Here is a 268,942-nt window from a genome sequence, read left to right as displayed (position 1 = left end):
TTAGGGCAGCCGGGTCAGACTTGATGTTTGAAATACTGACCAACAGCTCAGATTTAACTGTCTGTAGTTCCGTTTTGATGGGTGTTAAACTTTCACTCAAAGCCACCAGGAGCTGAGTCTTTAAAATAACCACCGTCTCGTTACAGAGTGAAAGTAGCAATTCCTCCTTAAGGTCAGCGATTGCAGCATCTGAGGGCCTCTTCAAAAGAAGACGTAGTTGATGAAGGCGTTCTGGAGCAGGACCAGAAAGACCACGACCAAGCAGCCTTGAGATATTAGGCAGCCTCTCCCTCGGGTGGGTGTCAATGGTGTTCACGGTCAGGTCTGTGATAATCCCGTCAAAAAACAAAACAGAAAAAAATCTAGATTATAAATCAACATGTAACCAAAGCACTCTGTGTATAATGCCATAGTGTAGGATGTAGTTCAGAAAATGTCAAAGTATAGTATACTTTTCAAGAATAACATAGTATGGCCTGTAGTTCATAGTATAGCATGTCGGCAAAAAACCCCAACTGATTATTATATGGTTCAAAAAGTGCAAAGTGATAGGATGTTGCCTAAAATTGTTGTGTATGATATGTGGTTCAAAAAATGTCATAGTGCAGTATATTGTCAAAATAGTATGTTTTTCAGGAAAACATCAGAGTATATGTCGTCTAAAAAAATGCCATAGAATAATATTTCATTGCACAAGTAAAAGTATAGTAATTTTTAAAACTGTTCAAATTCTTATATGTTGCTAAAAAACTAAAACAAAAAAAAAGTCATAGTAATATGTCAATTTAAAAAACCTGTAGTATAGAGTGTCACCCAACAAACGTCATAGTATACCATGTCGCTCTAAAAACGTCATAGTATGGCCTTTGGTCCAAAAAACGTCATAGTATAGCATGTCGCTCTAAAAATGTCATAGTATAGCATGTCACTCTAAAAACGTCATAGTATAGCATGTCACCCAAAAACTGTCACAGTATAGCATGTCGTCCAAAAAACATCATGGTATAGCATGTCGCTCTAAAAACAAAGTATATCCTTTGGTCCAAAAAACATCATAGCATAGTATGTCGTCCAAAAAACATCATGGGGGAGGGGGGCGTGCACTCTGAACTACGGGAGCCCAGCGGGAAGGCGTTGGTGGCAGATGTTGATGAGAAAATCGATTTTCATTGAAACAAATCGACATCAAGTACAAAGTCGAATTAATCGATAAAATCGATTTATCGCCCAGCCCTATTGTACAGCACGTCGCTCTTGAAGCGTCACAGCATAGCATGTCGCTCTAAAAACGTCATACTATAGCATGTCAATCTAAAAACGTCATAGTATAGCCTTTGGTCCAAAAACGTCATAGTATAGCATGTGGCTCAAAAAACGTCATTGTACAGCATGTCGTCCAAAAAACGTCATCGTATAGCATGTCGCTCTAAAAACGTCATAGTATAGCATATCGCTCTAAAAACGTCATAGTATGGCATGTTGCTCTAAAAACGTCCTATTATAGCATGTTGCTCTAAAAATGTCAGAGTATAGCATGTCGTTCTAAAAACGTCATAGTATAGCATGTCACTCTAAAAATGCCATAGTATAGCATGTCACTCTAAAAACGTCATAGTTTAGCATGTCGCTCTAAAAACTTCATAATATAGCATGTCGCCCAAAAAACGTCATGGTATAGCATTTGGCGCAAAAAATGTCATAGTTTAGCATGTCGTCCAAGGAATATCATAATATAGCATGTTGCTCTTAAAACATCATAGTATAGCATGTCGCTCTTAAAACATCATAGTATAGCATGTCGCTCTAAAAACGTTTTAGTACAGCATGTCGCTCAAAAAACGTCATAGTATAGCATGTCACCCAAAAAACGTCATCGTATAGCATGTCACTCTTGAAACGTCATAGTATAGCATGTCGCCCAAAAAACGTCATAGTATAGCATGTCGTCCAAAACACGTGATCGTATAGCATGTCGCTCTAAAAACGTCATAGTATAGCATGTCGTCCACAAAACGTCATCGTATAGCATGTCGCTCTTGAAACGTCACAGTATAGCATGTTGCTCTAAAAACATCATAGAATAGCATGTCGCTCTAAAAACGTCATACTATAGCGTGTCGAACTAAAAAGGTGATAGTATAGCATGTTGCTCTAAAAACATGATAGTATAGCATGTCGCTCTAAAAACATCATAGTATAGCATTTGGCTCAAAAAAGGTCATAGTATAGCATGTCACTCTAAAAACATGATAGTATAGCCTTTGGTCCAAAAAACGTCATAGTATAGCATGTCGCCCAAAAGACGTCATAGTATAGCATGTCGTCCAAACAACGTCATTGTAGAGCATGTCACTCTTGAAATGTCATACTATAGCATGTCGCTCTTAAAACATCATAGTATAGCATGTCGCTCTTAAAACATCATAGTATAGCATGTTGCTCTAAAAACGTCATAGTATAGCATGTCGCCCAAAAAACGTCATAGTATAGCATGTCGCCCAAAAAAACGTCATAGTATAGCATGTCGTCCAAACAACGTCATCGTATAGCATGTCACTCTTGAAACGTCATAGTATAGCATGTTGCTCTAAAAACGTCATAGTATAGCATGTCGTCCAAAACACGTCATCGTATAGCATGTCGCTCTTGAAACATCACAGTATAGCATGTCGCTCGAAAAACGTCATAGAATAGCATGTCGCTCTAAAAACGTCATACTATAGCGTGTCGATCTAAAAAGGTCATAGTATAGCATGTCGCTCTTAAAACATCATAGTATAGCATGTCGCCCACAAAACGTCATAGAATAGCATGTCGCCCAAAAAACGTCATCGTATAGCATGTCGCTCTTGAAACGTCACAGTATAGCATGTTGCTCTAAAAACGTCATAGTATAGCATGTCGCTCTAAAAACATCATAGTATAGCATGTCGTCCAAAAAACGTCATAGTATAGCATGTCGTCCAAAAAACGTCATAGTATAGCATGTCGCTCTAAAAACATCATAGTTTAGCACATCGCTCTAAAAACGTCAACGTATAGCACGTCGCTCTAAAAACGTCATAGTATAGCACGTCGCTCTAAAAACGTCATAGTATAGCATGTCGCTCTAAAAACGTCATAGTTTAGCATGTCGCTCTAAAAACATCATAGTGTACCCTTTAGTCCAAAAAACGTCACAGTATAGCATGTCGCACTACAAATGTCATAGCATAGCATGTCGTCCAAGTAACATCATAGTCTAGCATGTCGCTCAAAAAACGTCAAAGTATAGCATGTCGTCCAAAGAACACCATAGTATAGCATGTCGCTCTTGAAACATCATAGTATAGAATGTCGTCCAAAAAACGTCATCGTATAGCATTTCGCTCTTGAAACGTCACAGTGTAGCATGCCGCTCTAAAAACGTCATAGTATAGCATACATTGATGGGCATTCCAATCAGGAACAAAGTAAAAGATAATCGATACAAAAAAACTCTTCCTTTTCACCTCTTCAAGCCCAAAAACACACCGCAGTAGCACCCTAAACTAAAACTACCAATGGGTTCCCTGTTTTCGTTTGCGAACAATTCAAAGGTCCCTCTCTATCTCCCCACACATCCACCAACCACTGGAACACATCTCCAAAGTTCTGCCGGGCCAGCTCAGCTTCCCCTCAGAAGAAGTGCCGCCACCTGCCAGGTGAAGGAGCCTTTTGAGAGGCAGCTGGCATCGTGATTGGACTGTACTTTGGTCTGTTCCAATCCAGCTTCAGCTCCAGAGACGGCAGGCGGGACGAGTCAACGGAGGCCGGGTGGACGTATGAAAAAAGCCATCATATACATCGTATATTGTACAAATAACAAGTCAAAGGAAAGAGACATACATTGTAGAATTGTAGTAATTGTAGGCTGACTGATTTACTGATTATCAGTATTTTATTCTTTACTGATTTACGGTAATAAATACATTTAAAAATGGCGCTACTTTGGCTCTGAACCTTTATCTACCTGTGGTCGCTCTGTCTTCTGGAGTGATTTGATTGGTTATATGTCACGAATAAAAGTCCTTTAACTTAATATCTGTAAACAAAACAAAAACATATCAACAAAGTTTTCTGTTAGAGTTTGTGTTCTTCTAAGTTTAACTCCCAGATTTTAAAGCCAAACACCTGTCTATCTGAATGCACAATGTCACTTTTTGCTGCTTTCATGAAATTTCGTAACATATCATATTCTACTGGTTCTTGTTCCATTTCATCTACCTCCCATATTGCACATATCTGGCCTCTTTTGCACATGGTGTCCTTTTCAATATTGTTTTGTTTGGTATGTACATTCGATTTTATTATTTAATGTTGATATTTTATTACTTACTGCTTGTTGTCGTGCACCGTCCAGTGGAAGCTATTTATATTTTTGTCATGCCATGTATGATGACAGTAAAGCTGTTCTATTCTATTCTAAATACTTTCATTTACTGCAAATGAATATCTACTCCAAATGTCTCACTAATAATCATTATCAGCCTTAAAAACCCACAAAACACCCCTCTATACTTGACCACACTCAGTACAGTCTGGTTCCCCCTTCTATAAATCTGCTTGGAATCTTCCACTTCCTGTTTGTCAAAGAGGCCTTCTACCTGGACAGGTTTTGTTGGAGCTCATGCAACAAACATTTTGGGTAACTGCACTTTAATATAGATGGATGACATTGAATTAGAGTCTGTTTTAGTGAGACTGAGTTAAGATGTGTAGCTAAGATGTGTAGAAATTATTTCTCAGAATTCACAGAGAAAAGTCTGAAATGTTTGCTAGGTTAGCGTCCCACATGTTCGTTGGCTCAGCTAAAGCTAACTCTCTCCAACTTCTGGATCTCTTGAGTTGCTTGTTGTTAAAATATCTTGCTAGAGGTGCTGAAGCTCAGAAAGTCTGAGATGTTTGTTCAAAATAAGCTCATTCTCAAGTCTTATCTGAACTGTCCTCTTTTGTTTGAACTTTCCCTAAACTTAGGAGTTAATGACAGAGCAGCACATCCAGACTCAGTCTCATTTATGTAGAGATTAAACTTCAGTGTCATTCATTGATGTTAAAGTGCAGTTTTTCAAATGTTTGTTGCACATGCTCCCGACCAAACCAGTCCAGGTGGAAGACGATGTGAAGAGAAAGCTCCAGAGGATGAATATCACACATCTACATTGGAAATAAATGTCCTTTAATTACATTGTCATGCAAAAGTTGGATTTCTTAATGATGTTCAAATCTTTGTTGAGTGTTTTGTTGATGTTGGTTTCTAAATGTTTTCTGACACTCAGCCCCAAAGATTAGAACCTTTTACGGCTCACAAGCTGCAACAATTCACACATTATCAACTATCTTTCTCACTAAACTAAGATAAAAAGTGAAAAACTGCCAGATTCCTGCATCATGCATGTAAATCTTTTTGGTTTTTATGACAGTAAACTGAATATATTTGGGTTTGACATTTTATAAACCAAAACAAGAAATGAATTACTGGAGAAAACAATCAACAGATTAATGGACAAATAAAATGTGTTTTCCAATATATATGACTGAATTACTCCAACATTACAAGATACATACAATTTGAATTCAATTTTATTTATATAACGCCAATTACAGGTCAAATTGTCTCAAGATGCTTTATTTCTATATTTTTTAGTCATATTTAAAATATGCCAAAGTAAATTTAAACCTCTTGACTAATCCAATTTATTATTTGGTTTTTGAGAGACTAATGGACAATTAAAATAAGTTTCTCCACTAAAAATAATAAACATGAGGTCAAATAGAAGGAAGAGTTTTAAATACTGCAGTCCCACGATGACAAGAATAAAGTTTATCAACAAAAATTTGCTGGTGGAGTCCATTAAAGTCCTAATAAATGATAATAAAGTGTGATACTAAAGGTCTGTGGTGCTAAACATGTCCAAGTAAAGATATGAAGTTGAACATCTGGATGGAGGTTCCCTTCATTTCTCTGGAACCGACTCCATAGATTTTATGGATGGTGGTTAAAGACCTGCTCTTCTAGTGGTCTTCCTTCTAGTCGCTGTAAAAAGTCAGTCCATTCTGGCCGACTTCAACACCTCTTCATGACAACTTGTTCTGCCTCCGACCTGGTGGAAACTCACGCAACTCGTGAAATCCATCGAGAGTCAGATTTTCGAAAAACTCGTCGGGTGGGGGAAGGTGTGGTGGGTGGTGGGGGGAGGCGGGGGAGTAGAGGGGGGAGGCCGCCACCCACCTCCCCGCCTACTCTCCACCCTGACTCCACCCAGACTCCGCCTTGGCTCCACCCATGTGGTCACTTCAGGAACTACGATGCCAAAGGGACGACGAAATTATTTCTTTTCATCTGATCTGTAGCTCAGTGAGTTAAGGATTTGCCTGTGGAGCTGCAGGTCGCTGGTTCAAGACCAGACCCTTCTTAGATTTTTATCAAAATCCTGACAAAGACAAAGAAAGAAAATGCCAGTGGTGGGTCTTGAACCTGCGACCTTCCACTTGGTAGTCTGTCTTCTTATCCCCTGAGCTATTCGCTCAGATACCAAAACTACTGTTTTTTGCGCATTTATCATCTATTTTTTGTCGTTTTCAAGTTTTTTTTTTAACTCGAGTCTCGACTCGCCCGTTCTTCTCAGGAGGTTGGACTTCAGCCTTTGTGCTGGAGGGTTGAACCATCAGTTCCAAGACTTTCCAAGCCTCCACACCTCCCGAGTCCTCAGGACCTGAGCTTTCAGACAGTCTGAGGGCTGAAGTTTTCTAAGTCCCACAGTAGTTCTCTGTTAGATTGAACTTTCAGATAGTCCAAGGACTGATATCTTCTGAGTTCCTGAGTACTTCTCTGTTAGTTTGAACATTCAGACAGTCTGAGGACTGAAATCTTCTAAGTTCCTGAGTACTTCTCTGTTAGTTTGAACCTTTCGACAGTCTGAGGACTGAAGTTTTAAAAGTTTCTCAGTACTTCTCTGTTAGTTTGAACTTTCTGGTTAACAGAAGTCTTAAAACTTGTGACCATGAGTCTTGATTTCACATTTAGACCATCCATCTGAGTTCTTCTCAGACCTTCACCTGTGGGTTTTTTAGAAATCCTCAACAAACTTTGATTCTATTTACTGAACAGTAAAGTTTGTGGAGATCAGAAGGTAACATTAGTTTGATCGATGCCTTCAACTACTAGTAGACTTTATCTGGAAAGCAGTTTTCTGAAATGAGTTCTTAGTAAATCTGTCCACAATCAAACCAAGAACATAGAAAGAGGAAATGTTTGAAGAAACAACTTGATGTTTTCATTTCAGACTAGAAAACGCTGTAAGACCTTTATCTGTTTTTGCTCTTTTTCATCGTTTTATTGTCTCTTCTGTTTAATTTGATCTTCTAAAGTTTAACTGGTGTCTTTTCAAATGTTTTGTCTTTAGTTTGATTCTTCTTAAATGTTTAGTTTTGTTCTTTTCTCATCTTTTATTCTTTTCTAATGTCTGATTTGATTTCCAAATGTTTTGTCTTTTTAATGTTTAATTGTTGTTTTTTCAAATGTTTGTTTCCTTTTCTTTCCCAATGTTTAATTTTTCGATTAGATCTTTAAGGTTTCTCTTAAATGTTTTATCACCTTTTAATGTTTAATTTTCTTTTTAAATGGTTCATTGTATTTTCTGTTTAATTCCTATTTAAAGTTTTGTCTTTAAGATTTAATTTTCTAATTAAACATTTAATTTTTTAATTAAATGTGTTTTTAAACTTTTAATAATCTAATGAAATGTTTTGTATTTTTTAAAAAATGTTTAATATTCTTCTTTTTAGTTGTATTTTTTAAATGTTTAATTATCTAAAATATTTCATCTTTAATGTTTAATATTTTTGTTTAATTTCATAATTACGTTTTGTATTTTCTGTTTAATTATCTAATTAAATATTTTGCCTGTTTAATATAATTTAATTGTACTTAATGTGTAATTTTCTTTCTAGAAGTTTTATTGTATTAAATGTTTTTTTCCTTTAATTGTTTTTTTTAAATGTAATTTATTTCTTCAATCTTTTTTTTCGGTCAAGATTTTAACCCCAACCTTAAAAACGAAACAAACCCTTAAATCACAATGAAAATACTTCTGTTGTCACAGTCATGAGTTAGTCAATTATTCAGTTTATCAATTCAACTTTATTTGTTTAGCACCTTTCACACAGATGACGAAACTAAACAAGCAGAGAAAAAACTGCTAAAATTATGATTAAAACTCAAAACCATATTTAAAAAAAAAGATTTAACATGGTAATAAAATCTGTTGTGTCCAGGGGATGGAGGGAGTTTATTGAAGTCTTCTTGGGCTCACATGGGAAATCATTTAAAATAAACTTGATATTCAGTCTAAGGAAACTGGAAACTGCAGAGCGACAGAAGAACCAACAACATCTCCTGTTTTCTCCTTTAGTGAGTCGACTCTTCTTGTGCTTTCAGACCAAAGAACTACAGACTCTTCACAACCTGCTCAAACTCTTGGTACAGGACCTCACCACACGGGTCAAGAAGGTTTCTGTCTCATTTCTACTCTGAAGCTCACCTTCTCCTGCTCAAACTGCTGACAAATGTTTCTGCTGCTCTAAAGTCTGGTCTCCAGAACTTCCTAAAAACTCTCAAAGTATCTTCTGCTGCAGGTTGCTTTGTAGAACTGTTCCAGAAAACCTCACTAAACCACATGGAGGGGCCTCAAGATAGTCGTCCAAATGAAACCATACAAATACCAAACTAGCACAACCCAAACGCTAAAGTCTCCTGCAGCCTACCAGAGAACCTCTGAGAACAGAGAATCAGGACAGGAACTCTTACCTTCTGGACAACCAACATTGGTTCACAAACAAGAATACAGAATGTGTCTGACCAAAAAGCTCTAGAGACTCACTACAGCCAAGATAAAGACACAACTCAGCTGCACCAAATCCACTAATCACTGCACACATTAGCACCATGTGCTAACTGTGGCTAAAGAACCACATTTACCAAGACAACTATCCAGTACAAAGCCCTAAAACACACCAAGAAACACATTAAAGACGATTTTACTGCTGGAAGCTGCAAGCCAACGCCTAAAGAACAAACTAAAGCAACAGAGCCAAACCCGGTTCAGTGGTGAAGAAAAGCAGAGGAAATGTTTGTCTGCAGCTAAATAAAGCAGGAAGGCAGTGAGCTGCTCAGGTGTTCCTGATAACACCAAGCAGCCACCTGGACAGCCAATAGGAACACAGCTTACCAGAAGTCCAGAGGGCTGGGTTAGTCAAGTAAATTTAGTTTAAAGTTGAGGCAGAAAGAAACCCAAAGAAAGTTGAAAACCACCTGCTGATACCTGAAATCTCTGAGTTTTCACACAAAGAACGCCTGAACATGTCAAACTGGTTCCATAGTAGAACCATCATTGTAAAAACATCGTAGTATGGTGTGTTGCTCAAAAAACATTACGACCCGGCTGTCTAGGGTCGCCGAGGAGCAACACAAAAACAGGACAAATGCTGGTTTCCAGGGGGTTAGGCGGCTATTTATTTGAAAGAGGAAGTTTACAACAACACAACATGTGAGCAGAAAAATCACAGTCTGTCTTTAGTTCAGCTGAAAATATTAGTTTTTGTCTTTTTTATTGACCAAACTTTTCAGGAAGTAGATGAAGAATAATTAAAGCTCTCATGTAGAAGTCCAACTTATTTTGGATCCTTGTGGAGAGTTTAATCTTAGAGTTCGAAAAGCTGTTGAGTTTTTAGTCACATGGATTATTTTGACATTTAATAACTGAGTCCGGAAATAAAATTACAGTTGTGGATTTCTGTCATTTAGTCTAAACAAATAACAGCAGCATAAATCTCAAACGTCATTATGAGGAGTCTGGATTGAGTTTTCTCACTTAATAATGATCAAAACATGAAATTTAGGTTGGTTTAAAGGAATATTCCACCTTAAATCTTTGAATGTTGACCTAAAAGGTTGGTTTCAGGAAGTATTCCACCTACAAGGTCCTCAAACATCCACCTTAAAGGAACATTCCACCAAAAATCCTTGGACATGCACCTAAAATGTTGGTTTAACCGAGTATTTCATCCAAAATCCTCAAAGAGACCTGAAGGGCTGGTTAAAAGGAATATTCCACCTAAAACCTCAAATATAGACCCGAAAGGGTGGTTTAGAGAAAATCCTTCAATGTAGACCAAAAAAGTTAGTATGGAGGAATATTCCACCTGAAATGTAGACCTGAGAAGTTGGTTCGGAAGAATATACCATCCTAAACATCCTTAAATGTAGACTAAAAAACAGTTTGGAAGAAAATTCCACCTAAAATCCTCCAATGTAGACCTAAAAGGTGAGTGTAATGGGATATTACACCTAAAATTCACTACTGTAGACCTTGGAGGTTGGTCTGATGGTATATTCCACCCAACATCCTTTAACATAAACTTAAGAAGTTCGTTCAGAGGAATATTCCACCTAAAATCCTTCAATGTAGACCAAAAAAATCTTGGTGTAAAGGAGTATTCCACCTTAAATGTAGACCTAAAGGATGGTTTGGAGTAATATTCTACTCTAAATTCTTCCAATGTAGACCTAAAAGGTTGATCTGATGGTATATTCTACTCAACATCCTGGAACATTTACCTAAAAGGTTGGTTTAATGGTATAGTCCCAGAAGAACCCTTGAACATCAGGCTTAATGGTATATTCCACCCAAAATACTTGTACAAAAACCAAGAAGTCAGTGTAAAGGAAATGTAGACCTAAAAGGATTGTTCAAAGGAATATTTAAAAGATTATTTTCATTACTTAATAATCTGTTATCAGTCAGAACCCTGGCAAACTTATTTTCATCAGTTTTTTAGTGGAAGTCACAAATAAAGGCACTCTCAAACCTCTCACTGGCTGGACCGGCTCATCCTTGTAGGACTCCTCCTGTAGCCTTGAGGGAACCACAGGAACATTCAGTAGCTGTTGGAGTTCTTCCTGTCAGGCTCGTGGTAGAACGGTTCTGAAGAATCTTGTACTTGTCTTATCTGGAACAATCTAACAGCCTAAACTGTTAACAGCAGTGTAAAGAAGCAAACACACAGGCATAGATTAGGACTCAAACTAGATTTATTTTAGAAAACAAATCAACTTAGAGGCATTTGTTCACACGTGGCTGACTAGGAGGCCGTCCAATCAGATTTGAGGCCTTCACTCTGTAGGTTGGTTGTTCGGTGAGACTCTTGGACCTCCATCAGCTGACGTGGATGTTTGATGGTCTTCCTCTCTAGTGCCAGATGATTCATCCATGAATTCAGCAGCTACAGACTGAAATGAAGCTCATGCTGCCGTTATTGAATTCCGGTTCCAGATCAAATGTTCAGAGCTCACCTTGAATGCAGCCGTCTGCTGTCTGATAGTTTTTCTCATTGTAGTCTTCAATAAAGTCTTTTTCCTCATGTAAGGATGCAGTGAGACTCTTTCTCAGTCTCTGCAGACGTCCCTCATTGTGCATCTCCAGAGAAGAAACAGAAAAACTGGTCACTGCTTCAGCATCACAAACGCTCTCCAGCATTGAGAGTGTTTTAGGAATTCATTCACTGTGTTGTGAACTTTGAAGGAGCAGAAACTTTACAGCTGCCAAAGATATGAGTTCCAATTCTGGATGTTTTAGGAAATGAAGTTCATCAAATGAACACTTGATTATTGCTGATAACGCTCATTAAATTACTCAAGAAATCCAACATAAAAACCTGTAAACTCTCAGGCAGCTTTTGTTAAAGTTTGTCTATAATTCTATCATCATGTTCTGGAACCAGGACTCTGCAGAAGTTCCTTCAGACAGATACTTGTGTGTTTCTATTTAAGGCCTCAGGTTTGAACATACAGCAGAGGATTGTGAAAATTATTAAAATTTTGATTTAGATAGATTTGTGTCAAATAATATTGTGGAGTCCCACTTAAATATATCCAAATGAGTTCAGTATATTTACATTTTATAGAATATTTGATTTCTTAATTTCAATACTGTAGGGTCTAACCCTAAATATTATAATAATGATGTAAATTTAAATAGTATTTTAGTGCAGAGTCACAAACTTTAATCAGCTAAACTTACATAATAAATATCACTGTACAATCTTAACCTGAACATTCATATTATTGAGGTAAATTTACATAAATCATGATATTCTAGAGTCTTAACTGGAATATTTCTAACATTAATCTTTTGTATTGTGCTGATAAACAACAATAATCAGACTTTCAGATAATATTTGTTGTCTGTGATTGTGAGACTAAATTCGTCCACATTCTGGAACTGGACTGCATTTCCCAAAATGGAAACATGGACAGAATTTAACACTCATGTATCCATGGCAACGCTAACGTTTCTGCTTCTTACCAAAGTTCACAACACAAGTAAAGATTTTAATGTAAAACTTCAGGGATGAATGCTGACCATAAGTATTCTGATCAATACTTCATGATCAATATCAGGACAGATGTTACAATTCCAGCTGTTGCATTAGACTGCAGTTATTCACAGAGAAATTAAAACATCACATTCCTCATGAAAACTAGATGGGACTTTTATTAAATAAAGTGTTGGTGAATAAACAGTGTAAAAAGTGCAAAGCAGCTCCATTAAATCAGGAGATGTGAGACTTCCACAGCATGGATCACCATCTGCTGTGTTGATTCATAGCTGAATGTCAGAATGAACTGAGATAGAAAAGCTGCTTTGAGCTGCAACATTACGGTCTGACAATCCAACACCATCACAGTTTTCATCTGGTTGTTTTGCTTCAACATGCTGTGAAGTTCAGTCTTTACCTGAATCAATACAGAGATTCTATTTCCAACCAAGACTGGAATAAAAATTAGAATGTTATGAGGTTATTAATGCAACTAAATCCTTTCAGATGGAAGGATTTACTTCTAAGTTCTACTTCAAGTTTCAGTTGGAGCACATTGCATTCACAAAGAAAAACAGCGATACCTTCATAGCAACATTTAATAAACCTAAAGCTTCCCTGTTGGCTCATTGGTGGAGTTTGTTACTGAGCATCTGAACCTTAAATCCAGTGAGACGACCATCTTCAGTCGAGGCCAGTCAGAGAACTTCAAGACCTTCCATCAGCTGGACCAGATGTGGCATCATCTCCCTCTGAACATCTGGATGACAGGAGAAAAGACAGAAATCAAACACAGATCACAGAAATACAATTTATTCACTTTCATCATTTTATAAAAGTAGCATGAACTTTATTAAAACTTGACAACATCAGTAATGAAAGTAAATGTTTTTATCTCATGTTGAAGCTAAAATTAAAGTCAATTTTAATGACAGTTTATCCTGAGAGGAGTGAGAATGGAGCTTTTCTTTCCTTTTTAGAATATTCCCTCAAAATATTCTGTTTATTATTGGCTTTAGAAGCATTTTTCTTTACTTATTTACTTTTAGATACCTCAGACTGATACACTTTGCTGGTTTGCAGATAATTTCATGTACAATGACAATAAAGATCTTCTATTATAACATATTTTGCTAAAACAAGAACTGCAAACCTTCTCAACCATCTCTCAGGCTGCACAATTCCAACTGCGACCAAGAATTATCTGATGTAGTTATTATTATAATCTTTACTGAACCAGCCCTGGAATTAATAAAAATCTGTATATGGATATGATTTTCTCTGATGGGACAACTATAAAAGCCGTAGTAACAATTAACTATCCTTTGAAGGGACAGATTAGGTCTTCTTCAGGTGGATAAAAAAATGCTCTCCCTTAAAGAACAAAAAAACTGCATACAATAAAGTAAATCTCTTCTGCACTGCACACATACTACACTTTTGTATAACTCTGGATGTCAGAGTAAAGGCAGACAGATCCACCGATCAGCCACAACATTCTGACCACTGACAGCTGAAGAGAACAACATCCATCATCTTGTTCTAATGCAACGTTCTACTGGGAAACCTTGACGTTCATGTGGATGTTTGACATGTACCACCACCTAAACACTGCAGGACAAACAACCCCCTGGTCTCCATGGCAACAGCAGTCCTTGATGCCAGCTGCCTCCCTCAGCAGGACAAACTAAAACTGCTACTACAGGAGTGGTCCGAGGAACATGACAGAGCTAAGCTGTTCACCTGGGTTCCACACTCCCCACATCCACATCTGATGGAGCATCTGTGGGATGGTCCAGGATCAGCCTGGTCTAGGTAGGATCCACCCTGCAACCCACAGGATCCACAGAATCCACAGGACATCCCCAGAGGTTCTGATGAACCACTGGGTCAGAGGAGTTTTAGCAGCATAAAGGGACCAACACAGTATTAGTCAGGTGGTCAGAATGTTATACTGTTATATTGTCATGCTGATTATATGATCAGTAAATGTTACCATCAATTATAACGTCCACACTGATCAGGAAAAAAAACCCTATCAGTTCATTCAGAAACTGTGGGGTTAAACCTAAAAACACAGACCTCAACAGCAGTTTGTTTCAAAGCAGAACACCAGCCGGTTTTCACTAAAGAAGCTTTCAGAGCAACAAATAAAGGACAGTTTTGTTCTCCTTAAGTTCAGAGTCAGCCAAAATAATGTACACACATCAGGAAAAGAAAAACTTTTATAAATATTTCATTTGTATAAGTACTTCTACACATATAGATTCCTCTTTCTAAGTTTGATCAAATCATGACAACTCTGTGTCCTGTTGTATGATGTTTTCCCAACAGATGGAATTACCCTCATGAACGGAGCATCAACAAGTGACGTCTACAACACAACAGAAATGTCTGGAAGCCAGTGGCCACCACTTTGAGCACCTCTTGTAATTGTAGAGGCCAAAGATAACTTTTATTAATCTCATGATGTCTGAATAAATTTGGTATTGAAACATTTATGCAAGTTTTTCTTTTCCTGATGTGTGTAAACATTATTTTGGCTGACTCTGGATAATGGATTTCTGACAGGTCACCGGGCAACACCTTTTTATAATAATGACAAACATACCTGCATTCTACAGGAGTGATTTTCCTCATGTGCAGGTAAAGATGTGTGAGGAGCTTAGAGATGACAGGAGCAGGAGTCATCCTCACTAATTCAGCTTCCACCTAGAAACAGAAAGACCACAAACACACTGATATACTCTCAAACGTTCAACCTCACAGCCTCAAAATATCTGTTTAGGAAGTGTTGTGTTTCTAAATTCTGCTGAAAGCATTGACAGACATTCTCTTACAAGGTTGTGTAAAAAGCAGCCTGTCCTCTGAGCTACTGAGAAATTTTCCTGAACAAAGTTTCTATGTGTAAATCAGCTCAACAAAAACTAAAGCCTCAGTCAGGGATAACAGGTTTTGCAAATTATAAAGAACTTTCTTTGTTAACTCAGACTTTCTGCTTCAACCTCACATAAAAAGGAGAGTTTAACTTGTCAGGTGACTGAAAATGAACGGCTTGTGCAGTTCTAGATCCAAAAGTAGGATGTTTCAACTCATGTTTTACTACAAATACATACAGTAATAAATAAATACAATGGCTGGTTGTTAGTTTATTCACTATTAATGTCATTTTATATACTGGATTGAACTTGAGCAGTGGAAGAGAGAAGGAATTTAATGAAATTATGGAGATTCAGAGAGGTAATGTTGTGCAATGTTAAGCGTGGTTTAATTCAAACCAGCTGAATGTTAAACTTCAGTGCAGCTCAACGGGTTTCAGTTAACCTTAAAGTAAAATAACTTTTTTTTAAAAGCTAAAATACACAGCAGAGAAATATAAGTTGAGAAGGTCATTCTAATAATGACGGACTGTTGCGGCAGCAACTAACACAGGTGTTCAGCGGTAAGTTAGCCACCTGTGTTAATTAGCCCGCTAGCTAGATAACTTAGCCGCTTAGCTAGCTAACGCGTCCGGACCAACTGCTCGAACACGACAAAACACAAATCTTCACAAGTCGCTGACTTCACGCACAACAAAACAACGTTACTGGTTAGAAGTATTTATCTTCTTACCATGTTTTACTCCAAAAACAAGATCAACAGCAGCCAGAGATGCTACCAGACGTGCAGACCATACATACACAGAGACTAGATACGCTAGCGCACTGTCTTCTATCCTTGGTCTGACCAATCGCTGCTCTCTGGCTCCGCCCTCTGAGAATCTTGTTGTTGTTTGGCTCCACACTTGCTGATGACCACTTCCGGTCTCAGAAAATGAAAAAACGGACCTTTTTTCGTTTCTGTCTCTTACTGATTTTACTTTCTTGTTATTCTAAATATAAAACGAAAATCAAAGCATTTAAAAAAAAATCGTATATCCCTTTTTTATCATGAAAAGGAAAAACGCCTTGTATTTCAATTTTAATTTTTGTATTTTAAAAAATCAAAAATCAAATAACCACTCGTTTTTTGTTTTTCAATACCCGTTTCAGAACGGAAAATCCAATTACCAGATCCGTACACGGACCCACCACACACACCTTTGACACACTTCCACACATTAGTTGAGGAGCCGCGAAAACCTGGTCGCGCCAAACTATTTTACATCTGGCGAAGCTCTCCAGCAAACTACAGCGTCGGATGAAGAGTCCAGCCACTCGTCTGGCCCGGATTCTGCCACCAGCGCGGATGAATCCGATCTTATCGAAGGAATTGATCATTCCAGTGACATGTAAGTCTGTATTCATGAGAAGTTGTTTGTTTTGAGTTGGAGAAAAGTAAAGAAAGTATAATATACATGGAACGCCGCCGAAAGCATTCCGCGCAAAATACGCATCATTTTTACAAGTCATGTGCTGCGCACAGCTAACGTACCACGTAACTTTTTCTGTGTGCAGCATTTACAATGTTGGGAAGGAGGAGGAGGAGGAGGAGAGAATGGAGGTCTCCTGCTGTCCTGGTACCCCAGCGAGAGGTAGAGGGACAGACCGGCCTCCAGCCAGGAGACGCTGCAGCAGCCGCTCCACCAGCGAGCGCTCCGGGCCAGAGGCGCTCCCTACAGCTGGCTGGAAAACTGAGAAGGAACCTGACAGCTTACCTTCTCTGCCACATTTCCTGCCTGCCGAAAAGGAGGCCAGGTGTCCAGCCGCCTCTGTCAGAATATGTGGACAGCCCTTCTCCATCAGACCTGTCCAAGTACTTGGACCAGGAGACCATCAAAATACTGTTTCTGATTCAACTCAGTAAAAACGATTTTCTTTTATTTTCAAATGCACTTTTTATGGTCTGACCATGGTTTTGTACATAAAATATGTGTGTTCATAAGTATCTGGCACACTTAGAAATTTGATTGCACTATTGTAAATAATTTGTTTTGATGTTGATGTTGTCTCTTTGCAAATTTTGCAGTTTTGTTTATTTTCGTTTTTTTTTACAGGTTACAAAATTGACCATATCTCAAAAAGCAAATTATGTACAGACTCCAAATAAATTTCCTGTGGTTCCAAAGGATATTGTGCAGTTTTTTTACATTTACAAATCTGAGGGATACAGCTATGCAATTTCTGTATTTTGAAATATATGTGAAAAAACAAAAATGATTTTCATTTTTTAAGGTTTATTGCACTTTTAAGCATTTTTTTGTAGTAGTTAAGACATAAGTCAATACATATTAAAATTTGGGATATCAGGGTTATTTTGATGTAAAGCAAATAAAAATACTCCAAAAAATGGCACTACAGCATGTAAAAGTGTAAAAATATGTCCTGGCGGACTTGCACAATGGTGGGTCTTAAAGAGTTAACATAGCTTTCCACTGAGCGTGAACATTAAACACATTTTATGTCTCATGAGATCTACTGTCTGTTGCAGGTATAGTTGAAGGTTCCAAGGTGCAAAGCAAGTAAAGACTGAACTCTAGCATGGTGCAGCATTGGTACCTCGTTGTGCTATGCAGAGCTTTGCAGATGCACATCTACCTGTTGTAGCTGTTTGCTTTCACTTGGGAGCAGCGCCAAAAATATGTGGAAATGTAGGCTACTCTCCTTCGTGTTGCTACCTTTTATTTCCTCCTGCTGCACAAAAGACAGAAGGTGTAGTAGAGTGGAGTGAAATGAAACAGTCTGGGAAACTAATTCACTGTATCATACTGAAAGGATCTTTTATTGCTATCATTGTAACGATAATGCTAATTGACGCTTAATAATTCCGTTATTAAGCTATACAAACAACAGACGTCGTACCAGGACAGAAAAGTCACAGTATCTCAGTCGTAGCTGCTATTAGTTCATACTGTAAATTTAATGGCATCTCACCAAAATAATTGTTTTTGTAAAACGAGAAACACATCAGAGGTCTCACATGGTGCCCCTTTGACAGGAAAATATATCCTATTTTCCAGAAACTGTTCTCTGAATCTGCTGTTTTTTACCATACTGACCTTTTCTCCAAATATTATAACATTTTTCTTTTTATAATATAATGCCGCAAAATTTCGAAACCCAAATAATACTATATTAATGAATGTATATAAAAAATACAATGAAGCGGGTAGAAATAATGATATTTTAGTAGTGTTATTGAACCTCTTTGTCACTGTGTAACTGTAGTGTCTAGTAAATGTTGCTAAATTATTTCTAAACTATTGTTGATTGACACACTGAAATATGAAATGATGCATATTTAGCAGTTATATATAGATGTGATGGTAGATACTTATTTGAAAGACAACAAGTAATTGAAAAATACTCCCTTACTTTATCCATGACAAATAAGCAAGATACAGGATACTGAGCAATGTCAAGGCCATAACGTGTCAATGGAAGCACCTGTAAGAAACCTATAAACTGCAGAGTCTCTAAACAAACCAGAATCCTCAGGTTCAGTATAAATGATGTTTTCTACATTTCCAACTGGAAGAGCAGTGAAAAAACAACAGCAAATCCACCACGGTGGTGACTGATTACCACCAACAAAAGCTTCAAAGGTTAGTACAGAAACTATTGTAAAACCTTTTTGCTATCCAGTCCTCATCCATTGCCTCCTCTCACCCCTCCTCCATCCTTCTCCCACCTCTCCTCGCTCTTCTCACCTCCCTTTTTCTGACCCCCTTCATCCTCACCTCAGCTCTCACCTCCCCGCTACATCTCCACACCTTCCCCTCCTCAATGCAACACTCCCAGCTCCCGTCTCACTTCTCCTCCCTCCCCCCCGACACTTCCTCTCACCTCGCTCTCTCCCCCCTTCGCTCTCCCCTCTATCTTTCCAACGTCTTCCTCTTCCTCCCCTTATCTCCCTCGTTAATTATTCAACAGCAGTGCACACATGAGTGGTCATCGCGGAGCTTCACATGGGGGATCTGGAGGCCAAATGAACCATAAGGGTGGAGGAATTAAAAACTTCCCCACGGCTCCACTACAGGGCCAGAGGAATCTGCCGCCTGCCTGGCTAAAGCCCTTCTGTGCATCCTTTCCCTCTCTTCCCCCCCGCCACTAAATGTTAGCACGCCTTTTTCAGGGTGGGGTGGGGGGGGGCTGTGAGAGTGGGGGCTTTAAATGCTAAGCATGCCCTGAGTGGGGAGGTGGCTGAGTGGGGACTGCCTGGTGACATTTTGTCTCTTCACACAGCTTGTTCTCCCATTAGATACCTGCAGACACACAACCCTGTGTCAGCGAGGACACTCTCGTTTGCGGATCTGAAAAGACAATGGGATGCAAACATGAAAATGTAAATTATGGATACTAACACATTTCACGACATTTACTCATGTGAATGGAGCAGCTAATGAATAAAGCCCCGAGTGAAGCGGAGAATACATGATATATCCATTATGTCTCCATCTTTAAATCCACACGAATAAAAGGAGAAATCATCGCTTTTTATTTACGAGTTGTTTTGATTTTTCACCTCACCAGTCTTGATTATTGTACTCCTTTACCATATTTTTATACAATTGAACTAAATGACTTTATTATTAAGCATTCTGTTGATTAACTGATTCTTTGATTTTAAGCATTGCATGCTGTAAATATAAATATTTTGGATGCAGAATCAGTTGGAGACTGTTGAATGCATTCAGAATGGGAAGATATTTGCCTGAAATACAGTACAGTATTGGGATTTGCCAACATATTTTAGCTTGTTCAGTTTCTCATACTGAGACTTAGTGCAACACATTTCTGTAATAATCAAGCTCTATAATATAGGTGCAGTCAGTTTTAGGGTTTCAGGTTCAATTGACATTCATGCTGGCATTTTTAACATCGAACCAAAAGATGCAAAGCAAAAGGCACATGGATAAGGTCACAGTCTGAATGGACAACTTTTATGATATTTTTTTTCTTATTTCTTATAGTTTGAACTTCCAAAACAATGCTTGACTAATTGTGCTTGTTGGATTTGAGTTTATACAGTGGCATATTTACAGGCAGAGAACTCATATATAGAACTTAGCAAGCAGCCAAAAGAATGCCAATAATTCCGTCTTTGCACACACAAATGAAGATATCCTACAAGGAGACAGTGATTCTTACTACCATACCAAACTGTAAACTGTGGGCTACATGACTCCTATAAACAAAAACAATCAGGTATGTTTAAGTATTCTGTCCTGTTTTTGGTTTATTTGGATGTCTTTAGTCAATGCCTCATTCAAATTCCTGTCAAAATGTGTCATAGTTTCTTTGGAAGTGGACTAGGACCCCTAAAGAGTTAGGTCTTGTTTGTTGTTAGGCAAGGCTTGGATGGCAACGTTTACTCTTGTTCAAATGAATTGAACTAACAGAGCAATCACACCAAACCTGTCAAGTGTGATTAATCAGTGTTGCCAGTTTTAACATGGAACTAACATTTGTAGTGTTAGTGAAGTGTTAATGAAAGTTCTGTAAGATCTTTTCCCTTTGCTGTTTTGTTCTGTTTCAGTCTTCACCACTACTTCCACCTCTCCACGGTCTTTGACAATTCTGATGTCACTAGGTTTCTGAAGCCAATCACTCCCTGATACTGGCTTTTAAATATCCTTCTAATTCTGTGATTGGGCCTTTCAGATCTACTACCCATTACCTCCCCATCTCTGCCATGACCACCTCGAAGCAGTGTCCAGATAATTAAAATGATCCATGAGAAAGCCACATCAGTGTTTGACATATTTAGATTTAGACGGGTCTCCTTCCTGTGCTCACATCATATGTTTCACAGTATGGCATAAGAGGATAAATTCAACTGATTGAAGTGTTACAGTGTACTAGTTAAGTAAGTTAATAGTAATACTTCATATAATACTATAGAAATGAGAATTTCTAAAATCTCTTAACAATTACTTTGCTCTGTTTGTTGATGAAGACCATTTGATGTCATTGAAAAGCTCTGGAAAATCGACTGATGGGACCTTGATGGGAGCTGACTTTGTCAGTTTCAGAGGTCAAGAATTCTATTACGAATGCTAAGAACAGAATTAGATACTATTCTCCTTGTGCAGCAATACACTGCTCCCAGTGCTCCTGCCATGTTTGGAGCAAACAGCAGTCTCATTATAAACATGCAACCACTATCTGTGACATAAGCTAGGTCTCCTCCACTGTGTCAAAATAACGACACTCCAACTTGTATTTAATTTTTCTGAAGGTAGAAATTAAGGATTATGCTGGTGCAGCCAAAAACACTTGATCATTTTCAATGCACTGTGAATGATCACTCAGTGTCACTACAGCACATGTCACAGTTTAGTTAGATTGCACCGAATGGTCTGTCTCGTATGCCTCAGGATGTTACAGTAGAACTTGATGTTTAGCCCTAGGGGAAGAGTTGCACATAGGGCCTCATCTTTCACTTGGAGAATACATGCTGTTCCACTGAACACAGCCATTTAATCATAACCCTAGACTCAGCTCCTGTCACCGACGGTCAACCTCGACATTCAGGTTGGGTCAGTTGAACACCAAATCTGATGTTTACTCCCTTTGCAAATTTGTCATCCATGGTAAAATCACAGGGCTGCACAGTGGCGTAGTGGTTAGCACTTTCGCCTTGCAGCGAGAAGATCCCTGGTTCGCGTCCCGGCTTTCCCGGGATCTTTCTGCATGGAGTTTGCATGTTCTCCCTGTGCATGCGTGGGTTTTCTCCGGGTACTCCGGCTTCCTCCCACAGTCCAAAAATATGCTGAGGTTAATTGATCATTCTAAATTGCCTGTAGGTGTGAATGTGTGAGTGCTTGTTTGTCTATATATGTAGCCCTGCGACAGACTGGTGACCTGTCTAGGGTGTCCCCTGCCTTCGCCCGAGTCAGCTGGGATAGGCTCCAGCCCCCCCCCGCGACCCTAGTGAGGATTAAGCGGTGTATAGATAATGGATGGATGGATGGGTAAAATCACAAATGCACACTAGCAGGTGGTCAGAACAGGACTTTCAAGGAATGTTTTAAATGTGGCAGGAGTGCTGGGAGCAGTGTATCACTGCACATGAAGACTCCTTCAAAGGAAATGATGGCCAAATTTAAATGAGATTTGGCTTTGGCTCATTTTAGGCACAGTCTTGAAACTTCTTCATTGCTCTTCATATTGTTGTTTCTTAACATGGTCATGTAATTACATTGAAAAATATTAACATCACTAGTAATCTGTCCAATTTTAACATTTACATCACCTGATGATGTAAACCTCACACGCTAATGCAGTCACCAATGTTTTTATCAGTTGTAGCATCCATGTCTGAGTGATAAGGGTCAGACAGAACTCTGTGTGCACTATGTATGAAAAACCCTGAAACAAATAATCAAACACTCATCTTTATTTTGTTTCTGCCAAAGCTACGAGCAAACTCACTTTACCAGGAGACTGCCTTTAGTGAAAGTCCTCCACACCGATATTATAGTTTCCTTCCTGTTTCAGTTCCACACATGGTCAATAAATGATGAATGTTTACTGTGAGCTGACACATTTGTGAAATGTTGTAAAAGACAGGAAGCACAAATATGTCCATCTTAGCTCCCTTAGATTGAGACGTGCCCTCTTCTCTCAGATCACACTGTACGTCTGCATCAGGACTGGGTTCAAATTAAATCCTGAGTTCAGCTCTTTCTCCACAATCCCGTGGTCTTTTCTCCATTGTCTAATGAGCAGAAACACATCTGTTGTTTCTTCTACAGGACGTATGTTTAATTTAAAAATTTACTTATTGTATGTTGATGTATGGAGGCTCCACTTGTGATGTTTAAGTATAGAGGTCTGACTCTTGCTGTAGACACAACACCTCAGAAACAGAACACCTCACAGGGGAAAGAAAATCTGCAGTGCAATGTTGCCAGTGAGCATATAAAGAGAAAAAAACTAAAATTTTCTGGTATTTGAAACAAAAAAACCTAAAATAATAGAGGGTGATGATATTATTTGACTTCATCTTGCTTTCCTCCTGCACTCCTGTCATTTTTATCATCTGCTGTTGGTGATTTTATGCCAGTTATGTGGAAGACAATTACATTCTATACAAGAATCTGTCTGTTTTCTCTTTTTACTAAAGCTTGTTGTACATACAACAGAACAAGGGAGGTAAAGATGAACGACAGACTGGCTGTCACTCAGAGGAAGGAAGAGGAAGAGGTGTGATTTGTTCCAACATCCTTTGGATTTCACCACGGCAACAGTCCTGTCAGTCAGGCAGTCAAGAAGGAGGCATATGTCACTGCGTAGTCACTATGGCAATGACAAGCCCACTGATGACTCAATGTGACACATGGAAATACAACAAACAGACTGCCGGCCTACACACACACACACACACACACACACACACACACACATACACACAACTCAAGCACACACAACTGAGTCAGTGAGGCACTGCTAGACACGATTACACCAGACAACACATACAAACAGTGCAGCATATGCACATTAACAGGCACACATACACAGACATACAATAATTCACAGTATGTGCTAAACTGAGCAGACTGGACACACATCTTAGTGACAGCAAAACCATGATGCTTTTAGCTTCAATACATAAAACAGAAAGTGTTTCAGTGGCATACATATTATTAGCTAAGTCTAAGTTTTGTAGCTGATGGGATGAAGTCTGGAAAGATTGCAGGAGAAGAGCTGGCGACACTCGGAGGCATCACATGACATCAGAGGGCGGAGCAGACGGAGAAAGTGCATCTTATTGTCTTTCGAATAATTCATTGCTTGAGTCAACACCCTGAGGATACACAAAACTGCACACATGTGAACCTGCACCTTCATGTACACAAATTTATACACACAGAAGAAACTGTTTTCCCATGTACCTCCTTTTCTTTGTAACGATGGCATTCATTTGTTTAACACCGTACCTGTACTACAGTATCTGACTAAAGGAAATTTTTGCCTTTTTTTCACCGGCCATGTTATTTTTTTTAATTCTAGCAGTGCAACATCGTGCACTGAGCTGCCTAAACATGACAATAAATAACCATCTTAGAAACAGTTAGACATTTTGAGAAATATGCTTTTTCATTTTTGTCATTTGTAGATAAGAAAACAATACCACTGGAATGTGTCTATTAAATATGAATATACAGCCAGGAGATGGTTAGCTTAGGTTAGCATAAAGATCAGAAATGGGAAAGCAGCTAGCCTGGCGTGTTGCAAGTTAACAAAATCTGCCCACCAACACCCCAAAGCTCACCAATTAGCATGTTAATTAAGACGTTTGCTAAACAGATTGCCCTTGCAGACAACGTCAACAGCGTTGGGTCTCCTGTGCGTTTTCTGAATGACTACCGCCCCAAAGCATTCACGCCAATCATCATGAAGTGATCCAAATACTCTACTGACGACTAACATCTGCTACCCCTGCAGCCCACGCCAATGTCAGAATATTATTCATTGATCTTTGCTCCACCCGACTGTAAAAGTGAACCAGCTAGATATCAGAATCTCCTTTTGCAGCTGAGGTCCAGCACTTTACCGGTAGTCAGTCCTGATCTTCAGCATCACATCACTGAGCACCAGCTCTGCAGTGAACACCTGTTTACGCTGTCAACATCTGAATACACTTCATCATCCAGCTCCAACTGCGTCATTCAGGTAGCTGATGACACAACTGTGATGGGCCTCATCAGCAGCAATGATGAAACAACTTACAAAGAAGAGATAACAGACCAACAATCTTTCCCTCTTCATCATACTGGAAACTAACATTGACTTCAGAAATCAATATTCATCCTAATGTGAGCATTCCAGGGATTTTCAATAGCATAAAATCGAGTTGAAATTAAATTTTTTTGTTTGTTTGTTTTGTCCTTTACAGCTTTGATTGCAAGAAGGATTATTCTTCTCTGCTGGAAGAAGCAATCTCCTCCCAGTTTTACCAGGTGGAAAAGGAACACTGTGTACATACACAAACCAAACAACATTTCACAAAGACCTCTGCACCTTTCTTGCAATACTATCAAGACTTAAGTAAAGCCCTTATGGACCAGGATGAAGAGGATAATAATTATTCGAGGGAAGCCCCCTAGGGACTAACAAATGTTCACTACTGACTATCTCAGGACTTTGGACATGTGTATTATGTGTACTTGTATTTGTGTATTTTACATGAGTCTGTGGATACTCTGTCTGTTAAAAACAATAAAAGCTCTTAAACATAAATAAATCATTTTTTGGCATTTCAGTGTGTTGTTTGCGTGCTATGGGAGAGTTCGGTGATGATATTTTTTGTCAGTTTTGTTGTTTTTTTTCTTAAATTTTAGATAGATTTGTTTCTTTTGTTGTAATTTATATTACATTTAAAAAGCACACCTTTTATGCCACTACATTGTATGTGTTTTAACAATTTCCTGCAAGTCTTTCTGCCTTACATTTCTCTGTTCTCTCTGGAATTAAAAATTGTTTGTCCTTTATTTGCTGTATGAAATGGTCCTGCCATTTAAAAAAATCTTTTCCTTGTCTTGCTGGTGGCCCATTCGTCTTCTCTCTATATTTCTGCATCTGTGTGCCTCGGTGTGCTGTTCTTCCCTCCACCTGTTACCAGCTCACCTGTCTTCCCGGCCCATTCATCCATCAGGCCACCGCTGTATTTCAACCCCAGCTCAACTCTCCAGTCTTCGCCAGATTGTTCAGTCTGCCTCCACAGCAGTGGCGCCACAGCCAACTAGTTTTCTCCTCGTGTTTTTGTGAAGTCTTGCCAATCCTTGTCTCTCTCTGTGCCTCATGACCTCAGTCTCCTCGTGCCCCTGGTTCACCCTCAGCCTCACCGCTCACCACAACCAGCTGTCAGCCAGCCAGCCACTCCTTCCAGCCACGCCGTTCACCGCTCTGCTCAACTCATGAACTACAAGCCACATCTTTCTCTGGTCAGTTCTTCCACTCAACAGCCTTGGCCTCCACCCTGAAGAGCAAGGAGATCCCAGCTACCATTCCTCTAGTGACCTTCTAGTTAATTAATAAACTTCTCTGTGTCTCAGACCTCAAACAACCTTGATTATAGCGCAGCAACGCTTACACAAGCACCTCGTGTTACTTATCTACAACTTAGTAACTTGTAATGTCAGAGGGTTCACGCTCTCTCTTAAGATTGTGTTGTGTTGCTTTTTCAGGTTTTATTATGTTTTTATGTTTCACTTATTGCCCTTAAATGCCGTTCCTTTATTATTCCCTTTTTTTTGCAGTGTCAGTTATGAGGAGTCACACGTTAGTGGAGAAGTGACAACAAAACAGAACTTGAATGTTACATTGCTTTTAATCTGTACAAAGAAATCATTTAAAGATTCAATTAATCATGCTGTATCAGCCAGGAAAAGATTTCAAAGGTTTTTCTGGTATGTTCAGTATGAAAGTTGCGTGTTTGCGATAAACTGTTGGCATATATGTTCAATATAAGGATTTCCTGGACAGCGTGGCAACATTTAAATCTGGTCACATTTCCTATAAAACTGGTGGAAATTAGCTGTATATGAATTTTTATCAGACAGGGTTCAACGCTGAAATGTGAATAGGAAACATGAACGCAGGTCTGACACTGCTTCCTATATTCAGACAAAAGCAGTATAAGCCAGGAGAGATGATAGTGCCTGAATAAAGCACTCCCTCTTCCTTGTTTTTGTCCTAGTGAATACAGTTTATGTAACAGCTATGCCAGTCTGAGTTCAGATCTGACAATAATCTCAGGGGTAATTTAAGACAACACACCTGCCCTATTGAGGCGTACAACAGTAAAATCACTTTCCACCTCTTCCCGAATGGAAGCATACAAGGAAACGACACTTTATTATCCATTTGGATGGAATACAACGCCTTTGTAATCTTTTCCCAAAAAAGCTGTTTTTACTGTGCACGAGTAAATCAACCACAATAACAACTCAGCCGAGAGTTTTCAGGTGTACAGCTGCTAAGGAGCTGTTTTTAGGGTTTGGTTCCAATATGTGCATCATGCTTGCATAGAGTAGTTTCCGCAGGTGGGTGAGTGTGTGTGGTCTGTCTGGCAACGAGGCCCAGCTGTAGTGAGGCTAGACACTCTTTAAGCGTTCTGCCCCAAGGCTACAGTCTAATATGAGCAACTGGAGAGAAGTAGGCAGGAAGCAAAGAAAGAAAACACTGAAATAATACCATATTTGCCATCAATCTTTCATTTTTGTCATCCTTTTAAAAAACAACATATTCCGTTTGCAGGTGTATTCGATGATGATATTTCATCATAACTTTGGACATCCGGCATAAATATTTGCTGCGGTTCAACGAGAAGCTTCATTCAAATTTCATGCCATCTAAGTACAGTAGGACCGACTGCATGGCTCAGACAGAGATGATGATGGAGCGTCAGGGATTCACGTACCGTAAGAGCACACGGATGAGCTTCATATGTAGGTTTGTCTAGACACTCAGGACTCCTCAGTACACAAATGGAGCACTTTACAAGAAAGAACCATCCGTAAGTCTAAACCTCTCAGAGTCCATCTCCATCCACACACATGTATATATGTTCATTTTACCAAAACACAAACCTTCATCATCATGATCTGTCTGTTTTAGATTGATGGGGAAGGGAACGACAGCAGTGGCCATTTACTAGCCTGCTTCTTAATAGCTCTTCAGCTTTATTTATCTGTCATTACTGAAACCTTCTTGGGATGGGTGGCCACAACAACAACACAGTCATGTCAAACTCACTGCTCTCCTGCTTTGAGGTCCTTTGTAAGACAGAAATATTGCTCTCAAAACTGTCCTCCAACCCCATCAGCAGCTGGTTATTGCTGAGCAACTGTGTATCCTCTAGTTGCCCTTTAAGCTTTCTTAAAGCTATGGGCATGACGCAACTATGAACTCTACATTGTGGCCAGAAATTTAGCTACATGTCCAGGTAATACAAACTGCAACAACTCTGATTGGTCCATTTAAAATGCAGTTTCTACACATAGTGATTTGGATAATATAAAGATAAAGATAATCCTTATGTAAAACACAGTGTAATATATAATGAGCTGTAATTATGTCAGACTTAAATTAGGCTCATAATGCAGACATAAGATCCAGTCTACTCAAATGCTGTTTTGTCTTCTTCATATCTCTAGCAATCAGTTCCAACATCTTCCCTCTTTTCTGCATTGCAATAATTTTGGTAAAAATAACTGTTGTTCAGTATTTATTAGCTCCAACGTGATCTGCTTTGTTTCCACTGTTTGAAGTTCACAGTGGCATAGGAACCCCACTGATAACTTGTGTTTTTGTGGTGTAATTACAAAGCAACACAGACACCATCACACAACTATAAATGCTCACAACAGCATAGATTATAATGTATGCTCTGCATAGATTCAATGCAGGAGTGTACATCAACATTAAGTCTGATACCAGAGGAGGGATTCTTGTTTTCTTTAGTCTTTCCAAAAACCCAAGGCAAATGGAAATTATTTAAACAATGTTACTTTCAAGACAAAGGCAAAAAAAAAATTGATTGTGAGGTTGCAGGTTCTAGACAGACACAGGCATTGATGTTATTTGGCAGGCGATCCAAAGTCTGGGGTCATTTAAAGAGGGAGAAGGACGACCCAAGGAAGGTGGCATGCAAACATGTGCCACTCATCTACCTCAAGTATAGCTTACCATCTGAAACACATGTAAGTAGCATAATGTTGGCCACTAAACTGGAATCTTAATCTAGATGGTCATGATAAGGTAAGATATGATATAAAACATATTAGCAAAAAATGTTCAGTCTTATTGCTGGTATTTTGGACACAATTAGAAGCATTGCTGCTTTTCCTGGTGTCTGTACGGCTTGCTTTGTGCATGCACTTGTCAAATTTACATAGGAAGACTGATCATTATGGGTTTGTACATCATTGTAATTTTAACACAACCGAAAATACGTTTTTAAATCATTAAATTAATAACATAAGAAGGAACTGTGGACTACTGGCATAAACAAATAACCACTTGTTTAGTAGGAAAATCTTTGATCAGGAGCAGCCCAAATAAATAAGCGTGTCTCTTCTCATGCAGGATGTGTTTCAGTGATTAATTTTGGACAAAAGAACTCCACAGTAGAGATCTTTACTGGGGCCACTCGGTTCCAAACTAAGACCCAAGGCAGGACTGAAGTCAGGTCTGGTTCAAATGACATCCAGTTGGATAGACGGATTGAGCCACTATCAGCTTTGATCAAGAAGTGCATCATAATCACTGCAAAAAGAAAAATGTTTTTGACATGAAAGGGCTGCTGTGTGACTCTAAGGAAAATTTGCATACACTGCTTGGTTTCACGTCAGCTTCCTGCTGGTCTCTTTAGGAGATGGTCTAAATTTTTCACCAGTGAAGCAAAATGGAAGTCATTGCTATTAATGAATAAATAAGTTATGAATGACCACAATGTCTGTGTTAAAAGGAAAAACTCTGCACAGCATATAGTGAGTGTGACATGACTCGACTGTTGCATATATAGACAGCATGTGAACTTACCCAGTGGACCTCTGAAGAACGGATAATGTATTGACACTGTTTTCACAAGAAAATCAAGCATTTCAGCAAATTCCCCCCAAACACATGTTAAAGTGACAAACACTACAGCAGTCAAGTTTATTAAGAGTCCTGTTTGCTGTGAGGAAAAGAGGAGGTAATGAAATGTTGACACAGAAAATCCACTGAGGGTGGATGTTGGGGTTGCTGGAGGGGTCAACCAAACATGAAAGTTTGTCGAGAGTCCACGTTGACTTCTTGTGATGGTGATTGTTTCTTTTATCCATGAGCACAATAGTTCTTTTGTCTTAATCTAGTGGCTTGTTATCCTTTCTCTAGCATTTTTTGAGCCTCAACTAAAGACTAGCGACAAATCAGAAAATTGTTGTCTGTGTCTTTCCAAGGAGCTGTTAAAACTTGTACACTTGGCTGTTGTCAGTAGATTTCTTGTTGCGCCTAATTTCACCCTCCTTTACTAATCATAATTTGAGACTCCAGCCATTATTTGACTGCTGCCTCGAGAATTTACTGTACTTCAGCCTGTTGTGCTCAATTTAAAAAGAATTATCAATTTTTATAAATATTTTCTCACTTAGCAACCAGAGAAGGTGAATCATGGTGCGATGATGTGTTTGCGTTGGCAGTTGGACTGATTTAACGGCAGGTTTAAATTACGGATCGTGTCGTAATTGTTTGTGCACGTTGGGGGTGTGCTCGTGGAAGCCTGTGTGTGTGCGAGTGCGTCCTCCCAGTACTGTGATTGGAGTTATCCATTATTGATGATGTCCTGATGAGATCAATCAAGCCGGAGTTTTCATCGTCTTTTGGCTGCTGAAGCTGATAATGCCGTTATGACATACTAATCGTCATGTCATGAATATTTAAATCACAAGGAACACACATTCCATATTCATGACCTCTCTGTTTTTGTCTTGCTTTTTTTTTCTTTTCACCCGTCTGGAGTCGCCCCCCCATCATCCATTTCTCCCTTTAATGATTTTAGACTGTAGTTGTACAACAGTTACTGTCACCATCTCATTTACTGAGTCTAATCTCTCACACTAGAAGCCTATAGAATCTACCAGATCTGTATTTTCATGCTCTTCTCTTCAGCCGTGACCAGAAGTCCACAGAGAGCCAAACCACATCTCTGTTGCATCTCTGTCTCTTCTGTTCGGCTGCTGCATTGTTGTTTTATTTACCTCAGAGACAAACACCATATTTATTCATGACTCCTCACAAAATGCTGGTAAAATAAACATTTGTTTCCTCCTAATGAAAAGCATGTTTCTGAAATGAGTTGTTTTGTTTTGTGCTCGACCCCAAACAACTTGCTCTCGATAAAACAAATACGTACGAAAATAAAAAGGCAATAATGCAAGTGGTTAGAGTGTAAATGCATTTGTTCCAGCAACTATCCTGTGGAGGCAGGCAGATCAGTAATAATTCATAAACAAAAGAGCTAACTGTGTTCATAATTCATAAGACGAGAAACATATACACCCCAGTCACTGCTGTGGCTTGCTGGGCCAATGTGCAGCAGAAGAGAAGATGCTTAGATGGCGTCTACATATGGAGGTTTGAGGAGTAGCATCAGCGATTCAAAGCTGCACAACAACCTGATTTCAGAAGGAATTTCCTGATATTAGACTTAGCCGTTAAACTCTATGCAGTTATTGTGCAGGTTTTTAGCAAAATGAGAGCATCTTTCTACCAGTTGTAGCTCACATACGTGTGTGTGTGCGTGTGTGTGTGTGTGTGTGTGTGTGTGTGTGTGTGTGTGTGTGTGTGTGTGTGTGTGTGTGTGTGTGTGTGTGTGTGTGTGTCTCCGTCTGTGCTGGTTGGCATGAATGTTTCAGTGCTTAAATGGAGGCAGACATATTGAATCTTCACTTATCCTTGGGAGAGGCCTCTGGCGGACACACACACACACATACACACACACACACATACACACACACACATACACACACACACACACACATACACATACACACACACACACACACACACACAAGGCTAGGAAGTGCTGTGTGGGAATATTCACACAGCATTAAAAAATAATGGACTGAGAAATACAAAATACGGCATATGTGCATCTGTGTGTAGCTTTGCGTATTTCCAAATAAATCCCAACATATGGCTTCTTTCTGAGGATCAGGCAAAATTAATCTCATAATGTATTGAACTATGTTTATGGAATTTCCGTCATTTATTATTTTTTTTATTCGTCATTGTTTCAACACATCTGTGTTTACACTTTTTGGAGGAATTGTGAAGCTGAAGGTCGGATTTCAAGCCATTAATTTCCCCATCGATACATTGCATCATTCAGAGTCAGAGCTCTTCTATGGGTGTAATCATCAGTACAAAAAAAGAACTGCAGTAATAGTAAATATCGTATTCACTAGGTTGAAAATACAATCCTGTGTCCATAACAAATTATGCAGTTTCCACCAGTGGGTTGGTAATGACAAACTTAAGCTGTGCATCCAAACCTTGTTCAAACTTACAAAAGTAAAATGATTATGTAAAATTAAATTTTAAAAAAAAATAGAATTTGTACTGCAGATCTCAAAATTCCTATTCCCAAATTTTCCGGGCTAAAATTAATAGAAATATTGCATCTGACTGAACCCATAAAAGACAGTGTGTGCATTCCTGGTGAAGAAAGTCGTTTCCGAGTGCTAAAATATAAATGAGCTATCAAAGAAGAAGGCAGCACTCCATAAAAAGCACGTCTGAGTATCTTTCTAAGTGTCAGTAATCACAATATAAATTTAATGAAGAGCTGGAGCACATTTCCGCTGTCAGTCAGCTACTCAAGGGGTGTTAAGGGGTTAAACTGTGACTTCCATGGTAGATTCTGCCAAAAAAGAAAAACCATCAGATTACTGAGCTGAAAATTCTGGTGAGCAGGAAACAGAAAATACAATCTGCAGTTAAAATGAGCTGAGCAAAGATAGTGTTGTGTTTTGTTCACAATTGCAGCAAACTGTGAAGTGTTTTGAATTCACACCTCTGACTGGCAAGTCCAGTCTCACTCCCAACTCGTCTCATACAGCCCCTTTGTCAAGACCTCTTGGCATCACGTTCAAACACAGAGGATACCTTTAATGTGATTTTTTTAAAAATGTGCAGGGTAGTTTGATAGATCTATCAAAGTCCATGAACAATAGAAATAAATGCCATTAATAATGCCATTAAACCATATCTAAATGTTTTCTGCTGCTGTTGTCACTTTCACACTCTCTCAGGTAACAAGAAATTTGTAACATTCATTAATCTTGTTAAAAAAAAAAAAAAAAAAGACATATTTTAAATCAAACCATGATCTTTTCTTAAACCTAACCAAGAACTTTTGGTGACTTAACCAGGTAGTTTTGGTGCCTATAGCTAACTAATCAGTGAGAGTAAACAGAACTTAAACTTGGTCCCATACTGATTTTACGGATTTTTACCATATGGGACCTTTAAGTGAAAAAATAATGGCCCGACACAGGACACAAACCTCAGTCTCCTGGTAGAAAATCTGACACCACCAACACCTCTCCATCCTTCATATGAGGCTCTTTTAAAATGGAAAATCTTCAGTACGTGTACCAGTTGATGTAGGTGGCACTGGTGCAACAGGACAGCACTTGTTTGACGTATTTGGGAATGGGAATGAGCCCTCCATAGCATGGGGGATCTAAAGCTCATTGGTATTGCAGCATTTACTGTAAAATACATCTGCCACACAAAGCAGAAATAATTAAACCTGGTGGTCACATTATAAATCTACATGTTGCTGATTTATCTTGGAGTTTTTTGTCTAGTAACACTAAAAATAGTTTTTTTTAAACTTTTTTTTTTAAACATGGGGAAACAATGCTAGAACCAGTGGCCACATCACTCTACATTGCTCCACTACTCTGTCAAGTTATTACACTTTTTTGCCATCAATTGTGACTCGTCCTTTCACTACATGTGGAAAAATGATACTAATCAATTACCCTAAAGTCCAGAGATCAGTAGAAAATGCAAGCAATGTTACTGGCCCTTTGTTCAGCACTTTGGTGTGCACACTATACTGTATCCACTAATGCCATGCTTCTCTGCTTTGTTTATGCGTTTTGTGTAAGTCCTGATAGTGAGTGTGTTTTCCCCACATAGGCGGTGGGGAGAGGGAGGGATCTAAAAGTGGCGTTCTCTTAAAGGAGCTGTCTAGACCTCTTGGGATCTCAACGTACATTACAAGTGGCTTTTATTCAGACACTCTCATGCACACGCACACACACACACACACGCAGACACACATGCACACAAATGCGCGCAGACAAAAACTTACTCTCTGACTTTAATATCCATGCTGTGTTTGTGTAAGTTATATAGGTTGCCTCAGGCACTAAGGGTTCATGCCGAAGCCCACAGACAGAGAGGTCTGATGGAAGGATGGACGGATGAGATGCATTAAATTACATGCTGACTGACCACAGAGGTGGAGACCGAAGCCTCGGGCCCAAATACCGTCTCTCTCTTTGTCCATCTCTCTTCCCCTCTGTCTCTACATCCATTTTCTCTTTTACAGATAAAACCCTTTATTATCATTCCCTCCTTCTCTAATGTTCACTTCAGTGCCGAGGGTATCAGTTGCTGAAGTGACACCAAAATTTGCATTTAAATTCGTGATAGAATTTGCAGTTTCCTCAGCAGGACGAATGACACGACTCAACGTTGGAGACGAGTCTATGAGTGAGTTGAACAGTTCATCTCCACTCCTCTGGTTACTGTAGCTGCGCTGTCTGCAAAGATGTACAACAACCAGCACAACACACACACACACACACACACACACACTCACACACACACAGACACATTCCCTCTCTCACACACAAACACACACTCTCCCTCGCACCATCACCCCCTACTCTTGATGGGCCAGAGGGGGTTCCATTAGCCCCTACCACCTGCTGTGATACACCCACTCATCCTTTCTCCCTGCACACACACACACACACACACACACACACACACACACACACACACACACACACACACACACACACACACACACACACACACACACACACACACATTTGTGCAGAAGCGTCCTGTCCTTACTGGCTCACTATCTTACTATTTCTAATGTGCACAAAACAAAATGATGTCTGTGCATTTCTGTGCGCTTGTTCATTTACAATCAGTTGCTTTAGTATTGAATATTAATTATTTGTGCAGATCAAGAAAAAAATGCGACCATACAAGGGAAAAACACTCCAAAACAACAGTGAAAAACTTTATCTTGTATAGTCTTGAGAAATCAAAGTGAACATATTAGCAATAAAATGTATGAAACTTCTTTCAGGGTTAAATTATTGATGCATTAACCTGCAAGAAATATTTTAATATTGTATCTGGATTTGCAGCTGCAGATCTTGTTGGGTAGATTCATCTCTAATTGTCTTGATGATTATTTAAGAATACGTTGCACGCAATAGATTATTTTTGCTCAGTAAGTGGTAAGTAATTGTGTTAATCTTGTCAGAATTGTAATTAATATTCAAAGAAATATAAGTGATTTTTATTTTGCTCTTTCTCTTTCTGTATTAAATCTAAGCGTAAAAATCTCACCATTTTCTCCCTCCTCACACCACCTTCCTGCGGTCCATTTCTCCCTCACTGTTCTCCTCCTCATCCTTCCCACATTTCAGTCCTCCATATCCCCTCCCTCCTGTGCCCCTCCTCAGCTCAGTAGCTGTGGCGAAGACGGGGCGATGCGCTGCAATTACTCTAATTGGTTGTGACTTCTTCATTTACATGACAAGTGCGCAGCGGTCCTGGGAACCAACGGCCTGCTTTCTGCACCCTTCTGCAGCTCTGGTCAGCCCAGGCCTGAGGTCCCGTGGGTTTGTAGAGAGGGGGGGCTATGAGGAATGATGGTGGGAGACAAAAGGGGGTCTGGCATTAGACGGTCCATGGATTGCCTCATTGGTCTAAGGGTCTGGACGGCCTAGACTCATGGGAGAGGAGTTTGTAGAGTGATCGGAGCCTTAGAAAGTGAGGACTTTGGGATCTTAAAAGTTCAGTGTAATGATGGAAGAGACAGCTGGAAGTTGCTGGTTCTGGTTCAGATCCAGTCAAAAAGTAAAATCCTCTCAGAGACAAAACCAGACCCTAGAAGTTCTCATGTCTGAGGAGGCCTTGGAAGAAGTTTGCACGGGGAGCGACAACTTTCGGGGGTTAAGGGTGGTGGGAGTTTGGATGGACGCTTCAGAACAATATTGTCTGCTTCTCGACATTCCTCCTGCTCATCGTCACGGCGACGCTGCCACTGCGGCCGCCACCCCTAACAAGGCAGCGATTTCAAACAGTGAAACTACTCATTAGCGTGGCTGCTGCTGGTGTGTGTGTGTGTGCGTGTGCACGCATGTGTGTGTGTTCTGCACTGTTAGTTTAAGCATTATGAGTGTACTCAGCTGAGCTATTCTTATGGTAATTCGGGAGTTAGGTATTCATTCGGTGGGCGGCTCTCATGTTTGCTTTGCGGATAAAAAGGGGTTTTTATTACCAACTGAAGTTCACTTGTCAAGACTAATCTCATTTAAACAGCTATTCTGCAGGGCAGAGAGGGCGAGAGGCAGCGGACACATACTCCACATTGCTCCACATGCTGGTAGTGTGGAGCACGGGGCTGTTTAAATATGAAACTGAATGATTCCTTACATGTAGAAGGCAAACACGTATGACTTGTACAACTATGAAGATGAGTGTGCATTTAAAATATAGGTTCACATTTCCCCACGTTAGGTTTAAATCAGCAATCAGGTGACTATATGTACACTAAAAGGTTTTGTTTGCTCTATTTCCTCTGTTCATAATGGCCATTAGGAATTAATTTCCTAATGCAATTTTAATGAAGTGATGGGGGATGAAATCCACAGTTGTGTGCTTTCTGAGTAAATTCCCTCATTGTGTTACCTCCGCCACAACTTTGCAAGAAAGCACCGTCCTTAAAAGCAAATTGTTTGAATTAGGGATTGAAATGTCACTAAGATCCTTCACCTGTTTGGATAGTCAGACTGCTAAGAGAAACAAGAATTGCATATTTTCCTTCTTATCTCTTGATCAGACAAATGATGAACCGAAGCAAAAACTGTTTCAGCGTTGACACCATGAAATGAGGCTGAATCACCACGAAATGTATTTTTCTAAGCACCGCATCCAGCATCCTTTTTCGCCCCAAGTGCCTCTAAATCTCAGAACTTCTCAGAAAGGTGTTGTTGTCAGTAAAACAGGCAGGACTCATCGCCTTGGTAACAAAGAAAAAGAAGGACATGCATGTTCTAGCTGTGTCTGTCTGTCCTGAGCTGTATGATATGGCACATATGATGTGTCACTTCAATTTTTTTTAACAACACATGCAGTTTCAGGGGCACTTTGCAGAATAAGGTCGAGGCCTTTTACAATATTACAGATAAATGTGGACATATATTGTCAAGCCAGTGTTGTCATAGAAACAAAACCTGCACATAGCATATAAGGGTTTTGTTCAACAGGGCCCTGCCAGTGCTTTTCTGTTATATGGGCACTCAGTCTAAGGTTTTACTCTCATCACTGCTACATCAACTTGTCAAAGTAGCTGGAAAAATTAATTAAATTTAATGAAGTTCTTGGCTCAAGGTCCATAACTGCACCTTGAGGACTGAAAATGAAGCCTGCATCCATCTCCTTCTGCTTCAAACTCCATCCACTAGTGGAGACAGAGAGATGCAAAGTGAAGTTTAGAATTTTTGTGTCTGCATGTCGGCACACACTTTATAAAGTTGTCATCCACCCAAGTCTGTAAAGGTCCACACCGTCTGTCTGCAGAAATCCACATACAGCCCAAAATTTGCGACCATACACATTCGCCAGGAAACCACACGCTGCTCAAAACAAATGCTTGTTAGGATTAGAAACTGTACCAGGAGATTCTCGGTTATGCACAACATTTTTAATTCATCATTCAAAGAGTTGTAATTGAGGTAGTCATTTTGATTTGTGCATGCTTCCCATCAACACTGCCTAAACACAGCTGGAAGTCCCAAATTCTCCAGAAATCCTGTGTCATGTCCGCCCACTCTGCAGGAATCGTGGCTGACACGGTGCTACAGCAAAATCTGTAACTAACTGCTATGTCTGCAAGAAGTGCAAAGTCACAGCCACAGAAATTCAGATGCAGAAACATCCACAGGAGCCTGTTTGTTTTCTGTGTTTGATATTAGGAGCAATGCAATCGTCTGCAGACCGACATATACATTGAAGTATGAATAGAACATGTGCTGGACCACTCTCAGAGTCCACACTGATCACATCCGATAGTATGAATTTGTTTTTAACATTTTTTATGATTACCCAAGTCATGAATGAATGTCGACAATTGAGTCAATAAATTCACATGATCAGACTTTTAATAAATGCAGTTAAGGTTTCACGTTTGCTTGAACATATTTGTACTTTTAGAAGTTACATTTTGAATGCACTTCTTGCACAGGCTTAAACTAATAGTCACTTCCCAAAATTAGATATTTTATTTGCAAAATACTCTTAACACTCACAAAAACATGCAACAAAAGCAAATATTTCCATTAAACTACCCAAACTGTAGTCAAATGAATAGAATCTCATGATTAACCACTACACAGTGGACGACAAAATACAAACTACAGTTATCAGTATGAACCTCTTCAGCCTTGAGTTGTGCTTTATGTCGGAACCATTTGTCAATATTTTACATAGTTATAGTTTGTTCCAAAAAAGACAAGCAAGCATATCAAGCATGAGTTCCAGGCTTTTGGCCAAAGATGATTGTATTCAAGATAACAAAACCTGCCATACTGTTGACCTGCACTTCTGGCACTTTTCTGAAAAAAAAAAAAAAATAAATAAAAGACATTTTCTCATAAAGTTTTCTATTCATTTTACTGGTGTGCAGACGTTTTTTGAGAGAACCTGGAGTAGACAAATTCAGGCATTTATTATGATACAGCTTTAAAACGTTATTTGGTCCTTGCCAAATGAAACAATAAAGAATTTCATCCAATTTCAGAAATACTCCCAAAAAAAATATTAGTACTGCATTATTCTTTTCAGCTCATTCTAGTCAGGTTTCCATACTTTTCAAACTCATACGTGTAGAATACTGCAAATAAAACTCAAATAAACACGCATGTGAACTCCTCTTCCTCAGGGTTCCTGCCGAGGCCTCTTGCAAATTGCAACACACAGGTAGCATTTTCAACAGATTTTAAAAAAAGAGCTGATTCCTAATTTAACAGCTGCACAAACGTGTTTCATTCAGGTTCATAATTAAACAATTAATTTCTATGAGCTGTAAATAGAAGTTTACCTTTTGTCTTTCTATCGATTTGTGCTGATTGGAAAAAGGGTGTTAAAAGTCCTTCAGTGATGCGGAGGTGAAGATGAAGATGATCCCGGTTACACTGTGCGTGTCTTAGTAATGTGAAACTGTTTTACTTGTCTCTTCCAGTGTAGGAACCAATAATAGGAGCTTAAGGGAAAACAACAGGCAGCTGAGGTCAGTGATGTCAGTGTTGACCTCTGGTGACCCCTGTGGGGACCCTCGACCTCTGGGAGCTAAAACAATGGAAATCTTCCTTCAGGCACCAGAAACAGGAGAATAAGTGACAATGACAGGCGTTAAAACGTGTCCTGACTGGATTCTCGGCTTGTCTGATGGCTGTATTTTCTTTCAAACCACTGAGTGAGCTGAACACAGAGAAATGGTAAATAATTCCAGCGTGTTTTCAAACATTACCATTCAGTTGTCTGTTCAAGTTACTGACTGAAAGAAAGGAGGAGGAGGGACGTGAAACAAATGATTTTCTGCAGAAGAAAAAGAGAAAAGAGAGGTGGAGATGGGCTGATGAGAGCAGAGGAACGCTACCTGCATTAAAGAAATCGCTCTTTAGCATGTGATCACATTGTACCTCCCCATGTGATGAATATCTAATTAGACTTTTTTCAATATATATTTCAAAATCCAATTAGTCCACACAAAAGCGGAGCATTTCTCTCCCAAGGTGACAATAGATTAAAATAGAATGGCAATTTCAACTGATCCTTTAAAAGATGCTTCATCTTACTTTTTTCTCGTTACTCGATCACCATCAAATCAGGTTCTCTGATTCAAGGCGTTTCAAAAAATCATCGCCATCAAAACTATGTGATTTTTCCTTTTCCTTTGTTGTTGTTTTTCCCCAATTTGAACATCTGTCAAAATGTACAAATTTGCAAAAACAACAAAAGTCTTTGGATTTAATGTGTCATCTGCAAAATAAACTACAACTGTTCACACCTCAGCCTCACGCTGAAATCGTTCCATCCAGACTTTCCGACTTTTCAGTTTGATCGAAACCCAAATTACAGATGTGAAATCTTCCTGAACCACAGTCTGGACCTACCAACCAACAAAGAGAGAGGTTCTTGGTCTCTTGGTCTTGGTAAAAATAAAAAAAAAAAGTAATTTTTCGGCAGCAGGGGAAGTAAATATGCTGCAGAATAACATAAAATTACTATCTAAGAAAAAATATATATATAATTGAAATATATTTGTAATTCTATTTTTATAAAAGATTCTGTACATTTTATTGGTATTTTAATATTTAATGATAAATATTTGCATGTGTAAAAAAAGGAAATTACTTAGTGTGTATAATATTATTACTTATTGATATATTATTATATCTATATAATAGGTATAGGGAGATTTTGATTCTTAGGTAAAACTCCATTTCCAGGACACCAGGTTTTCAGATTTTTTTGAAGTTGCAGATTCATTAGCTATAGTTCCACAGATTGGATTACCCTCATCAATAGACTCATGGAGATTTTTCCAGTCTATTATTATTATTATTTTTAGTAGTAGGAGTGGTAGCAGTAGTAGTCACATTATTATTATTATTATTATTATTATTATTATTATTATTATTATTATTATTATTATTAATATTATTATTATTATTATTATTATTATTATTATTATTATTATTATTATTATTATTATTATATTATTATTATTAATAATAATAATAATAAATCCAGCCTAGCTTCTCAAACACCATGATTTGATTGATTTTTCACTGTGCCCGTCATCATTAACTGTTAACTATTCACCTACACAGTTTATAATGTTGTATATGGTTTATTTGTAATTACTGATCATCACATTTCCTCTATTATCATGTCTGATTCAGGAGATGTGATGCAAAATGCATAATCTGGTTATGAGGGACGGTAAAATGTCACAAGGTGTTATGTCAGCGGCTCCATTCCCAAAACCGTTTAGAGCCCCAAACCGGACAAGTATAACAAATTTAATGCATTTACAAAAAACTTAATTTTGTTTCACATAACACCTCATGTAAAAATGGATCTTTCTTTGGAAAGCTGCAGGGAGCTCATGCAAAATGCCCCACTAAATGCCAGTTACAAGCTATTTATTGTGACTCCTCATTTCCTGCAAGTCTGTAAATCAAAGTTGAAGTGCAACGGTAGCAGAACAATTACAGTCACAATAGCAACACTGATAGGAAACACAGCAGGTTGAATTAAACTGATAATGTCTTCTAGTGCATTTAGACTCAAAAGTACAGTCCTGGCCGAAATTATTGGCACCCCTGGAATTCTTCCAGAAAATACACCATTTCTCTCAGAAATTGTTGCAATTACAGATGTTTTTGGTATACACGGGTTTATTTCCTTGATGTGCATTGGAAAAACACAAGAAAGCAGTAGAAAAAAGCCAAAATTGACCTAATTTTACACAAAATTTAAAAAATGGGCTGAACAAAATTATTGGCACCCTTTTAAAACTGTGGGTAAATCATTTTATTTCATGTGATGCTCGTTTAAACTCACCCGTGGCAAGTAACAGCTGCTGGCAATACAGAAATCACATCTGAAGGCAGTTAGAATGTATAAAAGTTGACTCAGCCTTTGTGTTGTGGCCTATGTGTGTCACACCAAGCATGGAGAAGAGAAAGAAGAGCCCAGAAGTGTCTGAGGACTTCAGAAGCAAAATTGTGAAAAAATATGAACAATCTCAAGATTACAAGACCATCTCCAGAGATCCTGAAGTTCCTTTGTCCACTGTGTGCAGTATAATCAAGAAGTTTATAACCCATGGAACTGTGGCTGATCTCCCTGGACGGGACGGAAGAGAAAAATTGATGAAAGAATGCAACGCAGCTGGCTAAACATCCTCAGTCAACTTCCACACAAATTCAGGCTGTCCTGCAGACTCAGGGTGCAAAAGTATCAGCTCGGACCATACATCATCATCTGAATGAGAAGAAGCTCTATGGCAGGAGATCGAGGAGAACCCCACTGCTGACAAAGAGACATAAAAAAGCCAGACTGAGTTTAGTATAGAGTTTAGCTGTCGCCCTGCCTGCCGCCTGCTCTGTGTGCACTCACCTTGGGTTTACATCCCCCCTAAATCATAACAATTTTGGGCCGCAGTGTAGGGCCTAGTGTCAGAAAGCTGGGTCTGTGTCAGAGGTCATGGGTGTTCCAGCAGGACAATGACCCCAAACATACCTCAAATAGCACCAAGGAATGGTTGGAGACAAAGCGCTGAAGAGTTTTGAAGTGGCCAGCAATGAGTCCAGATCTAAATCCCATTGAACACCTATGGAGAGATCTCAAAATTGTTGTTGCAAGAAGGCACCCTTCAAATCTGAGAGACCTGCAGCAGTTTGCAAACAAAGAGTGGTCCAAAATTCCATTTGAGATGTGTAAGAAGCTTGTTGATGGTTATAGGAAGCGATTGGTTTCAGTTATTTCATCCAAAGGGTGTGCAACCAAATATTGAGTTTTTGAGTTTTGTGTAAAATTATGTCAATGTTGCCTTTTTTCTTCCGCTTTTTTGTGTTTTTCCAATTCACATAAAGGAAATAAACACGTGTATACCAAAAACATTTGTAATTGCAACAATTTCTGGGAGAAATAGTGTATTTTGTGGAAAAATTCCTGGGGTGCCAATAATTTCGGCCAGGACTGTACATTGAAGCACAAACTGGGGCTAAAGTAGTTCAGCAACAAATTTTGCTCAGTTTAATAAACATTCAGCAAGCTTGATGTATTACAATAGTATGCTAGGTGTGTTATTATTTAAGTCAAGTCACGAATATATTTATAAAGCACATTCAAAGCAACAGCCATTAAGTCAAAGTGCATTGCTGTATAAAACTATCATTGATGAAGACCCTACAGTGTAATTAATGGCATAAAAATGCCTGAATTCAAATGTTCAGGAGTAAAACTCTACAAGAAATCCTATTAAATACAACTTTACCTGTCTCTAATTACAGTAAAATAGATTAGAGATAATATTTAGGGAACTACATGTCAAATCAAATTCTAAGAATATGTATATGTGAAGTCTCCAGATGATGAAAACCTTTCCACAGATAATCAGTAGTAAGTAACTCTGGATTGAGTTTTGTGCATAAAAAAGTGCCTCTTCTCCAGATGGTCAGCGCCCATACAGTATATAAACGGTGGCATCTTTGAACACTGTAATCAGAAGAGGCCACAGACGCCACAGATCACCTCTCTTAGTTGCTATCTGTGTGCGACTGTGACCTGCTTACATGGAGTTTGGAGCAGAGTTGCTTTGGGCTTGCATCACTCAGACATGCAACTGTGTTTGCATGGCTTCCTCACTTTGAGCTAATGCAGCTATCAAAGGCAGTGTCTGAAAAAACACGCTCGTTCTTCAGCTCGCTGGTGAGTTTGTGCGTGGATCCAATCAAACAATTGAGCCGGCATTCAATCTTATCTGTGTACAGACACCAACATGCGGTTTTCACGAGAAAATTGTTTTCTCTTTCTTCACTTCCTCCTTTGCCCTCAAGGAAGCTGCTCAGTGCTTTGGCAGCCATAAATGCCAGTATCACTGCAATATAAAAGAGTGATTGTTTCTTTATTCTCTGAAGGCTTTGTGTCCTGCAGAGATAGTATGCTAGGTGTGTTCTCAGGGAAAGCTGTGTGCCCGTGTGTGTGTGTGTGTGTGTGTGTGTGTGATGCTTTTGTTGACTGTGTGAAACAGACACTTTTTAAAGTTGCCTTTTGAAGTTGTAGATCCTCAGAGGGAGAAAAGCAGCGAGAGAAAGAGAGCGAGAGCTTGGAGATAGTAACAAAGCAAAAGGTATGAGGTGTGTAACAGGGCAGGACACACAACCACACACACACACACACACACACACAGTCACGGACATGTGATCACTGATACACACATTTACTCTCGGCCTCTCAGCAGGCTGCCAGATTCCCTGCTGAACAAGCCAAGGATGAAACCCAAAGCTAACGTGTGTGTTCTCTTCTCTGACCACAGCTGCTCCGCTCTCACGCTCCCTGAGGTGTGTCCCTCACACACACCTACACACACACACGCACACGCACGCACATGCACACACACACACACACACGCGCACACACACACACACACACACACACACTGAAGGGACAAGATAGCGACCGAAGATACAGAAACACACAGAATTTCATAAACAGAGGAGAGGGCTTTCTTTTCTGTCTCTCTCTCTCTCTCTCTGCCAGTCTTGTCACCGCTCTCTCATCATCGTATCATTCAGAGCCAGGTCACGACCAAAGAGGCATCGGAGATGAACTCCCAGTGAAGCCGCAGAGGAAGAGAGGCAAAGAGAGGGAGAGGTCATGACCAGAGTGGCACTGAAATGAACCCTTGACTGCCATCAGGAGACTGAGCGAGAGAGGGAAGAGATAGAGAGAGGTGTATTGCTAACAAATTAGTTTTGGCTCGTCTTTAGAGATTGGCCGTTTTGATTGGTTCCTCGGGTCTCTTCGGCACACAGCAATTAGGAACCACACAACCCCTGCTCTCCACTGAGACAAAAGCTGGAGACGCCGCTCCTGCTCTGCCATGCTGACTGAACCCTGGCTGGCTTCTGGCGGAGGGGAAGTGCAGAGGAATTATGGTTTAAAGGCAGAAACCGATGGGAAGAATGCAATGACATTCTCTATCTACACAGACCTGGATAGAATAGGTTGTGTTTTTGCAGTGTGTTGTCAACATACAAGTCAAATGGTGAGAATTTTGACTTTTAACACTGTTCGATGTTAACATTTTACATCCATACAAAACTGGCTACATCAGAAAATGCACAATATGAAGTGCCAAAGCAGTAGGAAAATACTTAAAGCTCTTGGTCCTTGATTGCTCAGTTCCCTTTATTCTCATCAAACATGAGGCTGGCATTTTCAGATTTATCCTCTCTCTCTACTCAATACTATTTGCTCTCTTCATTGTACCTAATTGTGTAATAACCATTACTCTCTGGCAACCTAACAAAGTCAAATTACAAGTACAGAATGCTAGTGTAAATCACAATTTGGTTTCAACATTAAGACATTCACCAGGAGCAGTTACAGTCACATATCAGTCTAAATTGCAGTGGAAAATGTATTTCAGAAATCCAAAATGCTTCTTTTGCCAGACTGGTTGAAAAGGCAAGGCGATGACTGAAGCAGCTTAAAACTGAAGATGATTCATACTGCTGAAAAAGTTTTCATAATGCGTGCATGGAGCAAACAGACAAACCTGACTCTGTATTCTGACAATAAATAGCCGACATGATGTTGATGTTGTAAAGGTTTTCCAGTTACTGAAATTTGTAGCAAGTAGACTTCATTATTAATGCTTATTATGGGAAACTATGAATTCAATATTTATTTCTTAAAAGGAGATAAAACCAAATTTGTACAGAAAGGAGCAGGAGCAGGTTCAACACACCAGTTGAGATTTTGGAGATCAGTATTTGAATGTCGGCTGGTGTGAGCATTTCAGACGGATATTTTCAGTGTGAAACATATGTTGCTCTGTGCTGAAGGTGACCATGGCCTTCACATGTGTGTGTGTGTGTGTGTGTGTGTGTGTGTGTGTGTGTGTGTGTGTGTGTGTGTGTGTGTGTGTGTTTGCAGCTCTTGCTCATTTCCAGTCAGAGCACCCGTAGGGCATCACTGTGTGGTCACTGTAGGGTGTCCTCCTGTCCTACCCTCTCTTCAGCCACACCACCCCAAACCAATGTGACATATTTGCTCTTGCTTTCATCTGTGTGTGTGCAATATGTGTGTGTTTAGACTGTATTTTTTTAATATATATATATATATATATATATATATATATATATATATATATATATATATATATATATATATATATATATATATATATATATATATATATATATATACATATATATATATAGTTATATCCAATCCGAATGTACTGTGGATAAATAAAAACAAATAAATAACAGCTAAAATCCCAGTCTGATTTTATTTAAAATTGTGCACTGTCTCTATGAGAAGTTTGTGTTTGTCTGACAGGTGTTAACAAGCCTCTAAACAGAGCTGAAACTCTTTGTAAATTGATATAAAATGAATCTGTTAATCTGCTGATAATCATGAAGGACTAATATCATTTTCCAGGTGAAAATATCAATCGTTGCCACTTCCAGTTTCTCATGTGTGCAGATTTACAGTCTTTGTCTCATGTGGTTGAAAACAGAATACATTTCACTGTGTGTGCTTTTCATAATTTTCTGACTTATTATAGACCAAATTACAAACTGATTATTAGAAATAATTGGCAGATCAATCAGTTATAAATATAATCTCCAGTTGTGCTTCTCTCCGAGCACATTCTCAGTTTGTTTAAAATCCAGTTAAAATGTAGTTATTTTACTGTTAACTTGTCCATATGGTGTTTGTTATATGCCTGAAGACGCATCAGGAGTGAAATAAGCAGTCAACAGCATGGCTGAATGTTTCCTCCTTGCAGCTGCAGTCTAATGATGACAATCTCAAAAACACAGATTCAGACTTCCAGAGTTTCATACGTAACAAACAGAAAGAAAGAATCCTCTCAACAAAAGTGGAGTTTTCTGTACCATTGCTCTTCTTCTGAATCAGCATACATGGCCAGAGTCATCGGTGAGCTGCAGTAACTGATGGAGACAGTAGCAGGGACTTCATAAATCTACACCTTCTAAAGCTTTTTAAGGCTTTGTTCATGGAAAAACCTCTAAATTAGTCACTATGGTACAAAGAGACAAGTTTCGGGGGTTTGATTCTGGAGAGGAACTATATTCACTCCGCCAAAGAACACAGCGGAGTAAATATAGTATATGCTCACGTCTATATATGCTGAAATATAGACATTTGTCCGTCTGTCTGTCTGTCTGTGTGTAACATTACTGAAAATGGAATAACGGATTTGGATGAAATTTTCAGTGAAGGTCAGAAATGACACAAGGATCACCTCATTAGATTTTGGCAGTGATGCGGCTTATAGTCTGGATCTACGGATTTCTTAAAGATTTCTGTATCAATGCGAGATAGCAGCACAGCGTCACTGTAACTATGACAACAAGTGAACATTGCGTCAGCTGCCTGCTGACGATCACATGACTGCGATCCTACTACAAATCCATCGCTGTCGACTTATCGGGACTGATCCCTCGGATATCATACAACGACTGAGCAGCTTTGGCGGAGTACTGTGCTTTGTGAGTGCTTTTCTTGTTGTTTATGGGGTCAGTTAATCTATGGATACATGTATAACAGATGAATCATGATTTTGTGGCTACAGTTCTGTTTCAAACCTGGGTGACTGTGGCTCAGGAGTGGAGAGGATTTTCCATTAATCACAGGGTTGATCATCAAGCTTCTCCTGTCCAAATGCAAAACCCCAAGGCCACTAACTTGCACACAAAGTGTATGAATGAGTGAAAAAGGACTAAAATGTAAAGCACTCCAGATAAATACAGCCTTACAGCAGGGAGCTTCTGGGGAACTACTGGTTTCTACAAGAAAATAATTTCTAAGTAGCAGTGGCCACTGTACAGATAGTGTTTAGTGGTGGCAACGCTTTTTTAAATTGTGTGTGTGACTATGTGATCAGAAAAGTTGCAGTGAAATCTAAAAGTAGCTGTTTTGTCTGCTGCAGTTCAAGGTGGTTACTTCTGGAACCACAGCACAAAACACAAACCAGAAATTTCCATCCTGTATGTGATTTAACCATAGTGCTAATTTGCAACTTTTTCAAAGGTTTACGAAGAGGAACACCAGCTGTTTCCCTTGTTGATGTGGCTAATAACCGATCATCTCCAGTGTGCTGCTGTCTTGGCATGTACTTATGTGCCCTTAACTTCAGCTTCAGATATGTAGTTCAAGAGCTGGTTTCAAGGTAATGAAATTAAGCTGAGCAATCTGAACTGGAGAAGAAAAAAATTCCGAATTAACTTAGCAATTTGCTTGAGCCAATTATATTTTTTCATTATCACATTATTTCAGTCCCTGTCTTCCCATTTCTCTCTCAGCTTGTTTCTCCACTCTCATCTTCTCCGCACACAAGGAAAGTTACAGAGGAAGTTCGCACAACTACTGTGGCTTGGGTGGCTTTTGTTGTGTTCTTTATTCATGTGTTATTTGTTTATGTGGATTAATTATTAAAAATTTGGTGCATTTTACAAAGGTTCAAGTCTGCAGATAATGATTCCTTTCCATTCTCTCCCAATGGGTTGTGTTTGTAATTTTCTTGAATATAAAAGTTGCATAATTCATGTGTATCGGCGGGCCGCATCTATTAATTATGTCAGTCTTTTAGGTGCTCGCGTCTTTACCGCATCTTCTTTTCCTTTTATTCTCTCTCTCTCTCCCTTTCTCTCTCTGTATCTTCTAAATCACGGCAGTAATGAAGACTTTTCAACGTTTTCCCCTCTGTTCCTCTCTCTCATTGCTCAGTTCACAGGGGTCAAATGGACTGCGTCCAAGTTTCAATAGAGAAAGATGAAAAGAAATAGTGGAGAAAAGGAAAAAGTTTGCAGTGGCGCTGTGATGTAAATGCCCTTATTTAGTAATTTATAGAAGAGGGAATTGAGCACAACTCTGTAGAGATTCATAAACTATTGATGTGTCTAATCTTTCAGATCCTGCCAACATGATGATCATGATCTGTGTTAGCGTGAGATGCTTCAACACCCCCCCACACCCACCTCACCCCCTCTCCTTCTCCTTCTCCTTCTCCTTCTCCTTCTCCTTCTCCTTCTCCTTCTCCTTCTCTTCCTCCCCCACAACTCTTGTTTCCGTCACTTTCCCTCCTGCTCTTTCTTTGCCTTCACTTTCACTCCAAATATTGAACACTTAGTTTTTCATTTCGACGCGGTAACGCTAGCCGGCAGGGCTGTAATGTTTTATTGCATCACTCGGACCAGTGCTGATAACATCAGAAATATCTGACCACACTTGAAATGGTCCTGTGGTTGTATTAGACAAAACCGTTACTATGAACACATTCAGCTCTTTTAAGATGAGTGATTAAGCCTCAGTGTGTCACTTTTTATGTCGTGCTTCACATTCGACGTATCTAATATTTTAAGCGTGAGGCACGACAAGTAAATAGAAGCAGCAATTTAATCAAACATGTCCTATTAAAAATCATTTAATCATATTGTTATTTTTCTGACCTCCTCTGACCTTTACAAGTACAGATTTGGAAAAATGCACTGAAAAAAAATTTGTAAACAGCAGATTTTCCTTTCTCTTTGTAAAGAAAGACAGGCTCCACCTCTGCTAATGTGCAAACAATAGAGATGCATTTTCTCATTTAATGAGCTTTCTCATCTCTGACATTCAGTTCAGCCCCTGTGGCCCTGATCTTACCGAGAATACAGCTTAATCGATTGCTAAAGGAGCAAATGAATAGTTTTGAAATACACGATTCTGTTTCTCATCTCGCATTTATGTCCATAAGGTCCAATCCATACTAAAAATAAACCTATTATATAAAATAGGAGGTCATTATAAACCAGTATTGATGATAATCTGACTATTTAAATATGAAATTTTGATCATAATAATAATCCAGCACTAGTACCTATATGGTTGACACTCCAGCACAGGAACAACATAAAGTTGTGTTAACCTTACACTCATATTTTGACACACACAAAAATAAACCTGAAGATGATTTTAACTGAGAGCATTTTTTGTTGTTGTAGATATTACAATAATACTGTTGTTGCCCATGAGAATCATGTGCAGAAAACCTGATATCTTGACAGCCCTAATAGATGTTTCCATTGATAACTCCGCTTTAATCACATGCTATGTTGTACAGCAAAGTACAATAAACGAACATATCAGGTAACAAAAAAAAACTTTTTTCATGTGCATAACTAAACAAGCTTCACTCTTCGCATATTCAACTCTCCCTTCCACCCATCACTTGTAATAATGTGTGGCATAATCAGACATAGTTAACAAAAGCAACAGCAGGAATAAGGATAGAAATCTATGCACATCTAAATAATACAACCATCAGTATATGCCAAATCTCTCAGGCTACAATCTCCCCCCTAAGGGTGCATGCCTGGAGCTGATTTGTATACAAAACAAATCTAATGTATGCTTTCAACACATATTTAACATATGCCACTCACTGATAAATTATTCAAGAAAAGGGGCTTACATTTTTAATCGTCAGTGTTTCGTCTTTCCAAAAAGTAATGAGGAAATGGGAGGACAATGGGTCAGAGGAGGGAAATGAAAATATTTTGTTGACGTTAATTGAATGCAATAGTGATGTTAACATAATGTAATGTGCACAAAGCTCTGTGTAGACAAAGATTTTCTGCATTTTTCCTCATTTATACGTCTAATCAATCTCGACGGCTTCCCTTATTGCTCCACGTTTTGACCCCTCGTGCATTTCTCTAACTCTTCCCAGTGAAAGAGAAAATCACGACAGTACTGTGAATGTATAGATACAGTACAGTAGAAGGTGCAGCAGCTAATTTTGCCAATTGCAATAGTTCTCCCCCTACACAAACACACATGTGGCAAGTCCAAGTCTGCAACCCACATCTGCACATCGGCTAACACATGAACTCACCCAGAAGTTGAACCATGATATGAAGGTTAGATGTGTTCAGGGGCTGATTTGTGACACACAGATGATTCATAACGCAGCCATGCAAACTGTTGTTCAACATAATAAGTATTCAGATGCATAGCACAAAATAAACACAGGCAGGCAGACTCGGAACCGAAAAGGACGCAGACGTAAACACATATGTAAATTAAAGTGCACACACAAACACACATGGAAACACACCTGCCGTCTCGCAGGGAGCCGCACTGAAAACGTTCTGTCGGTCCATCTTTTTTCCAGATGTTGAATGTGCGTTTTTTTTTCAATGCTTTTGTCTTTGCCACGGGCATGTTTACTCATACACTTGGTAAAATGCTCAGACACAAATGTGCAGGACTGTCGCAGATGCACTCATGGATGCACACGTGTATTCCCTGTGTGTCTTTGCCCCCAGCATGTTTGGCATGTTTTAAACTATTGACAGTATTGAGGACAAACAGGGCCGACATGATGCTTGTCACAGGAACAAGGAGGATCACTGGTAGCAATGATTTATTTCAAGCAAACAAACAGATTTATCCTGAATATGTAAAACACCGGGTCATTAATAGGAACACTAAGTAATGAATTGTGGTTCATTTGATAAATGTCTTCACTAATTTGACTTCTGTTACTAGAAGTTTAACCACTACCACAGGCATGATCTAATTTTAACCAAGTAGATTTTATAGACAAAACCTAAATCATAGAGATCAAACGGGGTCATACAAGATTCTGAATTTTTGTAATAGTCATAGTTTTAGAAAGCACTCATATCTTTCTTTCGAAGATTAGGAAATAAACAACCCACATGGTGTTGTGTCAAAGCTGTTGATGTCTGAGAGATACACAAAAAGCTTCCCTTAAATATTAGACAATAAAAGACAAGTTTTTCTAGTTAAAAGTTCCATTAAGGAGGCAGTTGCCCAGGAGGCTGAGGTTTGGGTCAACACAAAAATTTAAATGCATCTAGTAATGTATCAAATTCTATCCATTCTTCTTAACTCGGGGGAATAAGTAGCAGTAGATACACATGTCTATGATAGAATGAATGTCACAAAACAACCAAGTTGGCACTATTGGCAAGACCAAGCCAGTGTGTCCACAATTTGCATCACATAATGTCACACATCTGTAACACAGAATTAATGTAGTTGTTGATTCTGCTTGTGGGATGTTGTCCCACTCTTACTGAATGGCTCGGTGAAGTTGGTGGACATTTTTGGAGAACAAGATCGTGTTGTTGGACACATCCATCCAGGGCTGTCTGAAACAATTTCATAGCTGACAAATGGTAAAGTCGTGAACATTTAAGGTCCTGGCTGCAGCTCTGGCTGACATACCAGCATCCGGCATGCAAAAAAAGTCTGCTCTCGTCTTTCTCCTGTCATCTGTGCCATCGTGTCATTCAAACAGAGCTGCTTGTGTTTGGCCTTTTATGGTCACGAGTCAGAGCGGCTATGTGCTGGTCACACTGTCTGATCATTACGACCAGGCTGTGAACGAACTCAGTGGTTGAGAATTTGTCACCAGTTGAATAGTTAAAAAAAAAAAATAAAAATTGTGCACAACTGGCAAAATTTTCTCTTTTTTTAATTTTAACAACATAATTGAAATATTTAAGTTATTGCTACCATTTGCACGATCTGTTCATATTTTAGTTGTATCTACTTTCCTTCTATTCATTTGACTTAAGGTTCATTTTCACTTTCTGTTTGTTTACCTTTAGGCACATTAGATTTAGGTTAAAATACACCTTTATACACCTTTAAACTTCTTGCTGCCTGAAAAGGAGTGGCAGCAATGATAACAGAGAACATTTGGCTACAGACCCATGCCGGCACTTTCTGACGTTCTACAAACTCTACAGGTCTATCGGACTACACTGCACTTTGCAAAACAATGTGAAAGTGCACCCAGTATGTTACAATGTGATGCCAAGGAGTCCTTAAAAGAGTGTGTCTGAGTTGGGAGTGAGACTAGGCTCAAAAACAGCATGTTTGGTCCTTTATGGCCCACTGCCCCAAAGCCAACAATCTCTAAAAAGTCAGAGATCTGCTCCATACATTGCAACAGCGGATCAACACGACGGCAAAAGGAACAGAGTGTAGAAAGAGGAACAACAAAAGAACTAATAAGGACCCTTTCCCCACTGTAACCTTTCCTCCTGGCTTTGTTCTTATCACCCACACTCCCTTCATCCCTTCATAATTTTCTCTTTCACTAAATGCTTGTCAGCTCTCTCACTCCTTCTCCTGCTTTTCTGTCCCTCTCTGCCACTCTGTCTGTCTCCCTCTTTCTCCTCTCTCCGGCTAAGAATAAGGAGCAGCACTGCTATTCAGACCGGTAATTACATTTCTGTCCTTTGTTGGAGCCGAGTGTTATTTTCCATTAATGGCTGGACATATTATATAAGCGAGTCTTTATGGGAGTGATAATGGTCAGGGACAGAGGAGATGGTGAGCCTGCCAGTGTATCAGTGTTGCTCTTTTTCACAGAGGGGGCACGGCGGAGCTTTCATTAATCCTTGAAGAGTGCACACCTGACCCTGCTGACACCAAACGCACACTTACATACAGCGAGACACAAGCAAAAAATGACACACAAATACATACAGGAAGCAGATACACTCACAGGCATATATATGTTCCCACCCCCCCTCACATCGCTCACCATCCAGCCCACTCCCCATTCAGAAAAGAAGAGAAATAGGCCATGGTGATATGCTGAGGCAGAGGTTATGCCCACTTTTATGGCATAATTAATTCATCTGTTGTTTGCAAAATGCTGTATGAAATATAGATGGTCTGAGTTTGGCTTTAATGTTTCATACCATCACAACTGTGGGAGCAGGAAGGATGGGAAACCTGACCTGCCGCACACTCTGTTAAATCACACTGGTTGGACGGATGGATGCATGGATGGATGCAAGGAGGACATTTGACACGTTTATTCTAGCACTGTGCACTTATCTATTTACAGAATGTGTGTCTAGTTGAACGTTTACATAGTGTGTGTGTGTGTGTGTGTGTGTGTGCGTGTGTGTGTGTGTGTGTGTGTGTGTGTGTGTGTGTAGAAGTGGACAAATGGTTAGAAATGCCAATTACACATATAATGTCAGTTTAGAAGAATACAGTGATAAAAAGGGGCTGGACAAAGTATTCAGTGGGTTGTTTTTTTTCTTCCAAGTCTATTTAAAATTACATACATATATATGGAAGTTCCTCTTTTCTCCTCACTATGCTGACTATGAAGAAATCCCTTAATAGAGCAGCGACACATAAGAAGCTATGGTTGGAATCTCGTGTGTCAGTTCATTCCTAATGTATATAAATTGTATAAATTTTCCCCAATTAAGTTAATAGTTGGCATAAAATACAAACTGCAGTGTGCAAATTTATTTGCTGTTTGCATTTTTTATTATCATTTTTTATAGATTTTTTCAAATAAAGTGTTAATTTCTGATACATTCTTGCTGTCATTTGCAGATCCTACAGTTTTTCTGGGGATTTTAAAGACTTTTTAGATTGGTGATAATGGTGGGCATTCAAAGGGGTTAATGTGAAACTCAATTTCCCTCATTCTATTCACAATAAGTTTTAGCAGAATTTTTTTAGTGCGTTTTTGATGTATTTACTACAGGACAGTCACTGTGTCACTTTACCCTACCTTTGGAGGGGACAAATGATTACATGCGACATAAGATGTGAATATTATATTACAGTTTTTTTCAGTCACTTTAGCACATTTCTCAAATGATGCTTAACATATGCAAAACAATAAATGCACTTCTCGAAACTATTTGTAGAGACAGCAGTGTATAATGGATTAAAGAAAGCCAGTAACTTGCTTTGAGGCATCTCAAAAGTAAGCATACACAGTGTAAGTCTGTTACTATTTTCTGGCATACGGGGATTTTGATGACAATAATGGAAAATGCAGAAAGGTGCAGTTTTTCTGTATGGCATATATTATTTTCAACAGTACAAAGGTACACACTACTGTAAGTAGAAAATTGATCAATAGATACTTAACAGGATTTACATTTACTCATTTGCTGTTTGCACTGTGATTTGTTGACATACCCTGTCATTGCTGTACAGACAAGAAAAATACAGGACTGTTCCACAGAATTTCATATCACAAAGGAACAAATACATAGTAGCAGACACCTTCCAAAGCTGGATGAGTCATTTCAAAAGATTCTTCCCAAGGGGAGATATTCATTGTGATGTGGATGAGGATTTGTGGCCTGACGGACAGCAATGTTAGGAAGTACTTAAAGACTGCACTCGTATTGGCAGTACAGCGCTGCATGTAGACTTCTGCCTCAGGGACATTTCCAGTGTTTACATTTCTAATGTAGCATTATTTTTATTTTGTGCTAAGCAGTGCTGTAAACAGCTTTGTCTTTTTCTTTTCTGTATCGAAATGATGTGGTCACATCAGGACACATTTATGCCCCGTCGAACAGAATGAAATGTGCTTGACAGATTATGACAAGCAGTCGGCAATAAACTAATGCAGAAATGTTTTAGGAGGATAAGATTTCGACCAACCTTGTCTCCCAAAAACTGCATTCCTATGCAGCCAAATTGCGTACTCATTCTCTTTGTGTCCCTTGTGGCAGCACTATTTTTTTGTTTTCATTCACTGTTTGGTTAGGCATCAAAAAGACACAGTTAGGTTTAGAAAAAAAAATCATTCTTTGGGTTAAAATTGACCGTGTGGACAACGTTATCTAAATGTTGGAAGCACGATTACATTTGAGAACCGAAGCTATGTGGTTAAGTTTAGGAAAATACTACAGTTTGGGTTACAATATGTCCTTTCACAACTTATTTGAAGCTGCTCCACCATTTTCTGAGTTACCAAATACAATTCAAAAGGAATACAATAAAAGGCAATCATATGTTAAATAGAAACTTAATTGTGAAATGTGACAAACAAATGTAATCCAGGAGAAAATATTTTTTGTCTCAAGTAATTAAAAAAGCAGTCCAGTTGTACAGGAACATAATTTCAACAGAACAATAAATTATGACCAGCATGACATAAGCAACACACACAGCAGGCATGTGTTCAAAATTATTTGCATTAATGTGCCAAAGTATTTGAGGAAAAAAAAGAAAAAGAAACTAGAGAACTTATTTCTAGGATGTCCACAAGTGACATCACTGCGGGGCTGAACAGGCAGTATTGAGGATTCCAGTTCTGATCTGAGAAATGTACCAAAGCACTGACAGAAAAAACTATCTCGGTTCAACCTATCCTTTAAATCAGAAAAGTGATCAAATGAGTGAGACGTGAGAAAATAAAACCACCAATATGCATTAATAAGCAACCACAGTTTGAAATAACATAAGCTAAACGTAATAAAATTCCAAACACCAACAGAGGTTTTCCACAATGCAAGTCATAAAGTAGCACAAACTTTGCTTTTAACAGTGATTTTAAAGGGAAAAGTAGAAGTAATCTTTTCCAAAATACTATTATTAGAGTTTCATGAAGGCCTATGTGCAAATATTGTTCATTAATTATACATACATACTCATTACACAGCCGCACCAGCTTTATGGGAAATTCTGGTTTTTACAGGTCAAAGTGAAAGGCCTCATGAAACAGCGTGCCACCATAATTTGATGTATTTCCTGTTAAAACAGAGCATCACAGAACACATAAAATGACATATAATGGTGATAATAACATAACACGGGAAGGGTCAGTTAGAGTGTAGATAATGGCATATCCCATAGAGGGAAAATAACAATTGTTGTAATAGGATAAACATAAATATCTGATCATTTTAAAGGATGAATTTTGTTTTCTTGACATGGTATGCTTGTGGCACATGTTCTTTTACACATACCTATGATGATAGTTTGCAATGAAACGTTACTTTTGATCATGTTCCTCATGTTTTGTTCAGCCACCACATACTGTCTCCTGTGTATTCTGGGTATGTGGATTGAAGACTACATATAGAGGTGAATGCAGTATTTTTTTCAGTGCGATGCACAACACGTGTGTCCCGGCATGTATAAGTGTAGATGTTCCAATGTTAGTATATCTAATCCACTGTATGGATGAATAGCTGGGATGTATGGTTGACTTGTAAATTGACCATCATTGATTGTCTGCAGCTGTGGTTTTCCCATGAGGCCGGAATGTGACGGGATCAATGTGCTCTGTTAGAAGGTAAAACATAAAGCTATTGCTGCTGCGTTGCACACAGTCCAGAACATTTCACAGTGATAAATGTTGTGCATCACTGGAAAAAGCATGAATACATCTGAAAGTGAAATGTCGCTTCAATTTTTAATTCACAGTAAAATAAAATCTAGAATTCAAATAAAGATTGATAATAAGGAATTCTGTAGTGCTGTCCAGGCAAGAAAAAAAGGAAACATAGCAATGCACCACACAGCAAAGCATGATGGGAAGTGACAGTGGTGCCTGGGGCAACATGGTATAAAGAGAGTAGACAGAGATGGGAAAGGGGAAGAGAAGCAGAGAATAGGGTGAGCTATACTGTTACATCAGTGCACATAGAAATGCACATATAAATCACACTACAGCAGTACATGAGGTTAGTAGGACAGACGATCCTCTGGTCTGATATGTTTTGACTCAGAGATGAAAACAGAACTGGAGAAGACATTGGGGAATACTACAAGGGCGGTTTAGTAGGTTGTGTGCAGTAACTCGGGAAAAAAGATTCTGTGTGATGTTTCACCATCAATATTGGAACATACATACACATTATTGTGATTATTTGCAAATATGCGCCTGCAGTTTCTCTGTGGACATAGTGACGACTTCACCTTGTCAGGACCTTTAGCACACATTGGGACAGTCATGGTTCTCTGCCCATAACTGGTGGATTGCTCCCTTTACATTAGGGGTGAGTTGCTGCCTAAAGTGAAGAAGCATCTCGGAACCTTGTTCATGAGTGAATGGAAAATGGAGCATGAGTACAATGAGGAAAGCAGATGGACTAATGTAGCATCAGCATTATTGCTGGCATTGTACTGGACCATTGTGGTGAAGATGGAGCTGAGCTGAGAGCCAAAGCTCTTGATTTGCTGATCGATCTGCATATCAACATTCACCTATGGCTGCAACTTCTGGGTAGAGACCAGATGAGCACCATGAATGAAGTTGCAGTTACAAGCAGCCAAAATGAGTCCCTTCATAGGGTAGCTGGGTTCAGCCTTAGAAATACATCAGGAGCTTGGACATCCAGATGGAGCTCAAAGTAGAGTCGCTGCTCCACCAGCTGAGGTGGTCCTGGCATTTGATTAGGATATGTCCAGGATGTCTTTCTTGAAGGCAACACTTTAAAATCCCAGTAGCAGCTTGAAAGCATTGTTAGGAAGATTGACATCTGGAGCATCCTGCTCAGCCTGCTGCCACCAACATCTGATTCTGGATGAATGGAAAATGGATGCAGGGACCATGATGTGCAGAAGTAGCACTGTGATGAAGTTTGCAAAGATCTCCATCAACAGGCCCAAGATGACCTGTCCGTCACATTGAAGATCATCAATGGAAGTGAGAGCTGGGTCTACGACTATCACACAAAGACCAAACATCAGTCTTCACAGTGGACTGCCAAGTTCTAATCTAACATCCTGATGTGTTCGAGGGAGAACATTTGAAAAAACAATCTGAATGGTGGCATGATCACAGTTGGGTGCTCCATCATGACAACTTGACTGCTCACAGTTGTTTTAGCTGCACCAAAGCAATCATCACTCCCCACCTGCCCTATTTGCCAGATCTGTGTCTCTGCGACTTCTTCGTCTTCCTCAAATGAAAATTATTGGACAATGGAGAAGATCCAGCGTGCCACCAAAGGTGCCTGATGTTCTTACAGAATGAGATTTTCGGGAAGCGAATGTGGCAGGAACACTGGAAGCAGTGAAATTACAACACAAAGGGTCTGTATTGAGCTTGTTATAGGTACAGTCTCTGAACTCTTTGATCACAGCTCGCATTTACTCGTATTAAAGACATAAAAATGGTGATTGTCTCACTGAACTCTGGACAAAAAAAATAAGCAAATTCCCCAAAATACCATTTCATTTCCTTTAATACTTAGCCAGCAGTATCACTTCATTCTAATATTCTATGAAACCTTACAGAGAGTTGCAACCTGCCCCTGATAGATAATCATTACCAGCGGAAATGTATTTAGTTTTACATTGCTTAAAGTTAACATAGTGCTGTGCGACAAGGGGCAAGCCAGAAATGACTAGAGTCATAATGTTCATTTGATATAGGTTATGTTTGCATGTAGATTGTCACTTCAATTTTAGTTTTCGGAACTTTCTGTACTTTTTGAAAATTTGTCAGGAGCAATGTCAAGTAGGATTGTAACTAACAATTATTTATTTCACAAAATAATCTGTGACCTATTTTTTGTGAGTGCTTATCAATTAGTAAAATATAAAAAATTTCCAGAGCCACAGAGGACGTTTTCAGTTCCTTGCATCAAACAACCAAAAGTTAAAATGACAAAAACATTCAACTCATGACAACAGAAACAAGGAAAGCAGCAAATTTCCACATTGAAAAGCCAGAACTCTCAAACTGTAAAATGTACAATCTGTAATTAGCAAACTCAAAACAACATGTTCCTACAAGACTAAACAGGATCTCAGTGAAGAGAACAAGCTGTTCAAACCAGCTGATACGAGTAAGAAATACGTGACCTTTGTCTCCTATCACACATGTACACATTAACACCGGGTAATAAAAAATACCCCATATTACACTCTGAAAGTCAAGTTGTTTGTTCTCGTATCAAGAGGATGTGATTGATTACATCTTGCTGAGAAGGATCTAACATGGTGTCCTCCATCTCCACTATTTTTACATGTGCCTGCAAAGGTGATATTGCAGAATAATCATAACAACATGCCTCCCTCATAATGCCCTGTAATGAGATTTTCAGTCACACTTCCATTGATTTCAGTCTATCTCAACCCTTTCCAACAGAAAGACGCTGAAATTGGTTTTGGCAAGAGGTACGAAAAAAGACTCAGAGAGAAAAGAGAGAGAAAGCAACGATGCTGTACTGTTGTTCTTTCATTTTCTCAGATTTTTTTTAGTGAAAGGGTGATGAAAGGACCATTGCAGAATGATATAACAAGGACTGAGTGAGGTGTACGGAGAAAATGTTTATGTGTTTCTATTTGCAAAACCACATTGAACATTTGCACATGCGTGGAGGATAAATGCACAGCCAGCCATGCATGTGTGTATTTTGTGCATGCATGCATGTGTTTACATAATGTGACAAAATGTGCGTAAATCCATAGTTGAATGATTTCAGATTCTTTGAGAGAGGATGTTACTGTACACAATCTAAAGAGCCGTAATTAGCTAATAGTTTTAGTAAAACAGCAGATCATTATCAAGAAAACAGAAATAACAGAAACCCATTTGTGCGTTATCTTGTCGTACCTGATGCTGTTTTTTTGTGTGTGTTTGTGTGTGTGTACCTGCATACACATCATTTGTCATGTTAGGCAAGAGTTGAAGTTGCCAGCAGGTTTTCTCATTAGTGAAAAAAAGGAAGCTCTTTGGTGCTTTTAACCCACAAGACTTTAAAGATAAAGGGGAAAAGACAGAATGACAGACAGGGGCTGGGAGGGGGATTATGGAGAAAGAGGCTATGATTGACTCACTAAGCGACTTAATAAGTTTTCAAATGAGGCGGGGAAAAAGAAAACGGGGGTGAAAACGTAGGCAAAAAAAAAAAAAGAAACTACACTGGGTGAGGTCGAGTCAAAAGGAGGTAGACAGGGCAAGACAAGAGGCGTAACATTATTTATGGGCTGGGAGTGAGGTGAACATGAAGCTACATCACAGACTGGATTTATCTCCCAAAGAGCCATGTAAAGATTCCCTTTTCTCCCACTTTAAGTCTCTACGCACACTTTGAGACACTCGTGAATGCTGACAAGGCACACGCATTGTACACACACACACACACACACACACACACACACGTATAATCCCATTCATCTATCAATATTTCAGCATGGCAGAGTAAAGACATTTCTGTTACCAGGCAGACTAAAAAAAACAACATTTAGAAAATACAATAATCAGCAACATAAAGACTAAACTATTATTACAAAAAGGCAAAAAGAGGAGGCACAAATCAAACATATAGAGCAGCATGTCTAGCACGCACTGTTTTAAGCACTTTGTGAAGCACCATGTTCACTAAACGCAGGTCATTGCTACTATTGCAATATTTAGAGGGCAGTGATTATTACAGGCTCTGTATGCCACGTCTAACTAATGTGCACCCACTGCATGCTCCCCTCCTGCACCCATCACCTCATTGGTCTGGCTGGGGAGACGGAGGGCTGGCGGGGCTGGATTGAGAGACTGAATCAGTATCCAGGGAGAAAGAGGGGGATCACATCTGGACCACAGACCGAGCGAGAGGAAGAGCAGGGTGATGATGATGAAGAGGAGGAGGGGTGGAACATAGACTCAGCTGAATGAATCATTGCCCTAACAAACACACACGGCCATGTTTGCATCACTTCAGAGGACATTCGGCTGATTTACATACCTAGAGACACAAGACACAAACATGACTTTAAATGAAATCTTCATCGTTAAATTCAACAATTTACATCTTGAGGAGTTGAGACAGGGCCCCTCGGTGTGACTGTGTAAACAGCATTATGTCCTCACAACGGGAGCAATGCAAACACACACAAACACCGTCACCCATCTACCCTTCCCCACAGCATGTTTCACCCTGCAGCACCCACTGCCGTACAGCTGCCGACCCCGCCTTTTAAACCACTCTGACACAGACATAGTTACGGTGCATTCAGCTCACACAGACGCTCCGACCGCCACACGCATCCCATATCCAATTTAATTTCCATTTCATATTTTTGGGTTATAACATCCATCCATCGCAACAAAGGAAACTTCATAGAATGCCGCATTAACAGTCCTTTCATCAGCACTGGATTTGCATTTATGCACAGTTGAAAATTTCAGATCAATTTAAAGAAGAGCCCTGTGGTCATGTATGCCCTGTTTCTAAATATCAACTCCCAACTAATGGCATTTACACTGACATTTCTACCATTCTGGTTTTTTTCTTCACAGATGGCGTTAATGTTTTCGGTAATACCCAGCGTGCTGTGAAGCCTCCTTATAAGAACTTTGCCCCACAGCGTGTTTTTTTTCTTCCTGTGTGTGTGTGTGTGTGTGTGTGTGTGTGTGTGTGTGTGTGTGTGTGTGTGTGTGTGTGTGTGTGTGTGTGTTTTCCACAGATATGGACACACACATTCCACAGTCGGGCAGTCAATGGAGCTCCAGTGTGTTGCGGTGATTGTGCTGGTCAATGTGCTCCGCTGTGTGACTGCATGCCCCCAAGACTGAGGCTGAGTCTAGACACGAGTCAGCCAAGCCGCCCTGCTGACCTATATCCTACAGTTACACTAAGTGAGAGACATAGAGGAACAGAGAGAGAGAGAGAGAGAGAGACATGAAGAGCAAGGGAATAGAGAGAGAGAGAGAGAGAGAGTGATGGAGGGGGGTGGGAGATGCGAGGAGAAGATGCAGAAAGTGAAAGGGTGCCATAAAGTAAGTGAGCAAATTGAGAGAAAAGGGAGGAAAGACAGGAACGAGAGAGCGAGCGAGCGAACATGCAGACAGGAAAGAGGGGGACGGAGAGGGGGGGGGTAAAAGAGGAAGAGCGAGGGAGCGATTCGGCTATGGATAATTCAGAATGAGTTAAAAGGGGGAAGGGATAGGAGGAGAGGAGAGATTGGAAGTGGCAGCCACTAAAGCAAAGAGAGAGCGATGGCTAAGTACAGGATGTAAAGCAAAAAGAAAGAGAGGAGAGAGCACTGGAAAAAAATCCCAGGAGAAGGATGACAGCCACATTAGATTATCACTATAATATCATAGAAAAACACTGCAAGATGCATCATAGTGCATCAAACCCTCGTTAATATGACCGCCCTTGCATGATATTTCAAGCATTTTTTATCTAAATAGCTAATGTGATGAATTTGTGATTGCATCTTCAGTTGAATTCCATTGCTAATAAAGAGGGCAGTCATCAATTAACCATTCATGAACTTTCAGACTCACCAGTGTGTGTGTATAACCTGCAATTCTATTGTTACGCAGTCTCCAGGAGCATCAGTGATTTTTTAAATACAATCCTATTATTTTAGCTGCAGCAGCCATCCTTTTGTTGCACATGTACACATCCAGACTCAGTAAAGCCCCTCTGAAGTAACTTAGTGTTTACCATCTCAACCATAAACCTCAATGGACAAATCATCATCTATGTCTTTCCAATTTTTTCTTTCTCTTCTCCCCATTACTCTTCCTCCCATGTATGGGAGAATGAATAGGCCCAGACAGAAGAGGACAAAGACTTAACATGTTTTTCTCTCTTTTCTTCTGCGTATTGAGAGGATGAGCTGGACTGTACTAATAGTCTTTGTGTGTGTGAATGGGACAGAGGGCTTTTTGTGTGTGTGTTCCAGACAGTGGCGCATAAGGCAGGACTTAAGTAGATGTTCGCCAAAGCGTACGTAATGCCAGGGAAATATCAACTAATCCCTACACTCTTCTAGCCTATACCCCTCCCTCAACAACCATTCTTCTCCTCCTCCTACACACCACCAACATCATCACTATCATCATCCCATCATATTGCTGCATTAAATCCTTCAAATTATATTTCTCAGTAGATTTTTTAAACCTAATTTTGGAAATTTTGAACCAATGAAGTGTCAGAATCAAAATTCAGAGATGCACATTCAGACATGGAATCCCCACTGTACGGCACTCTCTCCCTCTCACACACACATGCACAGCACACACTCCATGGGGGATTGTTGTTGTTTCTTAATCCTGGTGGATTAACAGACTAACAGACTCATTTTACCTCAGCCCAAACAAAGAGAGATGCCAAATCACCCATCCAAAGCTAAAGGTGATGATTGTATTAACATGATGAAGCTGCGTGTTTGTGTTTGTAGGGGGTTAGGGAGTGGTGGAAGAGGGGCGTTATCTGGCATCTACTATACGAAGCTAAAAAAATAGAAAAGAGAGAAATTCATAGCATCTGTTGTGAGCGTTTTGTGAGATTTTTCTTTTACCCACACCGAAAGGCAACATGTCAAAATGTGTTCACATATTCGTACATGCGCATCAAGCCACAGCATAACAGCAGCACTCTGATTGCATAGGATGTCATTAGCCAATGTGCTAACTCCAATATTCTCACAGAGCTGTGAGCGTAAACTGCTTAAAGACGTAATCTTATATACTCTGTAGGAAACGCGGCGTTCTGTCAAACAGTGGTGCTGCAGAGTGTCCACTAATCCACATGCTAGACTCCAGATTAACGAGAGGGGATGGGGATGTGGGCGAGGGAGGGGTTAAAAACATGCTGGGCCAGACCCACCCCCACTCCCACCACATCATCACACACATACACACACATTATCGCTCCCCTTCCCTTCAGATTATAATGCTTAGTGCTGCCCCTATGCAACAGACAGTAAGAGGATCTCTGGGTGGCGTCCCCCAGGGCTCCGTTATTGGTCTTCTAGAAAAGCCCCCCTGGACTATAGACACCTATAGACAAGATAGGGGTCAGAGGTCAGGGGTTAGGGGCTAGGGGCAGGAAAGGCAGGAGATGAAGTGGTTATAAAAGATACATCTGTTTGTTTTGGTGAGACGGATTAATGTAAATCAACCCAGCGATGCCTCATTAGTGTGAGGCTGAAAAAAGAAATCTTTGAAGCTAGACAGGTCAAGAGAAAGGGTTTGAAATCTGATTATTGTTTGACATCATACACACTTAAACTGTCTAGGATGTGGCTGAAATGATTTTGAAAGAGTAATTTGCACACAGACAAACACACCAAAATCAGACCACACACAGTTTTCCTCTCCAGTATAGACTAATGTCAGGAAGGTTTTCTCCTTAAGTCGACCCGTCTCTCACTAACCATCTGTGAATATTAACTGAAGAGGCTGATTTGGAAAGCTGTTGCTGTATCCTCCGTTGGTTTATATCATTACGAACCGCTTCACAAAATCAACATAACTATCAAGTAGCCCCCGAACATGAAAGCCTCATACAGTCCCAGTTTGCATTTTCCTCCCCATTTCAACGTCAACGTTTATTAAGCTCTCCCAGAGAAATCAACGACGACTAAATTATTTTGAGAGAGAGCCTCAGGCTACAGAGGCATATTCAATATGCCTGCCGAAAAAAATATTTAAATATATATATATATATATATATTAAGAGGAACAAGGAGAAAGGAGAGAAGGGGGAAATGACTGACTCAAAGTAAAACTAGATTTAATATCTTAATGGCTTTGTGTGAAAAAAAACTGATAATAGAGAAATCCAATTAAAATCTGATGATTGGCACGGTGAGGTAGAGACATGAAACTGTTTGTCTGAACCACTGGCTCTATATAAAGCTTTGATTAGATGATGCTAGTAATAGTAGCAGCCAGACTAATAGGTTGTATATTTTTAACTCCACAGGCTCTGAGCACTTAACACAGATGTAAAACACTAGCGTCAAAAAAAAAAAAAAAAAAAAAAAAAAAAAAGAGGCGCGGACAAAGTGGTCGAATACAAATAATGGAGTAACTCATTACAGGAAGACATGAGGACAACGTTTTGGATTTGCATGAAGAAATGAAATTGTACTGAACCATATTCGGCATGTGTGTGGTGGGTAAGCATTTCCCCTAATGCCTCTCAAGGTGACTTGGCCTTCCTCCTTCAGGGCTTTCCTTTCAATTCTTTTTGGGATTGAAATTATGATGAAGTAATTTTTCTACAGAAATTGCCTATGTCACTTGTGGTATCTCTCGGCAAATTTCTCAAGTGTATTTTCAATCTCTCTCTCTCTGTCTCCCTCACTCTCTCTGTCCTCCTCTTCCATCTCTCATCTCTCCCTCTTTGGGTCTCTTTCTCATTCTCTGAGCTCTCACTTGACATGTCAATGTGTCAATGTCACATTACACAGAGGCAATATGTGAAACAATTTGTCGCATGGGCTAATAGAAAAAATGAAGAAACTCTTTATTTCATGCCAGCAAAACAGCCTGTCTTGGAGGTTTGTGGGTTTATACTCACATACAGTATACTGCGTGTATATATATATATATATATATATATATATATATATATATATATATATATATATATATATATATGTGGCTCTGTGTGTGTGTGGAAGAAAAATATAATCAAGTAAAATAAAAGACTGAAGAGACAGACACACACACAGGAGTACACTGCTTGCGTCTCTGTGCACACAAAGTCACAGACACACATGCTCCTACACACACACACACACACACACACACACACACACACAGTCACTCATATATATAGTTTTACAGTGAAAAATCACCTGCTTGTTTCAGGGGAAAATAAGAGGCAGTGTGGAACATGTCGTCAGATTGGAGAGGGAGATTCCTCAGAGACCTGTGGCCTAATTTCTTATTTTCAAAGGGAAACTTATCTAATTATATATAAGTTAACTTCCTAGTGGTCGATTCAAGGGCAGCACTGAGCGGTATGAATGAACAGCTTTACCAGAAACAAGGCTAACACATCCTGCTCTCTTCCGGCTTGTTGTTTTCTCTTGTCTTCAACAAACAATCATATCTCACCGCCGGTGTCCTGTTCACACATAATGGCAGCTCGGCCATCAAGTTATTCTGTCATTGAGTGTGTGTATGTGGATTTTAAAGACTCATTTTCTGTGTAATCCTCCTTCAAAAAAAAAAACTCAGCAGGTAGCATGTTAAAATATATTAATGACAGTGAACCACTGTGATGCATTAAGTGTCATTTGACTGCAAAGAAAGTATGAATGGCTGAAGAAGGCTTTCCATGTGCTACGGAATTAAAGGTTCAAAGACTGAAGCAGTCTACAGCCACAAGAGTTTTGTCCTGTGAGGCTGGAGTTGTGCAAAATGCCAGATCACAGTGCAAATGTGTTGCTGTCTAGCAGATGCTATGTTCACAGTGTTCACTGTCTTAGTATAGGGTTTTGTCTTAGCTCGGTGATGTAGGGGTTAGGACTGTTACCTCACAGGTTCAAACCTGCTTTTTGGATTTGGCCTGTGGAGTTTGCAGGCTGCCTTCCATGCCTGTGTGGGTTTTCTGTAGGTGCTTCGGCTTCCTCCCACAGTACAAACATGCATGCTAGATTGCCTAATGCCAGCTGGGATAGCCTCCAGCCTCGTGCAACCCTCTGCAGGATAAAGTGGGTATAGCTATTGGATGGATGGACTTTCTTCATCATGTTAGCATGCTAGCATTGGCTAAACACAGATGATGTCGATGCATGTGTCGTTCAATTGTACTGTAGTCTGACTACCCTGATGTAGGATGCAGTATATCGGGATTGACATCTCCTGTCTGCCGGCTATATCTTCTCCTTCTGCCATCTACATGTTGCTGTTTTCAGAATCCACCTCACTATGGAAACAACAATCTCCAAACTAGCAGCCTACCATACAGAAAATTTCAGGTTTAGCCAAGGATTTAGATCGTGCAGTAAAGCAGCTCTGCTAATTCTTTTGGTGAGTTAGTTCTCGTCTCTCTGCATGTAAATGTTTTACCAAAACTATTTTGAGGGAACACTGAAGTCATATGCTGCACTTAGCTCCCCCAAGACGACTGTGACTGGTTTTTCCCCTATAGCAGAATGACAATGAGGTGCAGCCAGACCATTCTCTTCTACAGGAGGGTATTAATTTTGCAAAGAAATTATTGATCTGATGTTGGCACCAGAGTGAAAAGTAAAGTTATTTCCATGAATTCAAAAATGCTTTTTTGGTGTTGCACATGAGAGAACATACATGGGGACATTTGAACATGTCCATGCATATTTCTTTTATACTTATGTACATAGGCAGTATAGCTTGATGAAATCAATTTCCCAGTGATGGCGCTAACGACACACTGCATGTGTGGAACAAACATGGAGGAATTTCCTGACATCATGTTGGATCAATCAGTGTGCTTGCAGGTTCACCCTATGTGTTGCTGAGATTCGCAAGCTGTGTGAATGGTCTCCATCGTAACTTTCCAGGATCAATAGTGTGCACAGATATTACAGCTTTACCAAGAGGAGGGCATTAATATTGGTAATTCCATGGCAATCCATTCAAAAATGCTTAAAATATAGCTCTCAAAACCACAGATGTCAACTTCCTGGGGGTACAGGAGGAATGGAGAGATACATTGAAATAAAGGGAATTATTAAAAGCATAAAAACTGGAAGAAAGCATGAAAAAATAATAACATACATGATGGTCACAAAACAGATTCACGGGCAACCAGGCATGCAGGTAGTATAGACCCGACAAGCTGCAAGGCCGGAGGACTGTCAGTCAGACAGGTAGACAGACGGACAGACAGAGAGGCAGCGAGCGATCAGGCTGCCAGCATTACCAGACAGCGAAACATGAAGGCAGAAGGACCTGAGATCCCATCTTGGAGCAGAGTGCTGCTTTCTCCTTCTCCAAGTTCAGCCCTCAGGCATGGCCCAGTCTGCTCCCTTCCTCCCTCTTACCACCATATGGACAGAGCAGCCTACACGCCAGTAGATCTCATCAGACACAACCTCCATGTTCTTTTTTTTCCATCTTCGCCGAACAGACGATGTACACATTTGGTCATGTTTAAAGTCATTTTTCTGCTATCTCTGTAGCTTTGGGAGAACACTGAATGGTTGGCAATGAGGGGTAATCCTTCTTAATGGGGTCCCCAGCCCTCAGATGGATTCAAGTCCACGCAGCACGCAGATCACATAAAGACACATTTTATTGCTTTGACAAAATGGGAAGAAACCTTCATTGTATTCTCAAGAACCAACTAACCCCTCTTTTCATGTCAACCCCCCTCTGTCTATCTTCTACCATCTCCTCCTTTCTTTATCTCATTCTTCTGTCTGTCTGTCTTCAAGAGTGCTTCACCCTGACCAGTCTGCAATTTTATCACGCTTGCTTTGGTCATTACATCACAATTATGGAGCTGTGGTACAGGAGAAATAAGAGATGGAAAAAAAAGAAGAGTGGAAAAAAGCGACAGATGAAATGTAGGTCAGTGGAGATGTGCTCGGGGCAGTTTCTCTCTCTGTTTCTCTCTGTGTCTCTCTCTCCCTGGGCCACAGCTAAAGAGGCTAAAAGAGACCGGGGGTGAGAGTGCCTCTCACCCACACCTGCCTCTCTCCTACCTCGCTCAGGCTGGCAGAAGCTCCGACAGTGTTACCCCTTAGAAAACCGCTCTAATGACAGACGCTGAAGACGGGCTGTGATGCTAACAGTGAGTGACAGCGGTGGCTCTTTTCAGCTCTGAGAGGACAGACACTCACTTCTGCACATTCATGACACGATGTTTTTTCTCCTTTACATTTTGGTGAAATTCGACTGAGCACAACACCAGGTCACCAGAAGTCAGTCCAGGGTCAATGAAGACGTGGTGGGCTTCCATCACCCAGGCTTCACTGCTAGGATCATTTGGATTATAATTCTGCTGGTATTCAAACTGACAGAACATCAAAAGCAGAATGAGAGCTCAGATGTTCCTTTTTAAGTTAAACATTCATCGCTCTTTTACTGGAAATCAGATGTCGAACAAGTAATTAAATATGCTCTCTTGTCATACTAATGATGTTGCACCATTTTTCCACTAATATAATCTAAGTGTGTGAAGCCAGTTGTGGAAAAATGTAAAAGGTGACCTAAAGACAACAGTATACAGTCTTTGTTTTGTGTAAGGTACCTGAAAGGTATCAATTATAATGGCTTTAAAAATGCATTAATCACCTATGTGATGTACTACAAGTCACTACAAGTAATCTATAGTTAAGACTATAAAGTCTCCAAATGTTCACCGTGTCATGAAATCTGCACTTGGTTTAAGCTAAACAGTGACAATGCAGTAAAAGATTTCTATGGGCCTCGAAACACAATGAAACAATTCATTTACAGCACACTAGGCTACCCCAAACTATGGGAACACTGCCACATTTCTAGCTGGTATATTTAAAATCCATTACAGCTGTCCATCTTCATGATTTAAAATCCTGACCACAAGAACCTGAACTTCAGATCAAACACATCTTTTAGGACCCTGCAGCCTGCAATGGGTCAGGCATTGTACAGTGCAGTGGTGGTCTAACAGAGATCTACTCTTTCATTTTCCAGGTCAGTATTTCAGTGTTTCTCAGAAGAAGGTAAGGACCGCACCCTGAAAAGCATCCCGAGGACACCTGAGACGACTCGAGTCATCTGAGCTGCTCTTCTTTCTGTGACATAAGATCTATTAACCTATATACTGTATATATACTGTATATATACTCTATCTATCTATCTATCTATCTATCTATCTATCTATCTATCTATCTATCTATCTATCAGACTTTCACACTAGACTGGGGCAAAACTGTAATCAGATTTTGTACTAACAGGCTAATAGGTGTGCAGATCCGAGGATAAACAATTGGCCAATATTAATACTTAACAGAGTCTTGCAATTAATACAATTTATAACCTAAGTATTAATTATAATGATAAGAAAGAATTAACTGACCAACATTGCTATTTAATTGGCTTAGGTTCATTTGAATTATGTCCTTACTTGAAATAAATGTTTGAATATGTAGCTAAAACAGGTGAACAAACAATCTATCAATCTATCTATCTATCTATCTAATACACATATATAGTAGACTTTCAATTCAACATGACACCATTGTGATCATTGTATAGAAGTATACGTGTATATAAACAATAAAAAATAAGTTCAATTTGTACCATTTTTTCACATATATGCATGTACATTTCTTAAAACATAGTGTTTAACTTGGAGAATGTGATGCCCAAGCATGAACTTAAATGCTGTCATCATAGTATTTATTTATTATTGTTTGTATCAATCTAAGGTCTATAGGTTAGCTCCAATTATGCATCACTTTAATCAGTTCTATTCATCAGTTGGTTTTCTAATGCTTGAACAACAGGCAGTCACTCTGCACCAAAACTGTGACCTTAACTCATAAAATCAAACATGCAACTGTTTTTAAAAGTCCATGCTCATTATGAAACTCTTTAAATTGGTCAAATTTGGTCCATAATGATTCAACTTTTCTGAAGCATTCTGTGAATTTTTATCAGAGTTAAACTGAAATGCAATCAAGAGGAAAAGGCAATCACTTCTGTAGTAGACTGAGAGTTAGATGTTAGTATGAGAGCAGATTAAAGATTGACAGTTTTTCTGTGCATGAAAACAGCCTAAATTGCACAACGCTGGCAAAATGTGGAAGGTGACGTTAAAGATTGCGCTGGGACTGGAAGTGTGTGTGTGTGTGTGTGTGTGTGTGTTTGTGTCTGTGTGTGTGTGTGTGTGTGTGTGTGTGTGTGTGTGTGTGTGTGTGTGTGTGTGCGCGCGCGCACCGTGGCAGCAGAGTGCGCTCAGGCTGTGTGTTTGTGTGTGTGGATGTGGTGTCTGTATTTGTGTGTGTGTTTGTGTGTGTGGATGTGGAGTGTGTGTTTGTGTGTGTGTTTATGTGTGTGGATGTAGTGTGTGTGTGTGTGTGTGTGTGTGTGTGTGTGTGTGTGGATGTGGTGTGTGTGTGTGGATATGGTGTGTGTGTGTGTGTGTGTGTGTGTGTGTGTGTGTGTGTGTGTGTGTTTATGTGTGTGTGTGTGTGTGTGTGTGTGTGTGTGTGTGTGTGTGTGTGTGTGTTTATGTGTGTGGATGTGGTGTGTGTGTGTGTGTGTGTGTGTGTGTGTGTGTGTGTGTGTGTGTGTGTGTGTGTGTTTATGTGTGTGGATGTGGTGTGTGTGTGTGGATATGGTGTGTGTGTGTGTGTGTGTGTGTGTGTGTGTGTGTGTGTGCAGGCTCCGGGCTGCAGGCTGAGCAGGAGAGAGTGGGAGGAGCGGAAAGTGCTCCAGTCCAATCCGGGCCGCCGGGTAAAGCCTCTCCTATACGCTCTTCCCTCCTTCAGCCCGCAGAAAACTGTGAAACCCTCCCATAGAGGTGAGAGCGCAGATGTCATGAGAAAAGCGGCCACACGACCAGAGCGCACCGACCGACGCACCGACCGACCTCAGCCCGCCTCACTGCGCCCCGGTCTGGGATGCTCTTAGCGCAGAGACGCTTCCACTCAGGGCAGCCAGTGGACGTCGACGCAGATCACCTGCGCTCTTTTCGTTCTTGTTGTTATTTTTAAACCGAGGATCTTTCTCCCCCCACCACCTCCCAAACAACCCTCCCCTTGTTTTTAAGTGTTTCTGTTTGTTTCTTCATGACTGCTGCTTTGGGAAGCGAGCCTCAGCACCAGCTCCAGCAACGCCAACACGATGCGAGGTAAGACCATCCCACTGCTTCCAAACACCGCCGCACTTTGCCCAAGCTTCCATCCCGCTGAACACACACACTCACGTATAGGGTGAACGTGAACACATACAAGCTTTTATCATAGATTTGGCTTTTAAAGTTTATTCTGGGAGGGGGGTTTCGGCTGCAGAGCTGTTTTCATCACTTTCTTTTTTCATCTGAAACTGTGTGTGTGGATTTCTCAGCAGCCACACCAGCCTCCTTACTATATAAAAGTTTATTTGGATCTCTCTGCACGTTTTGACTCTGAGTGTGTGATTGTGTGTGTGGAAGAGGCCCTCTGTTATTTTTTTTCTCTCTAAAAATCCATGCGTAAAGGAGTCTGATTGGAAATTAAAAGTGGCGCATGATATTTAATCGTTTGAGCTCCACTCCACAGAAAATGTAGCCATATGTGATGAGATAACGTAAAATCTTTTTATTATTTTTTAAAATTAGTTTTGTTCTGGTGGTAAACTTTACTGAATGTTTTAGGGGTAGGCTACTTCCCAAGCGCTCCACTAACCTATTTCCATAGCGCTCTGCAGCGCGCCGGGGATGTTGAAATTCAATGTCAATGTCGTCCTTTGCGCACACACACACACACTCTCTCTCTCACACACAGACACACATTGACACTCATACACACAAGTTAACACGGCTCATTCCACTCCGACTAAGCCTTTCCTTGGAGTTAAATTCCCTCTAAATCACAAAATGCGTTTTTTCGTTCCTCCTTAATCAGTATTTGCAGTTTCTCGGTGGTTAGGAGTCCAACACTCATGTTTTTTTTTTTTTTTTAAATATTTAACCTTATTATAATCAGCTTTTGGATTGTTTCATTTGCTGTTCTTCATGTTGTGCAGTTATCGCCAAGTTGCGAGACTCTGGATGGTGCTGAACTCTAATTTATAAATCATTTTGGCTTGAGTGGCTCAACATCCTCATGTTGCTCTTTCAGTAAATTAAAGTTTGCAAGGATGTCTGGATGTTCGTTAAATCGGTGAGGAAACAGAGAAAACTTAGATTTTTTTTACTATCCACCTGTAGAAACTTCACATAAAATGGGAAAAAAAAATCAGCATAATAATCTGGGGGAAATAATTTGTCGTCAAATTAAAAATCCAGCTTATATTTGCCAAATAATAAATCACACACTTTTGCTGACTTTTCACACTAGACTGGGACAAAATTGTAATCAGATTTTGCACTAATAGGCTAATAGGTTTGCAGATCCTAGGATAAACGATTGGCCAATATTATTACTTAACAGATTCTTGCAATTAACACGATTTATAACCTAAGTATTAATTATAATAAGAAGGAATAAACTGACCAACATTGCTATTTAATAGGCTTAAGTTCATTTCAGTTAAGTCCTTACTTGAAATAAATGTTTGAATATGTAGCTAAAACAGGTAATCTATCTATCTATCTATCTATCTATCTATCTATCTATCTATCTATCTATCTATCTATCTATCTATCTATCTATCTATCAATCATTTATCTATCGTGTTTTTTGAGTCTGAATGTCATATCTGCTGCCTCAGCTTCAGGCCATCAAACCTTGGGCAAGTATAAACATGAGAAGGCAAACCGCCCATCCTCTCTCTCTCTCTGTCCCATGGCAAACTCCTCTGTCATGCACCTTGTATTTTATCCACATTTTAATGGGCCTTGCGACCACTCTCGTGCGTGGGAGGCTTTGGGGGGTATACGGAAAGCTCCTGCTTTCACTTTATAGCCATGGTTGGCAGAAGAGGCCCCTGAAGCGTCTCTCACCCCTCTTTCACCATCTCTCTCTCTCTCTCCCTCTCTCTCTCTCTCTCCCTCTCTCTCTCTCTCTCCCTCTCTCTCTCTCTCTCCCTCTCTCTCTCTCTCTCTCTCCCTCTCTCTCTCTCTCTCTCTCCCTCTCTCTCTCTCCATCTTCCCCTCTCTCTCTGCACGCCCCAAAGGGTTTTGTCAGATAGAATTAAATCAGTGTGGGCCGTGCGGCCCCCACTCCCAACCTGTGTGTGCGTCTGTGTGAGTGTGTGGAGTCTCGGCTGCCCTTACACAGAAATGTGCTCACAACCACAAGGTTATAAAAAATAGAGGCCCCTCATGAGCCGTGGTAATTATCATTTAACAATAGCCACAACTCCTGAAGCCTTGACCGAAGATGATGTCACCCCATCGCCCGGCCTGGAAAAGCCAGAGAAATAACAGACGGAATATTATCATAAGGGCCTTTTATGCATCTCAGAAAAATAGAGCATTGTGTTTTTTTCCAATATGGCACAGTGATGTGTAGGATGCTGTAAACAGGATAATTATTTCTGTATTTTCAATGGCAATATGGTGATGCTGTGCTGTCAATAGTGTTCCTCTGAAATATATAAGAAAAAAGTTGTGTAATAAATTAACATTAGTTACAGTGGCAGTATATATTTATGATTAGTACAACCTTTTGGCAAAATGAGAATTTCTAAAATAAATTAATAACAAACAAAAATATTTTATTGTTATTGTGTATTTAGATAAGAATAATTTTATTTACTGTAATTATATGCTATTTTAAAAAAATCAAAAAAAGTCAAATTTTGCAGGAATAAGTTTCATCTAAAAGCACATCTAACCCCATGAGTTCTGTGCCTCTGAGACTTCTGCTAAAGAAAGCCAAAAACACATACAAAGTTAGAAATGTGTGAGTGTTTGTCTGCAATTTACAACACCACACAAACACAAATTGACATTGTAGATATGATTTTTTTGCTTGTCAATAGTTTCCCATTATTACAGTGGCCCTTGCAAGTGCCCTCATTAGTCTGTGTCTGTCTGCTTTGTGTAAGCCGAAGAGCTTTTTCACTACATAGATGCACACGGTCAGACAGGTCAAAGAGTTCAGCATTGGAGGGAGCAACAGGAGGGGCTCTCAGCGCCATTCGATCTCCTCTATTCGCGATATTAGTCAATCACAATCTGCCACGCTCCTTCAATATGGCAAAAAGGTAGGGTGTTAGGAAGAGGCAATAAAGTAGGAAAGTGATGAAAAACGGTTTAAAAAAAAAAAAAAAACAGGACAGAAACCAGTAAAAATGTCAAGTTGGAACCAACAGCTAATTTGTAGCGATTACAACTCTGACATTCTTAATATTATCTTTTAAGATAGCATCCGCTCACATATACAACTTGAAAGCACTGAAAATGCACACAAACAGCTGCAATACTACGCATGACGGCCTCATGCCAATAGAATTAGTCCCATCCTGCTTTGCTTTGGAGGCTTGTGTGAGCATTGATTTGTCCAGTTCGAAAGCATCCCAAGATCAATTTTTAGCCAAAGCCAACGGAAACAGGCTGTTTAGATAAATCTATGGCACATAACTTGAATGACTTTAGATTAGATTTAATGTTTGTGAACAGAATTAGATCATAAGTAGGGTTTCTAAAGATTTGGCATTGATTTTGTAATCTTTGTGCATATTATTTGTTATAATAACAGACACAAACATTACAACCCAGCTACTATTTACAAGTATTGTAGTTGTGAACAGAGTGTTTGAACCCATAGGCAGAAACTGGTGTATAAACAGACGAATGGCAACACAATAGAATTTATATAAAGACATATGAAATTTTGTAATAGTTGCCAAATAATGTGCATTAACATCTGCTCTCAACTACTTTAAAGTGTGTGATATGTAATTTATTCTATTATATAATGGCTGTGAACACAAAAGAGGTGAGGTTTAAGTAAAAGGTTCAAGCTTGTCCCAAAAGATGATTAAAATCATTGATGGGGAGTCTGACTAAAGCACCTCTTTTTACCAATTTTGCTAACAGCACCAACAATAAACACCAAAATATGATCTGACCTGCTTCATGCTGATTGATGAGGCAGCCCATGTAGGAACAGCCGGCTAGTGCACAGTTATTTTCAGCAAATCACTGCTTTCCATTGTGGCCATGAAATCACTTGTTGCACACTACAATGGGCACCTGGCCTGAGTGAGTCTCCGGTCAGTTTGCAGTGCTGTCAGAGCCTGTGTGGTTTTGTTGTGGAGCTCAGTGTTGTTGATTGTGTTGTTTATTATGTGTTTGTGCTGACTAATGGCCCAGTGTTATGTAAGAAGAGAGGAGAGATTACCCCAAGCTCATGCAGGCCACACTGTTAATCCCTCAACACAGCCCTACTGACTGACTGAGGTACCAACAGAGTGCTGTTGCAACACAAACACACACACAATCTTACATTCAGGACTCACTTCCCACTATCTCTACACCTGTCCTCTGATGCCTCACCTGGTGTGTCTGCCTGACCTTTTTTTCTAAAGCCCTCAATCAAAAAACATCCTATCGAGCTGTGTGTGTTTGTGTGTGTGTGTGTGTGTGTGTGTGTGTGTGTGAGTGTGTGTGTGTGTGTGTCTGTGCAGCCTGGATGACACTTCTGTGGTCCCACTGAGCCGCTATCATAGCCCGTGTTTGTTTAGCGTGCGCTCAGCATGCACTCCATGTTGGTTTTATCCCACTGCGGCTGTCTAGGGCAGTCTAGGCGAACAGTTTTTCCTCCTCAGTCAGTTCTCTCTCTTTTTTCTTAAATCTCTATACACACAAAAGCGTGGGCTATACGGCATGCTTCAGTTTGTGTCTCCACTTTATCTTAGCCGGGAGGGATTTCAGCCTGAACCACTCCTAAACTCTAAATCTGCCTTGAAGTCATAGAGTCCTCTGACAGCTCCTTCTGTTTTGTCAGTTTTACTCATCCATGAAGGCAGCATGTCTCAGTGGACGCACAATGATATTCAATATTCACATTTCCCTCCGATTTACATTGAAGTAAAAACCGGGGGAAGAGGGTGACTGTGCTTATTAAACGTAGAAACCGACTAAAATATGAACAGAGAGACAAAGATATCGTTGGAGGGGAAGCTTTTATGAAATATATGCTTATATCAAGAGCAGGAATTATCATATTATCGTAACCAGTCTGGTTTTGTGCACAGATATACTGAGTGCACTGCTTGATAATCTAAAGTCAGAGAGGATGTTCACCTGCACTTCTACAATAAACGGTAATAAAAGAGTCACTGTCATGTAGGAGAGCTACTGTTGAATTAATGCAGGAAAAAACAGCAATTTGGCCACTTAATCAGGTTCAGTCACTTTATGAATGAAACCAATTTATCTATGAGGCAAATTAAAATAGGAGACAAACAGAAAGTGGAGAGGGTGAAGTGTGAGCGAGTGAACGAGTGAGATAAGCAAAAAGAGGGCAAGTAAAAGAGGGAGAGAGACTTAAGAGTTATATAATAGTGCAATCGTGGATGTGTGTGTTTGCTTGAGCAAGACCAAGCACCTACATGAAACTGTGATCAAGGGTGGACGAAACATTCAGTTTATGTTTACTTGCACGCACACCGACACACAAAAACGCACACAGATACGAGCCATGCTGTCCTCAGATTGCACTTGTACTCTGTTCCACACTTGAGCAATGAATAACGCCAGCACCTGTAATAGTAACATCCAAAGTCCACACTTGCAAACGAGCCTAGTAGACTTTAGCTCACACTCAAAGCAGATTAGTCCATATACTGATGTGTGTGTGTCAGTGTAACATTCCAGACTCTGCTTTATACATAATCATATTTACATACAGCAGATGCAAAAAAGAAGCATTTATATAAAGGCTCTTTAATGGGACAAAAATGCATGTCTCAGGCAAGGAAAAAAGGTTTGAAAGCAAAGCTGTTTTTCTGGTTGTATTGAGCACAAATTAAGAAAAGAATGCTCTTAATATATTATTATTATAAGGAGGAGGAGAGAAGTAACAAAACTGATTGCTTGAAAGTACCCTATTATTGCTACAGTGACTATGTTGCATAAAAAAGCAGAATTTCTGCTCACAGTTCCAGTTAAGGTGTAAAGAAGATAAATGAAGTGATTCTTTATATACACATTAGCTATCTGATGTTGCTAAAAGCCTCCTCTCTGTGAAGGTGTTCAGTGCTGGCAGGTGAACAGCACGCAGCAGCTACGATAAGCCTATAATATGACTTAGCCTACTGTGGCATCTTTTCTTAATGTCAAAGATTAGCCTGTTTTAGTGCTTGTAATCTCATTGAAGGGACTCTTATTAGGTCTACCTTTCTTTCTCTCCACATCCCCTCCTTCTTTCTCACTGTGTCTAAAGCCTGAGATACATCTCATAGCTGTGTGTGTGTGTGTGTGTGTGTGTGTGTGTGTGTGTGTGTGTGTGTGTGTGTGTGTGTGTGTGTGTGTGTGTGTGTGTGTGTGTGTGTGTGTGTGTCCTAAGTGGTGGCTGTTGACATGAGGTCTCCCGCCATTCATTCAAAGAGAATGCAATTATGAAACCAAGACTGCTGCTGCTGCTGCTTTTGCTCTCAGATTTAATGTTCATAACGCATTCTGTTAAATCATCCCACTAGAGAGAGAGAGAGAGAGAGAGCAGGTGAAGAGCAGAGCCAGCTGGGTCGAGCCGAGCTGAGCTGTGTGATAGTCTTTGTGATCAATTTGCCTCTGTGAGAGATGCCCCTGGGGCCACTTTGGGGAGAACCTTGTTAGGCTGAGTTAAATTGTTGCCTGAGGCGAGCTATTAGCGGCCATCCCTGAGAGAGGACACACACACATATATACAATCACACATGTGCGTACTCACACGCGCGGCTGAAACACACAAACGCATTCAAACCTCTCTTAAAAAAAAAAAAAACACACAAACTCAAATGGGAACTCATTCATATGCTCGGGTTCACTCTCAAGCAGTTAGCCTGTGTCACTCCGACAGATACATAAACTCACAGGCAGTGGGGTGAGCTTCTGTGCTTAAGTAGCGCTAACATTGTGGCGATCTGTGTTTGACAGGTGTTTTATGAGTAAACACACTTACTGGCAACTACAATACGTGACTGCGGGTGAAAGTTGAATGCATCAGTGTAATATTTAACTTTAAAGAACAGGGAATTCGATGAAGTACCGCAAAAGCTAAAATGCAGTTGCATGCTGAGGAAGATGTAAGAATTTTTTGTGCTGACAAATGTACAACATGCAAAATAATCAATAACTATCTTTCAAATTAACTTATCAGAGCATAATTTAAGAAAATAGGTACTCATAATGTAGATGAGGCCCTATCAGAGATTTATTCATATTGAGTTTAATGCATTTTTCAGTAAATATCAGCGAAGCAATAATGAGCAAACATACTGTTAATATTGTCATTTTTATTTCTTAATTGTTGAGTAGTTTAGTGCACTGCCTGCTTTTTGTTGATTATTTGTTTTGTATGAAAAAATATAAATCTACAAAGTACTTAAAGGTGTCAAATACATGCATGTATTTCCCTTTAAAATTTAGACGATTGTTGGGATGAAGTGGGGAAAAAAGGAAATACTTCATATAGTGCTCAACTCTGAGCTTTTGTTGCGGTCAGAAACAAGTCCACATAGTATATTAAAGCCTAAACATGAGCAATTTCAATAACATCCTCTCAGATTTGGAAGGAAACAAACACACCTTCCATCCTTCTCTCAGTGATTTCATTCTATTCACTCTAAATGCTGCTCTCTTCATCAATGCTTTAAAGTCCATTCGACTTCGCTTATGCCCCATTTACTGATTTTATCTGACCGACCACCGACTCTCACTGTAAAGAACGTGACTCCAGCAAAACTGAAAGCGAATTTCTCTTTACCTTATGTAAGAACTGAAAGCAATTTTCCGTCTGTCGCTCTGTGGATGTCTCTCGCTTTTTATTTCTCTCTCCACACTGGGATAGCCACCTTTCCTCTCCCTTCCCCCTCAAAGACACAAACGCACACACACACACTGTCATCTGCAATTAGGCTCAAGAGAAAACACCATAGTAGGAGGAGCAGGAGGTTAAGGGAGGATGGCCGCTGCCAGCGAAATGTTATTTTCTTATCACAGGAATGAAACGGCGGGATCTCAGTGTGTGTGTGTGTGTGTGTGTGTAAATATATTGTTCTCTGCACTGATTCCCTTCACGCAAACAAAGCGTGAACGCTGCTCAGCGTTTTAGCGGCTCAGTGTGCACACATGCATGTCTGCTAATGTGAGGGCAAAAGCGTGAGAGGAAATTAAAAGAAATATACGGAAGAGAGAGAAACAGCTCTTATGTGTGTTTCTGTGTGTGTTTGCATGTTTGCTTCACTTCGGTGTGTGTGTGTGTGTGTGTGTGTGTGTGTGTGTGTGTGTGTGTGTGTGTGTGTGTGTGTGTGTGTGTGTGCATTCTCATGGCTGATTACAAGCTTGTAATGACCAGATGCAGACCTCTCACACTTGGACTTGTTCCTTCCACTCTGATGCACCCTCAAAGTCCTTAAGGAAAGGTCAGAGGCCGTCAGGGTCCTACAGGTCACCCAGGGGGCTGGAATGTGAGCACACGACTCCGTGTGTGTGTGTGTGTGTGTGTGTGTGTGTGTGTGTGTGTGTGTGTGTGTGTGTGTGTGTGTGTGTGTGTGTGTATACAGTGACCATGAGAGGCAGATCTGAGGAGGCAGATGGGCAGACTGTGTGTGTGTGTGTATATATATATAAATGTGTGTGTGTGTGTGTGTGTGTGTGTGCTCAGGCAGGGGTTTGGTTTACCCTGTGGATTTTTTCCCACGCCTCCTTCTTCCCTTATCTATCAGAGGACACATGCTGCATAGGTGGGAGACTTTGTGTGTGTGTGTGTGTGTGTGTGTGTGTGTGTGTGTGTGTGTGTGTGTGTGTGTGTGTGTGTGTGTGTGTGTGTGTGTGTGTGTGTGTGTTGACAGTGGGATGGAGGGAGTGCAAGCATAAAAATCATACTGTAAAGTCTGCTTTTTTTTTTTTTCAAAGTGGTCTGCAGTAATGTATGCATTGAAGCATATCTGACCGTGTCTCTGGGAGCATGTTGGGGTGTGTGTGTGTGTGTGTGTGTGTGTGCGCATGTGAATCGATGCACTGGATGACAGCCAGTGGCCCCCTTCTGTTCCCTCTCCGTGGCGTCCAATCACGCCGCGGCACAATATTCTATGAGCAAACCGCAGCTGATCCCAGACCTGCTATCTGAGCAATTACCCAGAGTGCTTTGGGGCCGCATGGAAAGCTGGACAAGCTCATGCCCTCTGACATACAGCATGGGGGGAGGGCGAGAGCGACTGTTTTTCGGACTGTTTGTGCGTGTGCATGTGCGTGTGCATGTGTGTGTGTTGGCAAAGTGTGGGAGGGGGGTTGATGACGATAGAGTGATGGGAAAAGCGGAGGTTGGGGGTCGCGAGTGTATGCTCATGCAGCAACAGTGCCACTGTCTATGTTACAGACTGGACAAAGACATGCTTGGCGGCAAGGGATGGAGATGGGGGAGGGGAGATGGGCCCACTGCATGGCATTATGATTATTACTGTCATAGAGTGCACAGCAGACTGTACAGACAAAGAGAACCTGTGCAAGGCTGTCACCTTACAGTAAGTTAATATGGATGTTTCATGTCAGTGTGTCAGCGTTACGTACATCCGTCAGTTCAGGCCAGGTCTGCGCTCAGATCAGGTGGAGTCAGGGATGATAACCGCAGGCACAGACTTCACTGTTCCTGCTCAGGGCTGCAACTAATGAATATTTTCACTATCAATTAATCTACCAATTATTTTCTTAATGAATCAAGTAAATGTTTGCTCTATAAAATTGTGAAAAATGTCCATCACCTGCCCGGCTTCTAAATGCACTAAACAAAGGTAATAAGGCAACCAAACAGCATTTTTAAAACAATGACAACAGCTTACACAGCCAGATATGGAACCCTAAATATATTTGGTATTGGTCAAAATTAGAACTAAATATTACTGGAAAACAGACAGAATGAGATGACCGAGGAATGACGTACAACAAGAATCCCTCAAACAGGGAACTTTGCGATTACATGGTCAGCGACTTCCCAAACAATGTCAGTACTCTATACTGAAGTGTGAATCACAAAGAGCAGTAGAGGACACAGTGTGGAAATCAGATGAAAGTGAGTAAAATGCATTTTATTTTATTAATTTCTTTAAGGAGAGCAGGCAGTCCACCACTCTTCGGTATATATATTTTTTTTAGATGTTTCAGACCGTGAAAACTGACAGGAAAGAGAGAAAAGTATGACAGCACGCAGCAGAAGTCCGTTTGAAACCATATGCAGTGGCAGTGTTTCATTGATTTTAATGGGACAGTATGATGTGGAAACATGACAGGAGACACAGGGGAGATAACCCAAGCAGCACTGCAATAAGCTATTCCCAGCTGTGTGCATTAATCCACTCAGCGATCACGCCACCAAAAGTTTTCTCGGTGTTTTTCATCATCGGCAGAGAGGGAGGGGGGGGGACTCTTGTTCCTCTCTAAGCTCTATGAGACAAGGAAGACAGAGTTTCGCTGAGAGATGGAAATAGATCATGAAATACAGAAACTGAGAAGATTTCCCAGTCACACAGCCACTTACAGCGAGGAGGAACACACAGAGACAAATGAAAAAGTCAAACAGACTGAAGTGGAGTGGTAGGCGAACACTGATAGCATAATTCACAGTATATAGACATCTAAGACCAGCGCCGGCGTTGTACAGATTTAACAAGGAGTGGTGGGGGGTAAAGTGCTGATCTCCTTCATTTTCCCAGAAGATATCTAGTTAACTGGGAAGAAGCTATGCATATTTTTTAATGAAGTAGAGATACCACCCACATTCATCCCCAACAAATCAACCCCTGGGACTACAGTAGGAGTCATGTTTGCATTTCTGAAGTGGCTTACAGTGGCAAAAGTTATGGTAGAAAGTGATTTCAACTGTTCTATAAACTGCGATACTACGACACCAACCTCTAGTGAATACTGAGTGACTGTTACTGAAAGATATTGTGAGTTGCTTTGCATATGTTTCTGCTGTAGACCCAGGCCGCAGGCTGAATGAATGAAACATGCATGTCCAGTCTGCCCCTTTGGAAACACACACACACAGACTAAGCTTGTATAGCAACATCTAGTGGCCTTAATTTGCTGTTACACTGTCAGTACAGACCTGAAGAACGTTCCTTTTAAATAGCCAGTATGTTCTGGGTGCATACATGCGTGCACAACTCTCAGCAACCATGTGTGTGAGCTACTTATATGCTTTATGAAGTATTGCTAAGATATTGGTGCAAGGCTGCTGCTTTTTTTTTTCTGCAGAGCAATGTAGATAATTAGGACTCTATTTAGAGAAAGGGCCAGCCCAGGAAATACACAGGAGATCCTCACTTCATTAAAAATCAATTATCACAACACACGTGCCAGTGCAACACAGCCCTCATGGCCACAATCAGCTACACACACACACATGCACACACACACACATTCATGCATGTGTGAAACTCTCACATTCCAGCAACTATCTTTGCCTTGTTCTTTGTGAAATTCAACTCTAGTTAGTTCGCTCTGTCTTTTTCTCTCTCAAGAGATTGTGCAGGCCTGATCCTCCTCTTAGCTTAGGAATCGCCAGCGTTGCAGTCCCTCTCTTACATAATAACCTCAGGATAACACTCGCGCTCCCGCCGGCTGAGGACGCTGTCAGTCACTCCGGCTCCGCATGGGTCAACTCAAGTCAACCTCTTTCCAACTGGCTGGGTTGAAAAGAAGTCCCACCCACCCCTGTGACAGACATGTAGTCAGGAGCAAAGCGGTGGCTGATAGCAGAAATTAGTGGCTTTTCATATCCAGGTTTCGTTTGCTGAAAGACTGCTTTTCTCTACTTTGTTTTAGGAATTAACTTCTACTACTGGTTTAAAGTTCGCTCCTGTAACCACAAATTCAGAAAACCCCAAACGCTTTATCACACATCCTAGATTTGAAAACAGTAAGAACGCATATTCCTTCAAACACCCAACAGTCAACCCAACAGAACACGTCTGAATTCGGTTTCAATCCACCACTGCAGCTAGACTGCAGCAAGGCGGCAGGCATGTATTGTTGGCTGGATGTGGAAGTGGGAGTCCTTTGGTAAACACATCACAAAGCCTCCGCTGCTGAGAGAGGGCGACAGGACGAACACTGATGATCTGGCGAGTTGGCTCCACACACCGATGACATCACTTCCTTTACGAGTGTGACAGCTTAGCACATCATTGCTGTGACAGCCAGACGAGTGCAGCGAGTGGGTGGTCACCCTGGCAACAGCAATGCTGTCATGACCGTCTCCCTATATCCTACCTGACAGTCCCCACTGGCAATGAGCACAACACACACACACACACACACACACACACACTCAACAATGCACACACCCACACATACACACACATATTCAACAACACTTTGTCAAACACACGTAGACATGCACACATACTTTATCTCTCTCTGCGTCGTTATTTATAAGGGAAGCGCTCCCTCAAACCATCCCTGAAACACACATGGGAACAATGCACATGCCCACACGCCCATGCTCTTTTGGGCATAATTATGTGTTACAAAGAGGAGTACAATTTCCCATGGGGTAGGAAGACGTACAGCAAAGATATAATGTAATCGCTGCAGAGAAACAATAAATACATACTCCTCTAAAGTGAAGAAATGTAAGGAGCCTTTTCTAAAAATCTACAGGAATAACAACTATGTATATCCACGTCACACAGCAGCAGGTGTGGGCTGAACACATTCAGATTGCCTAAACCCACAGAGATTAACTTGTTTCATGATTAACATTTTAATCAAAGAGTTTGACTAAAAGTACTGAGCGTAGAAAGCACAAACAGTGAGAAGATTTTGAACGCTAAGAAAGGAGATGGTAGAAAGCCCGACTGCTGCACCGTTGTCCTGCCCTCTGTTTTCTGCTCATATGTGATCTGTTGATAACAGTCGTGTCCCGGGTGCAACTGACCTGTTTTACAGACTATAAATAACGTGTCACAGGCCACATTCATTGACAGCTCTGTGTATGAAGTCTGTTTGTCCCAGTCCAGTTCTCTGCTCTGACCCAGTTTGGAGCCAGTTGGCCGAGAATTGGTGGAAATGGGTCACATCTTGGACCGCACCAGGACTCAGAGCATGAGCTGCTCTACCTTAAGACCACAGTCAGACAGCATGTCCATTTGCCTCTTGGCCAGTGAATCACAGACTGCGACAGACATATTGATCTAATGTTAAGTCAGAGCTACTGCAAGTAGAGTCTGATTTTACAAAGAGATAAACTGGCTGACTAACAGCCCTTTCACATCTTGAATATCCAACCAAGAGAACATGTATAGCAACACATTATGAAACTGCCGTGAAATAGAGTACATAGTCCAGTGGCTCCTAATAGCCACCAGGGGGCAGTTGGGCAAAATACTAAATACTAAATAAAACTAAATAATAAAATCATTATAAAATGATTTTAACAAGGTAATTTTTGGAGTTTTACGGGTTTGTTATATCATTATCTCTATTTTCTGTCTTTTCTTAAATTATGTCCAGTGGCGCCTCTACAAAGGCTAATTTAAAGAAAAGACAGTACAAACTAAGAATGTCTTCACACATCTAATCTTATCAATCAGCTGGCAATGGCAGACAAGTTGTGAAAATCTGTGTATATTGAGGCAGGTTTGAGGATATATATATAAATGCTGTTTTTAGTAATAATTTCTGTCTCACATGGATTTTGAATTTTAAAAAGTGGCAATTACCTGGTTAGAAATTCTTAAAATGACATTTACCTCTCCTCCCACATGACAAACAGAACCTATAAATATGGAATATATTTCATTTTAGTTTAGCTTGACTCCAGATATAAGATTTTTCTTATGTCACTGAAAGCCCGTTTTCAGTGTATGCGCAGTGCAGCCTCACATCTAGTTCTGTACCCTAAAGTCAGATTTTAGGTGAATACAGAGGAACATCAAGTAGATTTGAAATCTGGAAGCAGTCTTCCAGAGTCAGACTCTGAACAGGGGCTGTCACAATATCAGATTTTGACTACATGATCACTGTGGCCAAAATGATTCATGATAAAATATTATCGTGATGTCTGTTTTGCACTCAAAATACAAGTATAGGGTAGAGAAAATGCATTTGAAACTGTAGTGTATGCTGTACTTATGTTGGAGTGTCAACCAGATTGTTAATGCCGCTGTATTACTTCCGCTAACATTATTGCTAAGATAATATTGCTATTTTATTTTTTTACATATCACAGTTATTGTGAATGCCGGTATATGAGGACTTTTACTCTGAACCTACATCCCTCTGAACAGTGCAGCTCAAACAACTACAACTCAAACACATTTTTTGATCATGAAGCGGTCACACTCCCTGGAGTGCAGGCAGAGTTTATAGATAGCAGTGATTGTCTGTACCTGCTCAGTTGCTAGACAGACAGAACTGCCTGCATTGATCCTCATAAGAGATTATCCAATTATATATACTGCACACTCATTCCACTACAGACGTGTAGCATAGACACACACACAGAATATACACAAGCAGTCCATACACTCAATTAATTCTGTCAAATGAAAGCATGTGGGTATGCTCAAATGAACAAAACTAAAACTGCACACTTACACATTCAAGACACCACTTAAACATGCATATGTGAACAAACACCACGCAGTACATTAGGTTTTGTAATGTGCTTAAGGCAGATCAATTAGGCAAAATTCATGTAAACATAAGGAACTTCATCTGTTTCTGAACTGCTCTGGAAATCCGTAAAACATGCAGAATTTCCTACAGGTGGGACTGTGCAGGGAGATTACATGTGGATGGCTATTTCAGCTGGGGCTAAGCCAGCGTTCAGCAGAGGAGGGAACCAGCTCGCTGGGAAATAATTTAGGATTAGATGGGCTGTCTAATCTCTTTATAGCGACTGTGCCATCTCAGCAGCATACCTGCCTACCTCTACATCCATGTCATATCTCTTAACGGGGGACTGGAGCTTCCTCTTTCCATATATTATGGATAATATGTTCAGAGACACCCACAACAGGTGCTTCTGTGTGTTGAAATAGTTTCTTTTGTTCACATTCTGTGCCTTTTTGTTGCTGTACATGGAGCTGCCTATACACAGTGAGTAAAATCTAATGCAGACAAAAAGTAGTTCAGCATTTGAGTTGGCAAACTCAGTGTGTGTGTGTCTGTGTGTGTGTGTGAGTGACAGAGAAAAGATGAAGAGAAACTGTGGTCCTTCAGTGACAACTTATTTGCTCATTAAGGGCAACCTTTCAAACCTGCAGGGGTCTCTCCTTCAAGCATAACACAAAGGATCCACACACACAGTCTTGTCATTTATGTGGATGTGTGCATGTCTGGTGTGCATGTATGCAGTCCCTGAAATCCTCGTTATTGCAGAAACTCACTCATGTCACCGTGCCCTTGTGAAGTTGCACATATACTTTACGCTGACACATTATAAGCTCAATCAGTTGCTAAAGCCAACCGGGTTTTGAACAGTTTTTAACCTCAAATTAGACCACCAGCTGAGGTCTGACTGAACAAGGTGCTGTTCGCAAAAGTCTATGCCATGTCCAAAATGCGATTTGTAACACGCATCTCTTTTTGTCCTCTCGCTTTTCTTACAGCCCAAATCGAAGTTATACCATGCAAAATCTGCGGAGACAAATCATCAGGTATCCATTACGGAGTTATTACGTGTGAGGGATGTAAGGTGAGACTTAGTATTTTGTTTTCAATTTTATATTTGTTTGTGCTAAGAAATTGTCCACACAATCATGCACAGCCTGTGCTCTATGGCTACCTGAAGCCTGTCTTCTTTGTTAACATGTAACCAGGGTTTCTTCAGACGGAGTCAGCAAAACAATGCCTCGTACTCCTGCCCCCGCCAGAGGAACTGCCTCATCGACAGAACAAACCGCAACCGCTGCCAACACTGCCGCCTGCAGAAATGTCTTGCCCTAGGAATGTCCAGAGATGGTGAGGCCTCAGTATATCTACATTTATACCTGAGATTGATTGTGTGCACAAAAGTACATACAGAAAACAGCTGAGGCTTTTAGGATTATATATGCTGCCATTTTTGAAATAAGTTCTTAAATCCTAGAAAAGCAGAAATCTTGTTTTGTTTGTGTTTTGTTTTTGTATTTTGTCACCCTACATTTTATTTTCTCTCTTTACAGCGGTAAAGTTTGGCCGCATGTCCAAGAAGCAACGTGACAGCCTGTATGCAGAGGTCCAGAAACACCAGGCACGACTGCAGGAGCAGCGGCAACAGCAGACGGGTGAAGCAGAAGCTCTGGCTCGTGTTTATTCGTCCAGCCTAACCAATGGACTGTCCACCCTTAACCATGAAATTGGAGGCACCTATGCCAACGGTCACGTCATTGAGCTACCCAAAGGTGGCCATGGTAACGGAGGAGGAGTCCCCGGGGGCTACTATGGGATGGATTCCACCCAGCCGTCTCCAGACCAGTCAGGTTTGGACATGTCGGGCATGAAGCACATTAAGCAGGAGCCGGTGTATGACCTGACGCCAGTACCCAACCTGTTCAGCTACGGAGGCTACCAGGACAGTCAACTGGGGCCCAATAATGTCAGCATGGGAGAGCTGGGTAAAGACTGCATTTGTCGCACTATTCATCCCATAGATACAGTACAATGGTTCATCATTGAAAATCTACATGAATCATGCACATGGAAAATGAACGATTACCCACAAAGTAGTCCTGGAAGAGAGTGTGAGTCAGAGTCCTAATCTGAGAGCAGAACAGGAGATGAGACAGGCTTACACAGCGAGCCGACAACGTGTCATATTACTGAGTGCACAGCTCAGGCTGATAGCACAACTTAAGGTTTAGTTCAAATTAAGCCTAATTCAAGGGAATGTTAAATTAAATAGTAGATGGAAAGCATTGAAACATTGCTCAGTCTCTTTCTCTCCATTTTCAACATACAGGGATCAGAGCACATGCAGTATCATGTGCACAATACATGTATAGATCTATGAAGGAAACTGCAGCCTACTTGTCGGGCCCAAACACACACATCATATACGTGTATAACGCATAAATAAATACTTAACTGAACTTAGTGTATGGTAAAGAATAAATGAATAACAACCATAAATCCTCTCTTCCAGATCGCATTGCTCAGAATATCATCAAGTCCCACTTGGAGACATGTCAGTACACAACAGACGAGCTGCAGCAGCTAGCCTGGCAGACACATTCCTACGAAGAGGTCAAAATGTACCAGAGCAAGGTGAGCTTTTGTGCTGCGACACAGTAATGAAATGTGACTTTGTTTCATCTGCTGATATGAACATAACTGCATCAATTCAGAGCATTTATCCCTAAACTGGGTCTGTTTGGTTGTAGCCCCGGGACGTGCTGTGGCAGCAGTGTGCCATCCAGATCACCCATGCAATCCAGTACGTGGTGGAGTTCGCCAAGCGTATCTCAGGGTTCATGGAACTGTGCCAGAATGACCAGATCCTCCTCCTCAAGTCAGGTGAGTCGACTGTACTGTCATTGTCAGCCTAGTGTCACTTCCCCCCCAAAGATGCCTAATGATAAGAACTGAGAATTGAAATAGCAAATAATTTGATTTTGCTAATTTGGGTTTTATTTACTCGCACATAAAATACATTTTGGTTTATCAAATGGTCAGAAATAAAAACAAAATACATACTATTCTGTCAAAGAAGATAACAGATGCATTGTCTTTGCTGTATGCAGACTGATCTCACTGTCATGCAAAATCATCCCCCCCACAAAGTCCTATTCTGAGCCTAGAAAAACCCTGAAATGTCCTGTGGCTTCTTATTCTTTTTGCCTTTTAGTCAGTATATCAGCTTCAAAACCATCACAGTCTCTCTCCACGGTTCTTCCAGGTTGTTTGGAGGTAGTCTTGGTGCGGATGTGCAGAGCATTCAACCCTCTCAACAACACTGTGCTCTTTGAAGGGAAGTACGGAGGCATGCAGATGTTCAAAGCTCTGGGTAAGACATTAATACTCATTTTATCCTGTATGAATGAGGAAAAAGGTCAATCGAAATAAAAAGAAAAAAGGGGAAAAGGCAAATCCTGAAATAAAAAAAGTCCTCCTCTTCCCTTTGAGGTATTTTTACTCAGCAGCACATGCATGACCAGAATAAGTGGAATGAAATTCTCTTTTTTTTTGGTCTGCCCTTCCCTGTGTTTCCCTCCAAGGTTGTGATGACTTAGTGAGTGCAGTGTTTGACTTTGCCAAGAGTTTGTGTTCGCTGCAGCTGACAGAGGAGGAGATCGCTCTGTTCTCAGCAGCTGTACTAATTTCCACAGGTCAGTGCACATCCACTAATAGTACTACAATACAAGACGCTATATGTATGGACTTTAGCGCTTGTATTGAAGGCAGAAAACAAGACACTTAACATTTGTATCTAACGCCGTATCCCAATTGAAGCTATTAAGTACAGTGGCATCGAAGCCGTATCTATTTTAGGTCCAGTACTTCGATAAGCAGGTATCAACTCATTTACTGGCATGAAATAAAATCGTCATTTTTACTACTCAGATCGACCATGGCTGATGGAGCCTCGGAAGGTCCAGAAGCTCCAGGAGAAGATCTACTTTGCTCTGCAGCACATTATGCAGAAGAACCACATGGACGAAGATGCACTGGCAAAGGTAGGCCAAGCCTTTGTAGTGACAGAAGTCATACTAGCGTAGTTCCTGATGAGTGAAAACACAAATCAAACACAGACAGTAGCACCTCTGGCCTCAAGGACAGGTGGAGCAATGTGAAAACACAAGAAGCCTAACTGCTTTACAAAAAACTGACTTCTGATTCCCTTGTCCTTGACCGTCTCTCCCTCTTGTCTGGCAGCTGATCAGCCGAATCCCAACATTGTCAGCCCTGTGCACGCTCCACACCGAGGAGCTTCAGGCCTTCCAGCAACTCCACCCAGAAACAGTCAACGTCCTCTTCCCTCCGCTCTACAAAGAACTCTTCAACCCGGACCCAAACTCTGCCATGGCGATGCCCAAGTGACTGCCTGTGGTCCAAATGCAACAAATGGCGTCAGCAGAGGACCAAGAAAACATGACAGCCACCTCTGACAAGACGATAGGAGCGACATCGACTATGTCATCGTGGCAACCACATATTTCCGAGCTCCCCCAGGCACATTTCAGGCTGGTGGGCAAGGAGTCATCTGCTAGAAACGTAGAGTTACCGCCAACAATACTAGGAATGTCCAGCACTTATCCCATCCCGTTCACCGATACAGTCTGAAGAATGTATATATAAATGAAACGCGCCCCAAGCCACAACCTGAGCGGGGCTTCCACCTGTCTCCTGAACTGAACTGACTGACCAGAAATGTACAGACTTTAAAACATCTAGGAACAATTTTAAGCTGTCGATCTTTTAAAAAAAAAAAATGGGTAAGTTAATTTGATTTAACTTTGAAAACAATCGTTTTTGTTTAATTTTTTTTTTTTTTCACATGAAGACATTGTGAAGTTGAAGAAGCTGGATGGGGGAGGGAACTGTGGATTTAGAGAAGCTATTGTAGATATTCTTCTAGTGGAGAGCGGATTCCAGTATTACTTCTTGTTATGTTAAAATAAGTTAGTCCTAATTTAAATATACAGCAGTCCACTGTGGCTGACTATACCTTGTCTATGTGTTTTTATTTTATTTGATAGTTTCTTGTGTACAGAATTTGTAAAGTTGAGACTTGTAAAAGAAAACTGGGTAAAAACTGGGAGTCGATTTGGGTTTGTTGATATATAGAAGCCTTGTCTGGATTTTGTTCATATGTAAAGAAGGTACTACATCCTTCTGATCAGAACTTATAGAAATGTAAAGAGAGCATATGAAGGATTTAAAAAGAAAATAATGGCTACTACTTTTCAAGGTGAAGATATATACAGAAATATTCTATTTTGCAAGAAAGAAAATCTGGCAGATTTGCCATCCTATCAATCATTTTTTTCTCGCTGCAATAATTTTGTCCAATAAAAGCTGGACTGCTTTCAAACAATCAAACGGAAACCACTAATCAGAAACCAGGACCTCATAGTGAACCCCACACCTTTTCCCAAATTCCCTTTAACCCTGCCCTTTACGTCTTATGTATCAGGACCTTGATGTAAATTTCTGACATACAGAAGTGGACAGAACTCTCAATGAAGAAGTCCACCAAAAATCAACAAAATCAAGACAAACAATGGAGTCAAAACAAACTTGAATTTAGTTCACAACTTTCCAATAACTCAAACCTGTCTGAGTGCCAGAAGGCCTCACCCCTCCAATCACTATTTGCACAATCCAGTCCATGGATGCCAATCACTCCAGGCTGTGAATATGTAGGACCCTTTCTCTAAAGAGCAATAACTTTCACACTGCCTTTCTGATCTTATTCCTCTCCTTTCCTCCTCTTCTCGCTTTAGCTGTTCGGAACAGGGTAGCAGTCTGAACTAGAATGCACTATATTTCACTCTCGATCATTGGTTATGTCTAATAATCATCTATACTCATTCCACCACAGACTCTGCAGTGTTTTTAGCGTAACACAGTGTGGTCTGGGTTTAGGACGTAAAACAGCACTGGTTGAAAGATGTGAAGAATGCTGATAGCCTCCAATCGTCTTTGACATTATTTAAAGCTGCAATATTTACAATAACAATTGATCAAGGAAGCTGTGATAGACAATCACTTTTTTTACTTTGTCATTCCAGAATTATTAGCACTTACTTGTTGCTTTTTCTGTGTTTTGTTAAACAGCATTTGGCCACTGTGTAGAATCACACTGGCTTTACCGGGCATTTTACTGGGCCTCAGCAGCACCATCAACAATTTAAAAAATCATTGATGGATTTTAGTAGTTCCTGCATGCAGCCATTAGATGCTCCGTATGCATTACTTCTGCAAAGAGATCAATGATTAGCTCTTAGAAATCTCAGCACAGCTAAAGAGCTCCAATTCAAAATAAGGCATTTATCAAAATAAGTGACCCTCTACATAATAGTCACACAGAACTAATGGTGCTTTTATAGCTTGTTACCTAACACAGGGTAGACAAAATGGCAATTATGCTGAAGTTATTTTTGTTTTGTTTTTATTTTTATCTAAGATAGCACTTTTACCTCCACTTAAAATGCTATGATTAGTGGACTCTGATCTAGTGTTATTAAAGCACTAAAAAAGGGGACCTGCATTAGGTTTCCTGATGTTCGTTGCACAGTGGCCAAATCTCCGATTTCCCAAAGGTACAGTCAGACTGATAACGTCTTAATTAGCATAAACAAACACTGGAATCCTTATTAATTTGTATCCGTCCATATGTGTTTTTTAAGTGTGGAGGACAAAATCGTCTGCAACAAGCACCAATGTTAACCATCAGCAATCTGCTCACATTCATCTGTTCCATGCTGTGTCAGTGATCATTTACAGGTTCCTCCGAAGTCCAGCGTCATTCCTTGAACCCCTGACCCGACCACAGATCAGAGGCCAGTGACTCTTAAAGACAATCACTTGCTCATTAAGGCTCGATGCACTACACAGCATCTCTCAGGGAGCAGCTCTTTTTCTGACTTTGCATTAAAAGAGGGTTTTAATATTTTTGCAAAATTTACAAAAAAAAAAGAATTATAAAAGAATAACTTTTTAGAATAAAAACGGCATACGGCGCGCCAATGTATGCCGGCAACGGAATCTGCCCAGACAAGGCTTTGATAGATGTATGTCTGTGTGTACGTGTGTACAGAGCATGAATTCACTGTCCAAATCTCTTTAGAGCCCAGACTATATGACGAGCATTGTTACATAGCGCAAGAAGAAAAACAAAAAAAATATACTATATTGTCAGTGTGCTGTCATCACCACTGTACGCTCATGTTTACTGCTTATTTTGCTGCTTTCGGGACAGAGAGGGAAGTCCACTAGTAAAACTGTGATTCAAACGCCACCACAACACCCCTGGGACAGTGAATTCCAACTCTGAATAAGAAGTTTTTGTGTGTGATGTTTTTATTTTCCCTTGTTAGACTGTGAATCAGAGGGGTGGGATGGGGTTGCGAGGGGGGATGTGCTGGCAGGAATGAGTGGCAACGCAACACTGTAAGTAAGATACTGTAGCAATAAGACCTGGAGGCATTTACTACTGTCATGTTTGCATTGTAAGATTATTTTTTATTTTATTACTATTTACTATTATTATTGTTCTTATTATGACTACTATTCTTCTATTACTATTAGCCTATTGTTGTTCTGTTCTATTTGCATGACGTTTCATTGCAATGAAACATTTGGGGCTTATTTGTGTTTTCTCTTCTCATGATAATGTGGGTTTCGTGGGAGAGGTTTTTTGGCAGGGTGGGCAATGGGTTTAGGGCAAATTCCACATCAATTCAGTCAGTTCAAAGCAATTCTTTTTCACAAGCTGAAATAATTTTTAAATAAAATGCTCTAATTTATACACAACCAATTTAAATTTGTTGGATTTGCAATGATTTTTTTCCCTCAACCTCTGAATGTGTGAGTTGCTACAACCACTGAGCAAACGGCCCTTTCTGAACTGGCCTTATTGAACTGGATCAGAGACTCTTAACCTGCTGCGGGAGGGAACGATGTGGGGAGGGTCAATCTATTCTGAATGTTATGGAGTAGCCTGTTCAGTGTGAGGGGCTGAACGCATCATGCGCCTTTACCACTCCATCAACACAGAATGACATCACAGAGCGCACAATAAAAGTTGTCGCCATTCTTTGCGGCGACTCGGACGAATTGCGCAGACATTTTTAATACGCTTGGTTTGAAACGCATTTCTTACACTAAGTCAAATACACTCCAAAACCTCCTTCTCCCTTTCCTAAGAAAACCAGAGTGAGCATGAGTGTGTGTGTGTGTGTGTGTGAGAAAGAAAAGAGAGTGAGATGATGTTTGCTCTACCAATGCTTTGTAAACTATCTTGATGCATTACACATGTGTGCAATTGGAGTAGTGTTGAAAATTGTTAATTTATTGTTTAGAATGTCTTTGCGTCCCAGCAAGAGCAAATAAAACAAAAATGTAGCAATCTGTAACTGGAACCTAAAAGGTACTTGGGCTACAGAACCTCTTTTACACAGGACTAACGAAACAAAACAATAAAACAAAAAAATACAAAAAAAAAATGAGACATTTTGTTTGTTTTCAAAGTGCCATAGCTAGTGAGGAGAGGACGGATTGGCAGAGTGGGGCGTAGATGCTTTACTGTGTGAGTTTACTTGAGAAACCAATCAAAAAAGGGGAACTCCAAGGAAAATGTGTATTTGATTACACTGACAAACCGTTTTTACATTTTATGCTTTTTTTTTTTTTCATTTGATGGGGACTCTGCTGGCCTCTGAACTCTGACTCGACCATAAATCCATGAGCTCTACTGCGGAGTTTTCATTTTCACATGAGAATAAGAGAGTGTACGTGTGCATGAATGCATTTGCAATAAAGAGAGCCACAAACACCCATAATTGATGGATCAGACTGGGTTGAAGTTCAGAGCTATGCAGGGGCCTTAGTGAGTCCTCCTTTGAGATGTATATACAATGTGAAGGTCTGAAGTGATTTTTGTTAAATTCTATATTTTATCGCTTTTGTAGACATTTTGTTGTGGGAAGAAAAAAAATAAAATAAATTTTATGGGTGCATTTCTGCCTCGTTCTTCTGACTCACACATACATGGAGACATTTCATCCCAGTAAATTAATCAAAATGAATGTGCAAATGTATTAATTCTTCATAAGCAAAAAAATTGTAGTTTAGACATTTGTAAAATCTTGAAAAGGTTTTCTATGTATTTCCTATTAAGGCTCATGAGATACAGCACAATGAAATAAAACCTTTTTTCAAGGAAAACCCTGCATTATTGCTGTCCCCCTGAAAGCCTTTCTAATATACTGGGAGAACCCTATTAGCATTCTGAGAATAAGTTACAAAAATCCTGAAAATCTCTCGTGTCTGGTCATAGGTCATACTCTTCTACTCTGCCAACTAGTCCGAGCTGACACAACTCCGAGGCAGTAACATATGAAAACATCTGTTAGTGAAAGTGCACGTTTTCTCTTCCCTACTTCCTGGGTCAAAGGTTACATCCTGGTTTCATCGTCTTCTTGTTCTTCTTCCCCCGACGTCGACTCTGCCTCACTGCTGCTCTCGCAGCTGTCCGGACGCTTCCTTAAATCTGAACAACAGAAACATCAGTTAGCGACATGTCACTCCGATAACACAGTCATTACCACAAGAAAGAGAATACTGACAGGCCTGGGAGGAAGTCCATGCATCCAGCATGAATAATTTGGTTTGATTTGTTGGAGAAATCTTGGAGAGGACACAAGAAGAGGAAGAGGAAACACAACGCACCTTTGAAATATCAAAACAACTGTGTCTGAATGTTTGTGTGTTTGTTTGCTGGGCTTGTTTGTTTTTGAGCACAGTTTCTTTCCGCGCGGTTATCCTCTAGATGCCGGTATCATGTCTACCCAGAGACGTTAATTAATAGCTAATCAAAGCTAATGTCTCAGCAGCACATCGCCAGCACAAAGACATGATTAATACGTAATCAAAGGCCGTGCAGCACATCGCACAAAGCAGGGCCCACCCCCATGCCTCAAACACTACTGTTGTTATAGAAATAAACGAACACTCGCGGCTTAATTAGCTGGCTGTTGGTGTGTGCTGCCTTCATTTGAAGTTGTTGGGGATTTCTCTCAGAGCCAAGTTGGCCTCCTGAGTGACGACACAGAGGTGACATACAAGTACATGCATATGCACACGTGCGCAAGGGAGAAAAAATACATATGGAGAAAAAAAACACACGTAAATGCTAAAACAGAAAAAAAACAGAACTCTCCAAGCATTTCAATATCATTAACATGCACACATTCACTGACTCTCTCTGTTTTTCTCTCAGACAACGATTCTGTGTATTTCTGACCTTTTAAGCCCAGTCTGCGGCAACAAACACTGCAAGAGTGTTTCTGCAGGAAACCGTTGATGGCAGCATCTCCAAGGTTATCGGGACCAAAAAGCATCTCACCTCTGCTGCCACTGCAAGAGCATTAGTGCAACAACAGAAAAACGTTTAACATCTGTCTTTCCTCAATACATACTTGATGTAATTAGAAGTTTATAAATGATCAAACATGATTGATTGATTACTGAAATCAGATAGAAATGGCTTCTGTACCTTTGGTCATCTGCCATTATAACTGTTGGATCAGTCAGCTCCACTCCCACACCTGTCGAGAACAGAGCAGGAATTTAAAAAAAAAAAAAAAAAAGAAAGGCAAGACAATTATAGAAAGAAAGATAAAATGCACAAACACACTGAACAACTTTCATGTGCAAACACAAACATCATAAAAGGACCTGCCTTGTATATCTAGCACCAGCAGCTCCCTACATGAATACTCATATGTCCAGTGAGAGAACGCAAGCAGCACTTCTTCCAATGAACAGCAGGGGGCGATCTCTTCTCCTGTGTTGTTGTTGTACTTCCTGAAGTCACCACACATGTTCCTCTCAATAGTCAGCCACTGGCCATTAGAATGCATGAGGACCAATGATACATCTAGAAATCTGGTGGATAGAAAACGCAGTTACTACATGCAAACACACACGAACATACACATAAGAGAGAAAAACACACAGACCTTGGAGAGTGGTGCATATCATCAGGTTTGACCTGGTTAAACACTTGCATCATCTTCTGGGCTGCTCTCTGCTGCTGAATCTCCTGAAAAGATAGGTGGATTGTACACTTAAAGCTTTATGAAGTTAAAGTTTATGGGAATTTAAAGTTGTTAATATGCCTACAAAAAGTCAGACTTTAAAGAGAGTGACAACACGTACCCTTAAACAAAGCTGCAGTGCCGTGCTACCATGGAAGTACCTCTGCCAGGCGCGAACTACCTCTGGCCTAAAGGCTTTGACCACGTACACCAGACCAGGTCGGAGCACGTCCTGTTCTGCCCAGGTACACAGCATCCTGCAGCCCCGCCGGAGACCCCCATCCAGAGAGCCCTCTTCACTGGAGAGGGGCTGCAGCACTGCAGTCTGGCCTTGTGACGACCAGGAGGAGGTTGAGCTGGATGCAGGGTCATCAGAGGGCACTTCTTCCAGGGAGTAGACGCTCACCTGCTCCCCTCCTGCAGAGGACAAGCAAAGACTAAATGAAGTGCATGAAAGCAATGCAAAGAAGTTCAAAAGTAAAACATCATTATTGAACGAGAAATCAGGTGACTGTAACACCAAACAAAAGTTACCCAAAATGGAAACAGGAGTGAAGGGAATGGTGTGAGCCAGTCTCATCAGATTATTTCTTTCCATGGCTGGTAACACACAGACACAACGTGGTTAAAACTACATATGAATATATAATATTCAAGCAGAATTACTCCTAGAATCCCAGAAAAAGCAGATGCAAAAGAGATGATTCCACATGGAAAACCCTTTAGGGATTTGATGCACCGAAAATGTTTACAGCCCCTGATAAAATCAATCATGATTTCCTGCACACTGAGTTAATACCTGAATAGTGTGGATACAAATTGTCAGTGGACTGGAACGAGGAGCTCTTGGCTGCAGCTGGCAAAATAAAGGGAAGCGAAATTACAGTAAACAGTAAATTTCACAATAATTACCAAATTAGCTAAAACAACATATTTTATGGGAAATGTATTCAAAATGTATGTTCAGAAATACCTTCAGGTGCCATGCCACTCTGTAAACTGCAACATAAAGAGGCATAAAGGAAAAAAAAATGTTGGATGATTATTACAATCAGATGTTTTGAAATAGATGGTTATTACGGCAGCCCTGAAGAAGGGCAGACTTACGAAGACCTGAGGCTCATGGATCTGGCCCAGCTGTTCCATACTGAGTGAGTGGGGCTCCACACATCCTAAAGGTCAATACAGCAGTGATCAGACCAATCTCAATGACATATTTTACACCCAGTATATGTGATATTTCCTCAATATTTTTAATGTGACTGCAAATGACAACAGAATATTCTGATTTACCTGATGGGAAAACACCTGTTTCTGCAACAAATCGATGGGTTCAAAATCTGAAACAATAATAATACTGCTAGTCATCAAATCTTTAAAACAAAACACTGATGGTAATTTATACATTGCACATATTTATAATGTTGCTTGTTTATTTCTATGCTAGATTGGTTGCATAATAAATCCAGAAAACTCTTGGTTTGACAAACCAACTGCAAACCACATATTTATAGTTGCTCACTGAAAGCTCTACGTACTATTACAGTGTGTATGTATTTTAAACTAGACCTTACTGAGCTGACTGAGGCTGGTTGAAGCTGACCAACAAGTAGGTTCTCCTGTCAACTTCTGGCGCCTTCTCCAGGAGGCATCCGACAAAAGGGACTGCATGGCTGCCTATGTTCCATAAGAAATAACAGGGTTTTAAGGTTTAATATTTGTGATCCCTGCAATGTTCACTGCCTTACTGAACCTTCATGGAGACATTTTATCAGATATATGTACAGTGAGTCTCAACAGTATGTTCGGAATAACACATCTTGTTTACACTATCTGGATTTCTCTCTTGTATCTTCACTGTCTTCCGGATCTGGTTTTTGCCTCTGCTGTCCAAGACTTGATCAAAGTCAGACGACTTGGACCACTCTGTAGAAACAAACACAATCTGTAAGCATGTGGATGTATGGTAACACAAACATACATCCAGTACACAAAAGTAGAAGAAGGAGATATTTATAAAAAGTTTGCTTTTCAACTATCTTAATCATGGACACAGAAAAGGGATGCTGCACATTACAATAATTTATATCCCTTTGCAAAATGAGGTCAATATTTGCCTACACTGCATGATTATAAAGATTTCTGGATCACTAAGCTTTCTAACCCAGCATTAGCATCTACAACAATACCTTGGCTCTTGCTGCACCGTAGTGATGTGCCATCCCTAAAGGTCCTCCTATTAGACAGACTCTCTCTTTTCATTGCTTCACTGAGAGAAGGAAATGATCCCCTCATTGGGCTGAGGGGTGCTCCAGAGAAAGTCATATTCTCCACACTGGATGATAGGGACCTGCAGAAGCCATAGGGACGCTCTCGGGACATACGCGTCCACCTGGAGGATTTCACGGGTCTCCTCCATTGGCTGGAATGTCTGGCCCGAGAACTTGGTTGGCTGTCATCCAGGGAAAAGGCCGGATTTATCAAACCCTCAGAGACGTCCCGAGGGTCAGACAGAAGCAAAGCATTGCTAGAAGTTCTGATTGCTTCTATATTAGATTGCTCTTGGTGTGTCCTTCCTTCCTCTGGTTCTTCCTCTTCTTCATCCTCCTCTTCTTCCTCTCCCTCCTCCATGGACATTTCCTCCTGACTGGCATATAAATATGGGTCACATGTCCAAAGTTTATGATGTGGTGACTCCAAGTCTCTGGGAGGAAGAGGAGACCCAGAGCGAGATGGTTCACATGACTCACAAGGTGTCTGATCCCTGATACCACCGAGATGAACCCCGCCGCCGTAAAAGTGAGAGAAGGAAGTATGGGATGCAGGTCTAGAAACTGCCATCCAACTCTCAGTGGGGTGGTCAACAATAGCAGAATGTGAACCCTAGAAAAATGTGTAAAACAAAATATTTTAGGCTTTGCAAGCTATTATATGTTGAGCAGACAGTGTTCGATATCAAAATAATATTGCGATACGTTGAGGCGCTGCAAAAATAATCTCTTTTAGCTTGTCTCCCCCCACAGGCAGAGGTCAGGTTTGCAACATTTTCTCTCTTTTTTAAACTGCTATACCTACTTCCTTTGCTCTTTCCTCTCCCTCCTCAGTGTGTCCATGTCTTCCTCCTGGGCTTCCCTTGGCTCGCACATGGCACTCCTGTGATGGACATCTACTGGCCACCAGAGTATAGCCCTTTAGCAAAGAAGGCGGGGTACTTTTACATGATTTGGCCATCAGTCGTCGGATATTAGGAACATCACAGTCTGTTCCAGCTCTGTGTGGAAGGGTCCAGCTGTGAGGGAGGACGTGTCGGGAATCTGTGACGAGTCGACACTGAGCCAGGCGTGCCTCCTCCTGGTGCAGGCTGTCAGAAGCAGAGATCAGAGCGAGGGTGTCCACGGCCAGCGCTGAAAGGTCCTGGAGTTGGCCCAGTTGACAGTCTAACTCTGAGAGGCTGTTCTGAATGAAGTTGACCTTCTCTGAGACCTCCCCCACCATCATGCACATCTCTTCTGCTCTAGTTAAACAAAGATGAGAATAAAATACGTTTACACTGTTGAAATGTGCTGTCTCATCTTTTACTAATAGTAGTATATGTTTGAAGTTTTTGCTGCATAACAAATCTCACAGCTAACAGAACTTGTCAGCGCAGGAGTCCAGGGGACTGTGCAATTAATTGAGACATTGTGCATATACTATAAAAAAAAATGTACTGTCAAACAGACAGGAGTGAAGTCTGTGTTAACAGGATTGAAACACATCCTTGCTGTGCCGAGGGACAATGGAACTCAATTTTACTTTTACTTAGCAAAAATCCGTGAAAAGACAACTCCAATCTATGATCTGTTTTAAATCTCCAACAAGAACGCTATCACTATTCACGCATTTTATCCATCTGTGATTCATTTAAGAAAAAAGTGTGTTTCTTGAATAGACATATGAGGCCACTGAGACTCAGCTGCCATCTTAGCAGACAGATGGTCAACTTGAATACTTTATTACCAATAACAATCATCCACCATTCATTCATTATCGATACACTGCTAAATCCTCATTAGGGTCATAGGGGGCTGGAGCCTATCCCAGCTGACTTAGGGCAAAGGCAGGGGACACCCTGGACAGGTCACCAGTCTATCACAGGGCTACATATGCAGACAAACAATCACACTCACATTCACACTGACAGACAGTTTAGAGTTACCAATTAACCTCAGCATGTTTTTGGACTGTGGGAGGAAGCTGGAGAACCCGGAGAAAACCCACGCATGCACAGGGAGAACATGCAAACTCCATGCAGAAAGATCCTGGGAAGTCCAGGACAAGAACCAGGGATCTTCTAGGTGCAAGGCAAGAGTGCTAACCACCAAGCCACTGTGCAGCACAATGACAATCATAACAAGGGAAAATATATTGATAGAATGAGCCATTGTGGGTGTTATAGTAGGAAGACTATATTTGTTTTTGCACCTGGTCCAAATGTTTGACCTCCCATTTATTACAGGAACTATTCATGTACAGTATACTTCTTTGTACCACAACAAAACCAGCTTGTACAGGGCAACAGTACATTTCTCTATTATTTTTTAACTATTCTTCTTAGCTGCCTAAGTCCCCTAAATGCTTCTATCCAAGCTGACTGCTCATGAAAGGAGAAACTCTGACATCATTCTGCACCCAAGTCAAACAGATGATGTGGACGAAATAAACAAGAACTGGAGGGGCATTCTCTTAGTTAGCACAAAATAAGAAATATCCCTTTAATTGCTATACTCCAGGTTTATACAAATCGATATGAATACCAATCCAACCTCTCAGCTGTGGCTCTGATCCTGTTAAGCTGACTGCTGTGGAGACCTTCACTCTGCTCATGAAAGTGGGCCTCTACACATTTCTCCTCAAACTCATGGAGTTTCTTGCGATCCTCATGGCCCAGATAGAGCTCTGGAAAAGACATGTAAGGCAGGAGAATGATGTGTATACGTAACAACTGAATTAGTTTTCGATCCAAAACATACACACCGTCACACTCACTCAGTCCAGAGGCTCTCTCTTCTTCCCGCTCAGCGTCTCCACTAAATTTCCTGTAGATGGCTCGCAAACATATGGCCATGTGACTGAGGAGGATGAGAGGCGGAGGAAGCCATGGCCTCCCTTGATAGGTCATTATGTGGCGATAACGATTGTACTTCCACAGCTTGTTGGACGTTGAAGCCATATCAAAGTAGATGTTGCTGTTAATAAGAAGAAAACATACATTTGAGACAATAATAACACATTTTATTGGGGTTTCCACACTGTAAAAACTTTGCTAGGATTTTGCAAAATAAAAATTAGGTAAACATGCTTACTTAAAAAATGCAATGAGGATGTTGACCATGATGATATACTGGAAGAACATATAGACTGCCTGGAGGAATGGCGTAAGGAAGGATGCTGGGGGACATGGTTTACCATCATGACATGCTGTTGACACACACACACACACACAAACACACACAAACACATTGGTCTGATATTCATCCCACATCATGACAATATGCACAATTATACTTTTGCTGTAAAGTCCCTTGCATCTACAGTACATTTTGTATACATGCACCATCAACTGTTGCATTAAATAAAGTTATCAGAGACACGACACAAAGAGGACAACCACCACATTTACCTACAGTCTGAAGTCAAAAACAATCAGTAAAACAAAAATAAGTCAAGTGAGGATCACTTAAGGAGGTGAGACTGACTGACTGAATGATAAGTGGCACTCTGACCTTGCGGCAATCTGCCATTAGGCACCTCCACTAAGGAACTCAAGGCAACAGGTTTAAATTCTACTGCCTCAGATAAACATTGGTTAATAAGTATCTAGAGTTTTCTATTTAACCACTAACGATCTATCTCTGTTGCGTAGACCTCTCCATAGATCATCCAATAGGGCTGGAAGACTATATCGCGAGCCAGGCTCCAGGATGGCTCCTCCTCTGGTGATAGGATGGCTTTCCTAGACACCCCGAAGCTCAGCAGCACTATTGCCATCATAACCACGATGAAGAACATGTTACTGGTCTGGAAACACACAAAGAAAGGAGGGAGGGGTAAATAATATACTACTTCTCCACTTCTGTCTCTCCAGCAGGTGTTGTACAATCTCTACTGACCATCTTAGTGATCATGGTGAGGTAAGGGCCGGCATGCTGATTGACAGCCAGCAGATCCAAGACCCTGACGAACCAGAAGATGATGTCCAGACAGTAAGTGATGCGTCCTGCCGTCCGGTAGGGGTCAGCTTGCCAACGCATTGCCAGTCCAGCCAGGAAAAGGAGGATTGCAATGAAATCTGATATGTTCCAGTACTCTGAGAACCAAATCTTCAGCTTCTGGCGCAGCTTTCTCGGCTCGGACATTAATACCTAATTGGAAGGTAAATATTTGAATATCTTCAGTATAACACTTTAAAACAAATGAAGCACATATGCATACACCGATGCAGAGTAATATTTAAATAAAAGAGATTAATTAATAGAAAATAACATGTCTCCATTGAATCACTCACCTCTCTGGCTTTCTCCATTGCAGTGGACAAGATGTAAACTATAACCAGCCACTCCTGAACACTGGGTTGGTCTCCCATCTTCACCAGGACAACAAAGGAGAATAACATCAGAAAGGCCAAGTAGGACATCTAAAGTTGACACAGGAAAAACATTTGGAGAGACACAGTAAGAACTGAGAACATTAAACATTCAATACCACACATCTATGTGTTTTCACAAGGAAAACTTTTTTATTAACTATTCACTAACATAGCAAGACACATGCCACTTACTGTATGAAACCAGAATTTGACAACAGGAGCTGTATAGAAATCATAGAGTCTCGTTATCCAGGACAGACACTGCACAGTTATAGAGGATACAGTTTCTGAAACAGGACCAAAACATTTGTCGTGGCAAGAGAGGCCTCGTTCTGCATCTTGACTATCCTATGAGAGTAGAAGAGAGCAAAGGAACAGGACTGCAGACCAGGCAAGAGACATGTCATACTGAGGCTATTACAAGTCCAGATCCAACTTGAAAATGGTGCTGATTGAGTGCACCACTAGCATTTTACCGTCTGAGGTTGATCAGTTCCCTCAGTGGCTGATACTGACTTGACAGAGTCAAGTCCGAACAGCATTGCCTCATGGGTCTGTGGTACGTGGCACATTTCAGCTTTGCTTTTAAACTCCAGGACCAGGATGGCAGGAGGCAGAAGAAGGCTTAAAATGATCTGAAACAAAGTCACAATAAGTGTGTCACAGAAGACTGTCCAACTATCAAGACACATCGTCAAACCATACTTTACCATAAAAACAGTAGCTTAATGAAGCAAATTTTTTTTAACATTGGTTCAAATGACTAATTGTAATGTGAAGGTGATACTAGGAGTGCAGAACACAGTGAGTATTATTATCTTTAGAGAGTATTTTTTTTTTACAGTGCTACAAATGATTAAATAACACTGTTCCAAAGAATTTATGACACTCAGAATCAGAGACAACTTTACAGGTGTAATAAATCTGATCAAAATATGAATTTTATCTAGTTTATCTGACATCTTCTACAAGGTTTACCTTCCAAAAGGAGTTTTTTCTCATGTTGAGCGGACCGGTCCAGAGATCTGTGAGGAGGGTCTGAGTGGAGGAGTGTGAGACAAACGGTCTATGACATGAGGAGACGGCCATTTGCAGACAGGTGAAATGGCTCCATGCCTCCATCTCAGAGGTCAACAGCTTCATAGCCATTTGCTCATTCTGACGAAATGCACAATCTAACATATCCACCGCCAGCTGACCAAATTCACTGAGACAGAGAAAGGAGAGACATGCGATATTTAGAAAGAAAAAATCTAAAAACACTAAACAAAACCCCACTTGTAACATCAAATATTTCAAAACATTGGACTGAATCAGAATTGACATGACTATCTCTACCATCAAGACTGTAATCTAAATGATTGAAATTACTCAACAGGTCTTAAATCATGCTACTACAAAGATTGCTATTGATCACATATGTTGACACACACACAGTCAACCAGTCTATGGCATCGACTTCCTCAAACCTTTGGCCACTGTTTTGTGCAAAGCTCTTTCACCTGCAAGATATTTGATGGTTTTCGTTCTTGTTCTAAGCGTTTCAAATCATCCCAAAGCATTTCCACAGGATTCAAATATGGTCTTTGACTAGCTTATTCCATAACTATTATTTATTCCTTCTGAGCCATTCCTGGGTGGATTTGCAAATGTGTTTAGAATCACCATCCTGCTAGAAAGTCTACTTCTGGTTCAACTTCAACTTGTTGAATTAATAACTGCAAACTGTCCAGACCTTGCAGCGGTGATGGAACTCCAAACCATAACAATTCCATTAACATATTTGGGGTGAGATTTTTCATGAAAAGCTTTTTTTGATCTGAACCCAACATGTCTACTCTTACTGTAAAAAAAAATATGTGCAGGCCAAATATTTGCAATTTCTTTCTGATTGCAGGCTTCCTGCAGATACTGTGCTGAAATTCTGTGGCTCTGGAGACTTCTCTTTGTGTCAAACTGTCTCCTTTTGGGCTGAATTTGTTGGGGCAGCCAGGCATGGATGAATTGACATTTACTCCACTCAAATAATTTTTCTCACAGTCGAAGCATTTATTTCAAAGTACTTGGGAGATCATTTTCAATCCCTTGCTAAACTAATAGCTGCTCACAACCTTTTAGCCTTAGAGAACAATTCGATCTTGTCATGATGACACCTTCCACTTAAAGAGAAGACAAGTTCTACCTGCTACTAATCACAGACACCTGGTGTAGAACCCTTGACTTTAATTTAACAGATATGAAGTTTTGACAAATGTGCTTACTTTGCCCACGTGGCTAACCTGTTTGTTATTTCTATGACAGCGGCTAAAAAATTAACGATATCTTTAGAAATCATTGCCATAGGTGTTGGCTCACATAGGATCAAATGATTGCATTTTCAAATATCTATATGACTACTTATTAGTGGTAAGTTTTTCATGAGACCATACATACAGTGAATACGTCTTGAATCGCTCTGTAATGTTGTCATCCATGCTGCTCTGCCTGGCCTCAACAGCCATGGAGCGGTAAAGCTTACAGGCTACAGTGGCGCGTGCTAAGGCCTCTTCGCTGTGTTGCCATAGGAACAGCGCCATCTGCTGCCGCTGCTGAAGCACAGCCCACACAAAAAGGTCGTTGAAATTGAAAGAAACCAGCAGCGAAGCATCACCAAGGCTTGGACTCTGTGTTATTTCTTGACTTCTCTCAGGTGACTCATCTTGCTCCTAAATGGAAAATTTGGAAGCATGGACAAATAAATGAGTAATCGAATGGAAATTTAAAAAAGGTGACAGGGCTACACAAAAGTGTGATTATGAAAAGGAGAGGTAGACATGCAAATGAAGAGGTACCATAATGCAGTTTTTAATGTGAACATTTGAAGATGCCTCAGAGATGTTATGGCGGTGTTACACGGAACTAAGAGAATTTGTCATCTAAGATTGGATTATTTGAAATTTGATGGGCTTGACGTAAAATGTCCTCCAATTCTGGAATGACTCATATAGAGATGGATATATTAAATTGTTTCAATTCTAATGTGTAGATTTGAATTACATACAGAAACTTTATGTTTGACAAAATATTACTCAAAATGAAAAAAAAAAAAAAAAATCCCCCACCAACCTTGCGTTTGTATGGCTGTGCAGTCCTAAAGAAATGTAGGTCCTGGAGACTCGCAGAGGTTGGCATCAGTCCTCGTCTGTGTTTAGACAAGGATGCAGAGCTGCCCCATCTACCCTCCTACAAACAACAGGAGATAATTCAAGGCTAATTCAAATCAAACCACTCCGTACCACATCTATGAACACACGGATAACAAAAAAGACTTTGAACTGTCAATGCTCACTTTTTCCTGCATGCGGCTGTAGGCAGCTCTGAAGTGTTTCCGTGTGTAGGTGCTTCTATACGCCCCTCCAATGAGGTATTCTATCACCAGGCCCATGTCGATGAGCGAAAGATGGTAACCTATAGGAAGAGAAGTCTACACACACACACGTTGACACAGCAGATATAGACGAAATATACAGATTTTATATGGGTACTCCAGTAAATTAAACAATGTCAGTATTGCATCTACAATGTACAAGAATGCATCAATGTTGTCTCCAGTAAACTATGTAACTCGATATTTATATAATTACAGTAATTCTCGTTCTCAACACTCACCTGTTTTGCATCTTCAACTAGGTGGTGCAGGAAGCGGTGTGTCTGCCCCTGTGGCTGGGGAGAGAAATTTGCAATATTATTTAGAAAAAGCAGACAAGTAAACAGAACACAAAATCAGAGCAAAAACATCTACTGGTTGCTTTAAAACACAGTTGGATATATACAGCAGCGACTGTTAACTTGTTTCTTTTTGGGACTTATTATTCCAGAGTTATGAATAAGTAAACAGGCTTTAATACACAAAAGATAAAGGCAGTGTGATGGAAGCCAAGTGTGAATATATGACAAAGAGCTCTGTGATTCAAGAAGCATCCTAGAACAACAACTGGGAAAATACCCTGGATGCAATTGACCACCAGACGCAGCGAATCCTGGAGCAAAGCACTTACAATGTATTATTGTGATTTGAATCAAAGATACAGTTTTGGAATTTGTGCTTCAAAAGAAACAAAAAAAACAACAGCATTTCAGTATTTTGTATTGCAAAGTGAGAGCCAAGGGAACACAAAAGAGGGAACAGCGCAGCAAGACAGACAAAAGTGTTGTGGGGTAGGGAAAGTGTTTTATGAAAAAACATCTTACTTATAGCTCTTCAAAATATATTTCACTGCTGTATTTGTATTCTTGATCAATGAAATGAGAAAATCAGAAGGAAGGATGCCTTAAAAATTAGAAGCAGAAAGCAGATAGTTAAATATATTATAATAACCGTGTTGTAGAGTTCCTCGAGGCGATCCACAGTGAGGAAGCGGCTCATGGTCATGCCATTGTCAATCAGCAATTTGACAAAACTGACACGATCCATCACCAGAGCATCCAGCATGGCTTGCTCTAAGGAACCCACCTACACACAGCACATTAAATCAATATGATCACACCAAGATCAAAGAAAATAAAGGGATAGCAATGTAAAATAGTCCTCCTCTGCATTAATGACATGTAATTAAACTTCAGCCTCCAGTAGTGCTCCTCTGTGCCAGTCTCACCTGCCAATGCTGTCCATACACCAAAACCTCTTTCTGTGCAATGTCAGCTCTGTCCCAAGCCAGAGTCATACTGAGCTGCTCTGCAGCACTGGCCTTCGTGCCTGTTTATCATTCAGAACAAATAAATACACAACTAAATATATATGTGTACATTCCTGGACTGTACCATGACTTTTTTCCTGGCTGTCATTTTAACTGGCTTAGCAGGAAAAGCCCTGGTCTAATATTAATGATGTTTATACCAAGTCTGGAAATCATTCCTCTACAATGAATGCAGCTGTTGTTAATTTCGTCAATTACACCTGTGGGTTTACTGCTAATGCAAAATGTCTGTACAGAAAATGTTTAGAATCACAATCAAGAGGAGAAAACAAGTACCTTTGAGAGCAGTAGTCAAAATGGCTGCATCTGGTGGCATCTGGTCCTCTGACTCTGAGTCAAAGATGGTTATCTGTTGTTCATAGATGAGTGATTAGTGTCTTTAGTGACAGCACACGCATATTCTCTAAATACTGTTTTACTCACAGACTGTCTGTGATCAATACACTGCAGGAGGAGAGTGTAAAGGTGAGTGGCTTCAGCCCTCTCTATTCCAAACACATCTCCAATCCTGATGAGGAAGTCCTCTTCAATGTCAGCATCCAGTTGCCTAAAGAAAAGTGTTGGTCAGATCTTCACTAACACAGTCATTAAAATGATGCAGCTCTAATTTCCAGACATCTAAAACAAATATAACACCCTTTGTGATTTGCTTTGTTATTGACACCGTTTGAAGGAGAACATTTTTTGGAAGACTCATGCTGGATTTAGAGGCAGTAACATGAATGAAATAAATCGACTATGATTTGGTGTGGCTCACTAAATCCTCTCAACAAATGAACCACACCTGAGCGTTAACTAAGGGATTGTCGGCAGCCTGGTATCGTTTTAGGAAATATGCGTTTAAATACATGAGGGAAAAACAAAACCAAATAATGTGGTTGAGGTCTAATTTATTGTGGTAACCTCTATTCTCCTCAACAACAACCCAGGTAGGTGTATAAAATCATGTTCAGAATTTCTATTTCACTCAGTATTACATCACATTAATGAAGATAACTTAAGTTTCACTGTGACTTTAAGCTATATTTGCAACACTTCTGCTCATTATAGTTGATACATAAACTATCAAGGTCCACATGTATTGTAATTGGTGTGGTTTTACACAACTACATGAATCCATAAGAGCTACTATTATGGATCCCCTACACACCTACAACTGCCAACATACCTGTCAATAGTTTGCTTGTGTAAGAAGGCGAGCAGGTCAGCCGCCCTACCCGATCCTTCAAACACAAACACTGGCACAGGGGGTACATTGCTGACATAGTGCAACACTGTAGACACAATGGCAGGACCTCCCTCCACCACCACACACACCACAGGCACTCCTTGGTTCAGTCCTCCAGAGAGTGGAGAGCAGAGCAACATAAATACCACATAAACTCCCCATGCCTTCTGTATGCATTGCACCAAAACACACACGCTGACTCACGGGGATGTATCTTCTGTAGCTGGATGTGTTTCTCCAGTTTCCTCCTGAGGCCGTGCTGGCAGCCATGTTTTCCCAGTGTTCCATCATCCACCAACAGAAAGTGGGAGTGGAAACCATTCAGACAGGCCCTCTTGCTCAAAGGGTTCCCCAGTGGCTGGTAGGGCCTGAAAGCCTGAACCAGTGTTGAGTTAATGTCACAACAAGAGGCAATCATAGTAAAACACTGATCTAGGATATAGTATGTTGGAAACATTTAAGCATTTTTAGTGTCAGGATTTGGTGAGGATTCTTATTTTGCAAGGAACACAATTGTAGTACTGACATCTCTGCCTATAAGGTCTGTGTTGTTGTCAATCACTCCCCACGGTGTGATGCCAACTGTGTTTCTCGTCCTCAGGTCGTGGCCTCCAAATATTTTCACTGCCTCACCTACATACTTAGACACACCTAGAGAGTATGTAAAGAGTAGCTGAATGCACAGTAAATATACAGTCAGACATGGTATGTTGTTACGCCCCACAGACACTTGGAATGAATGCACTAAAAATGTGAATCCTTAATGGGTTCACATTGCCTAAGACAATGATTAGGAGGCAATTCTACAACTGCATGGCAGACACAAACGTACATTCTACTCAAAATTATACTTTCTGGTAACTGAACATCATAGAGGTATGCTACAACATGAACTTCAATAGTAATAATAATATACTGGCCAAAATATTGGCATCTAACTACTTGTAATACGCACCTGTATTAATGCCATCAGTCAGTATCCATGCCCCTGTGCTGAGGGCAGCAGTGATCAGCCCCTTGCTAAAGGCCTGATTGACTTTAGGGGGCAGGATAAAGTTTTCCGAGCCTCCCTGGACAGTCAGTAGTAACTTGGGTCTCTCCATCTGCCATTCCCTCAGCATCAGTTGGAGCAGCACTTCTGGCTTGGAGTCCACAGCCACGCGAACATACTGACAAAACATAAAGCTGTTTGGATTTGAGACGCCCTTTGTGCTTTTATCAGGTAATGCTAGTATGATTCTTTTGTTCTTACTGTAGATATTATCTTTGCTTTCATACATCTTGATAAAGATTGCTTATATCAAAGCAAACCAAAGCTTACACAAGCAGCACATCTAGATCCCTGTCCCTCTCACTTAAGCGCAAAAGCTTACCTTCAATTTAAAAAAAAAATAAATGTTGTCAAATTTTTAAAGTAAATTGAGCAAACATGTCATTTCTTCAGTCAAGACAGAGACATACAGTTAGTAAACATACAGACCTTGGCCCGACAGACACGTGTGGCAGTATCCTCAAAGTCTACAGTCCCATAGGCGTTGGTAGGACTGGCCCTAGTGTGGAGCTCCGTGGACCAGTCCTCTTCCACATCCTGTCCAGGGCCGGGATGCAGGGATGCTGGAGGAAGGGACTCTTGCCAAGAGTGTTCCCCTGTCAGTCGGCCACAACAGCATCTAGCAAATACAAAGAAACTTTATCGATGCATAATAGGAATTGGTGGTGAAGGTATGAATGCCATTTCTAATTTCTTGTGAGAGACATCACTCACTCAAAAGTAACAATTTGTGCCAAGTAGCCAAATATATTGGTGAAAATGCTCTATTTAGTGGGTTTGGAGGGTTATATTTAAAGTGTTTGGAGAGTAATATGAAAAAACACATTAACAAAGACTTCCTAAGTTGATTCTAATTCATTTAAATGCCACTAAAGGTTTCTGTCATCACCTAAGGAAATCTCAAACCAAAACTTCCTACAGTATTATTCTTATAATTTAACATAACCTAAGAATAACAGATGTGCATGGACTCTTAAGCCTACGTGCCATTGGTAGGTAAGGCAGTCAAAAAAGACAGAATTCCCATTGAAAATGAAGTATTCTATGTTGGTAAAGAACCTCAAACTCAACAAAGGATTGTTTACATAAAATTAAAGGGATATGACAGGCTCCGAGAGAAGAAAGGCCTCCACCTAGACTATTAAAGCCAGGCTCCCCTTTCTTTGTCTCTCGCCCATCCTCTTCACTTCCCTTTGTCCTTGTGATTATATTTATCATTTAAATCCTATAAAATGTGTACATTTTCTGAATCCCAAACATTGTTATTATGTTCATTTTAAAATATACGCTGGCAGTAAGCTTGGAAAGTGAGAGAAAAATAGAAAGAATGAAAAAGAGGGAAACGCTGAAAAATGGGAGGGAGGTGGGAGAGCGATTTATACAATAAGTAAACAAGAACTTCATTGGAATAGGGGGTGGGGTGTTAGCAAGGTATGCTGGGGATTGAAGATGGAATAAAGAGACACAAACACACAATTCACAAATTATACCTGATCAAACTTTGGCATACTTGGCATACTGGAGTGCATCTGTAAGAAACAGGAAATAACACATTATCAAAGAATCCTGATGGTCCCTATTCCTGGAAGTAAGGGCTGAATGCCAAATAGCTCCGCTCTCAGAAGAATGCCGTTTCCAACCACTGCTGTTAATGTTAAACTATGTACTAACAAAGCAAAAACAGCCCGTGTTTTCTTCAGAGAATCATAAAATCTTCTACTTTACACACTTTTAGGTAGCTCATCGCTGTAATCAGACTTCAGTTTACCTGTGTAGGTCCCTGGAGGAAGGGATGAACTTCACACACTCCCTCTTGGAGAAGTTTTCCTCAATCCAAGACTTCCGTGGCTGCAATAAGAAGAGAAAATGTTTACTTACAGTACACAGACTGGCGCAGTTAAGCACCATATTCTAATCTTTATTGGCAGACTCATCCTCCACTAAGAAAACAGATTCTTCCTGAGAAAAAGAAATGCTATCAGTGACCTTCTCAGTGAAGCTCATTGCAGCAGTCTATATCCCGGACCCACAGGGAGCCAACTGTCGATCCCCCTCATGGAAACCTGAACGGCACTTTTTCGTGTTTCCCCTGTTCTTTTTAAGGTCTGTTCTCCGTTTCCCTGCCAGATTTAACAATGGTCTCACTAAGGAGAGCACTGTTGTTAGGAAACATACACACATCCCCTTCCTGAGATTAGTCCCAGTGGTTGGGGAGCTGGTGTACTGCCTCCCTGACTCAGACTGTGTAAACACTAAACAGGGTTTACACAAAAACAGTGTAGCTCATGTAGCTCACAGTGTTTTTGCTATGTGCAGATTTACACCAATAAATCTCAGCATTTTACCATGTGCTGCGGCTGCAATCTTAGAAATCTCACACTCCTAAAATGAAGCATAAATCAACTACTTTATAGATCCTACGCTCTGTGTAGTATTTTATGTACTTATCTGTTATCCAGATTTATGACAACAATATAAAAAGGTGGATGTATGCGCTAGTTAATCATTTCAGGTGAGGCCGCTCTGCTAGAGACAGCATCCTTGATAACTATTAAGACAAATATGTCAGTTTCGGTACTGTAATATTTTATGATTAACTTCTTGACAACTCAATTTCACTGTTTCACATGCACACAACAGGTAATTTATCACACCTGCCATCAGTTGAACGTCCATGTTATTCATTGAAAACCTGTAGAATTTAAGTGTGATGTTATACATCATGCAAAAATGTCAAAACACAATAAAAAACTAAACTTTTACTTGTTCCTAAACATGTTACTAATATAAGAACAACATAATGCCGCATTCTGTAATCATCTCCTAAAGCAACTTGGAGAAATACATATTTTGACTTTATGTTAAATATAGTCAAGTAAATTGATTTTCCTGAGCTACTTCGTTAAATAACAAGTTGCATGGCTTTTCGTTAAATAAGGTTACATGTTTTAGCAAACATTAACATCACAGCTGAAATTTCCTAACATTGGCTATTTGCTAATGACAGCTAATAAGTAAATAAAAAGCACCAAGGTTTAGAACCACTAGTAATACTTTTTTGTATACACTGACTGGAGACAAGCTGACCTATTCAGTACATATGAGTATTAGTTATAATTAAATACCTTACCATGGCTGTGCTCCTCTGTTAGACCATGATTGAGTCTGAGATCTGGAGTCAAATCCCAACATCTCGATACTCTGACAAGGACTGACTGCCCTTTTATCAGCCGATGGTCCAAAGGTCTGGGAGCCTTGACAAGAAGCCTTGAGGAGTTCATGGCCTCCTCCTTCAAACAGTCAGAGCGGTGAACCACCAAGCATGATTAATGGGTTAAGATGTATGTTGAGCATAAAGTCAGAGCTTGCAGTTTCACAAAGGCAGCTCTCCTTTAACCTGCCAGACCACATGTTGCACAGCAAACCTGCTCAGAGTTTAGAATTTAAATTTCAATATTCTCGAAACGTTTTACAAATTCTCAGCCCTTAAGCCGGTATCTTCCTAGTGGCACCTCAGTGGTAATCTGTAGTTTTATTATTATTATTATTTATCACACTACTGCCAGGAGCTGCCACTGAAGTGCCACAGTCTGCCAGTCCCACTAGGAAAACCCTAGTTTATCTGTCATGAATTCAGGTGGTGATGCTGAAAAAAACATAATTATGTTTGTATGCTTGGTGCTTATGTGCTGCCAAGTCCATTTTACACTACTGATATAGCAGGTAATAGAACACAGGTTAGAAAATGTATTAGTCTATTGTTGTTTACTGCTAGGAATATCTGAACATCAACGATAACTTGATTTAGTAAAAAACTGAAGTGATTTCTACATATTCATTGTGGGACAGTGTCAGACATAAATGCATTTCTTGAGTATGACGTTTAAATGCAGTAAGTTTACATTTTAAGAGCTCCAATGTGCAGCTGTCACATTAGAAATAAGCAGTTGTTAAAATAAAGATATTTCATTACACGATTAATAATTATCTAAAGGCATTCCTCTCTTGTCTCATTTGTGAAAATGGGTGATAGCCATTACCTCTCATTAGGTTTTTTTGGTTTTCTTGGGCCAGCCGACACAAACAAAGTCTGGCTGTGTTACTTTAAAGTGTTAGATGTGTCTAACGTCCTGCTCCACATGATTTGAGGCAACTGATGAGAAGGATGATCAATTAATCTGATTTAATAAAATCTGATAAAAACACAAATCAAACGAAGCAATTTTAAAGAAAACAAATAGAAAAATCACAGTTGTAAAGGTAACTGTTTTATTACGAGTGAAAACCTGCTCTAATTAGCTGTCAGATGTATCAGTAACATTGAATAAAAGTGCCTTAACAGAATATAGAACAGGCTTCATTGAGGTGTATTAGAAGCAGATATTTAACAACAAAATCTAACAGCACTATCTCTGGAATAGTTCTACCAAATAAAATCTGAAAAATACTGCAGAGTGGTTATATTACAAACTGTTGTGTAGACTGAGCTTACATATCTAACTCCCTTAACATTATGCACAGGTTTATAAAGTCCTGCTCTATAGTAGGTTTATAAAACAAGGATTTAGCATAAAACAAAAGGCAGTAATCACTGAAGTAGGGCTGTTATTGAATGTTTTTCCTTTTTGATACATTTGTTATTAGTTGTCTGGTATACAAGTGTTTCTGACAGCCCAAAATGACGTTTTGAAATGTCTTGTTTGGTCCCCACCACATAGATATTCAGATTACTGGCACAGGGAATCAACTGAAAATGTTCAGATGTTTAAGATTTAAATTTAATGGTTGACAGATAATTGATAAATTACTGCAACTCTACACAGCTGTACTTTAGGTTGTCTGAAAAACATCACACACAAAGCCACTGGATCTATAAATTTAGGATCAACAGGTGTCCAATCAGAAGTTTACTAAAGTTTCACCACTGTAAGAGCAGTGTTGTTGCTTCCATTCAGCCCCAGGAGGCTCACTTACCACAGCCTGTATCACTCTGACAGGACTACGTTACCACTGTGGTTGTCACATCTCACTTGGGTGCATTTCAAGCAACCTCACTGTGCAGATGTAGATAGATATCTGCTGTAGAGCATCGCATTGTCCTCTTCACATTTGAGTGGTGAGCAGCCACGCTCTCCACATCATCTTCAGGTCTCCATGGCATCAGAAGAAGAGTCTTTAGTTTGCAGTTTTTCCTTTGATTGGGAATGGTCACCAGTATCCTCTAGCAGTGAGAGATCAAGCTCGGGTAAGGGGACCCTCCAGTACTGGAAGGAGTTGTAGGTGCAGTCGTCAGTATTTGTGTCTCTATCAGACTGAAAAGAAGGACAAAGACAGAAGAGTGAACCAGAAATGTTCAAATCAACTCCCGTTTTGTTAGAGCAGGGGTATAAACAGGGCTACAACCTGAAACTTCTCAAGCCAAATAAGTTCAATTTCAACAACATTATGCCTCAGTTTATCATTTACACAGGAACTTACAGATCACAGAGTGTCTACAAAGGAACACAACATTTAGTCACAGGTATCTGGAACTGAATGATATAGTATTTTACTTTATGATCAAAACAACAAAAGTCAGACAAAAAATAATGAAAATAAGACAAAATATTACAAAAATGAGGTGGAAAATGACAAAAACAAGAAACAAAATGAGATAAACGACATGAAACAAAACAAAAAAAAGAGACAAATGAGACAAAAAAAATGTCAAAAGTGAGAAACAAAACGACCAAAAAGTAGACAAACAACACAAGTGAGACAAAAAAGACAAAAACAATCCACAAAACAACAAATAAAGCAAAGCATAAAATGACAAGACAAAAAACACAAGCGAGGCAAAAACTAGAAACAAAAAAAAGGCCGACAAAACACAGCAAAAACAAGACAAAATATTCCAAAAATGAAACAAAACGAAAGTGAGAAAAAAAAGACAAAAAATTAAACAAAACGACACGAAACAAAACAAAAAAAAGCGCCAAAAAGAAGGACAAATAACAAAAAATTTATTTTTACACTTCACAAAGTCATCCCGTGGGCTGGATTGGACCCTCTGGTGGGCCACTTGTGGCCTGCGGGCTGCATGTTTGACACCCCTGAACCTGCTGAGATACACACATGGACAAAATTGTTGGTACCCCTCGGTCAATGAAAGAAAAACCCACCATGGTCACAGAAATAATTTGAATCTGACAAAAGTAGCAATAAATAAAAATTCTATGAAAATTAACCAACTAAAATCAGACATTGCTTTTGAACCATGGTTTGACAGAATTATTTTAAAAAATAAGCTTTTTTATGATTTGTTTTCAACAATGGTGTCCTCCTTGGTCGTCTCCCATGAAGTCCACTTTGGCTCAAACAACGATGGACGGTGCGATCTGACATTGATGTACCTTGACCTTGGAGTTCACCTTTAACATCTTTAAAGGTTGTTCTGAGCTCTTTTGTTACAGTTCCTATTATCCGTCTGTTCCATTTGTCATCAATTTTTCACATCCAGGAAGGTTGGTTACAGTCCCATGGATCTTAAATTTCTGAATATGTGCAACTGTAGTCACAGGAACATCAAGCTGCTTGGAGATGGTCTTCTAGCCTTTACCTTTAACATGCTTGTCTATAATTTTCTTTCTAATCTCCTGAGACAACGCTCTCCTTCGCTTCCTCTGGTCCATGTTTAGTGTGGTACACACCATGTCACCAAACAGCACAGTGACTACTTGTAACCCTATAAACAGGCCGACTGATTACAAGTTTGTAGACACCTGTGATGCTAATTAGAGGACACACCTTGATTGAACACGTCCCTATGGTCACATTATTTTCAGTCTTTTCTAGGAGTATCATCATTTTTGTCCAGGCCTGTTTCATGAGTTTATTTTTTAAAATAATTCTGTTACATCACGGTTCAAAAGCAATGTCTGATTTTCATTGGTTAATTTTCATAGAATTTTCATTTATTATTACTTTTGTCAGATTCAAATTATTTCTGTGACCATTGTGGGTTTTTCTTTCATTAACTGAGGGGTACCAACAATTTTGTCCACGTGTGTATAAACAGGTTGCTGGGATTACAGCAGGATGGCTAAATATCGACACCTAGTGGACATTCCCTGCTATTACACTGATTCGCTATCTGTGAACTGCAGGCTGAAACCCAGCTACTTTCTCTATATTGCCAATAACTTACTGTATCATTGTCTTTATTAGTAACAGTCTCTGGACCCTGGCTGTACTCTCGAAGTCGCTTCTTGGTTTTTGTTCCTGCGCTGCAGCTGCGACGCTCCGGGAAGTTTCCAGAAGTCTGCACCGTCAGAACACCAGCTTGGAGCCTCCTGGTGTCGCAGTTTGTGGTTGTCCGAAAGAGAGGAGCTTCTTCTTGTTTTTCTGGGTCTTCAAAGTAGTACGGCCTCTTCCTGCAGCGGCTACCCAACAAAGCTAGCAGCGAGGGCGGACTCACACCCTCGGACGGAGCCTCGCTCTCCAGCTGCAGGTCAACGCAGCACAGGGAGCGGTAGCATCTTTTGGAGGGAGAGTCATGCAGCAGAGTGTCCTCGGCGCGCCGCTTCGCCATAATATCAGATCTGTCGGAGAGAAACGCGGACCCAGCAGTGAGCCGAAAACACGTGGGAACCACGCACGGACACTGGATGCTGTTCACTGCTTGTTCAGCGGGGCTATCTCCACGATCAAACACAAAACACGGAGCACCGGTAGTGAAATTATTGCGGGGCAGGCAGAAGAGCCAATCAGAGGAGAGCATCGCTATGTAAGCCCCGCCCACAGCCCAAGCTCTTCCTGTGGCGGGTACATTCATATTTTCATACGCTGCAAATGAAATGTTATATACAGGGCCTTGGCTGGTGATTTTTAAAATTACTAAGGTCAAATCCACTTCACTCCACCCCTTGCTTTGAGAAAAAATTACCTGTCACTAAATTCGATCTTATTAATGTCTATACTGCCAGGAATTACATCCGTTTCTGATGGGAGTCATGCTGACTGCTTAATTTCTTCATTTTGTTATTATAACTATTACAAGGTGGTTTGAAATCGTAGCAAAAAGTCAAATTTGTATGCTCAAGTACAACAGCCAAAGTTCCAAAAAACAAAAACGACATGATCTCACTTTTCTAAATCGTGGCTACAGCCCTGATTGTAGTTATGCAATAATAGTATAATATCTTCATTTGTGTAGCACTTATAAAAGCAAAGTTACATGCTTCTCATAGCAGATAAAGATCACATAAAAAAGTAAAAAATAATAAACTAAAAGTTGAATTAATCAAGGAATGTAAAAAAAAGTATACAACCGAGATATAAGATGACATAAATAAGATACCATAAATGCAAGCATTAAACAAGCCACACTAACATTAGAAACAGCAGAACTTATTAACAGAATAACCAGAGTCAGATAAAAGCAAGCAAAGCAGAGCGAAGAAAGTAAGTTTTAAGTTTAGATTTAAAAGAAGCCACTGATTCAGCCTGACTTATTTCCTCAGGCATTCTAGGCTCTGCTCACAAACAGGGTTGTATTCAGATAAACTGGGGCACCAACCCATGTAATGGCTTGTAAGTAATTAAAACAATTCTGGCATCAATTCTAAAACTTACTGCAGCCCTCTACCAGAGAACTTGTCTACTTGTCAGCTTGCCATGTGACATACTTGTAGGAAAATTATTTCATTTTCTTCCTATTAATGTTAGATCTGCCTTTAAGGGGAGACATCTAACCTATGAAATTGAAACGTGTGTTATTTTATGAACCTAAAACTCGTCTTTTCACGGTCAATGAGGTCCCCTTTGTGAAATATCACACAAGGAAAAATACATGTGTAAATGAGAAAATTAAAGATGGTTGATTGCATTCAAGGGCTTCAGTTTCAGGTAAAAGAACTGAACATACAGGCTCAATGTAACTGGCATGGTTTACTGGGACCCTCTCAGCCAGTTTCCCATACATGAACTACAATCTTAATAAAATTTTATTAAGATCTCCACCGAAAATAGTTTTAGTATAGAACTAGACTTTGTCCATGTAAAGTTAAAATTGTTTCCATACATTTCTAAGGATCTGGTTATATACCAGAATTGTTCCTTTTAGTATCAAACATGTTGATGTCACTTCAGTAAAAATGTGTAGTTAATAAAATTCATGGCTATTTACTAATATTTCTATGGCACTTAATCACTGTTAATTGGTACCGCTTGTGTTTTTACATAAATACCACAAATACACCAATCCGACAAAACATTAAAAGCACAGTGAATAACACTGATCTCCCTTCTACAGCTCAGTTCTCTGCTGGGACATCTTGAGTCTTGCAACTGAATGTTACGCAGACACATACCACCTTCTTAAACACAGTTGCAGACAAAGCAGCTGCAACAGGAATGAACTAAAGGATCTGCCAACGTCTTGGTGATACATACCACTGGATACCCCAGACATCAAGTGCCAACGCCATGATGGGCAGCACAAGGAGAACCTACACAATAACAGCGTAGGTCTCATAAATGTACTGGTGAACATTCTTTTAACAAAACCACGTCCACCTTTACACCTGTAAGCCATACACAGGAAACACAACTCAATACTTCTAAAAAAATGATGAAATAAAAGAACACAAGTGGACCTAATGCTGAGATTTTTTTTGTGTGATTATGTTGGTGTTAAAATCTTTAAAATTTGATACAGGAAAACTGTGGAGACTTTTACTTTTTAAAATTTTTGGCTTTATTTCAGAGTGTATTAAGAGATCAGTCAAATTGATGAGAATCATTTCCAACTTTAAAACAACTTATTCCTGAAAAGCTGAAAGGTGATCGATGCAATAAGCATGTAGTTAGTGGCAAAAAATAAATAATTTCAAGAGCAAACGTGCACGGCACATTCTCCAAACACACACACACACACACACACACACACACACACACACACACACACACACACACACACACACACACACACACACACACACACACACACGCTCACACATACACACGCTCACACATACACACACACACACACACAAACGGTCAGGCAGTGGATAAGAATGAGTAAGACTTTAGGCCTCCATAGTTAAAAGAAATATACTCTTCATGGCATGTAGCTGACACACAAACCATTAAAACAAATAGCAGCCAGTGATAACTAATTCATCTTAAACACCTGGATCAAGAAATGTTAAGTATTTAGACCATTTTTTCTGATGTTACAGATCACATAGTGCTGCAAAGCTTCGTATTACATTCTACATTTTGAGCCATATTTAAGTGGTTCACCTGTCCCACAAAAAAAAAAAAAAACAGGGCCTGCAGAGTTTGGCACATTTCCGAGAGAGATATCATAAAAAAAAATATATTTGACAGAAAAAGAAAACTATGTCCATTCGATTTTTTCTCTTCTTTTCAGTTTGTCAATCTGGACTTTTCTTAGTCACTGGTGGCGCCCCTCTCAGTTCACTGCTTTTGTTAAAGAATTTCTTGTCACGTTAGTCTGTCGGTGCATTCTCGCCGCGGTGATTTAGCAGATGGTGAAGAACTAAGTTCTCCATCGTCCTCTTGACAATTAAAGTACAGTTCTGCAGGTTTCCGTGCAACAAAGAAGACACAGTCGTAAACATATCTCAGCATAGACCGGTCATTCTCTGTATAGGTGGTTTGTACAGATTCCTTCTCCACCTGAAGGGGAAACATTAATACTAATTTAATACCGCAACTACATTTTTGAAACAAACATGATGTTAACTGATCAATATTAAGAAAGTTTTTAGTTTACCTCAATGTCGAAGCCCAGTTTAACCATCGCTGCTCTAATGTCTTCATAGCTAAGTTCAATTGACAGCTCATTGGCAATGTTCTCAAAGTGATACAGCAGTGGGCCTGAAAGACATTAAATAAGCTTACTGATGCAAAAAGAATATTTTTAAACATCTCAATGATAATAAGATTTATGAGCTTACAATTTTATCAATACTTCCAACTAAATAAGAAAAATAAAAACATTCATCTACATCTTATTCATTTGACATTTTGCTTTCAAGAGCTAAAGCAAAGTCAGCTGCACTTGCTTGAGAAAAGCGGGACTTTAAAATGAATACTTTCTTGTTTGTTTTTAAGTCAATGAAACACAGAAATTAGGTGCATAGAACAGCCATATTTACTTTTATTGCTATACAAAAAAAACAGAAGCTACATCGCTAAAGGTTGTGTATAACTTCAATTCTGTTTATGAACATGAAGCTTCAAACATTTGGGTTTGAAACGATGTTTTGTGCTAGTGCTTTGGTCAATTTATTAAACAGCTGCTGTAATTTCAGTCTGCCACCAGAAGTCACTGTTCCTCCTTATAGCGAAGCCCCAAAGCCTCGAATCATGAGGCAGCTGCAGCCTTTTTACAGTACAAAAAGAAAGCCTCAATGCTTCATAAGACTTCATGCGCCAATCACTAGTGTCAATAGAGTGTAAGGAGATATAAAACTTTTTTTTTTTTTTTTTTAAAACAAATACTGACTCACCCAGGTTGATCCACACTCCTCCAGGTTTAAGAATCTTCCAGATGGTCTCCACATACTCTATCACATTATGAGCTGTGTCAATAAAAAAGCAGGTAGCCACACAATCCCAGGATTCTGACAAAGACAACACAACGTAATTACTTTTAATTAGGGTAATAAACTATTCAGACTTAAACCATTTCAGTGTGATTTAACTGAGCAATGTCTTGTCGGCCAAATATGTCTCTTCTTGATGTTTATGAAATTAGACAGTATTTCTATTTAGTAATATTTCAAAGGTCAAGGATCCATGCAGCTACTACCGACCTGGGTCACTGTACACCTCCACAAAGTCCCCAGCTACCATGGAGAAATCTGACGTTAGCGGCAAGCTCTGAGGGTTGACGTCAGGGAATCTGATTGGTCGGGTTTGGTCGGAGGATTTCTTGTTGTTGCTAAACTGGTGGATCCATGGGTACAGGGTCAGAGCATTCACCTTTTCACACCTGAATGAAGCAGTCCAAATGTATAAGCAAAGGTGGATGAAAGTGGTTTTCTGGAGAGTAAGTAACTACATTTAGATAAAGTATTCTGACATTCTTGTGACTATAGACATGCTTTTAGAGTTAAGACATAAAATTAGCTTTGAAGTGTATGCAAAGAAAGGTAACAGTTCCTATGTTTGTTAGGGCACCTGTAATCACGACTGTTCATGTCTGTGTGTGTGTGTTACCTATTGAGAACAAAGTTGGAGGAGAAGAGCATGAAGAAGCTCCATTCGTTGCCCTGGCATGTGTAACCCAGCCGAGCTAACTCCCAGGCTAGACGGCCAAGCCCAGCACCCGGAACCAGCACGCTCACCTTAGACACATCACTGACATAATAAAATGCACAAAATGCACATATCACATAGAAAACAATGAGTGAGTCACATCATTATAACTATTACAAAGTGGTTTGAAACCATAGCACAATGAAAAGATGTAGCTTTGTACTATGTAAACATATGCATATATTTTTTCTTAACTGTATTCTATGTATGAAAATGTGCAATATCACTGAGTTTTTCTGTGTTGGCATGCATGTGTGTATGTAAGTGAGCATGTATATTTCTTACTATTGGTCACTTGGGAAAAGTCTTTGGATCTCCTGGATGATTGGCTTGTAGCAGGAGTCCCTCTCAGCCCGACCCGCTTCACTCCAGTCTCTGACAAACTGTTTTATGGTGGACTTAAGTTTGTCCATGTCAAATGTGGAGGATGGCCGCACTTTTCTGGGGTCCTCCTGGTAAAGAACGACAGTGACATATTGACATAAATTCCCGAAATAAGAACACAAATAATATTGCAGTCTTGAATCTGTATGTCTACTGTGTAAGCACAGTGGATTATATTCTGTGTAAGTCAATACTTACCCTCTCACCATATTCCATGTTCTCAAACATGTGGAGGCTGTTGTGAATGATAGCCTGCAGCACCTCCTGGTTGTGGTCTGCACACTGGCTGATACGAGTCAGGTTGGACAAAACACCAGGCAACAAGTTCTGGTGCCGCTGCGAAAGGCTCCGAAACTGACGCTCAGCACGCTTGACCTGCTCCTGGACATGGACCCTAGCAGGAAGATAACACAGGTGAAACACGGGGCATTGTTTACGGACTCCCTGGTCCAAATGGTTCCTATATGACTTCCTCTTTCTATTGTCTTAATGTGAGATTGCTAGACACATCACATTATGTCTCTCCGGAGTCTATTTTTCTCCCTCTTATTTAGTTCTCTCAGGAAGAGAGGGAGAAAGGGTGGAGCAGAAGAACACAAACAAAATCAGGTAACTACCAAACACACTTCACAGGAAGTCGATTAAAAATAAGCTGCCGTAGCTGTGAGCAGGACAAACCAATGTTTAAATAGTGAACTACATCAGCTAGCAGTTTTTCCTCCAAACCAAGTGATGTGTTCTTTGCTATTGTTGTCTGCTAACAACGTCGCTTAGTCGCATTAAGTGGGGCTGCATGTTTATTTTTAAATACTTTTATTGTACCTGTAAGACCTAAAAGCGTGGATTATTCTCCAGAAATGCTGCCTCTCCAGTCTCGCCTCGTCCTCCGGGTTGCATTTCAGTCTTTCTTTCCGAAAATATTGTCCACCTTGCGGTCCTTCTTCCGATGTTTCGGCCATGTCTGAAACAAACTAAAGTCATCCAATCAAAACACGGAAAACTTCTTCTTCGTGACTTTTACTGTTTCCAGCAGATCAGTTTGCACGATGCTTGTTGCTGCCACCTGCAGGCGATAGTTGGGATAGCAGTCATAATAATACCTATTAAAAATTTAAAAAATATTAAAATAAAATAAATATGAGTACTGCTGCAAATAATAATAATAATGATGATAATAACAATTATAATTTTAATGAAATATAATAATAACAATAATAATAATAATAGTCGTAATTATTAGTTATTATTATTATTATTATTATTATTATTATTATTATTATTATTATTATTATTATTATTATTATTATTATTATTATTATTATTATTATTATTATTATTATTATTATCCTACAGCTATTTACATAACACCAACACCATCCAAAAATAGAATACAAATGATAAATATTAACATAAATACGGATTCCTTCAAATAATTTGACAACACGTAAGCTAAAGGTGATGACACAAATCAGCATTGCTTCTGTATCTATTCTCTTCCCTGTTACAAGGGTTTGCTTTAAAGCAGGGGATTGGTCTTACCTCCATCTTTCACCCCAGTGTCCTGTTGACAAGAAAACCAGGAGCAGATGAGCATCATTATTTTAATTTGCTGAGCATAAAATTTTGGCTTAAATGAAAAATTTGAATAAACAATAGTGCTTTCTACAGGTCAGCCAGCAACCTGCAAACTACATAAGAACATTAAAAATGTCTGCTTAGCTTAGAGAATCGATCATTCATTAACTTGAACCACTGCAAGATGTCTCCTGGTTTCTATCATAGACACACAGACATCTGTGAGGTTTAACTTTACTATACTCTTTAGAAAAGTTTTACAAACCTAGATATTCACAAACACGGGTATTGTTGTCAAGTTGGCCCTCCCTCTCTCCTGAAAGATATGGATTTTGGAAATCATTTTAAAACTTCTGGCATGCCTTTTCAAATGGCTAAATGTGGTGTGTATGCTGTAATAGTGTGAAACACAGGATGTGTAGGTAATGAGATAACACTGCTGAGCCTTCTAAGTCCTTTCAAAGAAAGTACAATCAGTTCTTTGGTAATCTAATTAAGTAATCTATTCATTGGTTCGAAAATGTATTTATTATTATTTATTTATTATTACTACAGTATGTCCTTGTAGTTGTCCCAAGTCATATCATGTCTGTAAAGTATGAGAACCAGTTTAAAGCTTTTACGCTGTGTAACTGGACTTTGATCTCGCTACATGAGGTAAACAGGATTTTTGTCATGACTGACACACGAACAAATCTGTACTTTATGGTTTGATTTGAGTGCTTTTTAAAAAAATAACGGACAAACCACAGTTTTTATTTAATTTATTTTCAGAAAGGATGGACTGAAATCAAGTTTCATTTTCTCATTATGAAGCCATCAGATCATGTAGACATCACTACTTGGCCCCATTAGGTTGTCAACACTTTATAGCTATAGCTGGGCAATGCAATGCTAAAGATTATTTAATTTTGTGCTATCTGTTGAAAGCAATACATCATTATTTTCATCCCTTTGAGATATGTTTATTTACAATGCCTTGAATTCCATGCTTATTTGGACTCTGCCAAATACTGAAGAAGAGGGCAAATAGTAATAGGATTAATTTTAAGAAATGATTTATTGGTCCCAGTTTATTACATTTGTTATAGAAGATGACTGCAGTTAATATATGCTCATTGGGATGACTGCTAATAGTGTGGAACTGTTGTTGGTGCACAAAATCAAAGAGATCACACAAAAAAGCTTTTATTTTTGGAATATTTAATGTCTTCCACAAATACTGTGGTTGAACGTTTCCTTGATCAGATGGTTGGGTTGATAATCTTTCCCATGAAAAGGATTTCATTCGTGGCGCGCTCAGTGATGACAGCCATAAACGGACGGTTGAATTTCAAGACTGGGATGTGCTGGAAGGACATAAGCGTGATACCGATGCCTGTAGCGGCTGCTGCAGTGGCTCCGGCCTCATCGACATCCAGGGTGGCTTGGTGCACAACCTGCAGTACAACAGAGGCAGGATGAGGTGAAAAGCGGAGGGAATGCAGGAAATGAAATGTGTATTGAGTAACTTGTTTTCTGTCCTTACGTCTGAGACGGCCAGCTTTTGCCCCGCTGAAATACCACTCAAATCTGCACGATCGCCAAACATGTCTGTCATTCCCATTTGAATCAGCACATCATTCAGCGTGTAGGAAGACTTGATGGAGAACTTTGGAACAAAAATGTCATATCTCCTACAAATTGGGAAATAAATGGACAATGTTAATGGCTGATGACTCAAACAGCTAAACCTTGCACACTGAAAACCAAGAATTTAAAGATGATTTAAGATCCTCCCAACCTGGACTTCATCCACTTCAGCCATTTGGTGACATGTGCTGGGCAAATAACATTCTCCAGTACTGTCATATCGTCTGGCAGCACCAGCAGCATGGAGTAGGAACCGTTGAAGGGAAGGTGGAGGACTGAAGTGTTAATGGCCTGGTCATAATAGATATCAAAACTGTCTTCCATGTTCATCATCTGGACTGGAACCTAGAAAAGGGACATTTAATTCCATTAATTGGAAAAGAAATGCAGTATTAATGATGTAAAGTAGTTATTGTAACTCTGTTCTGAAGAAAAATGTGAAATTTGAACCTTGGTGTTCTCGTTCACGTTGAAGATGTCTTCCTTGGTCAGCTCGGCGTCAAATGGATTTTCCCACTTTCCTGTTTGATGGTGATTAGCAGAATTAAAATTAAAGGTGGGATCTTGAAATTAGAGTGACACCAACTGGATCTCATCTTGTGTTGCCTTTTACCTTTGAAGTAGATGTAACTGATGAGATACATGACTGTGTTTGGGTCTAGGCTCTCAACCAGCTTTTCAATCTTCCCGTTGGTCTTATCTGATACATACTTATTGATGGTATTGGCACTGTCTGTGGTTTTGGTGAAGTCAACATTAAACCCTTCTGCAAAATAGGACTGCTTCAAGACCTCCAGGAAGTCAGGCTCTGCCTTGAAGCGGTTATCCACGAACACAGCTGTACCTGCGTTGGTGTCTTCATTAGTTACTGACTTTTCGAGGAGCGTATGGAAGGCTCGGTCTACATTTTCTTGTGTCAGTTGGGAATTGTTGAAGCCCAAACCGCCGAAGAGCTGTCGATGGGTCTCCCCCCGTGCTCCCACAGACAAGGCAGCCAAGGCCACAGAAACACTAGCTGGTGAAAAGAAAATGTTTTTGCCTTGGGAGTCAGCGTGAGCCACTAATTTTTTGTACAGGCGGAAGGCAAAATCTTGGTTTGCTGAAGTCAGCAGTGAGACGCTGCTGTCGCTGCCGTCGACCGCAGTGTCTTGGCCCCCCATGGCATGACCTACATGGTGGTCACCTCTTCCCACGCAGACTACCGCTGATAAGATCCAGACACACAGAGCTGCACGCATCATGGTGAACTGAGAGAAAAGTTCAAAAGTGCAATATTGTTCATTTGAGTTACACAATGTTTGCTATTACATACTCATGCAGAGACTTTCCTGGAATGATACGATAAATATGTTGTTTTAAAGGCCCTGAAACTTATTCACTCAATCTTACTATGAGCTGCTAGTTTCTACATGAGTACAATGCTGCAATAGTTGGAACCACTTTGTTTATTTTTCAAACAAATTTCTGTGTTTGTGTCTCTCATCACTGGTTTAAAATGGGCAGATCTGAGTTAGACAGACAAATGTCATGTATTTCCAAACACCAATCAGGTTGTAGTAATATTAAAATCTGAATTTATTCACAACTTTTGGGTATTTTGGTTACTGTCAGTCAAATTTGGTCAGATATTTCTAACACAGTCATTACGTAGCTGATTTGCTGAATGTTTTAACTCTTTCATGAAACTGAAAACATTTTTCATTTTAACTGCAGCACATTAGGTCATGATTATTTAGCATCACGTGGAAATATTCAGAGTAAAGCTCATTTATAGGGGGTTTTAATTTTACATTCCCCACATTAGCATGTACTGCACCTCCAAGAAGAAAAGAAAAAGCAAGAAGTCAGAATTTAAATATGACTGTGACTGCATCTGTTGCCAGAGCAAGTAAAACATGTTGTTAAACTAATCAGTGGAGCTTTAAATATCTTTTTATCCACTTACCTTCTTCTGACTGGAGCTTACAGTATGTTGACCACAGACAGAAAAGGGCCAGACTTGACTGAGAGAGACCTCCTGTTTATATAGATGATTAAAATCACTGAACTTTGGCTTTGTTTATTCTCTGTCTCAACCTCTTGTTTGCTCTGCCTCAGCATTTGCTGTTTAAGCATTGCTCTCGAAACATGGCAGCACACGAAGTACATTAACGAGAAGAAAAAATTAGTGCTAGTCATTATTAAGAACTGCACCAGATTCATCTTTTTAATGTAAAACTTTAATCCATGTTACAAGCACAAATTGACAGGGTATAAATACCTTTTCCATAAAGTTCTTGACACTGAAAATGTGACTCAGGAAAGGAACAGATACTCTAAGTATATCAATATCTGTAGTGCTAAAAGTTTTTAAAAATTACATATGCAATCACATCTCCTCTCTTTAACATTTAAGGTTATACAGTACTTGAGCTTTTTTTTTTTTTTTTTTTTTTTTATTATGTCTTCTATGTTCTGGACCCATAAAAGCTAAGGCCATTGGAGAGGGTTCAGTGATGTTTGCCAAAGAGCTGCCCATCCAGCTTGATGAGCTGTCGGAGGAAACCTCGATTAGGGATCACGCCCCGTTTGTCTTTCACAGCACAAATCGCCTCCACAAGAGTCAGGTCCTGCTTCAGCATCAGGTAAGCCAGGACTAATGTGGCAGAGCGGCTCACTCCTACATGACAATGCACCAGCACTTTGCCTGAGAATCAAAGAAGTGTTAGATCGCTCCATTATTTTCCACACACATAATCTAATTGCTTTTAAACCGCCTTTATCTTCTCTCTCCCTCCCCCCTTACCTCCTCTGCTGAGTGCTCTGTGGATAAAGTCTGCTGCCGCCTGGAAGTTGACACTCATGTCAAAATCGCATGAGTCATGAGCCTCTATGCCCATGTAAGTTATCCTCATCCCCTCATAGATAGTTGGCTGTCCTCTGCGTTTACTGTGAGCTGCGTTCAGGATGTGAGTGATTCGATGCATGGAGAGGTCAGGCCCGTTCTCTGCACTGTCTCTGAAAAAAAGGTTTGTTTTTTTAAAATTTTCTTTATTTGATAGGGCCAGTGCACATTAATGAATGTCTATTTAGACAGCAATAGATGTAAATATGATGGATTATAACAACAATGCTAATTTACATCCACAGTTCCTAGGCAGGTAAAAAAAAAAAAAATACAAAAAAACGTAACAGTGAAACATAGGACAATAGGTCACAATAAAAGGACATTGCAAAAAGTACACAAAGAAGTTAAGGGTCAATGGTCACAAGACTAGTTCACTTTCAGCCATTGCTTAAGGTGAGTTTTGAAGGTTGGTAACGTGGAACACTCCCTTATGGAGAGTGGAAGACTGTTCCAGATCTTACTGGCATTTTGTCTGAAGGCTGGTTTTCTGTGTAGGACCTCACAGTCCCCTCTAGAGGAGGCCCTGGTCCTGAGACTGCTGTGAGCCCTTCTTTCAAGAAAGTCAGGCAGCTCTTTGCATTTATTGAAAGCCACAGACAATAGGTAGAAAATGCAGCTAAATGCTTCAGGTATTTTCAAACGCACAGTATCCATGAAACATATTTCATGGTGATGGACTGATAGTGAGAAGGGCAGTTCAGGCATGCGAGTTGGAACACATTAGAGACCTGAGACGTGCTTTCACGCCTGGCATCAGTGGAAACTTTCACATAGCTCGACTGCAGTTTACGCAAGTTCTTAATGCGGAATGCAACCCCAGAAATCGTTAGTCATTCTGCATTTAAATCTGATTTATGAAGAGTTCCTCTTTCACATAAGTGGACTCAATCCAAACATAGTCTTTTAATGTTAGTCAGCAAGGCTCAGTTCATGTTCTCGGTCTCAACACACACATAATATAAAGGGAAGGTAAAAGAACATTTTTGTGCGTTTTCACCAAAAGGAAGAAATGAGCTACTTACTGGTCGCCAATATAAAGCCTCGGCCAGACTTCATCTGCATGGCTGATGATTGCTTTGCCGGTAAACAAGAGTCTCTCCAACTCAAACACTGCCAATCCAGGTGAACTCAGGTCAATCTCCACTTTCCGAGGAGGAGGATCATCGTTCCATGATGCAGGAAGTTTGGATGTATAAGACATTAGTTTTTCTGCTTGGAGTTCTGGTAGGTTTCTGATTTGAACTATATATAAGTAGACGAAAAGTTAAAATCTGAAGAAAAAAAAGTCACTGCAGTTTAAAGTCACCGTTTCTTCTTTTTTAAGTGAATCCCTAATACAGCTTCACTCCTTGAGGAAAGTTGTGAGAAAATTACTGGTCAGCGAGTCCTCTGTGTCAAATGGAGTAGAATGAACACAGGTGATTCTCGTCTCAGGCTTCTGCACCTCAGATTTACTCACCACAGGGTATCCCAAGTGTTGTCAGGCCATTTGACTCTTGAATTAAATTGAGCCTGTGTGCCTCCAGCCTTCAGTGGCATGCGTTATGCTTTTGATTCAAAATAGCACTCTATTTAAAGGTCTAAATGTTGGCTGGCAGATGTCGGGAGTGTGGGCCCCAAGCACCAGTTTCCACTTGAAAAGAAATATATATAAATATTTGTATACAGAATTCAACTAGACTGATGTTCCTTAACATGCTTATAAATCTGGACTACAAATGTAAATCTTAACATTTTAACTTATATGAAATTACTACTGTATTTGTACCTGAATGCAATATAAACAGTGAGAGCAATATAAAATCACAGGTTTAAAAAAAAATATACTGACATTTAATTACTCCTAGGCATAGATTCCCACCTTGTGTCGGAAACATGCATTACTTCTGAAACTATGCAGTTGTACCGCATCCAAACAGAAACTTGAAATAAACACATGACGGGATTTTTTTTTCCATGCAAACCTTGTGATCTTTTTATTTATTTTTTTTAATCATATAAAATCATCCTCTGAAATATGGCACTTTTTTTTTTAACTAAATCATCACTTCAAGATTGTTTGGAAAAAAAAGACTTGCTATACACAAGACAATGGATTGTGATGCACACCTGGTTTTGATATAACAAGGATTTTTGTCCTACAGAAAACAGAAACAAACTAAACATTTAACTGGATTGCTGCGACCAACATTGCCCTTCAGCATAAAACATTACCGAAAATATTAAAGTACATCTTTTCTTTTATATGTAAGTGTTCAAAGAGGGAGGGAAAACATAATTTAACAGCTTTTCAAGTAATTTATAATCTGGTCCTTACCTATCTAGAGTAACAGTAGTTCCTTGAATGAAATACATTGCATTCATATGTAGGTCTGAGTCTAGGTCTGCACTTAGGAAGCAATTTCATCCAAAGGATGGAATAACGGGGACAGCATTCTTCTGGGGGTTTTTCACTAATCTGTGACATTCTCGGCCCAATCATGAGCTCTGAGATGTCATGATTGTACTGAGTGCTTATCTGACATTACAGTGCATGCAGGGCTGGGAGCACAAGTGAAAAGAAAAGCGCTGCACCTACTGCAGCAGAGGCGCAGTGAGGTTAAGTGACTATGGGGCAATTAAGTGTATTGACTTCATCGGGGCAGAGGACAATATCATGTTCATGCAAATGGACTGTGAATTTAATAATAGACAGCTAAGGAAGTGCACGTTTTGTTACATGTACGATCGGACTAAAACCGACCCACAATCCTGAGGGACAGCATGATGATGATCTGGATTTGAAGCATGAGTTAGAGACCACTAACAGTTGGAATGTGGCACTAAATAAATTTACCTCCCAATGACTCTCCCCTGCATTATGCTGGCAAAGACATAAAAAACAAGCCGAGCAAAAGTCATGTTACCAGCACAGTCACTCAGGCTGAAAGTCATGTACGACACGCACAACCATCAGCCTTCATATCCAATATCTCCATATCATTTATACCAGCATAAATAGACTTTAAAGATTGATTCATGTTTCAGGAACTGTTCTGTCTTGTTCGTGGGTCTGTGCCGCTTACTTTAGGCATCGTATAATATCATGATGGTGGAAAAGAACCTAAACGTAACACATCTCTGTAGAACAAGACTAAACCCTCAACGTGTCCATGGAAGATCAGGAAGAAGAAAACAAGACGCAGTGATCCACAAGCAAATAAACCCAGTTCAGAAAGCTTTCTTCTCCAGCTGGTCCAGAATGGCCTGGATTCTCTGTACAGCCTCTTTTCGGGCTTGCCGGACATTGTCCTGTCCCTGAGTCTCCACAGAGTCCAGCTCCAGCAGCTCTTTGGTCAGCAGTTCCTCCAGACACCGGTAACTCTTGTCTGTTTTTTTGCCAACAAACTCGTCGACATCTTCCTGAAGCAGCAGAACTCTGGACATGACCTGTTGGACCTTAGCGAGGCCGGGGTTATCACTTAAGGGCTGAGGTCCAGGCTGACCTGAAGCTGGTGCTGGAGCTGGAGCTTGGGCTGGGGCTGAGGGCGGAGGCTCAGCTGGCGAAGGATTAGGTTCACCTCTCCCAGTTTTGTTGTACATTTGGGGAGGCGAACTTATTTCAGCGGGCTTTCCATTGGGGGGATTCGGGGGTGCTGCCGGCCTGGGTTTAGGTCCCACCTGTGGGGCACGCTGGTGCTGTTGGTCCTGCTTTAAACACAAAACAACAGGTTGTAAAAGATGCTGTAAATCATCTGACTAAACAGGGGTGACTGAAAAGATCATTCAGCACAAATGACCTGAAATGTAGCAGGACAAGTTGAGGTTGGTCCAGTACATAGTGCGCCGGGTTAGAACATCACATCACAACACAATTAGTGCTTGCCATCTGTCCTGCGTGCTAGATTTTGTTCCCTGAGACTTCCTCCTCTTCCCCAAAAAGAAATTCAAGTTGACACATTTTAGGGGATACAGCGCTCGTCACAGATGGTGCTTGACACATTTACATAATGGGACCACCAAGGAGTGTTACACTGTAGCAGCACTGAGAGCGCTGCATTGCTGCACATGAAGACTACTTTGACAAGAATAATGGCCAAATTTAAATCAGGTACAGTTTTTGATTTCTGTAGGCACAATCTCAGAACTTTTTGATCACCTCTCACAATAAAACTCAACACCATATAGCACACCGTCTGTAAACTTATTGACTTAATCAAATAATCTGTGTATACACTGAAGTTAAACTTGGTATTTTGGTTTTTATCATTAAATTCTCCAAATCCACTTACACAAAAACCCATTACACTATTTCCTGTGTTACCATTATGACCAACTGCATGGGCATTTATAATACAAATCTCCAAAACTGATGCAGAAGTTAAACATTTGATATCATTTCTGTTAGGATCAGGTGTTGTGTACGACAAGACATTCCATTACAGTGACCAAAAAAATGTACACGCATTTCTGTACGATGGAAATCATATAAAGACAAATGTAACTCTACGTTATCTAAAATGATCAATGGCAAATTCTTCTACAAAAATGCATCATCTCAAATTTTGCATGTTTATTCCTGTTCTCCATTTATCTCCCTTAACACAACTAAATAAATATTTTGTAAAATAAAAACCATATCAAAAAAGCTGCAGATTCTTACTTTGGGCTGGTAAGGTGGAGGAGCACCAGTTCCAGTTCCTGGCCATGCTGGAGGATGTGGTGGACGGATGGGATTTCCGTAGTGGTTTTGTGGAGGCTGTTGGCCAGGCGGCCATTGCTGCTGTGAGGGTGCGTATGGACCAGAGTGAGCCCATGCATCTGCCTGAGGGCTGGGATGGAGAGACTGGCCAGTCGGGTATGGAGGATTTGGAGGCATTGCATGCCCTCCTTCGCTGTAGTGAGGATACGGTCCAGGAGGATACCCGGGACCCTGACAGATGAAGCATTACAGAAATGTTATGTTCCCAAAAAAATAACAAGAAAAGCACTCAGAGAGCACAGTCCTCTGCCAAGGCTGTGCAGTCGTTGTATGATATCCGACAGATAAGTCCACAGCAGTTGATTTGTAGTAGGATCATCATGAGCAGGTAGTTGACGTAGTGTTCACTTGTTGTCATAGTTACAGTGACGCCATGCCGCTATCTTACAATGATAGAGAAATATTTAACACATCCATGGATCCAGAATTTAAGCCACATCGCTGCCAAAATCTAATCACTTGGTCCTTATATAAAATTTCATCCAAATCCGTTATTCTGTTTTTGAGTAATGTTGCCCACAGACGGAATGACAGAGTAACAGACAAAAGGACAAACGTATGCCGATCGTCACATAACTCAGCTGTGTTCCTTGGCGGAGTAGTTAGAAATCTGTTTCTTGAGCATGTGAATTTACTTTTCATTCAGGAGGAAAATACCTGTTAATATTACAAATAATATAACTCTTGATAGCAATAATGCTATTTCTAGCAAATACTATATCCAGTTTGTAGAATCCTTTTATTTTCATTGCATAGTGTACAACGAAGTTAAACAGCAATTAGACAACATTTTTTTAAACTACAATAAGAAATGTGCAAATATAAAATGCAAAAATCTAGTAAAATAGTATGCACAATATTAACCTTTGAAAACAAAGATATAGGCTGTTGTTGTAAGGATAGCTCATTTGAGAACACTATAAAAACAGTAATGTAACTGATGGTGTACTTCTCAATATTGCAATATAATGGCACACAGAAGTGCAAATGTACAAACAAGGTGTGACGATGGTGTATGTTTAAATAAACTCACTCCTTGACAGTGTGCACCAGGATAGTGATGGTGTTGGTGTTGAGAGTGTGGCTGCCCAGACGGCCCACTGCTCTGCTCTGCCGGACAGCCCTGGTTAGGATAAGAGCCTGGAGTGGGTCTCTGAGGGTCAGCACAATAGAAAGGGTTGGAGGGATGGAAACCACTGGTGGAATATTGACTCTGTGCCGGGCTGTAGACTCCATGGCCATTTGGATAACCTCCAGGCATTACCTTCAAGAAAGCCACAAGAGGGGGAATTAGTCTGCATGTAAATGTATCACCATAGTGATGTAACGGACTTGACACGAGAGGTTGACTGTTTGAAAATGTCAGGGAAAAGGGAAAGCACTTAAGAGCCTTAAGATAATGAGTAGATTTACACCTACACCCTCGGATTTAGAGGTTATGTTACATCACGAGCTGTACCTGTGGATTGTACTGTGGCTGAACATCGGATCCCGAGGGGTAGGTGTTTGCATAGTGCCCTGTGGAGTGAGACTGAGGATACCAGTAGTGTGAAGGGTAGCCTGGATACTGAGGAGCGTCCTGTGAACAGAATACACACAAAATATTACTGTATTTCCGTAAGCACTGGTAGTAGGAGTGGTGTTTTTTGTAACCAGGTGTGTCCCTGGTACAAGCAAACACAAAGGAATCATGTATGCTTTCAACATCACTGCCAATCCCAGAAAATCCAACATCAAAGTAAACAGAGGGGCTGATTCATTTAGTGCTTGTGGAACCAGTTGAGCACAAACCATAAATATTGCACAGCTAGCCGAGAAGAGGCCGAGCTAAATATCTACGGAGAGGCAGACTGTTGCTGAAACAAGTGTGCTTTGACACAAGTGTGACACTATTAGCCTTCTTGTCACGTCAAGACAAACGTGACAAACTCGAGCAACAGCTGAACTAGCACTCTAGCCGTAACTATTACATAATGCCAGCTAGCTCCGTTAGCCGTACAGCTAGCATGGACATGCGAGCTATCAGGAAAATAAACGTTTCTCTGCGCAAATTCATGTCGTTTTTTGATAATTTAACACACTGACGGAAGCTGGGTGAACCCTAGGGAGTTGTCTAAGCCGTTTCCGCTCACTCACCATACTGTTATTCCAGTTGCCGTGGTTATTTCCCGAGTTACAAGTCGAGGGCCAGCCAGGTTTCAGGTTTGGCTGCATTTGAGGATGATGCATCAGCTAAGCGCGCTGCCCGGCTGCCGTCCCTTCATCTGTCATCGTAAAGAAACACCTTCAACCAGCCGAAAGTCACTGAGCCGAGTCGTCAGGTGGATTCGAGCTGTTAGCGGCGATGCTGCTGTTTTTCTACACAAGCCGAGATCGCTTGACTGGAATCAGGAAATGATTGAATGACGCGGAGCTCGAGCAGCTCAGTCCTGCCGCTTTAATGAGCACCGCGGGCTGAAGTCGAGAGGTCTCACTTCGCTGCTGTTTTCCGGCACCACCGACGCGATCTGCTGTTTAATCGTAAAGGCCATGATGGGAAAAATGAAAACATGCGGAATCATGCGAAATGTCTGCTGTTGGGTTTATGTGGATACGTAATATATTTTGAATTACGTAATGAGTTGGGTTGTAAAGTAAAAGTGTTGCGTTGTTCCGAATCGGAGGCCGCCACTTGTGTATACACGATCTTTGGCGTGTCATGTGCGTCAGTCGACTTTATCAGCCAATGAGGAAAACGCAGTAAAATATCATATTTTTCAATAACAAATACTATTTAATCTTCAAAAAACAATAAGTTAAAGTTGTACCCAGTGTTGCATTTATTTAAATATGTATTTTTGAAAATCCTGTCTTATCAATGTTAACGAACACAAATGTAACAGGATCGAAACGCACAAAGGGTTAAGCGTTTACAGGAAGTTTATCCCGAGCTTGCATAAAGCTTCCTGTGCTCCTGTTGAAAGAAACATATTTTGAAACATTCATGGCTTGACGGTACAAAACGATAGAAGAAGTAAACACACAGCAGCCCAAGATGAACTACGTACCAGGGACGGCCAGCCTCATTGACGACATCGACAGTAAGTTGCAGGAAAGATGGAGTCCTTCACTCAGAGATCGTTTCAAGATGTGGCATCGTGTCTGCCACAAACTGCATCAATTGTAAACGCTTAAAATGCTAATTGACTGTGTATGTGTTTGCTTCAACCCACAGAGAAGCACCTGGTGCTGCTCCGAGATGGCAGGACGCTGATCGGTTACCTCAGAAGCATTGATCAGTTTGGTAAAGATCATTTAATTATCTGCACCTTGTTCTTTACGTGCTGCTCCAGCTAAGGGCTCAGATCACCCGTTAATAGCATGAGACTCCAACTATCTGATGTGTTTATATTTTCTTCCGTCTCTTGTTTATAATAACATATTAACGCTGCTTCTCTTTGTCCTGCAGCCAATTTAGTTTTTCACCAGACAGTTGAGCGCATCCACGTGGGGAAAAAGTTTGGTGACATCCCCAGAGGAATATTCATTGTGAGAGGAGAAAATGTGGTGCTGCTCGGAGAGATAGTAAGTGGGATTGCCCTCCTTTCCCTTTGTCTGTGTTGGAATAACACACAAACTAAGGTTAAACAGCTTTATTATTACTAATAATAGAATTTTGCCTCAATCAGAATCACATTGCTTTTGCAGTATCCTCAGATTGGAGGTTCACAAGGTTGCAAAAGGTGCATAGCAATTTAAAATAGAACGGGATTATTGTTAGTTTAACTTTGTATTTCTTATTGGTTGTTGTTGGTGGAAACGGGTAGACATTCTTCTTCTGAACATCCTATGACCGTTTTTCTTTTTCATTGTTACATGCAGGCCAATAATTTGAGCCTTCTGAGACAGATTAACATCGTTTCCATGACCACAGGATATGTCTTCTGTTTAAGAAATGAGAAGCTCCTCATTGCATGATCTAGGGTTAAAAAAAGTTGTTGCGGCTGAAGTATGTTCATCACTGCAGTAATTATCCAATGGAAGGATCTTAACTATTTACTTAGTTAAATCCAAGTGGTGTCTTTTTTTTTTTTTTTTTTAATGGCCAGGCAGTGTATCTTAGCCACACCTTATACATTTTGCAGCATGTCAGACCCAGAGTTTAAACAGGCATTGATGTTATAAATGTATTCCATCCTCCTTGCCTGACAGCCAGTCTTTTGATGATATCGCATGTGGTAATGCTCCATCACGTTTTAAATCTATTAGATGGTGAATATTGAACTAAAGCATCACTTTTTTAAAAAAATTGCAACATCTGTCAGAAAACTCACAATTAAGTATTTTCCCCAAAGCCTTCAGTGCATCTGCACAATGTTAAAGCAAGTTTAAAAGATAACTAAAACCTACACAAAAATGTAACTCCTGCTAGGTCACTCGAACAGGCTTTTATTCACAACGGTAAAGAAGCATGAAAGTGAATCATCCGTAAGATTTGAGTCGTCATAATGGCGCTAATGTATGTGAACTGCTGCACTGATGCATTACAGGCTCATTACAGTGTCACAGGGCTTTGTAGGCCAACACATGGAGCAATCATGACTCATCTCACTCTATAAATATACATTGTGCATTCACGCAAATCAACAGCGGTGACAGGAGCACGGCCTCTACTGCTAAAGAGGATCTACAAGTCTGCTGAAGTTCATGTTGTCGACGGGTATCATAACACAAGACCCATTTTCATTTAGCACAGGTACATGTGTGCCAAGTTAGAAGATTTGAGCAACTTTTGTGGTATTTGAGGTTTGTGGGAGCCTCATATTTCGGCTCATTTACCATTTTAGTTTCACGTCATTATTAATTTATTTCTTGTTATTCATTTACTTCTCTTTAATTGATGATAAAAATGGAGAGGCGATGATTCAGTCTGTCTGCTGACTAGCCGTTGATCAGGGAGAGACGTTAGATTATCACATCTGGCCGATGACGTCAGCATCAACAAGAAAATATTTGCTTACTTAGCATTTATAATAGCCTTGTCCTAAACTCTAATTAAATGAAAAGTGGGTGGTTTTGAGTTTAAACTGACCAGAACATGTGAATTCCTACTAAAGTAATTATGTCATAAATTATGGGAGCACAACGCAGCTCAGTGGGCGTAAGACAAGCATTCAAGTGTAAGTGTGTATTGATGTAAATAATATTTGCAGTAGTCTTCAACAGATGCACGTGTTCTGTCTCTGTGCAGGATGTGGAGAAGCCCTGCGACACGGTGCTGCAGCAGGTCTCCATTGAAGAGATTCTGGAGGAGCAGCGGTTGCAGCAGCAAACCAAACAGGAGACGGAGAAAGTCAAAATGCAGGTCCTGAAGGACCGAGGCCTTTCCATACCCAAAGCCGATAATTTGGACGAATATTAACACCGCCTTGTTTCCACGAGCCTCTTTCTCAGTTTGTATTGGACTGATCACATTTATGTTGAATTTGAGAGAACACAAGAGTTTGTTTTTTTTTTTTTTTCTTAATGGGGCAGAGAGCAGCATCATTCTGGGTCTCTCTATTGTAGTGTACTGTATCAGTTTCATTTGAATTATCTGGCGGGGGAGATGTGATAGGCTGGTTGTTCTCAGTTTTACATTTCATGGTGACAAAGTGAAGAGAAAAAACAACATGGGTTTATCTAAAATCACTATGTTGGCAATTTAGCAATCATTCTACAGCAGCACTTTGAATTCTGTAACGTGGTGAACTTTTTTTTTTGTTTGTGAATCGGTTATTGACAAAAAAAAAAAAAAACACTTTCTTTGCTCCATTAAAGAGTTTAGTTTTTCATTATGGAAAGCCTGCTTGGAAAAATAGTGTCATCAACATCTCTCTATGTTGCACATTTTGTTTCTCTGTTTTACTTACTGCATTTAAAGGCACTAACAGCTAAAAATCTGGGATAATAAATCTGGCAGCAGGCATCCTGCAGGTTCAGTATGAAGGTGCCACAATCCTGCTATGGAGATGATGCTGCAATGACACATTAAGCATGAGACTCATGCATCTGTGAGCAAAGGCCAGGATCAACCAGGATAAAATGGAGGAAGATGCCACCCTTAAGAGCAAGATAGATAGATAGATGGATAGATGGATAGATAGAGTCAAGGTGATATGTACACAAGAAGTACACTGAAGAGCAAGTTTATAGGGCAATTAAATTATAACAGTTTGAAATTGAACATCCTTCCCTCGATAGGAGAAGTTTTTAATTAATACTAACTTGCTGCTTGCGCATAAGCTTAACTTTTTTTTCTTGTGCTTATGTTTCTCTTACTTGGACTACAATATGGAGCCAGATACAGAAATTAGTTTTGATTTCCTTTTTTTAAAAAAGGTTTGTATAGCACCGATTCATGTAAAATAGACAAGCCAAGGACAAAAGTTACAGCTTTTCTAGGACTTTATCACTGATATTTAAATTCTTGACAAAAATTATGTCAAATCACCAGTCATTAGGCATGCTAGACTGATAGTTAATTTTATTGCTGATTAATTTAGATGATAGTGTACAGAATTTTTCTTCTTACCTCATATCAGTGGTGAATTCCACCCTCAAAAGTCCTACAGAAATTTTACAGAAAAACGTGTGCATAGTCCTCCACATGACTCTCATGTTAACAAAAAAACTTGGCATGTTCTTCTAAATGAACCTCAGTAGGGACCATCATCCCCCGGTTTACCCCATAACTCATCTTTTGAAATTGAATTTGGGCAGGCAGCCTGTTGGTGCAGAAGACAAGCTCATGTCCTGTTTACAGAGATCGTACGGAGAAATCGATCCTATCTGCCTTCATCACTCAATAATGAGCTTGTTAATCATTTGGACGGAAACACTGAGGTTAATGTGCAGCGGTGGCTGTGTGAGAGGCTGATCAGCTCCTAAACCAGTTATCACGGTACCACGTGAACCCGGTGTTCAGTGTGTGGAGATCTGTTTCTCCTGTGAACCCAGAGAGAATAATGTTGGCAGAGAGGCATCAAATTGTGTAACTGTAAATATTTGATTCTGGTTTAATTTGAAAACAAAACTCTGGTTCTGAGGAGACCCAGATGTGGACTGAGGTCCTACCAGGTAAAGAGGTGACTGATTTAATAGCTATGTTAAACTGCACATTTAAAACATCAAAAGCCTTTTTTCATACCACAGTAAAACGAAATTTTAAAAAAAGCAAAACCAAAAACTGACAAAATTAGGTGCACAGACTTTTTAGAATAATTAAAATTGATGGACTAAAAGAGGCAAATTAAGGGGGGAAAAAAAGGAAAAATTGAAACATTTAAAGGATAAAGTATACAAAAAAATAAAAGCACGTACAAGTTTATCAGCAGTATGGGCAAGATTAATAAAAAAAACTATCTTTAACTTATACAAATGTCTGCATTTTGGGCAAATCCAAGTTACAAGGGCTCCACTAACTGACCATGAACAGACCAGTCCCTGCAGATCTGAGAGACCTACAGAAGCCACATCTCTGATGTAGTTTCAGCCATTGAGGCAATTCATAGACTTTGTACAATAATTAGGGCCCAAATTGAATTCTATATTTGACTGTGCGCCAGCGCAGGAGTGTAAGATTCAGATCGATCTGTTCTCTCTTCTTGGGGTTCTTAACTGTTCTAGCCCCAGCATGTTGAATGATTTGCAAATGTGTAAAGATCTAATTAGGAGGCCAGCAAGGAGTGCATCACAGTCCACGTTACAGGTAGTAAGCACATGAATGAATTGTTCAAGGCAGACATAAGTCTGGCAAGAGCTTCTTAGACGTGATGATTTGCTGCTTTCTCATAAATAATTTGACCATCTTCGTTTTTTGGGCTGATGAAGGTTAAAAAGGGTGAATCTCAGAATAAAATTTAAATCATTTCAGTTCCTAAATAATAATTATATTATTCATTATGAAAGTATTAGAGTAGCCAATACCCAAATAATTATATAAATGATCCAACGCTGATAACTATCTGGTGGACAATAACATAGAACAACAGGTACAACACATTCGTGTAGTAAAAATCTCCTATTGTGGCAACCCTGGACAAAATGGAGATATGACTTAAAATTGGTTGGGCCCCAACCAATTTTAATTCATATCTCCATTTTGTAACATTTCTATAGTGATTACATTGTTACACAATGAAAATCAAAGGCTTTATTTAAGAAAAATGTATTTACAGGTCTATCATTATCCAAATCTGCACAAAGATGGTCAGGGTGAACCTTTTTTGATGTGTTACAGGTAGCATAACTGGTGTGTGCAGTAAGTCCTGGTGTGAAGGACTGAAAGGATCAACTAAATGGCTTTCTGCCTCCTATCGATTTGATTATTTACACCCATAACTGTCCTATTGTGACATGTCAACACGTCTTCTGTGAGAAAAGCCTGTAAGTATCTGAAGAGGCTTTGCTGCTTAATGAAATGTAGCAATATTCTCAGAACAAGTTCTGCTGTGTGGTTCATCATCAAGAAATCTGACCACCAGAGGGCGACTTTACTCTCTTTCCTCTTTCGTATTTATCATTTAAGTATTAGAGGAGCTAATTTTACCCTTTTTGTGTCACTGAAACACTTTATTTATATAGAAAGGCACAGATAAAGTAAATGCAAAGCATAAAAGGCGTTCTGGTCATAAGTAGCAATATCAAATTACCAATGCAATAAAATTCTTAGTTGCTTGTGTCTCTACCTCCTGCCTGGTTTAACTTATTTACAAGAACATTTATTTAGACATACACATGCATACTGGGGTAACAAATATGATTAAAGCTGCAAGCAGCGTTGGACGGGTCCTCGCATCCATGCTCGTCGTCGAATCCACGCACGTCCACCAGGTGGCGCTGCGACCGAGAGTGTATATTGGCCTATGGATGTGATCACGTCCGCACTCTGATGACACATATAACATTTCAGGCAGATCGGACCATGTCCAGGCTAGTTATAGAGCTTTTCCTTCTATCCACCAGGTGGCGTTATGACTGTGGCTGTATTTCAGCATGTGAATGTCATCAGGGCGGGACTCTGATCATACATGTAAAGTTTGAGGCAGATTAGAGTATGTTTAGGGCAGTTACACAGCAGTTGGTGTGTCATGTCGAAGCATCAAAGTTTGGGAGCCTGCCATGGCCACGCCCTCAGACTTTTGTGGAGCATTTTGATAACTTTTGATCACCCATGCCTGGAGTACATCCTGGCTGAATTTCATATCTGTCGGTGTTACCCTGTTTGAGTTGATAGCTTTTCAAAATGTCTAAAAATGACCCAAAATTGAAGGTTGGTGTTAAATTCTAGAAAGAAGAAGAAGATTAAAGAAAGAAAATACATAAAAAAGAAGCAATTAAATAAATGGGAAAAAGTTAAGACAATTAAACTTTTATAAAGTATGGGGGGAAAAAAGATGTAAGAAATTAAAGAATTGTATTTAATAAATAAACAGGAAATTTGTAAATAAGTGTTGTAGTCTTTTGCAGTTAATTGATGGATAGGCATAGTGAGAGACAGCCAGACAATGGGGTAGAAATAAGAATGAGAACAACTAATATAGCACAGGGTTGCGAGCGGGAATCGAACCAGGGCCTCAGCATTGAGGACCAACTACATGCGTCAGTGGCTTAACCCACAGAGCTATATGATCACACATGTTGGCTGTCAGCAAAGGTGTATCAATCCAATAGAAAGTCTAGGGGTAGGGTTCGGGTTACAGAGGAAGGTCCTGACAGTAGCAATGTACCAAAAACATGGATATAAAATTATACATTTTTTCATAATTTAATATTAAGTCACACTAGCCAAAAAATTCTTAGAATAAAGTTGGGGTTTTTCCTTCAGCCGTTGTGGTTGCACTGTACCTTTAGGTTATCTAGATCTACAACGGCTGAAGGAAAAACCACGGATTAATTTCTCAGAATATTCGGCTGCTTAGTATTAACATTAAAAATATTTATGTGTAATATTAATTACCCTATTTTTTTCATTACAACTGTAAGGACCTTCCTCTCCAACCCTAACCCTACCCCTAGACTTTCTATTGGATTAATACACGTTTTCAAGACCAGAACATGTGTGGTCATGTAGCTCTACGGGTTACGCCTGTGATGTTCAGGACTCATTCTTGTATTTTACACACTCTAATGTTTTCTTTTCTTCATGTCTAGTGTGTGAATCATTTCTGGTTTGTCTCTTCAGTGTCTCATGTGGCCCTGCAGCTTCTCCTCCTCCACCTCCTCCTGAAGCCTTCATCTTCTTCATCATCAGCTGCTCAGTGACTCTGTTGGACGTCTCACCGTGTGGCAGCAGCTCAGGTCAGTGGTGAAGATCCTCTTTATCAGCTCCACACCCACAGACGTAGTGAACGCAGCGTCTGTTGTTGTGCTAATAAGAAGCTGCATCTGAGCAGCAGCAGCTCTGTTCACTCCAGCCTCAGTCACACATGGAGTCAGAGCAACACTCTGTCAGAGCTGATTCCTCAATGTTAGATCTGATTAATCTCTCTCTAGTAACAGGTTATGTACCACAGGCTTTTAAGGTTGCTGTAATCAAACCTTTACTTAAAAAGCCCACTCTAGATCCAGATGTTTTAGCCAACTATAGACCAGTTTCCAACCTCCCATTTCTCTCCAAAATTCTGGAAAGAACAGTTGCAAATCAATTATGTGAACATTTACAAAGGAATAGCTTGTTTGAAGAGTTTCAGTCAGGCTTCAGAGTGCATCATAGCACAGAAACAGCTCTGGTGAAAGTTACTAATGACCTTCTCATAGCGTCAGATAATGGACTGGTCTCTATACTTATTTTATTGGACCTTAGTGCAGCATTCGATACAATCGACCACAAACTTTTATTACAGCGACTAGAACATTCTATTGGCATTAAAGGGACAGCACTGGACTGGTTTAAATCCTACTTATCAGACAGGTTCCAGTTGTGCATGTCAACAATGACTCTTCTGAGCATACTAGGGTTAATCATGGAGTTCCTCAGGGTTCTGTCTTAGGACCAATACTGTTCACATTATACATGCTTCCCTTAGGCAACATTATTAGGAAGCACTGTATTAATTTCCATTGTTATGCTGACGACACTCAATTGTATTTATCTATGAAGCCAAATGAAACTAATCAGCTAGCTAGACTGCAAGATTGTCTTAAGAACATAAAGACCTGGATGACCTATAATTTCTTACTACTAAATTCAGACAAGACTGAAGTCATTGTATTTGGCCCCAAACATCTTAGAGAATTGCTTTCAAAGCATATAGCTACTCTGGATGGCATTACATTGGCCTCCAGTACTACTGTGAGGAACCTCGGTGTTATCTTTGACCAGGACATGTCCTTTAACTCGCACATAAAACAAATCTGTAGGACTTCCTTTTTCCACCTGAGAAATACTGTGAAAATCAGGAACATCCTGTCTCAGAGTGATGCAGAAAAACTAGTCCATGCATTTGTTACTTCTAGGCTTGACTACTGTAATTCCTTATTATCAGGTTGTCCCAATAGCTCTCTGAAACATCTACAGCTGATCCAAAATGCTGCAGCCAGAGTACTGACGGGAGTTAGCAAGAGAGATCATATTTCTCCTATATTGGATTCTCTTCATTGGCTTCCTGTTAAATCTAGAATAGAATTCAAAATCCTTCTTCTGACATATAAAGCTCTTAACAACCAATCTCCATCATATCTTAAAGACCTGATAGTACCATATTATCCTAGCAGAACTCTTCGCTCTCAGACTGCAGGCTTACTTGTTGTTCCTAGAATCTCTAAAAGTAGAATGGGAGGCAGAGCCTTCAGTTATCAGGCGCCTCTCCTGTGGAACCAGCTCCCAGTTTGGGTTCGGGAGGCGGACACCCTCTCTATTTTTAAGACCAGGCTTAAAACCTTCCTTTTCGACAAAGCTTATAGTTAGGGCTGACTGGGGGACCCTGACGGGGTATGCTTGTGTTTTCATTTGCACAACTGACTTCCCCTCTTGACGTCCCTTTAGTTTGCCCCTAGTTATGCTGCTATAGGCCTAGACTGCTGGGGAACCTCTCTTGATGCACTGAGCCCTTCTCTAACTACCTATGTATTTACTACATATACCATTATTGCATTACATTCACTCTGTTTCTTTCTGTGTCCTTTCTCCGAGTGTCCCTGGTCCCAGAGCTGGATCCTGGATGCTTCAGATGTGTGGCTGTGTTTTATGGTCCTTGTGTCCCACCCCCCACCTCTCTATCTCTACCCCTCTATCTCTACCTCTACCCCTCTATCTCTACCTTTCTACCTCTTCTGTCCCTCTCAACCCGCCCGGCCAGCAGGCAGATGGTTCCCCCCACATTAGAGCCAGGTTCTGCTCGAGGTTTTTTTCCCTGTTAAAAGGGTGTTTTCCTTGCCACTGTCGCCTTTTGGCTTGCTCTGGGGGTCAGGCATATGGGTTCTGTAAAGCGTCTCGAGACAATTTGACTGTAATTGGCGCTATATAAATAAAATTGAATTGAAAATTGAATTGAACTGAGAGCTCTCAGCAGTTTTCTACCCATTTAAGAACAGGACAAACCGAACAAGCTGTTGTATCGATTTGTCCACGATTTCCTCTCATGTGTCCATTTTAAGGAGTTTGCAGTCAACCAAGGCCGACTCAGAATCACTCCCACCGGGAAGATCTGTGAAGGAAGGTCCACCCGGCTGGTCCAGAAGCTCCGGTCCAGCAGAGCAGCGTCAGGATGGAGACGTAACCGGGTGAGTTAACTAGAGAGGCGACACATTCACATAGAAAATCCAACAATTCCTTCTGTTTTTACAGTTTGTGACTCTGGTAAATGGTGTCATTTTTCAAAGCTGGTGGGTTTTGGGCTTCACAGATTGAACCTAAATGCTTTTCTTAAACAAACTGCTGAGCTGCTGCACAGTGAAATGTTTGAGTGGAGCTCAGGATGAAAGCATCAGAGCTGTTTTACATGTTTTTATGTTCAGCTAATATCATTTCCTCTGGACAATGTTTGTGGTGTCAGAAGTGGACGTTTGTAGGGAGTTTTCAGTTGTAATACTTAAATGCATAAATATTTGCAGTGGTGGTTTCACTGCAAGCATCTACTGATGTCACCAGTGAAGTAAATAAAAACAGCATTTGTTGAACTTTACGCCTCTCAGTGTCTGCAGTTAGTTTAGCTGAATCAATGCAAAGATATTTCTATTTTTCTACATGACAGGAATGTCAGTGAAATCCAAATGCTAAGAATAAACAAGTGATCAGCCTGGTCACAGATCCCACTTTAATCCAAAATAAAGACTTTGCAAGGAAATGAACTTGAAATATGAGCCACCAGTAAAAGTTGTGATCAGACAGAAGGGCCTGTATTTTATCTTTGGAGAAGTTTAACATGTAAGTTTGTGCAGCTGATCAGTGGTGAGGCCTGTGGATGACTGGAGATGTGTGTGGACACTTAGACGAAGCAGCAAATGTGTTGAAAATGAGTTGTCTTCTCAGAGTCTTGAAGATGTTTTGTCAGAGCTAAGAAAGAAGTAAGAGATCCTGCAGGTGATTGTTGAGTGGTGTTGAGGAATTTGAATGTAGAGGAATAGCAAAGAGATTTTGAAGATATTTAAGCCATAAGTTGTATTTTATTTGTTTGCTGTTCTCTCCCATTTGTAGTGAAGAGAAGTGATTTGACAGGAAGAATGTGATTTGTGTGGCTTTGAAATTGTGTTAAAATGTAAAAATGAGTGATGAGGAGAAGAGTGTGACTTTTTAGTATTGTGTTTTTTAGCGTGTTCTTTAAAAGTTGAAGGTAGATTATCTTCTTTTTTTGATTTTGTGGATTGTTTTTTTTTCTTTCAGTGTTGATGTCACCGCCTTGATGAAGAGAAGAAAAGCCTGTATTTGGGTATGTAGGACTGGTAGTCCAGAGGTAGTGGTGGTGGTTTGGAACCTGGAGAGTGCAGGTTCGATCCCCCACCCTGCTCAAGCTTTTTTTTTTAACATTTGGGCAAAATTTGCCAAGAATCTGCCTTCGTGCCTTCGTGCCTTCGTGCCTTCGTGCCTTCGTGCCTTCGTGCCTTCGTGCCTTCGTGCCTTCGTGCCTTCGTGCCTTCGTGCCTTCGTGCCTTCGTGCCTTCGTGCCTTCGTGCCTTCGTGCCTTCGTGCCTTCGTGCCTTCGTGCCTTCGTGCCTTCGTGCCTTCGTGCCTTCGTGCCTTCGTGCCTTCGTGCCTTCGTGCCTTCGTGCCTTCGTGCCTTCGTGCCTTCGTGCCTTCGTGCCTTCGTGCCTTCGTGCCTTCGTGCCTTACTTATGGGTAAATCTCCTTGTTTTCCTTTTTGCCAGATCCATCCTTGAAGTCCAGTCCAGTCCACTCCAGTCCAGTGACACTCCACACCACAGCGGGGATTCGAACCGTGACCGACCACATGACAGACACACACCCTCTGTGTGAGCTATCTGTCACACAAGGTCCCTGGTGGAGTTTGTTGTAATGATGGTTGCAAGAGGTTGTCATGCAGCCAAAGTGTAAAAAGAGCCTTGAGCTGGATTCAAACCAAGGATCTCCTGGATGAGAGGCAGATAACTTACCACTACACTATCCTTCCTACTGGGTGTAGCTGTTAGTTTTCGTAAATGATGGTACACAAATGTATTAAGGAAGTGAAGATAATAAAGGTACTAAGGTACCGGGGAGGCAAAAAAATTACCTCTACACAACCTGTCCTACAAGATGTTGCTCTAACTTTGCTTAAATGATGCTATCAATTAGTACTGGTGCAACCAAACGACAAATAAAAGGTGTGAGTGGAGATCTGAATCATGTGAGGTTTGTTTCTGAGACTGAATACACCCGATCTCATCTGATCTGCAAAGCTAAGCAGGGTTGGGCCTGGTTAGTATTTGGATGGGAGACTACCTGGGAATACCAGGTGCTGTAAGCTTTTTACTTCTCCTCACAACCTGAACAACACACTGCTAGCGACAGCTATCAACTAAAACCTCTTGGTTTCTTTATTATACACTCTATGAGGTGGATAAGCTGCAGCTCATGCTGATTTATTGCTGCTTCTGGTTGGAGCCAAAGAACAAAGGCTTCACCTGTTGGAGCAGCTGATGTCCTGCAGCCTCTTCACCACAGAAAGCCTCTGACAGCTTCAATTCTTTACACTCTGACTGCAAGACACCAATCACATAGGAACATTTACATGTATGGAACAAAGAGCTGAGCTGACACTCAACATGTGTTTGAGCATTTATTGATAAAGACATTCAAACATGTCTAGAGATAGAACACCAACGCACGGTGTAAGAAAGGTCAGAACAGACTTCACCTGCTCAGGAAACTGAGGTCCTTCGGGGTGCAGGGAACAATTCTGAGGACCTTTTATGGTTGTGTGGTGGTATCAGCCATCCTGTATGGAGTGGTCTGCTGGAGCAGCAGCATCACGCCTGCAGACAGGAGGAGACTAAAGAAACTGGTTAAGAAAGCAAGCTCTGTCCTGGGCTGGTGGTAGACAGGAGGATGATGACAAAGCTGTTGTCTATCATGGAGGACATCTCCCACCCCCTGCAGGAAACAGGACCATCACCGGCAGCTCCTTCAGGGACAGACTGCTTCACCCACGATGTTTGAAGGAGGTCCTTCCTTCCTGCAGCAGTCAGACTGTGTTCAATCAAGCCTGCTCCCAGTAGTTCAGATCACCCATGAAGTAACTGCAATAAAATGTAAATAAGTCAATATGTGCAATTTCACAGGGTTTTTTTTTTTTACAAGCATTTCTATTTCTTCTCTAAGGAGAAAGCATCTATTTATATCTGTGCACTGAGTGCTGCTTTTTTTTTTTTTTTACTTTTTTTCCTATCTGCTACTGCCACACTGAAAATTTCCCCACTGCAGGATCTACCTATCCATCCATCTATCTATGGTCCATCTACCTCCCTACCTATCTATCCATCCATCCATCCATCCATCCATCCATCCATCTATCCATCCATCCATCCATCCATCCATCTCTCTCACAGGTGTGGGGGTTGATTCACCTGTTCTCAATCACCTTAATCCACGAAGGCCCGGTTCTTCATTCTTCCGCTCTCTGCCAGACCACAGACTTTGAAACCAGAACCTTTCTCCTACAATTAGTCTGGTTTCCCCTTTTTGTTTTCACCTTGGTTTAGTTATCCTTTCTGTGTTGGTTTTAGTTTCATTCGTTAAATAAACTCCTTGTAATCTTTGACCTGTGTCTGCAGATGTCCTGTGACACCAATGATCCCATCTGATATTTAGCATGTTTTCAATTATTGGTCCCATTTCTTAAAAAAAAAAAAAAAAAAAAAAAGCCCCCTGAAATCTGATCAGATAAATGAATGTGAAACTACTTTGGGTCTGCTGCAGCTGCCTCCCTCTGATCTTTGTCCTGCCCACAGCACAATCTGATCAGTGAAACACTGAAGGACAACTTCAGCATGTAAAACATAAATGAGCAAAGGCTGCAACTCGTGATTATTTTAATTTTAACTTAACTTTATGTGCTGTTCAAAAACTTTATTTTTTCTGCAAATGTGTAGTGATTCCAAATCTTGGTTATTGATCTCCTTGATTACAAAAAAAATCTGTATCGACCCGGAAAAAAAACAAACATGTCAGGCACCCTATGATGTTAACTGTTTGCCTGAATGTTTTTGTTTAAAATCCTCAGTAATAACCTTTGACTGGTTGCTCTTATCCCTGTAAAACTCACTGCTGCAAAAATACAACATCAGCTTATTTTTTAATTACTATTTTCTATTATATATATCTGAAATAAACCCTAATCTGTGGGTCTGACAGCAGCGTGAGGTCAAAGAAGCTGCCATCAGCTGCTGCACTTCTGTCCGTCCAGCAGATGGAGCCATGGAGCTGCAGTCAAGTGAAGAGCAGCACAAGGCAACCACCACTTCCATCCACTGACGCATTCAATTTGACTGACGCTAATGTTTTATTGACTTCCAACCACTAAACCAATATGATCACTGATGCACTGAGCTGAAGAAGTAATGTTACATTTCAAACATAACTGGGGAAATAACCGAAACTTCTTCCTTAGGAAAGGAGAAAGTATAAGAGTATAAAGGCAGTGCAAGAATAAATAAGAAAAAAACGGTGCAAAAATTGCCCATAGCATTATATACAGATGACTTTATTCTTAAAAAAAAAAACAAAAAAAAAACCAACAAACATGTAGAAGACTATATACAGAGGATCAGGTTTCAGGTATAGATAGATCGACAGATGAATCCTTACTGTGAAAATATTTAAAGACATTGAACATTGTGCAATATAAGGTCAGTCAGCAGCCTCAGTTCATGCACCAAGAAAATGTTTATGCATTTTTTAAAAATAAATTTTCTCCATTTACAAGGCAGGGAGATAACCGAAACTTCTTCCTTAATAGTTCCTGTTTAGTTTGTATGCTGTGGTGTCAGGATTACTACACGTGGAAATGAATATCAAATTAAAATCATTTCCATATCTTGACAAGTTGTTGCGATCAAAAAGTAAACTAAAGCTGCAAGCAGCGTTGGACGGGTCCTCGCATCCTTGCTGGTCGGCGAATCCACGCACATCCACCAGGTGGCGCTGCGACCGAGAGTGCATGTCGGCCTATGGATGCGATGAGGGCTGGACTCTGATCACACGTGCAAAATTTCAGGCAGATTGGAGCATATTCAGGCTACTTCTAGAGCTTTTCCTGTCCATCCACCAGGTGGCGCTGCGACCGAGAGTTTATGTCGGCCTATGGATGTGATCAGGACTTGACTCTGATCACACCTGTAAAGTTTGAGGCAGATTGGAGCATGTTTAGGGCAGTTACACAGCAGTTGATGTTTCATGACGAAGCATCAAAATTCACGAGGCCGCCATGGCCACGCCCTCAGACTTAAGGTGAGCATTTTGATAACTTTTGATCACCCATGCCTGGACTACATCCTGGCCGAATTTCAGCTCTCTCGGTGTTACCCTATGTGAGTTTATAGCTTTTGAAAATGTACAAAAATGACCCAAAATCGTCAAAACGTATGACATATAATTCAAAATGGCCGACTTCCTGTTGGGTTTTGGGCATGGCTGTCAATTACATTTTGGTGTGTCTTGACGAGTTACATATGCCTACCAAGTTTCATAATTCTAGGTGACACGTACTGGCCGTAGTAAATGTTTGAAATTTTCCAGGTGGCGCTATGGAGCCATTTTGCCAAACACATGTGCAGTTTCCCTAAAATCTGAAATGGGTTGCCGGTCCAGATATGTGTGGTAATTTTGGCAAGCATTTGAGCATTTTTAACCTGTCAAAAAGTACTTTGTTTATTCCGGCAACGATACGTTGCCACGGCAACAGCGTTTTATGAATCGTCAAAATCTTCACACTGTGCCATCGTCAATGTGTGGTCACTCACCTGACCAATTTTCAGAATCATATGACAAAGTATCAGGCAATGGCACGTGCAAATGTAATGACAATTTCTTCCTGTTGCCAATAGGTGGCGCTATGAGTATTTCTAAATTTATGAATGTGGATGTGTTCAGAACCGGACTGGTGTCCATCACATCAAGTTTGGTCCGGATTGGATCATTTCCAGCTGAGATATTAATAATTCAATTTTTATGGCGAGAAATCGAAATTCGCCGCGATGCCACAGACACGCCCCTTGACGACGAGTCACCATTTTCTTTGGGAATCATCATCAATGTGTTCAGGCTTATGTTACCACATTTGAGGTGAATCTGATCAACGTGCTAAGAATAGTACATCAAAGTGTGAAAAATGTCAATTTCCTGCTACCACAAGGTGGCGCTATGACTGTGAATGTATATAACCACATGGATATTGTCAGGGCTGGACATTGATCACACGTCAAATTTCAGGCAGATTGGACCATGTACAGCTGAGTTAGACACCACTTCCTGTTTCATGGCGAAGGATCCATTTTTTTGGGAGTCGCCATGGCCACGCCCTTTGAAATGAAATGAACATTTTGATAATTTTTCATCAGGTCGCGTGTTTGCATATATTGGCCAAATTTGACGTCTGTCGGACTTATCCCCGATGAGTTATTAATTTTGAAAAATTTACAGCTAATTCAAGATGGCCGACTTCCTGTTGGTGTTAGGGCGTGGTCATGATTGACTTTTTTGGGTTTCCTGATGTGCTGAATATGCATACAAAATTTTGTAGCTGTACATGAAACATCGTGCAAGTTGGCCTAATGACCAAATTTTCAATTTTCCAGGGGGCGCTATGGAGCCATTTTGCCACACACATGCGCAACTCCCATAAAATATCAAATTTTTCGCGAGGCCTGATGAGCATGCCACGTTTGATGCGTTTTGGGGTATGATGAGGCCGCCAAAAAGGCAATTCAAAAGTCCGGAAAAGAATAATAATAATAATAATAATAATAATAATAATAATAATAATAATAATAATAATAATAATAATAATAAATAATTCCTTGCATTCCAATAGGGTCTTCGCACCATTCGGTGCTCGGACCCTAAATATATAAGAGCAGTGCAAAAAGGCAAAAAAAAAAAAAAAAAAGCATGTGCAATATTTATGGTGCAGATAAGTTAGGATTCTCTCAGAAGCACTGAGGTAGGTCATGTTCTGTCGGCTATTTTACAATGTGCTGATATCTCTGATCATGTATTCACTCCTGCAATAAAACATGCGGCACTATCACGAGTATCGTACAAGCGGTGTGCTTTTATTTTGCTGGGAACTCGGCTCAACTTGTGGAGGACTTTGATTCGGTGGCTTGACGCAGCTCCGGCGGAGAGGCCCGGCCTATTCTGATTACGCACCAACCGGGGAGAGGGGCCGCGCTGATGTCCTCTCTGGTGCACTCAGCCAACCCCTGCTGTTGTAAGGTAAAGCCGCTGGTATCCCGGTGTACCGTTGTTGGAGGGTCCCGCTGAAAGAAGCCCGGTTCGCAGACGTCGGAGCCTCCAGATCCGTTCATTTCCCCCGCATCGGAGAGACACTTCGCACCCACATTACGCATGGAATGGTTTTGGGGGGATTGGAGTAGAAATGCAGCGCCGCACTTCCAGCCCACAACAAGAACCATGCCCAGCTTACACTGCAAGCAAATCTATGGCATCCTGTTTTATCCTTTACGACTTTGATATGAGAGAGATTTGCTCGGATACCGACGAGGAGTGAAGACAACTGAAACACGCCGCACACGCCGACTGATTTTTCGCTGCAGACGCTTGTGTACCGAAAAACCTGCATTTAGGATTTCTTTGATGGAGCTGGAGAACATAGTAGCCAACACTGTACTGCTAAAAGCGAGAGAGGGTGAGTTGACACACACATATAAAGGAGCAAACACTAACCGGGCCTGGCTGTGTCACTTTTTTTTGCGCTCAGTATGCAGAAAAGGTGGGAATAATGATGACGGCAGCCTGCGGACTGTGCGCCTCATTACAGCAGGTAAACCCTACAGATGCAACAGAAACAAGAGTCTTATGCAACATATCAGAGGCTGCATCCAGGCAGCCGCTCATGTTGTGATCATTTAACTAAAAATCAGCCTCCTGGATTGTGTTATCTTCACTGATTTTGTCAGATCGTTTGCGTTTTCCCACATATGTTAAAAAAATAAATAAATGAGAGGAGGGGGGGCGGTCTGCCTCCCACATCCGCTTTCGCTGTCTGTGCAAATGAAAGCGCTCTTTCGCAACATTATGCATGCTGAAGCACACACACCGAGGCAGGGAATATAACTCCTTTCTGCACAGTGTAGGCAGGCCGGCTGGCATTTCAACGGGGATCTGATGACGTGACCGGTGTTGAAATCCGTGCGAGGGGCCTACAAAGACACACTCCGGTTATCAGTGTGGAAACAGGCAAATGTCTGAGAAGGCCACATGCAGGCTGACAATACAGTCTGAAATGTGAGGGCTCGTGGTGCCATTAAAGGCCGCTTTTGAGGAGGACAGGGTTCGAGCTGAGGGCAGGAGGAAGGCCTGAAGGTAAAGTGGGACTCCATGATTGTTTCTCATGAATGGGAATCTTTCACTGGGGGTTGTGCAGCCACTTATGTTTCACTTTGAAGCAGTTTGATGCTCATGCTTGAGTGTAACGTACACCATATAAGGGAATATTATTGCTGTTTAACTGTAAACAGCAACACGAATTATGGATAAAAGTTCCTTTTTTAACTTAACTTAGCAAGGAATACATTTTCCTCGATGTAGCCTGGCCCAGCTAGAGCTTCCTTAAAGAGCCCATATGATGCAAAATATTTTTTTTTTCCTCAATGTGTCTACAGACCCACAAAATATGAGAAAAAACCTCCCCTTGTTTCTTTAAAGTGTATCTCTGGTAAGTCCATTTAGTTGAATTTAAAACTACAGACATTGAAACAGCCGATTTAAAACAGGGCTTAAACCAGCAGTATTTAGCTATAGTGAGGAATCTGTGCACTACTTTGAGCTGAAACGTGGAATACACATTCTGGGAATATGTGAGACTGAGATGAACTTGTCATTAAAAGGTCACATATGGGACCTTTAAACCCCTCTGGAGGCTCCCAGCCCTGTTTTTTTTTTTTTTTTTTTTTTTTACAAACTAGTGGTATAAAAACTAGTGTGACGAAAACATCCTGCTTCCTTGGAACTCTGTGCTACAAACTTGTGTTGTTTTCAAATAAATCACATCATCTTTTACTAACAGGCCTCTAAATTTGAAGTGACAGTCTTGTGGTCTGTCAAACATGCGTTTACTCTCACAAGTGAATACACAAGTTTGGTTCCAAGCAGCATGTGGTTTCATGTGCTAACGGTCTCTGTGGAGTCATAGGAGCAGACTTTGATCCTCTGTCAGCTTCTTCCGTGGATGTTACCATGATGGCATACTGAAAAAAAGCACAGGCATAGTCTGCAGAGATAGCAGAGTGTTCCATGCGCATTAATGGAGTAATAAAATGGAGAGAAAAGCTGACATGCTGTCAAAACGCTTGTGAAGAACGCCTGTGGGTCAGACTGGACATTTGTTTGATGGTAGCAGAGCACGACTGGGCCGGGCGAATCAAGCTTCATGAATTAATAAGAGCAGTTAATGACCCATGACAGATCTTGCTTGTCACAGCTGCTACATTGGTGCTCATCCAGTCCCTGCCCTGGCTGTGTGTGGGAGAGAAAAAGGGGCCTCTTACAATCACTGCATGAGACGGTTCTTTGAGTTAATAGCTGAAGCACGACTTTCTCAGCAGCTTGATCAATGCCCCTGTAAATGCGGCCGTGTGAGACTGACTCAACAGTTGTGTTAAGATTTGTTGCAGCGTGCACACTGAGACATGTCACAGATTGTTGCGAGAGCATTATTGGTTGTATCCTTTAACGGTCTGAATCATTAGAGGGTTTGTATTACAGGGATCGGTGCCAAAGGCTGTGCAGATCCCAGTGTGCTGGTGGTAACTCCTCCTGCTTCTCACTTGTATGTATGTCTGTATGCGTTGAGAACAGTATACTGTACACACAGACTCATTTTAGTTTGCATGCTAGAAGCAGTGAGAGAATGTGAATGGAGCAAATAAAGAGTGTTTATTCCTGTTTGTTTATGCAAGTGCATCCCGAGCAAGAGCCGAACCAAGAGGCAAGCATCCTCTGTCCAAACGCTCCCAGCGACGCACAACAAGAAGGCCCAGTTTACACTGAAGTCTTCGGCTTGTTTATGCCAGCATCCTCACACCTCCCGAATCAGTAAAACAGTGCGAGTGGCAGCAAAGAAATAAAAAGCTATTGATATCCCCCCAGCCAAAGCGGCAAAACAGACCCAGTGTTGACCTCGTGTTGATCTGTGGCTCCTCTGTGTCAGCGATGACAGTGCTGCTCTGAGCTTCACTGCCAAGACGCGGTGAATGCTCATCATTGGTTATGAGAACTGAGAGGTTATTCTGAGATTAAAATGAGAACTGGAACTTAGTGATAACTTTTGGATCAAAGAGGATTTTCGATCAATGCGCTGCTGTGTGTTAATCACAGAGTGGAAAACATAATTCATTCTGATTTCCAACAGGAAAAAAAAAAGCGTCTCTGACCATACTGAACCATCTCGTTAAGTGACTGCTGTCTTACATAAAGTAGAATGGTATTATACACTATCAGTTAGATGCAGCCCATAAGCTATTTAATCAAATTGATTGTTACATAACAAACTGAGTGGGCTACTGCCATCCGAGCTCCATCTTCCTGTGGAGCTGCTCTCCGGTCTCTGCGGAAGATACTTTATGGATGATGAGTATGCGGTGAAATGAAACACCCCGATCTCCAGCGTGGTCCTCGGAGTATCATCTGACAGCCACGGTGCTGTTCGCCATGTCACAGCAGGCAGCAGGAAACACTGATTTGCTGCTCTTAAAGGCTCTGGTGTCTGTGTGAGTTTTGTCAGCTGAGGAAATTGGGGGGTCACAGCAGATGAAAAAGCTCCTCGGGCCTGACACGGCCCTTTGTTTCAGCGAGATGTGAGATCAGCTGTGGCTTTTTTAATGTTATAGCTGACATACAGTCAGAGTGAGTGCGCAGGTTTAATACCAGGGTGTGCTGTAGGATTTATGCGTGTGTTAGCAGATGAGGGGTGTGGGGGTGAATTCCTTTGTTTAAATGTAACCTGAACTTAGCCACTGTGACGTGAGCAACATCAGTGCAGTAGACCCTGAGCTTATCGTGTGTGTGTGTGTGTGTGTGTACGTGCGTCTGTGTGTGTGTGTGCGTGTGTGTGTTTGCGTGTGTGTGTACGCGTGTGTGTGTGTGTGTGTGTGTGTGTGTGTGTGTGTGTGTGTGTGTGTGTGTGTGTGTGTGTGTGTGCGCCTCCATCTGCCCGCCTGCCTCCCCATTCACAACTCTTGCTGGCAGCACTCGTAGATTCCAAGCCAGGCAAAGCGAACGTCATCGGCTGTCCAAGTGAATGAGAGTAAGGGGGAAAAACTGCATTGCTGCATCCAGATGCCTTTCTTGAATTGCGGTAACAGAGCCGGGGTATTTAGTTTGGGCGACTAGACATAAATTCCACTCTGCTGCCTGTGGGCTTTCTCATTCGGGCTGCTGTGTTTTTGGATGTTGTAGTTACATAAGTGAAAAAATCTAGTAAAGACCACTACAAATTCAGTTCAGGGAAGTGCTTCATACAGCAGAAAGAGTTTGTTGAAACGTAAATGAGAACTGTAGTATGATTTAGTGAATTCACTGATTATTTGATTGCATTATCAAGTATTTAGATAATTGTTTAATCCTTTGAGTCATCTTTTAAAGCAAAAATGCGCCAAAATGAGTTGCTTACAGTTTCTCCAGTTCTTAAATTTTGTTCATTTCACAGTATTATAGTGGATTTTGGACTGTGGGCCAAAAAAATCAAGAATAATGTCTTCTTGGCTAGACTTCCTTGACTAAATGATTAACAAAATAATCAGTAGATTATCTGACAGTGAATTTGATGATTAGTTGCAGCCTTTATGTAATTTCATCTTTCAAATACTAGGTAATTGGTAGGAGGGGAGACATCAGTGTATCGTATTACTGCCTTTTGTGATACGTTATCAATACATGAATGGCAAAACCTCCCGATAATTTATATAGAACACACAGAAGTTACTACTTCATTACTAGTCACGGGTTTAGGAGTTAAGGTAACTAAAATGTGGTGAAGACAAAAAAAACTCACCAGGAAATATGACGAACAGTAAGGGAATTAAATCCGAGAGCTGATTAATTGAATTGCTTGTTAATAAAATTTAATAATAATGATAATACATGCAGATTGACACCATAACGCAGTGAATAAATGCACCATTTCTGCTTTCTGCCCTTTTCAGGCTTTCCTTTTCCTCTGTTTCACAGATATTGTGATGTGTTGTAGATAAATGTCTTGTAGTATATCGAGAATGACTGTATTGTAATACTTTCATCATCATGATAGTATTGTATGGTGAGTTACTTGGAGATTTTCACCCATATTCATTGGTTGTATTATAGATTGTCAAAATCAACTTTTGTCCAACAATAGGCCTGAAGTATATGGCTATTATTACATGTAGGCCTCATCTATGTGCAGAACCACAAATGGGAGAATCCAAAGGGAAAACCTTGCTTGTGTAGTATGCAACTATGGTTTTAACTAGGGCCTGACCGATATGGATTTTTTGAGGCCGATATCAATTCCGATATTTGGCAGAAAAAAAATCTGATAGCTGATTAATCGGCTGATTTAAAAAAAAAAAAAAAATTTTATTTTTATTTTTATATATATATATATATATATATATATATATATATATATATATATATATATATATATATATATATATATATAAAATGAATAAAATAACTTCTTTTGGTCCCTTAACGCTTACAACAACAAAGGTATGAGTTACAGGCAGAACATTTTACTGTTTTACAATACTTTGTACTTTAGTATTTGTTTAATTTAGCAAGAGAGAGGTATTTTCAAGTACAAAGACATGCAACAAAGCATTAAACCTCTGGGAAATTTTATAACCTTAAAAGAGCCAATCCATAAATGAGTTATGAAATACATCATTGTACTTCTTGTTGCTGCAAATTAGAGGTAGATTGCAGTACAGAGGAACGCAACAAAAAAACTAAGGTAACATTCTTTTCACATCCTCCTTTTCTGCTTTACAACTTTCAAGAATGTCATCTTTGACAGAGTTGCATTTTAAATATGTAATGGTCAGAAATAGTCCGACGCTAATGCTCCTCCATAACAACACATAGTGAGTTGCTGTTCCAGCCTGGGTCACGTTATAGTATTTTCTGACAAATAAAACTGAGTCACAGCGCGATGGTTGCTGAAGACAGACAGTATAATTTAAACTGAATAAACCCCCGATCCTCTGCAGTGTGTCTTCAAGCCCTTCTTAAAAGAGTCCACAGATTCAGCAAAACGGAGAGACATTGGTAAAGCATTCCACAAAGTTGGGGCCACAAACTGAAATGATCGCTCTCCTCGAGTTTTATAGTTAGTCTTAGGACCCTCAAGCAGATTCTGTCCAGCAGAACGAAGAGCACGACTAGGGGAGTATGGAGTCAACATCTCCAATATATAATGAGGAGCCTGACCATGCAAGGCTCTGAAGGTGAGAACTAAAATCTTAAAATCAATCCTGAATTTCACAGGGAGCCAGTGTAACTCTGATAACACGGGAGTGATGTGTGATCTCTTTGAGGTTCTTGTCAAAAGTCTAGCTGCTGAGTTTTGGACTAATTGCAATTTTCTAAAGACAGTCTGATTCAGACAAGCAAAAACAGAATTACAATAGTCCAGCCGCGAAGATATAAATGCATGAATGACTGTTTCTAAGTCTTTCCTGCACAGCATTTTCCGAATTTTAGAAATGTTTCTTAGATGGTAAAAGCAATTTCTGACAACCTGTTTGCAGTGTGTTTCAAAGGACATGGCTTGGTCAAACACAACCCCCAGGTTTCTGAGGCTGGGTTTGACAGTGGGGCCAAGTGAGCCAAGATGCTTAATTTAATCGTCAAAACTCTGGCCGATCATGATTATTTTGAAAAAGGCTATAAATTGGCCCTAATCCTACAGGATAATTTAGGATCCTACAAAGTGCAAAAGGTTTATCTGAGTCCCGAATCCGGATTGCAACTGCAGCTCTGATTGGATTCTGTTGTGTGTGAAGCCAATCCTATCATGTTGTCCTGCCCCGTTGCACTCTCAAGGGGATATTTTGATTAGCACAAACATTACAAGCCAGCAGATTAGTCACTGCAAGGAGGTATGCAGGAGATAGCCCAACAGGCACGAGGTGTTTGTCTGTACAAGTGATTTGTGTGTGTGTGTGCGCTCAGAACATGCACAGTATCTCTGAGCTCCTGCTGTGGTGGTGGGGGGTGAGGTGAGAGTTGTTGCTTCATCATGTGCAAGTCCAAGCAAGCCGAGGGAGCTGCCATCGCTACCGCTAACAGATTTCTAGTGAAATTATCCTGTTTGTTACCCTGTCTCATCCTCTACCCGCCAGCTTATGGTAATGTGAGTATGAATAACATACAGTGGACTCTTTGTCTCTGTTGTCGCACACAAACTTTCTCTCCTGCTTCCACACAAACAAAAACACTTGCCTGGAGTGCTCCTCCCTCAGGACCCCCTCTGAAAGGATGGAGCCACGGAATAATACTGTCAACTTTTATTGGGCTGAGAACCTTAATGGAGGGGAGAGTAAAATACACTAGAGGGAGACTAGTGTGTTGTTTCCTCACTGGGCTCGTTTGAGAGGAAAGAATCAAGAGACAAGAAAAAAAGCACCCAGAAAGTCTATTGCAAATAGCTGCGAGGCTTACTCGTAAACCACTCTTACATATTTCATATTTATCAGTTCTCTCAATGGTTGAGTTTTAAAACAAGAGTTGTTTTTCAGTAGCACTTAGCCCCATTAGGCTGAGATACAGTGTGTATTGGCAGGCAAGATTACTGTTAGTGAGTGAAAAATAGTGTTTTTATTCATTCTGTTGTCTCCAGCTTGAAATGTTTAACTAGTGGATTGATTAAAATCTGGTACAAACATTCATGGTCCACGTAGGATGAACCCTGCTTACTTGATCTGTTCTCTTATGGAACGGTTAAGGAGAGATTTGTGGTTCGATATAACTCTGTCGCACTGGTTTCTGATTTTTAAGATGTCATTTTATTTTTCTGGTCATAAAATTTTGCTGAAAATAACAAATTTATGCAAACAAGTAAGCTACAGAGTGATGCTAAATGCCCACACATAACCACCGTTATGAGGCTGTTAGCAAGTGCAGCCTGGCAGAGCTGCTTGCATGGCGGCAGACTCTTCACCGTGTCGAGGCACATTTGGGACATTTATATGCGAGCTGCATAAATATATTACAAGCACAGTTTTTTGTATAAAAAATTCAAGCGAATGTGTTTTTATTTGTCCATTTTGTTTTGTGGTCTACCATCCAGATGCTCTTACATGCAAAGTTTCACTATGAGCACTGCCGAATGTTAACTATCTTATACAATATCAAATATCTTCAGATGGAGTTCAGTTTTGTACATGCAAGTCGTTTTTACAAAGTAATTATTATTTGACATAGATATTTTGAGCTGTATTTCAGTTCAAATTGAGAGAAACTTTTCTGCCTTCTGTTAATTGTTTTGAAGTGAATTACTTTTCCTGTCTTCCTGTCCTCTACCTGCAGTATTAAATGGAGATATAAAGCAAAGACGAAGCAGATGCCCATTTCTCCATCGACAACGCGCCACAAGGCTCGCTGTGTTTTGAGTAGGAGTGTGACTCATTTTTTCTTGAGTGGAAAAATTCAGCTCTCTGGCTCCTACTATCTCTATTGTTATTGCTGCCTCTACCCACACATACAGTATACGTAACTCAGCTGGATGCAACAAGTTCACGCCTGTTCTCCGGGGGCTGTCGAGTGGAATTCTGGGAAATATAGGAGATAATTATCTGAAGTAGAAGTAGACAAGGCGAGCTGAGGGAAAGTGGATGCAGAAAAAAATGTGAATTTTAACTGCTTGTCACTCAAGTACTCCAGGAATGCAGCGAGATGCGAAACTGCTAATATCTTTTTTCCCATTGTCAGACATACAGGTGATTACTTATGCAGCATTTCATTGTGTCTCCATGTGCTTCCTGCGCTCTTCACTGCTGCCATTTCTCCTTAATGGAAGAGCCGATGAATATTTGATGCGCATCAATCAATACTGTAACTTTTTGAACTTTCCTCTCTAATGTCTTCTGCTGTATGAGGAGATTTAATGCTAGACTGGGCACTTATTCATGTTGTATCCATCCCTTGGAAACAGACACTGCAAGGTTAGACATTACAATTAAATGAAGCCAGGTCATTTCTTTAATGTTATGACAGTTCAATTTAAATACCAACTAATGGATCTTTTATGTTTTTAAGAGAAGGAAGTAGTCACGTGTATGCGACTGTAGTCCCATATGGCCCACTATAGATTATTTCTGGGAACCTGTGGCCTGGGGATTTTTCAGAGTGTATTCTGAGAGAAAAATAGACCAGTTTATGCCATCTGATATTTTAAAAACATAGTAAATCTCAAACAGCACCAGGCTTGCTGAGCGCTTTCAACAATAGTGAGAAAAGACAAACAAAATTGCTGCTGAGTGAGCCCAAGTTGCCCCAGAAAAGCAGATAAATGGGGTGAAAGCTTAAACAGCAGCTTTCTTAAAGCAGTTAAGGCCGCAACACGACACACTGTCCAGAACTTTTTTTTCCCCTTTTCTTTCGAGGGATGTTGCCATAGCAGGAACAAAAGAACATGGAATGTCAACAGAGGAGCAGGACGAGGAACAAACGTCCACATGAAGTGTGTGTATGAGTGTGTGTGTGTGTGTGTGTGTGTGTGTGTGTGTGTGTGTGTGTGTGTGTGTGTGTGTGTGTGTGTGTGTGTGGAAAAGGAAACTGAGAACAAAAAGGGAGGATAGAGACGGCTTGAGAAGGGCAATGTAATCACTTTAACCTTATTTCCGGGAGGTTTTTTTCGTGTGTATGTGTGTGAGCGAGCACACACCCAATCATAGCTATCCACATACAGTGCACCATGTGTTCCATCATTTTGATAAGTCGGCCCCCCTTGTTTTCATTGCGAGCGCTTTCCTCGGTGTTTGCTCACTTTGTGATGTAACTGCCGAGTTTTACCCCAGATAAAATAAAAATCATCCTTTCGTGGAGATGTAGGATTACATTGCCCTAATGTTCGCCCTATCAAAACATTTATGAAGGTGAACAAACACCATAACACCTCGTCGGAGCATAAGAGCGTCCTATTACAGCTGGCTTCATGTGGACTATGCTCTGTCCTCCTGGATCTTTATGGATGAGCAAACAGCATGTATTACCCAACGCGCCCTGCGCTGTGTGTGGTCCTTTGATCGGACGGCCCGGTGGGTTATATAATTTCAGTCTGTTCAATGTGGTGCCCCCCCCCTCACATTCCATATTTTATATATTTATAGAACAGGAAACCTGTGGCACCTGACTGTTCCCAGACAGGAAATGTACCCTGCCTTCTGCCGCTTTTGTGAGATTTCTGCCCTTGCATGCAAGTTTTCACACAGAGTGTCTTCCTGCACATGGGTAGTTCACTTCTGAAGGCACAGACGCAGCCACTCTAGCGACAACTGTCACAGCTCACCAGCTCTGAGGTCACGGACCGGTTTGACCACCTCAGTTTGTATTAACACATTGCTGCTGCCCTTGGGCTGGTCCCTATTTATAGCAGCAATGTTTACAAGGACATAAAGACAGGAAAATAGGCACAGTTGTGTATTTTCTCTTTGTGCAACTGGAACTGTGGGCAACATGCAACACGGTGAATTCATATCTAAATCAATCCTAAACACGTGGCCTCGTGCTAAATGGAGCCATTTGGTAAGGTCAAGTTTGTTGTTTTTGACTCGGCTCACTTAGCTGTTGGGACGCAGCTGTATGCGAGTATCAATACTGCTGATAAGATCACTCTCTTTTATTGTCTATGACTGATTTTTGAGTTTATGACCCCCCATTAAATGTTTTAACATGTGACCCCCCCCTCCCGTCCACAGCAGCCAAAAGAATAGTCGAGTGTTTCCAGGTAATAGCGGTACGTCACAGATGTTTGCTTTGAGCGTGTTCGCAGATGTTAGAGGCGGATCATCCCGTTGTTATTACTGCGATAATGAGGAATACGTGGACGGCGAGGCTTGTTGTGGATGGTAACAAGGTGGCTGGACAGAGGGACCGACATGACATCATGGTGGAACAGGCCAACAAAGAGTGTCTTCCTGTGATAGTCCTCTCCTTCTGCTCAGGTCTGGGCAATGTTTCCCCTGACTTCCTTTGGCATACAGACCACACACACACTTGGTGCGGTGCGAAGAGCTCTGCAGGAACCACTTTTTTTACATCTAGAGATAAGAGTGGAACATAATGCCATTGTAAATAATCCCTTAAAATTTCAATGACGTTTCAGCAAATAACAACCCTTTCACAGGTTTTAATACAGTGCTTCTGGCTGGATTGGCTTCACTTTTATTAGTGTACATGCAACATACTTCAGACACACAACGTTTTTTTTGATACTTCAGGGAAGATTAAGTTGCAGAAAGAAATGCTATGTTAGTTGTGTGGAACTATTTGACTACAGACAGGATGGCAATCAAAAACACAAGTACTTTGTCAGCAGTGTCTTGCATTTTTTGCCATTACACAAGGCAACACAAGTCATTTGTTTGACTACTGAAATCAGGAGCACTAAACTCTGTAAGATGACTGCAAAAATAGATCCGAATGCCATCCAAAGCAGAAAAAACTACACCTGGTGTTACACCGTCTGACAAAGGTTACAAACTTTTTTCAGCTTTCTTTAAAATAGTTTTTATTTTCCATGCACTCCTTTGTAAAATCATCCCAGTCATTCTGCAATTATTAATTGTTTCACAGTGGAGGGATTCCAGTAAATCTGGTAGGAACGCGGCAGTTATTTGACGATCGGTGTACGTTGTCCGTCTTTTAGTCTGTCTTTATGTGCGTAACTTTAGTCAAAAACAGACTAATGGATGTGGATGAAAGTTTCAGGGAAGGTCAGAAATGACACAAGGACCACCTGATTAGATTTTGGCAATGATGTGGCTTATAGTCTGGATCCATGGATTTGTTAAAGATTTTGGTATTATTGCAAGATAGCGACACGGTGTCACTGTAACTATGACAACAAGCGAACACTACATCAGCTGCCTACTGAGGATCACATGATTGCGATCGTACTACAGATCGACCATTGTGGACTTATTGGAACCATAGACTGTATCTATGATCGGTACTTATCCGTCAGAAATCATACGACTGAGTAGCCCTGGCAGAGTACTGCGCTCTCTGAGTGCTTTTCTTGTTTCATATTGTATTATATATCATAGAAAAACTAAATATCACAATGTCAGTTTTTCTAATATGTGCAGCCACAGTATTAAAATTGCTTGCCTAATATTGTGTAGTTCAGACCCACCGGGGTCCCAGTGAGTCTAGGGAGGCCCCAGGATTTAGGTAGTGGATCTTTTGGGTCCTGTGGGTTGCAGAGTGAGGCCTCCATGGATCAGGCTTGTTCTGTGGTGCTTAATTAAGTATGGAGGCCAGGTCTGAGGAAGATCCACATGAATGCCAGAATGTCAGGTTTCCTAAACTGGAAATATATACAGTGTAGTTTCTTCCTTCTTAATTTACTGTTACAGCCCTGCTCATGCTGTATGCTTAAAAACAACCGTGCAACATTCACACATGGCGTGCTGCGCAACCCACAAAAAGTGCAGCTCCTTTTTTGTCTTATCAACAGATGAATGTCTAATACGATACCATCAAGATGTTTCTCTTGATAAAGCAACACCGTACGCTACTAAGACTCAGTCTGCAGGGCCATGAGAAGCAGGAAGAGGATGTTTTAGAGTGACAACACAAACCTCTCTATTGTCCTTGATATTCTACTTGTTGTGTATTTACCCCTCGAGTTTTGCATGCACAAGAATACTGGCCAAGGAGACTTTGCTAGAACAAAGGCACTTGCATCACAGTCTGGTGCTGGTTGGCCTCGCTGTGTTGATACCTCACTGACCACCACAACATGACTCAACCGTGAGGCCGACATTTAACAGATCAGACAAAGGAGGTGATGTGAGAATAAGTGAGAGTTGCAAAATCAGAAAGGGATAATCAGTTGTTTGTGAACGAGGAGGGTCGGTGCAGGCAGGAGACGAGCGCGAAGAGTCGCAGAAATCTACCAAAACCTGTCTCACTTTTTGCACTGTGTAGGTGTAGGAGAGAATAGCACATATTCACAGCACATATTTACAGCACTCCTCGCTGCCAGCACTCGTGCTCTCAAATCACATTGTGTTGCAGATGTTATTACATACTGTATATGTCAGATGCACAGCGTGACTGTCAGGATGTGGTTTTGGCTGGTAGTCCACAGCAGGTCTAACGTCGAGTTTGGAGTGATAGCGTTATGGGAGGTGTTTGAGACCGCAGTTTTGTGTGTGTGTGTGAGCTTCTAACTGGTTAATGGCTTGGATTGTTTTGTGTGTCAACACTTTATGAATATAACCTCACAGCTACGCGGGGACATTTTTGAATGTGTGGATGGATGGGGCCTGCAGGACGGCCCGAGTCGGTTAAATTGAGCATGAGGACATTACTAGAGAGAGGTCACAGTAGAAACACTGCGCACAAACACACACACTCACAGATGTTTGGGATGCCGGTAACCCCCTGGTGTTGAGCCAGAAGGATGTCGTTCCCTCTCTGACCTTATTTTTGCTTCACTTGACATGCCTTGATGATGTCAGAGCTGCTAAGCAGAAACATAAATAAAGGGCGGCGACCACACTGCCCGCATGGAACAAATTAGACTGACAAGTTCCTGTGTGCAGCGAGTCCACGGCGTACTGCATATTTCAGCTCATGTGTAAGTGACAGCATCTGAGAGTGAGAACTGTTTAACAGAGAAAGAAACAAACGGAGGACAAGATGGTTTATGGACGACATTTACAAGCATATTCAGACTTTTTAACAGACCTGGTTTTGTTAAACAGGAACCCAGAGTTACTGATCTGTATATAAAATAAGACATGTAAAAGAAGAAGAGGTGTTTTTTCCTGTCTATCAATACCATGATTTTAAAATGTTACGACCTCCTTTTTATTTAGTATATCTAATCCTTTTGTAAACTTCCTCCATGACTCAGTGTGCCATATCCTGCCAGAATATTTCCCCTTCATCAGGCAGATATACAACAATGCAACACAGAATTTGACCTCCTTTGAACTGATGGAGTGTATTTTTTTAAGGCCATGGACATGAAACACTGAGACCAAGCAGGAAATTACTTGTTACTTTCAGATGGATGGGTGTATAATAAAAAAAGGTGGCTAATTTGTGTTGAATATTTGCATGTTTTTTGGGACTGGTTGGGTGTGTTTGCATATGGTTGTTCTAGTCTTTGCACAAAATAGATCTCTTTTGTCACTGACACCAACCAAAAGCAATAGCATAGTGCGTCAATATTTTTGAGGTGTAAAAACTTCTAATGAAATCATGTTCAACAAACAAATTACACTGACTTAGGGGGACTGTCATTCCTCTACAATCGCAACTGTTTTTAATTGTGCATCTTGTCTAAAATTAACCAGGCATTTAATATAGAGGATGGGACTTGAAATCTTGGACCAAACTTGAACAAAAATTAAGTTATCAAGCCAATATCATCAAGTTCCCTCAACTTAAACTTAGTTTAAAATCAAGTAATGCAGGAATTTGAGCTTAAATTACACAGTATTAAGTTGCCAACATTAATATGCCGTCAAAATAATGTTTGCAACTTTGAAAGCTTATCCACATCAGTGAATTAGATTTTTTTTATCCCATCATGCATCGATTTTAACATGTCGCTTGAGTTACTTCTTAGAATGTATTACGGTTTTTGTTTTGTTTTTTTAACCATGGGATCAAAATCCATTGAAGGACTCATGAGAGAAACTTTAGGGGTCCAAAGATGAGTAACAGGTTAGACAAACATGACAAGAAATCGTACATGGGCATCGCTTCATTTCAGTGGTCAAAAAGCCAACAAGAAAGTGCAGCATTGATCATTAGCGTTGCTCTATTTATACGACTATAAAGCTGTAAACTTCTGACCTCACCCAACCCGAAAACAAAGAGGTTGATGGGCCCTAAGCAGCAAATGAGGTCAGTCTCTGGCTGGCAGCAGTAGGGGTGATGATAACAGAAAATCTTCAAGAGAATCTTAAAAGAAATAAAAACAAAGGCAGGTTTACAAGAATCAGCAGAAGAGCAAGAGGGGATGGAAGGAGAGATGAGTTCCAAAAAGTAGGAGGAGGGAGAAGAAAATGAAAATAAATAGGTCCGGAGAGCAGCAAGAAGAAAAGAAAACAGGACACTGAGAGAAAAAGGAGGAACTACATTATTTGCGGTTGTCTCAGCATTGTGTCGAAGTTGAATGCCTGGGTGGAGCGCCGATGTTTGGTACAATTATTTGACATGACGTTGACCCTTCACAGGAAATCTGTGCCATTTGGTGGACGCTTTTATCCACAAACGCTCTACAGTAGCACTAGTGCTTTCATTTTTAGCTTGGTGCCCCCCCCTCCTCTCCCACTGGGAATGACCTTCTCCACTCAGTGTACTGTTGTGCTTTTTGGCAGACGTTATGTATTTATTAAAGCAGATTAAAATACTGGACCACACAGGGAAGTGTGCTGATGTTTTATTGGGGGAGCATAACTTCACTTATTAACAGTTTTCACAGAACAACTGGTGCTTAAATAAGGAAGCGTTTCAGTTTATAGCTTGTTTGGTCTACAGTAATGTTGATGAGGAGCAGGTGCTGGAAGTTAATGATTCTCTTGGAGGATATTTTAACTTGAGTTATTAATACACTCATGCTTTGTGTTTGTCTGCGGTGGTATAAGGACCACTCTGTGCATGTGAGCATAGGTAACTCAGGGTCCCATAAGTAGGAAATAAATAGCCAAAAAGCCTGTAGTACTCTCAGGAATTAAAACTTGTAAGGAAACGCTGAAAAATTGTGTTGTCTTCCTAAACTGAAAGTTAGTCTACTTACTTCTACTTGTGTGTGACATCAAATAACCACTGTTTTTTTGTTGTTTTTTTGTTTCCAAAAAGTGCACTTTGAGTGATAGATGTAATATCTAACTGCCTTCATGCTTGTATTTAAAGAGCCCATATTGAACTTTTTGTTTTTGCCTTTCTTTTAGTGTGTTAGTCAGATTTTTTTTTTCTTGGATATAAAAAGTCTGCAAACGTATGTAATCACCATTAGCTCACTTTTGTTGGGCCAGTTGACCAATCAGAGCAGAATAGGCTTTTCAGGAAGGATGCCCTAAAGAGACAGGAGCTGAAATGAAGCGATTTCAGGTTGAGATGAGATGCTGCAAGAAAATACAGCGTGAGAAATATGATGTGTTTTTTGAATATTAAAGCATATGAACATATTCTTGTGGAGCCCAAAATATAAATTTGAGAACATGTGCATAATATGAGGTCTTTAAATGTGGTGGCTGTCGTTTTGACTCCCCTTTGATTGATTGTTGCTGCCTTTTGTTCCACACTGAATCGATGACTGAAACTGCTCAGTTGTTGTATGATTTCCGATGGATAAGTCCTGACAAGTCTGCAGTGGTGGATTTGTAGTAGGATCACAATCATGTGATCGTCAGTAGGCAGCTGATGTAGCGTTCGCTTGTTGTCATAGTTACAGTGATGCCGTGCCGCTATCTCGCAATGATACGGAAATCTTTAGAAAATGTGTGGATCCAGACTATAAGCCGCATCACTGCCGAAATCTAATCAGTTGGTCCTTGTGTCATTTCTGACCTTCCCTGAAAATTTGATCCAAATCTATTAGTCTGTATTTGAGTAATGTTGTGCACAGACAGACAAACAGACAAACGTACGCTGATCGTCACATAACTCCACGCCGTCCCTTGGCAGAGTAATAACTGTTATGCAGCAGCTTCACCGTAACATGACATTATGTTGAGCAAAAAAAAAGAGGCATGTAAACTGTCTAACGTTACACCAAAACATTCATATTGTTGTGTATAATTGAAATGTCTTGGATTAAAGTCTAAGTGAGTGTGTATATACAATTACAAACCCTACACCATGTAGTTGAGATGAATGGATAGAGAAACGAACACTGAGGTACTAATGCAACAGGACTGATGGGAAAACTGCTAAAGCTTTCAATCAGAGGCTACAGCATGACGTAGTGCCTCTCACATTCCTGGGTTATTACTTAAAGATGTCTGCTTGTCATTGCTTCTCCTGCTCTCATGCTCTCAATGCCTCTCACATTGGGCAAGCCACTCGCAGCAAGTTTCCACTGCACAGAGTGGTTAAAGGAAATCCCTGTCAGTTCATTAGAGCAGTGTTAACATGTTATGAAAAAACTAAAACCGATTCGAATGTGACGTAGGGCAGAACAAGCTGTAACGGATGGAAAACAGTGAAAAAAGAGCTTAAAGTTGTGTTTAATCCCTTTCAGTGGACACTATAAAAGAGGAAAAGGCAAAAGTGATTTGAACATGGTTTAGATTTGAAAGCTGTCAAATCTAAAAAGCAAAGATATATAAGATTAATGGAGAACTGCGAAAAACATTTCCCTTAAAAATCTGAGCATTTTTGTTCGCGATGGTGTTCTGTTGCAGGAAGCTGATGCATGATTATTCAGTGCGGTGGAATCCAGTCTGGCAATGTCCCGGGTTCTGATGGGAACTGAGCCGGTCAGAATAGGCTTTCTGTCTTTGTGGACACAAACACACACACACACACTCACACACACTTTAAACACACACTGTTCCACTTTCAGAAAAGCTACTCAGCGAGGAAGAAAGTCAGTAGAGAGAGGAGAGATTTACGGAGGAAGTGAGACGTAATCTATGAATTATATATACACACTGAGACTATGATTTCATTCAGGGGAGAGCCCACACACACAACCCCCCTCTTTCTCCCACTTCTTTCAGCCATTAGGCCTTCATTTGCTCCTCACTGATGAAAATACACTTTGACAACTTTATGAAGTTCTTTCATTATAACATGTTCGCCTCCTGTTTTTCTGTCACCACAGGTGGAGGAGGAAAGCGGAAAGGAAGGAGCAAAAAATGGAAGGAGATCCTTCGCTTTCCCCATATAAGCCAGTGTACTGAACTGGGAAGCAGCATCGGTACGTGTTTGTTTGTGTCCCCAATGTGAAGAGAATGTGTTTGTCTATTAGTGTGTCCAAAGGCTGTGTTGAAATCTGTGCGCTCTTTATTTCTGCAGACAGGGACTATGTCAGCATCTGTGAGAAACAGCCTATCGGACGGCTTCTCTTCCGTCTTTACTGTGAGACAAGACCTAAACTGCAACGATGCATCCAGCTACTGGACGCGATGGTACGCACACACACCCACAGACTGTATATAAATGATACGCATAGACTCTTGAAGGGGATGTAAATGTGGAGGTAACTTAAACCTTCATGCCAGCAGGGGGCGACTCCTTTGGCTGCTCAAAGAAGTCAGATTGAGTAGTAGTCTGTGAGTCAATGATCCTACTTCTCACTTGATTTGTTACCTCAGTAAACATTTTCCTGATGAGTTTAAGGTCTCAATCATGAGTTTTAAGTCTTCTCCAATATAAAATCATGTTCATTTTATGAATTATGGTCCCATTTAGAATAAATTAGATGAGCCGGACTCTCTTATGATTGACAAGTTTCTATCCAATAGGTGTGCATTGGGTCTCCAGGTTCTCAGTGTTATCAGGTTTGGTCTTTTCTTGTTTTAAAATACCAAGGTGGTGTTCTTCAAAACCGGTTTATGGGCCAGTGGGTATTGTATTGGAAGAATCTACCTAATCAGGCAGCATCAACCCTGATGTGTGCTATAAAATAATCATAAAATAGCGATTCCATCCTTATTTTACCTGATAATGACTGAATTATACTAATCACATAATTGTATAAACCCTTGATGCCATTAGTCGCAATCATCCAAATTGGTAGGTGGCGCCATCATGGAAAACAAGAATCCTAGAAAATGTGGTCCTGGTATCCAGCCTCCTCTGCTCCAGAGACTATAACGGAAAAATATTAAGCTACAAGTCAAGTTCTCTTGTGGTTTCACACATGATTAAAAGAAAAAAACATTCTCCTGAATGAAAGTCCTCTGTTTAACCCATTGTGTCGCCACATCCTACTCCCACTGTTCACATTATCTCACCTGATCAGTGAAAAGCCCAGTGATTGGCTGAAGTTTCCCATCATCGTTGACATTTTCTAAAGCCTGAAAACAGAGCCAAGATGATGTGCAGAAGTCACATTTTTCCAGACCTTTTAGATGACGAGTTATTAGGGATTTTTGCGCAGTGTTGCCAAGAAAATAGAAAAACATTGTCTAAGAAAATTAGTGGAAGTTTCTTGTTGAAAATCTTCCATATTTCATGAGCTACACATGATCAATTCTCAGGTGTGAACATGTTATCGGAGTATCGGGAACAGCGGCCCTCTTTTCTGGCTGAATGCAGGTCTAGAAACACCCGTCCACTTTTTCTCTGTACTCACTTTGATTACAACGTCGCCTGCAAATATGCCGGTGCTGGGTCATGCAGCCAGAGGAGACAATTAAACTGAGTAGTGATTATTCAACCAGCCGGATTCTCCCCCGTCCACCCAGCTTGTTGCCCCCCTCCCCACATCTCCCGCTGTGTCTAGACGAAATACCTCCCACATGACACATTTAAGTCTTCATCTATCTATGCCCAGAATATCTTTGCTAGCATGTGACGGGACAGAAAGGAGAGCATTGTTCCTCCACACCACCCCTTCCAAACCCAACACACACCCCCAGCCCTCCCCTCCTCCGACCCCTCGTGCTTTAAACCACCCGGCCCTAAAAGTGACCATCACCCTTTGCGAGGGGGTAAACCACTCGCCCCCAGCCCCCAAACACATGTTGGAGCTAATTCTGCAGCCCCATGTGACAAACTGTGGAGGCCGAATGCTGTGCTTTGTACACCGCACTTTACAATAAACCAGGTCTGAGGGCGATTACAACCAGGCAGGTGTTTGTAAGTTAAGTGATTAAACAGCAATCTGAATCCTGTGTTGGTACTGTGACGTTTACTAGGTGGTTTTATTATGTAATCTGGTCACTAAGCTTTGCAGAAAGTGCGTAGACTAGTTAGGAATCGGTGAGGAAGCGCGAGCACAACAGCTTGGGAGTAAGAGTGCGTGTGTGTCCAGCAGAGGAAGGAATGTGTTTGGGGGTTCCAGTATTTTCTCTTACATCATGTGAAGGTGTGTGTGTTGGATCCCCTCTGCTTCCAAAAGGCTAAAGGGGCGTCTTCTTTCCCCTTTGGCTGACCCCCCCACCGGCAAAGGGTGGGAGTCAGACAGCTCCTTTACTCAGGGTGTGTGTGTGTGTAATTTCTCTGTTGCAGCTGATAACAAAGCCTCAATTAATCAACACTTGGCAGCAATTCTCCCTTTCCCTGTCGTTCAGCCCAGCTCTCACATATTTACGTTTGTATATGCAGTATGTATTTATCGCCAGGCTCCTCCTGGCTTTGTGTCAGCGTCAGTGACGTTGTGCCTTTTTACAGCCAGGTTTTTTTCTTAAGCTCCGGCTTATGTGTGTGTGTGCACTTTATATATATATGTGGATATGTGTGTGTGTGTGTGTGTGTGTGTGTGTTTTGTAGTGGAAAGCTGGTGACGCTGGTGTGACACACTGTGACACACCAGGACCTCAAGGAATCCCACCGTGTTTACTGTGTGGTTGCCAGGCAACGCAGGAGCATGTTGGGGAAAAAAAAAAACACTAATAGAAAGCCGGGGCCAGCGTGCAGCATGGACGCCATGTTGCTTCCCCGCTTTTTGAGAAGTTAAAAGTGTTGGCTACCAAATGCGTCAGAGTGCTTTTCATGTTGCGGCCCCTGCGAGATGTCCAACGGCCAAACCTGTTTGTGTCAGCGCCCGCATATGTTCAAACATTGAGGCCAAGAGGGGCATATGTTTGTGTGAGAGTGACAGTGACACATACAGAGTGAGAGGTGTGTGTCTGTGGTGTGGCCTTGTCACCGCTAAACTACAGCTGCTTCCTCATTCAAATGAAACAGCAAATTAAGTGTTTATTTTTTCCTCATTAAAGGCTCAGAGAGAGAATCTGAGAGGAGTTTTTTGTTTTCTGACAGTTGGAAAAGCAGAAAGAGGAGGGGAAAGTGAAGCATCCGGTTTAAGTCCAAGTCCTAAATCATCATAAGTGTAATTTAAGAGGATATACTTTTCATTAAGATGTCATTTATCTCAGCTGACTTCTTCTGGTTGGATGATTATAAAACACTTGAGTTGTGTTTAGTGTTTTTTCCCCTCTTTTTCCTTCTATTAACCAAATTGTGAGTCTATGCTGTGCTGATTATACAGCACTTTGAGGCAAATTTGTGATCTGGGGCCCTCAGGATAACCTTGATTTGACTAGGAAGGAAAGCTTTTTGAAGAGATTATGTTTTTGTTTTTTTAAAATGAATGCTCTTTCGAGTCCATTTAGGTTTGGCGCTTAATAAAACATTTACTCATGCTTTATAGGTCAGGTAGAGAATCCTCCTATCTGCTGTTGCAAATGTCGGTAAAGTCAATAATAAAAGGTTAAAAGGTGACTCGGTTCCTAATAGGAAACAAGAATGCTGCTGTAAATGTAATAAACATGAAGTCTGCAGCAGATGTTCAGACATCTGCCAGGAATATTTTACAACCTGGCAACCCGAAAGACATTATTAATATTTTACATCTCAACTAAAAAATTAATAAATGATTGATTAAGCAATAATATTGGCATTATTTACAACCTGAAATCCTTTACAGAAGGGGCGTTGTTGCTAAATGGCACTCACAAATGAATACGTTTTCCACTCAGACCACAGCATGAAGTAGATAATATTACTTTCATGCCTTTTATTGATGTCAATGCTAGTATCTAATGCAAATTTCATTCATTTTTTTTAGGACGACTATGAGGTGACACCTGATGATAAAAGAAAAAGCAGAGGGGACCAGATCATCAAGACCTTTCTCTCTAAACAAGTAAGTTTCTTTATCTGATGCATTTTATCAACTTGTGGGGCTTCTTGATTTCACATTTGACTGTAAAAGTGTATTATTGTCACCTTTTAAAGTGATTGATTGGAAATAAGACTCACAGAGGTACTTATAAGGCTGTAGTAAGTCACTGTGCACATTAAATATACAAAACCAACAATGCAGTGTTTGTTCAGAGTGTATGAGTGAAGTTAAAAATGTTTCTCCTTGGTTTGATATAGTGCGTGTAATAAAAAAGTGATGTTTTTGTGTATGTGTGCACGCATGTTGCTCTGTGTGTGTGTGTGTGTGTGTGTGTGTGTGTGTGTGTGCGTGCGTGCGTGCGTGCGTGCGTGCGTGCGTGCGTGCGTGCGTGCGTGCGTGCGTGCGTGCGTGCGTGCGTGTGTGTGTGTGTGTTTACATGTGTTGATGTAGTCACCTCAGCGTGTAGACATAGCGGAGGTTTTTGCAGACCAGTGCAGAGAGAACCTCGAGCTCAGTCCATGTAAGGAGATCTTCAGCAACTGCCGCAAGTGAGCCGCTCATTCATTCACTCTCACCTGTCTCTCACCTGTTTTTTTTTCTTTTTCTTCTCAGTATGTTTTAGCCTCATAGCAACATAATTTTACCTTGCATCACATTCTCAGCTGTTGTGACTGAGCCTGTTGTCGTGCTGTGTTGTGTCGGAGCAGGGCCGTCCATGACTACCTGAGCGGAGCGCCGTTCTTGGACTACCAGAACTGCATGTACTTTGATCGCTTTCTGCAGTGGAAGATGCTGGAAAGGTTGGTTGGTTGGTGCTTGTTTTGATCAAAATATGTAAATGCTGAATGCAAAGTGGTGAATTAGTGCATATTCATGAATAGATCTATGACCTAGATCACTAATCTGTATTGTGGCTGATAAAGTATTGTAACTCAGAATGTGATTTTAAAAAAAAAACTATTTTCCCTGATTGAACAAACAATAAAAGTATAATAACTTGTTGTAAATGTTCTATCAATAATTGCCCATCTTGTTGGTAACCAATAAATACAATTAAATGTTATTACAGTAAATGAGGATATTTTTTCAATGATTTTTCAAGTTACTGGGTCTTACTACAGTTTTAGTCAGGTAAAGTGTAAATTTGAATGCATTGACAATAAATTATAACATTATCAGGTGTTACAAGGTTTCCTAGTTGCAAATTTATGAACCCAAATGAGTTTAAATAAAGTGCTTTATAATATTACATTTTTTTGGATTAACAAATCTAAAGATTTTAGATGCTTTAAGCATCCAGTGACAGAAGTATTCTGCTGAATTAAGGTCTGAGCAGCATTCTCACTCACTTTTACTTCTTAATTTACTTCTGGATGGTTTACTCAGATACTTTGCATCATATATTTATATACAGATAATTTAGTTTTGTGTGTCATTTTTTGGTTTGTAAAATGAATAGTAACTCTAGCTGTCAGATGAATGTAGTAGAGTAAAAAAGTATGATGCTTGTTCAGTGCAAGGGAAGCGTCAAGTAGCATAAAATGGAAATGCTCAAGCAAACTAAGGTATTTGCATCCTCCACTGCCTCTTTCCTGCATCTGTGTATTCATAAGGTGGATTCTGATGATGTTTTCAGCTGCAATGAAGAACAAAAGCTAGCCACAGTCAGTTATACACTTCAGCAATTATATTATTTATTCCTTAAACCTCCATTTTTTTTGTGAAATGTGAAATCGGTGTCGTTTTTCAAGTGCTCCAGCCAAGATAAACGGCATAAATGGATCACATAAAGTTAAATTCATCAGAAGTGTGATTATAAAGTCATGAACATCTACAACAGTCATCCCAAGTATGTAATCAATTACACAAGCTAAATGTCAGCTAAAAACAACCATAAAAATAGCTCAGACTGCAGCTAAAGGGAAATCACCAATGCATCTAAATATTGAAACTGTTATATAATATACCAGCACATGAAATAACAGTCATATGTTAAGTACAAGAAGAAAAAAAACTGGAGGATTAAAACATGGGTTGAGGAGTATGATGAGTGTAGACAGGAACATATTTTCTACAGAGTGCCTATCAGAGGCAGTTAAAAGCAAACAACAGGCTTTCAGAGCAGCCTTGATTGTATCCGTGTCTGGAAAGTGAAATTACGTACAAGATGCCCCACCCTCTGAACAGGAAACAGACTCGGGATGGTATCGAGTTCCACAGATAATATCTCTGTCTTAATCAATATTACATAAGCGTCTATTAATGGATTTTGCTGTGTCTGTCTTCTGTCAGGCAACCAATCACTAAAGACACATTCAGACAGTACCGAGTGCTGGGGAAGGGGGGATTCGGAGAGGTAGGAGAACCAGAGAATAAGAGTTCACGATTAAAGTATTGTGATTTAACAGTGATATCTGAAGAAAGCATTTTGTTTTTCCCTCTCAGGTGTGCGCCTGCCAGGTCAGAGCGACGGGGAAGATGTACGCCTGCAAGAAGCTGGAGAAGAAGAGGATCAAGAAGAGGAAAGGAGAGTCCATGGCTCTCAACGAGAAGCAGATTTTAGAAAAAGTCAACAGTAGATTTGTTGTGAGTAAACAGAAAAGAAGAGAAGAACAAACTATTTTGCGCGATGCACTTTTTATATCGTGTTGTCGTCTTCCTCCAGGTGAGCTTAGCGTACGCGTACGAGACCAAAGACGCTCTGTGTCTGGTGCTGACCATCATGAATGGCGGCGACCTGAAGTTTCACATCTACAACATGGGCACGCCGGGCTTCGAGAAAGACAGGGTCCAGTTTTACGCGGCTCAAATCTGCTGTGGACTCGAGCATTTGCACAGGGAATCTATTGTCTACAGGTAGATCTGCAAATGTTAGGGTCTTTAATGCAGCTTCATGTGTGGTTTTGGTCGATTCTCAGAGATGGAAAGTTTGTGTTGGACTGATTTATATTTTAGTGCGAATTGGCACTTTTGTTCTTTGTGTTGCTGAATATTGATTTTCTTTGCATTCTCACGTGTTATTTGTAGAGATTTGAAACCGGAGAACATCCTGTTAGATGACAATGGTGAGTAAAGAAGTTTCACCAGCTCAGGTTTCTGCATCGCACAGCACTGCGTGTGTTCTAACATCTCATGATGAGCTGTAAGGATGTGTAGAACAAAGTAGCCTCATTTAGGACTCTACTGTTGTGCTGCAGGACACATTCGTATTTCTGACTTGGGGCTGGCCATCAAAGTGCCTGACGGAGAGCTCATCAGAGGCAGGGTGGGGACTGTAGGCTACATGGGTAAGAAAAGCTTCAATCAACATTTCCGAAGGTAACTTTCTAAATTCTTAAACCTTAACAGTCTGTCTCGTTCCTTCTTCAGCTCCAGAGGTAATAAACAATGAAAAGTACGGCATGAGTCCTGACTGGTGGGGACTGGGCTGCCTTGTTTACGAGATGACGGCCGGGCGATCGCCCTTCCGCGCCCGCAAAGAGCGAGTCAAGCGGGAGGAGGTGGAGAGGAGGGTGCAGGAGGAAGAGGAGGAGTACAACGACAAGTTTACGGAGGACGCCAAGGCCATCTGTAGAATGGTGAGGGCTCCATGGAAAGATGTTTGTGTGGAGACGCACAGAGGGAGATGAATGATGAATAATTGAATGATTCATCTCTGCTTCTGCTCGCCCAGCTGCTCACCAAAGACCCTAAGCAGAGGCTGGGGTGCAAGGCGGACGGAGCAGCGGGCGTCAAGGCCCACTCGTTCTTCAAAAACATCAACTTCAAGAGGATGGAGGCTGGAATAGTGGATCCTCCCTTTGTACCTGATGTGAGTAGTTTGTAATACCGTCCACGGTGTGTTTTTAGATCAATCCCACTGCCGAAGCCTACTCTTACTGTAGTCACTTTCTGTTTAAATCGACACGCAGCTGGAAAAATGAAAAAAAAACTGTCCTTTTAAGAGCAGCAAGTGAAATTCCACGATGATAAATTATCTATTAAGATAAACTTGTCTCCTGTTTTTCCTCCCAACCCCCCTCTCTTTCACGGTCATTGCCCTCTCCCAGCCTCGGGCAGTGTACTGTAAGGATGTTTTGGACATAGAGCAGTTCTCCACAGTTAAGGGAGTAAATTTGGACCAAACTGACAACGACTTCTACTCCAAATTTGCTACAGGCAGCGTTTCCATCCCATGGCAGAATGAGGTAAGTGTGTGCACTTTATATGACATTTTTAAACGCTCGGTGCAGTTTGTAGAACTGCTGGAAGAGCTCACTTACAGCTCACCACTCACTTAATTTTTCCCTTTTCCCTTCCTATTCTTTTTCCTCTCCTCTCTTTCAGATGATAGAAACCGAGTGTTTCAGAGATTTGAATGTGTTCGGGCCTCAAGGGACGAGACCCCCAGATTTGGACTGGAATCAGCCGCCGGAGCCGCCCAGACGCAGCCTGCTGGACAGGATCTTCAGGAGGCATGTAAGTGAACGCACAGACGCAAACCCAGTCAAACGCATTCAAATTACCCACACAAAGCTCTCCCTCTCTCTTCCTCTGCTGCAGCACCCAGAGGTGTCTATTTCCAACAGCCGTGTGCAGTCTTCCAGTGTAAACTCTGTGGACTCCATGTCCAACTCTGCCCCCTAGTGGCACCGTGACAGTGTGGGAGCCACACACACAAAGGGAAGGAGCTCTGAAGGGGTGCTTCCCCGCTGCTGATTGGTCCACAACTGGGGCCTGAGCAGCAGCCGGAGACAGCCTGTCTAAAAGCCTAAATGGTCAGCCCATCGGGGAGGGAGGGGGGAGTGACCGGGCCCTGAGACCCTGGGCATTTCTAGTAGGATGGTCAGTGTTGCCGAGACGTTTGGAAATATTCAGACAAACCTTACTTACCCTCAGGATTGTTGGACTATAGAGCAGAGCCACTGATGTTGATGAAACCAGAAAAGGATAGAAAACAAGCTAATATTCAGGGGATCCACTGTATAATAAAGACCACCACAGGGAATAGAAGATGGGGTCTTGGTGAATTTTTATTTGTTGTTGATTTTCCGGAAAAGGAATTTCTTTTTTCTTTCAGTCATTTTCAGTCTTGTACTTTCTGGCCTGTATCTTGTTCCAGTATCTATCATCTATCTGCATCCCCCAAAGTGTCACCATCTGCACAAGTCATACTCTTCTTAACTTATTCTTTCTCTGTATTTCACCTCCCATACCTCAGATCACTCCTAAACATTCAGAACACATCACCTCAGCAACCTCAACACATAGTGTACATTGCCTTGCATACACTCAGGCCAAAGATTAGTTTTGTGATACTGTTGTCATGTTGAATTATTGGTTTTTGAAGGTTTTTAGCTGTTTAGAACCACAGGAGGATCAGAATGTGTGATCCGTTTTATACACTTTCTCTAAATATGAGCCTGCAGACATATCATATCGCTTAAGGCACACATGCATACAGTACATACACAATCAGATAGACGCACACACTCAGAGTTGTGAGAATCGTGTTGTGTTTTCATTGCATGGACAAGTGTAAGTATGGACAGCTGTATCCCTTTCGCTTCTGCATACCTCATTCCACATCTTATACACACAGAAGTCTCCCTCGGTTTACAGTGTCACTTTATATTTGACATTATGTGGAGTTAAAACTAATTAATATGCTGTACAGAAGCCGAAATCTTCTTTTTGGTTTTTTTTTGTTTGTTTGTTTTGCTCAGTTTTCTGCACAGTCCCCCATGGAGTGGAGAGGAACACATGCACTCAGCCTGACTTACAAGTTGCACAATTTCAAATAATGTCATGCTGTTTTGTTACCAAAAGAAAATGTTTTACCTCTTATCATTAAGGCACATTGTTGTATTGATATTGTCAAATGAAATGCCGCTTGTTTTTTTTCTTACATCCAAAACGAAAGTGTTCTTGTTCTCCTTATGCCTTTTTCCATGTAAAAGATATTGCTGCATAGCCATTGTTGTCTCATGTACAGGTTTTTTTATATTTTGCCCCTTTAATCTTAACATGTTCTTCAGAATGCCTCACAAATCTAAAGGGTCTTCCTCTTGTTTTGTGTCCAACTGTAATCGAAGACAAAGGGTATGTGAAAGGTTTATCTTCTCTGAATTTTCTTGAATCGGTCCAGTTCATTTATGTGAGAGCAGAGGAGGAGAGGAAGACGCCAGAAGATCTCGCAAGCACCACACAAAGAAGTGGCCTTCTCGCAGCAGCACAGCCAATTCAAAGGGACGAGGAGCTCAGTCTCTTCTGCTTGTTTTAAGAATGTGGTATTTTCCCGATTTGAGGTAGTGAAAGCTGGTCCATGCAGTAATTTTAATCGATCTCACACAAGCCTGTTTTTTTCCCTCTCTTTACATACTTGATATGACAAAACAAACAAACAAAAAAAAAATTCTCAATCAGACTGAAGTGCCTCCTTGTTAGTATGATCTCCCAGACAATGCCCACACAGACATCAGCACTTTGTTTATTCTCTGACTGTCATGCTCTGTTTGCTTCGCTGGGGAACGCGTCAACACAAAAACACACAGACTCACAACGGTTTGTTGGAAGTGGAGGGAAGGAGGAGTAAAGGATGGTGAGGAGGGAGTCAATGAGGGAGTTTTCCTTCTTAATGTGATGTACAGCAAAGTGCTGAGTGCATGTGAAAGCCAAACCCACTGTGTCCTTCAAGTCCCAATAAACTCTGTACTATAGTTTGAGTACTCCACAGTTTGTCTGCGTCTTTATTTCAACCTCTTTGCTGTCGATGTGATCACAGAACGTTTCCTTGTTCGTATTCAAATACAAGCTCCTGATTACATATGCTACTTTTCTAGCCACCCTTTTGTTATAGTTCCTCATGTACAGATGACTGTTTTGCAGTGTTACTGTACCCTAATAACAAGTAAGATTTGTATAAATTAATGTAGCTTTGTAAAGACATATGAGGAACTAGAGTGCAGTTTATCACAACCAATCAATTTAACCAGTGTAGTAAGTTGGAGCACTTTGCAGTTTCAGGAAAAGTACGACCTCTACAGGTGACAGCAATGTGAACGACTTCAATCTATCACTATTAGGGGTAATTTTATTGAAGGGTTTGGTTCACTTTTTTATAAATAGACACTCTCTTGCCCATAGTGTATGTAGATGGACGCAGCTTTTGGTTGCTGGGATCATTGCTCTGCATGTTGGGCACATAGATAAAGTGATTGTAGTTTACAAAATGTTAAGTATATTCCTAAATTAAGCCAAACCTGATATAAGACTGCATATTTTTTTCAAAGCTGCTGTTTTAGTGCCAAATACCCTCTTTGTGCTAAGCTTATTAAGGGAATAACTGGTTGTTCAGTTTAGTAGATACTGCTTTTATGACCTCATGCATTGTGGTTATATTCACAGTGGTTATATTCAGTATTACGGAGAAGCAAAAACGAATGAACCTCAAATGCATGGTATTTGCAAATGTGCTGTTTATACAAACATGTTGTTTTTTTTTTTTTTTGGTGTAAAATGCAAATAACACAAGAATTCCAAAAAACTCATCACCAAGTCAAACTCACACATTAGGTCCGTCTGGCAAAACTACAACACGTCATCAGTTAGTAATGGCGTCTTTGTCTGGACATCAAAAGCTAAAGCACTTACAGAAAGGCACTTACTTTCCAGAGACACTTTTAAAGGATAGACTCTTTAACCCTGAAGTTCCAGGTAAGCCTGCCAGCCGAGGATCCACATTAGAGAAACGCCCCAGGACTGCAGCTCATTAAAACATAATGCTGCTCTCGCCAAATAGGGAGCCATTAGAAACAGGCATATGACCCACTTTGGCTCCTGATTCTTTGCCTCAGATAAAAAGAGCTTTGCAGGACAGGAGACGTGGGTCTGTCCACTGTGGCTGAGTAATGGGTCAGATAGTACTAGGCCTGTGTGTTCCAGTGTTAAATGAGAGGAAGGCCAGAGGGACTGATGGATAATTCCTGCCATCCAGCCAGAGGGACATGAGGTTGCAGGTTAAGGTTTTAGGATTTATTAATCTCTTCTTGTTTTCTCTGCTGTTCACTAATCAGATGACCTGCTACTCTCTTGACAGGTTTCTGTTCACGTGATGATGTGCACAGTTGACTTAGTGTCTGCATTTGATGTGCAGCCCACTAAGACAATATTACTGTTAGATAACTGGGACTTTTCTTGGATGAGGTAAGCAAGGTTCACCAAACATGTGAGCAGCTTTATAAAAACATGTTATTAACAGATTGTGGGGTGACATCTGACGATTATCTTCTGGGAAAACTTCCAGAAAGAGAGTGATTCAGTCTCACTAACAGAAAGACGGCTGCAGAATCATAAACATGGAGTTTAGGTGTGTGCATTATGAATTCTGATGTGTTTGACAAGTCTAAGTATGGAAAAAAATGGACTTCTTTATTTATACAAGGTCAGTGTATAGAGTGCATTGCATGCTTGTATACTTCCTTACATGCTGTTTTCTGTATTATGTGTCTATTACTGTCTCCTTGATAGAAAAAAAATGAAGGTTTGGTTTCCATTAATGCTCATATTTTCAATCATACTGTACTAGACCAAATATCTTACTCGTAACTGTTTTTTTTCACAGTAAAACACCTTAAATATTACCTTTTAGCAGCACGTGGATTTGCTATAACCTCAAGGTTCTTTTTTGCTCTTGTGTTTTGTTACATTTTGTGGCAAAATCAACCAGTTCCCTTTCCTTTAATTATGTTTCTTCAACATTGTATTTATCTTCTGACTTTATTAGACACATTAAAGTCTGACACCAAATGAGGAAATCATTTAACATGTAATACTGCCTATTTGGGAACAAATTTATGCAGCTTTTGTTTACAATTATGTGTAGCCTACTGCCTTACACAGTGACACTTCATTTGAGGTTGATTAGACTCTTTGTTAGACCTTTATGAAAAAACATTCTAAACGTAAATGTGAATAAATTAAAAGTGCTGCCAGCACCAGTCATTGATATGGCCATTGATATGGTATACCAGAGATATACAAGGCTTATTCCGAGATATCAATCAAAATGAGGAAGAAACAAGCCAAACTGAATGGAAAATTTCTGCCCTCAAATTCCAGCAAGTGTTTAGGCTGCAATGGGCCGTGAAGGGAGGGATGAGTCACTCAGGGTCTCTCCCACCGACCTCTCTTTTGGGCTCTCATCACTGAAGAGAGGCTGCTTCTCCTCGTGTCACCCAGCAGTTTGGGAATATTTGTGTGTCTGAGTAATGCGGCGGGCTCCAGGTACTGGACGTTATCTCACACAGAGTTTGTGAAAGTCTGAGACACGCTCGTCATGTACGTGAGTTGACCTTGGTGACATGGCCGTTGAGGAACAGTGAGGTGATGTGTGTGTTTATCTGTGTGGTGATAGCAGGACGGCCTTGTGGGCAGAGCTCTTATAAATACAGGCTCTTGCAAACGTCTGCAGATAGAATCTCTGCGGCTCTCTCCACCATCCATCCACTTCTTTTCAGAGCATTTGCAGCTCAGACCGACTTTGAATCTTTGTGATCTCCTTGCTTTTACAGTTTTATAGCTCTCCTAAATCTTCAAGAAACAACTGGAAAATGCTGCCTGCAACTTTTAAACTTTGTGCTGGCATCTCCTATCGGCACATGAGGAACATGACAGGTGAGTGAGAGAATCCAGTTGGTTTCTCCTTGTTTTACTTTATGCTAAATTGTACAGTTTTCCAGGGAAGTCCTGTAGGGAACCCAGGATCAGAGTGGCTTAATGAATAAATAATGTTTTATTGATTGTTTCTTTTCATATGCTTCATGTGTAATTTATAAACCACATGTAAAATATAGTAACTGAACACTTCCTCTTTCTGTTTTCCAGGTTTGAGAAGAAATGCCATGGTGGCCATTCATCATGAGCTGAACAGACTGGCAGGTCCAGGCCCCTGTAACTGGATCAGCCAAATCCGCCGAAGAAGCTCCCTCCTCAGTGAGTCGTTCTGATTATCTGAGTCCCATAATACGAGGAGCAGACATGATAAAACAAATAATTCTCGTATTTCATCAGAGAAATACAGTAATGTAACTCTGGGACGTGACCAGACGTGATTTAGTCAGCTGCTGCTCTGTTTTAAGGTTCCCGGATTGAAGAGGAGAGGTACAGTGAACAGGAGATGTCCTATGTGAAGCAAGGCGAGGACGCACTGCAGAAGGCCATCAGCATCCTCGGCGAGCAGGACGGCTGGACTGTCGAAACTGTGGCTGTGAGTACAATATCGAAGCAGAAACAGAAGTATTTGGCCATTTTAAAAAGTTATGACTGCAGGTACCTGGCAGTGGCTGATTAAGAATGTGTTTCACATGATTTGTTGTCATGGCAAGAATGGCACAACTGTTTTCAAGGTAAATGGCACATTTAAATAATTTCTGCGTCTGTTTCTACCCTTGTGCAGAAAAATGGAGACAAAGTCCTGAGTAAAGTGTTGCCTGATGTTGGGAAGGTGTTCAAGCTGGAAGTGATGCTGGAGCAACCTTCTGACAACCTTTACGAAGAGCTGGTGGGAAATATGGAGCAAATGGGGGAGTGGAACCCAACGGTCAAGCAAGTCAAGGTACAATACGACACAATACGATATTCTTTATTGTCCCCAGAGGCCAGTTTCTCTTGATCTAGTGTGACTCTCGTCAACCACAGACTGTAACAAAGGGATTACTTTTTTAAATGTTGTTTTTTTGGCTTCACTGGTACAACATACCACAAAAAAGTAAATTGTAGAAATAAAGAAATCAATCCAAGACCACTGACACATTTTTACACTGGAATGTCCCAGATTCTTCAAAAGATCGGCCAGGACACAATGATCACCCACGAGGTAGCTGCAGAGACACCCGGAAACGTGGTGGGACCGAGAGACTTTGTGAGTGTCCGCTGCACCAAACGCCGAGGCTCCACCTGCTTCCTGGCTGGAATGTCCACTCAGCACCCACAAATGCCGGCGCAGAGAGGGATAGTCAGGTAAGTCCAGGGGAGTCACCAGTGGGGGAAATCATTTGCTTGTTGTGATATGCGGATGCATTTGTGTATGAAAAATGTATGGATACAGAGCAGTAGACTGCATTTAATGTCATTTCACCTGCTATTGTATATTAATCTATGCCGTTTTGCAGAGCGGAGAATGGACCCACCTGCATAGTTATGAAGCCCTGTGCTGAAGACCCAAATAAGACCAAGTTCACCTGGTTACTAAGTATAGATCTAAAGGTATAAATGGCTGCCTTTTACTGTTGCTACATTGATTTTCAGTGATATATAGTGAAACTGTGCAACATGTTCTCTAATCTAACACTGGCTCTGTCATCTGCAGGGCTGGATCCCAAAGACAATCATAAACAAAATGCTCTCTCAGACGCAGGTGGACTTTGCCAACCACCTCAGGCAAAGGATGGCTAATAATGTTTCCATGGAGTTGGCTCACGCCTGCTGACACAAGACGCCTCTTGAGCTTTGGCACGGTGCGCTCAGCAGTGGCAACAGTGGCTGCTCATCGGAAAAATCATGTGAATCTGCTTATAAATAATGAACAGCTAAGAAAATCCAGACAGTGTTGAGGAAATTGGATGAAGATTGTGCTTTTTTGAGATCTTTCAAAAAATCTGAAGCTAAATATGTGTTTTTCTTGCCCCCAGGAGTAGAAAATCTATAATGAGATTTAACATCATTGACTGGAAACTGACACATCGTGTTTCTGACCAGGGCCGGGATAAGAAATTTTGTGGCCTAAGGCTCCTGTTTGGTCCTGTTAGAACAAGTAAAAAACAACTTCATGATGCTTCTTAGATAACAAAATGAAAACTTAAGGCTGCTCAAGTCCCTCAATCACAAAAAGAAAGTGGATTGTTAAAAAAGAGCAAAGGAAACCCACAAAAAAGTGAATGTACGTGTTCACCCAGCAGCATGCAGCATGCATCTGCATTGGACAGCCAGTAGATTTAATATAAACACACAACTAAAACAACTGAACTCAAAAGACTCTTAAACATTACAGAGGCAGAACTGTGCATTCTGAAAATGTCAGTACTGTTGCAAAATATCTTAAATGCATTCTATATCAGATTGAAATCAATTTTTTTTATCAAGGCAAGTTTGAGGGAGTAGCGTTCACACGTTGCTACCTAATTCAGTCCTGTTTTCATTAGTTTTACTCTTGTTTTACCGTCTATTGCAATTTTCTCTCATCTTTGGCTACCTTTAGCAACTGGTTTGTACATTTTTGCACCCTAGTTTCACATTTATAAGATGCAGGCTTTATTATGGCATCACACAGACAAAATTGCAGGAACAGCTGAAGCAGGCCTACAAGATTTTTCACAAATTCAAGTTATTTTTTGTTGTTTTATTCTGATTACAATAATGACCCCATAGCAGAAACCTTTAAAAAGAAAAACATTAACTTTACAGGCCCCACTGAGCGCCCAAGCTGGTAATCCTGTGCTGCAGTCTTTATATTCCTCCACATTTAAGACGCCTGGTTTGCGGCACATTAATCCACATCAGTCGGCTCCACTTTGGCAGAAACACTGAGTGAAGCAACAAATTGTACGATGTTTCATTTTGATAACACTCCAGTTATTGTCCCTGTCCCTGCTGTGAAATTGCACTTTTATTTCACTGTTTTATTTATTGATATTGCGCAGATGCATGGCATTACAGTGACTGCCAAGTGAATAAATCACTGCGGTGTGATTGATATTTATGTTTTCATGTTTTTATTATGCTGTTGGAGAAGTAGACAAGCAGTCTGGAGAATGATTAGTATGTTCTTTGTTGGTGCATGAGAGCTTAAATAAAATCCTCATAAACATTTCAGTGGTCATTTGCTTAACTATAAAAATAAAGACTTTTTGTCCACACATATATGGTCATATAAGAATAACAGAAGTTCGAGCCCAAGAGGAAAAACACAAAACAGAAACACTAAAAGTTTTCTTGGAAACTACGCGGCAATTGCACAATTTTTCTCGCTTTGACGGGGAGGAAATGGATGAATTTAAAAGTTCTTTTTAAAACCATGACAAATGTAGTTCATAAAAGATGTCTTCCTGTTCCTTGATGGGTTTTCAAACTGACGGTTTGCCAGAATGAACAGGTGTTTGGCCGTTCAGATGTGTGAGGAGCCCAGCAGCTCGCAGCTCACTGTGAGCCAGCAGCACATTCCCCGAGATCAAGTAACAGCGGATTTCATCCCAAACAGGAAATCTGTCCTCCATTATTGCCAGTTGTGTAACATTTCGCCTATTTTGTATAGTTTCATTCCATCCAAACTATTTTGCAACAGCTCATTTTCTTGAATGCAGTGCAGACCACAGGGGCCAGGATTAGTTGCACTGAAGAATGGAGGTCTCACTCTCACAGTCTCACAGGATCAAGTTAGCTGCAAGACATTCACCTGCATTACTTCACAATTATGTAATTATGTCACACCACTGAGGCCTGAGGGAAGTTTCTGAGGTGAAATATAAAGTGAACTGACTCTAGTCTGGGCACTGAGGTAGTCGTTTTTCATTTTTCCCATAAACCTTTTGAGAAATCCGCCCTGAGACAAATGCCCAGTTTGGTCGGTCGTGACTCTTGTGTGTTTTAAAAGGCACAACTTTCAGCTCCAAGTGCCGGCTTGTGTAATGCAAAGCAATCGTTTTTTGTTTTTTTTTCCTTGAAAGAATGTTCCACAAGGTAATAATTGACATCTGCTTGAAATCTCTCAAAATCTGAACATAAGCAGATGTGACATGAGTTGTAGCCATTCGTGGATCTTTTTTCCGTTATTTGTGTAATGAGAGCAGAGGAGAAAATCTGGGGTAGGAGAGAGAAAATTATCCAGTGCAGATAAGTTGTGTAATAAGAGCAGAAAGACAAAACAAGCTATCTGGCAGCCATTTCAAGTCCTTGGCACTGATGACAACCTTGATTCATTTATTTTTCTTTTTTCCCTCTCTTTTATTTTCACCCTAGATCCATCTGTTCATCTTTTACTGAAATTCAGCTCCTAACATCAGCTTTTTCTATTGGGAGAGAGATTACAATACATTGAAAAAATCAAAGCTCCATTTGCAGTATTTATTTATTTTGCATTATACTAACAAACTAACTAATAAAATAATTTTAAGCCAATTGTTAAGGGAATTAGCTATTTTTTTAGCAATCAGTCTTGATCACCTAAAAAAAGAAGGTTAAAAAAAAATAATGAAGCCAGTTTCATTAAATTATATCAATCTGAGTTTTAAATCTAGAAATGCAGAAATTTGAGTTTAAATTACACACAATATTAAGCTGATGCAGTTACCAACATTTTTATGTCAACACAGCCCATAAAACATAATGTTTGCAACTCAAAAGGTTTCGATCAGTAAGTTTGATTCCATTTTTTTCCTTTTTAAAAAAAAATCTTGCAACTATGTTTTTAATTAAGTGGTGGGAAAGGTTCCTTGAATTACATTTTAAAATGTAGGCACATTACTACATTTTCTAACCCTGTTCAGATATAAATCGCTGTGACAGTAACGGACACAACCATGACACTGATACAATATTTGCCACATGATATTTGACAAAACATCAGCTGATGAACAATACTTGTTATTGCCCTATAAAGTAACAGCCTAGTTTAGTAAGGTTTTCCCTAACTACTGAAAATTCTGTCCAATGTGATGATTATCTAACTAATACTCTACCAGCGGTAAAATAGAAATTGCATTTGTGATGGGGCTCAGGCCTCAACCGGATGTAACATGATTTAACTGCAGATAATAAACTGTGACAGCTCACCTGTATGAGGTGAAGAATAGTTCACAGTGTAACCTGCTGCTAAATCCTGACCTGGAGTGATCTTGTCTCCATGTTGGGGATCATTTATAACTGTAGTGTATTTATTAAATTGCTGGCGCTGCTGTTCAACATGTGCAAATGCATGCTTGTTTTGGAGATGCTGTCTGAGGATGCAGGTGTAAACTTAGAGGAAAAACGCTTACACACAACTGGAAGCAACAAACTGAATTTCAGCTGCTGTTAAGTTGTTATGGGGACAAAATACACTGGTAGCCTTCAGTATTAATCCGCCAAAGAGGTGGAGCCTCGGCAAGGTTATTTGATGATCGATGTTTGTTTGTCTGTCTGTTAGCAACATTACTCAAAAAGGGATTAACAGATTTGGATGAACTTTTCAGGAAAGGTCAGAAACGACACAAGGACCAATTCATTAGATTTTGGCAGTGATGCAGCTTATAGTCTGGATCCACGGATTTCTTAACCCTTTAAAGGGCACTCATTGAAATGCTTTGAAATTCAAAATTTCAACCCTAGAGCATTGTTGGAGGACATAACAAGACTTTACTTTAGTGACATTTTTCTAAATTTTTTAATTTTCATGTTGAAGTTCAAGGTCAGTGAAGTTACTATATATGGTTCCTTGCCCGTTAGTGGTAAAAAAAAAAAAAAAAAACACTCCAAGTAATGTATATGCCATTACTTAGCACAACTACTCAACCATAAAATGTGTGAGTTTCGTCAACTAACCATGGTTAGTTTTGACGTTTCGATCTAAAATATAGAAGAGGACTGAGCTGCAAGTTCATCTATTTCCAACTTCCGATAAAAGACAATGTTTGAAACATTCCAGGCCTCTGCTGATTGGTCAAATGCCACAATGTAGTGTGCTGTAATGTAGATCTTCGCTGATTGGCTGATGTAAAACCACATGCTTCTCGACCTCACTGTGAGGCTGGAGCAACCATATTTAATGTGTGCGGGAGTTACCAAATATGATCACTTGTCCAATGAAGGGTTAAGGATTTCTGTGTTATTGTGAGATAGCGGCACAGCATCACTGTAACTATGACAACAAGTGAACACTACGTCAGCTGCCTGCTGACGATCACACGATTGATCCTACTATAAATTGACCGCTGCGGACCACTCGTTTTTTAAAGATTTCATCTGTTGGAAATCATACAACGACTCAGCAGCCTTGACAGAGTACAGGCTGTTCAGACTTATTAGGTGTTGAAGATGATACCCAAACATTACATAGTACGATCAACATCACAACTTGTAAGCAGGGTAATCGTTTTTACATGAAAAGGACACAGAAATTGCATATGAAACACAAATCACTGAAAGCTTCCTAAAGACCTTAAGCCACAAGACAAAAAACATCTACTTACTTATTTCAAAGTACATGATTTGGTTTAGAGAAAAGATTGAACCATTTACCTGTATTTTGAGAAAAGAGTCTTGATTGGAGGTGTGGATGTAAAAGAGATTGCAGGCTCTGCGCTCTCACTGTCTGTACCTGTGTGAGACAAAGCAATGACGTAATGAAGCTAGAGTCGGGCAGGAAACCACAATTCCCAAGATGCACTTGAAATTGCCGTGGCCACTGGACGGGGGAAGGGAAGCTGAGATTGGAGGGAGAAACAATCAGAAACTGAGGTACTTTTAAAATGCTTCATATCGCACAATATTGTTGGACAGGTCGCGGCGGGCAACGTTTCCAGCGCATTTAACAGACGCCGGGGACAGAAGCGGATTTTTTGGCGTGTTGCTGTCGGGTTTGGAGGCTGACTCCATCCCCGTTACAGTTCAATAGAGCTACAGCTAGCCCCGTTAGTTAGCCTGGCAGCTGGCTTTTCTTGTGTTAGCCAACGTAACTAGGTTCCGACTGCTTAACTGCACATTGTATTCATGACAGCAAATCGTTTGGGTGTTTGCCGCAAATTTCGGCTGCCTTGCAATGTGATACGGGCAGACGCTGCATTGTGGGTTTGGGGTGAAGCTGTAGCTGCGTCTTTGTGCCTGCGGGGTTGCTAGCTGACTCTGCTAGCTTGTCGGTTGCTACAGATAATGGTAGCTCGCTGCTACTGTAGCTGTCAAAGCGGCGGTACGTTACTGTGGGCGACTGTCATCTCACAAAACCGAACTTATTCGATAGTTTTTGGCGTCTCTACCGCGACGCTGTTCCCGCATTGTGCCAGTGCTTTGCCGTATTTTAACTTAAAGTGATTTATACAGCCGTAGAACAAGTATGCGGCTCGTTTGCTTGAGTAAAAGTAGCGATACGACGCTGTAACAATACTCCATTACAAGTAACATGTCGTTCATGGGAAATGCTAGCTGAATTAAAATATGAAAAGTACAGCCCTTGAGTATTTACATATTTTAAACAACTTAATATGGCATTGTTTGCTTAAAAAAACAGCATACAGAGACGATAATGCAACCTGGGATAACCTCTTGGACAGTGGAGCTAATAGACCTTTTTCACAGCAGACATGTTGGCTTATCTTAGCAGGAAAAGCTCAACTGACAACATCAAGGAGGACTGCAGTCCATTTAGGATAGCTGCATCCTGGTGTGCTGACTGCATAACTTACTAAGACACTTGATTTAATGTGCTTTTCCTGCTGCACTTTTAAAAAAATCTGTTTTGACATGGTTAAACCCATATTTTGCTCCTCATTTTTCATGTTTTATGTATCACCATGTAGGTAATAGCTGATTTGTGTGTTTCCCTTATGCAGGTACTTATTAACTTTCCTCATTTAATCATTGTTTTACTTTTCAGATAGTTTGTGCATATGACAGCACCTCCACAGGACTCCTGCCATTCAAGAAGCCTTTCTATGACCCAAATCTGTAGGGACACCTGCAGTTCTTACTTTGGACGTGTGCTCCTGTTTCATGTGAGGCTGAAGACCTAACGCAGCATCGGCGCAAGTAAATTCTACTTTACTGGTACCTCTAGGTGCACACTGGATTTGTCTTCAGTGCCAAAGCGATGAAGTGTCTCGGACAGGGAGAGCCCAGCCCTGAAAAGCAATGTCATTATCCAGCTTCTGTGTACCTCTGGTGGGGTTAAGGAGTGGGGCAGATCTGTGGAGGAGAGGAGGGAGGCAGGTTTCCAGGAAACCTGTGTATTGATGGACTACCATTTCCTCCATTCAGCTTTTGTAGACTGATACCTGCACATTCCTCCACACTTAAGGTTATTACAACCAGACTGCCATCAGTAACTACAACAGTTATGAAGAGAATATGATGTGCACAACATGGATTTCTTCTGCCAGTGACAGTTTTGGGAAATCAAGCTGCTGATTGTGGACACTGAGTTCTCCGTGCATATGAGGAAAACATGAAAAGAGCATAGATACTTGCAGTCACTACAAGTGTGCACTACAGAAACCATGGTGGTCCTTGCATCAACTCCTCAGCCCATCTCAGTTCATGACTTCAGAAGCCTTTAGAGGCCAAAATCAGGAACACACTCGACAGCCAACGCGCTCACATGCAATGGAAGAAGACATTGACGTCACATCCCACATTGAGGTAACATTATTTCACCTGATTTAATCTCATCCCAGTGTTTGGGTTTAAAGTAATTTAACAGAAAGCAACACCTGCCATGTTGGTCAAACAGAAGTAGGTCCTATCTGCTACGGTTTTGTCACCTAAGGGAGAGTAATTGCTCCCTTCCTGCTTTGCAGTATTGTTTAATGTTAAACAATTAGGATCTCAGTTTGTTTAAGCGGTTCTGTCACATGTGTTTAACTTAAGGCCTAAGGTCAACTGCTCTCTCTCTGCTTTAGCTGTAATCTCTGATTTGGCTTGCTTGGCATGTTGCTGTGGTGGCAGCTGACAGGGCATTTCCCTTATCCTCAGCTTGGTTTCTAGCCATAACATTACCTTTAACTCTCTGACTTCTATCCTTGTGGTAATGCTTCATTTGTAAACAGTTGGATAAGTATGTCTACTTCCCCTCTGAATGCAGTGTACCTGCACAGAGACAGTCCTCAGTGAAAATGTGTCATAAAATTGCATTCTGCCAACACAGGAGGCAACTTAAGAAAATTAGAGGAAGTAAAGTGTTTGCAAGTAGACAACTTCAAAAGCATCTCTGAGGTTTAATTAGGCCCATACTACTTAATAATTTTCACTAATTGATATATGTTTTCAGTGACACAATGATTTTTTTAAAAACATAAAAGCAGTGATGCATGTAGTGATAATAGATTACCTGTCTTGAGAGCTGCACTATTTATGTATTGTGTACATGTCTGAAGCATCTGTTCTGTGTTGCTGCCTTCTTGTTAGGGTCTGAATGGTTTGTCACATGAATGTAAGCCATTAGAAGAGATCACCAATGGACACTCCAACCATAAGCCTGTGAGTACAGTTTAAAAACATTTCTAATTGAAACATCATAATTACTTTTTTGCTGGCAAGTCTTTATTGTTTAGAAGATTTCCTAACTTTTTTTCTTTATAGGTCATGAACGGAGTGATTATTGGTCACAATGTCAAAGATCACACCAACGGCAGTGCACCACTGAGATCACTGCCGGTAATTAAATCTCATTCTTAGTGTCTCACTATAAACAACATTGCCCTCCCTGGATGTAAATGCAATATTTGTTCTTTCTGTCCAGATTTCAGCACTGAAGCAGAATGGTCTTCTGCAGACATTGGCAGCTGGAGGGGAACAGTCCAAGCCTGCAGGTAACACACACAACCTCTCTTTTGTCTTGCATCCTCCTCCCACAGGGATTTGTGTGTATCCTAGACACCAAACAGCTGTTGCAGGTAAAACCTCACACAGGAGTGAAGGTCGGAGCAAACGCAGGGTCTCAGGTGCTCTGAAGGGATGCGGATCTTACACGGGAAGGATTCGTGACTTAGAATGATGTAGATGGATGTCACCATTGCAGAATAACTCATTGCAAGAATAGAAACTCATCCTGTTTGACTGCTGTTTATAAAACACTCGTTTTTTTACATTTTCCTTTACAGAGGAAAAGGAAAATGTGGAGTTGGAAAAGGCCAGGCAGGAGTGGGATGCTCTTGAGAACATCCAGCCAGGTTAGATGCATTTTGCTGCCTCACCTGTTGCTGTTGATTTTTTTTTTATTTTTTTTTATTTATTTTTTTTTAAATTTTATAATCTGTAAGTTGAAGTTCCAAAAGAATAAGTGTTATATATAATACCTCCACCAGCTCTTACTGAGGACTCGAACCCAACACCGCTCATCCCTTTCAATGAAGCCCTGCAGTACTTTCAGACCACAGACCTGGGGGACTTGCTGGTAAGGAACGCAACCTACAAAACAGCAAATTAAAACAGCAAAGGGGAAATTTGAAATATGGTAGTGGAGTAAATTTTAAAAAATTAATAGTATAAAAGTGAGAGAGACAGCTTGCTTAATCTGCAGTGGCTCCAGATACTGTAAAATTGCCTCCACACCAGTCAACTGTAAGTACAATTCTACAGTTTCTTTTAGCAGACACTTTTATCCAAAGCAACGTACACGTGAGAGTAGATTCAACACAAGCAAGGACTTAGGAGAAAACAGCCTGGATAAGAGCCATAAAACAAGTTGAAGAGTCATAATAGGACCATGGTGTCTACAGGCAGTAGACATAATAGATTTTTTTTTCTTTTTTTTTTGCAGTCCAGTGCAAAGGTGCTCAATGAAGAGCTGGGTTTTTAGTATTTTCTTAAAGACCGAGAGAGACTCTGCAGATCGAATAGAGAACTGTACCTGTGGATTTGTTTAAGCTATTTATTGATAGCTCTAAGTGTAATTTTCAAGAGGTACTTTGTGTTTGTCCCCCCCGCCCCCTTTTGTAGAAGAACATCCAGCCAACCATTCGCAGGACCGGCCTTGCCGCAATCACACACTTCCTGTTCGGACCTCCGCGGCTGCACAGGGAACTCCTGGAAGAGAGGGATCTCGTCTTTGCCATTGCACAGTGTAAGTGTGTGTTTGGTGGGTCTGTTTGTGTAATCATCCCGCCAGGTGTAAAACTCATGAGGGCTTCTAATAAACCACTGAGTTCTTCCTTTGCAGATTTGTGTGTGTCTGTGTTTTTATAGGCCCTGTGGACAACAGCCAAACAGTCCACATGCGTGTCCTCCAGACCATTTATAAGCGGCTGATTGGCAGCAGGCTGGACTGTCCTCGCTTTGGTGCGCACTGGGAAAACATTGGCTTTCAGGGTAAGACACCTGCACACTCATTTGCTGTACACACAGTGTGTATATTAATTTAACAGCAGCACGTGAATTGCTGCTTCTTTAAATTTGCAGTGTAATAGCATTTAATTGTTAAAAAATTGTACGTGCTGTCCTACAGTCTAACCAAAACTGTTAACAGAACACACACTAAAGAAGGAAATGCATGTTATGTGCTGCTGCTTTTTCTCCATGTTGGTTTACTTTCTGTCTTGCAGGTACAGACCCAGCCACTGACCTGCGTGGCACTGGTTTCCTGGGACTGATGCATACTCTGTACTTAGTCATGGACCCGGAGACTCTTCCGTTGGCTAGAGACATCTACAAGTTATCACAACACCCTACGCAGGTATCACCAGATAAGAAAATCCTTTACTGTAAGCCAGTCTGCCCATGCCAGCGTCAGAAAATGTACTTACGTGTGGTTGAGTTGCTTTTTTGTTCATGTTCCTATTGGACATCTGATTTCACTAATCCTTCAGAGACACTTAAACTCTTAACCCAGTCATGCTGCTTCATGGCCGACCCTGACCTTTGTCCTCCCTGTAGAGGGAACTAGAGAGAAAAAGAGAATTTCCCCTTTGGGATCAATAAAGTCTACCACAAGACGAGCATGTTTCAGGACTTGCTCTTTTAGCAATTATTCCTTGTGGACCTAAGTTTTCTTGTGTATTTTCTTTGGTTTAGAACTTTCCATTCAGTGTGATGTCAATCAACATGACCCGCATCGCTCTGCAAGTACTCAGAGAGGAGGCCTTGTCCAAGTGAGTCACTTGTCCTCAGTTTTTACTCTGCAGCACGTTTCCCAGTTCATGAGACTTCTGGTCTATTTTTGACACAGTATCTCGTTACATCAACAAAACTAACTGTCTTTGTTCATACCAGGGAGTGCAATCGTCGTCAGCAAGTGGTCGGTGTGCTGAATGAGTTCTACGTTGCCACGTATCTGCACCTATACCAACTGTGGAAGACCCAGCAGAAGACCATTGCGGATTCTGGCTTTGTGCTAAAAGGTAAAAAAAAAAAAAAAAAAAAGTAAGAGGCTTCATGTTTGTTGCTGCATTATGTACCTTAGAATCACGCTAGTTCATTAATTTGTAATGAGAAGATGTGCCAGCGTGATGCTCTAGACAGCAACCAGTCATCTTAGCCCAAAAACTGAAATGGAGCAAAACTGCCGGAGTCTGCCTCAGGGTGGCAAAATGTGAATAAAAAGCTAAAGTATACAAACTACAGGTTCGAATCCAGCCAAGAGACTCCCGTGCATTGCCCCAGGTAAAATTACAGACTAATTTTTGCACTTAAATAATTTTCTGCATTAAATAGATGATATATAATGTGTTACTGACCTTTAGAAAGCTGTTTCCCTCTCTATCCAGTATTTCTGTGAAGCTAAGCTGCTGGCCTTGTTGTGATATTAAACAGATAGATATGTGAGTGGTATCGATTATCTAGTCTAACGTTCAATAAGCACACAAATAAGTGTATTTTCCAAAATGTCAAAGTGTTTCTTTAAAATACGAGTCATGGGTCTATGCTTTGAACTCAACACTCAGACTGCAGAAATGGTATTAAACACAGATTGTCATCTTGGCACGAGTCCCACAATTTCTGTGTTTTTTATCTGTCAGAAGTGGAGCTGTTTGCCAAAAAGAACCCCAAGCAGATGCTGCGCCGACTAGAGGTCTTCCTGAAAGAGAGGCGGGCAGGTGGAGTCCCCCGTGGGACGTCACCAGACTCTCAAGCCCAACAGCCCTCACCCAGCCTGGGGGAGCGAGGGGCCAGAGCTGGGGCGGGACATGGAAGCAAGGGAAAGGAGATGCACTTCACAGGAGTGTGTGATCTACCGCCAGACATGGAGGGAGAGGCCAGACTTATCTAAGCTCGACTCTGAGTGAATGATTGTGTGAGTGAGAGCAGTTCTGCCTGTGAGTATCTCTATTACTGTATGTACGTGCGAGTGGCTTACTCAGAGCTAGAAGAAGAGCCCCACCAGACCCTGATCTAGGACCTGCTATCTGAACCTATTCAAACAACTTCCCCTCCTTCCACTGATGCTGGGGTGCTGCACTTTGATCAGATTAAGCTTGGGGATCTTTCAGAGTTATATTTGATTTTTGTTATTAATTTATTTTGAAACAGAGAACGTAGAACAGTCAAATATATTGAGACCAGAAACACAAGATGTCACAAAAACAAAAGAAAGTGAATATTTGCGCTTTTCTGTGGATTTAGTAGCCAAATCTATAGCTGCCAAATTCCTGTGGCTAAACTCTACCTGTCTAGAAGTCCAAAACATACACATTTGTGTTCCAAGGATCTCTAAGCCAGGGTGTGTTTGCGTTGCAGAGTGGCTTTCTTTAAAGGCTTGGCATTTGCTCTCGCTCCGAGATAATGCCCCATCATGTGCATTTCAACTGAAGGGCAGCATTGTCAGGCATATTTTTTAACGCTCTGTTAACTTTATGGCGATAAGAGGGAAAATGAACCAGCCCTTCTGTAAAGCAAACAGAAGCAGGTTTTCTATCGGAATGAGCGGGGAGAGGGAGATGGAAAACTCAGAGAGGTTACAGAGTTTTTTGAGAAGGGGGCAGAAATTGTCGACAGACACTGTTATCTAAAAATTTCACAGTAGGCTTTGAATGCAGCTTGCTTTGAAGGTCTGATCACTTTGCATTCTCTGTTAAAGTGTGAATGAAATATATGAACAATATTCAAGAATGGACGCTCCAGATGTGTGGAGGTGTAGCCAGGTGTTGGTCTACAACTCGTCTCTGTCGCCAGAGGTCTGATAGACTAGGTCCAGAGCTCCCAATAAATATGGGGGAATATATTTTAAATAATTTAAAAAATAACTATTTTAGTCCTTTCTTGAGGGACACCTGTCCCTTTAATCATAACTTCACAGTTATGTATAAAAGCACTTCAGAATTTTGTTATCAAACTAAAGGCTTAGTTACCGTGGGAAGGATTTTAACTCTGTTGAAATTCCACCAGAACGTCTGAAAGTCTTCTGACTTCTCAACTCTTCATGGTTAAAGCAAAGGAGACACTTCATAACAGTCTGTGTGCTCAGCTTGGTCCCAGCTGAAGCCGAAGGTCTGGTGTGAGCTTTCTCTACATTCCGTTATAAAGCATGTGATTGTACTTTTTTTTTGACCAGTTAAAAATTTATTCCAGTGTGTGTGAGTGGGTGTGTGTGTGGTAAAATAAACGAGCTGATGTTGATGAAGGGCGCCTCTCTTAGGAGATGTAGGAGATGTATGGTACAGTATGCAATCCCAGCTCTTACTCTATGATAATCAAAACACTAGTGCTGTGTGATGATAGAAATCGTTTCTAACTTCAGGGTTTGTGCACTTGTGCAAGCGAATGTGTGCGTGTATGTGTGTGTTTCATATGACAGGAACTGACTACAGATGGGGTGCTTTCCTCTGCACACAAAAAGCCAGCTTTACTAAGTACTTGATCCATCAAGCTGCAAAGACGGTACTTTTGTCATTTTAGAAATGGTACACAACATTTGTGAAGACGATATTTATCCTCAGACAAAAAACAACAACAACAACACATTTTTGGTTTGCTTTTTTAAAAACCAGATGTTAGTTCAGCTGGTTTCAGCAGCGGCTCTGTGGCCTGGAATGGGTAGAGCTCCTCAGCAAAGCTGGTTCCTGCTTTGTGCTAATGTGAAACCGTCTCCCATCGTTGTAGTCTTAATCTGTAGCATGTTCAGGTAGCACTAGTACTGTAGCATCCTATAGCCTCCTCTTCTTCGTAAAGCTTGTTGATGTCATGTCTCAGTTACAGTCTGTAGTGTCAATGAGTGCGCAAACTGTTACTACTATAGCACATACATTTCATATTTTTCTTAAACCTTCTTGAGTAGATACACATTTAGGTGGCACAGTGTATGTTTTGGAGAGATGTGGGATCGGCTTGACACGTTATTGAGCTCAAACTTGTCTTCTAAGAAGGTGATAGTAAATTCGGTGCCTACGTCCAGTGGAGACATGTGGGGTAGAGTGCTGGTTTGTCCTCTCTTCCTTATTTATGTCTTTCTTCTGCCACAGTAGACTTCCTCCATTCATGTAACGCAGTAAGCAGAGTTGACGTTACCCCCTGAAACATGCTGGCCTAATGGAATATATACACAGGCATGTAAAATTTCGATGTCAGCGTCTACTTCGCCATCTCCGTTCTCCGCCGTATAACTTTAAAAATGAGCTGATGTAGTTTTTGCCAATTGTTTGCAAGTGTTTTTGATTGATCAGGAAAATTTGCACTGTTGTAGATATTTGATAGTATGTGTGACGTATGCAAGAGGAAACAGGCCATCTTCAATAGCCATATTGTAATGTTCATTATCGCCCACCTCATGAAACAGGCTTTGTGAAGTCCCCTCCTCGCTCAGAAAAAAAAGGCAAAACAGATATGATCTCATATTTAGTTTTTATTCAACTTTAAACTGAGGAGCAGTACAGTGTATGTAAATCAGGAAGTTTGTATATAGAGAATTAATGATTGTAACTGTATGATTGTCTGTAGGGCATTATACTGAAACACATTGCTTACCTCGAGACTTGAGACAAATCTCTCCTTTCTCTCTCCTGAAGTTTGTTTGACCTCTCTTGGTCAGACTCTTATTTTTTTTTATGTTTCTTTGTACCGAGGCCTTCTCTCATACCAATTGGACAAGTTATATGATGTATATTCGCCACCTGAAGCACTACATAATAGCAAACTAACACAAAAGCTGGTCAATGTTACATGTATTCTATTTAAAAGACACATTTATAGACACTATGTAGGCCCACACACACTCTGATGCACATCTGCAGATGAAAAAAAAATCCTTTTTAAACCTATCTATAATTGGCTGATGTTTACCATGTCAAAATAAGCTGGTTTTCTTGTGGCTTCAGTAATAGTAACATATACTTTTGCTGTGATTAAGTGTTTGATGTCAGGAAAAACACTCAGAAACAATCCTGTCTTTACAGCTCTGGTCACAAACCAACCGTTAGATATATGATTGTAAAGATATAGGCTTGACTCGCAGGCATAATACTGTGTATGCTTTGACCTTGATATATATTCAGTATCCAAACAAGGCCTGATTTATCCTCTCATATTACCAAAAGTTATATTTTCAGCAGTTGTATAGATCATGTTCTTATGCGTTGATCATTGTTTGGAGTCTCCTCAGTTGAGAAACCAGAACCAAGAGAAAAAAAAGAAGAAAAAAAAACGGGTTCTTGCAGGATGTCGGATGCTCTGAGAGGTGTGGTGTGAAGTTCTGCTTCCTACAGCAGCAGCTTGACAAATACAATCACTTCTCTCAATATCCTGCGCTTTATATGAAGGTGTTTTACTGTTGCCGTCGTCGTCATGTCCCTCAGAGCATTTTATGACTGTACCTTGATTGTAGAAGCCCTATTTTATACTGAGAGTTATTTCAAAATACAGTATGTGCTGTTGTACATTAAATGTATTGTATGGAGAAAGCTAAATAAATGCTGTTTAAAAACTACATGTTTGTCTGAAAAATCACTCTTGACTTTCTGTTGATTCCTTTGAAAGTTAGACAAAAGCACATCAATCAAACCATTACTTTGGAATTCTTTGCCACTTCGGCTTTATAAGGATGGTGCAAAATGTTTTTTTCTGTGGCTTATTTGGTTTCCAACATCTTTTGAAATTTCTCAGCACCATTTGCAATTGCTTTTTAGTATGGATGTCCAATATTGGCTTTTTTGCCAATAACCGATATGCTGATATTGTCCAACTCTCAATTCCGATATCAACCGATAAATGTGGGCTATTTAACTAATTTTAGCTAGCATCACACATCTCCTGTCATGGAATTAACACATCATGCCTAATTTTATTGTGATACGCCGCTGGATGCATTCTCAAATGCAATGAAGCATTCAAAATGTAAACAAAAAATGCAATATTTATGCCAGATTATTATTTTTTTAATTGTCTCAAACAATAGTTCACACTCTTCCCCCCCTCTATGAGTCCGGTTAATGCCGGCGAAATCCAGGTATTATTTTATTTTATTTATTATTAAAACATAACGATATTGACTGATATTGGGCCGATATTGTTGGACAGCCCTACTTTTTAGGGATTCAAATCATCTTCAAATGTCCAAAATACAAACATATCGCACTTTAATTCATACAAGCACAAACAAAACAGCATTTTTTTTTTAAATTGACGAGTAGACATGAAATTTCTGCCTGAATAAACAACTATTCACTTTTTTTGTTGTTTTTTTGAATTGGTTAACTTTCCTTCAGCTGTATGAAGCTTCAGTATTTTGTGCAGGGTTTTGTTATGCAGTTTAGAGCTCTCATTAAATTTTTAGAGTATGATTGTTGTGGCCAATAGAATTCACAATAACAATATAACCACAATATCTAAAGGTAGTTTATAAAAAATGAATGCTATCAATTCATTTCATATTTATTTTTTGTTTGTGTATTTTGTCATTTTTTGAAAAAATTAATAACAACCAAAATACAACTCCAACATAATTACTTTCATTTAATTATTTATCATGAGTTTTTTTTTTTATTTTATTTTTTATTTCACTGTTATGTCACTTCTGGTATACTGTGGAATCCCTCATGCATTTTGATCTTCAAATCTGGGACACATTTATGATTCGTCGTTTTCCTTTAGCTTTTCTGTCATTCAGCCACTAGGGTGCACACTTTGATTGTGTCCATGTGTGCTACACAGTTCACGTTTTTTTTTTTTTATGCTGTGAAATAACCTCATACACAAACAATCTGCCAGCACTAGTCTGTTCAGTTGCAAAAGCTGAAGTTTGATTTGCATTTCTCTACACACTTCCAACTATTTGTCAGAGCTTTAGTTTTCTAAACGATGCCAGTCAACTGCTGTGAAATTTAAACCTAATCCTTATTTATTCTCCATTTGGATGTTTATCTTTATCAGTGAACCTCACGAGTCTGTGTGGTGCTCCATCATTAGGGTGGAGAAGCAACACTGACAGACTCTGTTTAAACTCTTGGATTCCCAGTGTGAGGCCTGTCAGTCTGCCCTTTATCTTTCATAAGAAAAACAAGTGCGTCAGACATCATTGATTATGTGTGCACTCCCACTTTGTTGCCTACAATGTTGAAATATTTGCAACCAATCAGAGAAAGGAGGTGTTGGTCCTGAGTCAATAAAGCTGGGATGCTTTCAGAAGAAGTCTTGATGCTTCTACATCTGTGCTCAATCAGCCTCGTGGCTCCAATCCCATAGTGCCAGATGAGTGGGATGTGGTGGACCTGCTGAATCACGACACATACAAGATGGAAAAATATTTCCGCCAACTTTTTTTTTTTTTTTTTAATCACTGACCTGAATCAAAATCTGTTCCATAAGCCATTTTTTTATACCTGCTAATAGTCAGCCTGTGCTTGCATTAGCATTATTGTATAATGGAGAGGGTTTCAGTGGAGAGCAAAGAACAAATACAAAATCCAAATTCTGTCACTCAGGAGTCCTTTAAAGGGTTAATAATGCAGCTCACAGGAATCAGCCACATATCACATATCCTGCTAGAGTGTCAAAGCATCTGGGTGCCCAGTGAGAATGAAGAGACCAGAGCAGGATGGAAGTTTATAAATCTGTTTCCATTTGTACCTAGTGAGCCTGCTGGATTACAGCATTTTCCTCTTACTTTCACTCTCGCCTTCCCTCCCCCAACTCCGTTCCTCTCTTTTCTCCTTCTCTCTGATGTCATTGTTTCCTGCCCAGCAGATCCTGACGCTCAGCTCAAGGCCGTGTGCACAGACGCTAAACATAACGTGCACTTCTGTGCTTGTGCTGACTTATGGGAATTTACAGACACGTATGAAAGTGATGTCAGGTCCATTATCAGCCAGTTCTGTGAAGGTTCCTCTGGTCTCCACTGCAGATACTAAACCACATGAGTGCTACCTGTGGCCACTGTTGTCCTCTGGAAGTTAGATCAAGGCCTTCGGGTGCTTGTGGTCATTGTCCATCATCTCTTTGTGATTATCTTCCATTAATTTTGCCTCCAGAATAAATTTAAAAAAGATATGTTCAAACTTCTCAAAGGAAAGTTGGAACCGCCCACTCTGATATGGCACCTCCACAGTCATCATGTGAGTGAAATAAGAGGACTTTAGTTTTCTTGTGCTTACACATATTGTTATTAAGCCCTGGACTGTTTTTTCCGTTTGTTTTATTGCAACTTTCTGTACACACTGCTGTGTCTGTAAAGTAGTGGAAGAAGTATTCTGAAGGAAGAAATGTGATTTTTATCCAATAATGAGTGTCAGCAAAACAAAAATATTTATTTATCTGCCTTTACTGGTCACAGAGATGAGAGGGGATACATGGAGAAAAACATGCAGTGAAATATAGGTATTAGAACTAGTAAAAGTGTTCATTTTCATTTCAACAAAAGACTCATGTCTATCAATATTAAATTAAAATAACTGCATCAATTTAAGTAATGTACTTAAGCGGACTTTAATATTCTACTTTTTGTTTTGCTACATTAATTTGACAATTGTAGTTAGTTTATCATATTTCTCTGTATTTTCAAGAATTACTAATTTTTATATTTCAAATCAATTTATTGTAATTATATTGTGTAGGTTTAGTGCTATAGTTTAACACAGTGAAACAATGTTTTGGTCAGATTTTCTTAAAGGTAATGAGTTGTGTACTGTTATGAATATTGAGTTTAGGTCAACTTGGTAAAAATTCAGCTTTATCAAGTTAGTGTGTAGAGAAATTTAGAATTAGAAAAAGGTGTGAATATTATGCTTAGGTTACGAGAAATTGATTTTACTACACAATAGATAAAGAGTTGATTTTTATCTGTATTTTTAAATTTTAATTTTAAGAAAATGTTACAGGAAGTGCATTTTTTTTCTTTGGTGATCAGGTCTGACAATAATGTTGGGTACTACTTTTACAAAGCAAGTAAAATTTTACATATTCATACTGGGTAATTTAATCAATAACAGTATCATATTTTAGATCTTAATGACTTAGATGTGATGTGATGTAAAATAATCTAGAAAGTAACTTGTAACTATAGCTGTTGAATAAATGCAGCAACTGATATCCACAGAAAGAAGTAAAACATGGAGAATTATATGTGTAATTCTATGAAATCTTAGGAGTTTAGTGAAACCAACGCAGCTCAGTGGAGTGAATAAATATACTTCTTCCACTGCTGCCAATGTAAAGATGAAACTTCTTCCCTCCATCACCAGATAAGAGACGTTTCTTATCAGCAATTGGCCATACATACATACATCTGTTAAGAGTAAATCACTGATGTGATTCACATATTGTTTCCCACTGCTTTTATTGTATTGTGAAATATCTTTTGTGAAAAAACAAGAAAAAGTTCTCTCTTTATCTCCTCTGTGTGTGTCATTGGCAGCTGAACAGCCCTCAGTTTGACCTTACTGTAGTCTGAATTATCTGCTGCATTCTTCACAGCGGTAGTCATGTCCCCCGTAGGAGTGGTTACATGTTGCAATAGTTTTCTTAAAATCAAATCCTCCGCTGTCTATTTTCCTTTAAAAACATTTCTGTTTTACTGTCTTCCCAGACTGAGATATATGAGCTGAATTATTTTAACAGATTTGAGTGTGTCCTGTCTGTCCCAGCTGCCTCACCCATCCAGAGAAAATCCTGTTTATGACTCAGCCTGAGCTGAGCTAATAGGACCTCAGTGAGCTGCTTTATTCCAACATCAGACGTTTCTGGATAATAAACCTTTCGTGGAGGAGTGCAGGTGATGGTGGAGTTTTTAGGAAAACTGGGGCAGCAACTTGAGATGAAGTCACTGCATTTTGCACGAGTGTCTGCAGAAAAGGGCAAAGACTTTGTACTCTAGGTTTCTTCTTCCTTGATTTAATTGCAATGCTTGTGAATGTATTTTGACTTTAAAAGGCATAAAAGTACATTCTGGTTTGGTTGAGAATTTGGACATTTCATTAAAAAAGTTTGTTGTTTCATGTCCTTGGTGCATCGGTTGTATTTCTCACTGCGAATAAGCTGCTCTGGGGAGAAGTGGAAGTTTACCTTGACTGGGCTGGTTTCAAAATACACCACATTGCAGCACTTGAAGGCCCTGACAGGCTCTCCAAACAGAGGACAGAGTTGGAGACGGATGGGGGGATGGCAAAGAAAACAGCAAATCTTTAAAGGTTATAATTCTGTCATCTGCTCAAACAATTCTCCCGTCCAGTGTGTACTCTCCTCCTTGGCCCCCTTCGCCCACCATAACTTTTTCTCCAGGAAGCAAACGACGTAACACTGTGAGGAAAGAATGACAGCGCGCCACAGAGAAGAGATGGAAACCAAAGATCCAACCATAACAAGTCCTGGACTGAAAAAGAATTTATGTTTTATTCCTGCCTGTTTTCATTTGCTTTGAATTCCTCTGTTTGGTTTTGTTAACACACACACGCACACGAAATCCCCATCCTCCCCCTTTATCCCCGTTTCTCCTCCTCCTCTTGTGGAATTCGGTGTCTGAGGAGTCTCTCCTCTCTTCCGCTGCTCTGCTCTGTGGTGAGTCTGCAGGGAGAAAGATCTCCACCGAGGAATTCACCAGGAGGTGCAGAGAAACAGGCTTCCTTCTCTCACCCAGGAGGTGCTGCTGTCTGGGGCCTCCCTCACTCACCTCCCCCCATATCCTGTCTGAGCACTGCACCTGTTCTGACTCGTCAGCCAGGTGAAGGGGATCCTCTGGCTGTTTTTTCAGCTGACCATAGCTGCAGGGCAATTAGGAACCCAGTCTATTCATTTGACTGGATTGCTGCTTTGCTTCATATCTTTCTCTGTCTGTCTCTACAACCCACCTCCCTTCCCTCCCTGCCTCTCCCTACCCCCCTCCCACTCCATCTCTGTCTAGCTCAGTCTGGTGGACACTGTGGCTGTGAGTAGACCGTGGAGCTGCAGAGACTTCCCTGCTGGAGTAAAAAGTGTGGATCACATGGACACAATACAATAGAAGAAAGACTGAAGTATAAATCTTCTGGAGGGTAAATTGGAGTGAGCGTTGGACAGCTCAGACAGAAAAGCACAAACTCCAAACCAAAGGATTCTGCAGTTGGAAGAGCAGGAGGTATGAGAAGCCAGACTGTGACTGTGGCTCTGCTGGCCTTGTGCTGCTGCCTGCTGATCCCCAGAGGAGGGGAGAGCGCTGGGGGGATAGTTTCTCTCCGGCAGTCTGAAGAGGAGAGGCAGGCAGTGGATCAGCTGAGAGATGAGTCCCTGGATGACCCAGAAAGTGAGCAGGGACTCTCAGTGGACCCACACCCACTGGGACACAGCACCCAGGTCAGAAGGGACACGGAGGCTGCACAGGCAGGTAAGTGGAGAAAGACCTAAAAGAACACAGATATGTTATGCAGACGAGACATCCAAGCTGTTCGGGGATCGTCACGACATGGAAGAGCCAACACAGACACTAGCACAGTCTCTGACAGCTCCAACAGGCATGACAAAGTCCATGTGCTCACCTGTCCACTACTGTTTCAGATGCATTAGTTTAGAGATGAAGACACTGACTTGAGCATCTTGCAGACAGGTTTTTTTATCACTCTGACCTTTTCCACTGCCTCTGTTGCTGTAACCCTGCATGATTAATGCTGACTGTGCTGTACACTCACGCTGGAAGAATGGATTTTGAAGACTAATGCACATTAGCAATAAGCCTGTTTTCTGGAGCTTACTTACTAGGCTTCAAACTCTAATACCCATGAGTCCAAACTAGCTTTTTAATGAGTCTCACTGATGCTGCGGAGGTGAGAGTGATATATTTATTGAGTATCTGGACAGATTTTGTGTCATTAAAACTGAACTGTGGTTAATGGAGCACAACTAATGGAAAGAGAGGGATGTGTTTTCCATGAACGTACCTCAGGACTTCAGACAGCCTCAAAAGGAAATAGTCATGGACCTCAAGCAACCACTGAAATGCATCTGGCAGACTGGATTTTCCCTGGCAGCACTGTGTTTTAACATGACAGGGATGAAATAATTGTGTAATTCAAATCTCACATGCATTGCTTAGAAATTATGCAAACAATAACAGAAAGTTGACCATCTTTTATAAACTTTTGTCTACAAAAGGAAAATTCTTTCATTGATTATGAAGTTTGGCATCTGCCTGCAACCCACTACTAAATAGTTGACAGATGTAACATTAATAGATGAGGAGGTTTTATTTTTGACATGATTTCAGGATACTGACACGACTAATGATGGACATCTAGTCTGGGAGAGAATTTAGACAGAAAGGAAGATGATTTCTCTGGGAATTTCTATTCTGACTGCAAAGTGCCTGATTTGATTGTGACTAAAATCAAGCAAAGGAGTGTTACAGAACCTCTCTTGTTCTCCTTGTCTGTCCAGGTGTTTTGGGCAGGGTGAGGAGAGCACCAGATGAAGAAGGCAAAAAGAAGAAGAAGAAGGATAAGAACAAGAACAAGGACCCCAGAGCCACCAAAAAGCCCAAAACTGACAAGAAGGGAAAGAAAAAGGACCGCCAGACAACCACAACAGTACCCCCCACCACAACTGGTGAGAACGGACAGAGCGGCCATGTTTTTACTTGATTTATTTGTACTTGAATAAGTGTTGTTGACCTTGTGTCTGTCTGATGCTTCCAGCAATCCCGACTGAACCGCCCACTGAACCCGAGCCGTACACGGACTACCCTTATCCTGATGTTGGTGAGAAGCACACACAGAGACTGTATGAACATTCCTAGAGTGGGGATCAGAGGGTTAAGTCTTACTTTTCACTTTTTAAAACAGAATACAGATGCTCCCTGAGAATGCTGAAATTAATCATTTATTTACATTGTCGTCCAAACATTTGGAAAACAATCATATCAATGTTGCATCTTCTTCAAGCATCTCTTCTTGTTGGTACAATTCTGATTCAAACTAGGCGGCAACCTCAAGTGCCAAAAACGGCAGGTCCTTTAATGTCCACCTGAGGCTGCTCCTAAGTCGAGTCAGTCCCCATAGACCCCCATGCTAAAATGTCCAACTTCAGAGCAAAAATAAATATGTTTACAACCAGGTACAAAAATGCTTTTGGTCTGTATAGAAAATCTCCCCGTTCATGACAAAGGTACAAGGAGGGAATTTTTATATCGTTCATCCATTTAAAATGTCTGAAGGCTTAAAGCTGCACATAGCTGAGATTTGAGCAACAGGTGGGCGCAGTCATAGAACAGCCCATAGCCAAGAAAGCTCCACAGGGTCCATCTCAGCTCCACTCTGGATCCACCTCTCTGCTCATTTTTAGATTAGCTGGGAGAGTCAGGTACTGCTAAGGTGGCCATGGTCGGAGCCACCACACTGAGAAACTTATCACTGGCGTTTCAGAGGCTCTTTATATACAGTCACTGGTTCTATCATCCACGGTTGAGCTCCTGTGTTTTCATTGCCAGCAATATTTTTCTCCTGCTTCGTTTTCTCTGAGTTATCCATGGCACTAACAGGGAAGGCACAGCCTTCTTCAGAAAGGGGTGTGGACAGCTGCAGTTCATTTACTGAAACTAGCTGTTTCAGTGTCTGACGCTAAAGCAAAAACACAGTTTGGAAGAGGACTAAAATCAAGTATACAGGCATGGTAGAATGAACGATCTGTATGGCATTTTGAGTTGAAACTTGAAAGACACATTCTGTGGACATGTGACACTTACATTAACCTGCTAAAAAAGTGGTTTTATATGGGACATTTAATCACTGAAAACCAGCAAAGCATGTAGACTGTAAAGAGAACCTTCACCTAATTTGAACATGAAGTCTGCTTGCAGGTATTGAGGTGGGAAAAAAAGACACATAAAGCCATTTTTGGTTACAGAAAGCACAGAAATCTGATAGGTTGCCTCAAAATTTGTCACTTGAATCAGAGTTGATTGGGCCTGAAGACTTTGATCTTTGAAAATTACAATATTCAGGGGGTGGGGATTAATAAGAAGAATGTTTAGAAGATGTGTGATCTCCTCCTTGTCTCTGCTTAGATGTACTATGGAGAACTGGTTAACAGATTTAAAGATGGTGTCCGCTAATCTCAATGAAAATTGCTCACCTGATGAAAGCACCAAAAAAGCTTTAGCGCTTTTGGTTTTGTGAATTAGTATTAGAATTAGTATTCCTCCTTTTGGCTACATCCACACTCCCTTCAGCCCATAGACTTTTCAATGTGATGTCATGTAAATGAAACTAATTCTAGGCTCTGTGGATTCTAATAGAGCCAGTTTGACTCACCCTGTTTGCAGTTGGAGATGTCCTTTCTGTTTCCTGGTTTCTTTTACAATCGTGGTTCATGGTACAAGTGACCTCCAGGAATAAAATGGCAGCAAGTGTAAAGGGCAACGCTGCAATCACCTCTTACTGACTGGAAATCAAGCAGAGTTGTGGATAATCACCTACTTCCTCCTAAGCCAGTTATGAAGGGCAAGTTTGTTCCAATGTGGACAAGAAAAAGCTGATTTTATTCCTGCTCACTTCAGTTTTCTCCCAATACCAGCTACTGAATCATATTTCTAAGAAAGTGCTGTTTGTTCATCGCTTAGTATTTTGGTCCCAGAATAAAAGCATCTGCACATATCAACCTGGGAACCATAAAATGTGTTTTTGTCTAGACTTCTGAGCCCATCATACTTTCCATCTGCTTCTCTGACAGACAATGAGTACTGGAAACCGGATGATGACTACTGGGAGGCTGAGCCAACACCATCCAGGCCTCAGCCCGACACTCCGAGCACAGATCCCCCATACGACTACTGGAAGCCAGAGGAGGAAGATCCAGCTGCTGCTGTGACCAATGCCTACGATGACTACTGGAAACCAGAAGAGAAAGATCCGTCCACTCCATCGCCCGACATCTATGATGACTACTGGAAACCAGAGGAGAAACAGCCGTCCACTCCAACCCCTGACATCTATGACGACTACTGGAAACCAGAGGAGAAAGACCCATACGCTACTGCGACTGACAACTATGACAGCTACTGGAAGGAGGTGGATCCCACTCCTTCTGCCCCTGAAGTTGATGGGAAGACTGGAACAGATGACAGTGATTACTGGGATGCCACATGTATGTCTGAGTGGGTTTTTTTGTCTTTTTCTTTGTTTTGACAGAGGATGTTTGAGGGGGTGACAGTTTATGAAACATGAATAAGATGAGATGAAGCCATAATGACCTCTGTGGGAAAATCCCAGGAGGTCATTGGAACAACAAAGTAATAGATTTGACCAAAATGGGGCTTTTATAACTTTTTTTGCTTTTGTGATATTTTGCACTTCAGAGCTTATTTATGTAAAATGATGCCATTTGTGAAAATAGAGAAGCTGAGACAATTCAGACAAATGATTCAACCTGAATTAACTCAACCTCTCGGCTAACTAGTTGCATCACCACTGTTATACATTATTATCAAACTTAAAAATTCAAGTTCTGTCAACTAAAACATTTTGGTTCAGATATCTTAAAAAAAATTAAGTCAAACCATAGAAATGAAGTTGAGCCAACAACTTCCATGCTGCTTCATCACTACTGCTTTCAGTGTATTAATAATAGACACATCTAAGCAGGAAACAGTAGACTGTAGTTTGAAATCCATAACTGAAATATAACTATGGGGAGTGATAGAAGCAGATCTTCATTAAGGTTTACAGAATTTTTAACTTCAGAAAGAGTCGCAGCAGAAAAAGATGGCTTTCTAGACAATTTGAACTCAAATGCATGACACAGTACTCAAGATTAGATTCCGATCCTTTATATAAGTAAAAGCATTACTACCATACTGGGATGATACTCAACTACAAGTAACAGTCCTGCCTTCAAAAGCAGCCGAGATAGTGTATCCATTCCCCCAATGCCGGTTTGTGCATATTCAATACGTACCTCGGAACCTTTTGCAAGCACTGGTTTCTCATAGGACCGGTCGGAGTGGGACCTAATTATTATATATCTGTTATTATTATTATATATATATGTATCTATGCTCTATGTGTAATTGATAAATTAACAATCTCCATTTATTTTAGCATCATCTGGAAAGCAAAAACACAGAAAAAAAGTTTTTTGTTTAATTGCAAATAAATTCAGACGTCAAGGGGTTCAATACATTTGCCCTGATATCAGCTTTGTGACAATGCAGCTTAGAGATCCAGTTTTTTAATGGTTTATACGTTTTAAAACATAGGAGAATGTTCTTGGCCTATAAAAAAATCTCTCAGATTGCAATAAAATTTCAATTTCAAAAACAACAAATTACATGAAAATACATGAAAACATCATGTCATGAAACATCTGAAAAGTAACTAGTAACTAAAGCTGTCAGACAAATGTGGTGGAGTAAAAAAACAATTTCATATTTCTATATTTTATATAGAGAGATGTGGTAAAGTAGAAACATTAAGTTGTACAAAATGTAAAAAGTTATTTAAAGTACAAGAAACGTGAATGTGTACTTCAGTACAGTACTTTAGTCAATGTACTTACTTTGCACCACTGACAATGCATGCTTTGAAGTGCACAATAATCTATCAATTTTTCTAAACAATTTCATTAGACGTGTTTGGACGATTATCAGCTGTATATTTAGTAAACTCATTGGAGTATAAATTAAAGTGGCACACAACTACAGATAAATGTATAGATTTTAATCTCAGATTAGCAATTAATCTTAAGGATCTAATTAGGAGGCTCAAAAATGACCACCCCTCAGCTGTTCCGCAGGACAAAAGACTGAACTCTTATTTTCCATGGGATCAGATGCTGGAAACAGTGTGTCGTGTGGCCCTGTGACGCTCATCTGGACCCGACTGACATGCTCTCATTGTGATTCCAGCCAGCTACACTGTACCTCCACTCTTCCAGCATTTCCACTGATTCACTCATATTGGCTCGTCCTGCCTTTTCTGTTACGTTCTCCTATTTCTTTTGCGGTGCATAATTGTTGCATTGTTTTGCAGATGAGGTGCCAGACAATCTTCCATTTCCTGATGGCAAAGAGGTCAGCCCTGAAATCATAGTGGAAAATCTACCAGGTAACAGTTGTCACTTAAACATTTTAGAAAATCAGTTCATATGACACATTTTCGATTGCACAGTTAGCCAGTAAGGAATCTCAGCTAAGAGTTAAGATGCATGAGAAATATCCATTCCATCTGTGACTTTCAGCGCGTCACATGAGAATACTATTATGTGGAAATCTGCCCTACTTTTCAGACAGGAGTGGGTGGGTTTGCTCGGTTGCACTTAGTCAACAAAGCTTTCCATAGTTTTGTTGTGGGCTAAAAACAAGCCCTGTCATCAGATCCCAACCAGGTTATGATTCTTGTAAATGTAAATTAAAGATTTAACAAGTTAATTGCATGGTGGGCGTCACAGTTGCATCCAAATAGAGAGCTACTGTTGTGGTTGAACAAATCAGGGCTGTGCTAAGCTGTAAAACTGCAGATAAAACTATGTAATCCTATAAAGTCTCACTTGTGATGCAGCTGTGCCTCAGACTGATTAAATGAGTGGTCTAATTTCTTGCTTGTTTTTTTTACGCAGAAGAGCCCACGGCCACTGCTCCCTACGAGGGGACTTGGTATGATGACTATGACGAATACGGAATGAGTGCGTGCACAGACACACACACAGGAAACTCATCCTTAACAAATGTTTTCTATTAGGCCCACTGGTTAAACCACAGTAAACTTCCTGCCGAAAAAGCAAACAGCACAGAAAAGGGATAAACAACAGTCTGGTCAATAACTTTCCAGATTTACAAATAATGAGCCCTTTTAGTGTTAAGCGTTCTTAATGGCTTTTAAAAAAAATAACATGCACAGAGGCATGCTTATACGCTGCTGTGATGAGAGCTATAATATAATCATATTTTTTTTGTTTTGTTTTCTGCAGGGAGGAAAGAAGATGAGATGGATGAAAAGTGGATGGAGAGAGAGAGAGAAAGGGCAGCGAAACAACGGGAGAAGGAAGAACGAGGTAAGAGAGCCCACATGTGGGTCCTTTTTCTTTCTTGCGTAACACTGTTCTGCATAATCATGTCAAACTACATGCAACACTGAAGCTGACAAAGACCAAAGAACATGGCCTGTGACCAAAGCACAAAAGTTATAAAAGATCACAACGTAGATGTCCCTTCACTCACATTTCTGTTGTAACAGAATGCAGATGTTGTTTCCCACCATACTAATGTGTCTGTGCTGCTTGCTCTAACTTACTTGGCCGGAACAAAAGTTCATCCAATAAAAACACAATGAAAATTAGGATCATGAAGAGTTTAGAAACCTTTTGTGAGTTGGACTGAAGGCAAAGAGGGTGAGATCAACCGAGAGGGATCTGCATACATTGGATTATGACCATTCACATCCCATTCAGCTCTTTTTTTTTTTTCTTTTTTGCCACGTGTCTGCTGTGTGTAGTGAGGTTAGCTTGCGGTTGAGGAGTAAAGCATGGAGCAGATGATATATAACACTGTCAGGTCTGGTGTCAATAGGGCACGTCCTGTCTGCACAGTTCACTGCAAACTGGGTTCACGGTGAAAAGAATTCTCAGCTAATTTGAAACAGAAGTTTAGAGGCTTAAAGCATTCATGTGTAACACTGATACCTACACACACTGCATAACTGTGCGTAAATAAGTGCATGTGTCCACTTGTGCATCTGTAGGTGAGTGAGATATTCAAGTCTGGTCATGATTATTTATAGAGCTGTTGAGCCAGACTGCTGTCCAGCAGAGAAATAAGACTGGGGTGGTTCAGTCGGGATAGCTGGAAGCATCAGACAAGGTCAACAACACTCATTCAAGTCCAACTACAAACACGGCTGCTATGTCTTGTTCTAACCACTTGTGGTGGGTGGTAGAGTGGTGCAGTATTATCTGTTATGTGTAATTTAAACGAGTAATTTAAATATTACAATTAAACCCTCACAATAACCTGATTAATTTAAATATGTAGATCAAGGCCATGCATTATTAGATCCACCCATTAATCCATTCATCCATCCATTATCTTTACACCGCTTATTCCTCATTAAGGTCGTGCGGGGCTGGAGTCTATCCCAGCTGACTTAGGATAGGTTGCCACTACATCACAGGGCCACACTTAGAGACAAACAAGCACACTCACATTCAAAACCTATGGACAATTTAGAGTTAACAATTAACCTCAGCATGTTTTTGGACTGTGGGAGGAAGCCAGAGTACCCGGAGAAAACCCACGTGTGCACAGGAAGAACATGCAAACTCCATGCAGAAAGATCCCAGGAAGGTCAGGGAATATTATATATAACACAAATGACCTGACTTTAAATATATTTAATCAGGACCTGACAAAATTATACATGTACAAACCCAACAAATCTAAGCATTCCTAGTGAGCAGCATATTGGTGACAGTGGAGAGGAAGAATTCCCTTGTAACCCTTTGATACGCAGTGTGGGTCAGGAGATACCCATTTTCCATTGGATTTGGGTCACTTTTGACCCATGTTGTGTATCAAAGGGTTAACAATTAAAGACCACCAGCAGAACCAGGCTCAGGCAGGGTGGTCATCTGCCTTAACTAGTTGGGGTGATGGAGAAGGGGAGAGAGAAAAGGAAAGCAATGACAAACAGACAAACAACAAACAAAGGAACATGAACACTTGACAGATAGGAGGAGGAAGCAGAAACCGCAGATTGGACACATGCAGCTCCAGAGACAGAAATAGAAGAGACAGGACAGAAAGGACCAACTACAGGCGAGAGAAGACACAAAGTTCATTACGTGCAATTGTGCATATAAATGCATGTTAGAGGTGCCTGGAATCATAGAGACTTTGAGTATAGACACGTATGAAGACAACCACGTCAACAGGAGAGCCAAGGTAAAGTACACTGACTCGATTAAAAACAGTGGTCAAACTATAAAAGAAAAAGAGTTGAAGAGGAAACTGAGTAAAATCTGGCAACTGAGCAATACAAAACAGCAGTGCAATGACATAAACTAAGAGTACAGACGTGGCCAAAAGTTTTGAGAATCACACAAATATTAATTTTCATAAAGTCTGCTGCCTCATTTTTTATGATGGCAATTTGCATGTACTCCAGAATGATATGAAGAGTGATCAGATGAATTGCAATTAATTGCAAAGTCCCTCTTTGCCATGAAAATGAACTTAATCCCCCCAAAAACATTTCCAATGCATTTCAGTCCTGCCACAGAAGGACCAGCTGACATCATGTCAGTGATTCTCTCGTTAACACAGGTGAGAGTGCTGATGAGGACAAGGTGGAGATCACTTTGTCATGCTGACTGAGTTAGAATAACAGACTGGAAGCTTTAAAAGAGGGTGGTGCTTGAAATCATTGTTCTTCCTCTGTTAACCATGGTTACGTGCATGGAAACGTGCAGCCATGATTGCTTTGTACAAAAAAGGGCTTTACAGGCAAGGATATTACTGATACTAAGATTGCACGTAAACCAACCATTTATCGGATCATCAAGAACTTCAAGGAAAGAGGTTCAACTGTTGTGAAGAAGGCTTCAGGGTGCCCAAAAAGGTCCAGCAAACGCCAGGACCATCTCCTAAAGTTGATTCAGCTGCGGGATCGGGGTACCACCAGTGCAGAGCTTGCTCAGGAATGGCAGCAGGCAGGTGTGAATGCATCTGCATGCACAGTGAGGCGAAGACTTTTGGAGGATGGCCTGGTGTCAAAAAGGGCAACAAAGAAGCCACTTCTCTCCAGGAAAAACATCAGGGACAGACTGATTTTCTGCAAAAAGTACAGGGATTGGACTGCTGATGACTGGGGTAAAGTCATTTTCTCTGATGAATCCGCTTTCCGATTGTTTGGGGCTTCTGGTAAAAAGCTTGTCTGGAGAAAAAATGGTGAGCGCTACCATCAGTCCTGTGTCATGCCAACAGTAAAGCATCCTGAGACCATCCATGTGTGGGGTTGCTTTTCAGCCAAGGGACTGGGCTCACTCACAATTTTGCCTAAGAACACAGCCATGAATAAAGAATGGTACCAAAACATCCTCCGAGAGCAACTTCTCCCAAACATCCAAGAACAGTTTGGTGACGAACAATGTCTTTTCCAGCATGATGGAGCGCCTTGCCATAAGGCAAAAGTGATAACTACGTGGCTCGGGGAACAAAACATCCAAAGTTTGGGTCCCTGGCCAGGAAACTCCCCAGACCTTAATCCCATTGGGAACTTGTGGTCAATCCTCAAGAGGCGGGTGGACAAACAAAAACCCACAAATTCTGACAAACTCCAAGCATTGATTATGCAAGAATGGGCTACCATCAGTCAGGATGTGGCCCAGAAGTTAATTGACAGCATGCCAGGGCGAACTGCAGAGGTCTTGAAAAAGAAGGGTCAACATTGCAAATATTGACTCTTTGCATAAACTTACTATAATTGTCAATAAAAGCATTTGACCCTTATGAAATGCTTGTAATTATACTTCAGTATATTATAGTAACATCTGACAAAAAGATCTAAAAACACTGAAGCAGCAAACTTTGTAAAAGCCAATACTAGTGTAATTCTCAAAACTTTTGGCCATGGCTATAGACGTGACAGAGGAACTAAAAGCAAGGAGGAAAAGATGCAAATTTAATTTTGCTTTGAATTTGACAGTAGTGGGACTTACAACATGTTTTACATCCCACTGAGAGGACAACGTCTGGCAGCCATGTTACCAGCAATAAACTACAGTATGTCAATATGTCACATGGTTCAGCATGTTAAAATATGATTCATGATTTCTGTACTCTTATTCAGCAGTAAATGTCTGAATGATCTGAGTTTCATTACAGCACACCACTTCCACTGAGGGCCAAATCACAACATCTGGGTTGTTTTTTTCTTGTTTTTTTCACAGCACTCCAAACCTTCACGTCCTCTTGGGGGATTTTTGGCATTTGAAATTTGCACAATAATGATGAGTTCCTCAATCATTTCTGGGAACAAATATTCAGCCCATTTATTTTGCATTAAGACTGTTTTTCTGACCCCTGACAGAGAGAGCGCAGAAGCTGAAGGAGGCCGAAGAGCGAGCCAGGAACAGGCCACGTGTCTTCAAAGAGCCAAAGAGTGAGTCTGTTCAAACCTGAACGACATGCAGACGCTTTATTCCTGGAATTAACATATCATCTATGTGGCAGAGTGTCCTCCCCTGGGGATGGAGTCCCACAGGATCGAGCCAGACCAGCTGTCAGCCTCCTCGATGTCTCAGTACAGTTTTGCACCTCAGAGGGCTCGTCTCAACATGCAGGTACGCGACTGTCAGGGCAGGGCAGCTGTGGCCTCAACACTTAGAAATAACTCTACAGACTGCAGCCATCACTTACACACTGCCAGGCCTTGAAATAATAACAAGGGACCAGCAACAATGGAAAATACTGTTATTGCGGAGTCTGTCGTTTCCATTAGCAGCTTTGGCAGTTTATGTTCGTTCCATTTTTATAGTCTAAGAATCTTTTATGTGGCTAAGTAATTAAATCAGCTGATAAATCTTCCACAAAACACACATCTGTTTTTTCACTCCAAGCTATTGTAGCATCTGCATAAATTAAATTGCCTTGAAAATATGCAGATATGCAGTTTCGTGCTGAAAATGTCAATGAATCAGCCGCATGTGTTCTGGTCTGTGTGGTTCCCAGGGGTCTGAGGATGAGGAGAACATGATAGGTGGAGCGTGGTGTGCAAATTTAGAGGACATGATCAACTGGTTTGAGATAGATGCTCGCAGGGAGACAGAATTCACCGGAGTCATAACTCAGGGACGAGATTCCCAAAATGAGTAAGACACAAATGCACACAAACTCATGAGTACACTTTGTCCTACATTCCTACATTCAACACGTTGCCCTCATCTTGTTTCAGGAGTGACTACGTGACGTCCTACTTCCTGGCTTTCAGCAATGACAGCAGGGAATGGACCACCATCCATGATGGATACGCTGACTGGGTGAGCTCATTGTGTTGCTGCTTTATGCACCATGTATCATGTCTCCCTCATCTTTCCCTGATCCACTCTCTTCCCATCTATCCCCTCCTGTCCAGCTGTTTTTTGGAAACAGTGATAAGGACACTCCTGTGATGAACCAGCTCGCGGAGCCTGTGCTGGCCCGCTACATCCGGATCATCCCTCAGAGCTGGAACGGTTCTCTCTGTATGAGGCTGGAGGTCCTAGGCTGTCCCCTGCCTGGTGAGCCTCCCAGACACAGTCACATGTACGCACACTAAAGCACACAAAATAAATAACATACTTTTGGTTCTTTTCCGCTCGCAGATCTGGCTGATGCTCTGTACAGGCAAAATGAAGTGACTCCTGTGGATTACTTGGAGTTCAAGCACCACAGCTACACAGAGATGGTTGCAGTGAGTATCAGTGCATGCTCCCTTTGAACATCTGCACCGATTCCACTGAAAATCCTTAGTTATTCTCCAGAAAACTATGCAATTTCACAACATTAAACCCGGGGGTCTACTTGTATCCACTTTAATATGAATTGATATTAAATTCCCTGCAGAGGTTTAAGTCCTTCTCAGTTAGTAACTTCAACCACCAGAGGGCAATGTGACCTTTCCACAGGAACACAATGGTCACCTTCTAAGCAACATTTGTGTGATATTATGATCAGTTCTTTGCACAGTGACTATTTCAATCTTCTCATCTGTTCAGCTCATGAAGTCAGTGAACGACGAGTGTCCCAACATCACCAGCATCTACAGTCTGGGCCGCAGCTCCAAAGGACGGGAAATCATTGCCATGGTCATCTCTGGCAACCCCACTGAGCATGAAATAGGTGGGAATACAACCCAGGCAGACAGGACTGTTTAAATTGCAATGTTCAGCACTTCTTTATGCATGATCAATATCAGAATGAAGCCCTTAAAGCATCTGTTTTCTCTCTAGTGTTCCAACAGTCTGAGATGCTGTTTGGTTGACATGATCCTAGACTGTAATGGCACCATGGATGCATCCTGTAAATACTAATAAACACCAGGTGGAGGCCAGAAAATTGTGGTTGCCACATAATTACCTCTTTCCCGGTTGTCTCCTCAGGTGAGCCTGAGTTTCGCTTCACAGCAGGTCTCCACGGAAACGAGGCGCTGGGTCGAGAGCTGATCCTGCTTCTCATGCAGTACCTGTGCAAAGAGTACAAGGACAGAAACCCCAGAGCACAGCGCCTGGTGGAGGGAATACGCATCCACCTGGTGCCCTCTCTCAACCCCGACGGACATGAGACAGCTTTTGAAGTGGTCAGTGGCAAAAAAAATCTAGAGAAATGGAGAAAAAAAAAATAAGAAGCAGAAATAAGAAATGCCAGTGAATCTTGGTGATCATTGTGTCCTTTATCCAAATTTTCCCCTGCAGGGATCAGATCTGAGTAGTTGGATGACTGGACACTTCACAGAGGACGGCTTTGACATCTTCCAGAACTTCCCTGACCTCAACAGTATCTTGTGGGATGCTGAGGATAAGGGCATGGTGCCCAAACTAACCCCCAACCATCATGTGCCCATACCAGACGACTCAGATGCTGGCAGCTCAGGAAAGGTACGGGTGATGTTGTTTTGTGGCCTAGAAATATTGAAGATATAAGAGCTCCATTGCTTCTCTCTTCTCAAATGCAAGTTGTTGTTTTTTTTTTTTTTTAAATAAATGCCTGTAAAAAAAAAAAAGTACACTTTTGTAAGTGTGCTTGTGTTCTACAAAAATGAGGGTATGTTGTGCTAACATCGGTTTTCCCTGCTCTGTTTGTGTGATCTTGATCCTCCTGTTTTGGTTCCAGATGGCTGTGGAGACCAGGGCCATAATCTCCTGGATGGAAAGCCATCCATTTGTGTTGGGTGCAAACTTCCAGGGCGGGGAGACAATTGTGGCCTATCCTTATGACAGCTTACGTCTCAATAAGCCTGCTGAGAGCCAGAAACCCCACAGCCGCAAGAAGAGACAGTACGACTTGCTCAACCTATTTCATGCTCCGTCATCTGCATTACACTAATTTATTCCCCAAATTCTCATTTCCCTTCCTACTTTCTCTTGCATCACTGTTACTCCACCACACTTAGATAGTTCAACTGGGATTGTTTCTTGCAGGTATGAGGACGAAGGGTTTGATGTGACGGAGTGGGGAAGGGGCTACCATGAGGAGCCAGAGGAAGACTGGAGGAGTAGAGGTTATGCAGAGCCAGAGGAGGAGTATAGGGGCCATGGATATGATCACGGTTACGACCGTGGCTATGACTTCCACAACCAGGGTTATGACCACAGGGAAGAGGAGGAGGATGACAGAGGAAGAAGTGCCGGCTACCAGTACGCTGAGCCTGAAGATGAGCCCCGGGTGATTGCAGACGAGTCCCTGTTCAGGTGGCTGGCCGTCTCCTACGCCTCCACACACCTGACCATGACACACAGCTACCACAGATCCTGCCATGGAGACACAGCAGCAGGGGGGCTCGGCCTGGTCAACCGGGCCAAATGGAAGCCAATCACAGGCAGTAAGCGGCCAGAGTCATAGCTATAAATGTCTGCGTGTTTACAGCACACCCTGGTGGAGGGTTTGTGCAGTACAGGCTCAGAGGTTAAAGTGTGTGTGACCTTTTCTCCAGGTATGAATGACTTCAGCTACCTGCACACCAACTGTTTCGAGCTGTCCGTATTCCTGGGCTGCGACAAGTTCCCTCATCAGAGCGAGTTGGTGCATGAGTGGGAGAAAAACAGAGAAGCAATGCTCACATTCATGGAGCAGGTCAGTCACACAAACAGTGATGCAGTCAAAACTCAAAGTAATTTGTCACGTTGCTTTTAACAAAGTAATGAAAATAAATTATTACACCAGTTTTTACATTTCTCCAAATAATCGCCGGTTATCAATCAAATTTTAAACCTCTCACTTTCCAACATCTCAGCACAAGTCTCTATCCTAATGAGGAGGACATACACAAGATTTTTCTTTTAGGTCCTTTAACAAAGTATTACCACAAAGACAACAGCAAAATTGGTGAAAAACATCTCAAAGAGCACATCACAGAAAATAACTAGATTCTGCATGTCGAAGAGAAACAAGGTGGCACTGGCAGAAGGCTGTACTGCCTAAAAATAAAAGCAGAAACACAACTGAATTTAGGAACACTATGCATTACCTTTCTGTGCTACAGGTGGATGCAGATGCTTAAAAGTAGAGGAAAGAAGAAAAAACAAAGCTATAATTTACAAATCTGTTTTCAGTTCTTGGACTTTTCTTCTAATTGTTGTTTTTTTTCTGAGACATTGGATCATTTCCGTATTTACTGAAATGAAACCCAAAAAAAACCCAAAACACGTATACAGTTTTGTGAAGTGGTTAACAATACATAGACATCTAAAATGTGATGAAGACTACACACTGCTTTCCATGAGACCGGAACACTGGTCTTACATTTAACAAAGTTGTGTGTCTTTAAAGCTTGTGAAATTGTCCACTTCTTAAAAGTAACTTAAATTGTCAGATAAATGCTGCGGAGTAGAAAGTACAGTATTTACCTCTCAAATGTAGTAGAGTAGGAGTATAAAGTCACATGAGAAAGAAATGCTCAAATATAGTAAAATTACCTCAAACTTGCACTTAATTACACTTAAATGAGTGAATGTACTTAGTTATTTTCCTTCACTGGATTTTGCTCTATATAAATGAAATGTACACTCCTGGTCAAAAGTTTGAGAATTTTTCCATTTTTTTTAATTAGAAATTATGCATGTTAATGTCTCACTGTACTCTGAAATTAAAGCATATAACAAATAAACAAATGAAGGTTAAAAAAATCTATTTACAAACCAAAATGTATTCTAAACTTTTGATTCTTCAAAGTAGCCAGCTTTGGCAGATACAACAGCTGAACACATTCATGGCATTCTTTCCACAATGGAAAGCCAATATTCTTCAGAATGTTCTTCCTAACTCTGTTGTAGAAGTTTTCATACGTGTGGCACTTGTAGGTTGCGTTGCTTTCATTCTTCTGACCAGCTCATCCCAAACCAGCTCCATGGAGTTTAAGTCTGGAGACTGTGCTGGACACTGCATGTTTTCAAGCTCATCATCTTGTTCTTTTTTCCTGAGGTAGGCATAGTTTGGACTTACGTTTTGGGTCGTTATCTTGCTGTAAGATGAAAACCTGACCAACTATTCTCATACCAGAGGGTGCTGCAGAATGCTGTGGTAGCCGTTTTGGTTCAGGGTTCCTCTCACTCTGTACAAGTCACCAACCCTGGATCCAGCAAAACAGCCCCAGACCATCACGCTTCCTCCTCCATGTTTGACAGCTGATGTCACACACTGAGGAACCATCCTTTCTCCTAATTGACAGCGTACAAAAATCCTTTGTGATGAGCCAAAGATGTCAATTTTTTATTCATCAGTCCATAATACCTTCTTCTAGTCTTCAGTAGTCCAGTGGCAGTGTTTCATGGCCCAGGCAAGCCATGTTTTTCTTATTCTGAAGTCTTCTCTTCATAGCTGAAACTGAGACTTCTTACTACGACCACTATTAAGCTGTTGTCCTGTGAGCTCCTATCACCAAGCTCTTGACTCTCACAAACTTGTCTTCTGATTCTGTTGTGTCTTTGGGTTTTCCAGACCTCTTCCTGTCAGTTTCCCCCAGTTTCTGAGTGTCTTTTGATGAAGAAAACTGTTCTGACACCTTGACTTTCTTTGCAATTTCTCTGTAGGAAAGACCTACATTTTTAAGTGTTATGATGGTCTGTCTCTCTTCTATTGTGAATTGCCTTGTCCTCTTCATTTTTATAGCACACACACTACTTTCTGCAGTACAATACTATTCAAGTAATACTCTGGAGGGTATGATGCCATGGTGTGTTCCATCACTACATTTATGCAGACTGAGGGGGTTGTAAGTAATCAAGAAAAACTGGGACATCTGTAGGATTTGGTAGCACCAACTTTCAAGACTTGATTAACCTCCGTTACTGCAGAACAACTTAAAGTTGTTAACCCATTTCTTGTTTCCTGAAAAAGGCCTTTTTGTATAATTATGAAATCTACATTATTTTTCAGTTTTGGGTAACCTTACCTTTTTTTAACCTCTGGTACTTCACCACTTACCTTTGTAGCACTCCAAGCTATTCATTGGACTTGAACTACTTGAGTTTCAGTAACAAAATGGAACAACTGGGGCGCTCTACAAGTTTTGACCAGCAGTGTACTTAGCCTACAAATCTGCTTTTTTAAAGACGGCTTTCAGCAACACTTAAATTGCTGATCATATCCTATTGTTACATTAAATTACAAGCCATTTTTATTCACCAAAAAACACTACCTTTCCTGTTGTGAGGGAAACAAAGATCAAAGCAAACTTAAACCTGACTGAGCCATATAAATACACCTTTAGACTAGTGTGTAATTCTTGTCTTTCTAAATGTAGTTGAGCCCAATTTGCCACAAAACTGTTTATGAAAAGGCAGAGGAACTGATTTTACAGAACAACTATACTGGAATACTACTCATGTAACTTGTTGTTGGTTACATGTGTCTGCCTGCTTCACTGACTCAACTATCCCTGTTCTTTAGGTCCATCGTGGCATCAGAGGGATCGTGAAGGACCAGCAGGGGAACCCTATTGCAAACGCCACGATATCCGTTGAGGGGATAAACCATGACGTCACCACAGGTCAGCATACAGCTCACAACACTGATCTTTCTTGAAAACAGATTGTTTTATTTCAGGGGCTTTAAAGCTTGATGAAGCATTTTTCAATGTTGCTCTTCATTGAATTTTTATTTTAGTCTGGGAAAACTACAAAGAGCAAACTTCCTTAAACAGAGTCTCTCCCTTCTCTGCCATTGTAGCATCAACAGGCGACTACTGGAGGCTGCTTAACCCAGGAGAGTACCGTGTGACGGCTCGAGCTGAGGGCTTCTCCCCTGTGACTAAACTTTGTGTGGTGGGATATCAGTCGGGAGCGACCGCCTGCAGCTTCAACCTGGCCAAGTCCAACTGGGACCGCATCAAGCAGGTAAGACTCTGCCCACTCTGAATTGACACCACCGTCAATACCTGTCTGTTCTACAGAGTATAAAGTGTGTTCCCTAACTTCTCTGCAGATCATGGCCCTCCATGGCAACAAGCCAATTCGACTCAGCTACAGCACCAGCAGAACACAGCATTCCTCAGTTGGTAACAGCCACAGGAACGTGGTCAACGGCAACAACGGGTTTTCTGCAAATTCACGTCTCACTGAAAGGCAGAGGAGGATGAAGATTGCTCGTATTCGTCGCATTCGCAAACAGAGATTAATGAGGTTAAGATCGACGACAATGTTACCACCCACAACAACGACAATTCCCACAACACCAGAGACCACTACATCCTGGTACGACTCGTGGCTCGTAGGGGAGGGACAGTCCTCGACGCCTGGTGGGTTCACAGACTCCATCCTGGATTACAACTATGAGTACAAAATTGATGACTATTAAACCAAACACACAGGGCTTGTTTCAGTTAACAACCATCCTCTCCTAACTGTAGTTCTCATTGCCGTGTTGTACTTTGAGCTGGTAGAAGAGTGAAACAAGGAATCCTGTCTTTGTACGACATAAGCAATGGGAAGTACAGAGTATTAACTATATTAAGATAGTGTATCTGTTACTTAACACTTGAAATAATGGCTCTTTACACAAATGGATCCATTTAAATAATGGTATTTCATTTTGAAAGTTCACACTGCATTTTCTGGCTCATTCAATGGTTTTTTTTTGAGTGTCTTTTGCTTCATGAAAAGATGTTTATTGTGGATGCACATAAAAACAGCTGAATTATTTACACTGTTCTCACCCATGCAGAACTATTTTTACAGTAGGAATAGTCACTTATTGTGTGAAAAGCAGTTCACAGTTGGTAACAGACTGACACAGGTGGGGTAGAAGAGTTATTTTTCAAATAAAGGCTTATTAATAAACAATGTGTGTCTCCTATTCCTTACAGTTCAAGACAGGAAACACTAGAGCTGGACTGCATCAGTGTCGCATGGATGGTAATTCCTGACCCAAAGTTGATTTACATAGTCTGCGGTCAGGAGAAGTAAGTCTGAATAAGCACTAATAGTGTGCGACAGTGTCAGCATATTAATAGATGTTAACCCTCAGTGGCTGATGTTCATCTCACTTTCTTCATCTTCGTCAGCGGAGAAGGCTGAGAAGCTGACTGGTTCACAATGCAGAGTGCGTAAATTGATCAGGCAAGCTGTTTGGGTGCTGCTGAACTCTGGAACTGTGACCAAAAGGACTTCCTGACCATCAGGACCTGGCAGGAGAAGAACAAACATTAGCATTAAGAAAGAGGCCTGTGCAAATGGCACATAGCTAAAAAAAAATTAGGGCTGTAGTGAACCAAAGAAAATCTTTGCCTATAATCGAACCTACTCTCCAACCAATCGATTGGACATTTGAAAACGATATAAACTATCACTTGATTTAAAAACAAAATCTATGACGGTGTAATGAGTGTATTCTACCTGCTAGCCTTATTAGCTCAAAATAAGTTATGAATAAACAGAAAAAGTAGTATTTGTAGCACATTAAATTATTTCAACCTTGTTATTTTTATACTGAAATGATGACAACAGGCTCGTAGCAGACCAGCGCTCACCTGTCCATAGCCATTTGATTTCCAGAACGGTTGAGTTTTATAACCCAGACCAGTTTGCCTCCTGTTTCTGGTTGCTGAACTGTCAAGTTTATGCTCGATTTTTAGGCCATTCATTTTAAGAAAATGCTCTAGGAAAAAAAAATTATTCTCTGCATTCTGGGACCTAAAGAAAAATCACACACATCACATACTGACCTTTGATGTGCTTGGACTCAAAGGCTGGGGCATTGCCACTGAAGTAAACATGAGGACACTCTTCCAAGATGAAAGGGTCTTTTAGGTAAAATGGGTAACAACCTGATAGAAAGAAAAACAAAAAACTGTGAAAATAATGTAAATGAACCTGTATTGTGTTTCGAACTACCAGAGGTCTTGTGATTTATTCTGCATCAGCTAACCCAGTGTGTCAGGTGCTGTAGGGGCCAGGTGTCTGAGTCGGAGCGTTTCCTCCAGTATTTCCACGTGACTGTCCATGCTGCTGTACCTCTGAATGTCACAGACGTTCTGGCCTGATGTTCCCAAGAACCTTTGTGGAAACAAACAAAAATATAGTCCAAAACATTTCTACACACACTTTAGATGACTGTGTGTGTGTGTGTGTGTGTGTGTGTGTGTGTGTGTGTGTGTGTGTGTGTGTGTGTGTGTGTGTGTGTGTGTGTGTGTGTGTGTGTGTGTGTGTGTGTGTGTGTGTGTGTGTGTGTGTGTGTGTGTGTGTGTGTGTGTGTGTGTGTGTGTGTGTGTGTGTGTGTGTGTGTGTGTGTGTGTGTGTGTGTGTGTGTGTGTGTGTGTGTGTGTGTGTGTGTGTGTTTACCTCACTCCATCGATGTCAGCCTGGTATGGATTGGAGGCCAGCTGTAGTGTGGGGTACACGGAGGACAAGGGGAACATACATCGGTGGAGAGGCTGCTGTGGGAGGGTGTAGTTGGTGGGGTCATACTGGCCTGGCATTACATCCACTGGAACTGAAGCCTGAATCAGCAGGAGTAGCAACATACTGCATTAGATAATAATCATAATATGACCAACTTGACAAAAGCTATTATTTGTGATTAAAAAAAAGTGTTAAAGCCAACTGTGTTACCTTCTCTCCAGGAAACATTTCAAAAAGTATTTAGTGTAATGTGAGAAAATAGGGCTGTCACCAAAGCATTCAAGTACACTGATAAAAGAAAAAAGCAAGAATTCTCACATTTAATAACCAGAAAAATGTTTTTTTAGTACTTTTTCTTGATGAATGTGAGGTTGGGGGTTTGGGGAGAACTCACGGGCCTTGCTTGTAATACGGCAATTTTGTGGCAACACACCAAATACGGCACAGATAGGGCTGGGTGATATCACCATGCCATAAATCTTTGTATATACGTCAAAAAAGTTGAGCCAGAATGTGTGGAGTCACGGGCAAGACCAGAACATGTGGATATGGTCTGCAGGTTGGCCTTTACAGCAAGGACAGGAGGGGTCTGTGTTAGGATATATGTTCTCTACAAGAACCCAGTGTAACATTTCCGTAGATTACATACCCAGTAATAACATATAAACACAGGTCTGACTCATTTTATATGACACACAGGATAAATACTATCATCAAGGTTCATAACACGGAAAAAAACTCAATAATTCTATAAGTAACTTCAATCTGATACATAGCATTTTTGTGAATTTATTGAAAATCAATTGAGAAACAGTTCATGGCTAGAATAAACAGTGGTACACAGAAAACTAAATACTTCATCACACTGATGTAAGAAAATCAGTAAAATACCCAGTGTTTCCATGCAGCAGTTCTCTTGGACGACTTTCAACAAACTCACAATGGCTTACATCATCTATAGGTATTAAAGTAGTAGTACATTTCTTATCAGCCCACACTATATATGTCATCAGTAAAGCCCAGTCTAAACTGTACATAAAAAAATGGCAACATGTGCAAAGAGGAGGATGCAGACTCACCACCAGCTGAAGCAGCAGCTCATCCAGCAAACGAATGGCCTCCACACTGCCAGCCTGAGTCTTCTTGGTGAGGTATTTGGCCTGGAACAAAAAACAGACACTGTAAAACAGGTAACAGAGTGTTTTGAGTGGATGAGTTTACAAGGGCAATGTTTCTGAAACAGTGAAAACTAATAAAAGTATATGCAAGTGTCAGTTCTTGACACCTTTGTTGATGCATCCTTGTCCTGGGTGCTTTGGCTCAGAAGGTTTCCAGCCAGTAGAACCCTGGATATTGTCGCTGCCCCGCTCTGCTCACCCAGGTCACCAAGCTGACCGGTTACCATGTCAACCAGCAGCTGTAGCCCCAGCATGCTGTCAGCACGACTACTTCCAAGTCCAAGGCCTGATGCCAGGAGCACAAACCTGAACACAGACAAAGAAAGCACTTCAAATATGGGAATTATTGTCACAAAATGATGGCATGTACAGTGTATTTGTGTGTGTTTACCTGTCAGAGCTGAGAGAAGGTCTTGCTGTCTGCAAAGGGAGATCCGCTGTGCAAAAATCCTCAACTGTGAATTTCCCGTCATTCCTCTCTGCTCCATATATTGCAATAACACTGCCTGAGAGAGAAAGACAGGAATCTGTTTATAGTTAAGATGTATGTACAGAGCTGATGTGATGGTGACTTACTGAAAAAACACTGACCTGTGACACACTTGTTTTTGTCGATTTTGCCCTCGAGTTTGATCCTCTGGAGTTCATCCTCCAGAATCAGCTCATCTGTTTCACTAATGTACTTGGCTCGTGCAGGCTGAGGCAGGAGGTTGTGCTGATGAGAGGAAAACAGAAAAATGTTACACATGCCAGCAGGTAATTTCATTTTTTTATGCGCTCCAGTGAATTCAGCATGACAGCCAACCTCTTCGCTGATCTCTTTTAGAATAGATGGCTGCAACTCCATACGTTTGAACAAAGTCCCCACGATGCAACACTGCTCTCCTGTCTCCAGATCACACAGCTTCCTGATGAGCACATCTGATCCTGGCAGACAAAAAAAGTAACATTAGAAAATACACTGAAATAATTGTGGTGCTTCAGTGCTCCAGATGAGGGTGAGATTGACCTGAGCTTACCCCACTTCTCCTTAGCTCTCTCTGACAGCAGGGGCCTCATCTGCATGAGCCGTGCAGCGTAAATATGAGCATACTGGCGGCTGAAGCTTCGCTCCCCGACTCCGTAGCGCTCAGAGGAAGGACTGTAGGCCAGCGACGTCCTCTCAAACACCGCCGGCCCCTGGTCCTCGGAGGCAGGACGGCAGAGCAGAGAGGAGCCCTCCTTCTGGGCACTCAGGTCGGAAAACATGACTGTCCTGCTAGAAACGTAAAAGAGGTCTACGTTATTATATACATATTAAATAACCGCACCTAGGTTTAAGCTAATCTACTAAGTTAGCGTTCATGATAATTAGTAAAGAGCTCTTCCAAAACATGCCGACATTTTTTATGAAAATAACTCTGATATGACAGATGCAACGGTCCTACCTTAGAAGAGGTGAGGTGAAGCGTCGGTTTTTATCTGTGTAATATCAGATAATGTGCTATATTTTAAGAAAAGTCTGATTTTACTCATTCACAGCGAGCAACAGAAACAATTCCCGCGAAATCAGCCGCTTAACGTCACTAGTTTTTTTTCCCCCGAGATGAGTGCGTAAATCTCGCGAGAACCTGTGCAGGGAGCAAGAAAACAAAAGACGACTGCTACAAATATAATAACTAACGTAATTAAAACGTTCTACCTCAGTTTATGGAGGACTATTATACATTTATGTAAAATACGATTTTAAAATATGTAGGACAGGCCGCCGTCGCACAGAGGTTACGTCACGAATTTAAATCAATACGTCGCACGGAATTGAGATCACAATAACGTCGCGGCAGCCTCGCCATTTTTGCTGCTCTTTGTGCAACACCGTCTGCTGAGAGTTTGCTTGTTTTCAACGAGCCATTTGCCTAATTCGGTCACAAAAATGCAAGGAAACAGAGGACCCCAGCAGAACCACGGCCCCAACCGCCCGGGAGACCAAATGAAAGGCGAAGGAACCAACGGCCAGCAGCCCGAGCCCAGCGAGCAGACCAACCCCAACGAGGCCTTAACGCTGGACCCGCAGAGCTTCAGGAAGCCCGGAGAGAGGACCTTCACCCAGCGGAGCAGGCTGTTTGTAGGAAACCTGCCGACTGGGACCACCGAGGAGGATCTGGAGACGCTATTCGCCAAGTATGGAAAAGCCAGTGAGATCTTCATCAACAAGGAGAGAGGCTTCGGCTTCATCCGGCTGGAGACGAGGATCATAGCAGAGATCGCCCGAGCCGAGCTGGATGACACCCCGTTCAGAGGCAGGCCCATCCGGGTGAGGTTCGCCACACACGGTGCTGCTCTAAGTGTGAAGAATCTGCCAGAGTTTGTGTCCAACGAGCTCCTGGAAGAAGCCTTTGCTGTGTTTGGTCTGATAGAGAGGGCTGTGGTCATCGTGGATGACAGAGGGAGGCCCACAGGGAAGGGGATTGTGGAGTACACCTCAAAGCCAGCTGCTAGAAAGGCTTTGGATAAGTGCAGTGATGGTGCCTATGTCCTCACAGCATTTCCTCGACCCATTACAGTGGAGCCTATGGAGCAGTTTGATGAAGAGGAGGGACTGTCTGAAAAGTTAATAAACAAAAACCAGCAGTATCACAAAGAGCGTGAGCAGCCACCTCGATTTGCCCAGCCCGGCTCCTTTGAATATGAGTATGCCATGCGCTGGAAGGCCCTGATGGAGATGGAGAAGCAGCAGTATGAAATGGTGGACCGCAACATGAAGGAGGCTCAGGAGAAGCTGGAGACTGAGATGGAGGCGGCCAGACACGAACATCAGGTGATGCTGATGAGGCAGGACCTGCTGAGGCGGCAGGAGGAGCTGAGAAGGATGGAGGAGCTCCACAGTCAGGAGGTGCAGAAGAGGAAACAGGCCGAGCTCCGGCAGGAGGAGGAACGCCGGAGGAGAGAGGAGGAGATGAGGATGCGCAATGAGGAGATGATGAAGAGGCAGCAGGAGGGCTTCAGGGGCAACTTCTCGGAAAACAGGGAGCAAGAAATGAGGATTCATATGGGCGGCCATGGGATGCCCATGAACAGAAACTCACTGGGTGGTAACTCTGGTTCTGCTGGTACTCCTGGCATGGCTGCTGAGAATGCTCCGATGATGGCAGGACCAGGAAACAGCAACATGCCTGGAGGCCAGAGTGGCTTCCCCAGAGGTCTCCCCGGGTCTGGAGACTATGGACCTAATAAGCAGCGCAGATTTTGAATCACATGTCTCTTTGCTCCCTTTTCATACTCACTGTTCTTTATGTTCAGGTAGTAAAGGTTCCTTTTGAACTTTGAAAACTGCATGTATTTTTTTGTACCTTATTATTTGTACTTTTGAATTCCGTTTTAGTACTAAAATGTCAAACCCTTCTACACGAGCCATGTGTTAAACCTTATTTCCTACTTTAATGTGTTGTTTTCATAGGGATAGGAAATGTGTTTGTCCTGAACATGTTTAACTTTTATGGAATAAATTCATGATTCCCTAAAAAAACATTTGTTTTATTCAGTATACAGACACTCATGATCTCTTCAGGTGTTTCTAAGCCTCAACAAGCACAGTTTTTTTTCACAACCACGACTAAATCAGTACCTTTTTTTTTTTGTCCACACTCACACATGCCTGATAATGGATATGTGTCACTGTTAAGAGTGTGAGTTTGCCTTCTTGCACTGGTTAGAGTATTGATGAAAACTGTCGCTTCTTAATCATTGATCTTAAACCTGCTTTGAATGCAGGATAAAATGCAACAATCTGAGTGGTTTCAGGGAAAATGTGAGCAAGTCATCAATTGAAAAATGAGCAGCGGAAACTAACATTTTTCATGTAGCTATAATAACTATCCACTTAGAAACACAGATGCAGGTCAAGGTGAGGAGGGGAAATGAAGGACCTTACAATAATGGTCGAATCCATTTTAGACTGGGATCGTCAATAACCGCTGACGTATCTAAATTAACTTCATGATTATTTTATTAGCTGCTGATAGTTTATTTAGCGGGTTAGTAGGTCATTCAATCATCAAGCAAAACACGTGATAAACTAATATGCCATGGCGTTTCATAGCAGGAAGAGCAATAGAACTATGATTAATCGTATTATACAACAGTGCCAGCCCAGCTTATGCAATATAAGATTTGTGTAAAAATAAAGGCCTGTACTGCATATGACTCCCTTGGAAATGACTCACCTGTGTAACTAGACAGACATTTGGTGACTCATCCACCATGTAGCAAACAAAGAATCAGTCTAATGTGACACTGAGTGAGGTAACACCTGCATACCTGCACAGAGAACCACAGAACGTCTACATGAATAGAGCTCTTCGACGCCATAGCTCGCTCTAAATGATGTTGAGTAACAATACAAATGAAGATGGAGAGCAGAGGGGTCTGTTTTAAATCATCCGTTAGAAGAATCAATAGGGAGGCTTTGTTTGTGTCCTGCTTAATAAACAGGGTGAATGAAAGTTACCAAGGCAAGGCAAGGCAGCTGTATTTGTATAGCACATTTCATACACAAGGGCAATTCAATGTGCTTTACATTAAAACATTAAAAGCCTTGGAAACATTCAGACAAGCATAAAAAACACAATTAAAATGATAAATATAATAAAACAGAAAAGGAAATTAGAAATATATATTTATTTAAAAAAATACAATTTGCATTTAAAACAAGCTAAAATAAGCTATAATAGGAATGCAGTGACAAACAGAAAAGTCTTGAGCTGTTATTTAAAAGAAGTGAGAGTTGGAGTGGGCCTACAGCTTTCAAGGAGTTTGTTCCAGACATGTGGAGCATAATAAGAAAACGCTGCTTCACCATGTTTAGTTATAACTCTATGGACTGAAAGCAGACAGTATCTGATGACCTCAGAGGTCGAGATGGTTCATAAAGTGACAGCCGATCAGATACGTACTGTGGGCCTAAACCATTCAGTGCTTTACAAACCGCTGAATGGCCACCAGAAAAACACTAAAGAGTTTTCAGTCATGCAGCAGTGCACCAGAGCTTCATGTAGAGCCGTGCGAATTGTTTGAATTACTAAAAAAATTAAAGGTCATCAATTCAGCTGGACAAAACACAAATATTAGTTTATTTTTTAAATGTCGTCTCCACTTGCTCTTAATGCTGGTTTTGGGGCCGTGTCAGCACTCTAACGGATGTTTGAGTTTCATGAAGAAATCCCTTCATCCAGTGACCCATGAAGATGAAACCCAAATAGAAACAGCTTTCAGAAAAAGTCTGATTTGTAAACAAAGGCTGTGTTGATGGACTGAAACAGGTCAGGCTTGCACAACAGCTAAACAGCTGCAGCTTGCCAAATGGAGGAAAACGCTGGATTAGATCATTGGCCACTGATTGTTCGGTACAAATTCAGACATACGTGCACATAGGATCAGCAGTAAATTGGAGAATTTAATCAAGCAGTCGATAAAATATGTCCAAACATGTTGCTGTCAGGGTATTTTTCACTGTCTCATATCAAACCTGATGGCATCAGCTGATATTTTAGGATCCTCCAGTCTCCATTAATCAGAGGTTTTATAATGTTTTTTTTGACAGTTTCCATCTGATAATCACAACCTATAAGGAAGCTGCCCTTCACCTTTATCACGGTACAAAAAGTCAGTTTGCTCCATGGTCCCAGCGCTTCATAAATACTGATAAGGTTGATCATAAAGAGGGGAAAGTGTGTGTTATCTGGATGTGGAATCCGCAAAGTGTCCAATGGTTTATATTGGTAGATTTTAAATGCTTCGCAGCTCGGAGGATAGAAGGCAAGATTTCTCACCAGCTCTCGTTCTGTAAAGGTTTTCTTCTTATATTCATCATAAATCTGAGGCTTTCAAAATCCCTAAAATTCACGCTGATTTAGTTGATTAAACATGTATAATTATATATGTATTATTATAATCCTAATAATAATGTATCATGTACTAAAGACAAATACATTAAAACATGTAAGGCAGTGTTTGTAACCTAAACTACCATGTATAAATGTTACTTTTTACTTGCCAGGATCTCTTCAGATAAATTAGTACAATTTTATTTTTGATAAGTGTTTACAACCGTTTTCTTTTGCAATTTGACAAAAGAAAATGCTGTACAGTATCAGTGCACATAGAAATTAATTAAACAATTTTTTCTTTCTCATTATCAAATTAAAAATGAAGTATTTTTAATAATTTTTAACTGTACTTTCTTGAATAATTTACTCGTATTTTATAGATTTTCTCTTTTTAGTTAGACTACAAATACCCAGAAAAAAAAAGTTTCAATTTACATCTTGACTATGAAAATACAGGCCAAAACTGTATGTTTGACCACACAGTAGTATTATTTTTAATGTATTCATATCAGCAAAAAAAATCACAATTTAAATGATAATATTTGCCACTATATGAAAGAAAAACAGGTATATAATAATAGGTATATTAAGGACTGAAAAATGGTTAGTATATTTTTTACGTTATTTTACAGATTTTCCCTGATTTGTTATTTTTTTCCAACACATTTTTATTAAAGCAAGTTCAACACATACAGAGCAATTGGGATGCAGTCAACATTTTTCTCTTTTCCCCCTAGAAACATTCAAGAACCCAGTATAACTTCTCTCTATAAACAACCCTCCCAGACCAACAAAAAGACCTCTTAGTTTAAAGACAAGAATCAAAGTGCAAGGATGGAAAACTCACAAAGATAAATACAATAACTAAATAAAAATAAATAGATGAGAGTGAAAAAATAAAAGAACATTTAAGAGTAGTATCAAAAAAAATCTGATTTGTTAAATTACGGATTTTATCTCAGAAAAATCCCAGAAATGCATTTAAATAAAGGTAAACTATAATTTACATTTTGACTAAAAAACTATGCAATGTCCCCATTTTCTTCTTATAAATTACTGCAAAATTGTGCTGTTTTATTGTATTTAAATCCACCAAAAATATTATTTTATAGATATTTGTTGATATTTTCAACATGAAAGTTACATTAAAACACAATTTTTTATCATGCTTTTTCTGGCACAATTGCAGCCTGATTTCCAGAGGCCCCTTTCAGAGTGTTCAAATGCACAAAAACAGAGATATATACATACAAACAATAACAACATCAAAACTATACTGTAATTTGAATTACAACGTGGGTACCGTATCTTACCTGAACGCTGGTAACAAGTTTATGAATCTCCTTTGTCATATTTTCCATTTGTAGGCTTATTTATTCTATTCAGTTTTAGCTGTACAATAAATACAGTATAGTAAAAACATGAAGTTTTCAGGTCAAGGAAAATTAACAGATAATAACTGAACAATACTTGTTTTTTTAAATAAGGCTTACAGTATTAATATATCTATATGAAAGACTTGGGTGGTGCATTATGCAACAGGAGTCTAACCTACAACATAATGTTACTTGTTTAACACTTGGATTAACACTTAATCCACTAAAATTCAGTAAAAACAGCGATTAAAAAACAATTAAACACAGAAGACGCTATGGGACTAAAAACATAAGACTGAGAAAAATTTTTTAAGGTGATTGTTGAGAAGTTTAATGTAGATTTCAACAGGACAATAATATGATCCAGTCAGATACAAAATCATGTCAAACAGCACAAAAACCATTTCAAGAAAAACTGTAACTTTGCAAGGAAAACTTGACAGAAGTACAATTCATTTTATATGTGCTTTTTCCTCCTTTTGTTTTTCTATCCAAACTCTGTATTTTTTCATTGGTTTTATATAAAAATTTTGCCTCACAACATTTGTACTATTGTATTTAATTCATCAGTCAAAGGAACAACTGGTTCTCAGTTTAAAAAGCACATATTACTAACAAATTATATTACTAAGAATAAATCCATTTGTAAATGGAAAAATCGTGCAACACATTTTTACAGGAAGATGTTTTTAACTTCTTCTTTTAATTAATTATTTATTTGTTTATTACATTTATTTCATGTGGATGTGAATGAATTCAAGCAATGAGACCTGAGTTTAATTCCCAGCCCAGCTCAGACCCTTATTGCTCATCATTACCCTGCTCTCTTTTACTACATTTCTTTTCACTTTCCACTGCCACGATCCAATAGAAAAGGCAAAAATGGCCAAAAAACATAATTATATAAGTACACAGTGTCATCAAATTCCTATAATTACACTTAAGTCCAAATTGTAGCAGCACATAATAATAAAACAGAATGAAAAATTACCTGGGATGCTGTTCTTGGCAGAAATTTTATAAACGGGCAGAGTTCCATGCGTATGTGGAGATAGCAGTAAAAAGGATGATCTCTCAAGGTCGCACAAACATAATAAAACAGAGCAGGGATAAAACAATTAAGAGATAAACCAAAAGAAATATTAAATGATATAACAGTGTAGTAAGTCTTTTTTTTTCGTCAGTGGAATGATGAAAAAACTCATTCATTGCTCATAATGAATTTGCAGAATTTCAACCATCTTGATGATGGCTGTGCAATGCTGAAATCTCTCTGCAAACTGATGAGCAGTAGATAAATGTACAGTTATGCAGTTAAATGACACTGTTTCACCTTTAGATTTGAATACTGTACACTGTTACATACATGCAGCAGTAAGCGCTGTGCTGGGCAAGTTACAAACTTCAGCGTGTTGCTGTGACTTATCAGCACAGAACAAAGAACATCCCCATATCTGCTCTATTTCTTCTTGTCTTTTTTACCATCTGTGTTTATCACAAATATAGATGCATACACACCTTCACCCTGATCGGTCCAATGATCCCCTGATTCGACTGTGAAGCTTTATCTATGACCTTGACATGAGATAACAGGGTTAATGGCGAGACTGATCCTAAATTGTGGGATGTTATATAGGAAGTGTTTAGTCATGCAGCCATGCTAAAGAAGCCTGTTGTCACTGGTTTTGAAGATTTTTAGACGAATAAGAGCTAAAAACCGTTGGGAAGAAACATATCATGAAGATATACTACTGTCTGCACACAGCAGTGTCACTTGATGGTGGTCTAAAGGTCATGTCCATGTCTATCGTACGATGCTGCACTTTGCCTGTTAGTGACGAACACACATTCCTAACAACGATAAAAAACACTATACCCTGGTGGCTGTGAATGGAAAGATCTGATTCAGGTAAACCAACATCTCACTCCATGAGGTCAGTGACAAGGTATGATGAGATCCATGTAGGTGAAGAACTGGGTGCGGCGGTCCTTTTGGTTTCTACCAGCTGTTTGGATCTCCACAGCAACTCTATCGAAATCTCCCCCGCGTTAATAATCAAACAGAGAGACTGATCATCCATAGCTGCGATTGGCCAACAGCTGCATCAGACCAGATAAGACAGGTGTGACATCACAGGAGGGATGACGATGGACATGTTTCTCCTTAGCCAACCCTTATGCTGTTAGTCAGACAGCTGGTAGGAGACAGAGGAAGACTCGGACGCAGCAGAGCACCTCTCACTGTCTTTGTCTCATGAATTTTCCATCAGGACAACAGTGATAAATATACACTCCATTACAGCAAACCTGAGGACTCTTCTGTTGCTATAACGCTCTCAGGGATCATGGTCCGTGTCGCAGCCCTGATCACTTTTCTCGCCTGTGTGGTAAGTTCAAATCAAGTCAAATCAAGCTTTACTGTCATTATAGCAAGGTGAGAGAGCATTTCTCCAGGATCCAGTAAGGTGCAGATGTGTGTGCAAAACCAGATCAGCAGTTCAGTATTCTGACAGTTTGTGGAACGAAGCTGTTGATCAGTCTGGTGGTTTTGCTTAAAAGTTGGCCTGATAATTTTCCTCTCTTTGGAATCCTGATCTATGGTGCTCCAACACTGTAAATTTTTACTTTATTCGCATACTTAACATTAAAAACTGAATTCCTCTAAAGAACTTTACTGGGATTAGGTCTTTGACCAGGGCTTAAAAGCAAAAATGGAAAAAAAAAAGTTTAAAAGTAGAAAAATAAATGTAATTGCTTTTTAAAATTTAAATCCAAAATAATTTTAACCGTTTAATTACCACTTTCAAAGCCAAAATTAGAGAGGCGTTTATGTAGGCAGCACACACGTAATGAGTCACTAATATTAGTGGCGACTCAGATAAAACATGTTCTGTGGGTTTAAGTCCTATTGTATGGAAGACATGGAATGCTGAAATGAGCAACAGCTGAAACACAGAAATATAGTGAACCACAGCATGAATTTTATTTCCTTTGATTCTTGAAATCTTTGATCCCCCTGAAAGTTCTAATAAATTGCCCAAATTTACATTTACACCAAATAGTCTCCTGTGAAACAGCAGTAATCTTTCACAGACTATGTTTCAAAAGTGAAACTCTTCATTGTGTTATTTTATTTTTTAAAATCTAAAATTACGGTGAAATTGGAATAGCATCTTCTTTTCTGTTTTTGGTTTTGGTGGATAAGTACAGAGTGAAAGTAAGAAATACAATAAGTCAGTCCTGCATTTATAAATGCACTCTGCCATGACATGAATTTATACATGTTCCAAGAAAAGTTTTTTTTCCTTTTTTTATGTTTAAGGCTATTTATTCAAGTAATACAGACGAGCAATTGTTTTCAAAATGCTTGTACACAAAAGTAAAGAAAATACAACAATAATAATAAATAAACCAAAATTAAAGGATGTGACTAATTAATTTAATTCAATTTTGACTTTAAAAATGCCACTGGCCATACTACTAGAGAGGGATGGACAATATTTCCCTAAAAATTACGTATTAGCTGTTAGTGAATATTTGAAAATTATTATCTTCTTCTGTTGTCACAGGTGTAGATTATGATTGTATTCAACCTTGAACATGTACAACATTTTACATTTTATTGGTCTTACATGGTGATGTCAGATAGCTGACAGAGGAGGGCACAGTAAAGCCCCAAATCATTAGTAACACGCTATGACATTTTTGTACTTTATTGTAATGTCCTAAAAAATGCTATAGTGGACAAAATGATATCTAATTTCCCCTTGGAGATCAATAAAGTACTTCTATTCTATTCTATTCACTTTAACCAAACCTTTTTGAAAATATCTTCCTAAACTTACTACTTATTACTCAAGGTAAATATTATAGTATTTGAGGTAACTACACTGTCTTGTGTTTTTTAAACGTATAGGTGAAAACTCGTGCCAAAGTTACTATTATTTTAAAAAAAGAGTCCATTTCAAAGTGTCTTTGAGCAGTAAGTTAGCTACATTAAGCCTTCTTCTTCACTTACCTGCAAAATACTTTTGTTACGTCTGTTCAAATTATTTTTGATAACCCTGCCTTCCACACAGGTGTTGTCAGAGGCCCTACATGAGCCGGGCTACTGTGCTTTCTATGAGGAGTGCGGCCTAAACCCATCAGTAGGAGGAACTCTCATTCCTCCTATCGTCCCATGTCTCAATTACAGTCAAGCCCGGCCCATCTTGGGAGATCACTACAAGAAACTCCAACAGGTCTGTAGATCCTGAAACAGAGATAAGAGCTGAACAAAGCGAGGCAGAGTCTGTATTCTTTGGCTGTTTTTAATGAATACGTTTAAAAAGATTCCTTTGAAAAGAAGTGAGCTTGTGTTTTGGTTGGTCATTTATGAACTAACAATTGTTCTTGCTGCAGGTGTGTCCCATGTTGGCCCAAGGAGAGGGCAACACGTTCGCCTGCTGTTCCATCAAGCAGCTGAATTCCCTGGAGACGAGTCTGACCCTGTCTAAGGCGGTGCTGATCCGTTGCCCCTCCTGCGCTGACAATTTTGCCCACCTGCACTGCATCACCACCTGCAGCCCCAACCAGAGCCAGATAGTGAAAGTCACAAAGGTCATGAATGTCACTCAACTGGTGGGCAACCCGAAGGAGGCCGTGGTGGGTTACCAGGCATTCCTCACCACCAACTTTGCAGATGCCTCCTTCCAATCTTGTAAAAATGTCAGGATCCCAGCCACAGGAGGCTTCGCCATCGCAACCATGTGTGGCCGGTATGGTGCCAAGCTGTGCACCCCCCAGCGCTGGTTTGATTTCCAGGGGGACTCCAGTAATGGACTGGCTCCCCTGGACATCGACTTTCAACTGATGAAAGAGGGGGATACTACAGGAGTCCCAGAGGGTGTGATTCCCTACAATGGGCGTGCTCTGGGGTGCAATGAGACTACGCCATCAGGGGGGGAGGCCTGCTCCTGCCAGGACTGTCAAGAGTCGTGTCCGAGTGTCCCACCTCCTGAGCCGCCGACTCCGCCCTTCACACTGTTGGGGATAGATGGTTACTTACTGATCTCTATTATCCTGCTCTGTCTCTTGGTACTTGCCTTCCTGACGTATCTTGCTGCCTGTGAGAAGTCTAAAAAAGTAAAGGATGAAGAGAAAGGCAGGAGAAAGAAGAAAAGCAAAGACCAGAACAGTAATGAAATTCCTCAGCAGGCCATTCATCCATCAGAGGTGACGTGTGCTGACAAGAACAGTCTGGCTGCTCAAGCTTTCCTGAGCTCACTGTTTCGGGCGTGGGGAACTGTCATGGCCACTTATCCGCTCATGGTAGGTACACATTTGGAATCAGCAAAATAGAACATATGCAGTGCTATCTGTAAATATATTCAAATTGAACACGCAGTGGCTTTAAGACAAAAAGAGTCAAATGTTAGCCAGGTGAAGTAGATGAGCCTCAATTGTGAGTATTTCATCTTTGTTCAAGGTGCTCCTGTTGTCGGCTGTAATCGTGGCTGTTTTTGCTGCCGGCCTCAAGTCCATTGAGCTAACCACTGACCCGGTTGAGCTGTGGTCCGCACCCAACAGCCGTGCCCGTCAAGAGAAGGAATTCCATGATACACACTTTGACCCTTTCTTCAGAACAAACCAGCTGATCTTGACAGCACCAGGGAGAGAAGGATACATTTACGACTCGTTGCTGTTTGGGCCGCAAAACTTTAGTGGGCTTGTATCCAAAGATCTCATCATTGAGCTGCTGGAGCTCCAGACACGGATACAGGTAAAGACCACATAGTCAAAACAGGTATCTGAGCGTGTTTGCGAAAGGGAAGAATATTATTTTGTGATTAAAAAAATTAATAAATTCTATGCCCTTTTTAGCAAATTGAGTTCTGGTCAGAAGATCTGAACCGTACGGCAAGTCTGAAGGATGTGTGTTTTGCACCGCTGAACCCATCCAATCCCTCCCTGACTGACTGTGCAGTCAACAGTTTGCCACAGTATTTCCAGAACAGCCTGGACAACATCAACGCTAAGGTGAATATGACCGAGCTGGGAGTGACCAAAGAGGTGGACTGGAGAGACCATCTAATCTACTGCCTCAAGTAAGTATTCATTGAAACCCACTGATTCATCTGCAGTTGTTCAGAAACTTCACCTATCCCGGCATAACCTTCTTTTCCCCTTCTTCCATCTCCTCTCAAGCTCTCCGCTGTCCTTCAAAGACATCACTGATTTAGGTATGAGCTGCATGGCCGACTATGGAGCTCCAGTCTTCTCATTTCTGGCTGTGGGAGGCTATTCAAGTGAGTGACTTTCAGCACCATCTTTTAACACATGAAACACACAAAGAAGGCATCTGTAACTCACTTCAATGTCTTGCTTTTTCCAGATGACGACTTTACTAATGCTGAGGCTTTCATCATGACCTTCTCCCTCAACAACTACGCTCGCAGCAACCCCAAGTTCAATGTGGCTATGCAGTGGGAGAGCGAGTTTCTTAAGATTGTCCAGGATTACCAGAAAAACCCAGCAGCCAACTTCACCTTTGCATACATGGCAGAGGTACAGTGATCTATGGGATCTCAGAGAACATAATGTTTTATAATTGTGCATTTTCTGAAGAGAAATTCAAGTGAATTTTTATATATGTTTACAATATATGTTTGAAATCATCAGTGGGGGTCTCTCTCTGACCTCCAGTGATGTAAGCCCAAATATCCGTAATCTAAGTCTGAAAAAGCCAGCCTGCTCACAATTGTCGCCTATGTAACAAAGGTAAAAAATCTCAGAAAAGAAAAAAGAGACAATCAGTAGTCATGTTGATAAAGAACCGCTGCCACAGCTTTTTCAAGGTCATGTTGATTTCTCTCCTGGTTATTACCTCACTATCTGCCTTTTATGCATCTAATCTCATCTCGTCTCTCACCTGTCTACAGAGATCTCTAGAGGATGAGATTAATCGAACAACGGCAGAAGACATCCCCATCTTCATGATCAGCTATGCTGTCATCTTTGTTTACATCGCTGTGGCACTGGGGGAGTACTCTTCATGTAAACGCATACTGGTAAGGCTTTAGAGAGTAAAGTCTCACTTTATCAAATGCAGTATTTCACATCACTCAGCTTTTGTAGCCACCTGCAGTTAGTTAGTCCACTGATTTGGTCCTGACTAGTTAACAGGTATTGCCTGTATTGCGTCTATTTTTTGCACCAGTCAGCCATCCATCCATCCATCCATTCACTGTTGATACGTACTTTATCCTGCAGAGAGTTTAGCGTTTGAGTGTCTCACGTCAAATATACAAGTGTAGAAAATCCAAGGTATGGTATCTAAAAACAATGAAAGTAAAAGCAATATTCACTACACACACACACACACACACACACACACACACACACACACACACACACACACACACACACACACACACACACACACACACACACACACTACCATTCAAAAGTTTGGGATCACCCAGACAATTTCATGTTTTCCATGAAAACTCACACTTTTATTCATGTGCTAACAGAATTGCACAAGGGTTTTCTAATCATCAATTAACATTTCAACACGATTAACTAACACAACGTAGCATTAGAACACAGGACTGATGGTTGCTGGAAATGTTCCTCTCTACCCCTATATAGATATTCCATTAAAAATCAGCCATTTCAAGCTAGAATAGTCATTTACCACATTAACAATGTCTAGACTGGATTTCTGATTAATTTAATGTCATCTTCATTGAAAAAAAGCTTTTCTTTCAAAAATAATGGCATTGCTAAGTGACCAGAAACTTTTGAATGGTAGTGTCATATATATTTGACACTATATATATATATATATATATATATATATATATATATATATATATATATATATATATATATATATATATATATATACATGCATGTTAGTGAGATAGTAAACAGTGTAAACCTTAAGTATTGTCCCACATAGTACATAACATGCTATTATTAGCATTAGCTGAATGCGGCAAAATACCTAATTCCAGTGTCGCTGAGCTCCTAGCATAGTGACAGACTCTTGTCAAGCCATTAGTCTGGTTGTTTTATTACAAAATTACAAGAATGCAGCACGTACCTAGAAAATAATGGGCCTCCACCAAGGATGCAAAATGGAAACAGTTCTTATCACACATATGATAAGGAGAAGGTATCATAGTATGGCTCTGTCAGTTGTATAGCGCTTATCTTTTACAGTAGAACATGTAAGTTTATAGGCCCTGGAGTTATACAGTACAGAAAACATGATACAGCAAAAGATACAGAGGGTAAAGGGTTCACTGAGGTGAACGTACATGTGGAGTCTTATCTCTCTGTCTTGCAGGTGGACTCCAAGTTCCTGGTGGGTCTGGGTGGGATCCTGGTGGTGGGCTGTTCTGTCCTTTCCTCCATGGGTTTCTACTCATGGATCGGTATCCCCTCCTCGCTAGTCATTCTGCAGGTCGTGCCTTTCCTGGTGCTCGCTGTCGGAGCTGACAACATCTTCATCTTTGTTCTGGAGTACCAGGTGTGCATATCTTTGTGCTACACCATGACTGTAAAATAATGCAGATTTCCTGAGATATTGTGTATCACTGTTAGTAATGTTATCCTACTCATCCTTGCTTGCAGAGAGATGTACGGAGGCCTGGAGAGAAGCGAGAGGAGCAGATTGGTCGTGTCCTCGGAAACGTAGCCCCCAGCATGCTACTGTGTAGTCTGTCTGAGTCTGTCTGCTTCTTTCTAGGTAGGAGCAGCTGATAACTTTAATTTGTGGAAAAAAACTGCATTAGTCTTTAAAAAAGCTGAAGCAGCAATCTCTGATTATGTTTCTGTTGTGCTACGCCAGGGGCCCTGTCCACCATGCCAGCAGTGAAGTCCTTTGCTCTGTATGCTGCTCTGGCTGTGCTCATGGACTTCGTCCTCCAGATGACAGCCTTTGTGGCGCTGATGTCCCTGGATGCCCGTCGCCAAGACAGCAACCGCTGTGAACTGCTCTGTTGTGTTAAAGTGGGAAAAGAGCGTTCCAACAAGCCAAACGAGGGCTTTCTGCTGCCCTTCATGAGGAAATTCTATGCCCCTGTCCTACTGCACCGCTTCACCAGAGTTATAGTGGTAAAGATACCCACCCATCTGAAACAACACAAGACAGATTCAAAGTTATTGCCAACCTCTGTCCTTTGGTGTAATTTTAACATGCAATCCAAATAATTTCTTAAAAAAAAAAAAAAAAAAACTAAATCTGCTGATGCACTGAATTGTTTAAACTCAATATTTGTTGAATTCTGTGTTCTGGTCAGATGCTTGTGTTCATCATCATGCTCTGTGGATCCTTATACCTCATGTTCAACGTGACAGTGGGTCTGGATCAGGAGCTTGCTATGCCTAAGGTCAGTAAACTGTTAACTTTAGAAGCATAAAAGAACATGGCACTGTCCTCTCCCATGTAACCTGATATCGATTATTTTGTTTTTGGTACAGGGCTCTTACATGCTGGACTATTTCCAGTACTTGTACAAATACTTTGAAGTCGGAGCCCCTGTTTATTTTGTTACCAAAAAAGGCTTCAACTTCACCAGTGTGGAGGGCATGAATGCAGTATGTTCCAGCGTGGGCTGTGATCAGTTCTCATTGGCCCAGAAGATCCAGTACGCCACCAACTACCCTGAACGGTCAGTTCATTCTCATAATCAAAACAGATGAAAATATAGCCTTTAAGACAAGTTTTGAGCAGTTGCTGCCCATGAAAACTCTGTATTAAACAGTTGCTTGGCTCAGTACAGTACAGAGAGATTTTCTGCCAGTGTCCTTCACATCCTAATCACTTTTCACATACATATCCTTGAACCTCCTGATATTGTAGTAGCAACCTTTGACACACTAGCCATTCAGATCAGTTAATGATAAACTCAGTTTCACGAACACCACTCAGCAGATAGCGGGTGTCTTTGGTTCTCATATACCACATACTGTATTTTAATTGAATCAAGGTGTTTTGTGATGATCATACTAATGAACAAGGAGTAATAGAACTTTTTGGTGCATTTCAACCTGTTGAGCAAAGCATCCTGCAGTATGGATCTTTGCTGCCAAACAAATGTGTAGCTTGTGGTGCACAATACTTACAGTAGAGGTGTTCACTGTCTGAGTGTCCTGTTTAACGACATTAATGAGTTTGCAGCAACAACACACTTACGTTCCTTGGAGATAAGGTCGTCAATGAGGCCAATTTATCACTGGCACTATCAGTTGGTTACTGGGAAACAGCAAAGCTCTTCTCATAAAGGGGGAACGCCAAAATTACAGATAAGAAATATATTTACCTGAAGAGTTGAATTTTTACATGATTTGTCATTTTGGGCCTAAATGAGGTTTCTGTTTACTTGGAAAATACAGTTATTTGCTTTCTTATGTCGAGTCAGAGAAGAAGACTGAGACTGCTGTGGACTAAATGTACAGCTAGTAGTCAGGTAGTTTACCGCAGCATAAAGACTGGCTGAGAAATAATCAAGCACATAATCCCTATAACACCACTACTTGTGGTTCTTACACTTTGGTTTTTGTTTGGATTAAACTGATGAGATCTAATGTGTTAATTAGTTGGTATTAAGGTTGCTGGTTGATGGATTTGGTGACCTTTGCTCAGAGCCATGCAGCTGTTGTCTGCACAATTCCTGGTTTTATGAGAGTCTAAGCTAATTGATTGTTGGGTGTAGCTTCATGTTTGCTACACAGGCAAAATAGCAGGATATTATTTTATTATCATGTATGACTTGCTAGTGTTTCTGCTGTATGTGATATCTGTGGTAAAGATAGAGAGGTGGGTCTGTCTGACTAAGACTCAAATCATAAACCCCGTCGTTACCCTGTAACAAATTAAGGTCGATGACGTACTGTATTTTCCTTATTGTTAAATCCTGTACCAGAACTAAAATGAATTGATCCTACTGTAGCTATTTGTGTACCTAAAAGTCATGATAGAGGTTGTTTCACTGTGTAATAGAACTTAAAAATGGTTGAAGACACATCAGTGAGAAACACCTTTGTACTGGAGTTTATTTTGACTAAATCTCACTCACACTATGTGGCTCATTTACATTCTCAAAGTGCACCAAGTATTTGTTGGCACCAACGCATGATTTACTGTTGTCTGGGTAACATTTGCTAAAAACTACTGTGCCCAGCTGTTTTGAGATCTTTAAAGCAATGAAAGATGTTTATCTTCCTTTGGAATCAATGGACTTGAGTGCTACCGACTGACAAATGCATTGCTGATTACGGTCTATTCCTTTTACCTGTAGATCGTACCTGGGTATTCCTGCCAACTCGTGGGTGGATGATTTCATTGACTGGTTGAACCCAGGATCCAAATGTTGCCGTCTGTACACTCTCGGTCCAAATGCTGGAAACTTCTGTCCTGCAAACCAATGTAAGAGTCACTGTTGAGAAAATGACACATTCTTCACCGAAGCTCTGTACATGAAAGAAGACTTTATTAACACCTACTCTGTTGCATGTCTTAATAGCTGCATTTCTCTGCGGACGCAAGTGCATGGCCACTCCTTCAGATGGCGTCCTCAGGCCCACTGTGGAACAATTCAACCGCTTCCTCCCAGACTTCCTGGGTAACCGGCCTGACCTGCAGTGCTCCAAAGGGTGAATTTTGTAGCTGCACACATGCACACATACCCGTCACAGCCTGCAAACAACAATCTCATTACTTCTTGTCTCCTTAAACAGCGGTTTAGGAGCCTATGACAAAGCCGTGGTGAGAGATGAGGGTGGGGAAATAATAGGTAAATCACCTCAAGTCAACTCAAAGCAGTCAGAGATGTTATTTAAGCGGAAAAGATGCAAGTACCTGAACCCTTTTTTCCTCTTTTCTTCTCAGCCTCCAGGTTCATGGCTTACCACACGCCTCTGACTAACTCTCAGGAGTTCACAGCTGCCTTACTAATGGCCAGAGAGCTGGCAGACAACATCACCAAGGGCATGAGAAAAATACCAGGCACCTCACCCGACTTTGAAGTGTTTCCTTACACGTATGTGCCTTCATTTCCTGATCTCTTTCAAGTCATCTCAACCAATAACTCTACAAAACAGGCACTTCCTATAAATTGCAATTCCCAGAAGCCATTAACTCTAAGCAGACTGTTGTTTCTGAGCATTTCTTTTCTGTTCTCTCTCTCTCAGGGTTACCAACGTATTTTATGAGCAGTATCTGACTATTGTGCCAGAGGGACTCTTCAGCATCTCCCTCTGCCTGCTGCCGACCTTCGTGGTGTGCTGCCTGCTGCTGGGTTTGGACCTGCGCTCCGGCCTCCTCAACTTGCTCACCATAATCATGATCGTCGTGGATACTGTTGGTGTCATGACCCTGTGGGGCATCGATTACAACGCTGTGGCTCTCATCAATCTGGTCACGGTAGGAACATGTCTTCAGTGAGAAATAAAAGGGCAGTTTGCTGGTTTTTCTCTGTGTGTGAAGATGCGGTAGGAGCTTTTTATTGAGAAAAAATAACCCTAGTGATATAGTGACGTCATTAGAGTTTTTTTTGACAGTCTTTAATGACAAATTAATGATTGAAAGTAATGATAAACCTATAAACTGGTAGGCAGAAGCTGGGCTTCAACTGGCCAATTAATTCACAGCATCAGACACGAATTATGTCAGAAAGCTGGTTAGCAAAAAATGAATGTAGAATCTGCAGTGTCAGTTCCGCTGTACTCAGTGGGTGCAGTAAAATGGCAGGCCATATGCCAGTGCTGGGTTTACCTTATACCTTACATTACCTAAGAGAAAAAACTTAGCTCCTGGCTTTCAAAGGTCAATATATTTAATTGGTTAATAGTTAGATTATATTTTCTATCTACATAATTATACTGATTTCTGTCTTTTATTGAGGTAAGTTTGGTATTGGGATTAGGATTATTAGGAATTGTAACGTAACAAGTCCTCAACCAGCAGAGCTAGCTTACAGTTCTCAAAAAACTATCATATGAGCGTCGTCAACCTCCACTTCTGCCTTAGATACAAGACATTTATCACTTTTGTCGTTTAGGATGACTGTAGGACACCTAACACATGTGACTGTTATGATAAACGTGGGTGTTTACCAGTCTTTTGTCCAGTGAAAAATGCTTATTGAGCTGCATTATGGGTAATGTAGGATCCAATGTTTCTAAAGAATAATACATATTGGGACTAAAAATCAGGATATTTTAGCTTTTGCTAAACTGACTGTTCTTTTAGTCTTTATTCTCTTTTGAGTCATTTAGCTTGATGTATTTTAAATAATAAATTGCTGGAATGTTCCTTTTATATTTTTCTCATGTCCTGTAGACACTAGACTGTGATGCGATGCCTTCAATAGCGCAGTTCAAGATGTTTGTAATTCATGTTATCACCATTATTATAGATAGATAGATAGATAGATAGATAGATAGATAGATAGATAGATAGATAGATAGATAGATAGATAGATAGATAGATAGATAGATAGATAGATAGATAGATAGATAGATAGATAGATAGATAGATAGATAGATAATATTTACTATAAACTCTTAAAAAACTTGTACAATAATATAAACAAAACACTTATAATTTAAAATCTGTAGAAATACTACATGTATTAAAAGTCAGTATACAGTATTTACACAGTTTTATTACTTAGATAAGAGCAAGATTTTAGTCAAACTTTTCTTTGCTAATTATGAAAATCTCTCTCTCTCTCTCTCTCTGTATATATATATATACATATATATATATATATATATATATATATATATATATATATATATATCGGTATATATGGTGCTTGGAGTGCTGTGAACTCAAACAGCAATATTGCTTACAATATTTAAACTAAAATAGATAATTGTTTGTATATTCATTTCTTAATGTATTAACTAACATTAACTGTGTTGTTTGCAGGCGGTGGGCATCTCTGTGGAGTTTGTGTCCCATATGACCAGATCATTTGCCCTCAGCATAAAGCCCACACACGTGGAAAGAGCAAAGGAGGCCACAGCCAATATGGGCAGCGCAGTAAGTAAACACACATTGCTAATCACTGACAATTTCAAAGCAGATATTAAAAAGATTAAACATATTTTATTGCCACACAAAGATAATTGTCTGAACATGTGCATCACACCCCAAAGTTAGATGTGCCTGAGTTAAATGTTCTTATTTTATACTCTGAAGGTGTTTGCTGGTGTTGCTATGACCAACCTGCCAGGCATCCTTGTGCTGGCATTTGCCAAAGCGCAGCTCATCCAGATTTTCTTCTTCCGGTTAAATCTTGTCATTACACTTCTGGGGATGGCACATGGACTCATATTCCTTCCCGTCCTGCTCAGTTATTTTGGTATGTAGTTATTTTCTCCATTTTATTATTCATTTCAGCAGAGGGCACCAACGACCCTGAGGACTTACTGTCCATGTTTCCTTCTCTCAGGTCCTGGTGTCAATAAGGCTGTGCTGCTGCAAGAGCAGCTGAAGGCTAATTCAAAGGCCAATGATGAGCTGAGGATGAGGAACCACGTGAAACAAGTTTATGATAATTTGAGTTATGAAGAAAATGAGGTAAAAGGGGACCCGCCTTCCCCCTCTGATGCCAGCAGATCTTCAGAATTCACAGAAAAGCAATGGGAGGACAAAATCGACCACTTCTGAGCACCAAAAACTCGTTTCAAGCTCTAATGAGCAAATATCTCTGTAGCATGCCAAGCAAGGATGGATGCAGAGACGGACACATAGCAAACAAGGAGTCATGTATGGCTCCATATGGAAATCATTAACTTAACTATGTACCTCAATCAGAAATGGACCTGCAGGACTGAAGATAACAACACTCACTTGTGCAATAATGCAGGGGAATGCAACAGTGGACTATGGCAACATTCCTGTCTCAACACATGAAAAGCTTCAATTGTATAATTATTTAACAGGACGGGGAGTTGACAAAAGCTCTAGAACGAGATGTTTTATATTTTTTATTGAATGTAATTATTTTATATATGTGTGAAACAATAGCACTGTTTAGAGTGATTTAAAGGAACACACACTCCAGCATTTTATAGGGTAGTTTCTTCAATTGCAGTACGATGCTATTTCTGTAAAATGTGCAATCAGTGGAAAAATATTAAATGTTTACTGTGTGAATGAATGTCTTTATTAAAAACATTTGCCATTACAAATTTTCCCTGATAGATCATTATAAATTACAAATGGGGAATAACGTTCTTGCAGCAATGTTTATTTAGTTATAACATTATATATATCTAAATTTAAAGTTATTTTTTCAAAACGCACGGTCCAGGTACGTAACTAGCCCTTTACCAGAACGGTCCATGTACGGATCTGGTAATTGGATTTTCCGTTCTGAAACGGGTATTGAAAAACAAAAAACGAGTGGTTATTTGATTTTCGTTTAAAAATACAAAAATTAAAATTGAAATACAAGGCGTTTTTCCTTTTCATGATCAAAAAGGGATATACGATTTTTTTTTAAATGCTTTGATTTTCTTTTTATATTTAGAATAACAAGAAAGTAAAATCAGTAAGAGACAGAAACGAAAAAAGCTCCGTTTTTTCATTTTCTGAGACCGGAAGTGGTCATCAGCAAGTGTGGAGCCAAACGACAACAAGATTCTCAGAGGGCGGAGCCAGAGAGCAGTGATTGGTCAGACCATAGATAATATAGAAGACAGCGCGCTAGCGTATCTAGTCCATGTATATCTATGGTCGGCAGGTCTGGTAGCATCTCTGGCTGCTGTTGACCTTGTTTTTGGAGTAAAACACGGTAAGAAGATAAATACTTCTAACTAGTGATAGCTGATCGAGGCTTTGTTGAAGCTTCGACACTTCATTCAAAACATGGTTCATTACTCGAGGCCTCAATGACACACAGTGCTCTAGTAGGACATCTAGTGGTCAATAATATGAAGTGCAATTAAGACGTGGTCGTTGGTTCATGGATTGTTTTGGATTTGATTCGCCATGCACACATTCCTGTTTGACTACACTAGATGATTGTATGGGTTGTAGTGGACACAAAAATAATATTACTAGTAATAATAATGACAATAACTATTGAAGAGCACGTTTCTTATTTCCCATGTTTGTCTGTATCCCGATATACTCTTTGCTTATATTCTGTGTTATGAAACATTTAAACGGTGCTGCTACATTCATGAGATGCTCTACAAATACAGACTGATGTCATTTTCACATGGGGCTGGTGCAAATAAAGATTTTATGGATTATTATGGATTTTGGCAAAGTATGTCTTGGGGTTTATTGGTAAAGAGGTCAGTAAAGAGGGTGTGCTCATGTAACTGGTTATGAGTTTTTATTGAGAAATAATTTATCAACAGTTTTGGGACCACTGTTCCCTCTAAGCTGCGCGCGTGCGCAATTGCGCACTGCTGACACGGTCGCACAAAAAAAAATCCAACCTAAATTGTAAATAAAATAAACACGTAACAATTCATTCTGTGCTATTTTTCAGTGTGAGTCAGTGAGTGACCGGTGACTGGCTGCTGCAGCCAATGATGCGATTCACATACGTATTTACCATAGACTGTATATAATGGTATTTACAGCTAATCAACGTCAGACGTCCTTATGTGCAGCCACTGTTGTTCTCATAGATATGAATGAGTAGATAGGACACGCCCCTTTGAGCTACTACAGCGAGGCTAAGCTAGTGGGGGCAAAGTTTCAGTGCATTCCGTTGATGTAGACGGCGTGAAAACAGAAACAACAAGTATGCCGGCTCACTGTGCTGCATACAGTTACACACTACGTCGTACGATTGAGACAAGGAAACTTGGAATGACTTTTCATAGGTAAGAATAGTTTTTGGCTCTTTTTTCATTATGAAATCTTGTTGAGAGCTTCCAGTCTATGAGAGCTAACTAGTTAGCCACTAGCAAACGCTAAGGCGAGCTAGCAGCTTGACAACCAAATACCAGACGATTAATAGTAGCTGTAGTATAGTTGTACAAGCAGTAGTAGTAATACTAAAAGTACAAGCAGCAGTAGTAGTATAAACAGCTGTCAGAGTCGTAGTAGTATCAGCATTTGTAATAGTATTACAAGTTGTAGTAGCAGTGCCAGTATCAGCAGCAGTAGTTAATGTAAGACCACTACTAGTAGTAGTAGTCACATTGCTATTACTACCACCAATACAACAAATAGTAGTTATAAAGCCTAACTCATGTATATCCAGATTACCATCTATGTTCTTCCTCCAAACCCATTTTATGATTGGGATTACAGGCAGTTCTTTAGGACTGCTCTCAAATAATAGAAATGTTACTAAACAAGGTTATACTTATCAAATTAAATATCTCTGGTCTCCAGTATATTGGCGAATTCGGTTCTTTGTACTTAATTTATTAGCAGGATTTCTTTTTAATATGTTGTGTACAGACTTAATTACTTCTCTGTCTACTTTTCTTACTCCATGTAGGTTTCCCAGAGACTATGGGTTGAGGAGGAATTGGAAGTTTGTCGGCTTAGACCTGGTGTCATTCCATCAGTGTTAAACTTCCCGGCTCATCTTGGAAGAGTACGTGCCAGAAAGACCATGACCAAGCAGCCTTGAGATCTGAGGCAGCGTCTCCCTCAGGTGGGTGTCGACAGTGTTCACGGTCAGGTCTGTAGAGGGGGGAGGCCGCCCCCCACCTCCCTGCCTACTCTCTACCCAGACTCCGCCTTGGCTCCACCCATGTAGTCACTTTATTAACTACGATGCCAAAGGGACGACGAAATTACTTCTTTTCCTCTGATCTGTAGCTCAGTGAGTTAAGGGTTTACCTGAAGAGCTGCAGGTCGCTGGTTCAAGTCCAGACCCTTCTTAAATTTTATCAAAATCCTGACAAAGAAAAATGCCAGTGGTGGGTCTTGAACCTACTACCTTCCACTTGGTAATCTCTCTTCATATCCCCTGAGCTACTCACTCAGATACCTTTTTTTTTTTTTTTGCGCATTTATCATCTATTTTTTTTTGCCATTTTCGAGTTTTTTTAACTTGAGTCTCGACTCGATCGTTTTTCTCAGGAGGTTGGACTTTAGCCTTTGTGCTGGAGGGTGGAACCCTCAGTTCCAAGACTTTCAAAGCCTCCAGACCTCCCGAGTCCTCAGGACCTGAGCTTTCACACAGTCTGAGGGCTGAAATTTTCTAAGTCCCACAGTAGTTCTCTGTTAGATTGAACTTCCAGACAGTCCAAGGACTGATATCTTCTAAGTTCCCGAGTACTTCTCTGTTAGTTTGAACCTTCAGACAGTCTGAGGACTGAAATCTTAAAAGTTCTTGAGTACTTCTCTGTTAGTTTGAACCTTCACACAGTCTGAGGACTGAAATCTTAAAAGTTCTTGAGTAGTTCTGTTAGTTTGAACCTTCAGACAGTCTGTTAATGTTTCGATTAAATCTTTAAGGTTTTTCTTTTTAAATGTTTTACCACCTTTTAATGTTTAATTTTCTTTTTAAATCCTTCATTGTATTTTCTGTGTAATTCCTATTTAAACTTTTATTGTCTTTAAGATATAATTTTCTAATTAAACATTTAATTTTTTAATTAAATGTTTTGTCTTTTTATTGGATAGGTGTAGTGAGAGATAGACAGGAAACAGGGGAGAAGAGTCGGGGGAAGACTTGCAGCAAAGGGCCACTAGCGGGACTCGAACCCGGGACACTGCGTCAGGGACCAGCCCCTGTACATGGGTCACCCGTTTAACCCGTTGAGCTATACTGGTACCGATGTTTTGTCTTTTTAAGGGTTTAATGATCTGATTAAATGTATTGCATTTTTAAAAATGTTTCACATTCTTCTTGTTTAATTGTATTTTTTAAATGTTTAATGATGGAAAATACTTTATCTGTAATTTCTAATATTTGTATTTTAAAAATTTTGTTTAATTTCATAATGACATGTATTGTATCTTGTTGAATTATCTCGTTCCATATTTTGTCTGTTTAATATAATTTAATGTAATTTAATGTTTAACTGTATTAAACAGACAAAATATGGAACGAGATAATTCAACAAGATACAATACATGTCATTATGAAATTAAACAAAATTTTTAAAATACAAATATTAGAAATTACAGATAAAGTATTTTCCATCATTAAACATTTAAAAAATACAATTAAACAAGAAGAATGTGAAACATTTTTAAAAATGCAATACATTTAATCAGATCATTAAACCCTTAAAAAGACAAAACATTTAATTAAAAAATTAAATGTTTAATTAGAAAATTACATCTTAAAGACAATAAAACTTCAAATAGGAATTAAACAGAAAATACAATGAAGCATTTAAAAAGAAAACTAAACATTAAAAGGTGGTATATGTACATATAATTTAATTGTATTTAATGTTTAACTCTATTAAACAGACAAAATATTGAATTAGATAATTCAACAACATACATGTCATTATGAAATTAAACAAAATTTTTAAAATACAAATATTAAAAATTACAGATAAAATATTTTCCATAATTAAACATTTAAAAAATAAAATTAAAGAATATTAAACATTTTTAAAAATGCAAAACATTTAATTAGCTTATTAAACCTTTAAAAAGACAAAACATTTAATAAAAAAATTAAATGTTTAATTAGAAAATTACATCTTAAATTTCTTAAATCTTTTTAATAATAAAACTTTTTAAAAGTTTTATTGTATTAATTTTTTTTGTTTGATTTAATTGCTTTTTGTTATGTAGTTTATTTCTTTAATCTTCTTTTTCTCTCAAGATTTTAACCCCAACCTTAAAAATGAAATAAACCCTTAAATCACAATGAAAACACTTCTGTTGTCACAATCATGAGTTAGACAATTATTCAGTTTATCAATTCAACTTTATTTGTTTAGCACCTTTTACACAGATGACAAAACTAAACAAGCAAAGAGAAAAAACTATGATTAAAACTCAAAAACATAAAAAAAAAACAAACAAACAAAAAAAACAAACATTTAACATGGTAATAAAATATGTTGTGTCGAGGGGATGGAGGGAGTTTATTGAAGTCTTCTTGGGTTCACATGGGAAATCATTTAAAATATAAACTTGATATTCAGTCTAAGGAAACTGCAGAGCGACAGAAGAACCAACAATATCTCCTGTTTTCTCCTTTAATGAGTCGACTCTTCTTGTGCTTTCAGACCAAAGAACTACAGACTCTTCACAACCTGCTCAAACTCTTGGTACAGGACCTCACCACACGGGTCAAGAAGGTTTCCGTCTCATTTCTACTCTGAAGCTCACCTTCTCCTGCTCAAACTGCTGACAAATGTTTCTGCTGCTCTAAAGTCTGCTCTCCAGAACTTCCTAAAAACTCTCAAAGTCTCTTCTGCTGCAGGTTGCTTTGTAGAACTGTTGCAGAAAACCTCACTAAACCACATGGAGGGGCCTCAAGATAGTCCAAATGAAACCATACAAAAACCAAACTAGCACAACCCAAACGCTAAAGTCTCCTGCAGCCTACCAGAGAACCTCTGAGAACAGAGAATCAGGACAGGAACTCTTACCTTCTGGACAATCAACATCGGTTCTCAAACAAGAACACAGAATGTGTCTGACCAAAAACCTCTAAAGACTCACTACAGCCAAGATAAAGACACAACTCAACTGTACCAAATCCACTAATCACTGCATACATTAGCACCATGTGCTAACTGTGGCTAAAGAACCACCTTTACCAAGACAACTATCCAGTACAAAGCCCTAAAACACACCAAGAAACACATTAAAGACGATTTTACTGCTGGAAGCTGCAAGCCAACGTCTAAAGAACAAACTAAAGCAATGGAGCCAAACCCAGTTCTGTGGTGAAGAGAAGCAGAGGAAATGTTTGTCTGCAGCTAAATAAAGCAGGAAGACACTGAGCTGCTCAGGTGTTCCTAATAACACCAAGCAGCCACCTGGACAGCCAATAGGAACACAGCTTACTGGAAGTCCAGAGGGCTGGGTTAGTGAAGGAAATTTAGTTTCAAGTTGAGGCAGAAAGTTAACAAAGAAAGTTGAAAACCACCTTCTGATACCTGAAATCTCTGAGTTTTCACACAAAGAACACCTGAACATGTCAAACTGGCTTCATAGTAGAACCATCATTGTAAAAACGTCATAGTATGGTGTGTTGCTCAAAAAACATTATGACCCGGCTGTCAGGGGACAAACATGTAAGAAACATGAGAACAGAGAGAACCCAACCAGTAGGTCACAGTTTATCATCCCCCAGTCATCTCCTGAAGTCCATATGGTGAGAGACATCAGTATCTGGTTGTTAATTTACCAGAGGATGCTTATAATCATGCTGATGTGGTCTGTACTCTACAGTATTTTAGTGACTCAATAAATGCCTAAGTTGTTTTTTTTTTAATGCTTTTCAGTTTTTAATAAACATTTAAGAGCCAATATGTAATCAATAAATGGCCTTTATCTATCTTAAGAAAAATTCACTCAGACCTCTGATATGTTAACAGTACTAAATAAATCAATAAATACATGCATACACACAAAAATAAGTTAATACATTAACTGTGTTAAGATAAGATTTAGATTTTTTTAAAAAAAGTTATGTTTTTGCAGAATCCAGTATTGCTCACTGGTTGGTCATTACATTTTATTAGTTTGATTTCACTGTTTAAAATGATGCCACCTCTTTTCAGACAGAACCTGTGATAATAAAACAATACAAAATTTTTAGTTCCGTGTTAATAAAGCACTTAAAGCTTTAAGTATGGCTAAATGCTTTTTTCAAAATTAAATATATCACTCCTTAGGTGTTAGTGGCCCCAAGTTCAGTAAAGTTGGAAAGATATTCACAGATTTGGACTTCCAGCATCAATAACTCATTAGATATAGGTTGTCAAAACATAAACGGTGCCTCTTTCCCATTGTTGCAAGGCAGACAATGTGCTACAACCCCAGTTTTATCAAAAGTAGCTGTCTTTCAAGCTACAGGAATAACATTGGTGTCTATGGAGTGAACAGGGTCCGTCTGCAATTTGCAAAACCGCTGCAACAGTAAAGAGAGACAAATATTCAATAACTTCACTCTTATACATTGTAGTGTCACTAAAATCACTGCAGCCTTCAACTGGCTCCTGTTGACAAAATGTTTAAACAGAAATGTAAATGCTGTAATTTGATTCTTTTAATGAACTATGTAACTTGAATGGATGTGATGCTGGTATGACCACAGTGCACACGTCTGATGTTGCTCACAGTGGTCCAAGGGACGCTCAGGGAGTTTGTGTGTTTGCTCAGACTCATGAAAAATTAGAGGGAACATTGTTTGGGACTCAAGCAGTTCCTTCTTTTACTCACTATCTCCCCAGCCTTAGGAAAAAAAAACCTGTTCACACGGCACAGATGAGGCTGAGGTACACAGGAAATGTTTGGCTCCATTGTACAAGTTTGGGTAAACGGTTTTGTGGGTTGCCCAGTAAGCCAGTGGGTCTGCCGTTCTTTCTACAATTGCTTTGCATTTGCCAGGCTCTACTTGCGTCTTCGTCTAATAGGCTCCACAGTTGAACTGAAAAATATTGAAGATCATCATCATCATCACCAGAAATGTCAGTCATTCCCTATTCAGAAGAGAAAAAGAATACCTGTGGAAGGTGCTGCTGGTGGTGGAGGACGAGGCTGTGGTGGTGCTTGTGACGTAGATGACTGCTGCTTGGCATTCTTTATGTTAACTGTTGTGCATTCTGTTATTAAATGTTCTTTCACACTGGCTGCCACTCTGATTGGTGAATCCAAAAGTTTTGAACTGCAGAGCCACAAGTGTAGCAACAGTCAGTGAACTGTTCTTTTCTTTGGTTTGTAGTCTGTCAGCTAAGCACCTGACAAGGTTCTGTGCCAGGTGTTGTGGCATGGGGGTGGTGAGTTGGGAATATATATATATATATATATATATATATATATATATATATATATATATATATATATATATATATATATATAATCTATCTATCTATCTATCTATCTATTCTCTACGAAATACGAAATCTGACATACTACTACCTCTCAAAGCAAAAACAACAGCAAAAAAACCAATCTATTCTGCGAAAAACAATTCAAACGAACAACACTAGGGATCTCCTATCCCGGAACACCGCTGAGTGATTCACATAACAAACCGAACCAATCAGGTGATTCGAAGCAGTTGAGTGCTTCAAACGTCACTGAAGTGATTCAAACGTCACGAGTCACGTGACCAAACCACGCCTCGGCACAGTGGCTCGATACGTTTGCTTCATGACCTACAGCGCATGTGTCGAAGCCTCGGGTATCAGAGGACCATCACTATCTCTGGCTGCTGTTGACCTTGTTTTTGGAGTAAAACACGGTAAGAAGATAAATACTTCTAACCAGTAGCGTTATTTTGTTGTACGTTAAGTCAGCGACTTGTGAAGAGTTGTGTTTTGTCGTGTTTGAGCAGTTGGTCCGGACCCGTTAGCTAGCTAAGCGGCTAAGTTAGCTAGCGGGCTAATTAACACAGGTGGCTAACTTACCGCTGAACACCTGTGTTAGTTGCTGCCGCAGCTGTCCTCATTATTAGAATGACTTTCTCAACCTGTATTTCTCTGCTGTGTATTTTAGCTTTTAAAAAAGTTATTTTACTTTAAGGTTAACTGAAACCTGTTCAGCTGTACTAAAGTTTAACATTCAGCTGGTTTGAATTAAACCGCACTTAACTTAACATTGCACAACATTACCTCTCTGAATCTCCATAATTTCATTAAATTCCTTCTCTCTTCCACTGCTCAAGTTCAATCCAGTATATAAAATGACATTAATAGTGAATAAACTAACAACCAGCCATTGTATTTATTTATTACTGCATGTATTTGTAGTAAAACATGAGTTGAAACATCCTACTTTTGGATCTAGAACTGCACAAGCCGTTCATTTTCAGTCACCTGACGAGTTAAACTCCCCTTTTTATGTGAGGTTGAAGCAGAAAGTCTGAGTTAATAACTTTATAATTTGCAATACCTGTTATCTCTGACTGAGGCTTTAGTTTTTGTTGAGCTGATTTACATGTAGAAACTTTGTTCAGGAAAATTTCTCAGTAGCTCAGAGGACAGGCTGCTTTTTACACAACCTTGTAAGAGAATGTCTGTCAATGCTTTCAGCAGAATTTAGAAACACAGCACTTCCTAAACAGATATTTTGAGGCTGTGAGGTTGAACGTTTGAGAGTGTATCAGTGTTTGTTTGTGGTCTTTCTGTTTCTAGGTGGAAGCTGAATTAGTGAGGATGACTCCTGCTCCTGTCATCTCTAAGCTCCTCACACATCTTTACCTGCACATGAAGAAAATCACTCCTGTAGAATGCAGGTATGTTTGTCATTATTATAAAAAGATGTTGCCCGGTGACCTGTCAGAAACCCATTATAGAGAGTCAGCCAAAATAATGTTTACACACATCAGGAAAAGAAAAACTTGCATAAATATTTCAATACCAAATTTATTCAGACATCATGAGATTAATAAAAGTTATCTTTGGCCTCTACAATTACAAGAGGTGCTCAAAGTGGTGGCCACTGGCTTCCAGACATTTCTGTTGTGTTGTAGACGTCACTTGTTGATGCTCCATTCATGAGGGTAGCGCCATCTGTTGGGAAAACATCGTACAACAGGACACAGAGTTATCGTGATTTGATCAAACTTAGAAAGAGGTATCTAGATGTATAGAAGTACTTATACAAATGAAATATTTATAAAAGTTTTTCTTTTCCTGACGTGTGTACTTTATTGTGGCTGACTCTGAACTTAATGAGAACAAAACTGTCATTTAATTGTTGCTCTGAAAGCTTCTTTAGTGAAAACCAGCTGGTGTTCTGCTTTGAAACAAACTGTGTCTATGTTTATAGGTTTAACCCCACAGTTTCTGAATGAACTGATAATTGGTTTTTTTTTCCTGATCAATGTGGACGTTATAATTGATGGTAACATTTACTGATCATATAATCAGCATGACAATATAACAGTATAACATTCTGACCACCTGACTAATACTGTGTTGGTCCCTTTATGCTGCTAAAACTCCTCTGACCCAGTGGTTCATCAGAACCTCTGGGGATGTCCTGTGGATTCTGTGGATCCTGTGGGTTGCAGGGTGGGTCCTACCTAGACCAGGCTGATCCTGGACCATCCCACAGATGCTCCATCAGATCTGGATGTGGGGAGTGTGGAACCCAGGTGAACAGCTTAGCTCTGTCGTGTTCCTCGGACCACTCCTGTAGTAGCAGTTTTAGTTTGTCCTGCTGAGGGTGGCAGCTGGCATCAAGGACTGCTGTTGCCATGGAGACTAGGGGGTTGTTTGTCCTGCAGTGTTTAGGTGGTGGTACATGTCAAACATCCACATGAACGTCAAGGTTTCCCAGCAGAACGTTACATTAGAACAAGATGATGGATGTTGTTCTCTTCAGCTGTCAGTGGTCAGAATGTTGTGGCTGATCGGTGGATCTGTCTGCCTTTACTCTGACATCCAGAGTTATACAAAAGTGTAGTATGTGTGCAGTGCAGAAGAGATTTACTTTATTGTATGCAGTTTTTTTGTTCTTTAAGGGAGAGCATTTTTTTATCCACCTGAAGAAGACCTAATCTTTCCCTTCAAAGGATAGTTAATTGTTACTACGGCTTCCATAGTGGTCCCATCAGAGAAAATCATATCCATATACAGATTTTTATTAATTCCAGGGCTAGTTCAGTAAAGATTATAATAATAACTACATCAGATAATTCTTGGTCGTAGTTGGAATTGTGCAGCCTGAGAGATGGTTGAGAAGGTTTGCAGTTCTTGTTTTAGCAATATGTTATAATAGAAGATCTTTATTGTCATTGTACATGAAATTATCTGCAAACCAGCAAAGTGTATCAGTCTGAGGTATCTAAAAATAAATAAGTAAAGAAAAATGCTTCTAAAGCCAATAATAAACAGAATATTTTGAGGGAATATTCTAAAAAGGAGGAAAAAACGCTCCATTCTCACTCTTCTCAGGATAAACTATCATTAAAATTGACTTTAAATTCAGCTTCAACATGAGATAAAAACATTTACTTCCATTACTGATGTCAAGTTTTAATAAAGTTCATGCTACTTTTATAAAATGATGAAAGTGAATAAACTGTATTTCTGTGATCTGTGTTTGATTTCTGTCCTTTCTCCTGTCATCCAGATGTTCAGAGGGAGATGATGCCACATCTGGTCCAGCTGATGGAAGGTCTTGAAGTTCTCTGACTGGCCTCGACTGAAGATGGTCGTCTCACTGGATTTAAGGTTCAGATGCTCAGTAACAAACTCCACCAATGAGCCAACAGGGAAGCTTTAGGTTTATTAAATGTTGCTATGAAGGTTTCACTGTTTTTCTTTGTGAATGCAATGTGCTCCAACTGAAACTTGAATTAGAAGTAAATCCTTCCATCTGAAAGGATTTAGTTGCATTAATAACCTCATAACATTCTAATTTTTATTCCAGTCTTGGTTGGAAATAGAATCTCGGTATTGATTCAGGTAAAAACTGAACTTCACAGCATGTTGGAGCAAAACAACCAGATGAAAACTGTGATGGTGTTGGATTGTCAGACCGTAATGTTGCAGCTCAAAGCAGCTTTTCTAGCTCAGTTCATTCTGACATTCAGCTATGAATCAACACAGCAGATGGTGATCCATGCTGTGGAAGTCTCACATCTCCTGATTTAATGGAGCTGCTTTGCACTTTTTACACTGTTTATTCACCAACACTTTATTTAATAAAAGTCCCATCTAGTTTTCATGAGGAATGTGATGTTTTAATTTCTCTGTGAATAACTGCAGTCTAATGCAACAGCTGGAATTGTAACATCTGTCCTGATATTGATCATGAAGTATTGATCAGAATACTTATGGTCAGCAGTCATCCCTGAAGTTTTATATTAAAATCTTTACTTGTGTTGTGAACTTTGGTAAGAAGCAGAAACGTTAGCATTGCCATGGATATATGAGTGTTAAATTCTGTCCATGTTTCATTTTGGGAAATGCAGTCCAGTTCCAGAATGTGGACGAATTTAGTCTCACAATCACAGACAACAAATATTATCTGAAAGTCTGATTATTGTTGTTTATCAGCACAATACAAAAAGATTAATGTTAGAAATATTCCAGTTAAGACTCTAGAATATCATGATTTATGTAAATTTACCTCAGTAATATGAATGTTCAGGTTAAGATTGTACAGTGATATTTATTATGTAAGTTTAGCTGATTAAAGTTTGTGACTCTGCACTAAAATATTATTTAAATTGACATCATTATTATAATATTTAGGGTCAGAACCTATGGTATTGAGATTAAGAAATCAAATACTCTATAAAATGTAAATACACTGAACTCATTTGGATATATTTAAGTGAGACTCTACAACATTATTTGACACAAATCTATCTAAATCAAAATTTTAATCATTTTTACTCCAAATATTTACTGGACTGATTTAAATATTAAAATCACTCCTTTCTAATCCTCTGCTGTACGTTCAAACCCGAGGCCTTCAATAGAAACACACAAGTATCTGATTGAAGGAACTTCTGCAGAGTCCTGGTTCCAGAACATGATGATAGAATTATAGACAAACTTTACCAAAAGCTGCCTCAGAGTTTACAGGTTTTTATGTTGGATTTCTTCAGTAATTTAATGAGTGTTATCAGCAAAAATCAAGTGTTCATTTGATGAACTTAATTTCCTAAAACATCCAGAATTGGAGCTCGTATCTTTGGCAGCTGTAAAGTTTCTGCTCCTTCAAAGTTCACAACACAATGAATGAATTCCTAAAACACTCTCAATGCTGGAGAGCGTTTGTGATGCTGAAGCAGTGACCAGTTTTTCTGTTTCTTCTCTGGAGATGCACAATGAGGGACGTCTGCAGAGACTGAGAAAGAGTCTCACCACATCCTGACATGAGGAAAAAGACTTTATTGAAGACTACAATGAGAAAAACTATCAGACAGCAGACGGCTGCATTCAAGGTGAGCTCTGAACATTTGATCTGGAACAGGAATTCAATAACGGCAGCATGAGCTTCATTTCAGTCTGTAGCTGCTGAATTCATGGATGAATCATCTTGCACTAGAGAGGAAGACCATCAAACATCCACTAAACAACCCTTTCAGGTCTATATTTGAGGTTTTAGGTGGAACATTCCTTTTAACCAGCCCCTCAGGTCTCTGAGGATTTTGGATGGAATACTGGGTTAAACCAACATTTTAGGTGCATGTCCAAGGATTTCTGGTGGAATGTTCCTTTAAGGTGGATGTGTGAGGACCTTGTAGGTGGAATACTCTCTGAAACCAACCTTTAGGTCACCATTCAAAGATTTAAGGTGGAACATTCCTTTAAACCAAGCTAAATTTTATGTTTTGATCATTATCAAGTGAGAAACCTCAATCCAGACTCCTCATAATGACTGTTACGGCTGTGGCCGTATTATGTATATTGTGTTTGTAGTTTTGAACTGTTTTGTTGTCTGGGAGTGGGTGCTCTGTGTTTGTGTGCATCTTTGTCTCGTCCTTGTTTTCTGTGTAAGTGGTCTGTTTCGTCCTGTTGGTTTGTAGTGGGTGTTCTGTGTTTGTCTGTAAATCTTTGTGTGCAGGAGCTGTTACTGGTGGCGATGGTGGCAAGGTGGACCCAGCGCTGATTGGCTGTTCACCATTTTTAATCTTGGCGGCTGGCAGTGATGGAGGAGACTGACAGCAGCACCCTTTGTTTTCCCAGACTCCAACCTTTTGCTTGATACCCGTTTTTCTTCTTAGATTAAGATAGTGTGGTTTTTGTTTGTTAGACTTAGGTTTCTTTTTGTAGTAGTTGTGGTTTTGTTGGATAGGATCTTTCGTTTGAGTGCTAAAATGCCTCTTTAGTTTGTATCCAGTTCTTTTGTTGCTTGAATGAATAACCCATGTGGTGGCCTGTTTTATTTGTAAAATATTGTAAATAAATCTTTTTGTATTTTTTCTAAGAACCTGTTCATTGTTTTTTGGGGACTGGGAAAATATTCCACCTTTTTTTTTTTTTTTTCAACAAACATTATGCTATGCACCTTCCCCCTAGACGGGTGCATAACAATGACGTTTGAGATTTATGCTGTCCAGACTAAATGACAGAAATCCACAACTGTAATTTTATTTCAGGACTCGGTTATTAAATGTCAAAACAATCCATGTGACTCTAAAAACTCAACAGCTTTACAAGACGCTAAGATTTAAACTGTCCACAAGGATACAAAATAAGTTGGACTTCTACATGAGAGCTTTAATTATTCTTCATCTACTTCCTGAAAAGTTTGGTCAATAAAAAAGACAAAAACTAATATTTTCAGCTGAACTAAAGACAGACTTTGTGATTTTTCTGCTCACATGTTGTGTTGTTGTAAACTTCCTCTTTCAAATAAATATCCTCCTAACCCCCTGGAAACCAGCGTTTGTCCTGTTTTTGTGTTGCTCCTCAGCGACCCTAGACAGCCGGGTCGTAATGTTTTTTGAGCAACACACCATACTATGACGTTTTTACAATGATGGTTCTACTATGGAACCAGTTTGACATGTTCAGGCGTTCTTTGTGTGAAAACTCAGAGATTTCAGGTATCAGAAGGTGGTTTTCAACTTTCTTTGTTAACTTTCTGCTTCAACTTTAAATTTCCTTCACTAACCCAGCCCTCTGGACTTCCAGTAAGCTGTGTTCCTATTGGCTGTCCAGGTGGCTGCTTGGTGTTATCAGGAACACCTGAGCAGCTCAGTGTCTTCCTGCTTTATTTAGCTGCAGACAAACATTTCCTCTGCTTCTCTTCACCACTGAACTGGGTTTGGCTCCATTGCTATAGTTTGTTTTTTAGGCGTTGGCTTACAGCTTCCAGCAGTAAAATCGTCTTTAATGTGTTTCTTGGTGTGTTTTAGGGCTTTGTACTGGATAGTTGTCTTGGTAAATGAGGTTCTTTAGCCACAGTTAGCACATGGTGCTAATGTGTGCAATGATTAGTGGATTTGCTGCAGCTGAGTTGTGTCTTTATCTTGGCTGTAGTGAGTCTTATGAGGTTTTTGGTCAGACACATTCTGTATTCTTGTTTGAGAACCAACATTGGTTGTCCAGAAGGTAAGAGTTCCTGTCCTGATTCTCTGTTCTCAGAGGTTCTCTGGTAGGCTGCAGGAGACTTTAGTGTTTGGGTTGTGCTAGTTTGGTTTTTGTATGGTTTCATTTGGACCACTATCTTGAGGCCCCTCCATGTGGTTTAGTGAGGTTTTCTGCAACAGTTCTACAAAGCAACCTGCAGCAGAAGAGACTTTGAGAGTTTTTAGGAAGTTCTGGAGACCAGACTTTAGAGCAGCAGAAACATTTGTCAGCAGTTTGAGCAGGAGAAAGTGATCTTCAGAGTAGAAATGAGACGGAAACCTTCTTGACCCGTGTGGTGAGGTCCTGTACCAAGAGTTTGAGCAGGTTGTGAAGAGTCTGTAGTTTTTTGGTCTGAAAGCACAAGAACTGACTCATTAAAGGAGAAAACAGGAGATATTGTTGGTTCTTCTGTCACTCTGCAGTTTCCTTAGACTGAATATCGAGTTTATATTTTAAATGATTTACCATGTGAGCCCAAGAAAACTTCAATAAACTCCCTCCATCCCCTGGACACAACATATTTTATTACCATGTTAAATCTTTTTTTTTTTTTTAATGTGTTGAGTTTTAATCATAGTTTTAGCATAGTTTTTTCTCTTTGCTTGTTTAGTTTTGTCATCTGTGTGAAAGGTGCTCAACAAATAAATTTGAATTGATAAACTGAATAATTGACTAACTCATGATTGTGACAACAGAAGTATTTTCATTTTCATTGTGATTTAAGGGTTTGTTTCATTTCTAAGGTTGGGGTTAAAATCTTGACAGAAAAAAAGATTAAAGAAATAAACTACATTAAATAAGCAATTAAATCAAAGGGAAAAAACATTTCATACAAAACTTTTAGCAAGAAAATTAAAAATTAAAGACAATTAAATTATATTAAAGAGAAAAA

At 40.3% G+C, this 268,942-nt stretch overlaps 15 protein-coding genes and 5 long non-coding RNA genes across 33 annotated transcripts; 12 read left to right on the top strand and 8 right to left on the bottom strand.

The window, feature by feature from the left end:
- Window positions 1-46: 46 nt before the first annotated feature.
- On the bottom strand, window positions 47-26,315 carry LOC129349057 (uncharacterized). Of its 3 annotated transcripts, none has more exons than XR_008601893.1 (6): window positions 16,009-16,297; window positions 15,008-15,108; window positions 14,140-14,281; window positions 11,372-13,156; window positions 10,888-11,308; window positions 47-324 (listed from the first exon to the last, which is right to left on the bottom strand). It is a non-coding gene; the product is annotated as an uncharacterized LOC129349057 (long non-coding RNA). The 3 variants fall into 3 exon arrangements; XR_008601892.1 differs by lacking the exon at window positions 16,009-16,297 and adding an exon at window positions 25,950-26,315 and having other exon boundaries at window positions 48-324; XR_008601894.1 differs by lacking the exons at window positions 14,140-14,281; window positions 16,009-16,297 and adding an exon at window positions 25,950-26,315 and having other exon boundaries at window positions 48-324.
- A 45,614-nt stretch (window positions 26,316-71,929) lies between these two features.
- On the top strand, window positions 71,930-95,904 carry rorb (RAR-related orphan receptor B). Of its 2 annotated transcripts, none has more exons than XM_023290760.3 (10): window positions 71,930-72,292; window positions 87,853-87,938; window positions 88,063-88,204; window positions 88,408-88,839; window positions 89,367-89,488; window positions 89,605-89,737; window positions 90,120-90,227; window positions 90,439-90,549; window positions 90,785-90,897; window positions 91,097-95,904. In XM_023290760.3, the coding sequence occupies exons 1-10, from the start codon at window positions 72,286-72,288 to the stop codon at window positions 91,259-91,261; spliced, it is 1,419 nt and encodes a 472-aa protein (XP_023146528.1). In that variant the 5' UTR covers window positions 71,930-72,285; the 3' UTR covers window positions 91,262-95,904. The 2 variants fall into 2 exon arrangements, with proteins under 2 accessions (XP_023146528.1, XP_035813376.1); XM_035957483.2 differs by lacking the exon at window positions 71,930-72,292 and adding an exon at window positions 86,369-87,340.
- Window positions 95,217-115,123, bottom strand: trpm6 (transient receptor potential cation channel, subfamily M, member 6). 5 transcript variants are annotated; one of them, XM_035957481.2, is made up of 40 exons: window positions 114,760-115,123; window positions 113,398-113,477; window positions 113,120-113,158; window positions 112,059-112,248; window positions 111,534-111,747; window positions 111,105-111,229; window positions 110,783-110,954; window positions 110,519-110,690; window positions 109,774-109,897; window positions 109,627-109,699; window positions 109,249-109,349; window positions 108,972-109,106; window positions 108,263-108,316; window positions 107,943-108,077; window positions 107,720-107,836; window positions 107,048-107,319; window positions 105,593-105,821; window positions 105,091-105,249; window positions 104,807-104,962; window positions 104,534-104,662; window positions 104,139-104,390; window positions 103,872-104,046; window positions 103,332-103,446; window positions 103,015-103,214; window positions 102,792-102,924; window positions 101,062-101,500; window positions 100,176-100,869; window positions 99,815-99,912; window positions 99,561-99,663; window positions 99,280-99,326; window positions 99,094-99,158; window positions 98,960-98,985; window positions 98,786-98,842; window positions 98,521-98,586; window positions 98,108-98,403; window positions 97,909-97,991; window positions 97,629-97,834; window positions 97,443-97,494; window positions 97,191-97,303; window positions 95,217-96,437 (listed from the first exon to the last, which is right to left on the bottom strand). In XM_035957481.2, the coding sequence occupies exons 1-40, from the start codon at window positions 114,760-114,762 to the stop codon at window positions 96,343-96,345; spliced, it is 5,994 nt and encodes a 1,997-aa protein (XP_035813374.2). In that variant the 5' UTR covers window positions 114,763-115,123; the 3' UTR covers window positions 95,217-96,342. The 5 variants fall into 5 exon arrangements, with proteins under 5 accessions (XP_035813374.2, XP_035813375.2, XP_023146525.2 ...); XM_035957482.2 differs by lacking the exon at window positions 114,760-115,123 and adding an exon at window positions 113,616-114,025 and having other exon boundaries at window positions 104,534-104,611; XM_023290757.3 differs by lacking the exon at window positions 114,760-115,123 and adding an exon at window positions 113,616-114,024.
- Window positions 115,124-115,797: 674 nt separating this feature from the next.
- On the bottom strand, window positions 115,798-119,340 carry wu:fa19b12 (uncharacterized protein LOC560551 homolog). 2 transcript variants are annotated; one of them, XM_055011073.1, is made up of 3 exons: window positions 118,816-119,340; window positions 117,642-117,730; window positions 116,873-116,941 (listed from the first exon to the last, which is right to left on the bottom strand). In XM_055011073.1, the coding sequence occupies exons 1-2, from the start codon at window positions 119,197-119,199 to the stop codon at window positions 117,653-117,655; spliced, it is 462 nt and encodes a 153-aa protein (XP_054867048.1). In that variant the 5' UTR covers window positions 119,200-119,340; the 3' UTR covers window positions 116,873-116,941; window positions 117,642-117,652. The 2 variants fall into 2 exon arrangements, with proteins under 2 accessions (XP_035813371.2, XP_054867048.1); XM_035957478.2 differs by lacking the exon at window positions 117,642-117,730 and having other exon boundaries at window positions 115,798-116,941.
- On the top strand, window positions 119,309-121,274 carry LOC129349049 (uncharacterized). The gene is made up of 2 exons (XR_008601875.1): window positions 119,309-119,432; window positions 120,922-121,274. It is a non-coding gene; the product is annotated as an uncharacterized LOC129349049 (long non-coding RNA).
- A 67-nt stretch (window positions 121,275-121,341) lies between these two features.
- On the bottom strand, window positions 121,342-125,319 carry carnmt1 (carnosine N-methyltransferase 1). Its single transcript, XM_023290765.3, has 8 exons — window positions 125,166-125,319; window positions 124,542-124,737; window positions 124,245-124,411; window positions 123,861-124,001; window positions 123,455-123,633; window positions 123,149-123,262; window positions 122,410-122,513; window positions 121,342-122,312 (listed from the first exon to the last, which is right to left on the bottom strand). The coding sequence occupies exons 1-8, from the start codon at window positions 125,300-125,302 to the stop codon at window positions 122,118-122,120; spliced, it is 1,233 nt and encodes a 410-aa protein (XP_023146533.2). The 5' UTR covers window positions 125,303-125,319; the 3' UTR covers window positions 121,342-122,117.
- Window positions 125,320-127,090: 1,771 nt separating this feature from the next.
- LOC111582191 (alpha-1-antitrypsin homolog) lies at window positions 127,091-129,632 on the bottom strand. The gene is made up of 6 exons (XM_023290763.3): window positions 129,496-129,632; window positions 128,164-128,797; window positions 128,001-128,071; window positions 127,702-127,895; window positions 127,447-127,594; window positions 127,091-127,357 (listed from the first exon to the last, which is right to left on the bottom strand). The coding sequence occupies exons 2-6, from the start codon at window positions 128,789-128,791 to the stop codon at window positions 127,163-127,165; spliced, it is 1,236 nt and encodes a 411-aa protein (XP_023146531.2). The 5' UTR covers window positions 128,792-128,797; window positions 129,496-129,632; the 3' UTR covers window positions 127,091-127,162.
- A 119-nt stretch (window positions 129,633-129,751) lies between these two features.
- On the bottom strand, window positions 129,752-131,942 carry LOC111582192 (dual specificity protein phosphatase 26-like). The gene is made up of 3 exons (XM_055011089.1): window positions 131,460-131,942; window positions 130,336-130,547; window positions 129,752-130,236 (listed from the first exon to the last, which is right to left on the bottom strand). The coding sequence occupies exons 1-3, from the start codon at window positions 131,636-131,638 to the stop codon at window positions 130,040-130,042; spliced, it is 588 nt and encodes a 195-aa protein (XP_054867064.1). The 5' UTR covers window positions 131,639-131,942; the 3' UTR covers window positions 129,752-130,039.
- Window positions 131,943-132,372: 430 nt separating this feature from the next.
- On the bottom strand, window positions 132,373-137,594 carry bag4 (BCL2 associated athanogene 4). 2 transcript variants are annotated; one of them, XM_023298084.3, is made up of 5 exons: window positions 137,315-137,594; window positions 136,638-136,757; window positions 136,212-136,442; window positions 135,080-135,349; window positions 132,373-134,124 (listed from the first exon to the last, which is right to left on the bottom strand). In XM_023298084.3, the coding sequence occupies exons 1-5, from the start codon at window positions 137,405-137,407 to the stop codon at window positions 133,648-133,650; spliced, it is 1,191 nt and encodes a 396-aa protein (XP_023153852.1). In that variant the 5' UTR covers window positions 137,408-137,594; the 3' UTR covers window positions 132,373-133,647. The 2 variants fall into 2 exon arrangements, with proteins under 2 accessions (XP_023153852.1, XP_023153851.1); XM_023298083.3 differs by having other exon boundaries at window positions 132,373-134,127; window positions 137,315-137,590.
- A 501-nt stretch (window positions 137,595-138,095) lies between these two features.
- On the top strand, window positions 138,096-141,000 carry lsm1 (LSM1, U6 small nuclear RNA associated). Its single transcript, XM_023290767.3, has 4 exons — window positions 138,096-138,258; window positions 138,393-138,461; window positions 138,627-138,742; window positions 140,409-141,000. Exons 1-4 carry the CDS (start codon window positions 138,213-138,215, stop codon window positions 140,577-140,579), a joined length of 402 nt encoding a protein of 133 aa, XP_023146535.1. The 5' UTR covers window positions 138,096-138,212; the 3' UTR covers window positions 140,580-141,000.
- A 4,173-nt stretch (window positions 141,001-145,173) lies between these two features.
- Window positions 145,174-151,395, top strand: LOC129349056 (uncharacterized). The gene is made up of 4 exons (XR_008601891.1): window positions 145,174-145,498; window positions 147,797-147,922; window positions 149,022-149,067; window positions 149,504-151,395. It is a non-coding gene; the product is annotated as an uncharacterized LOC129349056 (long non-coding RNA).
- Window positions 151,396-154,992: 3,597 nt separating this feature from the next.
- Window positions 154,993-183,556, top strand: grk5l (G protein-coupled receptor kinase 5 like). Of its 3 annotated transcripts, none has more exons than XM_035952689.2 (16): window positions 154,993-155,502; window positions 172,873-172,968; window positions 173,067-173,179; window positions 176,788-176,865; window positions 177,295-177,392; window positions 177,552-177,644; window positions 179,137-179,200; window positions 179,290-179,430; window positions 179,510-179,700; window positions 179,872-179,909; window positions 180,042-180,131; window positions 180,214-180,422; window positions 180,518-180,655; window positions 180,894-181,031; window positions 181,171-181,302; window positions 181,360-183,556. In XM_035952689.2, the coding sequence occupies exons 1-16, from the start codon at window positions 155,451-155,453 to the stop codon at window positions 181,468-181,470; spliced, it is 1,782 nt and encodes a 593-aa protein (XP_035808582.2). In that variant the 5' UTR covers window positions 154,993-155,450; the 3' UTR covers window positions 181,471-183,556. The 3 variants fall into 3 exon arrangements, with proteins under 3 accessions (XP_035808582.2, XP_023135707.2, XP_054867063.1); XM_023279939.3 differs by having other exon boundaries at window positions 154,994-155,502; window positions 181,387-183,556; XM_055011088.1 differs by lacking the exon at window positions 154,993-155,502 and adding an exon at window positions 155,956-156,179.
- A 2,733-nt stretch (window positions 183,557-186,289) lies between these two features.
- Window positions 186,290-189,688, top strand: star (steroidogenic acute regulatory protein). 2 transcript variants are annotated; one of them, XM_023279943.3, is made up of 7 exons: window positions 186,290-186,498; window positions 186,709-186,816; window positions 186,963-187,090; window positions 187,280-187,438; window positions 187,658-187,842; window positions 187,995-188,088; window positions 188,240-189,688. In XM_023279943.3, the coding sequence occupies exons 1-7, from the start codon at window positions 186,435-186,437 to the stop codon at window positions 188,309-188,311; spliced, it is 810 nt and encodes a 269-aa protein (XP_023135711.2). In that variant the 5' UTR covers window positions 186,290-186,434; the 3' UTR covers window positions 188,312-189,688. The 2 variants fall into 2 exon arrangements, with proteins under 2 accessions (XP_023135711.2, XP_035808571.2); XM_035952678.2 differs by having other exon boundaries at window positions 186,291-186,498; window positions 188,192-189,688.
- Window positions 189,689-193,215: 3,527 nt separating this feature from the next.
- Window positions 193,216-203,416, top strand: elmod3 (ELMO/CED-12 domain containing 3). Its single transcript, XM_023279958.3, has 13 exons — window positions 193,216-193,311; window positions 194,444-195,204; window positions 195,970-196,041; window positions 196,144-196,218; window positions 196,304-196,373; window positions 196,665-196,733; window positions 196,869-196,957; window positions 197,503-197,626; window positions 197,749-197,871; window positions 198,105-198,235; window positions 198,574-198,650; window positions 198,772-198,899; window positions 199,518-203,416. The coding sequence occupies exons 2-13, from the start codon at window positions 195,103-195,105 to the stop codon at window positions 199,766-199,768; spliced, it is 1,311 nt and encodes a 436-aa protein (XP_023135726.1). The 5' UTR covers window positions 193,216-193,311; window positions 194,444-195,102; the 3' UTR covers window positions 199,769-203,416.
- Window positions 203,417-208,469: 5,053 nt separating this feature from the next.
- aebp1b (AE binding protein 1b) lies at window positions 208,470-227,907 on the top strand. The gene is made up of 22 exons (XM_023279929.3): window positions 208,470-209,278; window positions 210,325-210,492; window positions 210,582-210,644; window positions 212,614-213,027; window positions 214,911-214,985; window positions 215,497-215,562; window positions 215,848-215,931; window positions 219,963-220,034; window positions 220,106-220,215; window positions 220,604-220,743; window positions 220,827-220,911; window positions 221,007-221,151; window positions 221,236-221,324; window positions 221,629-221,752; window positions 222,013-222,209; window positions 222,325-222,507; window positions 222,743-222,906; window positions 223,051-223,451; window positions 223,563-223,702; window positions 226,517-226,616; window positions 226,796-226,962; window positions 227,051-227,907. Exons 1-22 carry the CDS (start codon window positions 209,035-209,037, stop codon window positions 227,420-227,422), a joined length of 3,603 nt encoding a protein of 1,200 aa, XP_023135697.2. The 5' UTR covers window positions 208,470-209,034; the 3' UTR covers window positions 227,423-227,907.
- pold2 (polymerase (DNA directed), delta 2, regulatory subunit) lies at window positions 227,632-232,218 on the bottom strand. 2 transcript variants are annotated; one of them, XM_023279930.3, is made up of 11 exons: window positions 232,070-232,218; window positions 231,662-231,900; window positions 231,448-231,569; window positions 231,234-231,357; window positions 231,034-231,148; window positions 230,750-230,948; window positions 230,544-230,624; window positions 229,405-229,562; window positions 228,992-229,119; window positions 228,789-228,890; window positions 227,632-228,248 (listed from the first exon to the last, which is right to left on the bottom strand). In XM_023279930.3, the coding sequence occupies exons 2-11, from the start codon at window positions 231,888-231,890 to the stop codon at window positions 228,088-228,090; spliced, it is 1,419 nt and encodes a 472-aa protein (XP_023135698.2). In that variant the 5' UTR covers window positions 231,891-231,900; window positions 232,070-232,218; the 3' UTR covers window positions 227,632-228,087. The 2 variants fall into 2 exon arrangements, with proteins under 2 accessions (XP_023135698.2, XP_023135699.2); XM_023279931.3 differs by having other exon boundaries at window positions 231,662-231,897; window positions 232,070-232,205.
- A 150-nt stretch (window positions 232,219-232,368) lies between these two features.
- Window positions 232,369-234,147, top strand: nono (non-POU domain containing, octamer-binding). The gene has a single exon (XM_023279932.3). The coding sequence runs from the start codon at window positions 232,555-232,557 to the stop codon at window positions 233,869-233,871; it is 1,317 nt and encodes a 438-aa protein (XP_023135700.1). The 5' UTR covers window positions 232,369-232,554; the 3' UTR covers window positions 233,872-234,147.
- A 5,919-nt stretch (window positions 234,148-240,066) lies between these two features.
- Window positions 240,067-253,077, top strand: npc1l1 (NPC1-like 1). Its single transcript, XM_023279940.3, has 21 exons — window positions 240,067-240,269; window positions 241,962-242,123; window positions 242,284-243,192; window positions 243,350-243,643; window positions 243,745-243,968; window positions 244,069-244,169; window positions 244,256-244,428; window positions 244,803-244,931; window positions 246,218-246,400; window positions 246,505-246,619; window positions 246,722-246,987; window positions 247,173-247,262; window positions 247,354-247,544; window positions 249,174-249,301; window positions 249,399-249,528; window positions 249,613-249,668; window positions 249,764-249,914; window positions 250,066-250,297; window positions 251,810-251,923; window positions 252,083-252,245; window positions 252,336-253,077. The coding sequence occupies exons 1-21, from the start codon at window positions 240,228-240,230 to the stop codon at window positions 252,551-252,553; spliced, it is 4,071 nt and encodes a 1,356-aa protein (XP_023135708.2). The 5' UTR covers window positions 240,067-240,227; the 3' UTR covers window positions 252,554-253,077.
- A 1,481-nt stretch (window positions 253,078-254,558) lies between these two features.
- On the top strand, window positions 254,559-260,641 carry LOC129349164 (uncharacterized). The gene is made up of 3 exons (XR_008602062.1): window positions 254,559-254,730; window positions 255,357-255,515; window positions 258,064-260,641. It is a non-coding gene; the product is annotated as an uncharacterized LOC129349164 (long non-coding RNA).
- Window positions 260,642-261,152: 511 nt separating this feature from the next.
- Window positions 261,153-264,695, top strand: LOC129349095 (uncharacterized). The gene is made up of 3 exons (XR_008601951.1): window positions 261,153-261,254; window positions 262,147-262,247; window positions 264,092-264,695. It is a non-coding gene; the product is annotated as an uncharacterized LOC129349095 (long non-coding RNA).
- Window positions 264,696-268,942: the final 4,247 nt, after the last annotated feature.

The sequence above is a fragment of the Amphiprion ocellaris genome, chromosome 6, assembly GCF_022539595.1.
Source record: "Amphiprion ocellaris isolate individual 3 ecotype Okinawa chromosome 6, ASM2253959v1, whole genome shotgun sequence".
Lineage (NCBI taxonomy): Eukaryota > Metazoa > Chordata > Actinopteri > Pomacentridae > Amphiprion > Amphiprion ocellaris.
The sequence above is the reverse complement of the archived record's forward strand: the minus strand, read 5'-3'. Positions and strand labels throughout refer to the sequence as shown.

Bases quoted from the DNA above. Each gene is read 5' to 3' on its own strand.
- nono (XM_023279932.3), top strand. From the start codon at position 232,555: ATGCAAGGAAACAGAGGACCCCAGCAGAACCACGGCCCCAACCGCCCG.
- star (XM_035952678.2), top strand. From the start codon at position 186,435: ATGCTGCCTGCAACTTTTAAACTTTGTGCTGGCATCTCCTATCGGCAC. The intron at 186,817-186,962 runs GTGAGTCGTTCT...CTCTGTTTTAAG, and splicing joins CCGAAGAAGCTCCCTCCTCA to GTTCCCGGATTGAAGAGGAG. The intron at 187,439-187,657 runs GTACAATACGAC...GGAATGTCCCAG, and splicing joins CAACGGTCAAGCAAGTCAAG to ATTCTTCAAAAGATCGGCCA.
- trpm6 (XM_023290757.3), bottom strand. The intron at 113,159-113,397 runs GTAAACTGAAGT...TGTTTCTTACAG, and splicing joins TCCTCCAGGGACCTACACAG to ATGCACTCCAGTATGCCAAG. The intron at 109,350-109,626 runs GTACTTGTTTTC...AATGATAAACAG, and splicing joins TTTGACTACTGCTCTCAAAG to GCACGAAGGCCAGTGCTGCA.
- bag4 (XM_023298083.3), bottom strand. From the start codon at position 137,407: ATGCATCATCCTCAAATGCAGCCAAACCTGAAACCTGGCTGGCCCTCG. The intron at 135,350-136,211 runs GTGAGTTTATTT...TTCATCTGTCAG, and splicing joins CTGGTGCACACTGTCAAGGA to GGTCCCGGGTATCCTCCTGG. The intron at 134,128-135,079 runs GTAAGAATCTGC...TTGTGTTTAAAG, and splicing joins CTCCACCTTACCAGCCCAAA to CAGGACCAACAGCACCAGCG.
- npc1l1 (XM_023279940.3), top strand. From the start codon at position 240,228: ATGGTCCGTGTCGCAGCCCTGATCACTTTTCTCGCCTGTGTG. The intron at 240,270-241,961 runs GTAAGTTCAAAT...CCTTCCACACAG, and splicing joins TCACTTTTCTCGCCTGTGTG to GTGTTGTCAGAGGCCCTACA. The intron at 251,924-252,082 runs GTAAGTAAACAC...TATACTCTGAAG, and splicing joins CAGCCAATATGGGCAGCGCA to GTGTTTGCTGGTGTTGCTAT.
- LOC111582192 (XM_055011089.1), bottom strand. From the start codon at position 131,638: ATGTCTTATACATCCAAACTTCCTGCATCATGGAACGATGATCCTCCT. The intron at 130,548-131,459 runs GTAAGTAGCTCA...CCTTTTTTTCAG, and splicing joins AGGCTTTATATTGGCGACCA to AGACAGTGCAGAGAACGGGC. The intron at 130,237-130,335 runs GTAAGGGGGGAG...TTTGATTCTCAG, and splicing joins CAGAGCACTCAGCAGAGGAG to GCAAAGTGCTGGTGCATTGT.
- LOC111582191 (XM_023290763.3), bottom strand. From the start codon at position 128,791: ATGATGCGTGCAGCTCTGTGTGTCTGGATCTTATCAGCGGTAGTCTGC. The intron at 127,896-128,000 runs GTTCAAATTTCA...TCCCTTTTCTAG, and splicing joins ACGTGAACGAGAACACCAAG to GTTCCAGTCCAGATGATGAA. The intron at 127,358-127,446 runs GTAAGGACAGAA...GTTGTACTGCAG, and splicing joins AAAAGCTGGCCGTCTCAGAC to GTTGTGCACCAAGCCACCCT.
- carnmt1 (XM_023290765.3), bottom strand. From the start codon at position 125,302: ATGGCCGAAACATCGGAAGAAGGACCGCAAGGTGGACAATATTTTCGG. The intron at 124,002-124,244 runs GTAAGAAATATA...TTATTATGTCAG, and splicing joins CTTTTCCCAAGTGACCAATA to TGATGTGTCTAAGGTGAGCG. The intron at 122,313-122,409 runs GTAAACTAAAAA...TTTCCCCTTCAG, and splicing joins AACTGGGCTTCGACATTGAG to GTGGAGAAGGAATCTGTACA.
- grk5l (XM_035952689.2), top strand. From the start codon at position 155,451: ATGGAGCTGGAGAACATAGTAGCCAACACTGTACTGCTAAAAGCGAGA. The intron at 176,866-177,294 runs GTAAGTTTCTTT...GTGTTGATGTAG, and splicing joins AGACCTTTCTCTCTAAACAA to TCACCTCAGCGTGTAGACAT. The intron at 181,032-181,170 runs GTAAGTGTGTGC...CCTCTCTTTCAG, and splicing joins CCATCCCATGGCAGAATGAG to ATGATAGAAACCGAGTGTTT.
- pold2 (XM_023279930.3), bottom strand. From the start codon at position 231,890: ATGTTTTCCGACCTGAGTGCCCAGAAGGAGGGCTCCTCTCTGCTCTGC. The intron at 231,570-231,661 runs GTAAGCTCAGGT...TTTGTCTGCCAG, and splicing joins GAGAGCTAAGGAGAAGTGGG to GATCAGATGTGCTCATCAGG. The intron at 228,249-228,788 runs GTCAGTATGTGA...TTCTCCTGCCAG, and splicing joins TGAGTCCAAGCACATCAAAG to GTCCTGATGGTCAGGAAGTC.
- elmod3 (XM_023279958.3), top strand. From the start codon at position 195,103: ATGACTTCAGAAGCCTTTAGAGGCCAAAATCAGGAACACACTCGACAG. The intron at 198,236-198,573 runs GTATCACCAGAT...TCTTTGGTTTAG, and splicing joins TATCACAACACCCTACGCAG to AACTTTCCATTCAGTGTGAT. The intron at 198,651-198,771 runs GTGAGTCACTTG...TGTTCATACCAG, and splicing joins AGAGAGGAGGCCTTGTCCAA to GGAGTGCAATCGTCGTCAGC.
- wu:fa19b12 (XM_035957478.2), bottom strand. From the start codon at position 119,199: ATGGCGAAGCGGCGCGCCGAGGACACTCTGCTGCATGACTCTCCCTCC. The intron at 116,942-118,815 runs GTAAGTTATTGG...CCTTCTTTTCAG, and splicing joins CTAATAAAGACAATGATACA to TCTGATAGAGACACAAATAC.
- rorb (XM_035957483.2), top strand. The intron at 88,840-89,366 runs GTAAAGACTGCA...CCTCTCTTCCAG, and splicing joins TGTCAGCATGGGAGAGCTGG to ATCGCATTGCTCAGAATATC. The intron at 89,489-89,604 runs GTGAGCTTTTGT...GTTTGGTTGTAG, and splicing joins TCAAAATGTACCAGAGCAAG to CCCCGGGACGTGCTGTGGCA.
- aebp1b (XM_023279929.3), top strand. From the start codon at position 209,035: ATGAGAAGCCAGACTGTGACTGTGGCTCTGCTGGCCTTGTGCTGCTGC. The intron at 210,493-210,581 runs GTGAGAACGGAC...TGATGCTTCCAG, and splicing joins AGTACCCCCCACCACAACTG to CAATCCCGACTGAACCGCCC. The intron at 226,963-227,050 runs GTAAGACTCTGC...ACTTCTCTGCAG, and splicing joins ACTGGGACCGCATCAAGCAG to ATCATGGCCCTCCATGGCAA.
- lsm1 (XM_023290767.3), top strand. From the start codon at position 138,213: ATGAACTACGTACCAGGGACGGCCAGCCTCATTGACGACATCGACA. The intron at 138,259-138,392 runs GTAAGTTGCAGG...TTCAACCCACAG, and splicing joins CCTCATTGACGACATCGACA to AGAAGCACCTGGTGCTGCTC. The intron at 138,462-138,626 runs GTAAAGATCATT...TTTGTCCTGCAG, and splicing joins CAGAAGCATTGATCAGTTTG to CCAATTTAGTTTTTCACCAG.